Source organism: Periplaneta americana, chromosome 2 (genome assembly GCF_040183065.1).
Source record: "Periplaneta americana isolate PAMFEO1 chromosome 2, P.americana_PAMFEO1_priV1, whole genome shotgun sequence".
Taxonomy (NCBI): domain Eukaryota; kingdom Metazoa; phylum Arthropoda; class Insecta; order Blattodea; family Blattidae; genus Periplaneta; species Periplaneta americana.
The window spans coordinates 178,951,921-179,240,278 of record NC_091118.1 but is presented as its reverse complement, the minus strand read 5'-3'; the positions used below and the strand labels follow the sequence as shown (position 1 = coordinate 179,240,278).

The 288,358-nt window shown below is 35.2% G+C and overlaps 5 protein-coding genes and 3 non-coding genes across 10 annotated transcripts; 7 read left to right on the top strand and 1 right to left on the bottom strand.

Annotated features, from left to right (window-relative positions):
• The first annotated feature begins 66,632 nt into the window (after positions 1 to 66,632).
• LOC138694885 (juvenile hormone acid O-methyltransferase-like) lies at positions 66,633 to 92,865 on the top strand. The gene is made up of 5 exons (XM_069819049.1): positions 66,633 to 66,767; positions 70,531 to 70,904; positions 78,709 to 78,841; positions 83,044 to 83,191; positions 83,538 to 92,865. Exons 2-5 carry the CDS (start codon positions 70,537 to 70,539, stop codon positions 83,717 to 83,719), a joined length of 831 nt encoding a protein of 276 aa, XP_069675150.1. The 5' UTR covers positions 66,633 to 66,767; positions 70,531 to 70,536; the 3' UTR covers positions 83,720 to 92,865.
• On the bottom strand, positions 83,363 to 83,434 carry TRNAA-CGC (transfer RNA alanine (anticodon CGC)). The gene has a single exon. It is a non-coding gene; the product is annotated as a tRNA-Ala (tRNA).
• A 25,255-nt stretch (positions 92,866 to 118,120) lies between the features above and the next one.
• Positions 118,121 to 139,520, top strand: LOC138694884 (juvenile hormone acid O-methyltransferase-like). Its single transcript, XM_069819047.1, has 5 exons — positions 118,121 to 118,227; positions 122,745 to 123,115; positions 126,304 to 126,436; positions 131,436 to 131,583; positions 136,943 to 139,520. The coding sequence occupies exons 2-5, from the start codon at positions 122,748 to 122,750 to the stop codon at positions 137,119 to 137,121; spliced, it is 828 nt and encodes a 275-aa protein (XP_069675148.1). The 5' UTR covers positions 118,121 to 118,227; positions 122,745 to 122,747; the 3' UTR covers positions 137,122 to 139,520.
• A 21,488-nt stretch (positions 139,521 to 161,008) lies between these two features.
• Positions 161,009 to 207,444, top strand: LOC138694882 (juvenile hormone acid O-methyltransferase-like). Of its 2 annotated transcripts, none has more exons than XM_069819044.1 (5): positions 161,009 to 161,104; positions 186,730 to 187,100; positions 189,129 to 189,261; positions 194,817 to 194,964; positions 204,941 to 207,444. In XM_069819044.1, the coding sequence occupies exons 2-5, from the start codon at positions 186,733 to 186,735 to the stop codon at positions 205,117 to 205,119; spliced, it is 828 nt and encodes a 275-aa protein (XP_069675145.1). In that variant the 5' UTR covers positions 161,009 to 161,104; positions 186,730 to 186,732; the 3' UTR covers positions 205,120 to 207,444. The 2 variants fall into 2 exon arrangements, with proteins under 2 accessions (XP_069675145.1, XP_069675144.1); XM_069819043.1 differs by lacking the exon at positions 161,009 to 161,104 and adding an exon at positions 168,683 to 168,780 and having other exon boundaries at positions 204,941 to 207,443.
• LOC138694881 (juvenile hormone acid O-methyltransferase-like) lies at positions 199,627 to 248,105 on the top strand. The gene is made up of 5 exons (XM_069819042.1): positions 199,627 to 199,894; positions 231,963 to 232,333; positions 238,720 to 238,852; positions 243,410 to 243,557; positions 247,513 to 248,105. The coding sequence occupies exons 2-5, from the start codon at positions 231,966 to 231,968 to the stop codon at positions 247,689 to 247,691; spliced, it is 828 nt and encodes a 275-aa protein (XP_069675143.1). The 5' UTR covers positions 199,627 to 199,894; positions 231,963 to 231,965; the 3' UTR covers positions 247,692 to 248,105.
• A 6,100-nt stretch (positions 248,106 to 254,205) lies between these two features.
• On the top strand, positions 254,206 to 284,450 carry LOC138694880 (juvenile hormone acid O-methyltransferase-like). Of its 2 annotated transcripts, none has more exons than XM_069819041.1 (5): positions 254,206 to 254,306; positions 262,183 to 262,553; positions 275,233 to 275,365; positions 280,350 to 280,497; positions 283,850 to 284,450. In XM_069819041.1, exons 2-5 carry the CDS (start codon positions 262,186 to 262,188, stop codon positions 284,026 to 284,028), a joined length of 828 nt encoding a protein of 275 aa, XP_069675142.1. In that variant the 5' UTR covers positions 254,206 to 254,306; positions 262,183 to 262,185; the 3' UTR covers positions 284,029 to 284,450. The 2 variants fall into 2 exon arrangements, with proteins under 2 accessions (XP_069675142.1, XP_069675141.1); XM_069819040.1 differs by lacking the exon at positions 254,206 to 254,306 and adding an exon at positions 255,580 to 255,736.
• Positions 260,789 to 260,860, top strand: TRNAD-GUC (transfer RNA aspartic acid (anticodon GUC)). Its single transcript has one exon. It is a non-coding gene; the product is annotated as a tRNA-Asp (tRNA).
• Positions 261,075 to 261,146, top strand: TRNAD-GUC (transfer RNA aspartic acid (anticodon GUC)). Its single transcript has one exon. It is a non-coding gene; the product is annotated as a tRNA-Asp (tRNA).
• Positions 284,451 to 288,358: the final 3,908 nt, after the last annotated feature.

Here is a 288,358-nt window from a genome sequence, read left to right as displayed (position 1 = left end):
TTTATGAATTAACTAAAATTTACATTAGAATATAATATATAATTCAGTACAAACGTGCAAAAATTAATCTGCAAATAGGAGATGCTCCACTGAACATTTTGAGATAGGGATCTTGTGGTCTGAGAAGTCAAATTAAAGAGATATGAGCTTAAACATCACTATCACTATTCCTTACTGTTTTCCATATCATCTAATATATTTATTATTTACAATTACTTACATTTATTACATGCAATTATCATTTACATTTATTTACATTTTTCTTTAAATTTGAATTTTCATATCAGTTACAAATCTGAGTTAACAGCTTACCGTTTTATACCTCAAAACAGGTGCTCAAAAAGACGGCCACCAAATTTACTATTTGCATTTATTATTATTAACATTTATTATTTACGTACATAGTGCATTTAAAACAAGCACAGTATATTATTATCTCTCGTGACCAGAACATAAATCGAAATGGAAGTACCTATAAAAATTGTAAATTTATCTTTTGAAAAGGTAGAAAAATTAAAATACATTGGAGCAACAGTAACAAATATAAATGACACTCGAGAGGAAATTAAACACAGAATAAATGTGGGAAATGTCTGCTGTTATTCGGTTGAGAAGGTTTTATCTTCCAGTGTGGTATCGAAAAAGCTGAAAGTTAGAATTTATAAAATAGCTACATTACCGGCTATTCTCTATGGTTGTGAAACCTGAACTCTCACTTTGAGAGAGGAACAGAGGTTAAGGGTGTTCGAGAATAAGGTGCTTAGGAAAATATTTGGGGCTAAGAGGAATGAAGTTACAGGAGAATGGAGAAAGTTACACAACGCAGAACTGAAGGCATTGTATTTTTCACCTGACATAATTAGGAATATTAAATCCAGACGTTTCAGATGGGCAGAGCGTGTAGCACGTATGGAGGAATCCAGAAATGCATATAGAATGTTAGTTGGAAGACCTGAGGGAAAAAGACATTTGAGGAGGCCGAGGCGTTAATTGGAGAATAATATGTTTTAAAATAGATTTGAGGGAGGTGGGATATGATGGTCAAGACTGGGTTGATTTTTCTCAGGATAGGGACCGATGGCGGACTTATGTGAAGGCGGCAGTGAACCTTCGGGTTCCTTAAAAGCCATTTGTAAGTAAGTATTATTTATTATTTATATTATTATTATTATTATTATTATTATTATTATTATTATCATTTACATCATTATATTTACATTTACTATTTTCATTTAATATTTACATTTTATTATTTACATGTAGGCAATCCTTTATATTATGTTTGTTGACCTATCGTCCACAATATGGTTCTGTCTATCGTATTACGTTGTCGTATTACAAAACATGATATTATGGGTCAATGACAGACTCTCTCACACCATTCGAAGAATTAATCAACAGATAAAAAAGTCAGTCTTTAGAGAGTAAGTTTCCCTACAGCCGTTTACAGAAAGGAAATACAATTTCATGGAAAGAAATGCTTTTCTTTTGATGAATTGCGAATGTGTTTCGTAATTCGGTGCAATGAATTATGAAGAAAATTATTTTATGCACTGTGTATTTTTTCTTTTCTTCTCTCATACAGAAAATGATTATTTTACTCGCATATTGTTGAAGCATGTTTAGCATAATGTAAGTTGAAACACGTAATTATTGTCTGTAATAAAAATACATTGTATATATCATATCTGTAAACGTGAACACTTATTTTGTGTTCTACTCTGACTGAATGTTTACATGTTGAGGCAAGGAGTAATTGCGCGCTCCATCTCCCATTCCCCTCGATCTACACAGTACAGTCGTCCGTGTGTTGGTAACTTCATGCGTTTCGGTACCCTGGACCGAAGCCTGCTCATTTATGTGTAATTCATACCAAATAGCTCTACTCGTACCTACATTATCGTTCCGTCTTCAAGAGAACTGATCCGACCATCTCATCCGTGACCTGCCGACATTTCTTCTACCTACAAGTTTATACTTATATATTATTTGTGGTATACGATCTTTATCCATTCTTTGTATATGATCTTGCCATCTTTGTCTGTATTCAATGATTGTTTCATTTAGAGCCTGAATTTCCAATTATTTTCTAATATCTTCATTTCTCTTTTTGTCTTTGAGTTTATAACATGCCACCTGACTCAAAAATTTCATCTCAGCAGCCTCTATTTTCTTCTGTTGTGAGATAGTCAAGACCCAACTTTCACACCCGTAAAGTTTTAACAGTGTTGCTCTATTACAATTTTTAAAAGTTCTTTTTATTGTACCACATAGTGTTTGGAATTTGTTTAATTTATTTTGCGCATCTCTATTGCCGGTATATGACACAATGTAATCAAGATAATTAAAATCACTTTGTTGTTGGATGGGCTTATTATTTATGCAAATTTTTGCTCTTAACAGATCTCTTCCTTTAAGAGCCATTATTTTCGTTTTTTTTTTTTTCATATGAGATTTGAAGATTATATTCACTTGTAATACTATTTAATTCATGTATGGCTCTTCGTAAATTATCTTCCGAATCTGCAATTAAGATCTGGTCGTCAGAAAACAACAGTGTATCAATGTTTCTCCCTTTTATTTTAAAATGTGTTTTAAGCATAGTCTGCCATCGTACAACTGCGCCATTAATATATATATATATATATATATATATATATATATATATATAAAATAGGGTAGGCGATAGTGGACACCCCTGTCGTTCTCCTAAATTAATCTCTACTAAATTATCCTCTCCTATGGATTTCTCCAATTTAAACTTCGTATTTGTATACATACTTTGTATTACTCTTATAAGATGTTGAGGAAAACCGTTTTTAATCATTATTTCCCATAGCAAATTTCTTTTAACTTTCGTATTTATAAATAAAATGTTTAATTATTTCTACATAAATGAGTATGAAGTAAACTATGTAAGAAAATAATGTGCGGTATTGAGTGCATTCATTATTTATTTCATTCCATTCATGTAATAGTATTATTAAATATCATGCGAGTTTTCTGTTTCGTGTAGATAAATTCATACGCGCTCTTGTAATATTACCAATGAAAATATTGAGCTTATAGATAAGAGCAATAGCGTATACGATAAGGGCAAAACTCTTTGGAGCAACCTGTCTGATGGGTGGAATACAACAAAGGATACAAACCTAACTGCGAAGGTGTTAACGCAAGCTGTTAGAGACAGAAACGAGTAGAAATATGCAAATTACGTATATGCTACTCATGCTTTTAAGGGCTGAAATATAATTATGCAATCCTCTAGGCCTTGCTTGCCGTGCTGACGTAAGCATTACGACACTGCAGCGCCCTCCCATTATTTGCGACTCAAACACACAATGGCGGTGGCAGCGAGATAAGAATCGTCCTCAACCTGAGGAGTCACGGCGTCCAAGCCAGACACTATCAGCCACCATATTTCATGAATAAAAAAGCATTATCTTCTACGCAAAAATATTACACATTTAAAATACTGTTTCAACAAACCTCCTCCGCGTTTTAGTTAGAAAAAGCGGATTTTGTAATGGATAGAAAAGAAAATGCAGGAACGCACTAAAAAGTGTTTAGTTTTTAAGACGAGAAAACAAGGTTTGTACACAAATTAGTTTTACAAAGTGTCTTCTATGTTACTGCGAGATCGTAAAGGAATTATTTCGCATAAAAGCATCTTTATGCAAAGTGTTAAAATTTTTAACCTTCTCGAAGTTAAAGTGTGAGAACTGGCCACGTAAAAATGTGCTTAGGAATTGCCTACAACATTCTATACAGTTCATAAAAACGCTCATAAAGTAATTTATCCTGCATTATTATAATCAAGATATAAGAGGCGATATTGATAAGTTCTTAGCCTACCATAGAAAAAGTTACTGTATCTCAAAACAAATGTTCATTTATTCAATATGGTGAACTTTTAACTCTATAGACTTACAAGCAAACAATTCTGATGTGGGCAGATAAAAAAAAAGTTTTTTTTTTTTTTCCCCTTTCATCATGTTAATAACGTCAAAAGAAGTGCTTATACAGGGACATCATTTTATTTTTACTTCAATTTTTATTGTACCTGAGTTTTGGAATGTACTTCACTCCCATCCCTTCTACTAATGAAGTTCTGTCCTCCACACAGAACCAAGGCCGCGTATAGAAACAGTACTGAGTGAGTATAGTACGTTCCAGAAATATGTTCGCATTTTCCAGTGATGAAAGAACTTTCAATATTGAATCATATTTTCGCACAGGTACTGTCGTCCGTTTGCCTACGTCGCATCCCGATTTCCCCCACCTGCTTCTGCTGACCCTCTGTAAAGGCTAGTGGCTGGGCTGTCTTAGCTCTTTTCTGAAAACATTAATTTCTGTTAGAAATTGGACGTCTACGTAATATTATACAAATGTTTAAAATAACTTAAATAAAAGGGCTTCGTTAAGTAATTAACTGTCACGTGATTCCCCCCTTTCTACGCTCCTACGACATAGCCACTTGGACGGACAGTAGATAGCATGTCTGAGTAATTTTATCTGTGCGGATCGGGCAGAAGTGAAGATTGAATTTACAGTAAGTAAGGTACTCTTTTATATAGTAGGTACAGAATTATTTCAACATGAGTTACTAATACGAAGGACGAAACTGGTAATTGGAATTAGATGCAATAGTCTATAGTGCGATGATATGCACAAAAGAACTGAAGCCTGTATCGAAATGAACGGCCACCATTTTAATTTTTTTTTTAATATCCATATTATGATTATTTTTCAATTTAACTTCATTCTCTGTATTGTACGCTAATGTGCTGTATAATATACACTGCATAATGAATACGTACGCATGGATACCTCAGTTCGTGAGTAAAAACACTTATTATTAATACTATACTGTATTTTGATTAAAGAAAAACCTAATGAAAATCATCAAACTCAAAATTGCGATATTTCCTAGTTTACGTAAACGTATGAACTACTTTTCTTCCCTCCTATACATAGTAAAGTGATTTGTTTGTATTTTACGCCAGTATCATCGAACTCCAGTCGTGGAAGAGGGTAGTAAACGGTATTTCTGGTTCTTAACCGTTAATTCAAAGGTATAGTCAGGTTAATATTAAAAATGTTAGTAAAAATAAAATGATGTCCCTGTACATATTTTGGCCACTCGACCACAATTACGGGGGCCGTAAAAATAAGTTCGCTAGAGGGCTTTAACAGCAAGAAAACATAATTCCATTAGAAAAATATATTGGAACAGACACAGCAATTGTTAAGCTACGGTATTTCTCAACATATTCCCCACCGGAACTGAGGCAGAGAGGTTCAGACGGCTGTCGAACGCTGGGTCCAATCCCAGACGGCTGACTTTTAAGACACAAGGATACAAAAACTGATCCCATGGTATGACAAATATCTCAGTTCCAGTGGGGGTATGTTGACAAATAACGCAAAAATTGCTGTATCTGTTTCAATTAATCTTTCCATGCAATTGTGCTTTTTTCTGTAAACGGCCCCAGGGAAAATCACTTTCTGGACGGCCTCGTAATTACGGTCGAGTGGCCAAAATTTGTATATGCACTTCTTTTGACATTATTAACGTGGTGGAAGAAAAATATTTCACTTTTTTATCTGCCCCCATCAGAATGTTTACTTGTTAACAAAAAAAGATCATAAATCAATTTTAAGCATTTTAGAAAGATCATTTTTGTTCTGCAAACCATTGTTCCAAAATATTTACTATTGCTTTATTCGGTAAAGAGTTTTTTTTTTTTTTAACGTGAAACGTTTTTCTGCGAACTTCCCGAGAAAAACTGTAACAAATATAGCAAAATTTCCCCTTATGGAATTGAATCAATGCCACCCGCAATGAACTCATTAGTTAAAGAACACAATTTGTTAATTAATGGACCAGCTTATGCTTCTACTACAACAATAATCAAATGGAATGTGCAACCAATATTTTATTGTGTTAGCGGATTTATACTCATTTTTTTATATATTAAGAGGTTGTGGGCATCGTAACACTTGCTGGAACTACAACATTGGTCAAATGGAATACACAATCTATACTTAAAATATAAAAACAAATGACGGTGGATCCGTAAAAATATTAAGATATGTGCATCGCAGAATTTCCTGAAAGAAACAATCCAGCCCTTCCGAATGTCATCTCTTTATATGAACAATTCCAACACTAACAATGACATATTCATTAATAAATGATTAATGTACTTTATGCTTCTATATTTCAGTGGTTTATGTATCTATATTTTACAAGGAAACTCGTGTTCAAAGCAGTTTCTGTAGGTCTGTGATATCGGTATAAGACGAACTTGGAGAAGATTCAGGTGAAACATTCTCTAACGTGTCAAAACTTAACGAAGCATTACACTTAATTTTAATTTAATAAAAAGTATTGTTCGTACATAAATGAGGGTGTTTAATAAATGTGAGGAGTATAATAGTACATTATGCAACGAGCCTATAATGATAGTAATTAAGAAGCGAGTATGGATGTTTATGAAACGAGAGTAAGCGAGTTTCATACGACTTTTTATGCTCGACCATATTTCTAACTTGAAATTATTCAGATGTATACATTTTATTTGTATCTGACAAGATCGGAAGTGACCTTGTTCTAGGTCGTGAATTGTGAGATGTGCGCAGACGCGAAAGTATTGATTTTTTCCGAGGAACAATAATGTCATTGACCTTGATGTAATCCTGTTAAACTTGATATAACCTTGATTATTGAATTCGACATTGAAAAACGAGATGACAAATTGAATTTATTTGAATATTATTTACAATTAACGCTAATTATTATAGCAACAGAACATAACCTTTTGCGACAGTATTGGATTTCCAGCCTCCGTGACTTTTCGCTAATTCTCTTTTGATTGCATATCCGAGAATAATCGATACTTGCGGTTTTATAACGGTACAAAGCTGACTTGTCATTGGCTGAACACCTGTAAGCTGAGTTGTCATTGGCTGAACACCTGTATTTTAATGAGTAGGTGTACTTTAATGACATGCATTAAAGGACTGCTACCAGGTGTATAATTACTACATTTCGGCATGGTCGAGCATAAAATTTAATATAGTATCTCTGAAGACGAAACAGACAGTTATGCCTACTTCCTGTAGTGAAGAAGAATAAAAAAAAGCATAATTTGTTATGCAAGTTTTATAATTTTATATGTTGAACCAAAATGAAATATTTAGGCAGAAATTGTTAATTAAATATTGACGTACTTAACTGTGGTATTAATTTCCAAACGAATTCAATTCTTTGTAACGACATATTATTATTATTATTATTATTATTATTATTATTATTATTATTATTATTATTATTATTATTATTATTAAACATAAACTGAATACTGATATAATTTACGAAAACTCCTAGGAGACAAAGAATTTGACTCCTGGTGTACGTTGTTCAGAAAGGAAAGGGAGTCATTCTATGCAAGGAATACACGTAGTAAGTGGCTATCTAGACCGAATGGGGTTACCAACAGCGAATGTAAGGACGATATTAAGATGAATATAAATGTATGTCCAGTATGTATCTACCAGGTAGGTCTCAGACATTGTCGACATTGTCAGAGTGAGAAAGAAACACTTGCTCACATTCTGGGAGCCTGCCATCATGGAGAACTACCGAGGAATAGTCGTAATCACAAGATTCGATCCCTCCTAGCATCGGCCCTACGAGGAAAAACTACCAAATAGAAGAGTAGATTCATGATTTGTCCACAAATGGGTCTACAAGGCGTGATGACATCATAGCTATCCCGACAAGATCAACAACTGGATTCATAATTGACCCAACTGTAAGGATGGAAACATACCAAAACCAACCTGCTGAGGTACATCAGGAATAATGCAATGTATACAAAACCATTATACCATACAAGGAAAAATATCATCTAATGTCGATCGAAGTTATTGAATTAATTATTGGGGCTAGGGGGACCATCACAAAAAGATTCGCGCATTTTTGCAAGCGGTTTGGTCTAGAACAAATTCTTGTTACTGAAGTATCTCTGTCTGCAGTGAAAGGATCTATAAAAATCCTAATCTCTACACTTGAATAGACTGATCTCTTTCCTATGGCGATCTGCTCACTCTAAAGTTGATCCTGCAACTAGTGCTGAATAGATGACTGCGGTCACATAATAACATGACAGATACTAGGAAGAATTCATGTTTCTACAGGTATTAATGATGACTTGTTTAATCGTTTTCAGTTATTTAATTGTATTATTTTCTTCTTTTTTCCCTTCTCAATTTTTTCTCTTTTCCATTATATTTGTTTATCTTTTATAACATAATTTTATGGTAAACTTTGTCTTTTAGGCAGCCTCCATTTGGAGGAAACTGAATAAAGCTTATTCAAAACAAAAAAATAAATAAATTATATATTATATATCATTTATTTCTGATACATTATTCCTGACCTAATACAGTTACAAATAGGGAAATGTTAGGCTAAATTTGTGTTTAAAAACAAAGTAATCTTAGGAGTAAATACCAGACCTACTGTTTTTGCATAGACTTAACCCCTTCAGTCCTGAATTTATATTTAAAAAAAAATAAAAAAACTGGTCATATAATAATTCAGAAGATCCAAAATTCCTAAATCAAGTCTTCACAGAAAATCAAAATTTGGGGACAATTTTGACCCCTGGGGCCCCAAAATTTAAAATTTCATTTTTAATTCAGGTATAGAAATGTTTCAAAAATAATGTTCTCCATTTCTATCACAATGAATTTTTCAAAATATTTAAAAGTATCGAAGACATTCCAAAAAAGAAAAAAAGAAACAATGTACACTGTAATGTACATCAGGCCTGAAAGGGTTAAGGAGCGACGTAGTCTCGAACACACTGTTATATGTAATTAATCATTGATCACACAATTTTTTAGCTATCCAACTGAAATATTTGTGTACAAGTATTTACAATGACTGACTCTATTGTGATACTTAATTACAATATCTTACCATGTCTGGAAACCTAACCTGATATAAAAAAAATATAAGGAACATTTTCTCATGCTCTATTAAAGATATCTTTCTCAAATTTTGTACACACTTGCTCTATATTATATGTAACAAATTCCTGTAGACAGAAGTTTTAGACTTCAATTTGTTTTTCTCAAAATAAATTTTCAAAAATTATTAATATTAAAAAAATCATTGCTTTGCCAAAGTAAAGTTCTTTAAATATTCATCTGAAAACAAATTTTCTGCAGGGAAATTTGCATTATGTAATAACAAAGGAGTGTGCAAAATTTAATTATTTTGTCTCAAATAGTTTCTGACAAAATATTTCTTGCAAATCTGGCTTTCAGGTAGTAGCTCCCTGTAAAGCAGGTTTGAATAATTTCAAGGAAAAATTGTTCCGGGACCGGGTATCGATCCCGGGACCCTTCGCTTAGCGCGCGAACGCTCTACCGACTGAGCTACTCCAGGAACTATACACAACACCGTCACAATTCTTCTTTAATCCACACAACTCAAATGAGCTGACAAGACGCCAGAACTCAACTATGAGTGCACACAAATGCTGTGTGACTTAAATTGTGGCTTTTTTTTTCTGTAAAGGAAGAATTGTGACGGTGTCGTGTATAGTTCCTGGGGTAGCTCAGTCGGTAGGACGTTCGCGCGCGAAGGGTCCCGGGATCGATACCCGGCCCCGGAACAATTTTTCCTTGAAATTATTCAAAATATTTCTTTTTATTGAAAATTGGGTACTGCGGATAAAAAGTCGTAAAGTTTGAATATTCATGCCACATAACTAATTATTTTTTTACCTCTTGTGACCTACAAGACGAAGAAGAAGACGAAGGAGAAAAAGAAGAAGAAAAACAACAACAGGCACTGTTTATAGCACAGGAAAGAAATGATAAATAAATTATTCTAAAATCTGAAGAAGAAGAAGAATCATTTTTACAATTATTTTCTAGTCCAAGTCCATCTCCAATCTTTTTTTCTAGAACTACTTTGTGGCTCTTCTTGATTGAAACCCATTTAGACTAACATTTGAGCCGTAAAATTTTGTGGAGGCATTCCCAGCACTGTGTAATATTTTTAAACTAGTTTTTAGAAAATCTGATTTTCGGTCAGTTTGGACCTACATCTACCTTTAATATAAAATATATTCGGAATTGAAATGAGTGAAAGTGTATCGGAAAAGGTAACAAGACATCGTTTCACAACAGAATGTCTTGCGAACAAGTCAATTAAAATTTCTTGGAACAATTGAACATAAATTTGAGTTTCCATGGCGACGACTGCGGAGTGTAAAAGACGATGCTGAGTTCCGAATTCCGACACTCACGCGGCGGCAAGGATCGATACGGAGCGATACGGCGGAGAATCCTCTAGATGCTGAACAAATACAGAGGGACGCGACGGCAACTCGGTGTCATAACACTTGTTTAAGGGGACAGTTCCATTCAGCCCCAGTTCTTAATTCCTTTATCTATTTGCATACTTCTATTCATCTATCCTTAACTTTGTCTATATTGCATTTATTAATATATTAAGTCTATCATTTATCAATTAGTTTGTTTATGATGTACCTACAACTTCTCCCAAACATTTAAGGACACCCCTTCAAAAAGATGTTTCACTTTTATACTTATATTTATGTTAAAACCCCTGATTTTATACAGAGACCAAATTATTGTAAAAAATTAAGTTTTTACTACAAACGCAATCTCTTTAAAATTATGGATTATATAACAACTTTTCTGTTATGAAAACTTATTGAATAATTAATAATAATAATAATAATAATAATAATAATAATAATAATAATTTATACTGGCAGAGTTAAGGCCATAGGGTCTTCTCTTATACTCTACCAGGTCACAAAATCTACAAGCAGTTAACATTTAACAAAACGTTAAAGAACAGAATACTAACATATTACAAAAAAAAAATAATAATAATAGTAATAGTAATAATAATAATAATAATAGCATAATAAAATCGACACTAAACAACATGAAAATAATACCATAATAGAAAAAAAAAAAAAGAAAGTAAAATACATTGGAATATAGTGAAAGCAACTCATTTAGTACAAATGGTTAATATGGAAAAACGTAAGAAAGAATATATTAAAATGGAATGTAATAAAATAGTAATAAAAAAGAAAATAAATACGAAAATTAAATAAAATTCACGATAAAAAGGCTATGATAATAAATTAATCGGCTGATAAAGAGAACAAAAAGGGGAATGGAACGAAAAAGAAATGTATAGCCTATATTTTTACAAAACTACGGCAGAGAAAAGGGCTTATAACTGAAAGGAATCTAATTCAAAAAGTGCAATTTTAATTTATTTTTGAAACTAGACAATGTCCGACAGTCTCTGACATGTTGTGGTAGAGAGTTCCAGAGATGAGCTCCAGAGACCGTGAAAGATGAAGAGTAGAAGGATGTTCTGTGTTTAGGAATGGAGAGTGTGATATGGTGTTGTGAGCGAGTATCTATTTCGTGATATGAGGACAAATGTTGAAAACGAGAAGCTAGGTAACTAGGGTTAGAGGTTTGAAGAATATTGAAGAGTAAAGTGAGAGAGTGAATAGTTCTTCGCTCTTTGAGACGGACCCAGGACATCACTTTTTGTAGGAAAAAAATTAATTACTCCATCAATGAATTACTTAGATCAATGAATTTTGGGATAGAGTTAAACATATCTGAAATGTTTCTTGTGCAATTGTCACTTTTTATTTTAAAAATTTGTTACAGCTTGTTCGTGTATTGCAATCCAAATTTTTTCTTTAATTTATTTAGGAAAAATTGCCAATTTATAAAATTCTCTTGAGTTTTGAAATTCGCGGCAAATTTATTTTTTTTTTATTTTGCTAAAACTTGCAACATAAAATATAGTATACACAGATAAAATTTTAGCTCACCTCTGAAGGAATAAAACTCGTGCTCAGGAGCGAATTCCTGATTTGAAATTAAGGAATATATAATATAATTTGTTTTATGTCTATTACACAATAAGAATTATATAAATTTAAATTTACAATTTTTCATTATTTATGAAGTCCATATATAACTTTTTAAATTTAATACTAGAACTATTAGAATTGACAAGATCAGGATATTTAAATATAAATTTGTTATATAGGCCTATTCTTGAGCCCAAATTACGAGTACTACTATGATCAAATATTGTAGCAATTTTGCGTTTTGGTTCAAACAATCTTAAAGAATTCATACCTTTTGTTTCATAACTATGAGAATACAATTCAAAGTTATTTCGATTATTTTTATGTACGAATTTTATTAATACAATATAATAAATTTGTCTTATTTCAAGAACCTTAAAGCTTAAAAACAATTTTTGAGACGGAAAATCAATAGGTTTATGAAGACATATTTTAATTATTTATAGTGTTATAGTGTTACTGAAGTGTCAACTTGTTTATGAATATAACTGTGTGCTTTAATATTTACATAACAATACTAATTTAATACCAAAAAATTACTGTCTTTATTTACTATTTTTTATTAAACTCTGTTTCTTTAGATCAAAAAGGGGACATGTCAACAGTTTTCAAAACTATTTTCCATATGCTACATTTTCTAAAAGAAATTAACTCCTTGTGGGATAAGTAGGTCTGGCCAAGTGCAAAGTAACAACACCAAAAACAGGGGGTTAAAGTAAGTACAATGCAGTCTGTGGAGTTTTTTGTGTTTTTCTCAAAATGACCTGTGCATGACAAGTCCCGTTTTTTGAGCTCAGTGCCTCAATTGTAAGAGCCTTTACACTTCGAACTCGATAAAATGTTTTGAAAAAAAGTATGATAAAACAGCTTGTAAAATTTGTATGTAATTGAAGTTAAAAGGTGCAGCCATTTATATACTGCGTAACTTTTACGCTTTCGAGCGCCGCAGAGAATTTAAAACTTACTCAACATATAAATAAGAGATTGCTGATTCAATTTTTACAATAAAACAAAAATGCGATTTTTGACTGAAGAATACCAAAATTTCACCCATCACCCCTTAACTCTCTTTTCATAATTTCTCTCATTTTACTTATTCCGTTCATTTGCTTACAATTTATTTATTTATTTTTTCTTACCCTCTTTGTATTACTTTCCAATCTTAGTTTTTACACTAAATATGAGCGAAAACTATAGAAATCTCTATGCGTACATCATCTTGAAAAGAAAACTGCCTAAAAAGTCTTAATCGCAGATGTAGTGTTATAATATATTCTGACATGAAAAATTCATGGAATCGAAATCAATTTAAATCGATGCAAGGTCCCTGCTTTGAAGTGGCCAGGTGTGGTGCTCATTGGAACTAAATTGTGCATTCCTTCAGTACATCCCCCACTTCCTGTGTACTGATGAGGGAGTATGATTGTTGTTTCCTGGAATCCAGATGCCCCATCCCAGCTCCAGACAATGAGATGAAGTCCGGCAGCATCAGTGGAAGGAGAAACATTCCAAATACACGCAACAAATACTGCAGTCCTCCGACGAGGTTCGACTCTAGATAACCAGGCGGACTAGTAACTCAAAATAAGGTAAGCTCAATAGTAACAACCAATCGGACATTTCAGACAACAGAGATTCGATGACGAAAAATACTTCCGAGATTATTCCGATATTCGGCTGTCTATTACTTTTTTAATAAAATCAGAGTCATCAGTCACAAAGTGAATCTACGTTTAAGTCCAAAAATCAGTTTATATTTTTACTACACTCAATTGTCCTTACTCTCAATCGAACAGTCAGTCGGTGAGTGAGTCAATTAACCAGTCAGGGAGTCAATCAGTCAGTCAGTCAGTCAGTCAATACGTCAGGCAGGCAGACCGTAAGGTAGCTAGCAAATCAAAGAATCAGTCACCAATCGGTCAGGGAGTCAGTCAGTAAGATAGCTAGCAAATCAAAGAATCAGTCACCAATCGGTCAGGGAGTCAGTCAGTCAATACGTCAGTTAGTAAGGTAGCTAGCAAATCAAAGAATCAGTCACCAATCCGTCAGGGAGTCAGTCAGTCAATACGTGAGTCAGTCAGTAAGATAGCTAGCAAATCAAAGAATCAGTCACCAATCGGTCAGGGAGTCAGTCAGTCAATACGTCAGTTAGTAAGGTAGCTAGCAAATCAAAGAATCAGTCACCAATCGGTCAGGGAGTCAGTCAGTCAATACGTCAGTCAGTCAGTCAGTAAGGTAGAGAGCAAATCAAAGAATCAGTCACCAATCGGTCAGGGAGTCAGTCAGTCAATACGTCAGTCAGTCAGTAAGGTAGCTAGCAAATCAAAGAATCAGTCACCAATCGGTCAGGGAGTCAGTCAGTCAATACGTCAGTCAGTCAGTAAGGTAGTTAGCAAATCAAAGAAGCAGTCACCAATCGGTCAGAGTCAGTCAGTCAATACGTCAGTAAGGCAGTTAGCAAATCAAAGACAGTCAGGAAGTTAGTTAGCAAATCAAAGAATCAGTTAGCAATCGGTCAGTGAGTCAGTCAGTCAATACGTTAGACAGTCATTTCGTAAGGTAATTAACAAATCAATGAATCAGTTAGCAATCGGTCTGTGAGTCAGTCAGTCAATACGTCAGGCAGTCAGTTCGTAAGGTAGTTAGCAAATCAAAGAATCAGTTAGCAACCGGTCAGTGAGTCAGTCAGTTAATACGTCAGGCAGTCGGTTCGTAAGATAGTTAGCAAATCAAAGAATCAGTTACCAATCGATCAGTGAACCAGTGAGTCAATACGTCAGGCAGTCAGTTCGTAAGGTAGTTAGTAAATCAAAGAATCAGTTAGCAACCAGTCAGTGAGTCAGTCAGTTAATACGTCAGGCAGTCGGTTCGTAAGGTAGTTAGCAAATCAAAGAATCAGTTACCAATCGATCAGTGAACCAATGAGTCAATACGTCAGGCAGTCAGTTCGTAAGGTAGTTAGCAAATCAAAGAACCAGTGAACAGTCGGTCACGGGGTCAGTCAGTCAATACATCAGCCAGACAGTCAGTAACGTAGTTAGCAAATCAAAGAATCAGTTACCAATCGGTCAGGGAGTCAGTCAGTTAATATGTCACGCAGTCAGTTCGTAAGGTAGTTAGCAAATCAAAGAATCAGTTAGCAATCGGTCAGAGAGTCAATCACTCAATACATCAGTCAGTTAGTAAGGCAGTAAGCAAATAAAAGACTCTGTCACCAATCGGTTATGGCAGAACTGCAGAACTGTAGCTCCTCAGAGCGACTGCCTTCCTACCCCTTCTACCCCACCCACCTTTTCTACCAGTGTGGTCATAGCGTCCTAGTTGCGCTTGCCTTTGTCAACATTCATTTTCGAGGCGGCAGGTACACAATACGCTATCAAGAATTATAAATGAACAGATAATAAAATCCTTAGGAACATATCTTTGGAAAGTAAATCAAAAACGAATGAGGGAAATAAATAAGTTTTAAGATATGTAAAATAAATTTTAAAGTGTACGTGTGCATATAATGTAATGCATATTTATATAAAGTGACATCAAAAACTTTTTCCTTGCATTTTTAACTATGTCCTGATTGTACCTATGCAGTGTAAAATATTACCAAGGCAACTAAAACTTACCATTAAGCAAAGCCTGCATGGTATAGTCAAAAAACAATGTACAATAAAAATATAAGGAAAAAGTTTTTGATGTCACTGTATATAAATTGTATGTCGATAATTGAGTGATAGCTATATGACCGGAGGTCAATGCTGTCATTCAACATTGTAACGCACTGCAGTCAAATAAATAAATAATACTCAATACGCGTACTGCAGTTTGAAGAGAACTGGAACACAGCAAAATCTAAACATCTGAAAAAATACTACTTCCAAAGGAAATGGGAATATGATTATTTTGTTGTTGAAGAAGACGAAAGAATTGCTTATTTACTGTGTCTCATCCAATTTATTTCTACACGTCATTTCAAAAAGCCCATATTAAGAATTATGGAATAGACGAACTTTCGGGTAAGTTCATTATTACGAACTGCATATTTAATATTTATTTATATACTGTTAAATTAAGGACATCACTCGTTGTGTTTATTTTGTACTGAAATGAATAGTGACATAGATATTAACTTTCATTTCACCAAAGCAGTAGGCCTATTATGCACACTTCACTCATTAAAAAGATTGTACCACTATCCAGCTAAATTAAAGCAGACGCTTGTACAGACTCTTATTATGCCTCATTTCGATTATTGTGACGCTTTATTCAGTGATCTCAGGGTCGATTTATCCCAGAAACTGCAACGTGTTCATAATGCGTGTGTTCGTTTAATTTGTAATGTCCGCTACTACGATCATTTCGCCTTCTTTCGATAAATTATTGTGGCTCAGGCTAAATGAGAGGAGAAAGTTACATTCCCTTTCTCTCTTATACCGAATTTTGCACATCTCTACTCCCTCTTACTTATCAGTCCGATTCCACAGTCTTTCTCGGTATCATAACTTAAATACTCGGTCACAATATGATAACACGCTAGAAATACCACTCCACACATAATCTCTTTATTCTTTATTTTTCACTGTTGCTAGTTCTCGTCACTGGAATTCTCTACCGCCTGAAGTCAAGGGCTGCCGAACTTTAATTTCCTTTAAATGTAAATTAGAAAAAGATATCTTATGATGAGTTGCCAGACCTAACGCGTTACAAATATTTAATGGAATGTGTTCCACTGTATTTATTTTTGTTTTATTTATTTTTATTTTTAATTTTTTTTGTTTTGTTTCTTATTTTTATTGTGTAATAATGTAAATCGTGTTCATTTATCACTTAACGCCAATATGTATCCTACTGTGTTGTTTTTTTATTATTAATCTATTTTTTGTTTACATTTTATTCAATTGTCGGTTTCTGGTTTAGCTAATTATGTAAATCCTACTTAATTGTAATCTAATACTAATATGTATACTAATGTGTTTATTTTTATATTTACTGTGTACATTTTTTCTTATTGAATTATCGGCTTCTGTTTTTATGTGATTCGTATTTGATTCTAACAACATTAATATGTATTCCACTATGTTTATTTTTATTTTATGAGGTAAATTTTTATGTAACTACCTCTTTTGATCTCATTATGTACCTAAATTGTATCAGTATGTAATTACTTAATTCCGATCCAGTTTTATGTTCAACTATGTAAGCAAGTTTTAATCCTGGTTGAGTGTAAGAGAAGGCCTTACGGCCTTAACTCTGCCAGGTTAAATAAATCCATTATTATTATTATTATTATTATTATTATTATTATTATTACTTACTTACTTACTTACTTACTTACTTACTTACTACTTACTTACTGGCTTTTAAGGAACCCGGAGGTTCATTGCCGCCCTCACATAAGCCCGCCATTGGTCCCTATCCTGAGCAAAATTAATCCATTCTCTATCATCATATCCCACCTCCCTCAAATCCATTTTAATATTATCTTCCCATCTACGTCTCGGCCTCCCTAAAGGTCTTTTTCCCTCCGACCTCCCAACTAACACTCTATATGCATTTCTGGATTCGCCCATACGTTCTACATGCTCTGCCCATCTCAAACGTTTGGATTTAATGTTCCTAATTATGTCAGGTGAAGAATACAATGCGTGCAGTTCTGTGTTGTAAAACTTTCTCCATTCTCCTGTAACTTCATCCCTCTTAGCCCCAAATATTTTCCTAAGAACCTTATTCTCAAACACCCTTAATCTCTGTTCCTCTCTCAAAGTGAGAGTCCAAGTTTCACAACCATGCAGAACAACCGGTAATATAACTGTTTTATAAATTCTAACTTTCAGATTTTTCGACAGCAGACTGGATGATAAAAGTTTCTCAACCGAATAATAACACGCATTTTCCTTATTTATTCTGTGTTTAATTTCCTCCCGAGTGTCATTTATATTTGTTACTGTTGCTCCCAGATATTTGAACTTCTCCATCTCCTCAAAAGATAAATTTCCAATTTTTATATTTCCATTTCGTACAATATTCTCGTCACGAGACATAATCGTATACTTTGTCTTTTCGGGATTTACTTCCAAACCTATCTCTTTACTTGCTTCCAGTAAAATTCCCGTGTTTTCCCCAATCGTTTGTGGATTTTCTCCTGACATATTCACGTCATCCGCATAGACAAGCAGCTGATGTAACCCGTTCAATTCCAAACCCTCTCTGCTATCCTGGACTTTCCTAATGGCATACTCTAGAGCAAAGTTAAAAAGTAGAGGTGATAGTGCATCTCCTTGCTTTAGCCCACAGTGAATTGGAAAAGCATCTGACAGAAACTGACCTATTTATTATTATTATTATTATTATTATTATTATTATTATTATTATTATTATTATTATTATTACTACAAATTTATTCTTGAAACTTACTTCACACAGACCTCAACGGTGGCTGAGTGGTCAGACTGAAGATGTCACGCAGGCGGTCCGCGTTCGAGTCCCGGTCAGATCTGGAATTTTTCATTAAAACAATCCTGACACTTGCGGTGTACAAGGTCGCAGTTGGGTTTTTTCTCGGAGTTCTCCCTTTTCCTCATATTAAGCATATACATCATTCCGTCAACATTTTTACATTCCATCATCATTTCATATCATTCCCCGAACGCCGGCTGGCGACGCACGGAGGAGTGGGGATGCCTACTCGAAACCTGGGTACGCAGCGAACCTTAGTATAGACCAGAGCTGGGCATCGGGAGCGGAACTAGTCTTTAAACGGGGACGCTTAATATTCATCAGTCGTTGAATCAACGCTGCGCGGTGTTCGGCGGGGAAGAGAGGGGATGAAGAGAAATCATATGGCTCCCCGTGAGAGAGTAGAATCCGCTCTTGCTGCCCAGCTCTGGTATAGACAGCCGATGTTGGTTTGGAAATGCGCGTAACTTGAGGGTAAGCGCATTAAATCTTAAAAGGTCACAGTACTGGGTCATAGTGGCCCTCCTCCCTGAAATTTCATTCCATACTTCAGCACAGAAGTTTTAGTTGGAGAGTAGTATCGTTTTGATGTTGATCTTTGCGTGAATTAATTTTTTGCCAATTAGCCATAATTTCGGCAACTTCCTCGAAGAAACTTTCTCAGAATTTTTAACACGTGAATTCAATATATAATTCTTGTTCACGTTACAAAAATACATGTCTTTAAAAAAAGGATAGAATTAAAAAATTTAAAATACTAATCGCGAAACTGTCTCGTGACCAGATTATTGTACGAAATGGAAATATAAAAATTGGAGATTTATCCTTCGAAGAGGTGGAAAAATTAAAATATCTGGGAGCAACAGTAACAAATATAAATGACACTCGGGAGGAAATTAAACGCAGAATAAATATGGGAAATGCGTGTTATTATACCTGGTAAGATTTATCTTGTCTCAGTAGCAATAAAACCAAGTCCCTTCAAATGAAGGTGGAGATTATAGGAGGGTTGTAAATTTGCAGGATTCCTTTCAAACCCTTGTTACTGTACAGGCTGCCGGAACTTAGTTTCTTGAAAGATAAGCTCAGTGACGGAACTACACAGTACGAAGAGAGATATTTTGTTACTTTATTTTGCGCTACAGAATGTATCAACTAGTCCCTTCCGCCACTGGCATCGCTTCACTCCCCCCATCGCAATAACAACACAGACAAGGTAAGACATATCTCCTTTCTCTCTCTTTTCACAGTGAGACAAGGCTTTATTTGGTCGAGAGACTTTTGTCATCTAGTCTGCTGTCAAAAAATCTGAAAGTAAGAATTTATAAAACAGTTATATTACCGGTTGTTCTGTATGGTTGTGAAACTTGGACTCTTACTTTGAGAGAGGAACAGAGATTAAGGGTATATGAGAATAAGTTTCTTAGGAAACTATTTTGGGCTAAGAGGGATGAAGTTACAGGAGAATGGAGAAAGTTACACAATGCAGAACTTCACGCATTGTATTCTTCACCTGACATAATTAGGAACATTAAATCCAGACGTTTGAGATGGGCAGGGCATGTAGCACGTATGGGCGAATCCAGAAATGCACATAGATTGTTAGTTGGGAGGCCGGAGGGAAAAAGACCTTTGGGGAGGCCGAGACGTAGATGGAAGGATAATATTAAAATGGATTTGAGGGAGATGGGATATTATGATAGAGTGGATTAATCTTGCACAGGATAGGGACCGATGGCGGGCTTATGTGAGGGCGGCAATGAACCTTCGGGTTCCTTAAAAGCCATTTGTAAGTAAGTAGTGAAACTCATACAAATTAGATTCGTAAAATCCTCTGTCTTTGGTTAGGCTTGGCAAACAAAACTATGACGTATTGAACGTAAAATAATGTGACGGAAGGTTCTATTCAAAACTGAACACGAGGAAGAGCTTTGCAAGCCATTGTTTCTAGCAGCTGGTTACCCTTAAACGTTTCGAAACACATTTCCTGCTACTTGAGGTCTTCAAAATTATAAAAGAAAGATCCGGAGAGTAACATATCGTACAAAGCCACTCCATATAAAAATTTATCTGTGTAATAAAGCAGATATGAAACCGAGGACGCCTGTCATCTTCCCCTTACAATGATAACAATCCTATCTTGTAGCCATGGAGACACAGCGATGCTACAAAGAGACAAAAGACCCACAATCAAAAAGGGGAGACGGGTGGGAGGAAGAGTATTCGCTCTTCATATGTTTTATCTTTTGTTTCCGATCCCTTTTAGTCGTTGAGAATCAAAAGATTTCGAAACGAAGCCAACCAATCGGGAGGCCCGGTATGCGAAATGGATGAGATGAGACGGGATGAACCCAACTCTTCTGCGCGCTCTCTAGTAGCATTAAGGAGCAATAGGAGACACTCCTCCCCCCCCCCACCACCCCAACTGAGCTTGTTAAAAATGGTAAGGCACAGTTCCCTCGTGAATACTGGATCATGTGTCACGCACAATACACGTGCTAAAGTGCGATATGTACAGTAGCAAATTACTACATTAATGTGTAATTATGTAATAACACCCCATCACATCAGTAATTAAGTAAAAAAAGTACGTAAACTTAATATATTATCAAGGAATTATAGAATAAAACACAAAAACACATTATAGTTCATACCTACACATACACGTGCATACATACATACACACATACATACATACATACATACATACATACATACATACATACATACATACATACATACATACATACATACATACATACATACATACATACATACATACATACATACATACATACATACATACATACATACATACATACATACATACATACATAATGTACATACATGGGTCATTTGCAGAATTTGTATAACAAATGATGTCCATCAATTCTTACCCTTCCCATTATTGCATTCATAACGATAGAGTTATAAATTCCTAACAGTGAGTAGTTTCAATACTAATGTAGTAAACGTCACAAGAATTATTTTCTTCATTTAAAATATTTCACGAGAATAAAATAAAATTCTCATACTGACAGCTAAAATGCAGTGTCCATGCTAGTTAAGTTTTTAAAATGGAGCATGATTATCTCCAGATAAAGGTCTGTTTAATAATGTAATTGAGAAAAAAATTAAAGAAACACTTGGTATTATCAAAACTTCTTCATTTATGACTGAGTTTATATTTCCTTAAATATGATTACATAATTACTCTAGTCCAGTAAGTCAGTCAGGTCTGATACACTATTCATTTCCTATGGATAGACAGTTGAAAAAGAAATCCCACAGATGTCAGAACAAGCCAAGATGATGCACAAAGATTCATTTTGATTGTACTGCTTGTTCACTCATTTTGATTTGGTGAGTTTGTGTGTCAAACTCTTGCTTTGTGTTTTAGTCTAAGCGTGCATTTTTACTCTGTCAGATCTGTTTGTGTTGTGTTCACATATAAAGTCAAGATCAAGAGGACATAATATTGCACGTGTGCAGTAGTTAAGTTGCTATTTTGAAGATTTTTAAGCAAAACATTTTAGGTTCGCACATGCTTGTTTGCTTTGTCAAGTCTGTTACCTGTCACATCTGTTACTCCATGTCATGTCTGTTACATCATTCAAAACAGTGCTGTAAAGCAAGATGAGTGTACAGTGGCTGATTACTATGGCAGAGACATTGCACTATATTAATACATGCAGAATATGCACTAAATAGTACTTTCATTTTGACGTTCTCAATCGTCCATTTGTTTACAATTTTTGCAAATGACCCACATACATACGCACAAACACACACACACACACGTCTATTTTTTTTATTCCCCTCTTTTTGCATTTATGCTTTTTGTATTTGTATTTTTTTAATTTTATTTCGCTTTTTACTTTAGTTTCTCCTTCCTTAATGATTGAAATTTGTTCCTGAAGGGATTTCTCCTTTGCTTCAAGTTTCGTTATAAGCAGGCTTCGGCGTAGGAACACAGAGCAGTCACCCGACTGCAACAGAACAGGTGGGTTCGTAATAATAATAATAATAATAATAATAATAATAATAATTTATTTAATATGCATTACCGTTGTGTGTAGGCCTATTGCTGCTTGGCTGCGGTACGTATAATAGGCTTCGGCGTAGGGACACCTGATTGAAGGTTATAACTCACGTTAATACTTTAATGGTATACATTTATTGTCTACACTAGGAATGTACTGTATATACTGCATCTGTACAGAGTGAAATATATTTTGTGCCGTACTGTGACGGACTGTTTACACGTTGAGACACGAAATAACGGCGCGCTCCATCTCACACTCCACTCTACCAACACAACACTATCGTCCGTGAGTTCTGAACTTCATACGTTTGTGTGCCCAGGACCGAAGCCTGGTTATAAATAAGACAGAAGTGAAAATTTTGATTGGATGTAAACAATATCTCTTTTTAATTTAGGCAATTGTAGGCTCAAAAACACAAAATAGGTACTAGTGAGTAAAATAGACATTTTTAGGCACAATTAAACTCTGCCAAGTAGTATAACTTTTCATAAAAACGTGTAACTACAGTATTGGTTTTTATTTATTCCTCCAGGAAAAAATAGGCATGAAACCTAAAATCCGAGGTCTACTCATCAGTTCCACTACATCCCCACTCCCAGCTTCCCCTGTGATGTTCCCCTCCGACCAGGGCCGGTGAGCTCAGTCCCACGCTGTAATTGGATTACATTTCCGAGTAGAGAAATCATGCCTTACGCGTGATAGAACATCTAAGAGAAAATGCCAACAAGGAAGGATTCTCTCTACTAAGCCTCATTAGGCCTATAAGCTATTAATATTTTTTTTTTTTTGTATTGGCATTAACTTTAAGTGTCGTAAAGAATTAATTCTGCTTTAAATAAATAAATCGTTCTAGATTTACGAAACCATGCTTCAATTGTACACGGGACGTTAAAATTATGCCGTAGTTATGAACTACGACCGACTTGATATAATTGTTTCAAAATCTTAATGTTATGTACTCGTCCAATTCCGAACATAAAATACACTTTTAAATATCCTCCACTACGGTAGAAATCTTCAGAAACTAGACAATCCCAAGGTTGAAGCTTTTCTCTATCACTTTAAATGTGGTTTTATGCAATTCATACCACTTGAAATAGCACGGATGCTCTACGAATAAGATGATGACAACTCACCAATTGAATGGATATCCGGCGAAGGCGGCCGCATCATAGGAGTGATACAAGGCTAGGGCCATGTCACCGCCCCCGTCGCCAAATTCTCCTTCAGCCTGCAAATGTAAGAAAGAAATATAATATTTAGTATCGTGTATTTCTGCATGCATGTTACTACATAAATACAATGCAATGCAATGAAACACAATATGAAAGAGTGTTAGTTTGTCTCATAAGTAGAATCCTGCGTTTGGTTATCTAAAGCTTCCTAGCTGCAGTATAGGCATGTATGGAGTATAGCTTGACGTCATCTAACCCTACTTAGTTCAGGTTTGCTTCTCTACAAGACACAACTACTGGGTGTTCAGTTCAAAGTGTGTCATGGCTCGCTGTATGCCGTCATGTGACTAGCCGATGAGCCTAGAGAATTCAATCTTCCTACACTTCCGAAGAGGTGTATAACCTATGAGGCAGAGAAGTTTCCTAGCAAGTACGGCGTTCATTCTGAAGAGTACGTACCGATACGTACGGTAACGCCGGTAGTGGCAGGAATGTGAACTGTTTGGAAATACGTACTGTCGGGATATGGGGAGAGGGTTAAGACGATTACTTACGTATTTGTTGACATTAATTTCGACGGTCAACATGGACACGGAGTCCACACCTGTGGAGTAACGGTCAGCGCGTCTGGCCGCGAAACCAGGTGGCCCGGGTTCGAATCCCGGTCGGGACAAGTTACCTGGTTGAGGTTTTTTCCGGGGTTTTCACTCAACCCAATACGAGCAAATGCTGGATAACTTTCGGTGCTGGACCTCGGACTCATTTCACCGGCATTATCACCTTCATTTCATTCAGACGCTAAATAACCTAGATGTTGATACAGCGTCGTAAAATAACCCAATAAAATAAAATAAAAAATGGACACGGAGCATTTGATTTGTGTTGTGGAATGTTACCGTACGCAACCTATGACAACAAATACCCTGCGTACGACTTGCCGGCGCAAAACATAGTTCGAAAGAGGTTATGGTAGCACACAGACCGTACAGACCGCCATCTGTTGCTACGACGTTCAAGTTATACCGTACACGTTCTCAAGTTCAGATTGAAGAACGCCTTAAATAATAGGCAACTTCTCTAACATATAAACTGAAACTCGCTTCAAATCGGTGACCCAACAACAGTGACGTCATGACACAGTTTGAAATGAAAACCCAGTAGACGGTTGGAAATGAGTGCTACAATAGAATAATTTAGTAGCGTGCACGTCTGGGAAAGAAGAAAATGTATTTTATCAGAAAGAAGGAGAAAATTTTCATTTGAAACACATAAAATGTTTACAGTCATTGACTTAATGTGTAGAGACTCGTAAAGCATGCTCTCATACTGTTTTATATATATATTTTTTTTTCATTTTTCAATTTAAAACTTTAATTAGATCTAAAGTAACTAGATGCGTTTTATTTGTTGTAAAAATTAGGAGTAGACAAATTCCGGGCGCCAGGTAACCATGGCGACTAAAAATTGTATTGGCGCCTGAATTGTTTATTGAGTTCAAAATTTTTTGAGACTTCGATTTCCTTTACATCACTACTAATGCATAATGTTAAGAAAATCGGTTGTAGGAAGAAATTTGAATGTGCTTTTTAAATTAATATTGTTACATTTGTTACGCATCTCAAGCTATTGTCCTACATAGCTTCAGAGCGTCTCTGAGAGCGTGTTTGCATTGCATAGATACTTAATATTGTTCAATATATTTCAGTAAATGTATTTTCAATAAGTTTATTACGCACAATATAGGCTACTTATCTTTATTTCAATCGGTAATTATGTATGGAATTATAGGATGGGGTAGCTTATTTAAAACCAATTTCAATCCACTTTATTTATTACAGAAGAAAATAATTAAAATATGTCTTCATAAACATATTAATTTTCCATCTCAAAAATTGTATTTAGACTTTAATGTTCTTAAAATAAGACAAATTTGTTATATTTTATTAATAAAATTCATACATAAAAATCGAAATAATTTTGAATTGTATTCTCACAGTTATGAAACAAAAGGTATGAATTCTTTAAGAGTGTTTGAAACAAAATGCAACACTGCTACAGTATTTAATCATAGTAGAAATTTAGGCCCAATAATATATAACAAATTTATATTTAAATATCCTAATCTTGTCAATTCTAATAGTTCTAGTATTAAATTTAAAAAGTTATGTATGGATTTTATAAATAATGAAAGTTGTAAATTTAAATTTATATATTCTTATTGCGTAGCATACATAAGACAGATTGTATTATATAGTTCTTAATTTCAATTCAGGAATTCGCCCCTGAGCACGAGTTCTACTCTTTGAGGGATGAGCTAAAGTTTTTTCTGTTTATGTTATATTTTATGTTATAATTATTATCAAATTAAATAAATAAAATACATAAATCTTAGCTCAAATGGTTTCCTCATTGTACATCTGAACGAAATGTGGTGGCTTGTGCAGCGACCACTTTTAAAAGTAATTTCCATTCCTTCTCAAAATTTCTCTCGCTTTGACGCGCATCTAACGTGAAAAACAAAATGGGCGTATCCAGAAATGCTTATAGACTGTTAGTTGGGAGGCCGGAGGGAAAAAGACCTATGGGAAGGCCGAGGCGTAGATGGGGGGATAATATTAAAATGGATTTGAGTAAGGTGGGATATGATGATAGAGACTGGATTAATCTTGCACAAGATAGAGACCGATGGCGGGCTTATGTGAGGGCGGCAATGAATCTCCGGTTCCTTTAAAGCAATTTGTAAAGTAAGCAGCAGCAGCAGTAGTAGTGATAGTACTAGAGGTAGTAGTAGTAGTAGTAGTAGTAGTAACAGTGGTAGTAGCAGTATTAGTAATAGAATAATAGTAGACTAATAGTAGCTAATTGTAGTAGCAGCAGTAGTAGCGATAGTAGTAGTAGTAGTAGTAGTAGTAGTAGTAGTAGTAAGTTGTAGTAGCAGTATTAGTAATAGTAGAATAATAGTAATAGTAGTAGCAGCAGCAGTAGTAGTAATAGTAGACTAATAGTAGCTAATTGTAGTAGCAGCAGTAGTAGCGATAGTAGTAATAGTAGTAGTAGCAGTAGTAGTAGTAACAGTGGTAGTAGCAGTATTAGTAATAGTAGGATAATAGTAATAGTAGTAGCAGTAGCAGTAGTAGTAATAGTAGAATAATAGTAGCTAATTGTAGTAGCAGCAGTAGTAGAGATAGTAGCAATAGTAGTAGTGGTAGTAGTAACAGTGGTAGTAGCAGTATTAGTAATAGTAGAATAATAGTAATAGTAGTAGCAGCAGCAGTAGTAGTAGTAACAGTAGTAGTAATAGTAGACTAATAGTAGCTAATAGTAGTAGCAGCAGTAGTAGCGATAGTAGTAGTAGTAATAGTAGTAACAGTGGGAGTAGCAGTATTAGTAATAGTAGAATAATAATAATAGTAGTAGCAGCAGCAGTAGTAGTAGTAGTAATAGTAGACTAATAGTAGCTAATTGTAGTAGCAGCAGTAGTAGCGATAGTAGTAATAGTAGTAGTAGCAGTAGTAGTAGTAACAGTGGTAGTAGCAGTATTAGTAATAGTAGAATAATAGTAATAGTAGTAGCAGTAGCAGTAGTAGTAATAGTAGAATAATAGTAGCTAATTGTAGTAGCAGCGGTAGTAGAGATAGTAGCAATAGCAGTAGTGGTAGTAGTAACAGTGGTAGTAGCAGTATTAGTAATAGTAGAATAATAGTAATAGTAGTAGCAGCAGCAGTAGTAGTAATAGTAGACTAATAGTAGCTAATTGTAGTAGTAGCGATAGTAGTAGTAGTAGTAGTAGTAGTAGTAGTAGTAGTAGTAGTAGTAACAGTGGGAGTAGCAGTATTAGTAATAGTAGAATAATAATAATAATAGTAGTAGCAGCAGCAGCAGTAGTAGTAATAGTAGACTAATAGTAGCTAATTGTAGTAGCGGCAGTAGTAGCGATAGTAGTAGTAGTAGTAGTAGTAGTAGTAGTAGTAGTAAGTGGTAGTAGCAATATTAGTAATAGTAGACTAATAGTAATAGTGGTAGCAGCAGCATTAGTAGTAACAGTAGTAATAATAGTAGACTAATAGTAGCTAATTGTAGTAGCAGCAGTAGTAGCGATAGTAGTAGTAGTAGTAGTAGTAGTAGTAGTGCCAGCACTAGTAGCAGTAGCATTAATAGTAATAGTAATAGTAGTAGTAGTAGTAGTAGTAGTAGTAGTAGTAGTAGTAGTAGCGGTAATAGCAGTAATAACAGTAGTAATAGTAGGTATAGTAGTTGCAGTGCTTGTTGTAACACTAGCAGCAGCAGTAGTACAAAAAAGAATCCAACTTTTTCCACGCACCTTCTTGCTAGTTAAAACACGGTAGTGAGGAAGAGTAGGACAGCTTTGCGAGGAAGATGTATTGCTTCCCAATCTTGATGGGATCCAATCCCCGAAACTCGCGATGGGCGGGGCACGCAGTGAGGGGAGGTGGCGGGAACAAGGAAGGGGTTATTCGAGATGTAGCCAAGTCTTCCACTTCCATCCATCTCGGAGAGAGAGAGCTGAAGAAAGACTTTTTATACAGAATCCTATAAAAAAAAAAAAGATATGGATCGATCGAAAAGCAGTCGCATTGTGGAAACCAAGCAATATGGCGGTGAGTGCAAAACTGGAATCAGTGACACACATTTTAAATTTTACAATATTAAGTTTAAAGAGAGGCTTATTCGTATATCAGTTGACTGGCAAATTTTCACCCAAAAAGGACATGAGTTCGATTCCGTGTATATCTTGTCAGATTTACAGTGGAGAAAGATCGTTATAAGGTAATTGCTCACGTGTGAAAGGTGTTTAGGCGACATCTACTGTAGTTATGCACAACTAGTGTACCGTACGTATTCTTCTCCCCCTTCACGACGTCATTTCTGCCGAATAAGTAAGCGATACATGACCTTGAGTTCGCTTGGTTCTGGAGTTAAAGCCGTATTCAGAAACGTTACTTTAACTTCACTTTCACATACAGCCGATTTTAGTAGGTAGAAGACGCCGAATTTCTATTCAGAGTCACAACTTTACTTACATTTTAGTCGTAACTTAGCCAAAAGCTAGTAAGATTCAAGTTACGTGAAGACCAACCTTATATTTCACTTAGTCCTGTAATTTGCCTGAATAACAATAATTAATTATTAATAAGATAATTGTTTACTACGGTAAAGAAATGAAATGGATTTAGAAAATGGCAATGCCCAAGAAAATCGAGCCTTTTTGGAAGGGGTACATAACAACCGATGCAAAGTACAGGTACGTGAAAATCATAGGAGCCTGCAAAACACGTGGTTTCGTTATTTCCACGAAAGGCATCTTTGTGTACCTAATAAGACTGACAAAGATCGGATGGGATTAATTCCAGAGTGGAAAAAGCAAGCAAATCAACCCCCGTCACAAATCGCCGCACCCCACGAGATGATACAAATTAATTCCATTCGAGCTTCACCAATCTTATTAAGTACACAGAAGATGCCTTTCTTGGAAATAACGAAACCTCGTTTATTGCATGCTTCTTTTATTTTCACTTAACTGTACTTGGCATTGGAAAGGGTCGTAATGTACCCCTCCCAAAAAGGCTCGATTTTCTTGTGAACTTATGCTGTTAGTCGCCGTGCACTCTGACTATGAGATCACTCACTACTGATCTGTCACCTCGCGCCACAGTTTAGCTGTGTGTGCACATGATGTCATTCAAATTCGTTATCAGAGATCGGAAACAACCCTGTATACCTTTATCTGTGGTTCCTTCCATTTGAATGGATTTTTGCGAACGTAACAGGTTTGAAACGCAATGTAGAAAGCAATAATTGAATGATGTCCGCACTTTCTGTATGAAGCAGCTGTGGGCTGGAAGCACTGCGTCATTATATGATGACGTCGAAGACAAAATTCACTTGCTTTTTACTTAAATTTGACGTAGTCAAGGGAAGGATACGTACTGTCTCTGAATATGAATCCGGCACTTTACTTTATATGGCCTAACATCTAACTTTAGAAAGTCAAGACTAAGTGAAGTTTAAGTAATGTTCTTAAATACGGCTCATAGAATACACATAATCACAACTTAATTTACACTTCAGTTGTAACTTAGACAAAATACGTGAAGACCAAACTTATACTCACTTAATACTACAATAATCTGACTGAAATAGATTATATCTGCTTTTGAAGAAATTTGAGACGCATCATAAAAACTCAGTTATCTTTATACAATCATATATTTATTAAACTACATTAAACATTTTCATTACTGATATAATGAGTTTGACAAGACGAATGCTGAATAACATTATTTCATTTAAAGACTTCCGTTATTTTATAATTACTTTCTTTGTTTAAATGTTCAAATACTTCCTAATTTTCGTGCTATTTGAAATAAAAACAAAATGATAACCTTCTTAGGTAGGCAGTTTTGTGTATCATGCATTAAAAGGTGACGTAAATTGTAGTGCAACAACCTCGAGCGCTCGCGACCGACCGAGCAAACGTTTCAACCGATCGGTTATGAATAATCTCGACTGCATACGCTCGAACGAATCATTTTCCGGCTGCCTTCTTCACAACCGAGGACTGGTCGGGAAGTTCGGTCGGCCGTTTTCAAGAGAATGCAGAGGTCTAATGAATCTAAAAATAAGTATAGAGTGTTAGTTGCAAAACCTAAGGGAAAAAGACTTTTAGGGAAGCAGAGACATAGATGGGAGGAATTTTAGTAGGTTATTTTACGACGCTACATCAATATTTTAGGTTATTTAGCGCCTGAATGAGGTGAAGGTGATAATGTCGGTAAAATGAGTCCGGGGTCCAGCACCGAAAGTTACCCAGCATTTGCTCATATTGGGTTGAGGGAAAACTCCGGAAAAAAAACCTCAACCAGGTAACTTGCCCCGACCAGAAATCGAACCCGGGCCACCTGGTTTCGCGACCAGACGCGCTAACCGTTACTCCACAGGTGTAGACAGTACAGTATTAAAATGGATTTGAGGAAGGTGGGATATGATGCTAGGGACTGTACAGGGATCGATGGCGAACTTATACGAGGGCAGCATAGAACCTCAGCTTTCTCTAAAAGCCATTTCTAAGTAAATAATAATAATAATAATAATAATAATAATAATAATAATAATAATAATAATAACAAAATAATAGATCGCCGGTGTAGCTTAGGTGGTAGTGCGTTTTCCTGTTGATCCGGAGCTGCGCTCAGGCTTGAATTCGATTCCCGCTTGGGGCGATTACCTGGTTGGGTTTTTTTTTCCCGAGGATTTCGTCAACTGTAAGGCGAATACTCGACTTCACCTCGCTATCACAAAATCACCAAAGGTAAATAACCTAGTAGTTTATACAGTGTCTTAAATAACGAGCTCCCATCCTCGATGCTAAGTCAGAATAGGAGTTCGCTTGCATGTCTTGACCTCATGGGGAATAGAGAATGGGAACAAAAGACTGGATTGTTCCTCTTGAAGGCGAGAAAGATTAGAACTTCAGCTGTTGAAGTTTGTGACGCGAACTGAGGAAGGGATAATAGTATCCACCCAACTGTACACTTTTATGTCTTTTAGGTTAGGATATATTATATAATGTGTTTTATTGTGTCATTTCCATTTTAATATGAGTGTTCTTTTAGAGAGTAGTTGGATGTAATCATAGGTTGAGGGGGGGGACCTACAAAGGAGGACTTGTTTTGGGTACAAAGCACGTACGGTCAGAAGACCCGTGCATTGGATTTTAGAGAACACTATGATAATATAAAGTCTGTATGTATAATATTACTCAATAAATCCATCTATCTACAAATAACGAGCTAGAATGTACAGAGCGTTCGCCTACGGGTGGGGCCAGGAAAGCAGCCTGCCTGCGGTGTCGCTTGCGGGAATCGTCTATCCGTAAGCTTCCGCTTTCTATACTATACTCTGTAGGGTTTTAATTTTAAAAGTTTAGCAGCAGTAAAGACTGATGTTTTTGAAACACTAACTTCCTGTGAAACACGTCTTAGAGATTTATTAGGAGAGCGTGTAAATGATGAACTGATTTCATCAATTTTTTCTCCAGTCAATACTCTTCGTTTCCGCTTAGGAATTGTAGCATTTATCGACCCTGTTGTCCTTAATTTGTTAACAAGACGTCTAACAGTTTCTCTACCCTGAATTGGAGCACCCGGATATTTCACTTCAAATTGCCTACGCACCTCTCTACATGACTCTGTTTTCACATATGCATCATACATAAAAACTCTTTGTTCAAGCGTGAATTTTGCGTTTTGCATTGTTAAAAAATTTTACATACACGCTGAATATTTAAGCAACCGTGTCAAGAAACTGCACTGTACGTGTTAAATACTGCAACATCTGGCTCAAAACTGATAACTTGTCGACCTTGATTGTCGAGCATGTCTCAACAAATGCGTGCACAAAGCGGCATATCAGTACATGCCGCTTTCCTGGCCTCACCCGTAGGCGAACGCTCTGTAGTAGCAGTAGTAGTAGTAGTAGTAGTAGTAGTAGTAGTAGTAGTAGTAGTAGTAGTAGTGTTGTATTTAATATCTTAGCCCTTGCACTGCATTCCCCCCAGTGCTGGTCATCGGAGTGACTACTACCGCGGAGGAATCGGAGATTACGAATAAAGCTCTCCACCGGTGATCTCCGGTACTACCGTAGGTGAAACAGGGGACATACGGAGGGATGCGGTGGGTCGGAGCGAAGCGACAGTTAGCTCAAGGACGACCGGCGCGTACGGACTGACGGTAGTTTTGAGTGGAATAAAATGGCACCAAATCGGATATCCGTCGCATGGAAATTCTTTAATTTAGTTGAAGGTAATAATAAAGTCGTACTCTGTAAACTTTGTGGGCGAATTTACTCTAAGGGTGGTGGAACTTCGAATTTGTTAGACCATTTGAAGCGATCGCACAATCGCGAACTTGATGAAAACAATTACGCAAAACATTTGATACGATTTCTTTTTAAGTTGTTTTAGTGCTATTGTTCCCAAAGGCCCACAGTATAGGGAAAAGTCTTGAAATTTCTCTAAAACGTAACTTTCGAGGCAATAAAAAACGACTTGAGTTATATTTTGCTGTTTAGACAACTTGAGTTATATTTTGCTGTTTTGACAACTTGAGTTATATTTCACTGTTTGGATTAAAATATTGAGTTTCTGAATGAAATTAAAGAAACAAGTGGTAATAATATAATTACAATTATCCTTAAGTTGATATCCGCTTATATTTTTATTACAGAGAAAGAGTGGCGCGTTTTAGAAGAGGCAATTCAAATACTGACATCCTCTAACACAATAATCACAATGCTGTCCGGTAAAGAATCTGAATATATCATGTTGGACAGTAAACTTTAACCCATTGATAGACCACGTTTCTTTTGTTCCATTCTGAAGCTCCCTTAATATATTTTACGTTAAACTAATTAAACTAAACCGATTAGAATAATAATTGACAAACACTGTTTGTGATTAAACGAGTTTTTCTAGGAGAACTACAGTATAAATGTTTACATTAGCTACTGAATAGCTTTACTTCTGCGTTAATTTTGCAGTGAGATTGAATGTTATTAATTTGATCAATGACATAAAACTAATACGCCTTTCCACATATAGGCCTACTATGAATTTCAAAACTAGAAAAAAAATCTGTCAGCTAACGTAGAACTTCAAGCAAAACAAGAAAAAAAAAGCCGAAGAAAGAGAGAGAGATTAACATAAAAGAAAGAATAAACAAAAACAAATTACAACTTAGCTATTTTAAAAGATACGCGGACGTCAGCGGACTCGAATCACTACCTGATCCGATTAAAGGAATGCTCAGCGGAAAGTGTGTGTCTGCGCCGCAGCACATATACAGCCTGCGCGGCATCAATCGGAGGTAACCGGAGGTCTCCGATTGAAAGCGCGCAAACAACCGCTCCGGAGAAAACCTAATCATGAGCAGCACTAATTCCCCCCGTTCTGAATGTCCTCTTTATGCAAGATAGTACAGTAGAACCCCTATTATCCGTGGTAATGAAGGGGTTGGGCTGAACGGTTAATCGAAAAAATCGGATAATCCGTACCGGTACCATAAATTTATTTTTTTTATTTTTTATTTTATTGGGTTATTTTACGACGCTGTATCAACATGTAGATTATTTAGAGTCTGAATGAAATGAAGGTGATAATGCCGGTGAAATGAGTCCGGGGTCCAGCACCGAATGTTACCCAGCATTTGCTCGTATTGGGTTGAGGGAAAATCCCGGTAAAACCTGAACCAGGTAACTTGTCCCGATCGGGATTCGAACCCGGGCCACCTGGTTTCGCGGCCAGACGCGCTGACCGTTACTCCACAGGTGTGGACGGTACCATAATAGATTTTCGTAAATTTAGTGAATAATATTTATACTTTCGTAATTACCTTCGTGGTTTTGACGGTGTTGCGTTTAATATGCTAGATAGTGGATCAGAAGTTCACTAATTTAAGTCTGGTTATCAACGACGAGTTTTTAAGCGGCAAGGAAACTCCTTACAATGGCTGTCAGTGGAAATATGTCAGTATTAGAGGTCTCTTGTTGTAGATTTACGTACTTTCTATACTCCAATCTCGCATTAGATTAGATTAGATTAGATTAGATTAGATTAGATTAGATTAGATTAGATTAGATTAGATTAGATTAGATTAGATTAGATTAGATTAGATTTATTTATTTAACCTGGTAGAGATAAGGCCGTCAGGCCTTCTCTGCCCCTCTACCAGGGGATTACAACTATAACATGAACAATAAGATTACAATTAATATTAAATTTACAATTACAATTACAATAAAAATTAAAGCACGACAAGAATACCTGATTAATGAAAGCTAGACATTTTATCATAGAAGTTAAGAACAAAGAATATTTTTGTATTTACTAAATTACAAATTAAACCTACAATAACAAAATTCTATAGTGATGAAATTACCGGATATTGAGATATTTTGTGGAAGATTAAAAGAACTATTTACAAGAAACCATGTCTGAACGAGTCTCAATTACTGACCAAGTGCCTAGTAAGTTTGCGAGATGAGCCAATATTTATCTTTCCCCAAACCATTGAATTATTTACACTTTTTTTCGATTCTTAGCACAATGAGTGTTCATTTGATATCCGAAGAAAATATTTCATATAGAAGTTATACAGTACGACAATTCGAACAATAGACCATATTGTGTAAGGGAAGAGGCTTGTAATAACCCTCTCTAGAAAAAAATAACGTGCTAATACAACGTACAATACTTCACATATTTCTGCAGCAAAAAAAAAGCGACAGAAAGACAGACGGTTAATCCAGCAATCGGTTAATAGGGTGACGGATAATCGGGGTTCTACTGTAGTTCGTACTGTTTTCAGCCCCCCTGTAGTCGCTGCAACTTTGCGAGCACACCTATCATATTTAAGTACAGCGCAGTGACTACACTATCCTAAGAGAAAGCGTTCATCCCAGAAATCCAGCCTATGAGAGGCAAGTTCTCTGCCGAGTGTGTGATACATGTAGGCAGATTATGCGCCCGTCCGTGATGCTACGCCTAAGCCCGAGTATTAGGGGGTTATGGGGGAAGTTGCACTTGTTACTCCAAAGTGTTTCGTTGTTTACTCTTCGTAACAGCCGTTATACGTTACCGTAAGAAGCTAATACAACCATCATGATGGAAATCTGTTATTAATCCGCGCGGTAATTAAAGTCAAGACATCATTTTTATGACATCTTTATCTAACTTCGCTCCACTAGCTTAAACAGGGAAGCGAAAGTATCGAGTTATGGAGAAAAATCTTATCTCCACATTAAGGCGGATTAGTGCGCGTTCCATACCTGTGGAAAGTACATAAAGTTCGCGGATGACTGAAGGAGACGAAGGAATTTCTCGACGTGTCTAGTCGAAACTCGATGCAAATCAACGATGAGTCCCAGCTGACGGAGGATAGGATACTGCGGTGGACAGGGCAGCTATAGGCGGGTTTCGTTTATCGACATTGATTTCTCTTACCTACTTCTTAAGGTATACATCGACTATAGAAATGTCAGAGCTCTTCAGAATTTTGGAAAATAATGATTGGCCTCATCTGGAAGCTCATTTATTCTAGTTTTCAAAAATATAAATTACTCGAGCATTTAGAATATAAGCGCACTATACTTTCTATATATTACGCCATCTTCAGTGTCTATTTCTCCTATTTCATATTTTCCAACATTTATTATCTTTCCGACGGACAAAAAGTACACTTCCAATTGGGCAAAAGATTTCATTGCGAGACAAAATTAAAGCTTGAACATGTGGCTATGTTGTAAACTGAAATTATCATTTTAAATCGATTATAATTTTTTCCCCAAAAATATACAAAAATACATTTTTTTTCTAAAGTGCTTATATAATATGGCATACTTTTGAATAGTTCAAGATAAATAAATAATTTTAGTATGTAAAATTCTCCAAACGTAGGGGATTATTTTGGCGAAAGAAGTTTTACCGTAGGACAAGTTCAAATTTTATTAATTAAAAAAAACTCTTTCGGGCCCCAAATTCGATTTTCAAATGTAAATTATATAAATTCCTTAGTTTACTTCCTACAATCATGTCACCAAAGTTTGAAAGACATTAAGGAAAAAATGTGGATTTTTATCCTAAGAGTCAATGTATTCATCTCGGGTTAAAACTTAAAAAGTGGACTAAAAGTTAATCGTGAATTACAGAAACCCCACGTCACATTTTTTTTTTTTTTTTTCCTAAAATTCAGTTTCTTCATATGGTTATAAAGAGCGATCCATTTAAATCCTTACAATTTTAATGTTATAATTTCCCTCTGGAAGACAGTATAAACTTAAGATCTCAATGGCTCTGAGGGAATTTATATTGTTTCCCATACCATCCATTGTTGACTATTATGAAAATTGTTGGATATTAGTGATTAGTTCGCAGTCTCTAGGTTTTGAAGTCGTAACAGGAACGTGCAGTTTCCAATTCGGTATCTTGTTTTTATAGTGAAAACATGTTGGAAAACAAACTCCTTGATTCAAACACAACGGGGATTTTGAGGAGAATTCGGTGTGCGCAATGTTTTAACTAGGCCAACAATTTTATCGATGGCAAGAAAGCTGGAGACAACTGGCTCGCTCCTCAACAAGGGTGGAAAAAAACAGACCTGCAATGACTCAAGATTTGGTTGATGATGAGAAAAACCTTAAAATCTTAAATTGAATGCATTATTGAACTCACCAAAGAAATTATTGAAGGCTACTTCCAGCATGATGGCGCGAAGTGTCTCACTAAAATTTTAAAAAATCCATGAAACGTATAATCAGCTCCTTCGGAGATCGTCTAATCTAAAAAAAATCTGTGGCCCCCCAGATCACCTGACCTAAACTTACCGGTCTTCTTCATATGGGGCTACCTTAAGGACAGAGTAAAAAAAATAGACCGCGGTCACTTGCTGAAGTCCGTGAGGTCATTAGGAATGAAATCAGCAACATTAACGAGGATACACTTCAGAGAACGTCACGGAATACGGTGCGACGAGTACAGTTGTGTATGGATGCAGGTGGAAGACATTTTCAACATTTATGCTGGGGAATTTCCCACAGTTAATCTGCAATTCAGAACAGATTGCACACACATTTACCAGTTAAAAAAAATTGGGTGTGGCTCTGTCGTGGACACAGTCATGAACTTTACGTGAATACGTCTGTCTTAAAGGGAGATGTCGATCAAAATAGTAAAAAAATATTTTTTTTTGTCTCATTTAATAGTAGCCCTATATAGTTTCAAGAATTTGCTCCCAAAATTTGAGGGTCAAATTTTGACTTGATTATGAATATGGACAATTTTAAGGCATACAATGAGCTCATCCTCTGACTGAGGTTCTGGCTGATATTTACATCTATTATCAGGCAGTACATCTCACTTGACGGTATGTTCAGAGGAAGAACAATGTGGCATATCTTTTGAATGGTTCAAGATAAATAGATAATTGTAGTATGGGCGAAGCCAGAAATGCATATAGAGTGCTAGGTGGGAGGTCGGAGGGAAAAAGACCTTTAGGGAGGCCGAGACGTAGATGGGAAGGTAATATTAAAATGGATTTGAGGGAGGTGGGATATGATGATAGAGAATGGATTAATCTTGCTCAGGATAGGGACCAATGACGGGCTTATGTGAGGGCGGCAATGAACCTCCGGGTTCCTTAAAAGCCAGTAAGTAAGTAAGTAAGTAACATTCTCCCACAGTTAATCTGCAATTCAGAACAGATTGCACACACATTTACCAGTTAAAAAAAAAATGGGTGTGGCTCTGTCGTGGACACAGTCATGTACTTTACATGAATACGTCTGTCTTAAAGGGAGATGTCGATCAAAATAGTAAAGAAAAATATATTTTTTTTGTCTCATTTTAATAGTAGCCCTATATAGTTTCAAGAATTTGCTCCCAAAATTTGAGGGTCAAATTTTGCCTTGATTATGAATATGGACAATTTTAAGGCATATAAGCTTATCCTCTGATTGAGGTTCTGGCTGGTATTTACATCTATTATCAGGCAGTACATCTCACTTGACGGTATGTTCAGAGGAAGAACAATGTGGCATATCTTTTGAATGGTTCAAGATAAATAGATAATTTTAAGGCATACAATGAGCTTATCCTCTGATTGAAGTTCTGGCTGGTATTTACATCTATTATCAGGCAGTACATCTCACTTGACGGTATGTTCAGAGGAAGAACAATTGTTTGTTTGACTAGTGTAATATATAGCTAGTCGGCGATGTACTGTATGCAAAAGAGGGGGGAAAGGAGCTGTACACCCTAACCCATTATATCCTGGCCTAGCTGCCTCATAAGTGGTGCCTTGTTGGTATCACTTGTGAGGTTCAGACCTGTCTTCGGACAGTCGACTAAACAAACGACATAACGTGCTTAAGGTATCGAAAACAATGTTTAACTATCTCCGGTTTGAGTAGTCATAAACTGAACTGAAATCATAACAACAATCAATATTGTCACAACAGTTTAGATCGGTAACTCACACAAGACTATCTTCTTCTCGCCACAGCGCATGCGCTTTGATTCGGAAGGGAAAGTCCATTTACTGTGAGGTAGGTTAGACATAGATTAACATTTGGTAGAAGTGACCATAATTAATTCCGTTTCGTTTTGTTTCCACAGCAGTGTTGCCACTATTAAAGTTCAAACGTGAACATTTATTTTGTGTCCTACTGTGAGTGAATGTTTATATGTTTAGGCAAGGAGTAACTGCACTCTTACACTCCCATTCCCCTCGCTCTACACAACACAGTGGGGCCGTGCATTCATAACTTAATGCGTTTCGGTATCCTGGGCCGCTGTCTGGATATCACACAGATGTCTGCCGTATCAGAAGAGGTGGAAAGATTAAGCATCTGTGAAATATGTAAAAAAAAAAAAAACTTGACGAGTTTTCCTCTATTTCATTATAATAAAATTTGGTATCCGTTCCGTAGTTTATTTGTGGTGAATTTCTAAAATGTTTCACGGACTTGTGAAAGACGGTGTACTTTGGATGTAATAGCCTACATACATGAATATATTCAAACTTCATTTATTTTTCTAATAATGCTATGTTGCGGGTTGCATCGGCTCTGTCGCTAAGAAGCAATGAATTGCGGGTTGTATCGATGCGCTCCCGCTAAGTAGCAAGACGCTCGTACAGTGTCACAGAAATTGTAACGTAATTTTATTTTTTCCAAATATGTGCCCAGTTCAACATTTTAAGTTAAATCTATTCACCAAACACTCCACTTTTCTTGTTTGTTGCGCAAAAATACTTCCAGAAATAGTTTAAATTCAAATAAAAAAATATAACCACATATTTGAGGCACTCAGAAGCAAAGTAATATAAGTGACATTTTTTTAAAAAGTGAGATAAGTATATATTCTAAACCTTTAACGTCACTTCTGTTCAGAGAAAAAGTAATATAACTGCAGTTCCAGTCAGTGCTGCTCCATGTTGGCCTTACACTTGTATTACAATGCATACAGAGTTTTGACTGAGAGGCAAACTAATACACGTGCGTTGTTTACATATTGTTGCGTTTCTTCTGAGTAGACTAATTCATTTTCCATAATGGAGATAGGTAATAGATTACATATTCGAAACATCTTCGTTGAAGGCCTGCACACATTGAGCTGGACCAACTATACAGTGATCCAATAAGGATAACTTTTGCTGAGTGGAGCAACTTGCAATAGCCAGTGAAATTCATCCCACTCTTTCCTTGATGACCTGAAGCATTAGGATGGGCCTATACTAATGACTGTAGGACGTGGAAAAGTGCGTGGAAGAGGAAGTTGAAGGAATATTCGCGGTAGGAACACTACAGATGCACTTCATGACAGAAACATAGTTGTTTCAGCAGAGAGAGATGTGACTTCATTAGATGAGGCTAGTGATGTAATGAACAGCGGCTAAGGCTGAATTTAATTTAAAATTTTCTTAGCCCTTTTCTTTCGGAGTAGCAAAAACCACATCAACTGTTGCCCTAGAAATTGAATATAATATTCAACCAATCAGACACTATGTATTAAAAAAGGATCAAAAATACATTTAAAATTGCAAGCCTCATCCAGATCTCAGATGTTCTTCAAACTGTCAGATAATATCCTATGTAATTTCTACAAAATAAACAAAGAAGAAATACCAGTCTATATCACAGACACACTCCAGTTGTAAATGAAATTCCTCCATAAAAATGGATAATTCCAGAACATGCCTACAAATTACACTAAATCATTTCAAAAATGATCCTCCATACATTCTTAAGTTGGATGCCATGGAACTACTCTGCAGCACATATAAGGATTACCTTAAAATTTATACAGATGAATCTCTAAACCCTGATGATGGAACATCAGGAGCAGGGTATTATATTCCAAACTATCAAGAAAATTACTTCATACCATGTTCAGCCTCCTCCAGTCTTGACATTGAATTGCTAGCTATTGATGCTGCTCTTTAGTGTGTTAGTCAAATTTCTGAAAAATCTATTTGAATACTTACTGACTCCAAGAGGGCTATATTTAATATAATGAAATATGTACCACACCTATACGCACAAAGAATTATTCCAATTCAGATACAACTAAGTGAACTAAAAAACTCCAAAAGAAAAGAAAATTGCAGTGGATACCTAGTCATTGTGGTCTACCTGGAAACGACAAAGTCGATAACGTTGCGAAACAGGCAACATATTTGCAACCAAGACCTCTTCAAGTGATATCGCTATCCAATGCCTTTACTTCAGTAAAGTTTCATTTTATAAACTTATGGATCAACAATTGGTTCTCTTCTGACAAAGGAAAAATTTTACAGTCCGTTAAAAAGAAACCGAATGACCTGGAAATTTACAAAAACTTGCCCAGACATGTTCAAACATTTTTAACAAGAGCCAGAACAGATCACATTGTCACTCAATTGTACCTACACCGATTTTACCGTTCTGATAATTCTACTTGTATGTGATGTAATAATCATGATGAAGATCTGGAACACATTCTTCTATACTGTCCATCCATAAACCACAAAAGAAGTAAATTAAAATCATCAGTACCAGTTGCAGAAGACACATCTCTGCAGTATATATTGACTACGCCCCAACTCTGGCTACTAGCAACAGGCGTCTATAATGAGCACCGATCAAAATACCCCTCATTTACTATGAAAAAGAAGAACTGAAATACTACAGTGGACTATAGTTGACTTTATGTTGTCTGCAAACAACTGCATACATTAAGAAGATTGACTGACCGACTGACTGACCGACCGACCGACCTACCGACCGACCGACCGACCGACCGATTGATTGATTGATTGATTGATTGATTGATTGATTGATTGATTGATTGATTGATTGATTGATTGATTGATTGATTGATTGATTGATTGATTGATTGATTGATTGATTGATTGATTGATTGATTGATTGATTGATTGATTGATTGATTGATTGATTGATTGATTGATTGATTTCGGTTATACAGTCACATTTTTGTTATAATATGATAATAAGAAAGCTGAAGTGCTGTTAAGATAGAAATGTTTCAATGTTGTAAGCAATGTCTTTGTTCTTGTTTTAAATAATATAAAAATACTGAAAACCCTTGCACTTATATTACTTTTCCACAAAAATTTTTTCGTGGCAAAATAATACAAGTGACTTTAGGACCCTATTTTACCTAAACTGTTTTAGAATAGATAATTTCTATTTAGAAGTTAAAAAATATAGGTACCAACATTTACAACTGTATATTTACAGCAACATAGTCCTGTAACAGATTTTTTAATTTCCGTTTCAACTTCAAAGTAACTTATCTCAAAACTTACTAAATGTCACTTGTATCACTTTGCTTCTGAGTGCCTCATTTATAATACAAATGAATCGCTTGCAAACTTCTCGACTCACAATTACGTCAAATGAATAGAGGACGTACCTCATGTCTGTCTCCAAATTCTATTAGTAGACTAAAGGTAAAGGTAAAGGTAAAGGTAAAGGTATCCCCGTAATAGCCTATGCCACGAAGGCACTTGAGGGGCATGGAGATAGAGTCCCATGCTTTCTATGACCTCGGCATTAGAATGAGGTGTTGTGGCTCTGATCGCCTTTCACCCCCCGGGAAAGACCCGGTACTCAATTTTATAGGAGGCTGAGTGAACCTCGGTGCCGTTCTGAAAGTTTGGCAACGAGAAAAAATCCTGTCACCACCTGGGATCGAACACCGGACCTTCCAGTCCGTAGTCAGCTGCTCTACCAATCGAGCCGCCCATCAGGAGACTAATAATAATAATAATAATAATAATAATAATAATAATAATAATAATAATCAACATCATCATCACGACAAACAGTGATAACTTACTCTTTCTGGACACTTCAATCGAATAGTGTACATTTAACACTACCAAATACGGTAAGATAATAAGCCGACGATGAGAGAGCAATTGTGGAATAAAACTGACAGAACGGAAGTAGGCCTACTGAAAGACAACATGTCTCCCATACACTCTACTGATAATTTCTCTCAACTGAATTCCAGTTCCTCTTCCTGAGAAATCGTAAAATCCGGTAAGGATATTTCCTTGCGATTAGGCAGTTGAGGATGACAAGAGGACTAAGTAGGTCGAAGAGCAATCCCATGGTGTCAGGTAATCAACATGCATTACCTCAGTGTAACTCCTGGAAATATTTACTAACTGTGTGGAGTAATAACGCCAAGTTTGAACACTTCAAACATGGTCTTCCTGGTCACTACACCACAGCCTCGAAGTACTATCCATACTACTTTTCTCTCTTGCCAGTATTTTAATGTAAAACGACAGCCCAAGATAATGTTAAGATTTTATGAACACGGAAATACTAAGTCGAAGATCCTTAGGTTGGTACGTATCGTAACCCTGCAGAGAAACTCTCGAAATTCCAGTCACATACAGGCTACGTTTGATATACGGTAGCCAATGCTATAGAATACAGTGTATTATACTTGTACAGAGTTCAAATTTATATTACTTTTCTTATTTAATTCACATCTATTATTTAATCATTTACTTACTCCTATTTCAAGTAATTACTCAGTTTCATTTATCAATCACTCACTTTATATATTTGTTTTATTTATTTGTTTATTTATTTATACTTACTTATTTTATTTATTTATTTATTTATTCTTACTTATTTTATCTATTTAAATTATTTATTTATTTAAATTATTTATTTATTTAAATGATTTATTCATTTAAATTATTTATTTATTTACTTATTTATTTGTTTATTTATATTTATTTATTTATTTAATTTATTTATTTCGCTATTTATTTACTTATTTATCCATTTATTTATTCAGTTACGTACTCATTTACTTGTTTATTTATGTATTTATTTATTTGTGTATTTATTTATCTGTTTATAAGTTTATCTTTTTATTTGTTTATAAGTTTATCTATCTATCTATCTATCTATCTATTTATCTATCTATTTATCTATCTATCTATCTATCTATCTATCTATCTATCTATCTATCTATCTATCTATCTATCTATCTATCTATCTATCTATCTATCTATCTATCTTTATTTACTTATTTATTTATTTATTTATTTATTTATATTCTGTTCCTTCTTATTTATTTACTTTGCTACTCATTTCTTTCTACTACCTTTCTAATTCACAATTATTTTTATTCATTTTCTTACTTTTATTTATTTAAATTGCACTAGATCTCTTTTCTGTTGCGTGTCTTTATCTCTTTCGTTTGAAACCTTTTTAGGAATTTTTCATTTTAAATTTTACTGTGAGCTACTCTGTGTCGCAAGGCAAAGCCAAAATATTGGGTCAGACTAATAAATTGAAAAATATATTTACTTATTTGTTTTGATACTGCTTACTTATTTACTTTCTCATATCATCACTTTTCTTCATTTTTATAAACTCCGCATATATTTCAGCTTATTCACTTCTATTCATTCACTTAATATATAAATTTCTTATTCTTTGCTATCCTCGGTATTACTAATTCACTTGTCCTCCATGTATGTACTTGTTTACTCATTTTTGTCTATTTACTTATTTTTATGAACATGATGTGTGGGTCCAATAAGCTCTTTTACAATAACAATACCATACTTCCCTAACAAATACAACGTCCAGAGTATCACAGTGACATGTCTGCTGTTGGGGTCCCGAGGAACAGTCCCTAAATTTTTTGTGACGTGGAAAGGGAAATATAAATTATGCAAAGATATTCAAGACAAAATTGTCCAAAACATAATTAAGTACTCAGTTGCCATCTTAAAAAATCACATATATGGTAAACACTCCATATAATTCTTTAATTATATATTTGTGGTTTAAAATATGTATTTTATCTTAAATTTTTATCTATATATATTTTTTTTTCATGTGCCCATTCATGAACAACAATTATTGTAAATTGTATGTTATTCTGTGTCTATAGGCAAGCCTTGGAAGGTCAGATAGTGAAAATAAAAAAAAATAATAATAAAATATGTCCGTCAAATTGCTTATCAAAACCACAATGCTATAATTATCAAAATATTATAACATGTATAGTGTTAAAAGTTTTCTCCATAAACTGCCATCTTCAGAATACGTAACAATACGAGAATACGAATACTTCGTGTGGAAACATTATGACTAAGATACATGTTGATTACATATTAAAATATTTAAAACTAGATTGTATATGACATGGACATACAAAATGAATACTGAATGATAAAATAAAAATTACACGAGGCATATTACGTACAGACGGAACGCGTGGAAAACCACTAGACACATTATTTACAGAATGGCATGAAACGGACCGTATGGTGAATGAATGAATAATTAATGAATGAATGAATGAAGTTGGGGCTGTGAAAACTGAATATGTGAGCTCAAAGCCTGTTGGCCACTTCTCTCACTTCGGATTTCGCCGCTCCATTGAAGGAGTGCTAGAAAATTTCGAGGGCGAAAGCTGAAAATGGACGTAACTTATTAACTACAACATAATATGGGAGGGAAAGGAGAAGTACAGCGAGTCCGTATGGTAAACCACGAGGCACATTATATACAGAATGACATGAGACGGACCGCGTAGAAAACCAATAGACACATTATTTAGAAAATGACATGAGACGAACCGTGTGGAAAACCACATTATATACAGAATGGCATGAGACGAACCGTGTGGAAAACCACATTATTTACAGAATGACATGAGACGAACCGTTTGGAAAACCACATTATTTACAGAATGGCATGAGACGAATCGTGTGGAAAACCACATTATATACAGAATGACATGAGACGGACCGTGTGGAAAACCACATTATTTACAGAATGGCATGAGATGAACCGTGTGGAAAACCACATTATTTACAGAATGACATGAGACGAACCGTTTGGAAAACCACATTATTTACAGAATGGCATGAGACGAACCGTGTGGAAAACCACATTATTTACAGAATGGCAGGAGACGAATCGTGTGGAAAACCATATTATTTACAGAATGGCAGGAGACGAACCGTGTGGAAAACCACATTATTTACAGAATGGCAGGAGACGAATCGTGTGGAAAACCATATTATTTACAGAATGGCAGGAGACGAACCGTGTGGAAAACCACATTATTTACAGAATGGCAGGAGACGAACCGTGTGGAAAACCACATTATTTACAGAATGGCATGACACGAACCGTGTGGAAAACCACATTATTTACAGAATGGCAGGAGACGAATCGTGTGGAAAACCACATTATTTACAGAATGGAATGAGACGCACCGTATGGAAAACCACAAAGGCATATTATTTACAGAATGGAAAGAGACGTGTCGTATGGACAACCACAAGGCATATTATTTACAGAATGGAATGAGACGCGCCGTATGGAAAACCACGAGGCATATTATTTACAGAATGGACTGAGACGCACCGTATGGAAAACCACAAGGCATATTATTTACAGAATGGAATGAGACGCACCGTATGGAAAACCACAAGGCATATTATTTACAGAATGGAATGAGACGCACCGTATGGAAAACCAGAAGGCATATTTTTTACAGAATGGAATGAGACGCACCGTATGGAAAACCACAAGGCATATTATTTACAGAATGGAATGAGACGCACCGTATGGAAAACCACAAGGCATATTATTTACAGAATGGAATGAGACGCGCAGTATGGAAAACCACAAGGCATATTATTTACAGAATGGAATGAGACGCACCGTATGGAAAACCACAAGGCATATTATTTACAGAATGGAATGAGACGCACCGTATGGAAAACCACAAGGCATATTATGTACAGAATGGAATGAGACGCACCATATGGAAAACCACAAGGCATATTATTTACAGAATGGAATGAGACGCACCGTATGGAAAACCACGAGGCCTATTATTTACAGAATGGAATGAGACGCGCCGTATGGAAAACCACGAGGCATATTATTTATAGAATGGAATGAGACGCGCCGTATGGAAAACCACGAGGCCTATTATTTACAGAATGGAATGAGACGCGCCGTATGGAAAACCACGAGGCATATTATTTACAGAATGGAATGAGACGCGCCGTATGGAAAACCACAAGGCATATTATTTACAGAATGGAATGAGACGCGCCGTATAGAAAACCACAAGGCATATTATTTACAGAATGGAATGAGACGCACCATATGGAAAACCACAAGGCATATTATTTACAGAATGGAATGAGACGCACCGTATGGAAAACCACGAGGCATATTATTTACAGAATGGAATGAGACGCACCGTATGGAAAACCACAAGGCATATTATTTACAGAATGGAATGAGACGCACCGTATGGAAAACCACAAAGCATATTATTTACAGAATGGAATGAGACGCACCGTATGGAAAACCACAAGGCATATGATATGATACACATAGTCTAAAACTTACATTTTGATGACGTCACCATATTAGTAGAAGGTTTGACCACATTTCTCGAATGCTAAACGCATAAACGTTTCAGATTATAAAATATAAAAGCTAACTGTATTTTTTCCTCTTATGGGAAATTCGCCAAAGTGACTTACGACAATTGCTTGGGATTAGGCAGTAGGGGCTAGCACAAGATGACGACAAACTGTAATACTACAAGAAGCAGTAGCAGGTAATTTCCCTACAGTACCATGAAGCCAAGTCTGTGCCTTAATTACCGCTCAACTCCTCCTCTCCGTGTGTAATATCGCTCCTGTCCAATAACCCCGCTCTTCTATCCCGCCGGGAACGCATCGCTATGCAAAGTTCTACTGCATTGGGTCCCTGGTTTGACTACTGACTACGTACTGTATCTGCTAACAGTTTTCTACACGGTAACATGTGCAGACTTGAAAGAGAATCGTCTGCGCTCACAGCAAAGCACCGACCAGCAGGCATTCTGGCGCACTAATACGGAGCAATCTCGGTGGCAGAATTTAGCATCAGCCGTGGCGAAAATGTGACTCGCGAGCACATTGTGGCTCGCAATGATAACTATGCATTTCTCTTGCTTCCTACCGCCCACAACCTCCAGCCCCTCACTCACTGGAGTCAAACTCCTTTCCATTTGTATTTGTCTCTGACCTGCGAGTGGCGTATCGTCGCAATGTCTCTTTCTCGAAACCATGTACCTCTACAAAAACGAAAGTTTCGAGTAGGATGGGGGGACGCATTTTTTGCTGGCAATATGATGAAAATATTAAATGTATGATTTGTTCACAAGTATTACGAGGAAAACGGTTGTATAACATAAAACGGCATTATACTACATGTCACTGATGAAACATTAAAAGGTTGTATAATGATAATAATAATGATAATAATAATTATTATTAACATTATTATCTCTGTACGTCGATCCTTTTTCAGCAGATGTACGAATAATGCGGTTAGAGCTTCAATTTAAACTCACAGATTTACAATGTGATGTATAATTATTCACTACATTTTAAACCGTTTTCCCGAAGAAGGGCGTATAGGTCTATCCGCCTTTTTTCCGGCAAAGCCCTCAGTTGGTCCCATAGTATGAAAATATCTCAATTCCATTGGGGGGATATGTTGACAAATAGTGTAAGAATTTCTGTATCTGTTTCAATAAATGAATGGCTGTCTAGAATAACATTGCAAGTCCGTTTTTGACCAAACTGAGTTTTCGACTGAAAAATGTATCGGACATCTTGCACCATGTGCTGGCATCGTCTTGCTGATATTCACACTACTTCGAGAGCTGTAGTATTTTGATTTTGTTGCTGAGCTGAATAACGTTGTATCGCAAAGCTAGATGTAAGGACTTGACAAATGTTGAACTTTTCAAATCTTTGCCAAAAAATAAATAAGCTTATCCGAAGCTTCGTTCTTTCGCTTGCTCTGTTGAAGCCATGTTCGCTATTACTTACGTTTGTGAAAAATTATTTTCAACAATGAAAATAGTAAAAACCAAATTTAGATCACGACTGACAGACAAATACCTTCGTGATCAACTATGACTGACAGTGACATAATTCCTGATTTTGAAACTCTGTCGCAGATACATTCTGAAGGCAGGTAATTTTAGGTTGTGATTATTCATTCATTCATTCATTCATTCATTTATTTATTTATTTATTCATTCATTCATTTATTTAGTTATTTATTTATTTTATTTTGCTAATAATTGTAATATAAAATATAATATATACAGAAAAAATTTAGCTCGCCCCTGTAAGAGTAGACCTCGTGCTCGTCTGTTATAAACACATTCATTACGTACCTAGTTAGGTAATGACACTTCCATTACGTAATTACTTAGGTATTACTGCTGTTACCTAAGTAAATAATTTTAGATTAATGTACAATAGGAAGAGAAGAATACACTTCATAATAAAACAAACCAATACCTCTCAATCTGTAGTAAATATAAGCATAACTCATTGTCAAAACCCTCTGTTCCAATATTTACGTCCGCGACTATACATTCTTATAGTATCCTTTATCCACTTTGATTATGTGATGTGGACTTTACATCACTAATAAACATGTTATAAATACATTCATTACGCACCTAGTTAGGAAATGATACTTCCATTACGCAATTAGTTACTGTAGATATTACTGCTATTACCTGACTAGTTGCGTAATGTGAACCACATATTAAATGAAACAAAATGGAATTAATTTTATTTATTATAAACTTTAACAACATGTTGATAATTATTTAATAGTGTACGAATATAAGAATTTAAAACTTGTTCATACAATTAATAATAATTGTTATGCAAATCAAGATTTCAGGTATAACTCCCTGTATAGTTGATTTGAATAATTTCGAGGGAAAAATTGTTCCGGAGCCGGGTATCGAACCCGGGACCTTTGGTTTAACGCACCAACGCTCTACCACTGAGCTACCCGGGAACTCTAACCGACACCGATCCAATTTTTCCCTCTATATCCACAGACCTCAAAGTGGGCTGACAACCGTCAAGCAACCAACTTCGAGTGCACACTAACTCCGTGTGACTTAAATTGTGGTTTTCTGTTAACGAACAGTGACGTGTATTATGCAAATCAAGATTTCAGGTATAACTCCCTGTAATTATTCAAATAATTGTTATATTAATACCTGCAGTTGACGATGCTACAGACGACATTTTTCTTGGAATGCCAACCTTCACATTTTTTATATTCCAGTTCATATCTTACGGGGAATTTTTACGCTATTAAACATTCAAGTGCAGAATTTACTGCATTTTCAATATCTGAATCCTTATTTCAACACCGTCTGCGACGCAGGTTCTTTCTATCTTGTATACCTGTAAGATGCACTTGTAGGCCTATTTATTTTTAAGTTATATTGTAAACATTTTTCCAGCTAAACAGGGTTTAGGAACTGAAGTCACTGCCGTAGAAACGCAGCAAATTTTCGCGATAACAGTAAGAGGCCTATCAGAAAATACCGCTGTGCTTGCGATGTGAGGGAAGTGCCATATGGAGGAGATCTGCCTGTGCATGTTCAGAGAAACTTAACTTCCATGACTGTTGCGTCATTAAAGTAGGCCTACTTTCCGAGTCATAAGATTAATATTACACCTGGTCTTAACCTATTATTACGTAAAAATTGTTTTCTAAGTTGAAAGTGAAAGTTTGAATATATCGGAGATGAAAGTTCTGTTCTCCAGAATTAAATACAACTTTCATCCATACAGTCCACCTTTAAACAATATATCCAGTATAGAAATTAAAGATGTCCGAGTATAGTGAATCGTAAAAAGCTCAAAATTTTAATTACATATCCATTTTCTTTGCATTTTTTTCACTACATAGAGAGGTAATTTGTATGTTGAACTAAGTTTGATAAAATGTTACTCTCGAGCCAACATTTTATCTTAAAAGCAAACGTTCTGATGGGGGCAGATAAAAAAGTTAATTTTTTTTCTTCCACCATGTTAATGATGTCAAAAGACATGCTTATACAAATTTTGGCCACTCGACCGCAATTACGAGGGCCGTAAAAAAATAAATTCCCCAGGGGCCGTTAACAGAAAGGAAAAACACAATTTCATTGGACAAATTTATTAGAACGGACACAGCTTGTTGAGCTATTTTTTAACATATTTTCCATCGGAATTGAGACATTTCTCATCGACAGAGAGAGGTGGAGACGCAGTCAAACGCTGATTTCGGACTGAGGCGGCTGACTTCTACGACACAAGGATACAAAAATTGATCCCATGGTATGAACAATATCTCATTTCCAGTGGGGGTTATGTTGAAAAATAGCGCAACAATTGCTGTATCTGTTTGTATACATATTTCCATGAAATTGTGTTTTTTTCTATAAATGACCCCAAGGAAAATTACGTTCTGGACGGCCTCGTAATTGCGATCGAGTGGCTAAAATTTGTATAAGCACTTCTTTTGACATTATTAACATGGTGGAAGAAAAAAAATTTAACTTTTTTTATCTGCACTCATCAGAACGTTTGCTTGTTAGCGGGTCATGAAATTTCTTTACAAAATTGAAAATCAAGAGGAAGATCAAATATAAATAATTTCTTAATAATCTTACTATTTACATATTTTTTGCCGAAAGTAAAAGCGATGAATATGTAAAAAAAAGTATCCTGCGCTATTATGTCTGTCAAATTCATATTTTCGCATAATTTGGAATATTTTGCGTTCAAGGTCTATTAGAGAAACATTTAATTATTAACTACACTATATTTTAAAGTTAACACACTTTAAAAGTATAGTAATATGACAGAATACACTATAAATATGTATTTTGGCAGCCTAAAGAGATATTACATAGTCATTAATAGGTAGGCTACACGATATAAAATATGTGCACATGACTGCTGATCTGTTACAGATTCTCCTAATAGTTGCATTCCTTTCTCGACATCTCTCTGTTTGCGGAGGCGCTTAAGTTAGCGTTGAAAAGTGGACCTAATATCTATCCAAAAATCCTTGTGTAATATTCGTTTTTCAGATTTTTATAACTGCTAATGGCACTGACTACTTCACTATACAAAGCTAAGTAGCTCAATGCAAAAAAAATAAGTTGACTTCCTTAGTGAAACAAAGCAATAAATAATAATAATAATAATAATAATAATAATAATAATAATATAATAATATTAAATACAGCACTTAATATCTGGCTACTTCATTTTACAGATACAAGAAATGAAATAACCTCGTATCAAGAAATAGGTGCATATGCGGAGATTCTTTCTTATCCGAACCCCTTGCAAAAACTGCCAGGAGATTCATCGACTCCCAATAATTGAGTGAAACGTTTATAGGGGAGAGTCGGGTAGTATCGGACATCGGGTAATATCGGACAGTGCGTTTCTTTCATCTACCACCATATGGTAGTACCTGAATGACATGGTTACGTTTCTCTATGCGACATCACAGAAACGTAACCATGTCAATCAGGTACTATCATCGTGTGGTAGATGAAAGAAACTCACTGTCCGATATTACCCGATGTCCGATACTACCCGACTCTCCCATACTGTCCGTGATTGTTATTGTGAGCATGACTGGGTTTGTAAGGATGTTTGAGATTGGAATTTTTTTAAGTTGATTATTTAACGACGCTGTATCGACTACTAGGTTATTTAGCGTCGATGAGATTGGTGATAGCAAGATGGTATTTGGCGAGATGAGGCCGAGGATTCGCCATAGATTACCTGGCATTCACCTTACGGTTGGGGAAAACCTCGGAAAAAAACCCAACCAGGTAATCAGTCCAAGCGGTGATCGGACCCGCGACCGAGCGCAACTTCAGATCGGCAGGCAAGCGCCTTAACCGACTGAGCCACGCCAGTGGCTGAGATTGGAAATAAAATTTGGATATTTATTTCCATGTCTGTCTTCATACTCTTCGTAGGCTATTTAAATTAAACAAGGAGGGACCTTCTCTTTCAACTACTTCATAATCGCTTCCACATTTAACGAGGCATAGTACCGAGACAACAATGCAATTGATAATAGAAACGATCATATATAAATGTTAAATGTTATGTTTTATTTAATGACGCTCGCAACTGCAGAGGTTATATCAGCGTCGCCGGATGTGCTGGAATTTTGTCCCGCAGGAGTTCTTTTACATGCCAGTAAATCTACTGACATGAGCCTGTCGCATTTGAGCACACTTAAATGCCATCGACCTGGCCCGGGATCGAACCCGCAACCTTGGGCATAGAAGGATATATATACAGGGTGTAAACGATGTAAACTGGCAAAATTATAAAGACTGTACATCTCGGTCTACTAAACATGATGTGTAGTGAAATTTGGTTTTTCTTCTATTTTTGTTCTTAATTCTTAAAATATCATGTTTTAGGACTGATAATAGTCTAATATTTACTGTTCGAGCTAAAACCACCGCAATAGAGTACACTGACTCGTAAACAAGGTTATCACCATAGCAGCAAAGTACTACGCGACCAAGGCAGGAACCGTTTTGTTTGGTGGCGCTGCGATTCGCTTCACAACAAGGCCGTGTTGTAAAGTCCGCATCAGATGCAAAATGAAGCACATGCTGAACTGCGCTATTGTTTCATTATTATTAACACGCTTTATACGTTCCATGTTCGTATATATAGTTAACTTTATTGTTTAGTTTTATTTTATCACTAGCCGTACCCGTGCGCTCCGCTGCACCCGTTAGAAATAAATATAAAGTAATTACATAATTAAAATAATACATTTGATCCAGGGAATATTCGTGTTTGATAGAAGGATAAATCGTTTAATATGTTACTTAATTTAAATTATGTTTAAATAATTAAAATGGAATCATTTTGGTCCAGAGAGCACTCATTTGGTGCAATGACAATTCCTTTAACATGATTCTTAATTTTTATTACATGCATCCATAGTTCAATGAACATTGACATCATTTACATTTAATGTGTATACTTTATTTTACTTGCTATATGTTTCCATTGAATTATGGTAATAACATAAATTTTAACTCTTGTTTTCTACGTATTCAGTAAATGGCGCTTGGCCCACTTATTATATTATATTATATTATATTATATTATATTATATTATATTATATTATATTATATTATATTATATTATATTATATTATATTATATTATATTATATTATATTATATTATATTATATAAAAAGTGTGTTGATAACGGATGTACCCCGATAAGTAAGTTTTCAATTTGTTATGGGGGCTCTTGAATCTCAGGAGGAACAAATTTTATTTTACAACAGGGCAACATAATCTGCTTGGCTCATTACCCAAATTTTTTGCATTGCATTTAATGCATATGTATTTTATGTATTTTAACTCGATTCAATTGAGCATAGTTAAAATTTGGATTATAAAATAATGAAATGCTAAGCTAACATATTATTACTGCATACTAAATCAATACACTCTCGTTGTTCGTTAATTCTCTGAGTTAAACATTATTTTAAGAAATACAGGAAACGAATACACAGAATAGCCTATCAAGTTTTCTGTGCATAAGAAGCTATTTTAATCTTACCTGTCCTCAATTCACTCCGAAGTTACTGTAATAACATTATAGCATTATGTCCATACAGAGAAACTACACTTTCCAATGGTGAAATAATAATTAATTATACAAATCGGTTAATTTAGCTTCCGATATTGCTTCATACGAACACAGAAATATTTTCTGTAGGCTATGATTCATAGCTTTCGATTGTTGTTGTCCAAGGCCCCTTATAGACGAAGTCATTTGTTTATTTCATTACACGGCCTTGGATGGCAGTTATTTTAATTTTAAAATTCATTTATCTCATTAAATATCAGTCCTATCAAAATTTTTCAAAGAATAAAACTTATCGGAAATGATTTTTAAAGAAATGTTTGTTATGTAACTTTTTCATAAAAATCAATAATAAGCGAGATATTTCGATTTATTTCATTCAGGCCCCCTTATAACCCCCCTTTTAAATAATGTATTTTGAATGCCATATAGCCTAAAATCTAAGTTACAACGAACTTAATTTATATTCTAATTTTCATCGAAATCCGTTGAACCATTATCGCGTGAAAAGGTAACAAACAAACATACAGACAGACAGACAGACATACATACAAACAAAAATTTCAAAAAAGCGATTTTCGGTTTCAGGGTGGTTAATTATATATGTTAGGACCAATTATTTTTGGAAAATCGAAAATTACCAGAAAATTTTCGGCTACAGATTTATTATTAGTATAGATATTAATACACATAGGAATCTATTCAGAAAACACGCCACAATATCGGAATTCGTAAAGGAGGGAACATGAATCAAAAGTAACGTAAAGTAAATTAGGTACTGTATTTTATACAATATTTCATTTGATATATATTTCTTACGGTCGTATTTTAAAGTGGCCGGACTACGGTATAAAACCATCACTTCCACCAGCATGGGCTACTATAAGTCGTTGACCTGCACTGCTATTTGTATAAACTCCTGACACGTTTACGTCTTGCCAACATTTGTGGACAGTGTAATGAGTATGGAACCATATTTCGTCCAGGTAAATAACGGGCTACTATATCAGAGCGTTCTATTAGATATTTCCTTTTATCTTTATATTTTTTAAATGTAAACCCTATGGGTAGTATGAGTTTTCGTAAAGTTTCCTTGCACCCTTTAAAACCTATCTCTCTCTTACAAAATTTATGCAACTTTCCTAATGTTGGAAGCTCTTTGTAGAGACCATAATATTTATGAACTTCTCTTCTTATAATACATTTGTCCATGTCGTCTAATTCAACCTTATTTGCAGGAGGTCGTCTAACTTTGTTTGGTGTCAATATTTCTTCACCCTTGTCCTCACACTCTTTACCTTCCTTTCTAATTCTACTAATTGTTTCCTTATTTAACTTCACAATAGCTGCAGCACACTCTGTTGTCTTCGATAGAGGTCATCACTAAACTTTATGACATAAATAACGCTCCACGCTTGGCTACGAAACACACGTCTTCCTACACGCGGCATTGCGACCAGATTGAAACGCTAGGCATTGGATGTGACGACACTCCGGCAGTAAACATACGCAGCGAGCACGGAGTTCCTCATTCTGCCACGACGGGTCCCGCCTTGGTCGCGTAGTATGTGGCGAACCGAAGCAAATAATGACGATCTACTAGCATTTTCAAAAACATTAGACTCACAGATAACATTTTTTTCTATGGAAATCACAAAAGTTACAGAAAAAACGTAGGCCTATTAGACTTTTCTGTTCAGTAATTTATATTCTATCGCCAGTATTTTTTTGGCAGTTTATATAGTTCACACTCTGTACATACATTATTCATTCATTTATTCATAGGGTTCTGGCCAAGGGCAGGTCTTCCACTGCAAACGCAGCATTCTCCAATCGTTCCTATCTTTCGCCTCCTCTGTTGGCATATGATCCAAGTATTTTAATGCTTTCACCTCATCATTCCTTCCAGAGCATCCTTCAGTGGGCAGTATCTTCTTAGGCACTGACCCAGCCAAAAGAAGAAGTCACAGAAAATCTAGTCGGGGACCTCGGTGTCTTGGTCTCCAACGCGCCCAATCCACCGCCCTGCCAGTTTGTTTGTCAAGATAGTAACGAACGTTTACTATAATGCAATAATCTATGCTAATAATAAATCTGTAGCCAAAATTTTTCTGGTAATTTTCGATTTTACAAAAATAATTGGTCCTAACATATATAATTAACCGCCCTGAAACCGAAAATCGCTTTTTTGAAATTGTTTATATGTCTGTCTGTCTGTCTGTCTGTCTGTCTGTCTGTCTGTCTTGTCTGTCTGTCTGTCTGGATGTTTGTTACCTTTTCACGCGATAATGGCTGAAACGATTTATATGAAAATTGGAATATAAATTAAGTTCGTTGTAACTTAGAATTTAGGCTATATGGCATTCAAAATATTTTATTTAAAAGGGGGGTTATAAGAGGGCTTCAATTAAATAAATCGAAATATCTCCCTTATTATTAATTTTCATGAAAAATATTACATAACAAAAGTTTCTTTAAAAATAATTCCCGATAAGTTTAATTCCATGCAAAAGTTTGATAGGACTGATATTTAACGAGATAAATGAGTTTCAAAATTATAATAACAACGCCATCTAAGGCGATGTAATGAAATAAAAAACAAATGACTTCGTCTATAAGGGGCCTTGGACAACAACAATCGAAAGCTATGAAACATACGGTAGCCTACAGAGAATGTTTCTGTGTTTGTATGAAGTAATATCGGAAGCTAAATTAACCGATTTGTAGCTACAATTAATTATTAATTTACCATTGGAAAGTGTAGTTTCTCTAGATGGACGTCTGTAAATTTCGACCTGCTCACCCATAAATTGAGAAATCTGCATTTGTCAGAGACTGCTGTGAGTTGGTTCGAATCCTACTTACGGGAAAGACAACAATGTGTTGTATCCGAGAATCGAAGCTCTTCCTGGCTTAACATAACATCAGGTATACCACAGGGTTCGGTACTCGGACCATTGTTGTTCACAATATATGTCAGTGATATTACATCTCATGTAAGGCATTGTAACTATCACTTGTACGCTGACGACCTTCAATGCTACATCTCTTCCCGCTTAGATCGAATAAATGACGCTATAGATAAATTGAACGAAGACATTGACTCGATTGTGACATGGACAAAGAAATTCCATCTTAATATCAATCCTGGAAAGACACAAGCAATCATATTAGGACACAAACGGCAAACCGACGCTGTAAAGCACCTCGACATTTCCCCCGTTAAAGTAAGTACAGTGCATATCCCTTTCAGTTCTTCGGTAAAAAATCTTGGCATTCACATGGATAATAATCTCAACTGGGACATGCAAATCACAGAAACCTGCAGAAAAGTATATTCTATTATTCATGTGCTAAAAAGGATAAATGTTCATCTTCCCTCTTGCTTAAAAAAGTCCCTTGTGCAGACCCTTGTATTTCCCTATTTTGACTATGCTGACATTTTACTGACTGACCTTTCCAGCGACAACAAAATGAAACTTCAACGTGCTCATAATTTGTGTGTACGTTTTGTAAGCAATGTTCGTAAATATGATCATATTACCCCATCCCTGGAAGCAATAGGTTGGCTTAAACTAGATAAGAAAAGAAATTTACATTCACTTCTCTTTCTCTTCGAAATCTTGAACTCTTCTATTCCTTCGTACCTGTCGTCTCGCTTCACTTACCTTTCTTCCCACCACAATCTGAACACACGCTCTCGCCATGAAACAATACTAACAATACCATCCCATCGCACCTCTTCATACTCATCCTCTTTCACAATAGCCCTGCCAAGACTCTGGAACTCGCTACCTGCTAGCATCAGGGACTGTCGAAATAAAATTCAATTCAAACGCAAACTTACTAGGCACTTTGTCAGTAATTGAGACTCGTTCAGACATGGTTTCTTGTAAATAGTTCTTTTAATCTACCACAAAATATCTCAATATCCGGTAATTTCATCACTATAGAATTTTGTTATTGTAGGTTTAATTTGTAATTTAGTAAATACAAAAATATTCTTTGTTCTTAACTTCTATGATAAAATGTCTAGCTTTCATTAATCAGGTATTCTTGTCGTACTTTAATTTTTATTGTAATTGTAATTGTAAATTTAATATTAATTGTAATCTTATTGTTCATGTTATAGTTGTAATCCCCTGGTAGAGGGGCAGAGAAGGCCTGACGGCCTTATCTCTACCAGGTTAAATAAATAAATCTAATCTAAATCTAATCTAAATAATACTATAATGTTATTACAGTAACTTCTGAGTGAATCGAGGGCAGGTAAGATTAAAATAGCTTCTTATGCACAGAAAACTTGATAGGCATTCATTTCCTGTATTTCCTAAAATAATTTTTATGACCAAATGAGTGGTCTCTGGATCAAAATAATAGCATTTTAATTTTTTTAATACAATTTAAATTAAGTAACATAATAAATGATTTATCCTTCTATCAAATACGAATGTTCCCTGGACCAAATATCCTATTTTAATTATGTAATTACTTTATATTTATTTCTAACGGGTGCAGCGGAGCGCACGGGTACGGCTAGTTCAAAATAAAAGACTGGCAAACCCGAACAAAGGAAAAACCCATAATATTAACAGCTTCTATTCGCTTTTGCTGCTATCTACTTTTTTCCACCAATTAGACATACCGCAGTATTCGAAACAGGAATTCTTTGAGTGGTCATTTTGAATTTACCCTTTCGTCACGAAAGACTGGTGATAAGTGTATACAAATTTTCTCATCTTGCTCCGTACACATAACTTAACTGGAAAGTTGGTAAAAGTATGCGGCTGGTTTAACATAATACGACAGTGCTCTGACGATCTAAAAAAAAAAACAAAGGAGCGTCACTTTCCCTGAATTCTTCTTGTTTCTATAGAGGTCTGAAACAAGCTGTAAACGTGATTTGATTCAAATTATTATGCTGCTTCTTGTTATCTGTGGACTGGGGATAATTTAAAATTCCAGACAGACAAAAATCCTCAAGCACTTACAAAAAATATCTATAAATAAGAGGAACACTTCAGAGGTTAAATCTTTTACATGTTGTCCTAGGACCTACATTCCCACTTCCGTGTTTTTTTATACGAGCATATAGCATTATAATAGGCTCGTGTCCATAGTACAAGAATTTCACCGTCCAATGGCATCGGGCTCGGCCTCCCTAACAGTATAGCAACAACATACTTACGTCGTCTTTTTTTACTCCGATCCCCCCACCCTCCCCATCGCTTCAATGCTTCCCTATTCCTAACCGAGGCCAACTAAAAATACTGTGTCTTATGCAGTCCACAATCTACATATTATTGGTGAGGCGGGTCACGGTTAGAGGTCAAACAAATATCCATCTCTTTACAAAGGAAGTACAAGTATAACTCGTTTATACACAACCACTAAATACTTAAAAGAGTGCTGAGGGCTGCCCCAGAATTCAGGACCCAAAACATATACAATACGTGTAATTCAATAGCAAGATTTAATAATTGTAATAGCCTCTTTAGCAGCTCAATCTACAGAGCGAGCCTAAACCCCGGCGATGGAAAAGTTGTGGTGAATTATGTCAGGGTGTGACTACTTTCCTCGGGGGTTCTCCCGTTTTGACGCAGAACTACAGGGACATCATTTTATTTTTACTTCAATTTTTATTGTACCTGAGTTTTTTAATGTACTTCACTCCCACCCCTTCTACTAATGAAGTTCAACCGTCCCCCACACAGATCCAAGACCGCATGTACAGTCATAGTAGCCGTACGGTCATAGTAAACAGTACGTTCCAAAAATATGTCCGCGTTTTCCAGTGACGAAAGAGCTTTCAATATTGAATCATTTTCGCACAGGTACTGTCGTCCATTTGCCTATGTCGTATCCCGGTTTCCCCCACCTACCTTTATTCGCCAACTAGTGGCTGGGCTGTCTTAGCTCTTTTCTGAGAACATTAATTTCTGTTAGCAATTGGACGTCTACGTAATATTATACCCATAAAGGTAAAGGTAAAGGTATCCCCCGTAACATGCCATGAAGGCACTTGGGGGGCATGGAGGTAGAGCCCCATGCTTTCCATGACCTCGGCACTAGAATGAGGTGGTGTGGTCGACACCACGCTCTGACCGCCTTTTACCCCCGGGAAAGACCCGGTACTCAATTTTATAGAAGGCTGAGTGAACCTTGGGGCCGTTCTGAAAGTTTGGCAACGAGAAAAAATCCTGTCACCACCTGGGATCGAACCCTGGACCTATATTATACCCATACAATTGTTTAAAATAACTTAAATAAAAGGGCCTCGTTAAGTAATTAACTGTCACGTGATTTCCTCCCTTTCTACGACCCTACGACATAACCACTTGGACGGACAGTAGATAGCATGTCTGAGTAATTTTATCTTTGCGGGTCGGGCAGAAGTGAAGATTGAATTTATAGTACTTAAGGTACTCTTTTATAGAGTAGGTACAGAATTATTTCAACATGAGTTACTAGTTACGAAGGACGAAACTGGTAATTGGGATTAGGTACAATAGTCTATAGTGCGATAATATGCACATTAGAACTGAAGCCTGTATCGAAATGAACGGTCACCATTTTCAAAAATGTGTTTAAATATCCATATTATGATTATTTTTCCATTTAACTTCATTCTCTATATTGTACGCTAATGTGCTGTAGACAGTATAATATACACTGCATAATGAATACGTCCACATGGGCAGCTCAGTTCATAAGTGAAAACATTTATTGTTAATACTGTATTATATTTTGATTAAACAAAAACCTAATGAAAATTATCAAACTCAAAATCGCGATATTTCCTAGTTTACGTAAGTGGATGAACTACTTTTCTTCCCTCCTATACCTAGTAAAGTGATTTGTTTGTATATTACGCCAGTATCATCGAACTCCAGTTATGGAAGAGGGTAGGAAACGGCGTTGATCCAAAGGTATAGCCAGGTTAATATTAAAAATGTTAGTAAAAACGAAATGATGTCTCTGTACATGTTTCTTTTCGCTAGATATGGGAAGGGGTAAGTTGGCAATTGAATGTCATCCAAAAATATAACCCTCTTTCACTTCCATTTATTATCCTTGTATTCTCCTTGCTTTCACTTATTGCCGTTGTGTTTCCTGTATTCCTCTTGTACCATTATTCTCCTAGTCTTCTCTTGTTCTCTTATCTTCCTCTTGTACTCTCCTTGTTCTTCTTGAATTCCCCCTGTTCTCCTTCTCTTCACCTTGTTCTTCTTGTCTGCCCCTTGTCCTCCTGGTCTTCACCTCGTTCTCATCTTCTCTCTGTTCTCTTGTATTTCCCATGTTCTCCTTGAATTCCTCTTATAGTCTTTGTATTGTCCTTGTGCTGTTTGTTTCCCTTGTCTTTTCTTTGTCTTTCGTATATTCCTCCTGTTTTCCCTATATTCTCTATGTTTCCCTTGTACTACCCTAGTTCTCCTTCTATTCCCCTCCTTCTCCTTTTATTTTCCTTGTCCTTGCCTTCACCTTGTTCTCTTGAATTCGCCTTGTTCTCCTTAAATTCCTCTTATTTTCTTTGAATTTCTCTTGTTCTCCTTGTATTCCTCGTGTTCTCCTCGTTATCTCGTTGTTCTCCTTGTCCTATTGTTTTCTTGCATTCCCCTTGTTCTCTCTATATTTCCCCTTGTTCTCCTTGTATTACCCTTGTTCTCCTTGCATTCCAAATGTTGTACTTGTACTCACCTTGTTGTCCTTGTATTCCCCTTGTTCTCTCTATATTTCCCCTTGTTCTCCTTGTATTCCAAATGTTGTACTTGTACTCACCTCGTTGTCCTTGTATTCCCATTGTTCTCTTCGTACTCCCCCCCCCTCTCTCTCTCTCTCTCTCTCTCTCTCTTTCCCTTGTTCTGCTCGTATTGCCCTTGGTTTCCTTGTACTCCCTTGTTCTCCTTGCACTACCTTTGTTCTCCTTGTATTTCAATTTTTCTACTTGTACTCACCTTGTTCTCCTTGTATTCCCATTGTTCTCTTCGTATTCCCCTCTCTGTCTTTCCCTTATTCTGCTTGTATTGTCCTTGGTTTCCTTGTATTCCCTTGTTCTCCTTGAGCTACCCTTGTTCTCCTTGTATTCCAGTTTTTCTACATGTACTCACCTTGTTCTCCTTATATTTTCATTGTTCCCCTCGTATCCCCCTCGCTATTTTTGTCTTCCCCTTGTTCTCCTTCTATTCACCTTGTTCTGCTTGTATTGCCCTTCTTCTCTTTGAATTACTTTTATTCTCCTTGTACTCCCCTTGCTCTCTAAGTATCCCCCTCGTGTGATCGCACGCACACGTATGTCTATGTGGAGATATGCAGCATTGTAAAGTTATGCACCCGTCGACAAGGGATCGCACCCACAAGTAGCTCTACGTAACGATATTCCGCAATAGTAAAGCTATACACCTGTCGACAGGTGATCGTACTAATATGCAGTTCTACGTAAAGCGTCTGTCGATTTTTTTCCGCCTTATTTCATCAACACTATCCACAAATTTCTTTTCATTCCTATCTCCGCCTAGGGAACCAAATTGTGCTTGCGTGACGCCGAATGGATCGTCCGCCATAGTGGGTGCTCCTCGCGATTTGTTTAAAGATAAGTTGATGTCAACAGTGGTGAAAGTATGGACTCAGAGAGATCTGCATAAGAGATAAGGGGTACCGGAGTTCTCCACGTTCTTACTTTTCTTTCTGACGAGGTCATGACAACTCATATAGATATAAGATGGTACGGCAGACTACCATCAGAAATATGGTACACGGATTTGATAGCTGGAGAGGAAAGCGTGGCATGGTGGTTGGAGTCGCCAGCTTAGCTACGCAAGAAATTAGGGAATTAAAAAAAAACTTTGTCAAATGTAAGTAGCGTGATTTTGTAGCCAAATTAAGATCCGAGGTAGGTTTGACGTAAATAATTATTGATGTTAAATTAGTAATTACTAGACAATAATTATCAATTATTGTTTTTCTAATAATTTAGAATAGTAGAGTTGATGCCGAAGCTTGTACAATAACATATTTTATTAAAACTTCTTTTGTGTATATATTTTACGAGATCTGGAGAGGGTAACACCACTAGAAGAGAATGAAATATTTGATAAAGGAATTAATATTAGGACTCAAACGTTACTACATTCTGGTAATTAAGAAGATACGAATTTCTCACAGTATTTAACGGGAGGATTACTGGTTATAGACACATGACTGGTCAAACATTGCGAGATCACTAGCAAAGAGTGTGTATAACTTATCAATACTGTAGTAGCTGTAGAGTCATAGTAATTATTATTATTATTATTATTATTATTATTATTATTATTATTATTACTACTTACTACTTACTAGCTTTTAAGGAACCCGGAGGCTCATTGCCGCCCTCACATAAGGCAGCCGTTGGTCCCTATCCTGAGCAAGATTAATCCAGTCTCTATCATCATATCCCACTTCCCTCAAATCCATTTTAATATTATCTTCCCATCTACGACTCGGACTCCCTAAAGGTTTTTTCCCTCGACCTCCCAACTAACTCTCTATATGCATTTCTGGATTCGCCCATACGTGCTACATGCCCTGCCCATCTCAAACGTCTGGATTTAATGTTCCTAATTATGTCAGGTGAAGAATACAAGGCGTGCAGTCCTGTGTTATGTAACTTTCTCCAGTCTCCTGTAACTTCATCCCTCTTAGTCCCAAATATTCTCCTAAGCACCTTATTCTCAAACACCCTTAATCTCTGTTCCTCTCTCAAAGTGAGAGTCCAAGTTTCACAACCATAAAAAAACAACCGGTAATATAACTGTTTTATAAATTCTAATTTTCAAATTTTTTGACAGCAGACTGGATGATAAAAGCTTCTCAACCCAATAATAACAGGCATTTCCCATATTTATTGTGTGTTTAATTTCCTCCCGAGTATCATTTATATTTGTTACTGTTGCTCCAAGATATTTGAACTGCTCCAACTCTTCAAAAGATAAACCTCCAATTTTTATATTCCATTTCGTTCAATATTCTCGTCACGAGACATAATCATATACTTTGTCTTTTCGGGATTTACTTCCAAACTTATCTCTTTACTTGCTTCAAGTAAAATTCCCGTGTTTTCCCCAATCGTTTGTGCATTTTCTCCTAATATATTCACGTCATCCGCATAGACAAGCAGCTGATGTATCCCGTTCGATTCCAAACCCTCTCGGTTATCCTGGACTTTCCTAATGGCATACTCTAGAGCAAAGTTAAAATGTAAAGGTGATAGTGCATCTCCTTGCTTTAGCCCACAGTGAATTGGAAACGCATCAGACAGAAACTGACCTATACGAAGTCTGCTGTAGGTTTCACTGAGACACATTGTAAATTATTATTATTATTATTATTATTATTATTATTATTATTATTATTATTATTATTATTATGTACACTACAAGTACTATTAAGTTTAAGTTTTGGAAATATGGAGTCCGAAGAAATACGGTCACCCAAACAAGAATATACAGGCAGGGTATCTAACAAGAAAATACAGAAATCTCACCAAAACAAGAATATAAGGCAGGTTATCTAACAAGACGATATAAATGTCACCCAAACAGACAGGTCATCTTATAAGAAGATACAGAAATGTCACCCAAACAAGAATATACAGACAGGTCATCTAACAAGAAGATCTAGAAATATCACATCCAAAAAAGAATGTACAGACAGGTCATCTAGCAAGAAGATATAGGCTAGAAATATCACCCAAACAAGAATATACAGAGAGGTCTGCGAGGTTTTCATGAGGTACACCCATAACCGTATAAGGAGTTCGCAGTTTCCACTTCGACTCTGCAACAACGATGTTTCTGTGATATTATATTCGTTACTCCAACCCCGAAATGTTACTTTTGAGGATGCATAAAGGCTATTCCATATGAAATCGATCAGTAAAAAACCTCGCATTATTATACTCTAATTTTTCCCTATTTATACAAGGTGCTGAGGAGAGTGCATTTGCAAAAATATACTATCGAAAGTCAAACGGTTTTCGTGTTGTTGAGCGACAAATTTAGCGTATTTTAGAAAAACAAGCCTCTTTCAGCGCTCAGAACTCTGGAACCATTTACTGCAGAACATTGAACGAGAGCTCATTTTGAAGCTGACATTTGGTAGGTTATGATAAGAAGTAATCCTTATTTTTATTATACACAGAGAGACAGATAATCTGATTTTATTTACTTTTAGGCTTTTTGCCCATTTGTAAAAATGTAAAAAAATATTGAGAAAATACCTTGCATTATTAAGAGGGATTCGGCATTGTTTGCTTAGTGTCACGGCAATAAGTTTCGAGGGTATTAAATAAATTATTTTCACACGCCTAGACTTGAACGACGCAACACAGCACGGACTGGCCGAGAGATGAAGATAAGCGAGCGCTGGGCGTCATTTTAGTCCTGTGTTTATGAAAACTTGTGATAAAGCTAGCCCAGCTATGCGCTACTAGACGAAATATCACGTGTTTATGTCTCCTGGCCTTGCTTGCCTAGGCTAGCTCCCGCCTCAGTCAGCTGGTTAGCTCACGCGCGTACTATTTATTTTCTTTATTTGATTTTTCAATACTTTCTTATTAACACTGCACCAGTAAAAACATACGTGTTTATTTGTACTTTCAATGCGGAATCTCACCATATATTTTAAAAATATTTTTTCGTGGGCAAAGGTGTCTTAATTAAGAAAAATCTAAATTTCCCCATTTCCATAAAAAGTAAGAAAAACTGTTTACATGCCAATATAAACTTTAACTTTTCAGCATCAAAATAAACCATGATTTTGATCATTGGGTGAAAGGGTTTCGGAGCCACAACAGTTTAAAGTTGCTAATTTTATGAAAATACGGTAAATTTATATATTTTTAATTTAAACACTATGAAGTTCTGATGCCTCAAACTTTGTACAAAGCATTGTGTCATAGCTGTCTACGGACAGAAAAAGTTTCATTGTATTTAAAAATTGCAAGGTCAATTTTCTCTATATTTCGGTCGATTTGAGATGGAATAGCCCGTAATATTAAAGACGATCAAGGACGGAACATACAAACCTTGGATCTAATGGCGAGTGCGGTATCCGTTCTTCCACCCATTGGTGTGTGAATGTCCATGTTGATTCCCCAGCACTGAAGTCGTTCCTGATCCTAACACAGGTCTCAGTAGTCACGGCACCCTATAATCTACGTGTATTGTCTAAACATCCGAAAATGACATGAAGACGTTTGAAAGGTTATCGGGCAAAGAAAATAAAAAGAGAACGTTATTTGAAAGACAAAAAGTGGAGTAGGAAGAGGGGAGGGGGGTGGCTTGAACTAGTGTGAGTCTACTTGCGCCGTAAGTTGGGCATTACAGATAAAAAGAAAACGAAACAAAAGATATGGATCCAATGGACACATTTCGTGTTTCAAGAATATAAATACAGCCCTGAATGGAGTCGAGAGACTCTTGGGCTCACCTTCGGCCGAAGAGGACGGCAGTCACAATAGCTTTAAAACTATATAATCCACTTCCTACAGGTAAGAAGAAACAGTGCAGTGTACATTACACATACTTTCCGTTGTATTATATTCGGTGCTTATTGCACAGGTCCTCCGCTTGGGCCTAAAATAGTACTACATGCGGTTACAAATTCAGTGGGCACGGGTTCAATTCCCGATAAAAATTTTAGGAATTTTCTCTCTTACATAGAAGCTAGATCTATCCCTTGACTTGCATTTTGTTTTACCTTGTCTTAACTACGATATCCAGCTAGTTGTTATGAAATGTTCACATTAAGAACTGAATGGGTCAATACAGTATAAAACTAAAGTATGCAGCAATATAATTATTATACAGAAAATTCAAATTTTATACAGCAACATTATATTTTGGCTCCTTTCAGCTAGAACTCTTAAAAACGATAAGACAATAAGCAATAGCACAACAAACCTACCCTGGTTTCGCTCTCTCTCTACCTCTAATCTCTCAGAATTACAATACCTCTGGATTTCATGTCATAAAATACCACATCGTACGATGAGACCTTACTGTAATGTATTATGATGTACTATATACTATACCATACCGTAACACAATACCGTACGATAAAATGTACCTTAACATAAGCTACTATATAATATCACATTATATCAAATCACTTCATACTCTACAATTCAATGCCGTATCATAGCATATTAATATAAAACACAATACCCTATTACATCACGTCATACTATACAATACAATACAATACAATACCTTACCGTATCACATCATACGATACAATATCATAACATACCAAATCGTACGATACAATACAATATCATACCATATTGCATAAGATACAATTCCGTACCACATCACATCATACTACGCATTATCATATACTATATCACATCAAATTGTAAAAGACTATACTATATCACATAAGATACAATACCATACCATACCACATCACATATTTTCCTAAGTACTTTATTCTCGAACACCTTTAACCTTTTTGCCTTTCCCAATGTGAGAGTCTAAGTTTCACAGCCATACAGAACAACCGGTAATATAACTCTTTCATAAATTCTAACTTTCAGCTTTTTCGAGAGCAGACTAGATGATAAAAGCTTGTCAACCGAATAATAGCAGGCATTTCCCATATTTATTCTACGTTTAATTTCTTCTTGAGTGTCATTTAAACTCTCTCTGTTACAAAATATGATATAGAAAGATGTCATTAATTCTGTTCCAAACTATGGTATACGTTTGTTAAAGTTCTCAGTAATATAACGTAATTTTAATACAACTTGTGGATACTTATTTCATTGACAAATTAACATAAGAGAAACATAAAAATTAGGTACATTTCATTCTGTGTGATATCAAATTAATACAAGAAAAAAAAAACAAAAAACTCATTGTTTTGAGGGAGGCAAATTAACATAAAAAAACTGCAATAAATTATAACCCGTTTTTGTACGACTGTTGTGTCTCAGATTTTCTATTCAAAATTGACTGGGTTGGTGTTATGTTTTCTGCAACAGGAACACCAGGGCAGGTACCCATTTGATTTCTGTTCATAATGAACTATTTAAATATTATATTTTGATGCACTACAAAAGATTACAAACATTCACTACTGCACTATCTCATAGTCCTCCACTATGAACAGAATACCACACAGCGAAACATTTCGTGCGTGCATGCGCATTAATCAAACTTGTTTTTGTTTGTTCCTATACCATATTTTGGAACTGAGGGAGTATTAATTACTGTTGCTTCAATAAACTTGAATTTTTTCACCTTTTCAAACGATAAATTTTCAACTTTTATATTTTCATTTCGTGTTATGTTCTGCTCATGAGACATAATGATATAGACCAGCGGTGACCAAAACTAGAGCTGCAGTGAATACACGCGAGTGACAGTCTAAGAAGTAAAGAGACGGGGGAGAGGTACTTGGCATTAAAACTACAACCAGTGGCGGTTCGTGCACTAACATTGAGTTCATCAACCTCGCGAAAAAAAATCGCAAGCTTTGCTGTATCAGTAATGTCATTACTGTCATCAAGAACCAATTAAAAATATATACAAATGTTCTTGCTTTTTATAAATATTCCTCATGAACACAATCAGAAATTTCCTAAATTCTCTTTTGAATGTTTAGTCTAGAAAAGCACAGTTTTCAAAATTAAATAACAACTTTCATTGGACAAATTATTTCAGCCACCTTGATCATTACGCTTTTATAAAACTCTCCTCCGTTGAAAGGCTTAAGAGAACGAGCTATTTCGTTCGCCACTAGATAGCTGGCTTCCTTACATTTATTTATGTCATCTTTCTCTTCATGAAGATGATTGAAGGCTGATTTCAGTTCTTGGAGTTTAATAACTCGTTTCATTAATACACTAGCACGTAACATTCAATCAGTTTCTCTATACTATTATTATTATTATTATTATTATTATTATTATTATTATTATTATTATTATTATTATTATTAAATCAATAGCTAGTAAATAACTGATAATAGTCATCAGAAGATTAAAAAAATAAATTAAAATAGAGATATGGCGTGGTAATTATTTTATCATTGAAGGGAAGATGTAGGCCTATATATTAAGGCAAGTATATAAGAATTATGGTGACACTTGCTGATAAATAATAATAATAATAATAATAATAATAATAATAATAATAATAATAAAGGTAAAGGTAAAGGTATCCCCGTAACATGCCATGAAGGCATTTGGGGGGCATGGAGGTAGAGCCCCATGCTTTCCATGACCACTAGAATGAGGTGGTGTGGTCGGCACCACGCTCTGGCCGCCTTTTACCCCCGGGAAAGACCCGGTACTCAGTTTTATAGGAGGCTGAGTGAACCTCGGGGCCGTTCTGAAAGTTTGGCAACGAGAAAAAATCCTGTCACCACCTGGGATCGAACCCCGGACCTTCCAGTCCGTAGCCAGCTGCACTACCAACTGAGCTACCCATCCGCCAATAATAATAATAATAATAATAATAATAATAATAATAATAATAATAATACCTGTTATGCCTGTGTATTCAGCGTAATGCTCTGTAATGTCGCTTCTATTATACTACTACTAATTGAACCATTGAGCAAAGCAACATATTACGTTTTCTCCGACAGAACAGCGAATAAATTCCTCTTCCCATTCTGTACGAAACCTGTTCCTGCTAGAGACAGAGGGTTTGTAGAGCGACATGGACCGACACTGCTTACCTTCAGTACGTGAGCGAGACAGCAATGTACAAGAAACTCCCCTTACCAGTATGAATGTCTTTGATTACTTACTTACTGGCTTTTAAGGAACCCGGAGGTTCACTGCCGCCCTCACATAAGCTCGCCATTGATCCCTATCCTGAGCAAGATTAATCCAGTCTCTACCATCATATCCCACCTCCCTCAAATCCATTTTAATATTATCTTCCCATCTACGTCTCGGCCTCCCCAAAGGTCTTTATACCGCCGGCCTCCCAACTAACACTCTATATGCATTTCTGGATTCGCCCATACGTGCTACATGCCCTGTCCATCTCAAACGTTGAATGTCTTTGATTACACGATGTAATTACGACACCCGCTTTGGTCACCGCTGATATAGACTAATACAGTACTTCGTATTTTCGGAATTTACTTCCAAACTTATCTCCTTACTTGCTTCAAGTAAAATTCCCGTGTTTTCCCTAATAGTTTGTGGATTTTCTTCTAACATATTCACGTCATCCGCATAAACAAGCAAAAAGTTGTCATTTCAATTCAAAAGTTGTAACTGCCGTAATGTGTAGCAGGCGATGGACAAGGCGGAGCTGTATTCGGCGGCACACGACCTGCAGAAGAGGGACGCTGGCCTCCTGCTGTCCGAGTACCTGCGCAGCATGACATGGGGGCCGGGGGAGCGCGTGCTGGACCTGGGCTGCGGACCGGGGTTCGTGACCACGCAGCTCCTGCTGCCCCGCCTGCCTCTGGACTTGGACCTGCTGGTGGGCGCTGACGTGTCCGCCGCCATGGTCAAGCACGCCAGTGACAGATACTGCCACCCCAAACTGAAGTTCGTCCAGCTGGACCTCGGCACGGACATACCGGTCGACTCCGAACTCAGGACTCCCGGCTTCGACAAGATATTTTCCTTCTACTGTCTGCATTGGATACTAGACCAGAGGTCAGATAGCCTTCTCAAAGTCTCTATCGATGTTTTCAAACTATTAATACCAGTCAGCACTTCTGGAACTATACTCTGTCCACAATTAGAAAGGAGTTGACATTCAGGGGCGGCATGAGGTTTCTATAGTAACCGTTTAAACCAGCGTTTAAGCTAGAAAATAAATAATTGCCGCAAAAACTGCACAAACGTAATAGTAATATACGTTACAAGAGCGGTATGTTGACGTTTTCATGTTCGAGGAAAAGATTGAAAAAGCGAAACGTAGTTGAGCTTTTTTAATTTCCGAGAACATGAAAACAAACATACCGCTCGTGTATCGTACATTATTTTGTGCGAAGATCGTTTATTACATACCTGAAAGATGAATTTCTAATTAGTTGCAATGAAATCTCCATGTTGGTTTCTGTTTAATGGCGGCAACTTCGGAAAACTAAAATATCTTTCTTCAACATTGTTGCTATAAAATGTTTTCTGTGTTTACTATACTCCAGCAGGCCGTGATATACGTCTGTCTTTTTCTTCCCCCAGTCTATAAATGCGAACTTAAAACAAATGGTAAGGTTATGTAATGATTTATTTTTCATTTTAATATTTTAACAATATTATTTATATAACATATTGCAGTAATAACATCGGCATCTGGAATCTCGTTGATTTTTTCACGGCTTCCTTAATTTTACTTGTATCAGGAATGCAATAAGTTTCGTGGAGTAGTAGACTTTACTTAACTTTTGCAAATATTTAAAAACAATAATTAGCATTGCAATTTATGTGAGATTGCAGTGGTAAGTTTCCAATTTATAATTATTACTATGTTAAACGTCTCTAAAAATAATAATATGTTAAAAGTCTAAAGCAGTAAAATGAATGTCGCGCTTAAGCGGTAAGAAGAGGGAAATTGTTATGTGTGTTACGTTGGGAATACTGAATGTGGTATTTCACACTTACAGCGTATTGGTTCTGTGCGGAAAACAAGCAAATACGCACGATCTCGCACAAAATTATATTTGTGCGAGATCGTGCATATTTGCTTGGTTTCCGCACAAAACCAATCCGCGGAAAGTCTAAAATTCCAGATTCAGTAGTCCCAACCTAATACACATAACAATTTCCCTCTTCTTACCGCTTAAGTCACATATTGATTTTACTGCTTTAAGCTTTTACCATTATTTTTAGAGACGTTCAATATAGTAATAACTATAAATTGGAAACTTGCCACTGCAATTTCACCTAAATTGTACTGTTAATTATTGTTTTCAAATATTTGCAAAAATTAAGTAAACTCTACAACTCCACTAAAGTTACTGCATTCGTGATGCAAGTAACATTAAGGAAGCCGTGAAAAAAATCAATAAGATTCCAGACTCATCATAGACTGGAGGAAAAAAAAAGACAGACGTATATCACGGCCTGCTGGAGTATAGTAAACACAGAAAACATTTTAAAGCAACAATGTTACAGATAGATATTTTTGTTTTGCAAATTTGCCGTTATTGAACAGAAACCAAGATGGAGATTTCATTGCAACTAATTAGAAATTCCTCTTTCAGGTATGTAATAAACGATCTTCGCACAAAATAATGTACGATAAACGAGCGGTATGTTTTCTTTCAATTCTCGGAAATTAAAAAAGCTCAACTACGTTTCGCTTTTTCAAACTTTTCCTCGAACATGAAAACTTCAACACACCGTTCTTGTAACGCATATTACTATTGTGCACATTGCGAGAAGCTTGTGTAATATTATAAATAATTCTACAGAATAATAAAATTAATAGGTCTAAAGTATGCAGAAACAGAAGTTATGTAATTCGTTTCTTGGAGTTTTATTATTTTCAATCTATCTTACCACACTCTAAATATACTTATGTAATTAAATCATTAGACGTAGGTATGTTTAGAATCAATTACTGCTGAATTTACATCACATTAAAGTACGTTATTTTATAAGCACTCTAAACATTGAAATTCTTTATGAGTAGGCCCTTCAATATTTATTGTTAGCAGAGTGCTAACTCTTTTTACTGAAAGGCGGTTTCTAATTCCAGTTTTTACAAGATTCATGCAACTAAATCCTCGCTCACAATTTACACTATGCGATGGAATTATATAAATCAATTAGACGAAATTGTTCACTTAACTTACATGAATTGCACCACTCTTTGAAATCCATTCCTGAACATCTATTGCTCAATACATTTTTTAACATTGCCGATGCTATTAACATTTCATTTAAATTCAGTTAATTCATAAACATCTCTGATTTCATTTTCTCCATTACCATCTTCGTTTCTGAAGTCCAATGTGGTTGTCGCATTTTTTCACATTTATATTCAAAGTTTGTTGCATTTTTAGAAGTCGAGGAGCAAAATGCGACAAATGCGATTGTGACTTGAACCGTGGTTTTAATCAATGGAACTCATTACTGCGGACCGCTGGCCTCATGCGGCTCTCAAAGGCATTCATTGCTGTTCTTGAACTAATATTAACGTACTATTACTATTCTGCTATTCTTTTTCTGAGAATTGTTTTTTAATTTCTGTAATAATGTGCAACTGGAGAAAAAAAACGTTAGTTGCCTTGCATCATTACTGCCAGGGAAGGTTTTCAACTGCGACACATTTGTTTTCTTAAAAAAAAATGTAGCGTCATGTCTCATGTGATTATTGTGTCTTGATATGATAGTGGGTTATAAATGAGTTTATCTTAAGGGGAGAGGATGGTATTTTTGATGAAAAATGGCTAAATTAAAAAAAAATCTTTAAAATACTCTGTGATATGTGTGGATCACCATTTTTAAACTTTCTGCATTATGGATTTTTAAATCACTCGCCCACTTTTATTGTTGTTTCCGGTAAATTAAATTATTTTTTTTTTCTTTAAAATATCCTTTGATATGTGTGGAATGCATTGCATAACATTTTGTGGGTATTTGTGCCCTTATCGGATGTTGAGACGTCATTTTTAAACTTCCTGCGCTATGGATTTTTAAATCACACGCCCGCTTTTATCGATTTCCAGTAACTTCATTTTTTTTTTTGCTACATTGCCAGACAAAATGAATACAATTTCTGAACTATTAAAGATACATGCATGAAATTTAGAACACACATTCTTTAGACTATTAGGAAACTTTTCTCTGTAACAGAATGTTGTTAATTGATTTCATTTTAAAAATACGTCCGTTTGTTTGCAAGAAAGGAAATTAGAAAATTGTTACTAAATTTTAATTGTTTATTTTACAAACGTAGGGGCTAATATCAAAATTCTGTTACAGACAGTTTGTAGAACATACTTTTGCAAATACATTGCAAAAACTGTTTGAATCTATCTTTAAAAACGATTTAGATATATCGGTTTTAGTACAATCCTGCATTGGGTATATTTTTTTCAAATTTGAGCCCCCAAATAATTTTTTTTCAAAATATTTTTATTTGGTTCAGTTGCCACAACTATGAGCTCTCTACATACAAAAAATTAATAATTTACACCAAATAGGAAAAAAGTTTAAAAAAATACCATCCTCTCCCCTTAATACATATTACAATAGCGTGCTTTCAAATTGTGATAACTATCCAAAACTTCTCAGTCAAGAAAAGAAAAAATGAAAATGTTAAAAATGTCCGTAAATTTTTTTTCCCGACAGTTCCCTACCGTCTATCCTCAAAATACTTCTCACCAGCCTTCATCCTCACACAATTTGTAAGCGGACACGGGACATTCAAAAGTTACTTTGAACGCTTCAAAATTCCCTCTCCAGAAGGTGAATCACAACAGACAACTGTTCATTTCTTATAAGACTGATCTCTTCATAGCAGGAAGAGACATAAATTTGTTAGTCATTTAGGGCCGTATTCATAGACATTCTTAGCGCGGGCTTCCGGTGGATGATCAGCGAACTAACGTTTTTCATATTCATAAACCAGTGTTAGCGATATGATATGATATGAACCCCGTACAAGTAACCAGTCGATAGCCGGGGCTAGTTTAGTACGCTTGTAGTGTGGGCTAGCGAAATGTCTATGAATAGCACCCTTAGAATCTTGTGATATGAACTACAAACCAATTGCGAAGATATTCAAAAGACAGTGTTACATTTCGTCGTTCAACAGTTTCATAACGAAAATATTTCAAACTTAATAATAATTATTAAAGTATTTGTGTGTATAATAACCAAAACCCTAACATACCTAGTGTGGTGAAATAGGGTTATTCACACTGGAGAATTAATAAGTTAATAATAATAATAATAATAATAATAATAATAATAATAATAATAATAATAATAATAATAATATCTGAACAGAAAGTATACTCCGGGACACTTACTTCATATCCTAAGGGTGAAACCTAACTATTTTTCCCCCATTACTACATATGCTAGTGGATTGTGGTGATTTTCTAGTTTGCAGGTTGAATTTTCTTTTGCCAATTTCGTTTCGAATTTCGATACTGACAAATACTACAAATGGTAGTGATTTTGTACCTAGTATGTTGGCAGCTGAGACAAATATCGACGATATTTGTCGGTACTGGAGTTCCATGAAATTGAAATTGTACTAGATTTCTGAGCCTGTTACTGGTAACTAGTGAAATTTAAACATACTAATAATTAATTAATATCAGTATTAATATTAATACATAATAATTATTTTATGTGTTGCGTTGTGGTTATAATTCAAGACTATAGTCAGGTAAGTTTTCGGAGTTAGTACTAATAATTTCATGTGGTCAAACAAAATACATTTTTAGGTTAGGTCTCGTGAGTCAATTGTTTAGTCAAACCAATGCATTTCGTATTGCCAGACAAAATACTTGACATGTTGATCCCTTTCTCTTATAGTTTGCCTACGAAAACATATTACAAATTATTGAATTATTTAGAATAACCTTTCAACATAAAGTACGGTAAGTAAATAAGTCATGTAGCACGAAGGATCGTGTGATATCTGGTAACAGTTGGCAACACTGACAAGGACGACAATATTTGCTGTTTAGGAACTGTTCTTATATGACCCTCACTATTATGTACTCCACTGTACAGCAGGGCACAAAGTCCCGTTATCCCCTACAAATACCTCAAATATACACACTATTTACGTAATACCGGTCATAATGCAGACATACATCCATTTTACACTAACTGTGTATCCTAAGTGTCCAAAGGATCAATATGTCCTCCATAATTCTCCTTACAAAATAATGCGTTGCCAGGTTCAGTGTGACATTCGTCTCAGCATTGCTGGTGTAACCTGTTGGAAAGCGCTCCACACGACATCCTTCAATTCATTATATCGTGTCGTACGTTCCTACTTGATGAAACCCCACAGCGCATTGTCGCAGGTTGTGAGGTCAGGACTGCGAGGTGGCCAGTCGAGATGAGTTGGTAAGATGGGCGAACGGTCAATCCAGCGTTGTGGAAACCTGTGACAATGCGCTGTAGGATTTCATCAAGAGCATTGTTGCAAAGGAACGGTACAGTGACAGTATCAAACAGGAAGCACATTTTTTAATTAAAATTTCATCCTACGATAAAAGGAGTCCGAATGCGATGAAGTAATCCGTCTCTTGTTTCCACATTCGTGTGGCACAACACTAACGTTCGGTCAGGGTCATGATAGAACATTTATATGTACGCATACGGTACAAAATAAACGGACATAAAATATACACTGTTTCAAATTGGTCACATGTTCACAAATGAGCTTTCGTTTTACTCAAAATGGTTTAAAAAGTCGTATCCTAAAATGAAGATCTTCCTTCGTGAACCATCATGTACAGCAACATTATATCACCTATGTTAAGCTAACCCAATCCTGTTCGTAACACAAGCACTCAGAATGTAGGATTGTTTAAGTTTGAAATAATCAATAGTCTGAATTCATATGAGTGAGTGAGTGAGTGAGTGAGTGAGTGAGTGAGTGAGTGAGTGAGTGAGTGAGTGAGTGAGTGAGTGAGTGAGTGAGTGAGTGAGTGAGTGAGTGAGTGAGTGAGTATTGAATCAAAATTATAAATAATTAAATTGTTTCCACCAATCAATAACACTGATCAACAAAATTACACATTGAATTATTTCCTTTCTCAAAATAGCTTAACTGCCCAAATTTTGGGTCGAGAAAAACGAATATGGCATTATATTTTGTTTACTACCTCTAGTTTTGGTGATATACTAACCTCAAATAGAAATACTAAAAATACACTTTGAAATTCTTTCCTTCCTCTATATTTATAAATTAACTTAGGCCTAATTTTGGGTCGAGAAAAATTAATGTAAAATTAGATTTTGTTTAGTATGTCTAACCCTGGTTATATAGATACACTAACCTCAAATAAAAGGGCTCAATCACGTGAACGGCTTCTCTTTGTTAGTCGCTTGTACTCCTGGGGCATCTCCTGTCATTGTCCAACAGTAGTCCGCGAACATATGTGGAAGCGTTCCATTTCCCTGATACTTTCGTTCCATTTTCAAAATGTCCTGATGGAATCGCTCTCCATGCTCATCACTAGAGCCCGGATGTTTGGCAAAATACCGTTTTTACTGGGTGGAAGTAAACCATTATTTGCATAGATATAAATGTGATTTGGAGTAAATCAAAGTGATAGAACCAATTTTTATTTTGCCTATTTTGCCTTTTTAAGGTGTAATATAATATTACTTTGTTCAGTTACAAAATTACTTTCCAATGGATGTACTATGTACAGTTTACCTTGCCTTATTTCGCCCTATAACCCAATATGAATTATTAGGATGGTATAGTACTTATGAAACTAAACTTAACCCACTAGATTTGTTATAGAGAAGAATAATTAAAATATGTCTAAAAAACCTAATGATTAGGTTAGGTAGGTTAGTAGGTTATTTTACGGCGCTTTATCAACAGCTTAGGTTATTTAGCATCTGAATGAGGTGAAGGTGATAATGCCGGTGAAATGAGTCCGGGGTCCAGCACCGAAAGTTACCCAGCATTTGCTCATATTGGGTTGAGGGAAAACCCAGGAAAAAACCTCAACCAGGTAACTTTCCCTGACTGGGAATCGAACCCGGCCCACCTGGTTTCGCGGCCAGACGTGCTAGCAGTTACTCCTTATCTTACCGAAAAATTGTTTTTAGAATTTAAAGCCTTGAAAATACGTGAAATGTATATCAATGCATTATTAAATTTTATACACAAATATCACACATATTTCAAATCATATTGTCACAAACACAAAACCAAAGGCATGGATACAATACGTATCTTTGAACCCAAGTGTTTAACGAGCATTGCTTTCAACCATAGTACTAATATCGGCCCTAGAATTTATAACAAATTAGTAACGAAATACCCACATCTATTTACCTGGAACAGTTTCAAATTTAAGAATGTATGTAAGCAATTTTTTATGAGTAATTTTTAATTTTTAGATGTTATTTTATTGTAATTCATGCATGTAAATTCATTATGTATCGAATCCTCCCCTGCGCATGAGAACACTCTCTTTCAGGGGTGTGCTGGAATCATATTAATTTAGAACTTCTTTGCATTGTATTTTTCTGGCAATAAACGCTATTATTATTATTATTATTATTATTATTATTATTATTATTATTATTATTATTAGTCTATTATTATTATTATTATTATTATTATTATTATTATTTCCAGAAATCCAAGTTAAAAGAATAATGCGATCTATAATATTTTTGAAATCTAAAACCAAGAGTTTGATTACAATGTAAGATGCATAAAACTGAGCACGCATTTTCATAAAATAAAAATATGTAACACTTTATTGTTCATGTTAACTTTATTCACTTTCAGAAGAGCTGTGAGGAACATATTTAACTTGCTTCGCCCTGGTGGAGAAGCTCTCATAGTATTCGTGGCCAAATGCCCCATTTTCAACGTGTACAACTCCCAGTACCAGAAACCCGAGTGGAGAATATACATGGAGGTAAAGTTTGTCTCATTAACTGTAATGCCTCTTTACTAGTTACCTATGGATTTAGGCCTTCTATTAGCTAGCCTTATGAACAGTAATTTCAGTGAAGATTTTTAACACAACTCACAAAATATTTAAAGCAATGTTTAGTGCCCTGAAATGCAGAGAGGGAGATATAATATGTGTTCTCCTTGAAAGCTCTCCCTACCCAGATCTCCTGCTCTCGAAGGATTACTTTCTTACATAGGAATAATTTTGCGCAGATATATTAAGCGGAAAATTTAGAATTTTTCATCACAAATAATGTGAATTTATATTATAAAATGAATATTTGTTCCGCCGTAACTGTGTGGTGTAAGGCATCATGACTTGGATTAACATTACGGAATGAGCAGCGATTCGAGTTTTCACGAGGAAGAAAATTTTTACATGAAATTTCGGCCAGTGTATGGGACCGGTGCCCACATAGCATCGTGATGAATAGGGCTAGGATTTTGATGATCTATAAATCATGGAAAAATGTCCTAAAACAATGCATTTATGACCTAAAAATCTTTAAAAAATGCCCTAACAATTGATCTTACATAACTGGCTTAGTAGGAAAAGAGATTTTGTACTACTTAATATTTAGACTAGTAATTAAATTAAATTTTACATAATTTTTTCTAAGTAGTATACTTTAATTAATTATTTTACCTGATGTAGTTTCCATGTATGATCGTTCACCTCTGCGTCGGCATGTGGACGTGAGGTCAGCAGTCAGATGGTCGGTCTTGGCCGTTCATGAGCTGTAGCGCCATGGATTTAATTTACTTTTAGTTTCCATGTAGTCTACCACAAGGCCACTCTTATCCGGAATTGGCAGGTATAGAGGAGTCTATATTGAATGGGTGGTTGTACTGATCCATTACATGGGGTGTACTACGTTAAAATGCCAATATTTGTGTAGAAAAACGTTTAAAATATTAAAAAAATAATGGGTATTAATGGACAAAATGTGTAAAGAAAATATCAAAGGAAATAAATATTATTATACATTAATAATGGAGATTTATGGCCAAAATTAAATGAAAATGCTTAAAAAATGACCGAATAAAACAAAATATGCTCTTATGAGTTGAAATAGGCAAAAAATGCAAAAAATAATGCCCTAACAAATATGTCTTAAACACTCAGTTTATCACATAACATATAAATACTAAAGCAGCTATGTTTCTGGCTTACTGGAAAAAAGATGCAATTTCATCAAAATCCTAGCCCTAGTGATGAATATATTTCGGGATCTACAGTGAGTACCGAAATCTGGTTTCACAAACCGTCTATAACAGCGACGGGGGTGGGGAGGAATCATCGCGCTAACCACACGTTACTCCTGTACTGAGCGTGCGGAGTGTGGACATGAGGCCAGCAGTCACCTGTAGATCTTGACCCTCCATGGGTTGTCGCGCAATCTATTTGTATTTAAAAATGTGATATTCAGTGAAAGGTAAACTGTCTCCACTTTATACTACCTTGATAATAAGTTAGTTGGCAAAAATTAAACTTTACATTTTTCACTTTTAAAAAGTTACTACTAATTAGCAATTTCGATAGTTTTTCAAATGGTTTTGTCTTTGCAAATTCGTATATAGGTCTCAAATGTACTAAGCGTGTTATTGAACGGTCCGCAGAGATAAAGTAGCACACAGTGCTCGCCAGGAAATGGGTTTCGCTCTTGTGAATTCCATGTAGGCACATTACTGTTGCAGATCGAACGCCCCTGCCGAGGAAAAAGAGTGTACATTTTCCCTGTATCGAGTTTTTTATTTATTTACCGAAAATTATTCATCCAGTCTTTTTAACTAATTTCCTTTCTTCACGGTATTGTCAATTTATTTACATAAAGATTTAACTATCATCTACGTATTTACTGCACTCATTAGATATCTAACTACATGATATTAATTCATACTTACTTACAAATGGCTTTTAAGGAACCCGCAGGTTCATTGCCGTCCTCACATAAGCCCGCCATCGGTCCCTATCCTGAGCAAGATTAATTCTACCATCATATCCCACCTCTACCTAATCCATTTTAATATTATGCTCCCATCTACGTCTCGACCTCCCCAAATGTATTTTTTCCCCTGGCATCCCAAATAGCACACTATATGCATTTCTGGATTTGCCCATACGTGCTACATGCTCCGTCCATCTCAAAAGTCTGGCTTTAATGTTCCTAATTATGTCAGGTGAAGAATACAATGCGTGCAGTTCTGTGTTGTGTGACTTTCTCCATTCTCCTGTAACTTCATCCCTCTTAGCCCCAAATATTTTCCTAAGTACCTTATTCTCGAACATCCTTAACCTCTGTTCTCTCTCAAAGTGAGAGTCCAAGTTTCACAACCATACAGAACAACCGGTAATATAACTGTTTTATAAATTATAACTTCCAGCTTTTTTGAGAGTAGACTGGATGTCAAAAGCTTCTCAACCGAATAATAATAAGCATTTCCCATATTTATTCTGCGTTTAATTTCCTCTAAAGTATCATTTATGTTTGTTACTGTTGCTCGATGATATTTAAATTTTTCCACCTCTTCAAAGGATAAATTTCCAGTTTTTATATTTCCATTTCGTACTACGTTGTGGTCACGAGACATAATCATATACATTGTGTTTTCAGGATTTACTTCCAAACCTATCTCTTTACTTCCTTCAAGTAAAATTCCCGTCTTTTCCCTAATAGTTTCTCGATTTTCTCCTAACTTATTCACATCATCCGCATAAACAAGCAGCTGATGTAACCCGTCAATTTCAAACTCTGTTATCCTGGATTTTCCTAATAGCATACTCGAGAACAAAGTTAAAAAGTAAAGGTGATAGTACATCTCTTTGCTTTAGCCCGCAGTCAATTGGAAAAGCATCAGACAGAAACTGGCCTATATGGACTCTGCTGTACACTTCACTGAGACACATTTTAATTAATCGAACTAGTTTCTTGGGAATATCAAATTCAATAAAAATATCATATAAAACTTCTCTCTTAACCGAATCATATGCCTTTAACATAAATATTAAATTTATTATTAATTTAATCATTTTTCTGTGTCTATTCCTGAGTACTATTTATTTATTTATTTAGTTTACTTATATTTACTTACTCACTCACTTACTAACTTACTTATTCACCTATATTCATTTATTTATTGATCTTTATTCCTTATCTATCTGTCTATCTGTATGTCTACTTACTTACCATCCAAATATCTACCCACCCACCCACTTGCGCCCATTTATTTATTTATTTATTTATTTACTTATTTACTTATTCATTTATTTATTTATTTATTTATTTATTCATTCATTCATGTTTTATGTACATGATTTTAAGTTCTACTTATTTATTACTAATTTTTGTTAATTATATATATATATATATATATATATATATATATATATATATATATTCATTCATTCATTGAACTGCTTATGTGCAATATTATTTTGTAACTATTATTATTATATGCCGAGTAAACGCCAAAACAAACAATGCTGAAATTATCGTTCATCTGCTGCCCACGTTTCCCTAGCAACCAAATATTTATTTATTTTATATGATAGTTTGACATATTGTATTCAGTGTTGGGGTTAGAGCTGCAATTATGGTTCTCACAACAGAGGAGAAGGTGTTTATCGTCGAGCATCATTTCCGGTCATATGGAGTGGGGCGTCAGAATGGGCCGAGCTTGCGCCACGTTAAACAGCAGTACCAGGAGCGATTTAACAATGAGGCACCAAATAACACAGAAACGTTAGCTATCGTCGAGAATTTTCGTCGTACGGAATCAGTCTTATGTCGCCTTGCATGCCATAATGACTTCTCTTGATTTTCAGAGTATGTTTGTATTTCAGGACTCCATATGACCGAAAATTATGCTCGAATATAAACACCCTCTCCTCTGTTATGAGAACCATAATTGCAGAAAACAACACAACACTGAATTCATAGTTTGTCAAACTATTATATACAATAAATAAATATTTCGTTGCTAGGAAAACGTGAACATAATTAATTTCAACCTTTCTTTTCTTCTCTGTTTAATTCGATAATATAGATATTAGTAATGATTTGAAATTAATAATACCAAATAAGAGAAAAAATGTAAGAAATAGAAGAAGAGAATAAACTGTTTAATCTGTTTACAGACTCTAAAATATTTTTGATATATCAGGATGTCCATCGTTTCATATCGCCCTACCATCAGTCAGAAGATCCTGGAGAAGAATTCAACGAACTGCTTCGAGAGGTGGGATTGGATGTCATTAAATGTGAATGCAGAAAAAATGAGTACACCTACAACAGTACTGATTGCCTCAAAGGTGACTATCAGCTTTTAATGTTATCTATACAAGAATGTTATGTCAGTAATATGTTTCATGCTCAGTGTAAACGGTTCAATAAGATGAAAAGTGAAGTATACTTTAACATGAATAAAGATACAGGATCTATTGTTATTGTTTTAAACTATGTGATGACAAAAATTAAAATTATGGAGGAGCTGGGATTTGAACCCAGGACTTTCTGCATGCGAAGCAGACACTCTACCACTGAGTTACACCCCCTGACTCTTATGACTACTATTAAGAATGCTTATATAGAATATTGCCACCTAGCGGTAAAAGTTCAAATTAAAATATGGCTTCTCTTTCTTGTTCATTATACCAGAGTCGATCAAAGCTGTCAATCCATTCCTTGACCGCATTCCACAAAATCTACATGAAGAATATCTCAATGATTGTCTACTAGAAGCATCAAAATTAAAATTTGTCGAAGAAAATAATAATGCAGGAGAAACACTCACCGCTGTTCGATACGAACTCATTATCGCATACGCGCGAAAACCTTGAATGCTCGTGCCATCTACAAAGTGGATTGAAGAAACTGCGGCCGATCTCGATGTCTCGGTCGTAATGGAGGAGCCTGCAGATTTGTATTTGTTTGTTGGTTTAACCTGAAATCAACAAATTTTATGAAAACTACAATTATTATAGTGCAAAATACACGACAACGAGTTTTATAGTACAAATATGAATTCTTAGCAAAACACTGTCGTTATGTTATTAATAAGGATGTGAAGATGATGTATTCTTTGCACCTGGGTGCGAATTAGCGGAAGGGTTGGGGGGGGATTTCCCCCCCTGTTAGAAAGTTATCCCCCTTTCATAAATTCATAGTAATATCCTTACCAGGGATAACTTCTATCCCCATCACAAAATATATATTTTTTTAATATGATTCCTACTTTACAAATTATAAAGTAAGCAAAGAAAATATTATTGATGTATTATCATTCCGGCAAGCTGACAATAATCAATAACTTAGAAATTATGCATCTTATCTTAAGCCTGCTCATGGATTTAATTATTATTATGATCAAGATGCAAGACAAGCAACTCAGTGTGACCAATCGTTGATGTGTATCAAATGAGAATAACAATAATTTTATGTAATTATGGTATTCTCTATATAGGATTTTATCCCCCCTCATCAGAAATCTTAATTCGCACCCTTCTTTGTACGATTCTGAAAACAAGTTTCTCGACATTTCGTCGGAAATCAGAATTGAACATGTAGTGAATACAAAGTTAATTCACAAAAATGTAAAAATGTGTACCCAGACCTGTATTTACGTATGAGCCACATAAGCCCGGGCCCAGAAAATTCGTAGGAGCTACAAAATTTTGAAGAAATAATGGAGCTGAAATTGTATTTTCAATATTTTTCTTACTTCGCAGATGCCTGCTTTGAATAGTACCCCATAGCATAAGTTAAATTGTTGCTACATGCCACTTTATTTTACAGTTTGACTGAGAAATGCCTAAAAATTTGCGTAAGTTAGTTGGCGGATGATGCAAAATGTTTTCGGGTCCAGGGGCATAGCACTAGCTAAATACAGGGCTAGATATAGCTGCCTATAACCCCTGATAACTTTCAGATGCATATATATTATATTATGTATATTTGACTAGACTCTAGAATACAGGTAAGCGAAGTGTTGTAGCATTAGTGACCCTTCCATGTCAGATCACGGTGTAAGGAATATATGGTCAGACTGGAGGAAAAACAACAGCCGATCAGTAAAGGAAAAAAGAAAAGAGTGGTGCGTGATTTGGTTGTTAATTTGTTTTAGTAACATTACATTCCTTTCCTTGCACCCTAATAAAATTCGGTAACAGCAAAAAAAAGAAAAAAAATTATCTCTTTGCACCAAAAACGCACGGTAAATTGACACTGCAATAATCTCTTCTACGAAAGTGTTCTTTATTTCAATATTATTTCATCGTAACAATGTTTTGTACTGAAATGCAATAGTATGAATGAAAGAATTAGTCTTTTTGTACAGTTGGGTATGATTTGTCGCAACACTACGGCACAGTTTCAAGCTATTACCACAGTCTAATACATACAATCACGAAGCTCAGTATGTAGGGAATATGCATCCAATGACAATTGAACTTTAGTTGCTAGCCACTAGGATCACTACTATCGCACAATCTATTGTTCCTAGTACTTTCAGTTGCTAATCGCTTGGAGCATTGTATCGCAAGAAATGCAAAAAATCACCTCAAGCTTCATGGCTGTATGTACTAGACTGTGCTATTACTTGTATTCTTGAGGCCTTCGATAATATTCCGAACTGGTAGTTTGAGAGTAGTAAAGGGATCCAAAGCAATCAACTTTTGGGCTCCTTGACTCAGGAACAAGTGGGCACCTGAGTCGCCCCTTTCTTACACCATTAAGAGTACCGGTACCTAACGTATTTTATATTACAAAAAAAATAAATAAATAGAAATAAAGATTTATACAATTACATATTATAAAATGTTGGAAATTTAAGGACCCAATTAAAAAAAATCCTATTTTCTTTCTATTTCTAAAAGAAAAGTTATATTTCATTGATACTTGCCCTTTTTTAAATTTCATATTAAAAGTAAAGAACATAGCAAAACATATTGTAAGAAATATGGTAATAATAATTTTATTACTCGATACCTAAGTAAATTTAGCAACTGGGATTTTGTTTCTGTCACATATAACCTTAAAATACAGTATACTGACGGTGAGAAGCAGAATTAGGAGGGTCATCATGAAATTTGTACACGAGGTGCTACATTTGAATATTTAATATTAACATGCCAGTGGTCGACATCTTAAGGTCACTTCTAACTTTACTATTCTTTAGTAATCTTCAATTTTAAAACAGAACAAAAGAGTGTTTATCCATCAGATGTCATGAGTTAAGCTTGAGAAACAATTACGTAACTAAAATTTCCATATCATGTAAGACATAATTAAGTGAGAAAGTAAATTGTGTCAACATTTACATTTGAACAGTAAGTTAACAGTAGCATTTCTAATGGCTCAAAAATTTGAATTTGTCTGACACTATTCATATTATTACACTTGTTAAATTAACAACTAAAATATCATCACTGTGTTAAATATAGAAACTATCATGTACTTTACCTAAGTGACTAGTGAAGATTGCATAGTCCCAGAAAACTAGTCACTTAGGTTAAGTACCACAGAGTGTCAATATTTAATATAGTTAAAGCTATCAATTTAACAAGTTAAATAATATCATTAGTGATATTGAACTATGTTCTTGGAATAACATAAATAACTCGCGAAAGAAAAATTAACGACAAAAGTCCCAAAATTCATGGAAAATAACATACAGAAATAAAAATAGTCTACAAGCCCAAAATTTAAGCAGCTTGAATTACTGTTAATTCTAAAATAATTGAAAAAAATAGCTATTTTGATTATGGTACCGGTATTTTTAATATATTTTTTACCACTTCAATGTAAAAATTGCCCAAAAGATTTTTTTTTATTTGTCTAATATAATGAAGTTGTACTGTACGTCTACCATTGGCCTATGTTATTTTATATTAAATGGAATATATGAAGCAGTGAGTTCCAAAACTTTATAAGTGTAAAAATTAAAAAAAAAAAAAAAAATGAGATATCTATTTCAGTCAATTCGGTGCATTATATTACACCAAGTGTTTGTGTCAAATCTAATTGTTTAGGAGTTTTCTTTAGATTGAAAATGTAGAGTTTGTTCCAAAACTCTGTAAGACATTCAATCATTTTGTCTCAAAACTTAATACAATTAAAGAATGGTAATTTTGTAATCAAAGCTTCATACATTCTAATTTATCTAGATGACCCAAAAAAACTTCATACAGTCATACTCTGTACTAATGCCAGCACTGAAACTGTAGAATCAGCATGGCATTATAAAGCAAACAATAACTTATTTGGTATTTTTCCTGTAATTTTAAGGTAAAGTTATATTTTTTTCTTGAGGTTTGAATTGACAACACTGCTTCCTAGTAGCAAAACTCAAAGATGTACTGAAAATAAAAAATAACACTTCTGTAATGAGTGGCGTGAAAATGTAGCTCTCAAGTTCTACAAAGACATTATTGAAGGAAGTGTTGTGGAAAGTGATCTTGATAAATATGGAGATCAAGCTTTTCTTCATTTAAGGGTGTGATATAATAACAGAAGTTTTAAGTACATACATTTGAATTAACACTTAATTTAAATTATTGATAAAATGGCAAACTTACTAGTGTTAATTATATAAGCACGTGTGGCTTAATTTAAAATGTTAAAGAAGGTTAGCTGTTCGTTACTTTTAATTGTAATAATCATAATTTTATATGAAAGAGTAAAAAAAATATTGTTTCAGGTTTGGATTAAATAATAAAACTACAATTTTTTTCAGTCATTACTTATGACTAACTCAATTTTCTGTTATTTTTAAGTTGCAACAAAACTCCATGCTTGCAAACAATTTCGTATCAAAACTTGATACATTCAGTTGTTTGCATCAAAACTTGATGCATACCGGTACGTATTTCAGTTTGTTATTGTGTTAAAGTATATGTGAAAAACATGAACTTCTTTTTCTCAACTTGCTCTTATTAACTAATTTTGTTCATTTTGGTAGCGAACAATTCAAGAATTGCAGTTTGGTAAAAAAAATTTAAGATTTTCTTGCTTCCCAGAAAAATTATGTCAGTTGCACTTATGAAGTTTTGGAACTCACCGCCTCATATAGACTTTTTATGTGTTAATATGTTTCGTGTCTTCAAGTGAATATTTAAGTGATACTATGCTTCTTTTAAACTTTCAACACATCTCTTTAAATGACCATTTCTCGCAAAAACGTTCTCTGTAGCAAGAATTACAAAATTTCAAAAATGCTTGAAGTAGGCAATTAAACTTTCGCATTTTCAATTTATATCATAGTATCTTATCGTACCGGTACATGCAGACCTCAGTATTAAGAGTGTATCTTTACATACACAGAAAGTAACAGTGAATAATAAAAAAGTATTTTTATACAAATGTTTATCGGTAATTTGCTAGGAGACGTCATTGCACATAGGCCAGTTTTACACTAATCCTAAACATCTTACTAAATATTGAACAAGTTCTGAATTATAACCTAAAATAAGTCACTTTCCCCGACACTTATTCATAATAAGGTGAAACGAGCAACGCATCTTGTATTTTTGGTCCAGGGAAAATACTTCATTTTACCGTGGTCTATATGCAACGACGTCTCCTAGCAAATTACCTGTTTATCAATTAACAAGTTCTTTAATTATCGCTCAATAGATATGATTCTAATTTATGCTTACTACTGAATAGTTTGAGAAAATGTATAATTTGAACCATCTCTTGAGCTCTTTTGCGTTATGTACTATAGTCACTAAGCTGAATGAATGTGATTCAACAGAAGACACATTTTATCAGAAAGTTATGTTATATTATTTTTATTTGTAACTTATCTTTAAACAGAAGTCAGATTCTTTTATATAAATTTAAAAGTACCTAGATTTTTCTTCCTATTTCAATGAACTTTCACATATACACCTTTAATTGTATGCACCAGTTTTTCTAAGGTTTCCTCTTCCTGGTGCACAGACCACAGATAACGTTTCATGATTGTATGAACACTGTTCGATATTTATAAAAACAAATTAAACTGATGAAAGTACAAATGTGTTAACAGGTGAAGTTTGTAGAAGAATTATAAGTTATTTAGTTCAAATACTACAAATACATATATGATTGATCCTAAAAGAAAAGACAAAATAACTAACATTCTCTTACTTCCTAAATCAGTCCTCCTAAAGCGGCCCATACACATGAGACATACCGATACCTCGAGGCATGTGGCAATACACAGGTCTCATGATATATGGTTTCATGTATCATCAATCCATACACACTTGAGATTGTACCAGTGAGGAAAAAAATACCCAAACTGGAGAAATAGTACCTGGTGAATGGAAATATATACTGGGCACTTAAAGTCTTACAAAGACTGCCAAGATACTCAGACATCTCCGGAAAGGAAGTACATTTGTTTTTAAAACTAGGACAGAAAATTCAGACTCTTCAATTATAATCAAAATTACAAAGTACTCGTATCATCTTTATCATTCTCCACATCCAGGGTTTCTGATTCATTTCCGGCAATGTTTTCAGCACCTTTTCTTGGAGTTTCTCTGTCTGTTAAGAAAGTCAGCAAGTTGAAGTACCAAAGGGTGAGTACATAAACGCTGTCTGGTGATGACCTTGTAGTTTGGAAGTCCTTGACTTTTTCAATTCCCTTCGAAAACTGCACCTGAAGTTGTGAATTCGTTTTGCCACAAAATCTTTCGGAAGGATTTATTTCTTTACACTTTTCAATATGTTTCTCCACTGCTCCATTTTTTGCATTTCTATCCATGTATGATTTTAATTTCACATTCCACAAACATGAAAAAATTTCTGTACATGTTAAATTCCTCCCAGAAGACTCAATCATTAGAGTTCATATCTATAACAATCATATTCATATTCATATTCATTTATTGCGTCCAACTGATCATATACATGATATGGAACATGATAAAAGTAACACATAATTACTAGGCTACAACATAATTAAAATACAACATAGTACATTAACTAAAATACAACATACAAAATTTCAACAAAAATTATAAATAATTTCCACATTAACAAATAACAACCACAAGATCAGATGTAACACTTTACAAGACAAATCACATTTCACTTAACAGCCTGGAGTCAATTTCGACCAATCCGTCCTTCATGAGAAGACATCCCTTCTCGAAGTCAGGACCTTGAATAAAGGAAGTAAAATGTTTGAAGTAAGGCGTTCTTTTTCTATTCAGTTATGGCAATTTTCAATACATTTGTTCATACTGTAAAAGCAGTTTTTGATTAAAATTTTGTAAAGAGCTTTCTTAAATTTCTGGTGTGCAGTTATTTCTTTAAGATAATTTGGTAGGCTATTATACATAAGAAGACCAGCATGAAAGAAACTATTTTTATATAGGGTTGTGTTAAAACTTTTAATAAAAATATTATCTTTATTTCTTGTATTCTGCTGATGTATGTCTGAATTTGTAGGAAAACTATATAAATTATATTTTGATATTCCACTTTTACTACGTTATACTACTTTTGACCAATAAAACGGTACGAAAGGACGTGTTTCAACCAATCATGGCTGTTTATCGCTAAAATTTTATCACTTACCTAGCATTTGTTTGTTTTTATCACTTCCTTAGCGTTTGTTTCTTTGTTTCAAAATGAAAATTCTTTACGGTACTACAAAACATGCTTTGTGATCATCATTTGTTTCCTGCATAGATAATCAACTGAAAATGGTGGCTCCATTCAAGCATTTTGGTGAAGCTAACATTAGTGAAATAGAATTTCAGTAAGTCAATTCTGCAGTGCTCGGGAAAGTGACATAAGTCAGTTTCCACAAACCTTTTTTGATAATTTATTGACAACTTACACTGGTTTATGTCGATTTGATTTTTTTCTGTATGAATTATTGTAATGGGAGAAATACTTATGTATTTTTTTCCAAGCAAGCAGATGTTCCGTAAGTTGTCAATAAATTATCAAAAAAGGTTTGTGGAAACTGACTTGTGTCACTTTTCCCAAGCACTGCAGAATTAATACCTATTTTATTGTATTAGAGTACTTTATTTTGTCTAATCTTTATATACTTTCTTCTAATCGTGTAATAGTCAATTAAATCCCACCCGAGTTTTGATTTTCTCTAGTTAAATCAAAGCCTCTTCTAGTGAGATTACTGTTGATAAAATTTAAGGTTTCATAAATATACTGTCTTCGCGCTACGAGTTGGCGCGGGGAGTAGATAGGCAGGACGGGGGAACTTTACGCTACACTCTGACTTGAAAACTTCAGTCCACTTACTTGGATACACGGGAACGGAGTCAGACATAAAAGATTCCGCATCTTCGGTGTTGTCGCTATAACTATCATTATCACATTTTTCAAAATTTCTGGAGTATGATCTGTCCATGATAATCGTCTGTTTATGTTCCAGCCGTGTATATTAATTCGAATCTCTCAACAAAGCCATTAGCCCCACCGCCCCCATCCTGATGAACAACAATGAGTGTTCTGGACACATTTACGGCAGTCAAAACTCCCGTAACATTTTTATTGTGCCAGCACTTGGGAAACGTTAAATTGGTAGGCCTATCTATCCGCATTTCGTCCAGATACAAAATCGGCTTTTTCACTTTCCTAAGCTTTCTTATTTGCTGCAGATATCTTCACGTATTCTAATTTACAATGTTTTCCTCCATTTTTTTTGCTGCACACTTCTTCCACCTGAAATCCTTTTTCTTCAGTATTCGTCTTAATGTTGTCTTTCATTTCAAATCAATTTTCTCTTGTAAAAGGGTGGACGTTTGTTGCAGCTTGGTACTATTTTTTTACTTGTTATTTAACGACACTGTAATAACTACTAGCTTCTTCAGTGTCGATTGAATTGATGATGGCGAGATGGTATTTGGCGAAATGAAACCAAGGATACGTCATAGATTACCTGACATTCGCCTTCCGCTTGGGAAAACCTCGGAAAAAACCCAACCAGGTAGTCAGCGCAAACGGAAATCGAACTCACTCCCGAGCGCAACTGCAGATCAGCAGGCAAACGCGCTACCTCCTGAGCTACGCCGGTGCCCCTCTTTCTTTTTCAAATAAAAATTCTCAATTATATCTTTTTTGTCAATCTCCCGTCGAAGTCATCTATATTTGCGTTTCGGTAGTCTGGACGTTTACATTTTTTTTCTCCCTCAGGTGTTGACAACGCACTTTCTTCTGTGCAGTCTTTCATTTCATTCCTTATACGCTGTATTGTTCTTGTGGATAGATTAGAGTACTTTTCTACCTTTGCTGTAGGTTTCGTAAGAGGAATACAAAGGCACTGTTGTTCTTTTTCTTCATCACAGAATTATTTTGCACTTCTAATAATATTCCTTTCTTCGCTATAGATTGTCAATCCTTGTTTCCTCTTTGTCGACATATTTACAATAAACAAAAAACTGCTATAAACTTAAATAACAGTATACAATAACATAAATTCTATTAACTATATTATTATCAACACTATTAACACGAAAAGCAAAGGATAACTAAAAGCAATACAAGATTTGTGGTATACTGAAAACAATTATCTTGTTGAAACTAATAAAACACTACAGTAAAAACCCCACTATTATTTTCACAAAGTCTCAAAGACTCATAGACACGTGCAGTAGATGTTTGTGAAACAGGAATATTGCTGTGAACAGCGCGGTGTGCATGCACGACGGTTTCCCCTCCGCCCCGTCTAAGTACTTCAGCCGCCTTCTCCTGGCGTGACAACAGTAAATACAGGGTAGTGGCAAGATATTGTAAACACTATAATTTAGTTGTAATGTTTAAGAAATAATAAATTATAGACTTTATATACAGTTTATTATTATTATTATTATTATTATTATTATTATTATTATTATTATTATTATTATTTCATTAATAAATTTATATACCTTTAAAAACTGAAATTATTTTATAAAATACATTTATGTAACTGTAATCTAATGTAAACTAACAACAGAACATTTAAGGTTTAATAAATTACATAATTTGTAAGTAGTAAATTATTATCATTTAATAAATCAATTTACTTATCTTATAATGCTCTGTTCTCCACTCCAATACAGATTATAATGTGATGTGGGTCTCAAAGCAACAGCATACACGTTGAAACATGTCAGTCCTCGTCTCGAGACATGTATCAGTCTCCCATCCAGGGTGGTATCAAGTGAGACCATAACAATGATACGGGATATGGGTGATTCTATGATCGGGGGACATTTTCAGCTTAGTAAAAAATTATTTTTGAAGTTGCAAAAACGAATACAAAAACAAATTTTCTCAGTACTAACGGAGTAATATTTTGATGATATATAGCCAGCAGAGCTGAATTTGATGTTTCATGCTAATGACATTGCGGCCATGCTAATGATTCAATTCTTAATTCTAATGCTGAGGTCTGGTAGGAAAGCTAAAACCTAATAAAAATAACCATGCAAAAAAAAAAAAAAAATCACTTATTTTTTTATATTCATGTGTTTCGTAATTAGGCTCCGCATACATAGAAATTGTTACTATGAATGTACTAGTAAATGTCATTTAATTTTAATTTAGTTTGTTTAATTTTGGCTAATACCGGTAACCAGTGGCGGCTCGTGATAAAATATTATGTGTGTTCACAACTTTGTGGTTCCAAAATCGAAGAGAATTTGAAATCATACGTTTAGTCTAATATCATGATTCCAATGTTTCACTATCGAAAAAAAAAACCGTATATAAATTCAAAACAACATATAATAATAATAATAATAATAATAATAATAATAATAATAATAATAATAATAATAATAATAATAATAATAATAATAATGAAACTCAGTCTTTTTATTTCCAATTTTTCTTGGTAAGCCAGTTTACCCAGTTCTTTACTGTTCAAAATTACTTGAACAGAGTTCATTGTTTACATTTGTTAAAAATGAATACATACTATGGTCTCGTTATTTATAAACGCGTGTGTTCAGTAATATATTTTGATTCACGACACACTGATACACTATAGCCTATACCAGTACTGTAATCCCACTCGCATAGATTACTATAAATACATGCCAGTAAATATTATTCTTAAATATTATACACTGCCATACAGATACTTAAATTCATACCACTGCCACAGTCAGCCAGCACGTGTTTTAAAGCCAAACTATGCTATTATGCCGACATTGAAGTATAGTAATTCAAAACTACACTCTCGTAGCAGCAATGTACACGTAAGTAAACGTTCCTACAGTCAGATGCTGACATCTACAGGCTATTAAATTTCCTCCTCGAGATGTAGCATGTGAACGATACGCATCAATGGACCTGACATCTGTAGGATAGATACTCATCATGTTCACTAAATGCTTTGTGCTCTTGACGAGTCATAAGCAGCCAGCTAAAGACATGCGCATGCGTGAAATTCCTGTAACCAACTCGAAAAGAGCACGGCTTGTACGTGAACGGATGTTGCCAAGTTTACATACGAAGTTTATGCAAGATGCGGGAAGTTTAAAATACTCGATTCTGATATTATACATCCCCACTACGTCAATACGGTATCAAATAATAAAACTAGTCGTGCATTAATGGAAACAAGGTGTTCACGTGCTCTTGTGCTCTTATTGACGCACCGCCACTGCCGGTAACTTGTCAAAATATAAATCACATATGCTTCAGTAAAAACTAAACAGAAGGATCATTAACATGGCAAAACATCATTAAAATGAACAAAATACATCCATGCTAATGACAATGGTGATGCCCATGCCATTGACAAAGTAGTTATCTTTGATTTGTCTCTTCTAGAAATTAGGTTGTACTCCCCCCCAAGTTTCTGCTCTTGACATTGAACATTTCAATGAATAAATGTACTATGTTATCATAATTTTACTATTATTGCACTGAATTAAACATAGTCCATGCTAATGACAATCAGTCAATTTGCATACTAACCTCAGTTTCTGAAGAAAAATTTTTGTAGAAATATCAGTCTCACAGTTTTCATCCAACACAGTGCTACTCACTGTAGCTTGGATTAGTGCTACCACACACAGGACTACTACGGTATTAAACCAAAGAAAACACAATTCCCTTCCTTCCTATGATCAAATTAAATTCATCCTTGCTAATGACATAGAACTTGGTGGGCGAAGTTTAGTAGCCTCTCATTGCTCTTTTATTGATGGAAAAATTACTTTTTGTAACAAATATTAATTCATTTTGAATCTTGCATACACCACTTTTAACACTTGAGTATAATTAATTGATGAACTAGTGGACTTACTCGTGTTAAATATGTAATATTTGTCTGGCTTACAGCTGTTTCAGTGCTTCACGCACCATCATCAGAGCCTACTAAATCGACAACAAACACACCTTCAAAATATACAGAAAACCAACCACCACCACCACACACATACACAACACATCTAACCACCACATACAACACAAACATGCTGCATTCAGGACAATGGTACACAGATTACTCAACATACCCATGAACCAACAACACTACAATGAAGAAGTGAACACAATCAAATACACAGCACAAGAAAACGGATACAATCCAAACATAATAGAGAATATCATAAGGAAGACAAAACAAAAACTTAACGAACACAAAAATACACAAAACACAACACAAACACAAGAACACAAGAAATACATCACACTAACATATGAAAACAAAAGCACACATAAGATCGCATATTCATTCAGAAAACAGAAATACAACATAACATACAGAACAGAAAACACACTACAAAGACATCTCAACACACAAAAAACACAAACAAATAAATACGACCACACAGGTGTATACAAACTCAAATGTAATAGTTGCGACAAGTTCTACATAGGACAGACAGGCAGATCATTCCAAACACGCTACAAAGAACACATTAAAGCTATAACCAGAGGACCAGTGGCGGCTGATTGACTGAGGCAAGTGAGGCTGGGCCTCAGTCACTTGGCTTAACTGAAATCAAATTTTGTTTTTATGTAATGTATTAATTATTTGAATGAAGCACATATCGCTGTAGAAGCATGTGAAAACTTTGTGATGTAGATAGATCTGTTTTGCGGTAAAATTTGTTCCCAAGGCCAGGATCGCTAGTGCCGGGTCTGCTTCAGGATTTTCGCGGGCTTTTGACGTTGCGCTTTAAACGTTGTAACTGAGGCACAATTCGTCTGGCCTGGTCAGGTTTCACTCCTCTCAACCATGAGCCGGCCACAAGGGTAGAGTGGAGTGGGAATAGGGTGACTTGTCTTCCCAAATAGGCCACAAATAACAAACATTCCAGTTCTTTGGCAGGCAGAGATCCACACTATTCTCTCATCTTATGTCTTAGTTTATGACTTAAGCGAGGGTGTTGTACTATTGTACTTCGTGTAGTGAATCTGGGTCAATGTTGTTATGCATTTCGGGAAAATATAAACAGAAACAAATGCCAGCAATAATGTTGGTGTACTTAAATCATTGTTAGAGTGTCCTTTTTCGAGAAGAAATAATATTGAAAGAAAGGAAGTTTTAAATAAAGAGAGAGCCGACCGAGATACCTATGACATCGCTGACAATTTTTCTGACAGATAATCTTAAAACGCGAGTTTCTATTGCATCCTGGTATGGGCAACATAAATGGTTAAGTGGTAATGTGGTGCAAAATAAACTTCTCTGTTGAAAAGAAAGAAAGGGAAATTTCAACACATAATATGGGTTGCTTCATCACACTGAAACAATAACTGAAACTCGCAGCATAACAGCTTATTTGGTGAGTGAAATTATTATTTTTTATTACTAGTAATAATAATAGACTAATAATAATAATAATAATAATAATAATAATAATAATACAGTAATAATGATATTAATAATATAACAACAATAATAATTAATATCATAAATAAACATTTTCTATCGGAGGCACTTAAACTAGTTGCATCTGGCCTCACCGAGGATTTGGATCACCGGCCGCTACTGACATCTACATACGCCGATCACATAACCAATACTAACCATACATACAATAACATAAATACGGACATGGAAATCCTACACACACAACCCAAGAACCAAAAACTCAACACACTAGAACAATACGAAATATACAAACACACTAAAACACACCCCGATCAAATCCTCAACCCACAGATCAATTTCAGTACACACACACACTATTCGACTCCACACTTCAACACCTTCCAACAATAAAACACACCCTCCTAACAGGCAGAGAAGTTCGAGATGATACCGCGATCTAGTAGGCTCTGATGATGGTGCGTGAAACACTGAAACAGCTGTAAGCCGGACAAATATTACATATTTAACACGAGTAAGTCCACTAGTTCATCAATTAAAAGTATTAATTATTATACCTAAACATACGTTTACTTCAGAAAAATAACATATCTGGGAAAATATTTCATTTTACCTTCAACAGGCAATATGAGGGACATCCATGCTAATGACAAATTGCATATATAATATTTTTTTCCTTCCTATTTTGCAGTAATTTTCCAAGACAACTTAGATGAAACTAAAGAGGTGTATGCTTTCTTTATGGAAAAATTGTTTGAAATTTCTCTGCACAGTAAACAGTTTTACGGAACTGAAACATGAAACTATCCTCTAATTGTAGTATCACCCATACATGGAGAAACCTGTCCACATACGATTGAGATTTACCTCTGAGAACTGTGTATCATCGCATGCCTCGAGGTATATCTCATCGTGCGTGGGCCACTTACCTATGGTTGTCAGATACCTCATATTAGAACGCAGAATCCCATCGTACTTAAACCCATAAATTGTTGCCCCATATGATCCAAAATCCTGTACCGTACCTATTTGATGTTGTATCACAGGTTTCCTACTTGTTTTATGTTTATAGTTACAAGAGATTGCACATGTTAACTAATGCAAAGAAACCAAACATGAATATTCATCAGTAGGACTACTTCTGTTTAATAATTTTGTAGAACACAATGTTTGCACTTACATTTTCCAAATATGAATTCCTGGTATCAGTATTATGACTTTTAAATTTCTTCTTCTTCTTCTTCTTCTTCTTCTTCTTTTTCATCTATCCCTTGTGTCTTGCAGCATTGGGTCCTCCAACCATTTCCTGTATCTCTCCCAGTTCAATGCCAGTCTTCTTATTTCCCGGATTTCCTTCCCTCTTCTCCTCACCACATCATTAACATATTGTTCCCATTCTATTATTGGTCTGACTTCTAAATTTAAAAAATAAAAATAAATTATATGAATAGTTAACAATATAATTGCTGCTTGTACAGACTCAAAAACAAACTTTGGGCCACCTGAATTTTCCAATTTCAAGTAAGTACTGAGCACACGCAGTATGTTACAAATTTTGTTTCTGGGTCTGTAAAAGAAAATGGTATGTTTGCCTTATATACTGTGCTTTAACATTCAATATAATTATGATCTGAGATTGTGTGCATGGATTTCTCCTAATCTTAGAAGTTCTTCGTATTTCTTCTTGAGCTAAATATTGAACTGTCCCTTCTGAAATCCTGGAAACCCTACTTTCAGCCCAAATACCTTACAGATTTCTATATTTTCACTAATTTTTCTTCAATATTTTATGAAAATATCCTATATTTCAAGTAGGCTAAGTGTCAATGATAAATTCAGTGACATAAGTGGAACATTTTTAAAGCAAGATCAGCATCATCATCATCATCATCATCATCATCCATTCTCTTGTCCCAGATTATGACAGTTGAGTGTGAGATATCAGCATCCAGTTTTCCCGATCATTCCACTTTTTTCCTTCGATACTGCCATCCATGGCTTTCCTCTTCTCTCCATATTCTGTTCACCTGATCTTTCCATCTTATCCTAGTCTTCCGAGATGTCTCCTGACTTTTATCTCGCAATTTTTCAATTTCGAAAATGTTTCTTATTTCTTCATCAGTTATTCTACAATATCTCTTCCTGTTTTCTTACTATGTTGCAAAGAAATCTTATCTCTGTTGCTTGAATTCTGTCTCAATATTTTTTTTTGCCACCGTCCATGTTTCAGAGTTCATGTTTAAACTGGTTTAAATTATGACTTTATAACTTTTTTTTTTCTTTTGCAGTTTACACATATTAGTATATCTTTATTTCATAACAAACCTTTTACTAGATGGTAATCTTTAGAACTAGTAGGCTACAATATTCTTCTACTAATGTAATGCTCCATTCTCCAGTCTTTATTCACTTCATTTCCTAATAATAATTAAAATTTTCCAGTTATACTAAATATGTCACATTTAATTTAATTCTAGTTACAGTATGTCGCTTTTTTTATACCTTTCTCCATTACTACCGGTACTGTTTTATTTTCATCTATCTTTAATCCATGCACAGTCGTCACCAGAGAGAGACAAAATATGAAATTTCATATTCTAAACCATTTCTGCCAGTGGTGATGAAACAAGGATTTTCGGGATTCATGATGTGCAGAATGCAATTAACGCAAAAAATTGTTCATATTTCATAAAATTATGGTAAAATGTTTATATTTCACAAAAAAAAAAAAATTGTTTTTTCATGTTTTGCATTACTTTTTTTTCCCCTCCACTAATATGCCTATAGGTTAACCAGATTTTTTATGGTCAGCAGGGGATATCGGCAATTTCAAGAAAAACCACAAACTTCCCTAATCACTCTCCACTGAAATGATGCAGAAAATACATGTAACAGTACATACAATCATAGAACTTTGATAGAAATTTGTAGGGTATCTTAACCATTTAAATAAATGAATAAACACACGTAACTCTTTTATTATAGCCTCTAAGAATTCAGTTTCAATACTGGCACATGCATGGAAGTCTTTCACATAATATTGTAGCCTACACATTGAACTCTAACACAGACATTTTACAAGTACTTGTCTGAAGAATGTATCTTTTTAAGGATCTGTTCATTCCCATGCAGCTTCACACTAAGTTCTTCACATGAGAAATTAAAGTTTATTTTCTCTTGTGACAAAGTTTTAACTGTTTCAACTTTCATTCTTGACTTTTCATCAGTCCAGATTGAGTTCATTGTGGATAAAAGTCTTTCAACTGATGAATTATTGCCTGAAAGACATATGATTAATGACACTATTTTGAGAAGATTTTCGAATGGAATGGAATGGAATTTTTTTTATGTTGAAAAACATCATACCACTTTTCACCTGTTGGTTTGTCACAAAATTCCTCATTTTTTTTAACTACGCACTCAAAAACTTACGTAAATATGTTATCTCTTCAAAAAGTTGTCATTTTCAAGTGTGAGATTGCTACACTTTTCTTGAAGAAACTCTACAGCTGTTTCAATATCATCCATCTCTGGTATCTATTTGGGAGCAGACATTTCCAGAGGCTCAGATCATCACTATGTTCACACAAAGCATTCAAATAAGAAATTGCAGGGCTGAAAAAAGCATCAGAAATTATGTAGAAGTTATTTTTTTGTTATGAGTTCTTCCCCTTCAAATTAGTTTAGCATAAGCTTTACTGCGGCAGACATAAACTTCTTCTCTTTACGACTCTGTAGTTTCATTCTAAGATCATTCATAATCTGTGCTGACTCAATTACTTTCCTTTCATCAACTTCCAACATCTTTATGCTTCATGAAATAGAATGAAATTCCCATGGACAAAATGTAACTTAATCACAACACTGTGCATGGATCTTCAAACATTTTCTTCAGAAATTTGAAAAGTCATATTGAGGTTAAGATTTCAGACAAGTTGAAATATATACTGTACCGGTATAATAATACATTTTTTATAATTTCAGTTAACAACTTATCAATTAATACAGAAACAATTTTCTGTTATTTCACATCACAAGCTTATATATACCCTTGTGATGTGAAATAACAGAAAATTGTTTCCGTAAACTGGGGTTACTTTGAACACAGAGGAAACTTTGACCATTTTTTCAGAAAATCATATAGATTTCTACATGCTGCACTTGTTATAGATGGAGGTAAATTTGATATGAGAATGATTTTATGATAATTTACCTCCATCTATAACAAATGCAGCATGTAGAAATCTAAATATGATTTTCTGAAAAAAATGGTCAAAGTTTCCTCTGTGTTCAAAGTAACCCCAGTTTACGGTTCTGTATTACTTAATAAGTTGCTGACTGAAATTATAAAACAATTTATTATTATATTTTCTTCAGAGTCGATGGACAGTTCTGCTCAGATAAGAAAAATTCTTTTAGAGCAGTACATACCGTATTTAATATCCTATTGATTACAGGCATAAGAGTCAGCCACCTGATAGAAACATGTCCTACAATCTTAGAATAGTCCTGACCCACAAAGTTGCAATATTCCTTTAGTCTCTGAAAATAACTGAATACATCAAAATGGCAGTGTCATTTTGTCCCGATTTCTTCTTTTTTTGGCAACATGTAAAAGTAAATGAAATAAATGTAATAAATCCTTCAATAACTGTCTATTTTAACCTAATGAGTAATACAAGAAACTACATTAGGTCATTACACAATAAAAATATGACTAGCGCTTTCGCCAATTAAATGGGATCTTCAGGTCTAGTTAGCATATGGAAATGCTTAAAGCATAAAGACGTAGGTAAAAAGTAACATAGTACAATATGATAAAATACATGATATGAGATATTATTTTTATCACATTGTTTTTTGTTTGTGCAGTTATTCATATAATGTTGTAATTATCTCACATCATGTATTTTATCATATTTTACTATGTTACTTTTTACCTACGTCTTTATGCTTTAAGCATTTCCATATGCTAACTAGACCTGAAGATCCCATTTAATTGGCGAAAGCGCTAGTCATATTTTTATTGTGTAATGACCTAATGTAATTTCTTGTATTACTCATTAGGTTAAAATAGACAGTTATTGAAGGATTTATTACATTTATATGCTAACTTGTCGGACCAATATGCCTTTTAAATTAAAAAAAAAAAAAAAAAAAAAAACATGTAAAAACCTAAATCTGAGAATTTTATTTAATTTAATGTTAAACAACACTGTTAAATAGTTGTAACTGTCAATCAGTGAAAAGGTTTCAGATACCTATATCTAGGGTGACCAAGTTTGGGATGTGAAATCTGGATTCATTGATAGAATGTTTTATATTTTGTAATATAAAACTATCAATTTACCTGTAATACAAACAATATTTAGCTCACAATATTGAGTAGGCTACAGTAATATTTAAAAATAAATTTTTTTCAGTTTTAACGTATTTACATATATTTGTCAACAAGATGCTGCAGAACTTTTAATTTGTTATCCTTCTATGCAAATTAAAAAGAAAAAAATATTTACAATCATATTGTCATATAGTAACATCAAAGATTACAGGATCACCGGAACTGAATTGTATTGCTTGGCACCTCCTAAATTACTGTATCAATATTAATGTCAGTCTATATCTAAATATATTTCGCGGGTATTATTGTTAGATTACATTAAAAATTGACGATCATGACTAATAAAGAAAAACACGAGAAGATTAGGAGACTGATACAGGAGTCACGAGGATCCAAAAAATATTAGCTCAAATACGGGAGAATTGGTCATCCTAGCTGTTATCTGCTGTTTGTGATGCTACAGTTCAATATATAACTTCTTGGTATGATAGATTATCCAACTTTTCCACATCTTCGCTAATGTTTCTAAAAGAACAGCTAAATTGCAAAGTAGTTGAAAACCTTGTAAAAATACAAGTTTAAAGATAAAGATATTGTTGTAGATGACAGTTCATTACTTAATAACATACGGTAATTCATATCAAGACATTTGTTCAATATAAAATTCAAACTGACAGGGAACATTGGGATGAAAAATAATGTTCCTTTTAATTCTTGTCATACTGACTAGCAGTCCAATGAATCCTGAATCATAGCACGGTATTTCTTCTCACTCTAAACACACAATGCCAATATAAAGAGAGTGTATGTCTTCACAGCAGATGGATAAAATGAGCAGGTTCAGTACCAGGAGTATTAATTATATTAACGTGTTTTGCTCACTTGTTTCAACTTCAAAAAGTTTAGTTTCAGTGGCTTTTATAGATATTTACTTGATAAACCTGACTTATTGGACGCAATAGGAGCTACAAATAAATATGACTGGAATAATAAACCTAAGTTAATCTCTCTCATGACATACCGGTACTGGCATAGATTACCTGTCTGTTTTCCAACGAATTTTTTCTCATTGCATAATATATATTACCATTACATTAATGCTCCAGAGGAATTAAAATATAAGGTATATTCCACAATATTAAGGACGTAAATGACAACAGTGACATTGGGTACACACTTGTTATTGATTTAAAGAATCGTAAAGAACTACATGATACATTTAATGATTATGCAACAGAACTAGAACACGCATCACTTCCATATGATGACTTACCAGATTATATGAAAAAAATTAACAAAGGACTGAGACAAACTATGAAATGCATTCAGCACCAACGGTTCTTCAAGCATAGCAACACCATAACTTACTTACTTACTTACTTACTTACTTACTTACTTACTTACTGGCTTTTAAGGAACCCGGAGGTTCATTGCCGCCCTCACATAAGCCCACCATTGGTCCCTATCCTGAGCAAGATTAATCCAGTCTCTACCATCATATCCCACCTCCCTCAAATCCATTTTAATATTATCTTCCCACCTACGTCTCGCCCTCCCCAAAGGTCTTTTTCCCTCCGGCCTCCCAACTAACACTCTATATGCATAACTTAGGTGCACAATTTTTTTATTATAAAACTCAATATATTGTAGATTATAGATTTCTTAAAGAGCACATTAAACTTGGTGTAACATTTACAAAAATACAAAAAGGTGTAAAATACGTACAGAAACATTGGCAAAAGCCGTATATTGAAAAGAGTACCAAACTAAAATTAAATAGGAAGCAAAAATTCCTCAGAAAAGAACTCATGTTGATGTATGGTAAGCAAATAGAAAATGTTAGAAACTGTACACATGCTAAAGTCACTAAAACATATAACAAATGTTCTAAACTTATTAATTCTAGTCTGTATCAGTACTGGTACTACGGTTAGCAGACATCCAGATTTCACTGGACATGGTACTGATTTTTAGGTGTGTGTCCTGCATTCAGCCAGAGATTGTAGAAATTCAGAAATTATCCTGCTTTTCTCTCTCGTTAATTCTTAGTGGACCAAAGAGAGAAATATTCTATAATTCTAGATTCTATTAGAGGACTTATGTTTGTAAAATTTAACTGTCTGGGTTTCCACAAGTAGGCTATTTATTTGGTAACAACGTTTCTTGCTGAAATAAATTGAGTGATCAGAGAAATACTAACAATCAGGAAATTAAACAGGGTAGCCTATAAGCCTATTTCTAATCTGTACGGTTAATAGTTAACTTAATTAATGGTTATTAACAGTTTTGTGTCAATTTAATTGTATACTAACACTAATAATTTACCTTATTATATAAAATATTGAAAATAAATGTCACCCTATTATATCCAGCTATTACGTGGAAAACCCTGCTTTTTCAGATGAAATGGCTGCTTTTCATTTATTTCACTTGGTACCGTAACATTAATCAATCAGTACAGGACCATTATTAATAAAAACATTGTTCTTCTTCATGGCAAAACAAATAAATTTATCTAAACAAACCAAGATTTGGAGACTTTTGTATACTTGAATTATCCAAATTTACTAATGATAAATTTTGTTGTTATTAATTAAAAAAGAAAAGTGATAAAATTAAATTGTTGCAGACAAATACTGACTCATTCATCATCTCTGTGGAAACTCAGAACTTTTATGTCGATATAAGGCAGGATATTAGTGACTATTCAGATGACTTCCTAATAGATATTCCTAAAGTTAACAAAACAGTTCCTGGCTTATTCAGAGACGAGTTTTCTGGTATACCCATAAATAAAAATATATGCCTTTAGGACTGATGCTAAGGAAAATAAATTAAGGAAAGTAACGAAGGGAGTATTCAATTAGAATTAGAGTCTGGCTGGGGGAAGAGAAGGCCTACTGGCCTTAGCTCTGTCAGATTAAATAAATTATTATTATAAACCAGTACCTAAAAATGTATCTCTTAATATCAGTGAGGGAAGTGAGACGGTATGTGACGGTATGGAATACCACCACTGGTTTCTATGGCCAGAAAACATACTGTTAGTGAAAAAAAATGTGATGGTAAAAATTTGTTTATACATTTCTTCACAGCAAAGAGTACTATCTGTTTCCTTCGTAAATCTAAACCACAGCTTTCTGGAACTGTACTCACTGTGTACTCAGACACGCTTATTTGACAAGCTCAACTCCTGGAATGCTTACAACAGTAGTATTTCAAGTATAGAAGGCTGTGGTCTGTACCTTGTGATGGTCATTGTTGCCAATTTAGTGAGTGTGTCATTTTTTGTTGCACTTTTTATTAATAATTAAGTAAGACACTTTGAAGCTTTAACATTATTTTAAATGATAAGTCTCAAAGGACATTTTAAAATGATCTAGTAGGCTAAATAACCGAAGTAACTTGAAATGATTTTATTAAGAAGTTTAATGTGTTGCATAAGCTTCAAAGATTCGTGTTGCTGACTGTACGAAACAATTTCTCGTATACATCATTTATGTCTATGTTGTAAGGGAAGGGGTATGACATTTTTTAAATCGAGGTATGCCAGAGGAAAATCTTGGGGTAGCATACTGGTTTTTCCCACTTCCCTCATTGCTTAATATTATAAACCAGTACCTACAAATTTATCTCTTAATATTATGAACAGTACCAACTGTGAAAATAGTCATCCTAAAATCCTTCAAGTACAAGCATTCTCTTGGACCAGGAAACGTGTATTCTTTGACACTAAAAACAATTTCATTCTTTTAATTTAAAAATAATAGTTTTTTTGTATTGCATTCTATTCACCAATATAACAGTGAATGTTTTAATTCTTGCAGGAGTTCCATCATTCCTAAGAACCTAGGATATTTAATTAACAAATATAATAAGCAGACATATAAATGATACTCAGCAGGAAATTAAACACAGAATAAATATGGGAAATGCCTGTTATTATTCGCTTGAGAAACTTTTATCACCCAGTCTGCTGTCAAAAAATCTGAAAGTTACAATTTATAAAACAGTTATATTACCGGTTGTTCTTTATGGTTGTGAAACTTAGACTCTCACTTTGAGAGAGGAACGTAGGTTAAGGGTGTTTGAGAATAAGGTGCTTAGGAAAATATTTGGGGCTAAGAGGGATGAAGTTACAGGAAAATGGAGAAAGTTACACAACACAGAACTGCACACATTATATTCCTCACCTGACATAATTAGGAACATTAAATCCAGACGTTTGAGATGGGCAGGGCATGTAGCACGTATGGGAGAATCCAGAAATGCATATAGAGTGTTAGTTGGGAGGCCGGAGGGAAAAAGACCTTTAGGGAGGCCGAGATGTAGATGGGAAGATAATATTAAAATGGATTTGAGGGAGGTGGGACATGATGACAGAGAATGGATTAATCTTGCTCAGGATAGGGACCAATGGTGGGGTTATGTGAGGGTGGCAATGAACCTCCGGGTTCCTTAAAAGCCAGTAAGTAAGTAAGTAAGTAAGTAAGTAATAAGCAGACATCGGATTTTTAGGCACTAAAAATTATTTTGCAGTTTTAGGTGCCTAAAATAAGCTCAAAATTTAATAAATTAGGCTCTATTTTAGTAAAACTAGGCATTTTAGGCGCATATGATCAAGGCTTCAAACCTATTTACTTCACTGAAATTATACACTAAAATACACAAAACATGGCACAAAAAATTACCTAGAGGCCTATTTAAGAAATGGAGGCAGACAACTGTATATTATATAAACACAGCTACACAAATTCAATATATTGAAAAAAATAAACAAATAATTATTATACGTGTTCGATCCCTGGAGAGGTCGTGATGGAATTTGCGATGGACAAAGCAGATGTTGCAGAGTTTTTCTCGGGGACTCCCGTCTCCCTCTATAATTCCACCAACATTCTCCATCTCCTTCTCATTACATCTATCATCTGCAATAGTAAAAACACACTGGGGTAAAGTCTTGGGAGTAGCAGGCCTACTGGTTTCCAGAAGGGCTTGTTGCTCCGGACCATCAGGCTATTCGTATGTGGACGGAACCTGGCTCTATCGGAGGCTGAGGCAAGATGGCTCACCTGTCAGTATCACATTCAAGAATGCCACCCAGGTCACATGTCGGATTTGTACAATCATGGTACATATAGGGCAGACACAAAGGGCCAAACCATGCCTGAATGTACGTACCCATCCCAAGTCCAGCCCTCGTAAAGTCAAGCCTATTTTCAAACACGAATTTCGAAGTGAATAAATCAAAAGACGTTTTATCTTGACTTAAAAACATACAGTACAATTAGCCCTGAACTAATATAAAATCAATTCTCCCTTTTTAATTAAATTCAAATTTATTCATTCGACATTTTCGTAAAAATGATATGATAAAGACTAGTATCTTCTCCCTTTTTAATTAAATTCAAATTTATTCATTCGACATTTTCGTAAAAATGATATGATAAAGACTAGTATCTTCTCCCTTTTTAATTAAATTCAAATTTATTCATTCGACATTTTCGTAAAAATGATATGATAAAGACTAATATCTTCTCCCTTTTTAATTAAATTCAAATTTATTCATTCGACATTTTCGTAAAAATGACATGATAAAGACTAGTATCTTCTTCCTTTTTAGTTATATTCAAATTTATTCATTCGACATTTTCGTAAAAATGATATGATAAAGACTAGTATCTTCTCCCTTTTTAATTATATTCAAATTTATTCATTCAACATTTTCGTAAAAATGACATGATAAAGACTAAAATTACTCGAAATGAGTAAGAGCTCTTGCTTGCGTACAGTCCAGTAGAGCAAAAGAAATTGTGAAGTTTGTTATCAGTACTGAGAAAAGTAATATCATCTGCATAAATTAACGTAAGAATATGAATTATGTTGTTGTTTTCTAATGCCAAGCATTTGACAATAAAGTCATTAAATGACTTGCACTCCAATATTTTTCAAAGATATTGTCATGGTCAGCCACTGACGCACAGATTTTGAGATGTTCCGAATCCATTTCTTGATTTGAGCTGCACAGTGGACAGTTAGGAGACTGATATATTCCAATTCTATGCAGGTGTTTGGCCAAACAGTCATGGCCTGTTGCCAATCTTAATGCAGCTACAGATGATTTGCGTGGTAAATCGGGAATCAACTGTGGATTATGATGCAGAGAGTTCCATTTTTTCCCTTTGAGATTGTGTTATCAAATTTATATGAATTATGTAAATATGCATCAAGACGTAAACTGTACCGGTATCTTTATAGTATATGAAAAGAAAACAGTAACAATGCTTTCCCAAGCACAACATATTACTATCCTCATGATAATATGAACTGGTTGAGCGAAAAGCACAATTATTTATTATAGTTACTTATTACGAGAAAATGATAAACAAATAAATAAAAAATGAGTGAGTGAATGAGTGAGTGAGTGAACAAACAAATAAATGACTAAATAAATAAATAGAATTTTGAAAGGCAAGAACTTATGCCCCTCGAAGAAGTGTTCCTTGGTAAGTTCCTCATTATACCATGCGTTTCTTTCTGATTACAGAACATAAGGATTTAATATTGCCATAATAAACCAAACTATAAAACAATGAAGAAATAATTTAATCAGTAGGTCATGTTTAGAAATTAGAAGGCTTTGACAATTTGTAAAATATTAGATCATCAGGCATTGACTCAGTAGTCATAAATGATGTTTTCATAATTAAGTGATTAACTAACAGACTTACTCGTGTTAATTATGTAAGTCTGTGCGGATTACAGCTGTTTCGGTGCTTCATTACACCATCCTCAGAGCCTACTAGATCTCGGCGTCATCTCGAACTTCTCTGCCAGTTGTGTGGGTGCGTTTGATTGTTGAAAAGTGGAGTCAAATAGTGTGTGTGTACTGAAATTGATCTGTGTGTTGAGAATTTGATCGGGGTGTGTTTTAGTGTGTTTGTATATTTCGTATTGTTCTAGTGTGTTGAGTTTTTGGTTCTTGGGTTGTACGTGTAGGATTTCCATGTCCGCATTTATGTTATTTTATGTACGGTTAGCATTGGTTATGTTATCGGCGTATGTAGATGCGATCAATTCTCAACACACAGATCAATTTCAGTACACACACACTATTTGACTCCACTTTTCAACACTTTTCAACAATCAAACGAACCCACACAACAGGCAGAGAAGTTCGAGATGACGCCGAGATCTAGTAGGCTCTGAGGATGGTGTGATGAAGCACCGAAACAGCTGTAAGCCGCACAGACTTACATAATTAACACGAGTAAGTCCGCTAGTTAATCAATTACTTATATTCAAGTGTTGAAAGTAGTGTACGCAAGATTCAAAATGGATCTTTTCTTGTTTTAGAAGTTGTCAAAGCATACTAATTTCTCCAATTATTAAGTTATTTCTTCATTGTTTTTGTACATAGGTTTCTTGTGGTAATATTAAATTTCTGTTCTATGCTATATTTCGGCATTTTTTCAAATTTTAAATTTTCATAAATGGGAGTGTGTCAGATTGCGTAGGAAAAAAATTGCATACAATATGCATGACTGATTGGAAAAATGTTAGTTTGGATAGAATAATCTGGCACAATATCGCTCGTTCTGCAGCGCAAAGCCTTCACGGTTTGTAAAGCTAACAATAATAATAACTGTACTTGAATGTATTTCGATTTAGGTTTAGTTAGTAATGCTCTGAAAGAATATACAGTAGAATAAGCCGTCCTGTCTAATTTGTCTACGCTGTATGCTCATTGTGTTACGCCTCACGTCCCTGTCTCCCAAGAAGCTACTATTACCTTCATCTCCTGTTCCAATAAACCCCAAATCCATTCCTGCAATAACTAATATTGGTGAGGCGGAGCCAGCCACTTCCTTCTAGCAAGTGATGTAGTGCCACCGGAATAAATAATTTCGTCAGAGGGGGCGAATAAGAAATATCGATCACCTGCCTGCCATATAATACGCTTTTGTTTTTACATTTTTTCTTTCTTGCTTTTTTATGCTTCCCTTCCTTTCTTCTTTTCTTATTTCCACCTCTTGTTTTTCTTTTTCTTCTTTTTCGATAAATTAAACAATAGCCTAAAATATAAGCGGGGGACGAGACGGGTTCCTGGATTAACGAATCATTTTAGTAGGTTATTTTACGACGCTTTATCAACATCTTAGGTTATTTAGCGTCTGAATGAGATGAAGGTGATAATGCCGGTGAAATGAGTCCGGGGACCAACACCGAAAGTTACCCAGCATTTGCTCATATTGGGTTGAGGGAAAACCCCGGAAAAAAACCTCAACCAGGTAACTTGCCCCGACCGGGAATCGAACCCGGGCCACCTGGTTTCGCGGCTAGACGCCCAAACCGTTACTCCACAGGTGTGGACTTAACGAATCATATTTCAGCCGAGGACGAGATGGGTTGTTTATATAGACTACAGACCGGGGACGAGAGGCGCTTCGCCGAGAAGAATAGTATGCTTCCGTCAACGTTTCATCTCGTTCTAAGACAGACCTGCAGAACTGTAGCTCCCAAGAACGACTGCTTTACTTCCCTTTCTTACCCCACCCACCTTTTCTATCCGTGCGGTCATGACGTTCTAGATAAGGTCGGCTGCATCAATATTCGTTCTCGCGGCGGCACGCATACAATACGCTATCAAGAATTACAAATGAACAGATAATAAAATCGTTGGGAACATATCTTTAGAAAGTAAGAGAAAAATGAATGAGGGAAATAAATAAATTAAAAGACATGTAAAACAAATTTTAAAATGTATGTGTGCATATAATTTGAACGGGTTACATCAGCTTCTTGTCTATGCGGATGACGTGAATATATTAGGAGAAAATCCACAAACGATTAGGGAAAACGTGGAAATTCTACTTGAAGCAAGTAAAGCGATAGGGTTGGAAGTAAATCCCGAAAAGACTAAGTATATGATTATGTCTCGTGATCAGAATATTGTACGAAATGGAACTATAAAAATTGGAGATTTATCCTTCGAAGAGGTGGAAAAATTCAAATATCTTGGAGCAACAGTAACAAATGTAAATGACACTCGGGAGGAAATTAAACGCAGAATAAATATGGAAAATGCGTGTTATTATTCCGTTGAGAAGCTTTTGTCATCTAGTCTTCTGTCAAAAAATCTGAAAGTTAGAATTTATAAAACAGCTATATTACCGGTTGTTCTGTGTAGTTGTGAAACTTGGACTCCCGCTGTGAGAGAGGAACAGAGATTAAGGGTATTTGAGAATAAGGTTCTTAGGAAAATATTTGGGGCTAAGAGGGATGAAGTTACAGGAGAATGGAGAAAGTTACACAATGCAGAGCTGCACGCATTGTATACTTCACCTAACATAATTAGGAACATAAAATCCAGACGTTTGAGATGGGCAGGACATGTAGCACGTATGAGCGAATCCAGAAATGCGTATAGAGTATTAGTTGGGAGGCCGGAGGGAAAAAGACCTTTGGGGAGGCCGAGGCGTAGGTGGGAAGATAATATTAAAATGGATTTGAGGGAGGTGGGATATGATGGTAGAGACTGGATTAATCTTGCTCAGGATAGGGACCAATGGCGGGCTTATGTGAGGGCAGCAATGAACCTCCGGGTTCCTTAAAAGCCAGTAAGTAAGTAAGTAAGTAAGTAAGTAAGTAAGTAAGTAAGTAAGTAAGTAAGTAAGTAAGTAAGTAAGTAAGAAAGTATGTGTGCATATAATGTAAGAAGGTCTACCTAATTATATATCGTCCTATTACTAGTAAAGCCGATTAAATTCACTTTTTGTGTAAAATAAGTTAAGTACAGTCCCCGACTTGTCTTTCCGTGCTCTGTAATCTACTAAAATGAAATACGAGTAAGTCCGAAATGTTGCGTGCAGGCAACAAACCAACTACTTTATTTGAGAAATTTATTATTATTTTTCGTGCATTAATAAAGTTTTAATTCCTGTTCTTACAAAACTTATATTACTGGTCTTAACTGGTTTTACTAGTAGCAGGACGATAAATAAATCGTACGTTGATAAGTGAGCGATAGCTATATGATCGGATGTCAATGCTGTCATTCAACATTGTAACGCTCTCCAGCCAAATAAATAAATAAATAAATAATAAATACGTAAATAAATAAATTAATTAATTAATTCATTCATTAATTCATTAATAAAATAAAGTAAGCGTACTGCATTTTAAAGAGAACTGGAACATGGCAAAATCTAAAGCCGTGAACAAATACTACTTCCAAAGGAAATGGGAATATGATTATTTTATTGTTGAAGACGAAATAATTGCTTGTTTACTGTGTCCCATTCAATTTAATTCTACTCGCCATTTCAATATTAAACCACATTTCAACAAAGCCCATATTAAGAATTATGGAATGCACAAACTTTCGGGTAAATTCATTATTACGAACTGAATTTTGATTATTTATTTATATACTATTAAATTAAGGACGTCACTCGTTGTGTTCATTTTGAATTGAAATTAATAGTGACTTTCAAGGTTAATTACTTAAATGCTATAAATTTATGTTTCCGTAGGTGATAATAGGGGGAAAGTTTTCGAAAATCTAAAGCGGGTTAGGTGCAAAGAAATCTCAAAGAAACTACCGATAGGAAATCTAGCATAATTGTAAATCTTGAAACGAGATAACGCATTATAAAAACATTGAATTTATTACAGTCCTTTTTGAAAATTACATGCCGCCACTGATGACCTTTGACGGCCAGAGAACTCTACGCGGAAGTCGATCATCCCCAATAGAAGTGGAATGAGGCTGACGTCATATTTCTCCTACTTACAAGTTCTGCAGGCCTGTTCTAAGATTATGTCATAATTATTCAGTCTATGTCTCAGGAAACTTAGAGTACCTGCAAAATATCTTCGGGCCTCCGGAGAAAACTATATTCTTTCATTCTTTTCATTATTATTTTCTTTCTGGATCATAATAATATAGATTATCAAATTTTTTTATCCGTAGTTACAATACGATCCAGAGAGTTAGCAAAATTCTTTTCACAGCGGTGGCAAAGCGACTTGGAAATTATCAGACTCGTTTCTGATTATCGAAGTCTCTGATATACGTTTGAGCCCAATTCGTCGATCCTCCAAAATCATGTCAAGCACGACATCGATATTTTCCGTAGTGGTAACAAACAGGTCTTGCAACACAGTGTTTTCTTTGGTCTTCGCTCTTCCTCTTTTAAATTCTGAAACCCAAATTTTATGATAGTCTACCGAAGGACAATGCTTCCTCAATGCATCCGCGTAAATTTTCTTGCCGTGAAGCCCTTTGAAAAATGGTACTTTACCACCGACCGACACTCAATTTTATAAAAATTGTATCATGCAACATACAGGGTGTTTCAGAAATACGGGGCATAATTTCAGGTATGTATTTCCCATATGTAGACAATCAAAATAATTCATTACAACATGTGTCCGAAAATGCTTTATTTCCGAGTTATGGCCTTCACAACATTGAAATTCACCGGAAAGTTTTTCTTTCCGCAGGTCGTTGCCGTCAAAGGAGACATTAAGAGAGCACTCTGACAGTTCATTCCGAGGCGAAGGTTACATTCAGTGTTGTGTAGGCGTTAGACTGTGCGACATGTATTCAAATCAAGAGCTGGCAGAGATACACTTCATGTACGGTAAGGCGGACGGCAATGCTGCGCTGGCTCGTCGTTTGTGCCAGGAGAGGTACCCACAGCGACAATGTCCAGATCGGAAGACATTTGTACGTCTCCATTACCGTCTGTGCGAGTATGGAAAATTTAACTCTCCTGGTTTGGGAAGGGGACGACCAAGATCTACAACTCCAGAAGTACCGGTACAGGAGGAGATTACTTCTATCAGCACACGAAGGGTAGGGTTGCAAGTCAATGTTCCTCATACGACTGTCTGGAGACTGTTGAAAGAGTATCAATTGTATCCTTATCATTTGCAACGTGTACAGGCCCTGTCACCAGCAGATTACCCTGCACGAGTTAGGTTCTGTCAGTGGTTCTTGCAGCAGTGTGGTGTAAATCCGAACTTTCCTGCCTTAGTATTATTTACAGATGAAGCACAGTTCACACGAGATGACATAACACATTTCCACAATCAGAATGTATGGGCATATGAAAACACACGTGTAACTGTTCCATCTCATCACCAGGTGCGGTTCTCTCTCAACATGTGGGGCGGTATCATTGGTGCTCGATTAGTTGGACCCCATGTACTTGTAAACAGACTTACGGGGCAGGCGTACACAAACTTCCCGGAAAACACCATACTTCATGTTTTAGAAGACACTCCACTGATCAATCGTCAACACATTCACTTCTTGCATGATGGCGCTCCTGCACACTTCAGTCGTACGGCTCGCCGGTACTTGGATCGAAGGTTTCCTGATCTATGGATAGGTAGAGGTGGCCCAATTGCTTGGCCTCCACGCTCACCTGATCTGAACCCTCTCGATTTCTACTTGTGGGGCCATTTAAAATCATTGGTTTATTCGTCTCCGGTGCCTGATTTGGAATCCCTTCGGAATCGAATTGGGGCATGTTCTGAGGACATACGCAATGCTCCTGGAGTTTGGGATCGTGTTCGCAGGTCCATGAGACATCGATGTGAGGTCTGTATTCAAGCAGGAGGTGGACATTTTGAACATCTTCTGTAATGACAACGATCTGCGGAAAGAAAAACGTTCCGGTGAATTTCAATGTTGTGAAGGCCATAACTCGGAAATGAAGCATTTCCGGACACATGTTGTAATGAACTATTTTGATTGTCTAAATGTGGGAAATACATACCTGAAATTATGCCCCGTATTTTTTAAACACTCTGTATATAGCCTATATAAGTATATTTTTAAATAAGGCGAGTGAGATCGGTAAACAAAGAAGACGTCGGGTCTCGACAAGGAGGGGAAGTGAAGATGATGGGAGCGATCCTTCTTCAACTAGAGGAGTTATTATAAGTAATCAAGGACAGAAGAATTATAGTTTAAGAAACTGGTGTTTAACGGAAGAAGAGCATAAACGGAAAGACAAAAACAATGGCGAAGGAGACTAGAGCACAAACGGTAACAGTGAGAGGAAGAATAATTAGTGGGTGAGAAATGGTGATTAAAGTGAGGAAATGAATAGTGAAATAATGAGGACGAATATTAAGTGTGAAGTGGAAATAGGGTAGGAGATATTTACGGAAAGTGACTAAGGAAAATCAAAATGCTTTCTAATCAAAGGTAAGGAACAAATGTAGTGCAGAGAAATTATAGTGGAAGTGTTCAGAAGATAAGCAATGTATGGACAAAGGTGAAGTTTAATAGAGCATGAATGATAGACGGACTTTATTGGAAGTGATGTGGGTGATTGGAAAGGGAATAGAGATGGTGCTGTTATGGGAGGGATGAGTTAGGAAATAAAATAGGCTAGTCTGAAGGTATACGATTAGGGAAAACACAGAAATTTTTACTTGAAGCAAGTAAAGCCATAGATTTGAAAGCAAATCCAGAAAAGACAAAGTATATGATTATGCCTCGTGACGAGATTATTGCAGGAAATGGACATATAAAACTGGAGATTTATCCTTCGAAAAAGTGGAAAAATACAAATATATTGGAGCAACAGTAACAAATATAAATGACACTCGGGAGGAAAATAAACGCAGAATAAATATGGGAATCCATTTTCAATCTTGCGTACACTACTTTTAACACTTGAATATAAGTAATTGATTAACTAGCGGACTTACTCGTGTTAATTATAAGTCTGTGCGGCTTACAGTTGTTTCGGTGCTTGATCACACCATCCTCAGAGCCTGCTAGATCTAGACGTCATCTCGAACTTCTCTGCCTGTTGTGTGGGTGCGTTTGATACACACAACAGGCAGAGAAATTCGAGATGACGCCGAGATCTAGTAGGCTCTGAGGATGGTGTGATGAAGTACCGAAACAGACTTACATAATTAACACGAGTAAGTCCGCTAGTTAATCAATTACAAATATGGGAAATGCGTGTTATTATTCGGTTGAGAAGCTTTTGTCCTCCATTCTGCTGTCAAAAAATTTTTAAGTTAGAATTTATAAAACAGTTATATTACCGGTTGTTCTGTATGGTTGTGAAACTTGGACTCTCACTTTGAGAGAGGAACAGAGATTAAGGGTGTTTGAGAATAAGGTTCTTAGGAAAATATTTGGGGTTAAGAGGGATGAAGTTACAGGAGAATGGAGAAAGTTACACAACGCAGAACTGCAGGCATTATATTCTTCACCTAACATAAGTAGGAACATTAAATCCAGAAGTTTGAAAGGGCAGGGCATATAGCACATATGGACGAATCCAGAAATGCATTTAGAGTGTTAGTTGGGAGGCCGGAGGGAAAAAGATCTTTGGGGAGGCCGAGACGTAGATGGAAGGATAATATTAAAATGGATTTTAAGGGAGGTGGTATATGATGATAGAGACTGGATTAATCTTGCACAGGATAGGGACCGATGGAGGGCTTATGTGAGGGCGGCAATGAACCTCCGAGTTCCTTAAAAGCCATTTGTAGGCTAAGTAAGTGTGAAGGTATAAATAGGACAGAGAAGAGTGGATGAATTATTTTGGTAGGTCATGGACATAAAAAAACATAGAAAAAGCACATGTCTGTGATGAGTAAATAGTATATGTTGTAATTGGAAGGCTACAGGTAGCACGTAGCGCGAACCATAGCCAGTAAGCATAATATAGAAATAAATATACACATATTTTTTTTTTAATTCACAATGTAGTATCGGCTGAACATTTTATTACCAAACATAGAGTAACTACAGGGACATCATTTTATTTTTACTTCAATTTTTATTGTACCTGAGTTTTTGAATGTACTTCACTCCACACAGAACCAAGACCGCAGATAGTAAGCAGTACTGAGTTACTGGGTATAGTACGTTCCAGAAATATGTTCGCGTTTTCCAGTGACGAAAGAGCTTTCAATATTGAATCATATTTTCGCACAGGTACTGTCCGTTTGCCTATGTCGCATCCCGATTTCCCCCACCTGCTTCTGCTCGCCCCTCTGTAAAAGCTGGGCTTTCTTAGCTCTTTTCTGAAAACATTAATTTCTCTTAGGAATTGGACGTTTACGTATATTATACAGCTGTTTAATTTAACTTAAATAAAAGGGCCTCGTTAAGTAATTAACTGTCACGTGATTTCCTCCCTTTCTACAATCCTGCGGCATAACCACTTGGACGGACAGTAGATAGCATGTCTGAGTAATTTTATATTTTCGGGTCGGGCAGAAGTGAAGATTGAATTCACAGTACGTAGAGTAGGTACAGAATTATTTCAACATGAGTTACTAGTACGAAGGACGAAACTGGCAATTGGAATTAGATGCAATAGTCTATAGTGCGATAATATGCACAAAAGAACTGAAGCCTGTATCGAAATGAACGGCCACCATTTTCAAAATTGTGTTTAAATATTCATATTATGATTATTTTTCAATTTAACTTCTTTCTCTATATTGTACGCTAATGTGCTGTAGACAGTATAATATACACTGCATAATGAATACGTTCGCATGGATAACTCACTTCGTGAGTAAAAACACTTATTCTTAATACAGTACTGTACTTTTATTAAAGAAAAACCGAGTGAAAATTATCAAACTCAAAATCGCGATATTTACTAGTTTACGTAAATGGATGAACTACTTTTCTTCCATCCTATACCTAGTAGAGTGATTTGTGTTTTACGCCAGTATCATCGAACTCCAGTCTTGGAGGGGGGAGCAAGCGGTGTTTCCGGTTCTCTAAAGGTATAGACAGGTTAATATTAAAAATGTTAGTAAAAATAAAATGATGTCCCTGTATTATTTATCAAACATGCTCCTTCCATGGTAACCGCTCTCGGTATTTTATGACGAAGATCCAATACTAACTGCAACAGTACTCCTTGCTTCCAAACAGGTTTCAAACCCATACGTCGATAGAAAAAACAAAGTGTAGTAGGCTATCATATTTTCGTGGCGAATATGTTATTCGTGGCATATGATTAGGAATATCTAACTTCTTATCATTCACCATGAGAAATTTTTTCAACATTAAGTCCTTTGTTATTCAATTCAAGTATATTACAAGTAAACTTTTGTGACCACGTAGCATTTCCCTGTCATATGTAAAGGAAAGTAGTGTCTTTCTCTGAACTTTTCGGGTGGCAGTTGACTTTCGGAACTGATCGGTAAGTTATAAAATAGTCTGTTTTTTACATTGTTATGCAAACTGTAGAAAAATGTATTGTTCAGCTATCGATATCGATATTTGTTTAAGGAAATAAAAGTTGCCAATATCCATTACACCACGCATGTCAGAAATCAGACTCTAAAGTTATGTGCGCGGATCGCCGGTCTGTGCAGGTTGCATCAATCAAGCGTTGCTCTTACCCGTTCTTAGCTGGAGGGGTGTACAATATCTATTCTGCGCTTCTAGGGTTGGATTAAATAGACATTTGGACATTATAAACATAGTTAGCAGAACGAAAAAAAAAAAACAGTTATTATCAGTGTCTATATTTGACAATTGTAATACAAGAAACTTTAGGCTTTCTCAGTTATAATATAACATAATATTGTTTTATTTGAGGTTCAGTCTAATTGACATATCACAAGTTTAAAATCAACGACATTTACATGAAAATGTCCTCAAATAAAACAGTATTATGTTATATTATATTATATTATATTGACTATCTGATATCTTTTTCATCATGCTTTCTAAGATTACTCAGTTATACTTCACAAAGTGGTGGTTTGTAAAGCATAATTTATTAATATGATTTTATACAGTATTTGAAGAAAAAAAAATGCTGTAATTTCGAAACAACAAGAAACGAACAAGTATTTCATTTTACGTAGTAGGTACTAATTATTTTAAAGTAATAAACCCTACTCCTTCATTGTTTGCCAAGCATTATTATTTACTGTGACCATTGGTACACAAATGTTGAAGAAAATATACTCCCAATTAATTACATGCAGTAGGACATTGTGAAGTTTTTATACTGAAATCATTTCTTTGCTGTATGTCAATATAAATTAATATTAATGAATATAAATTAAGCTTAGAATTTAAATTCACATATAGTTTATTTGAAAACATTGAGAGCAAGTATCGAAAATTTGGGAGCGTTACTCAAAGAAATTAAAAGTGTAGTTCACAAGCTGTGAAGCGACGATATTCTATTTATGTCAGATTTAAAGATTTATTAATATAAATATATTGAATTAATATTGTGACGTTAGATGGAAAATTTGCCATTATATATTTTTCCAGAAAATTTTTCCGCCTTGCAAATAGTTGTTTTCTTCTCTCCTTACAACCTCAAGAGCCTCACATGTATTCCTCACTATATTCTCATCACTTACCAGTTTATGAAATGACAGTCGTAAGTCGTCTAGCCTTTGATGGCTGTGTTAGTACAGACTTCAAAACAACGCCATTGTCAAGTACGTTTTGCCGTGAGAGTACTGATTAAGAAATAAGCGCTGGCAATATCATATTTTGAGAACTTTACTAATCTGATCTAAATTGTCACCTCACAACATTATTATCTCGACATAGGCTGATGAAAACCTTTCATTTTAAAATTATTATTATTGTTGGCTGAGGAAACCATTATAACAATTATGTTATTATGATTCGTAATTTCTCTTCTCCGTTATCTGTGAACTCCTCACTTTATTTATCATAACTCATTCACAAACGCAGCCAAATCGGCACTCGTACTGAAACTGTGTTACTGAAACAAAATCTGCTGCAGGTATCGTATAGCCCTGTCGCGTTCCCCTCCAAGGCGATTCACTCCCTCCAGGTAGGGGAATAGAGAGTGCACATCGCACGGAGACAGTTGCACAATGTGCAGGGTTTTGACATGCCTGCATTACAGGGAAGAAGTGCTTTTGAACATGGCGTGCAACTACATTCAAACGGTCTGTAAAGTAGCAGTCGTTATTAGACAGATATAACGCAACATTTGCAATACAAAACATAGTTAGTTCCCATTTAGAGAAATAAAGTTGACTCTAATATCTTGAAAATGATTTCATGTATAGTAGTGGCAAAAAAAAAAAAAAAAAAAAAAAAAAACCGGACCGACCCTTGTAGCTGATTTCAGAGTCACAGATTCAAATTCTGCTAATCACAAAACACATCCATCTTGTATAATTAATTGTAACAATGAAATTTACTGCATTTGTTCGATTCTTACCGTATTTTGTTTCCTTCAGTGCCTCAAACTTACAGACGAAAACACTTTGAGAGTTTTATTTTCATCTGGCATCAATTTTACATTTCTACCTCTATTCGGCAAAGATAACTGCGTATTTTTACATTAAATAGCAGTACATACCTCTGGCTTCACTATCCATATTGAAATTACCACAGTTTGACACAATACACAGCACAGGATTCTTTTGTATCAGCTACAAGGGTCGGTCCGGTTTTTTTGCCACTACTGTACAAAAAAAAGTACGCCTATATTACGTGTATCAGATGTCTCCTTTGATGTAATTTAACTTGTAATTGTCGGTTTGTGTATATCTTAAATATTTCACACGCTATCGGAGGTGAAAGTGGGCCACCTTGTATACATACATACATGCACACACGCACACATACACATACGGGGCCTACATAAATACTTTTCATACTATTATAATGCATACTTAACTTTACCGGAGAACTGTTTTGATATGTACGTTCAAATGTCGATGTACTGTAGTTAGTGCAAAGATAATTAAGAATATTATGAGATTTGACTTGAGTTTATTGCTATTATGTTTTCATTTAAAATAAAACTCAATTAATTAAGCAAAAACTATTATATTTTGTCTATTATTCCGAAGAATAACTCGTATCTACTGAAAATGAACAGATTTTGTTCACTAGTTTAGGAGAGGTCACGGTATACAGTTATTATTATTATTATTATTATTGTATCTCCAATGGGGGGGTAGCCCTATTTTACATATGTATGCCAGGGCTATAGTTTTACACAAAAAATAACCATAAAACAAATGGAAAAGAAAAATGAATTAGCTTACACAATGTAAACAAAACATAAACAATCCGTAATTTAGACATAGCGATTGCAAAGCAAACATCAGGCATCAATTTGAGACATACAAAAAGCAGTTACAACACACATACCTAACACTTCTTAAAAGTCGTTCTCTATGCAGTTTTCCGTACCGTACTCGTACATCATAAATTAATACACAATAGTCACACAAACACAAACTATAATTAAGACATTGCGACGACATCAAGCATCCCATAGCTATGACTCACATACATAACAAATCAAGCATCCGCTACAACACATACACTTCAACATAGTAGCCATACGTTTAAAAGTTACAAATTTGACTCCAAAAAGAATAAATAGGACACTGTTACTAAATACTGTTATTTTCTACAAGGTCTTAAACACATCTGTAATAAATCTGTGAAATTCCTTTAAACAACATTGCTTCAGAAGAACTTTTGTTATTGGTTTGTATCGCACAAGCTAAGATGGGTTTCTAGCCGGTATCTCTTGCGTTTTTGTAGCGGGCACTCAAATAACAGGTGGTCGACTGTTTGTGTGGGGTGTACATAGGAACATGAAGAGCCGTTTGGGTTGTCAATTTTGAAACGTTCAAAATATGAATTAAATTTTCCGAGTCCAGTCATAGATTGCGTGGATATGTGTGATAGATTGCGTGGATATGTGTGATGGTTCATAATTATTTACGGTATACAGGTAGAAGATACGGTACCTCTAACACTAGGCCTACTTTTCCGATATCTGAATCAGTGAAAATGATTTTTCCTGTGAGTAACTTCAAAAGATACAGGAAACAGATTTTCCAATAGACTTTTGCATCTTCCATATGCAAGATCTATTGATATTGAATATATTGAACGAAATGTTTTCATGGAGATCATACGAAGTCCCAGCGTCTAATATTCGAAAACAACAAAAACTATTCCCCTTCACATTCACAGTTTCTTGTTCGATTAACATATTAGATGAGCGTTAAGTTTGACATATTTATCAAGGCTATTACACTTTTACTAGGTCATACTAGTTTTGACCAATAAAACGGTACGAAAGGATGTGTTTCAACCAATCATAAATCAAAACTTAACAAAATAAAATTTTAACAAACTTAAAATGATAGTTATTATAAAACCAACACTAATCAAAAACAATAAAATTATAAAAATATACTAATAGAGCTTATCCCCATATCATTTATATTAATAAAATAAAAACTAAAAAGATAGAAATATAAATAATAATCTATGAATGAAATTAATTTCCTGAAAAACAATTTTATCACTTCCCTAGCCATTTGTTTATTTTTATAATTTCCCTAGCATTTGTTTCTTTGTTTGCCAACACTTCAAACTACAAATTCTTTACGGTACTATAAAACTTGATTTGCGATTGTCATTTGTTTCCCACATAGATAGTCAACTGAAAATGGCGGCTCCGTTCAAACGTTTTGGTGAAGCTAAAATTAGTGAAATAGAATTTTTAGTCAGTCAATTAATATCTATTTGTTGTATTAGAGTACTTCATTTCTTTTAATCTTTATATACTTTCTTCTAATCGTGTAATAGTCAATTAAATCTCACTCGAGTTTTGATTTTCTCTAGATAAATCAAAACCTCCAGTGAGATTACTGTTGATAAATGTCCCGCTTTTTGCAGAAAATGTTAAACGCAGAGGAGTACTGCAGGGCAAACAATTCTTCCATAAGAGACGCCGAGCAAATCTTATCTGAATACCTGGGCTCGATGACGTGGAAATCTGGAGAGCGGGTGCTGGATCTGGGATGTGGTCCAGGGACGAATACTGTAGAGATTCTGCTACCTCGTCTACCAGATGATTTCGAGATTCTGGTGGGGGCAGACGTATCGCAACCCATGCTGCAGATTGCCTCCAGCAAGTACAAGCACCCCAAACTCAAGTTCTTACATCTGGACCTCGGCGACGACATACCGGCCGACTCTCAATTCAGGACTCCAGGCTTTAATAAGATATTCTCTTTCTATATGATGAATTGGATTCCTGACCAGAGGTTAGAGAACACGATCTATCTTTTTGTTATAATGAAACGTTTGTAACTTTCCTTATATTATATATTTCATTAATTTTATGTAAAGTAAAATTTAAACCATACTCTCCAAAGTCATCCTTAAGATTCGATATAAGCAGGGTTTTTCAAAAGTAAGGGATGCATTTAATTGCTCATATTTTCTACGCAATCTTAAAAATGCTGACACTGGGATATTTTCCATCACCCATTGCCATAACTTCGTCGTAGATGGCTTTTCAATGTTGTATACAGTAGTTCGGAGTATGTGTCACAGTATGCGAGAGATAGTTCTGCAGTTAATAAGTTGTAGATTTTCTCAAGAACATTATTTCCTTCAGATAGACACACAAACAATAATCTGGGTTAATATCTGGCGATCTTGCAGGCCAAGTTACATGAAAGTTCCTACTATAGATTTTCTCAAGAACATTATTTCCTTCAGATAGACCCACAAACAATAATCTGGGTTTATATCTGGCGATCTTGCAGGCCAAGTTACATGAAAGTTCCTATTATAGATTTTCTCAAGAACATTATTTCCTTCAGATAGACACACAAACAATAATCTGGGTTAATATCTGGCGATCTTGCAGGCCAAGTTACATGAAAGTTCCTACTATAGATTTTCTCAAGAACATTATTTCCTTCAGATAGACCCACAAACAATAATCTGGGTTTATATCTGGCGATCTTGCAGGCCAAGTTACATGAAAGTTCCTACTATAGATTTTCTCAAGAACATTATTTCCTTCAGATAGACCCACAAACAATAATCTGGGTTTATATCTGGCGATCTTGCAGGCCAAGTTACATGAAAGTTCCTATTATAGATTTTCTCAAGAACATTATTTCCTTCAGATAGACACACAAACAATAATCTGGGTTAATATCTGGCGATCTTGCAGGCCAAGTTACATGAAAGTTCCTACTATAGATTTTCTCAAGAACATTATTTCCTTCAGATAGACCCACAAACAATAATCTGGATTAATATCTGGCGATCTTGCAGGCCAAGTTACATGAAAGTTCCTATTATAGGCATTCAACAAACAAAACTCAGTGCGCAGAAACCAGCGGGCGTGACTGTCTCGCGCAGATGACGTATGCTCCCTTTCCCAGCATGCTCCCCGTCTCCAATCACACCACCGACACTATGCGCATGCGCACGCATTATCTTCTTGTGCTGAACTGAACACGTGTTATTGCTACAGAGTCAGGGCGTCACATGGCGTTTTATATTAAATATTAATTTAATTTAAATATTTAAAATGTAAATATGAGGACAGTTCCAGTGAAGATAGATACCGATTGTGACTTAGAAAGAGACGATGTTGACATCTTGTAATGTTATATTCACTCAATTGGTTATTGTTACAGCTGCTCTTTGAGTGCACATATCCGCAACCGTAGTCGTTATAGCTATACCAGTAGCCGCTTATTAAATAACCCGCCTACTGCAGGGGGTGAGAGGGGTATAGCATGCGCGGCGCGAGGAGTATGAGCTGAGTTTTGCTTGTAGGATACCTACAATAACACGACCGCTAGAGCGATGAGAAACAAACTCGTTGTAATGATGATCTAAAAGATCCCATTTCTTGTGTAAACTAGCGCCAGAATTTTTAAGATTATATAGAAATGATTAAATTTAAGCAATTAAGATAGGTTTGGAAGTAAATCCCGAAAACACAACATGTATGATTATGTCTTATGACCAGAACATTGTAAGAAATGGAAATATAAATTTGGAAATTTATCCTTTGAAAAGGTGGAAGAATTGAAATACACTGGAGCAACAGTAACAAATATAAATAACACTCGAGAGGAAGTTAATCGCAGAATAAATATGGAAAATGCCTATTATTATTCGGTTGAGAAGTCTTTGTCGTCCAGTCTGCTCTCAAAAAACTGAAAATCAGAATTTATTAAACAGTTATATTACAGGTTGTTCTGTATGGTTGTGAAACTTAGACTCTCACTTTGAAAGAGGAACAGAGGTTAAGGGTATTAGAGAATAAAGTGCTTAGGAAAATATTTGGGGCAAAGTGAGATGAAGTTACAGTAGAATGGAGAAAGTTACACAACGCAGAACTGATTGCATTTTTTTCTTCACATAACATAATTAGGATATTTAATCCAGAAGTTTGAGATGAGCAAGGCATGTAGCACGTATGAGTGAATCCAGAAATGCATATAGAATGTTAGTCGGGAGACCTGAGGGGAAAAAAACCTTTCGGGAGACCGAGACGTAGTTAGGAGGATAACATTAAAATGGATTGGAGGGAGGTGGTATATGATGGTAGGGACTGGATTAATCTTGCTCAGGATAGGGACCGACGGCGGGTTCATGTGAGGGCGGCAATGAACCTCCTTGTTCCCTAAAAGCCATATTTACAATTGTAAATAGCCTAGGTTCTAATAGTTACCATTCTAATTCTTTAACAATATCCTCGCCATGTCCAATTTTGTCTTTAACAATCCGGTTACAGAGCGCTGGACTCTTTCTAATGACGGGACAGGATGTTCTTAGACAATTTCTAATGACGGGGCAGGATGTTCTTAGACAATTTCTAATGACGGGGCAGGATGTTCTTAGACAATTTCTAATGACGGGACAGGATATTCTTAGACAATTTCTAATGACGGGGCAGGATGTTCTTAGACAATTTCTATGTTTTATTAACCTTATGTTTCTTTTTCAATTTGCTATCAAAAGATTACTACAGTATTTTGCAATCATTGTTGATCTATAAATGTCGACAGCAGGAATTACCTTCCTCAGATGACTACACTTTGTATCTTCTCTTTTATTGCGAACCTGAATGTTTCCATTCTTTGCTAGAAATCTTGATTTCAGGAGTGTGTTGATATTCTTAAGTTCCATCGGTTGTCATAACTATACGCACAACTCGAGACCCTTGAACTCTTAGTTTTAGAAATGGAGATATTCGGAAGAAAGTTCAAGTCATCTTGCTTCGTTGTTTTCAAACTCCTGAGCACCCATCGTGGACACAGTTTTCGGGTGTCAGTGAATAATTTTCCCTGTGCCACCAAAGCTGATATGTACTTCTTCGGACAATTCACACATAACAGATTCGTCTGCATTCTTTATATTGTATGAAACTAACATTGACCAGTCACGCAGTAAATTTTGGTTTCCGCTCTATTTTCAGGCGAGCTGTATCTAACATATACAACATGCTGCGACCTGGAGGAGAGGCTGTGGTTAGCGTATGTACAAAATCTGACATAGTATCTGCACTTATTGCTCAAAGCCAGAAAACGGAATGGGAGCCTTACGTAAAGGTGAGAATCATTGCTACTTTTCGTTTTCCGAGTACTATAATCTAACATAACAATCATGGGAAGGTCCGTCGCTGTGGAATAACTGTTAGCATGCCTAACCCTGAAACTAGCGAGTCCAGGTTCAAATTCTGATTGGGACAAGTTAATTGGTTAAGGTCCTTTCCGGGGTTTTTCCTCAATCAATTAAGAGCAAATGCTGGGTAACTTTCGGCACTGGACTCCGAACTCATCTCACTCAGACGCTAGATAACCATAAGAGTTGATAAAGCGTCGTAAAATAACCAAAAAAATGCTAACACCAAGGTATTTAATTACAACAGAGAAGCCGAGAGCAACACCAACAAAAAACAGACCTCTAGCCTCAAGACATCTCTCTAGAACGAACATCTCGGATTACGAAAAATTAAAAAATTTCCCTGGCCAAATGAAAATCTAGTAACACGGCAGGTGCAGAGTACAGTATTATTATACTGCATATCTTTACGTAGAACTGCGTGAGGGTACGATAACCTACCTACAGGTGCATAGCAAGGAGAATACAAGGAAAGCAAGAGGCCACAAGGAAAACAAGGGGAATAAAAGAAAGAACAAAGGAAATACAAAGAGATCAAGGGGAAGACAAGGAAGAACAAGTGAAATACAAAGAGAACAAGGGGAATGTAAGATAAATAAGGGGAACACAATGAGTACAAGTGGAATACATGGAGAGCAAGAAGAATTCAAGGAGAACAATGGGAATACAAGGAGTTAAGGGGAATGCAAGGAGTTAAGGGGAATACAAAAGAACAGGGGAACATAAGGAGAACAATGGAAACACAAAAAATATAAGGGGAACACAAGGAGAACAAGCGTTAGTCAGTGGGGTTTAAAAAGGGCGCGTCAGCTACTATGGCTATTTGCGCCCTTATCTAAAATCCTTCACAAAACAGAAACACAATACAATAACCAGAATGCTTAAAAGAACTAAAAAGCGTTGTCACGGTTAAAACGAGGTTCACAAATGTAGTTTCAACAAGGTGATGCATAAAAAACATAAAAGTGAACAGTTCTCATACCTTACTTAGTATTTAAAAAGAAACAATAAAATAATAAAACAAATGCCACCCGAAATAAATTATCTGGCGCTATTATCAAATGCTCGGATGTAAAAGGTTCGAATGTCAAGTTTGTTAATAGTAGGGTACATTATGAAATGAGCCTATAATGGTAGTAATTAAGACGCGAGTATATTTGTTTATGAAACGAGCGCAAGCGAGTTTCATAATTTTCATACGAGCGTCTTAATTACCATTATAGGCAAGTTTCATACGGCTTTTTATGCTCGACCATATTTCTAACTTGAAATTGTTCAGAAGTATTCATGTTATGGTTATCTAAGTGAAGAGCGGAACTGACCTTCTAAATTGTGAGATGTGCGCAGACGCGAAAGTATTGATTTTTTTCGAGGAACGAATGTCATTGACCTTGATATAATCTAGAGAATAACATGAACATTAATATTGATATACCCTGGAAATTGATTTAGAATTGAAAAACGAGATGACAAATTGAATTTATTTGAATATTATTTACAATTAACGCTAATTATTATAGTAACAGAACATAACATTCTGCGACAGTATTGGATTTCCAGCCTCCGTGACGTTTCGCTAGTTGTCCTTCGATTGCATATCCGAGAATAATCGATACTTGCGGTTTTATAATGCTACAATGGTGATTTTTCATTGGCTGAACAACTGAACTATAATGAATAGGTGTACTTTAATGAGGTGCATTAAAGGGCTACTACCAGGTGTATAATTACTACATTTCGGCATGGTCGAGCATAAAAACATATACTAAACAACAACTTCCAGATGTAAAGGTTCCGGAGGATAAGGAGAGCAAGGGTAAGGCAATCAGAACAGGAGGAAGACAAAGAGAAAAGGAGTTCTCAGCCTCACTTCACTTCACCCCCGTTTGGTCTGATTACCTGGTTGGGTTTTTTTCCGAGGTTTTCCCCAACCATAAGGCAAATGCCAGGTAATCTGTTGGCGAATCCTCGGTCCCATCTCATCTCATTACATCTCGCCAAAAAAAATTGAAAAAAAAAAATCTAAATTGAAATTGTAAAAAACTGCAAAAATTGTAATTATAATCTTGTAAAATGTTGACTTGTTCCACATCTTAAAGCTTCATTGTTAATGCAAGATCTATGGAATAAAATTAATGAAATGAAAAAAAAATGAAAAAGATGGAGACAAGGAGAACAAGATGGAAAGAAGGAAAACGAGGGGAACAAAAGGCGAACAAGAGGAAAACAAGGAGAACAATGGGAACAAAACTTTCCTTCACAGCAGGGGTCGTCAGCACAGAGCACGCTCGGGCTAGCGTCTTTTACCCGCGGATAAGAGACTGCACTATGGTGCACCGTAGCTGCTGGCGGGTATGTTCTATCCCTCTCTGTCTGCTGCACGACGGTGCATTTGATGTTGCTCCGGATACCCTGTACCCATTTCAGCGAGTGCTGACGACCACTGCTTTACAGCATTGTGAATTGTTATAGTTAATTGATTATAATAGTTTTGAGTGGTTTCCTTTCTATAAATGACCTTTAGTTTATTGTCTAATCTTTGTTTATACTCTAGGTTGCCTGATAATGTGATATTTAGATTAAAGAAATTAGTTCTTACAGAAAAACTTTTCAATTATAGACAAAGATTGCTCCAACATGTTACGAATGCCACTAACTAGGTTACCTAATGCTGTACTACGTTACTATCCACAAGGAATACGTCGAACTGACCGTCCACAAAAACGACTCTTAGACCCTGTCTAGCTGAGCCCGAAACAGGCCAATTTACGGCCTAAATTCGTGTTAGGTAAATGATGATGATGAAATTGGTTCTTATAAGGATTGCAAATATAGTTGAAAGAGAAATAAATGTAATGAAATGTATGTATCTTTTATTAAAGATAATTTTTATAATTTTTACTTTATTTCTTTATTGAATACTAGCCGTACCCGTGCGCTCCGCTGCACCCGTTAGAAATAAATATAAAGTAATTACATAATTAAAATAGGACATTTGATCCAGGGAACATTCGTGTTTGATAGAAGGATAAATCGTTCAATATGTTACTTAATTTAAATCGTATTCAAATAATTAAAATGCGATCATTTTGATATAGAAAGCACTCATTTGGTGCAATGACATTTCCTTTAATTATGTTTCTTAATTTTTAGGCTACATGCAACCATAATTTAATGAAGATTGACATCATTTAGATTTATTGTGTATACTTTATTTTACTTGCTATATGTTTCCATTGAATTATGGTAATAACTTAATTTTAACCCTTGTTTTCTACGTATTCAGTAAATGGCGCTTGGCCCACTATGGTTCTGAACCCTTCAAATAACTTAAATAACTTAAATTATATTATATTATATTATATTATATTATATTATATTATATAAAAAGTGTGTTGATAACGGATGTACTCCGATAAGTAAGTTTTTAATTTGTTATGGGGGCTCTTGAATCTCAGGAGGAACAACTTTTACAATAACGCAACATAATCTGCTTGGCTCATTACCCAATTTTTTTTGCATTGCATTTAATGCGTATGTATTTTATGTATTTTAACACGTTTCAATTGAGCATAGTTAAAATTTGGATTATAAAATAATGGAATGCTAAGCTTACATACTATTATTGCGTACTAAATCAATGTACTCTCGTTGTTCGTTAATTCTCTGAGATTAGAATGAATGTGTAGGCCTACATAAACATTATTTTAAGAAATACAGGAAACGAATATACAGAATAGCCTATCAAGTTTTCTATGCATAAGAAGCTATTTTAATCTTGCCTGTCCTCAATTCACTTAGACGTTACTGTAATAACATTATAGCATTATGTCCATCTAGAGAGACTACTCTTACCAATGGTGAAATAATAATTAATTATACAAATCGGTTAATTTTATTTAGCTTCCGATATTACTTCATACAAACACAGAAACATTCTCTGTAGGCTATCTTTCATAGTTTTCGATTATTGTTGTCCAAGGCCCCTTATAGACGAAGTCATTTGTTTTTTATTTCATTACACGACCTTGGATGGCAGTTATTTTAATTTTAAAACTCATTTATCTCATTAAATATCAGTCCTATCAAAATTTGTCAAAGAATAAAACTTATCGGAAATGATTTGCAAAGAAACTTTTGCTATGTAACATTTTTCATAAAAATCAATAATAAGCGATATATTTCGTTTTATTTAATTCAGGCCCCCTTATAACCCCCCTTTTAAATGATGTATTTTGAATGCCATATAGCCTAAAATCTAAGTTACAACGAACTTAATTTATATTTCAATTTTTATCGAAATCCGTTCAGCCATTATCGCGTGAAAAGGTAACAAACATCCAGACAGACAGACAGACATACAAACAAAAATTTCAGAAAAGCGATTTTCGGTTTCAGGGTGGTTAATTACATATGTTAGGACCAATTATTTTTGGAAAATCGAAAATTACCAGAAAAATTTCGGCTACAGATTTATTATTAGTATAGATATGCCATATTATCTGTAGGTCCACAAGTATTTATAATACATCATCTGAATTGGTTTGTTGGAGAGCCGTCAGTATGGGTCTATGATAAGACAAAAATACAAACGTAATTCCTGCAAGAAAGTAAGTCTATTCACCTAACAAATGACATAGCAATGCAATAATTTGATCCGTTGCTAAGCAAGTCATAATAGTATAACATAACTCATTGCTGTTTTCCCTTCGTCAGATTTTGAAACTTGCGTAACATCCTGTTCATATCCTCCTCGAAACCACGTAAAAACAAATCAGTACCAACACTGAGCTTTAGACACAGTGTATTCAGTAGGTTCGGATAATAGTTTCATTCAAGATTTGTTATCTTTATTCAGGAAACCGTCTACAAAAAAATCATGGAAAGATACTGACAATATACGTATTACGTTTATTACTGTTACAGGGAGTTGAGCAGAACGTTGGACGATATCAGAATTCACAAGACCCGGTTGAAGAGTTGAGAAGCCTCTACAAAGGTGCGGGGTTCGAGGTTGTCGACATAAAATGGAGGGAACTTTCGTATGATTTTAAGCTCACTAGTAAAATAAAAGGTGAATATTACATTAATACTGTTTAAATCCATCAGATCGTAATATAGGTTAATTATCACGATACAATTCATACATGTGTTAGCAGGTAACTATATATTGTATATTTATGGTGACCGCTGAATTCGAGATTAGGGGAACATGTCCGTCAAGTCCAATGGATTTTAATGGGTGAAATAATAATTAGCATGTCTTCCTCCGGGAGCGAAATGAAGCTGTAAGACCCTTTCCGTAGATCTATGGTACGTAAATAGCATTAATTCATTCATAATGTTTTTTTCAAGGGGTGGTCTTTCACTACAAAACCAACTTTCTTCAAACTTTCCTATTTTCTGCCCTTCTCTTAGTCTCCGCATACCTATATATAATATCGTCTATCATCTGACATCTTCTTCTTCTTCTTCTTCTTCTTCTGTCCACACCTGTGGAGTAACGGTCAGCACGTCTGGCCGCGAAACCAGGTGGCCCGGTTTCGAATCTCGGTCGGGGCAAGTTATCTGGTCAACCCAATACGAGCAAATGCTGGGTAACTTTCGGTGCTGGACCCCGGACTCATTTCACCGGTATTATCACCTTCATTTCATTCAGACGCTAAATAACCTGAGATGTTTGTACAGCGTCGTAAAATAACCCAATAAAATATATATATATATATATTCTTCTACCCCGAACTCTTCTCCCATTCACCATTCCTTCCAGTGCATCCTTCAGTAGGTAGTTTCTTCTCAGTCAGTGGTCCAATCAATTCCTTTTTCTCTTCCTGATCAGTTTCAGCATCATTCTTTCTTCACCCACTCTTTCCAACACAGTTTCATTTCTTATTCTGTCTGTCCATTTGATACGCTCCATTTTTCTCCATATCCACATTTCAAATGCTTCTAGTCGTTTCTCTTCACTTCGTCGTAATGTCCATGTTTGTGCCTCCATACAATGCCACACTTCACACAAAGCACTTCATTCGTCTCTTACTTAGTTATTTTTCTAGAGTCAGCGGAAGAAGTTGACTCTGATGGCGTCAGCAAAGTGCGAAGAAAACCCAATGAGGAAAATAATGTGGCCAACAACTGCCCACTATAAAACATGGGGCTGGTTATTATATTGTGGGGGTGCATGTCGACAAGAGGGGGTGGGAATATGCAGTTCATTGATGTTATAATGGACAAGGAAGTGTACGTGGATATTCTTAAGAAGAATGTGAAACAAAGTGCGGCAAAATTGGGTATGACGCCTACATACGTGTTCCAACATGACAACGACCCCAAACGTACGGCCGATATACGAGTAAATAAGACTTGGTTAATTTTAAACGTGCCTAAACTATTGAGAACTCATCTTCAGTCTGCTGATTTAATCTGATTAGACATTTATGAGCTTATCTGAAGCCAAAGGTCTACAGCAAACATTTTTCTTCGAAAAAAGAATTAAAAAGAGAGATTACTATGGAAAGGTAAAAAAAAAAAATCAGCCTTCAGAAGTGTGAACGCCTTATGAAGTCCATGTAGCGAAAATGTGGAGCTTTATTAAAGCCAAGGGGTCCTCTACAAAATAGTAAATATCAGTGATACAGTATATTTATTTTAATTATTAATTCATTTCTTCATTCTATCTTTATGAATAAGAACGTGACACGAAGAAGTACAATATTTTTTTTTTGTGTATTTATATTTTACATGTTAAATAATTGTTTATATTATTTACTTTTATGTCTTATGTAAATACGTTTATCTGGAAAATGTGTGTTAAAGAGAAGATTCAATTACAGTAATTTTGGTATTAAAATTTTACTGCTTTATTTATAAAATCCAAGTGTATGAACATCAAAGTGACATATTGTACAGCCATAGTTTTGTAAGTTTTATCATAGTAGCCTATCTCTCCTTGTTTTATTTTTCAACGTGCTTTTGATAGTGCCACATATATGTTGAAATTTATGTATCTTTTGTTATCATTATAGTAGGCCTAACTGACGTAACAACCTAGACAGTTCAATTTTGAACCTGTTCTATATGCATGTTGTTGATTATAAATTCCTATCTTACTTGGTTTTTACCAATGAAGGCCATAAATTTTGTTTTCCTACGTTAATTGTTCATATTATATTTTGCTTTCGATAGAAGTAAGTTTACTATAGTAATTCTTGAACTCTATATTCCATACACTCTTAGAATGGGGCCCAATGTAAACAAAACAAATTATATCTGCCAAAAATTGGACCTGTACACACCGGATAAGAAAATAAGTAATGATATACAGGGTGTAACAGTATCTCACCGACAAACTTTGAGGAATGATAGATCACACAGAGAGGGTAATTTTTTGTTAAAGAACATATTATGCTCGATGACGCGTCCTTCATGAGTTATGCGTCCTTTTTAGAAGCACATTCCGCATCACGTATGTTGCATAAGTGTGCGCTTAAGTCCTTATCATCTCTGTTATACTGCTGTAGTTTGTTATTGGTCTGCCTGGTGCATCTTCAGTCCGTCTTACCAACCAACAATCTAACACAACACTGCCATGCTTAACAGAGTTGTATGATGAACTGCTAAAGTGTCAAAAATGTAACGAGTAGATACGAGAATTCCATGCAAATGCATGTTTTTTATAGGAACATAGGACATAGCTCAAACTTAGTACTTATCCGTTTCATTACATTCCGGTTCCAAATATGTGTACTTTTCCGTGCATATTTGCATGTTTGCATGTTGGGATAAAAACATGCACAATGAATGTTTAAGTCATTTTTAACTTAATCATGTATATAGCGTAATCATATCAAAAGTCCGGTAACACTTTCAATATTTTAATACACAAAAACTACTAATGATAGCACTTTCAAACACACGTCAGTTTAAAGTCAAACTCTCAAAGTTCTGTTTACACCTTACAGAGATTCAATGTGTGAACCACGAGTGACTCGGCAGATGTCCAAGCGATAATCAAACTCTTCCCATACCCTTTTCAACATATCCTCTGTGACTGTGGCGCCAGCTTCTCGAATTCTGGTTTTTAGTTCCTCTAAATCACGTGGCAAAGGCGGTACAAACACACGGTCCTTTAGTTACCCCCATAGAAAAAAGTTACATGCAGCCATGTAACAAATTTGAAAATGCTGTTAGTTGTTAACTATGCAAAAAAAAGTGAAGTGAAATAAGACATTTGGAACACAAATCAAAGTGCATGTTTTAGTGTATTTTTCGCTTGACCGTGCATGTTTCATAGTATTGTATTGTATTGTATTGTATATTGACATTTCTGGCTTTGAGCCAGAGGCCGTTTTAGGGTCTTATACGCGCAGGACGCCCTTTCCAGCCATTGGACATAAATAACACTAAACATATATTTACACATATGAAACTATTTCTGGCATAAGTGCCAGTAGGTGTGTGAGTGCAGTGACTGATTCCTTTTATTTTGGTGTAGACCTAATTTGTTAATTTGCATATGTGTAGGGGACTGGTTAGTAGGAATATAATATACATAGGGTACATATAAGGAAAGGTGAACGGGAGAAGAGAAGAGTTCGGGGTAAAAGATATCAGCTGATAGACAACGTTAAGGTATTATATGAGGAGATTAAGAGGAAAGCAAGAAATTGGGAAGAATGAAAAATGCTGGGTTTGCAATTAAAGACCTGCTCTTGGGTAGAACACTGTGCATACATACATACATACATACATACATACATACATACATACATACATACATACATACATACATACATACATACATACATACATACATACATAACATATTTTTTGTTGAGATTTTTAAGTTTCCCCTTCCGGTGGCAGAAGCGTCTGAATGGTTATGGAGACTTTCATGGGGTAGAGTTATTTTATTGATCTGCCTCTCAGTTGCTGTCGTGTGTCCTCTCAGACAGTATTCAAATTTCCAACACGTGTTTGCGGTTTTGTTTGCGTGTTTTAGTTCGGTGGTTGGGGCTGGTGGTAGTTGTAGAGAAGTTTCTCCAGTGTTGTTCTGTTGTTTGTGTTCGGTGGATTTGCGAAGATGTGTTGTGTATATACGCGATTTACTGCCGAATGTGTGTATTTCCTGCTTATGTTGTTTAGATATGTGAGAAGTGGCTTCGTTTATGAATGAATGCATATTTTGGGATTTTATAGTGCATGAAATTCTCGTCTCTAGTAATGAGGTACTGTAACAGTGTATGCAATTTTAACAGCTATTGTAAATTGTCAGAACATGCATGCAAATTAAATTTCATTTCTGTAAAACAAATACTGGACATCTTACTTTTGGGTGCATACTTCCTGAAGGACGTGTCATCGAGCAAACGTTCGTTAACACAAAATGATCCTCTCTAAGCGCTGTGTGATCTATAATTCCTCAAAGTTTGTCAGTGAGGTCCTGTTACACCCTGTATTGCTTAACATGTTGCAGGTGCACTACGTCTCTATAAGTAGGATGTCTTGCGGTCACTGTCACGTGGTTAATGTTTACAATACAACCCAAACTAAGAGCGGACAGACTATAGTAGTTACATGAAATGAAGTCTAGTAAACTAGTCTAGTCTATTGGTAACCAAAATTTACTAGTTTGTACTGGATAGTACATTTTTACGAAACATGCCCCAGAACTTATATAATCCTGATTTTTTCTTTATTCTTAAAATGAACTCTGTGGCCGGGAGGAAAAATGTCGTAAGTAAAAATGTTATACTTTTCAAGAGAGCAGTAGAAAGATTGAAATTGGTGTCAATTATAGAATTTTTTTAATTAAGAGGTTTTTCCTGGATATTATTTGTTTATATTTCTTCTAAAATAGGTAATGTTGCTCATTTAACAATTTTCTTGATTATTTCCAAAAATAGCCGCACTTAAGCCCTTTTAAGACTAGAACCCAAACTGAGTAGAAGGTACTATTTAAACATAAGACCTTTTTCATGTCAAAATAAATGAGAAATGTAAATTATTAGGAATGCAAAATGGGTCTTCAACAATTATAGGACTGTTTACCCTGGTGTTTAAAGTCTAAAATGAAAGGGCATCAGTATGTGATAAAATGGCTAAAATACAAGTTAGACCTTTTTAATAGGGAAGCATGGAAAGTAAACATGTGATGGTTTGTAAGGAATAAAGTATTATATATTCTTAAGTCCTTTATTTTATGTGTGCTCGATTCAAAAAGTATTTAGGACATTTGGTAACGCCCTATAAATCCAGTCAGGAGTCTTATTTGACTTTAATCGTTTTACCAGATTGTAGAGAATTGTTTCCGCTTTCAGAATACATAAAAATCTCATTTTCACAAAAAGTTGACTTAAGACCTTTTTCTTCCCGGCCACAGAACTAATGTAGGCCTACCACAATCATTGACCGATGTTTATTTCTTTTATCAGATTTTGTCGCTGGAATCAACCCCTTTCAACCCAGCATGCCAAAAGAACTACAAGACATTTACATGATAGATCTTCTTATGGAAATGACAAAAGTTAAATTCAAAAGAGAATACAACCAAGACAACAACATTGCTGAAATGAATTATGAACAAACCGTTGCATATTTAAGAAAAGTGTGAATTCTAAACACACAATGCAATTATTTCTGTGTTTGTAAAAGTCAATTTTCTTTCCGACACACACTCGGTGCTGGTATATGCACATCGCTATTATTGAAATATGTAAACACTTGAGTTGGTAATAATGAACCTTTTATAATTTCTAAATTTCAAACCGCAAAATGTTTTTAATATTTCGGAGTCATAAACATACTTAATTACTTACAAATGGCATTTAGAGAACCTCAAGTCCATTTTAATGTTATCCTCCTATCTACGTCTCGGCCTCCCCAAAGGTAATTTTCCCTCAGGTCTCCCGACTAACACTCTAAACGCATTTCTGGATTCACTCATACGTGCTACATGTCCTGCCCATCTCAAACTTCTGGATTTAATGTTCCTCATTATGTTAAGCGAAAAATACTATGCGTGCAGTTCCGCGGCCTTCTGTAACTTTCTCCAGTCTCCTGCAACTTCATCCCTCTTAGCCGCAAATATTTTCTTAAGCACATTATTCTCGAACACTCTTAATCTCTGTTCCTGTCTCAAAGTGAGAGTACAGTTTCATAACCATACAGAATAATCGGTAATAGCCTATAACTGTTTTATAACTTCTAACTTTCAGTTTTTTTGAAAGCAGAATAGGTGACAAAAACTTCTCAACCGAATAATAACAGATATTTCTCATACTTATTCTGCGTTTAATTTCCTCCCGAGTGTCATTTATATTTGCTACTGTTGCTCCAAGATATTTGAATTTTTTCACCTCTTCAAAATTTTCAATTTTTATATTTCCATTTCGTGCAATGTTCTGGCCACGAGGCATAATCATATACTTTGTCTTTTCGGGATTTACTTCCGAACCTATCTCCTTACTTGCTTCAAGTAATATTCTCGTGTTTTCCCTATTAGTTTATGGATTTTCTCCTCACATATCCACGTCATCCGCATAAACGGAGTCATGAGCATATTTATCAAATTCTGAATTCGAATGCATAATATTTTGGGAAGTCTATACCGAGTTCATTCACAATCATATAGGAACAATATTAGTTGTATTGTTCAGTACAGCAACATTTACAAAGACATCAAGCTCCGCTACCAAACTCGTTCAGTCCATTTAAAATATAAAGATATCACAGATTCTATAGGGACAAATAGTTCGTGCTTCCGTTTTATACGTAGATAAATGTTTAATTTTCATATTTAGCAGAAGTGTCATTCCAGTTCTTGCTTGGGGGCAAGACTTTTGGAGAAAACATGATAGGCTGTACCGCGTGGCAATGAACTAGGTATTTTCCATACCGTAAACGGGGTTTAATTTGACCGCTGGACAGTGGGGTATTTGCAGTGAAAATCTGGCCAAAATTCCATTTTGAAAAATTTACCATTTCTAAACAACAGCTCATGCATATTACAGCTAAAAGGTCTGCGGACTGAAATGCAATGATGTTTAGGACTCAGATTTTTAGGTGCAAAAAATCGGGAAAATATTCATTTTTTATGTGCTAAAAATCGGGAAAATATGTTAAAAAAGAATATATTTAATTATGTTTCAATTATTTTATGTAAATGTAAATAATATGGTCGGCCTGTGTAGCGTAGTCGGTATAGCGCTGGCCTTCTATGCTCTAGTTTGCGGGTTCGATCCCGGCCCAGGTCGATAGCATTTGAGTGTGCTTAAAATGAGACAGACTGATGTCAGTAGATTAACTGGTATGTAAAGGAACTCCTGCAGGACAAAATTCCGGCACACCGGCGACGCTGATATAACCTCAGCAGTTGCGAGCGTTGTTAAATAAACCACAATTCTTTTTAAAATTTTAAAAAATATGGAGTATTCACCAGTACAAATTATGCTGTCTCGCCAAATGATGAAGAATTACAGTACACAACGAGATTTATTCATAAGTTATCCATCACAAATGACTGACGATTATCGCGGAACACTGCCTTGTACTGGAAAAAAGAGCGCCCTGGCCATTGAGGAACAACATGCACTCCCTAGAGACATGTTTATGATTGAAAACGAAAACAGAGGCAGCTGATGTTTATGAAATTATAATTGCTTCCTAAATAAGCGTTATGACAACTTACAAGGCACTCCTAAATGTTTATGTGTGTTAGTTGCAGCACAATTTTTTAGTGGTGACAGCTCTTATCGCTTGTGGTGAGAGAGCAAACTGCAGTTCCACGGGTGCAGGCAATTCCGAGAAACAGTTGCTAGCTTTTTACGTCTAAGCAACTGCACTACATTCGGGTGATGATTAATCTGAAATGGGGCTTTTGTCGAAAATTATTTGATGAAAACTTCATTTTTATGTGTTTTTATGTGAATATTTGAAAATATGTATTTACATAGAAAATTCAAAATAGGACTATGTGTTTTTATGTGAAATAAAATTAAAAATATATGCTCAGGTGACTTTGTTTGAAACTTAAAATACAATTGAAGGGTTCAGAGTCATAGTGGGTCAAGCGCCATTTATTAAAAACTGAAAAATCAAGAGTTAAAGTTACGTGAATACCATAGTTTAATGAAGATTAACATATCATTTAGTTTTAATGTGCATATTGTATATTACTTGCTATATGTTTCATTGAATTATGGTATTCACTTAATTTTAACCCTTGTTTTCTCTGTTTTTAACATATCGCGCTTGGCCCACTATGGCTCTGAACCCTTCAATTTCTATTACAGTGCAAATAAAATATTTATTTACCTAAGAATCCTAGACCTATTCATTATCCATAGTGTCAATGCAGCTGGTTGAATCTGAAATTGACGGAGGCCCATTCATACACAGCTCATTGCTTTTTTCTGTCACTTCCCTACATGTAGTACATGTAATGTATCAGGCAAATATTATATATATACATATGTATTTATTAACACTACAATTGGGTATACACCCGGTGGCAGTGGTATATAGTATACAATATAACCATTACAATAATACAATAATTACAGCAATAAAAAAAATAAAATAAACGTAAATTTACTTCTAACTATAAATAAATAAATGCAATAAACCTAGGACTATAAATAAAACCTATGCTATAATAACGCATATAATAAGCAAAAGTAAACCTAACCTATTTCACCCAACTATTACCAATTTAAGTAATTACATATCACCTTAATTAATTACATATCAACATAATTACTTACTTACTGGCTTTTAAGGAACCCGGAGGTTCATTGCCGCCCTCACATAAGCCCGCCTTTGGTCCCTATCCTGAGCAAGACTAATCCATTCTCTATCATCATATCCCACCTCCTTCAAATCCATTTTAATATTATCTTCCCATCTACGTCTCGGCCTCCCTAAAGGCCTTTTCCCTCCGGTCTCCCAACTAACACTTTATATGCATTTCTGGATTCTCCCATACGTGCTACATGCCCTGCCCATCTCAAACGTCTGGATTTTATGTTTCTAATTATGTCAGGTGAAGAATACAATGCGTGCAGTTCTGTGTTGTGTAACTTTCTCCATTCTCCTGTAACTTCATCCCTCTTAGCCCCAAATATTTTCCTAAGCACCTTATTCTCAAACACCCTTAACCTATGTTCTTCTCTCAAAGTGAGAGTCCAAGTTTCACAACCATAAAGAACAACCGGTAATATAACTGTTTTATAAATTCTAACTTTCAGATTTTTTGACAGCAGACTGGATGATAAAAGCTTCTCAAACGAATAATAACAAGCATTTCCCATATTTATTCTGTGTTTAATTTCCTCCCGAGTATCAATTATATTTGTTACTGTTGCTCCAAGATATTTGAACTTCTCCACCTCTTCAAAAGATAAATTTCCCATTTTTTTATATTTACATTTCGTACAATATTCTCGTCACGAGACATAATCATATACTTTGTCTTTTTGGGATTTACTTCCAAACCTATCTCTTTACTTACTTCCAGTAAAATTGCCGTGTTTTCCCTAATCGTTTGTGGATTTTCTCCTAACATATTCACGTCATCAATTTAATTGCATATCACCTTAATTTATTTACATATCAACTTAATTAATTACATATCAACTTAATTAATTACATATCAACTTAATTAATTACATGACACAACTTAGTTAATTACACTGCACCTACAAATTACATTGTCAGTCTAATCTTTTCTTGCCGAGAATACCATACGTTATCGGACCTTGCCGAATCGTGCATGATCAAAATGCTATACTACGTATGAATACTCTAAGAAACGACGTACCAAACAATGCTTGTCGTGCATGAAAAGCTACGTGCCGGAAACCATCCATGCATGATAATACGAACTGAAGAACAGTATGCTTCCGTTCTAAGTAGTCTGTCGTAATTATTCAGTCTATGTGCCAGAAAACTTCTTAGAGGACCTGCGAAATCTTTGAGCCTCCGGAGAAAACTGTATTCTTTCATTGTTTTCATTGTTATTTTCTTTCTGGATCACAATGAAATAGGACAGTGGTCGTCAGAACTCGCTGAAATGGGTAACGGATAAGGAGTGTATCGCAATATGCACCGTCGTGCAGGAGGAAGAGGTAGAAAGCATACCCGCCAGCAGCCACGGATGCACGCTTATGCCTCTCTTATCTGCGGGTAAAAGACGCTAGCCCGAGGGTATACTGTGCTGATGACTGCTGATATAGGTTATCAAAAATGTTTTATCCATAGTTACAATACGATCCAGAGAGTTAGCAAAATTCTCTTCAAAATGGTGGCAAAGCGACTTGGAAATTATCAGACTCGAATAATTTCGAGGGAAAAATTGTTCCGGGGTCGGGCATCGAACCCGGGACCTTTGGTTTAACGTACCAACGCTCTACCAACTGAGCTACCCGGGAACTCTACCCGGAACAATTTTTCCCTCGAAATTATTTAAATCAACTTTACAGGGAGTTATACCTGAAATCTTGATTTGCATAATACACGTCACTGTTCGTTAACAGAAAACCACAATTTAAGTCACACGGAGTTAGTGAGCACTCGAAGTTGGTTGCTTGACGTTTGTCAGCCCACTTTGAGGTCTGTGGATATAGAGGGAAAAATTGGATCGGTGTCGGGTAGAGTTCCCGGGTAGCTCAGTTGGTAGAGGGTTGGTACGTTAAACCAAAGGTCTCGGGTTCGATGCCCGGCCCCGGAACAATTTTTCCCTCGAAATTATTCAAATCAACTTTACAGGAAGTTATACCTGAAATCTTGATTTGCATTGTCAGACTCGTTTCAGATCATCGAAGTCCCTGATATACATTTGAGCCCAATTCGTCGATCCTCCAAAATCATGTCATGCACGATATCGATATTTTCTGGAGTGGTCACAGAAAAACAGATCTTCCAACACAGTGTTCATATTTGATACCGTTCTTGCTCTTTTAAATTCTGAAACCCATATTTTATGGTGGTCTATGAAGAACAATGCTCTTCAATGTACCCGCATAAATTTTATTGCCGGGAAGTCCTCTGAAAATGGTACTTTATCACCAGGGAAAGGGATTTGGAGTATTATAAAGAATGGTGAAACGTAGTATAGATATTCGTAACTCAGTGACTGTCAAGCGAGCTGCGTCACAGAGCATGGACGAGTACAGTTCACTTCATACAAACTTACACGCAACGTGCTGTAAACGTATTTCAGAATAAACATATGGAATAGTTTAATGACATATAGTGGCCTACATACATAATCTGCATTTCACTTTGAGCTACATGTGTTTTTTTTTTTTTGGCAACGCACAAGACACCAATAAACAACATTACAAATATACATAATTAAATATCAATCTCTGCGTCCTCGCGTGTCAGTGGAAATATTGATGGTTTATAGTTGTCTTCTGTACGGAACTCGCCTCTGAATATGTGTGTTTTTCTGTCAGGAGCGTGTTAAATGAAAACCTTTATTTATAATATCATGAAATATGATAATATGTACACAACGTACACTACAGTATTTAGAATATATATAATATACTACAATATTTACAACATAGCCTAATAGAGTATCATTAAATGTTGAACAAAATGTAGCACCAAACAAAATGGTATTTTCAATTAATGCTATGTTTTGTTGATGAAACAATTATTCCTGTTGTGCCTTGTTATAATAAATTGTAAATATCATTCTAAAATTTTCAAAACACAACTTTGCTCTGTTGCAAGGAAGGAAATTTTTTAACATGGAAAAACTCCGCTCTACATCCGCAGAGACAATTGGAGAGTACTTGAAACAAAATACGTCAATTAAATTCACATGTTGAATGACGTCATTGGGACACGTGTTTGTTAGTGCAGCTGAAATCCGACTAAGAATACTGTACTATCATTTTTAATCAAAACTCTGTTCATTTTTTCACCAACACGTTTTCCTACTTCACCTTCTACTGCACTCAGTTTATTTACAATAGTACTCATAATATTTATTTGCTCAACTAGTTCTACCCCTGACTGTACTAATCGAATAATGGCATCCGGTAAATATAAAAATTTTGACTTCTTTTTCGATTGTTCTATCATTTAGCAGTTCCTGGCTTATTTGAATCGCAGCCGTGTCATCGGGATCGAAAGATTGAACCACTTTCTTCACAGATTGGAGGTGATGTGGGTAATAATTATTGCAAGCTTCTAACCATGACCCCCATCTCTTAAGACCTGGACATGGGGGAAGCGATAATTGAGGGAATTATTTCTTGAATTTTGATACTCGATCTGGAGCTTTTACAAATATAGTCTTTCAATCTTGTATTGTTAGTTGGTTTCACTTTCTGCATTGTACCTGCACTTCATACTCCGAACTGCAAACCTGCATGTTGAAGTTCTTATGCGACAACTGTCCCGTTCACCTGTTGTTGACGTGCAGAGATCTTCGAGTATATCATGGAGGGGAGGACTTTGTATAAAGGGTTGTAAACAAATGACTGTGTAGATGCCAATATTAGCTTTTACTGCTCCAAATTCCGTTCCCTATTTATCACCGACCTACACTCAATTTCATGAAAATTTTATCATGCAACGTATATTTTTTAATTTACAATATAGAATCGGTTTAACTTTTTATTACCAAACACAGAGTAACTATTATTTATCAAACATGCTCCTTTCCATGGTAACCGCTCTCGGGTTGTATAACGAAGATCCAATACTAACTATAACAGTAGGCCTACTCGTTGGTATATTATTGCTTCCAAACAGGTTTTAAACCCGTACGTCGATAGAAAGTACAAAGCATCGCATTATTATCGTGTGAGTTGAAGTTTTTCGTAACATAAGATCAGAATTATGTCAGTTCTTATCATTCACCACGAGGAATTTCAACACAGGTCTACACGTGTCATTTACTGTTATTCAGTTCAGGTAGGCCTGTATTAGATGTAAACATTATGACTCCGTAGCATTTTTCTGCCTGTCAACTGTTTGTAAAGAGAAGTAGCGTCTTTCTCCGATTAGTTTCTGAGTGGCAATTGATTTTCGGAACTGTTCGGTAAGTTATAAATAGTTATGTTTTTTATTATTTTACACTGTTATGTAAACTGCAGAAAAATGTACTATTCAGCTACAAAATATCGATTTCGATATCGATATTTTTCTTAAGGAAATAAAAGCTTCCAGTAACTATTACAGCGAAGAATAGTAATATGCGTTACAAGAGCGGTATGTTGACGTTTTCATGGTCGAGGAAAAGATTGAAAAAGCGAAACGTAGTTGAGCTTTTTTAACTTCCGAGAACATGAAAACAAACATACCGCTCGTGTATCGTACATTATTTTGTGCGAAGATTCTTTATTACATACCTGAAAGACGAATTTCTAATTAGCTGCAATGAAATCTCCATGTTGGTTTCTGTTTAATGACGGCAACTTCGGAAAACCGAAATATCTTTCTTCAACATTGTTGCTATAAAATGTTTTCTGTGTTTACTATACTCCAGCAGGCCGTGATATACGTCTGTCTTTTTTTTCCCCCCAGTCTATAAATGCGAACTTAAAACAAACGGTAAGGTTATGTAATGATTTATTTTTCATTTTAATATTTTAACAATATTATTTATATAACATATTGCAGTAATAACATCGGCATCTGGAATCTTGTTGATTTTTTCACGGCTTCCTTAATGTTACTTGTATCAGGAATGCAATAAGTTTCGTGGAGTAGTAGAGTTTACTTAATTTTTGCAAATATTTAAAAACAATAATTAACAGTGCAATTTAGATGAAATTGCAGTGGTAAGTTTCCAATTAATGATTATTACTATGTTAAACGTCTCTAAAAATAATATGTTAAAAGCCTAAAGCAATAAAATGAATGTCGCGCTTAAGCGGTAAGAAGAGGGAAATTGTTATGTGTGTTACGTTGGGAATACTGAATGTGGTATTTCACACTTACCGCGTATTGGTTCTGTGCGGAAAACAAGCAAATACGCACGATCTCGCACAAAGGTTTTTTGAATATGTCGTGCATCTGTGTGACGATGTAGGCTAATAATTCTTCTGAATTATGGGATGGATTTTCTTCATATTCAATATTAGAACTCACAAAGGAACGTTCAACACTGGAAGGTTCGATAGGATCTTCAAATTTTGTACACCGAAAGGTCCCGTTTATAATAAATTTTCTGCAAAAAAAAAATCGAAATCGACCTATAAGACAGTTAAATAGTACTTGGAATATTAGTAGTAGTTTGGAAGCCCTGATGCTGTCGCTCGGAGAAAGACAAGGTCTGTGTTAGCTCGTGCATTACAGGCGTTATGTTTGGTTCAGGTTTGTAGAATATGGCCAAGTTCGATATTTGCCGAGGTTCCCTCTGCAGAAGGATGCCTGTCTTGTTTGCTCGGCCTTTTTATGAAAATATTTGCTGTCCTCCACTCCTACTCCTTCATGTTTTAACCGCTGAAGGATTTCAGCACAGACCTTGCGATTAGTTTTTCATATGAAATAAGACGAATTTTGTAATTTCTTCGTTGTCTCATGTTCGAACATTGCAGGACACTAGTCTGTGTCGTAAGGCAATGGCGTGTAAGTACGCAATCTGACATCGAACATAACAGTGTACTGTATTGATCTAAATGAGGGGTTGGAAAGCAATGGTGGATCATTAATGTTAAGGTGAGGGGTTTGGACTTTTTCCATTGCTGGTTGTCACAATCAAAAAATTAAGACACAACGTTTCGAAGAGTGGTCCTCCCTTCGTCTTCAGGTGGAAGGAAGTAGAGAAAGGAAAAAACCTACTGTTGGAATCGTTACGTACAGCTATTCTGTAGTCATACAGTCATACACCCTTCGAAACGTTGTGTCTTAATTTTTTGGTTCTCCCTTCGTCTTCAGGTGGAAGGAAGTAGAGAAAGGAAAAAAACCTACTGTTGGGATCGTTACGTACAGCTATTCTGCAGTCATACAGTCATACAGTAGGTTTTTCCCTTTCTCTACTTCCTTCCGCCCTTCGAAACGTTGTGTCTTAATTTTTTGATTGTGACAACCAGCCATGGAAAAAGTCCAAACCCCTCACCTTAACATTAGTGTACTGTAGCTATAGAGCTATAGGTTTAGTTTGAGAGAAATTGAATACCGTACTAGTCTAATTGTTCGTCTGATGGAATCTTTCACCATGTAGACTACACGAGCAATTGAGGGGTTGGCTGGAAGAAGGGCGTAATTCGAGTTACGGCGTTTATCTGTAAAATGGCTATATGCGTTCTTTGGCGGCGTTTCTACCAACCACCAAAATATTATGCCTCTAGTCCCAATAGATTGCAATAGAGAAGTATTATTGAATTGCTTCCGTCTTTCATCTCACTACTGACAAGGGAAGGGTTTCGGCTCGAACAGGAATTTCGTATCAAAAAATTTATATACAGGCCCATCTTTACATCTCTGTAAAGCTCCCAAAAGCTTTCGTTTGTGTAATGTTTGGTTTGTCTGTTAGAGCACTGTACAAGTTGAGGGATGGGGAGAGCACTGCACAAGTTAAGGGGATAGAACACTTTACCCGTAAGCGTAGCCTAGCCTTGAAGCTAGTGCGAGTGGTAAAATGTCTAAAGCCCATTTAAGAACATTTTTCTCCAACATTGTCTGAAAATATTGCAGCTAATCAAAAGTATACACTGTTATGTCAGTCATTCAATGCGCACAAGGACGCAACCTTAATAAATGAATCATTCCAACGCTAGGACGTGGAATGTATGATCATTCCAACTAAAAAACTAATTATATCCAGCCTCTGAATATCTATTTCCTTAGACAATACAAAATATATGCTCGGAGGATAACAGATTACATAAGGACTCTTGCTGAGAATTGAGAACTTAACTTGGGAAATCGAGTGTTTATAATCAAAATGCACTCTGTTATTCATAACCAGTTGTCTGCTCCAGTATATCGTCCTATACTTTAGTATTCCTGGCAGTCAGCTGGTTACGTGAATCCTGAACAAGTCTCGGACTTCAAAAATGTAATTCAGGTGGCATTTGATTTTTCAGCACTGGAGTGTGGTTCAGAAGATTGTTCAGGTGTTGCTTCTGCGTGTTGTGCTTATTGCTGTGCTCCATCGAAAAATCTCGACGGCGAAATCGAAAAATCGAAGGAGAATTGGGAGGAAAATTTAAAAGGTACGCAAAATGCGTCCTTGCAAGGGGTTGGGGGCTGTACAAAACTAAATATGTGAGCTCCAAGCCTGGAGCTCACATATTTAGTTTTGTACAGCCCCCTTGCTGTGCTCCATGCTGTTTCATGCATTTTATAGAGAGTCCTCATGTACATTTTTAAAGAAGTGTATTGACCAATACCAACCAAACGGAGAGTTTCACAAATGAATGCTTTTACGGTCTTCATCACCTTTGTGAGGTAAGCGTCTGTACAAATTTTTAACCTAAAATTCCTGCTCGAGCCGAAACCCTTCCCTTGTGAGGTTCGAGGACCGGAGAAGGTAACTGCAAGGGTGTTCGCGTTGTCTGACGAATGTTCTGATCTATCCTATCCTTTTCCTAATGGAAGCGAATATAACATTTCTGATGTAGAAAGTATCAGTGAAAATGAATTACAAACGGAAAAGTAGAAAACGGAAACGGTTTAACAAACTATAAAAGAATAATGTAGCAAGCGATGACGAAATTACGGCAGTAGGTCAGGAAAAATGGTGAAAGAAATACAGTTATTAGTCTACTCTTTATTTTTGTCAATGTAGAATGAATATAAGGTACTAATAATACAGAGGTATGCAGTGCTATAAAATGTTAGATCCAGGCTAGCAGTCAGTCATTTAGGAACGACCATATTTCTGACAAGTTAGCAGCAAAACGTTTAAGCCAGTTGCTGCCAGAAGAAATATGAGATGTCTACAGAGGAACAAGCCATTTTCCATTGAGGATTTTGGGAAACTGGAATCAAAAACCAACAGAATACATTTGTTATGGGATATTTGGAGAGGAGAACCATTAAGCAATGTCAAACAACTGTAAAACCACAGCACCGAGAATGTTCTTGGGTATACAGTATCTTGACTGAGAAGAATTTTTATGCAAGTCTTTTATTCTCTCATTGTTTAAAATATCTAAGAAACGACTGATAACTGTACACAATATAGTGAAACTAGGTGATACTGTAATGACAGACATGAGAGGCAAACACTCCAATAGCCCTCACAAGATTCTATATGTTATTTATAAGGAGCGGATTCCTATGTAATTAAATATTATTTTTGCGTGTGATAAAACACAATTAACAAAGTTAAAAATTCCGAACGTGAAGTTTCAAGTTTAAAAATCGAATTTTATTTCACATAAAAACACATATTTTCACAAAAAAAATATGTAAATACACATTTTCAGGAAATCTATTATAAACACATAAATCTTGGAGTATTTTTACTTAAATAATTTTTTTACAAGAACTTTTAAATATTTTAAAACTAAATCAATTATGCCACTCAGAAGTACGTTATCTTTTTAAGAATTCTTGGTAGCTTCGTTTTTCTAAGCGCTGTGTGTTGTATCCGTGTTACATTTTTGTAACAGTATCGCCTCAAGTTCTGAGAACTGCTAGGCAGCATATCAGTGTTATTATTAGAGAATAAATTAACATGGACAAGGAGGAGAGATCTTGCAACACATAATTAGGAATGTTTATTGTTGCTGAACATGATTTCATCCCACGCTTTGTTTGTGAAACACAACAGATAAGAGCTCGGTTATGAATATTATTTAATTTAAACAAATCTCTCGCCTCTCGCTCATGTCCATCAAGTAAGGCAATACGTCTTGTTGTGATTCCCTGTTATCGGGCTTCGTCAATCGATATCTTTCAAGATATACTGAAAGATGGTTGTTTAAAAAACGATTTGGCTTTCCTATTAGCAAATCTTAGTTTTTTGTGTGACACCATAAAAAAAACTCGAAACATCCAAAAACCTGTTGTCTGAAACAAGGAGGTGCGTGCCGTGAAAATTAAATTAGACTCGTACCAGGTTCAGAAGTACAAGTACTAAGGGACAAATTCCAGAATGTGTTTTGGAAAAAGAGTGGATATAAAAAAAATGTGTAAAGTTGCTTACTATTGGAGGGTGTGCCTGTACTTCGGTGAAATTGACGGTGTTAAATATGCACGTCTGACGTCCTATGATGTGGAAAGATCGTGTTCACAGTATAAGTCGTTGTTCAGAGATAATCGGCATGCATTTGTGATGGAGATTTTGAAGATGACCTTTGTTGTTCACTGCAATTCTTGGCCAACTACTAGCACTCAAATGTGGTTGGTGAGTACCTAGTAACATTTTTTTTCCAAGCTAAGTAAGGTATTTTTGTCATGTTTAAAAGAAACATTTTTTTTTTACTTTTTAGCAAACATTTTCATATTTTTTAGCACATAAAAATAAATATATTTAAATTTTTAGCACATAAAAATCCGCTCTCTAGTTATTTATGTTAGGTTATTAGATCACTTAAAGTGGTAGGGTTTGTAAGCCGATATTCTAGGTACTTTCAGTTAAAATGATAACGTAAAATAAGTGGGATTAATTAGTTTAATATTCTGAAAAAAAATTTAGTAAACGAATATATTATATATATATATATATATATATATGTATTATATATATACAGGGTGTTTAAAAAATACGGGGCATAATTTGAGGTATGTATTTCCCACATGTAGACAATCAAAATAGTTCATTACAACATGTGTCCGGAAATGCTTTATTTCCGAGTTATGGCCTTCACAACATTGAAATTCACCGGAACGTTTTTCTTTCCACAGGTCGTTGCCGTCAAAGGAGACATTAAGAGGGCACTCTAACAGTTCATTCCGAGGCGAAGGTTACATTCAGTGTTGTGTAGGCGTTAGACTGTGCGACATGTATTCAAATCAAGAGCCGGCAGAGATACACTTCATGTACGGTAAGGCGGACGGCAATGCTGCGCTGGCTTGTCGTTTGTACCAGGAGAGGTACCCACAGCGACAATGTCCAGATCGGAAGACATTTGTACGTCTCCATTACCGTCTGTGCGAGTATGGAAAATTTAACTCTCCTGGTTTGGGAAGGGGACGACCAAGATCTACAACTCCAGAAGTACAGGAGGAGATTCTGGAGGCTGTGAACATGACTCCTTCTATCAGCACACGAAGGAAAGGTAGCGTTGCAAGTCAATGTTCCTCATACGACTGTCTGGAGACTGTTGAAAGAGTATCAATTGTATCCTTATCATTTGCAACGTGTACAGGCCCTGTCACCAGCAGATTACCCTGTACGAGTTAGGTTCTGTCAGTGGTTCTTGCAGCAGTGTGGTGTAAATCCGAACTTTCCCGCCCTAGTATTATTTACAGATGAAGCACAGTTCACACGAGATGGCATAACAAATTTCCACAATCAGCATGTATGGGCGTATGAAAACCCACGTGTAACTGTTCCATCTCATCACCAGGTGCGGTTCTCCTTCAACATGTGGGCCGGTATCATTGGTGATCGATTAGTTGGACCCCATGTACTTGTAAACAGACTTACGGGGCAGGCGTACACAAACTTCCTGGAAAACATACCTCATGTTTTAGAAGACACTCCACTGAACAATCGTCAACACATTCACTTCTTGCATGATGGCGCTCCTGCACACTTCAGTCGTACGGCTCGCCGGTACTTGGATCGAAGGTTTCCTGATCGATGGATAAGTAGAGGTGGCCCAATTGCTTGGCCTCCACGCTCACCTGATCTGAACCCTCTCGATTTCTACTTGTGGGGCCATTTAAAATCATTGGTTTATTCGTCTCCGGTGCCTGATTTGGAATCCCTTCGGAATCGAATTGTGGCATGTTCTGAGGACATGCGCAATATTCCTGGAGTTTGGGATCGTGTTCGCAGGTCAATGAGACATCGATGTGAGGTCTGTATTCAAGCAGGAGGTGGACATTTTGAACATCTTTTGTAATGACAACGACCTGCGGAAAGAAAAACGTTCCTGTGAATTTCAATGTTGTGAAGGCCATAACTCGGAAATGAAGCATTTCCGGACACATGTTGTAATGAACTATTTTGATTGTCTACACGTGGGAAATACATACCTGAAATTATGCTCCGTATTTTTGAAACACCCTGTATATATATATATATATATATATATATATATATATATATATATATATATATATATAGTCCTGCGCCATGGCGTCGCGGTCTAAGGCATCCCGCCTAGGACTCGCGTTACGGAATGCGCGCTGGTTCGAGTCCTCATCGAGACCGGTGTATGAGACCGGTGCCCACCCAGCATCGTGATGCACTTGGAGAGCTACGATAGGTAGCGAAATCAGGTTGCGAATACCAGCTATAACGGCTGGGGGGGATCATCGTGCTAACCACACGATACCTCCATTCTGGTTGGATGATCGTCCAACTCTGCTTCGGCATGTGGGCGTGAGGCCAGCAGCCGGCTGGTCGGTCTAGGCCCTTCACGGGCTGTAGCGCCAAGGATTATTATTATTATTATTATTATTATTATTATTATTATTATTATTATTACATATTTTTGTAGCACATACATTGTCATTTCAGGGAACGGATTTATATGGACTAAAAATATATGAAATATGTAAATATATATGTAGTTATTTTTACCAAAATATGGAATTAAATATGGATTTTTACCAAAATATGGAATTAAATATGGACTTAAAATTATAAAAAAATGACTATGTACGTTAAATATTGGTACATTTTAATCAAACTAAACAAAAAATATAATGGACGTACCTTATCTTCCAATGTAGTTTCAACAAAACACAATTTTTATTGTCTGTTACCATAACAATAGGTTACAAACATTTCTTTCAAGTGCTGAAAAGTGAATCTTCTTCTATTGTCTCTGAGGATAGATTTATACTGACTAAAAGAGCGTTCGACGTCACAAGAAGTAACTGGTACATAATTCAATTTCACAATGTCTGCTGGGGATAAGTCCAAGTTAATCTTCACTGTTGATTCACCACTCATCACAGCAACAACCTTTTGTAGTTCTTCATATCCAGGGTTTTTTGAAAGTACAGTGTCCACCTTAGCTCTTACTGCATCTGCAACTTTACCTCTACCACGATTCAGTTCTTCCACAGTACTATTTATAATTTCAAAACTTTCAGATAGTGAAAGGTGCCTATTTTGGAGACTTTTGAGCGTTTTTATGATGCATGAAAATGTATGCTGAATGTGAGCTAAGTCATTCTTCACACTTATGTCACAGGTAACTGTTTTCGCAGTATCAATTGAGACTGCATCTTCAGAGTCCAATGCAAGGAGAACATTGTTAATAGAGTCTATATGTTCGGCATAATATTCAACTGCTTCTAGCCATGTACCCCATCTAGTTAAAATTGGCTTTGGTGGCAATGGAATTTCAGGGTACATTTCTTTCAACACGTTAACTCTACTGGGAGCTTTGAGAAATACTTTTTTCACTGATGAAATCAACAAATCTACTTTAGGGAAATTGTCTCTGACCACTTCTGCCACACGATGAAATGCATGCGCCACACAAGTAAAATGAGTCAATTTAGGATATACAACAGATAATGCTTGTCCAGCTTTGACCATATAAGGGGCAGCATCGCTAATAAAGAATAACACATTATCGTACATAATACCCTTTGGCCACAGGATACCCATAGCTTCGTTGAACAGTTTAACTATAGTTTTGTTATTGCACTTTTCTAGAACATCACAATGTAAAAGAATTCGTTCAGAATATTGTTCACTTAACAAACCGATAACTACATTACCAACAAGTCTACCTTCTTTGTCGGGAGTCTCATCAATGGAAACCCAAATTGAACTATCTTTAATTTCATCTCTTATCTTCTGTATTGTCTCATCGTAGATGGATGGAGCATACGTCTTCCTAAGTGTTGACTCATCCGGGATTGTATGTTGAGTATATTTTTCAAGGAATTCCCTGAAGACCTTATTCTTTAGTTTGTAGAGAGGAATATCAGCAGAGATGAGAGAACGGCACAGGTCGATGTTAAACTCAGATCTTACATTCGATGTTGTTGGTTGTGTTAAAAACAATTGTCTCTGCTTGGAATTTAGTTGTTTGTTGGCCTGATGTTTACTAGTTGTAATGTGTTGTTGCACCAGGAACTTTTGTGTAGATGATACTGCACACTGACACAAATTACAAAATAATATTTTATTGTCAGTTGATAAACCATCTTCTTTAAATTCTGAAATGTAACTTGTTAGTTTTGATTTTAAATTGACTGAATGACGTACTTTTGGCATATTTACCGTCTTTATAGTATGATTTACAAAACTGAACCTATGTGTACTCTGACTGGCATTTAACTGTTGAGCTGCACAACTGAAGTCTGTTAAAAATTTTAAATTAAATTAATACAGTTTTGTAACTTACTTTCCCATTGTTGATAGGACTGCTAATTTTCAAATAACTCTGATGTTAAAGGGATTACTGAACATGTGTTTAAATCTCTATTGTTGAAATGTATTTTTAAAAGTTAATGGAATTTTGTTTTGTTTTATTGTAAACCTAATATAATATGGACTGTTTTATATGAAATATGGAAAATATATGGAAATTAACGAAAATATGTACTAAACTCTAAAATATGGAAAAATATGGAAAATAAAAGTAGGATTTTTCAACCCTACACATTGTGAAACATAAAGATAATGCAAAATATAAATTATATTAGCTTTATAAGTAAATATGTATTTACATATAAATCCTTTCCCTGGTCATTATCTTCATTAATGTAGTATAGACCTATATGTAGCCTTTCCTATAGAAATATAGAAAAGTTAACAGTATTCTTCTATGGAAGAAGGGCGTAATTAAAAAAAATGAATGCTTCGTTCTCGTACAATATTTAAACATTAACCATTGCAAGCACAAGAGATCGTTACCCTACAATATACATGAATAGTGTCATATTCCAGCAAGAGATGCGGGTACAGATAGTTTTTATTGATTATCTCAAAACTATGTTTTCTGAGTTACGACCTTCTTCCAGCTAACCCCTCAATTACTAACTTGAATTAAATTGTGTTAATCGATCAAAGAAAATCTGAAGTTATTATTGGAAATTCTGCTTACTTATTAGTTGTTTCTTTTTGTGTTTCAAAGAGAGAGGGTTACATCGATGCATAATTCCTAAAATAAAGGCAAGTTATCAATTTTCCTAGTTAATGAATATAAAATTTACGTTGTACAGTAGCCTACTTAAAATAATTTTGAGATTTGAAGGTAACTTCACTTAGCTAAGTGTATTGAAAATTACATTAGATTCTTTAAAGAAAGTGTTTATTTCATTTACTGCATATAATTATTAAATTTATTTTACGTTGAACACAAGACACATGATAAGAAAAACATAACACACAGTAATTTATTGTTGAGTCATGGCATAATTTATTGCTACAAATTCATCATTTAACATAATTGTCCTGAACTTCGTACCATCCTAGCGTATGTTCTGCTTCGTGTCCGTTCTTCTACATATCCATATTTCAAATGCTTCTAGTCGTTTCTCTTCACTTCGTTGTAATGTCCATGTTTCTGCTCCATACAATGCCACATTATACACAAAGCACTTCATTAGTCCTGAATAAATGTTTTGTTAAATTCCTTTGCAGAACGAAAAGTTACATTTGTTCAGATCAAATTTCTGCATTTTTAACCCTCCGACATGCCGTGATTTTCCGGTTGTATATATATATATATATACCGTCAAACCGTCTAGAGTCGACCGCTTTTTTTCATATTTTTAACGCTACTTCACAGACAATGCGATCCATTATTTCACTTAAAATGTTATGTTATATCGCATAACTCTGGGGTTGTTTTCTGTTATTTTCATTTTATGATCTTCCACGGTCACTGAGGAAAACAAATTTTAAACGCCGGTCGACTCAACCCTGTACATGGTGTTAAGTCGACCACCATATTAAAAATACATGTAAATGAACGTTTGCTCTCATTCCGGTCGATTTCGACTTCCTTTTGGATGCTTTTATTATTATTTACTTTTCTATTTTTTATTTATTTGGGTTAGAAAAATGCGAACTTTAATACAGTTATTTTAATATGCATACATTAAATAGGTTAAGGCTCATAAATTTAATAGGAAATATTTAATTAATTAGCAGACATAAAATTACGTCAAACTACACACAACATTATCACATTATTAATGTACTAATTAATAAAATAGCCCTGAAAAATACAGAAAGTACAGTTTCCATCTCCTAATTAATATCATAAACCTGAAAATCAACACCAAATTTTACGAATTCCTTTTCGTCCATAGGAACAGAAGCACTTAGTTTTCTTTCTACCTAAACATAGTCAATAAGACTCACATCCTCCACCTCAGGATATTTGAACTGGAATCCATCACAATTTCTAACAAAACGAAGTTCAAGTCCTTCTCCTGGAACCAGTTCCTCAATGCAACCGACATAAAATTTAATTGTATTTTTAGTTGGTAACTTCACTAAAAGCCGATCCCCTGGTTTAGGGTCATCGAAAATTGTCATTATCATCTTCCTCTTCAACCCACTCATCTGACGAATCTTCAGTGGAATGTCGTCCGTCTCCATCACTATCACTGGACTCTTGGTATCCTCTCTGTTTTCTTTTCGTGGTGGTTTTCTTGGCTTCTCTTTTTCTGGTCTCCTCAGTTGAGATAGGATGAGAGATTTCTTCATTTGACTGAGATGTTCCGCCTTCAGTAGGCCTACTGATACAATACTTTTTCCTGGTTCAATTTCAATTTTCCTTTTCCATTTCTTGGCAGGCAATTATTTTTCATATCTCATGCCCTGGAGCACTTTGATGACCGCTTCTCCCACCAGTGGCGGTGTGGACTGAGATTCTGGAGACTGTCAAACCAGATTGTGGTGGTTTATTAAGGACTCTTTGTGGCTGGAATGGATAAATTCCACAGGCCTGCATGGTCGACTCTGTACTGGAATACAACTTCAACTTCTGACATCTCTCAATAATATAGAAAAATATTTTTTGTTGTAATATGTTGTTAAGCTTAAAATTCTGATTACAGAAATACAGTTATTTTGTATTGCATTACATTTAAACAAGGCTAAACTGTTAAAAGTTAGAGTACTTTTTTGTTACTATTTTTGCTATTGGCAACAATGAATTTTACATAATCAAGGACGAAAGATACGTTTGGCACTACCTTGCAAGATTGAAAGGGGAAGTGTTATCAGTCAGCTGGTAGCAAGCAGTGGCGGCTAGTAGGCAATTCTATTGGAATAAACACGTGAAATTAGAAAGTGTACACACTGGTCGAATCTAGACCAGAGATGACAAGATACTATAACGGGAGGTATAAAACTAGGTAATACAGTTTTAAACACAATTTTATTCGCTGATGATCAGGCTATCATAGAAGAAACAGAAGATGGACTACAAATGTCATCCTTCAAATTACAGAACATAATGACAGAATATAATTTGAATATATCTACTACGAAGACAAAATCAATGGCCTTTATAGGGAAAAATCCAGTTAGATGCAAAATTATTATAAATAATAAAATAATCGAACAAGTATCCAACTTCTAATATTTAGGGTCTAATGTGAATATAACCAAAACGAATATAAAAATATGAAAGTTCAGAAATTTGGGAGAATATGCGGAACCATCAGGAGACACTTACGACAGAAAACTACAAAAGAAACGCAACTGAAACTTTATAAAGTAGTAGCCACACCAGTCCTAATGTGTGGATGCGAAAATTGGACCTTAAATAGGAAAGATAAGAGGAAAATAGAGACTTCGGAAATGAAATTCCTAAGATCAGTTGCAGGGACTACTCTCCTAGACCACAGAAAGAACACTGATATCAGAACAGAGCTGAACATATTTAACATGAACAACAGAAGAGAAATTGGCATGACCACATAATTAGAATGGATGAAACGCGACTTCCCAAAATAATGCTAAATTATAAGCCCAAAGGACGTAGAGATGTTGGGCGCCCAAGAACAAGATGGACTGACGATATTCCCTGAGGACGGAACAGGTCTGAAGGCCTAAACCTGAAAGTTGATGATGATGATGATGATGATGATGATGATGATGATGATGATGATATGGAGAGGATAAGTTCCTGTTTCTTCTGGGCGCGCCTGTTCCTCCATTCGAGTTTTCGCTTTGTAATAATAATAATAATAATAATAATAATAATAATAATAATAATAATAATAATAATAATAATAATAATGAAAAAGTGTATAAGAACGCTCTTAAAAATATTCAGTTAGCATTATAGAAAAGGCCGTTTATTAATGAAAAATTGTGTGACGCACAGTGTATTCCGCGCGCCTGGTCGTGTTACCAGAAAAGACGCGCTCGCGGTAGGGTTAAAGAACAAAACTAAAATTCCTTCAATCAGAATACGCTGCCATCTTAAGTTGACCGTGCATATTCGGAATTAAATCAATGGTTTTCCCAGTACATGCTATGAAATGTTTCATAAAAATTAATTTTTGTCTCGAAAGGAAGAAAAAACGAGCGAAATTGTACAGGGACATCATTTTATTTTTACTTCAATTTTTATTGTACCTGAGTTCTGGAATGTACTTCACTCCCACCCCTTCTACTAGTAAACTTCCAACCGTTCACGACACAGAGCCGAGGGCACGTAAGCAGTACTGAGTTACTGAGTATAGTACGTTTCAGAAATATGTTCACGATTTCCAGTGACGAAAGAGCTTTCAATATTGAATCATATTTTCGTACGGGTACTGTCGTCCGTTTCCCTATGTCGCATCCCGGTTTCCCCCACCTGCTTCTGTTCGCCCCTCTGTTAAGTCTAGTAGCTGGGCTATCTTAGCTCTTTTCTGAAAACATTAATTTCTGTTAGGAATTGGACGTCTACGTAATATTATACAAGCGTTTAAAATAACTTAAAAAAAGGGCCTCCTTAAGTAATTAACTGTCACGTGAGTTCTTCCCTTTCTACGACCCTACGATATAACCACTTGGACGGACAGTAGATAGTATGTCTGAGTAATTTTAGCTTTTCGGATCGAGCAGAAGTGAAGATTGAATTTACAGTACGTAAGGTACTCTTTTATAGAGTAGGTACAGATTTTTTTCTTTATTTTAGTAGGTTATTTTACAACGCTTTATCAACAGCTCAGGTTATTTAGCGTCTGAATGAGATGAAGATGATAGTGCCGGTGAAATGAGTCCGGGGTCCAACACCGAAAGTTACCCAGCATTTGCTCATATTGGGTTGAGGGAAAACCCCGGAAAAAACCTCAATCAGGTAACTTGCTCCGACCGAGAATCGAACCCGGGCCACCTGGTTTCACGGCCAGACTTGCTAACCGTTACTCCACAGGTGTCGACGGTACAGAATTATTTCAACATGAGTTACTAGTACGAAGAACGAAACTGGTAATTGGGATTAGGTACAATAGTCTATAGCGATAATATGCACATTATAACTGAAGCCTGTATTGATATGAACGGCCACCATTTTAAAAATGTGTTTAAATATCCATATTATGATTATTTTTCAATTTAACTTCATTCTCTATAGTGTACGCTAATGTGCAGTAGACAGTATAATATACACTGCATAATGAATACGTCCGCATGGGCAGCTCAGTTCGTGAGTAAAAACACTCATTGTTACTACAGTACTGTATTTTGATTAAACAAAAACCTAGTGAAAATGATCAAACTCAAAAGCGCAATATTTCCTAGTTTACGTAAATGGATGAACTACTTTTCTTCCTTCCTATACCTAGCAAAGTGATTAGTTTGTATATTACGCCAGTATCATCGAACTCCAGTCGTGGAAAGGGTAGCAAACGGTGTTGATCCAAAGGTATAGCCAGGTTAATATTAAAAATGTTAGTAAAAATAAAATGATGCCCCTGTATTAATCGTTTTTGTTTGAAATATCTCAAATAACCTCCTGAAATTAATGACATTATTTGCGGTTCACGCTTTATTTGATATAACGTCTGTATCTTGACTAATATCCTTTGACTGAGGTTCTTTTTTTATTTTATTATTTTACGACGCTGTATCAACATCAAGGTTATTTAGCGTCTGAATGAAATGAAGGTAATAATGCCGGTGAAATGAGTCCGGGGTCCAGCATCGAAAGTTACCCAGCATTTGCTCATATTGGGTTGAGGGAAAACCCCGGAAAAAGCCTCAACCAGGTAACTTGCCCCAACCGGGAATCGAACCCGGACCACCTGGTTTCGCGGCCAGACGCGCTAACCGTTACTCCACAGGTGTGGACTCTGGTTGATATGTAGCCTACATCTATTATCAGGCAGTGCATCTCACTTGACGATTATGTGTCAGAGGAAGAACATTGTATACATCTGAAGTCTGACTAGTGTAATATGTATAGATCTCGCAAGCAGGGAATACCGACGGAAGGAATGCGAATGAAACAATGCGATAAGGAAGAGCGGGTGACAGGAAAGGTCACAAGATAGCTTGAATAATATTCAAGAGTACAGTCGGAAGAGGAATGACATCGATAGAATCAGTCCTGCGTTGTGATAGTTACATTACGACTTTAGTTTGTTCCATTGCATGTGAATACGTGTCTTGTATCGCACGGTATTATTATTTCATTCGTAAAATATGTTGCGCGTTTAATTAGCTTCGAATTTTTCTCTTGCTATGTTCGTTATTTCCACAGCGATGTCCTCATTTGTTGATCTTCTTGGAAGAGACAGCACTTCCATCGCCCCGTACCTCTCGCTCCCTCGGCATGCCTACATACACACGTCAAAACAGACAGCAACGCCACCATTGCTTTTCGGTAATCGTTCCTTGCGCGAGCTGCTTGTCGGCGATGTATGCAATGGAAAAGACCTGGCCACCCTACCCCGTTATCTCCCGGCCTAGTTGCCTCATAAGTGGTGCTTTCTTGATATCACTTTTGAGGTTCAGACCTGTCTTCGGATAGTTGACTAAAAACAACTGTAATTATACATGACTTACAAAGTTTCTTTAGTTAAAAATTACTAGTATTAATATAAAGACAAATTATAATAAAAGTTACTTTTAACATTATGTTCATATTTAAATGTCTTACAACAAATGTTCAGGACTTAAAACTATATCTGATTAAATTACAGTATACTGGAAAAAAATTACATAACGAAAGCTGTTTATGAAACAAAGCAAGGTGTGAAACACTTGCCACAGAGTTGGCCTAAACTTCCGTACGCTGACGACATATACTATAACGGAAGCGATAAACAGCACAAATTGACCCTGAGCCAAAAAAACTAGATGACAACACAAATATTCTTTCATAAGCACAACCTACAACTTGTTTACTATATAATATTACTAAAAATAGTGTACTTAGCAATGTAAGTTGTTACGACAACATGCGATGATGTCTAGTTCAGTGGTTCCCAATTACTTCAGAGTTTTGGACCCTCTTTTTATTTTTAAGGCAAGCTACGGACCCCACACCTTTAAATTTTGGTATCTGCGAAGAAGTAGTAGTTGAGTGGTAAGTAGCAATATTAACAACAATTAAATTAAACATACAGTATATATCTGAATCTAGATGTCATGGGAAAGATCACACCTCTTTTTGTTTCGAACAATTCTTTCCACGTCTGCTTCAATATTTGCTACTTTCAGTCTTATAAGCTTCAACATCGAGGGGATTTCTATGTTTGTTTTTCAGGAAACAAAGTATTGAAAAAGGTGCTTCAATGCCTTTTCATCTATTTTCTTATACTCAAAAAAAAAAATACCTTCACCCAAAACTGAGCAAGTGTACATTCTTTGAAAAATATTTTAAATGAGCCGTTACTAGTAACATCAACAAGTTCAACTTGTTCTCCTCAGACAAAGTTTTTGATTGTACCACACCACACCCGAAAGGATTTCTTAACCATGAGTTTTCAGAATCTTATGGAGGGAAGTAATGTCTGAAGCTAGTCGCTTGACATGTTGAACTTCTTGTGGAAATTCTTCATCCGTTGACTCCAGAAACGATTTCAATGTTGGGAAGATGCTGAGACTACCACCTTCAGCTCGGCTTGCCCACAGCTGCCTCAATCCTGTGTCCAACGTCAAAAATATTCATACCACTACCTAGAACACTCATATCTGTTAAGTAGGCTGTCATAGACAACCAAGAGAAGTTATTCAACTGATCACATGGAAATTTAGTATCACTCAGAAATATTCGTACTCAAAAAGTCGCTGCAAAATGTTTGCTCTGGATAATTAACGTACTTCTGTATGCGGATATCGATTTCAAATTCCTTTACAAAATTTTAAGAAGATTCTGGAATTAAATGTCGAGATTTGATAAAATGTATAATCTTAACTACCTCATCAAGGCTTCTCGATGAATACAGCAGTAGTTCCATTTCACATGGAGTACCACATTCTTCACTCGATGATTCAGTCCAATTTTTTTTTTATTAACAGGAACATGTATGGTACATAAGTGTCAGCCTTAAAAGGCTTTTACTTTAAGAGAGATGGTTAACAAGCAGGAACATTTATATTTTTAATTGAGGTGACCGATCTTGACGGTAGTTGTTATTTTATTGTCTTGTTTCCAGGGCTCTTATCAGAGGATTGAGGTGGTACAGCAAGTCCCTATGAAAGTTTCCTGTAAATTTCTGTATAATGTTGTAGAATGATTCTATTTCAATCATGTCTTGTAGTTGTTTATTGGTGGTTCTATAGTCTGCACCAGTGATAGGGATACTTTTCTCTGTATAGCATGAAGACGTCTGATAATTTGGAATTTTGCATTGATCCAGATTTCGCAGCCATAGGTCATTTGAGATCTTATAACAGAAGTGTAAAGGATTTTTCTCAAGGGAAGTCTGATGTAAGGTGACTTCAACAATGGATATAGATGAATGAATCTGGCTAATGCTTTGTTACGAGCTGCTTCAACATGGTGATGAAATCGAAGTTGTTTATCAAGTGTAATGCCGAGGTATTTTACAGATTGTTTATAGGAGATATCTTCGGAGAAGAGATTGAGGTGATCTGGTATTTTTGGCTTTCTTCTGGTAAAAATGATGGCTTGAGTTTTACTTATATTGACTTTTTTATGCCTGACATAGCACGCGCACCATCTCTAGTCAGGTCCACACATTTCTCCCATGAAGGGTAGAATCCCCCTCAAAAAAGTCATCCAAAGCCTTAAAAACGCACTCTGCTGTACACGGTAGAAGTTCACTTGAAAGCAAGAAATCTTCCATAATTTTGTATTCCCAAATGTAGCATATGAAAACTAGCACGATAGCTTTGTTTGTGATGTCAGTACTTTCATCGATCTGCAATGAAAAAAAGCTGGAAGTCTGTATCCTTGAAATGAGAGTCTGTTTTATGTCGGCAGACATACCACATATTCTCCGTTTCACTGTGCTGTTTGATAGAGGCACTTTGTTGATTTCACTAGAGGCCGACCCACCAAGTACACGTTTGCAGACAGCCATACTTGCAGGTAAAATCACTTCCTCGTCTACAATACGAGCCTTTTCTGCTTTGGAAATTATTTTTGCAACGTCTAAGAAGCCAACGTCGCATTCTCTTGAGCACTTACACCAAAACGTTTTTCTACAGTTTATCTTTCTCAAACTCCGTTGTTTTTATCTTGAAAAAATCTAGTGACTTATTTGTGTGTTGAGAATGTTTGATTTCCAAATGTCGCCTTAGATTAGCTGGTTTCATAGATTCATTAGCAAGAGTATCATAGCATAAAACACTCATGGGTTTGGCTCCTCGTTTAACTTCAATGAAACTGTTATACCCCAGAGCTAAAGAGCGCCCTGTAGCATGATTTCCTGTGGAGTATTAAATTTGAAACAGGAACAGTGTCAGCGGAATACATGGTTAAGACGCGCAATGCAATCCCAGCTTGAGAAGTAAATAGATGCTTTGCCAGCCAGCGTTATAGAGTTTGTCGCGCGTGTGGTAAATCACTGGCTACGATAAACGTATTCTTACGCCACAAATCATTGCTGGACTAATAGCATTGGTCCAGTAGAACAAAGCATGCATTTTAATTGGTTAAATTATATCACGCATTGTTCGAACTCTTTTCTTACGCGTAGTCTCATTAAAGCGACTTATCACTATATTGCATTGAATCGGATTAAACATAATAGATTTTTTATTAAGACGACATCTATAAGCACGTAAAATCAAAAGGGGTTTTAAGCCCATCTCACCTGGCGTGGTCGGTACCCCGGGCGGGAAACCGATAACGAAACATAAAAAGTGTTGGTGAGGAGATTCTGCAGTTAGTTGAGATTTACGGAGAGCGTTAATCGGGTCTTCTTGGTAAGAAGCAGACGGTAGCGTCATGGCGTCAGCTGCAGCCCACGAAATATCTTGTAAGTAACTTATATGTACAGGGACATCATTTTATTTTTACTAACATTTTTAATATTAACCTGGCTATACCTTTGGATTAATGGTTCATAGCCGGAAACACCGTTTGCTAATCCCTTCCACGATTGAAGTTCGATGATACTAGCGTAAAATATAAACAAATCACTTTACTAAGTATAGGAGGGAAGAAAAGTAGTTCATCCATTTACGTAAACTAGGAGATATCGTAATTCTGAGTTTGATCATTTTCATTAGGTTTTTGTTTAATCAAAATACAGTGCTGTATTAACAATAAGTGTTTTTACTCACGAACTGAGTTATCCATGCAAACGTATTCATTATGCAGTGTATATTATACAGTCTACAGCACATTAGCGTACAGTATAGAGAATGAAGTTAAATTGAAAAATAATCATAATATGGATATTTAAACACATTTTTGAAAATGGTGGCCGTTCATTTACTGTAGATACAGGCTTCAGTTCTTTTGTGCATATTATCGCACTATAGACTATTGCATCTAATTCCAATTACCAGTTTCGTCATTCGTACTAGTAACTCATGTTGTAATAATTCTATACCTATTATATAAAAGAGTACCTTATGTTCTGTAAACTCAGTCTTCACTTCTGTCCGACCCGCACAGATAACATTACTCAGACATGCTATCTACTTTCCGTCCAAAGTGGTTATGTAGCAGGATCGTAGAAGGGGGGGGGGAGAAATCACGTGACAGTTAATTACTTTTATTTAAGTTATTTTAAACAGTTGCGGGTGAGGGAAATCGGGATGCGACGTAGACAAACGGACGACAGTACCTGTGCGAAAATATGGTTCAATATTGAAAACTTTTTCGCCACTGGAAAATGCGAACATATTTCTGGAACGTACTATAGGCCTACTCACTAACTCAATACTGTTTGTGCGACTTTGACTGTATACGCTTGGTTCTGTGAGGAGAACAGTTGGAAGTTTACTAGTGGAGGGGGTGGGAGTGAAGTACATTAAAAAACTCAGGTACAATAAAAATTGGAGTAAAAATAAAATGATGTCCCTGTACCTTCTGTAAATACATAATAAATCAAGTAGAGTTTTCATTTGTAATCAATTCAGACTAAGTTCAGTGACCATGTAGTTATCCTATAGTATCCTGAGAGCTCCAGCTCTTCCAGTAAAATCGTTTCCATTATTGAGTAAAATGGTGGTGTCAGAAATCCTGATTAGTATGAGCAGAAGTCCAACGCAGTAGCCATCCGGTTAGCAATTAATGCGACCTAAGTGACGGTCGCACAACAAAACCATACTTCAGATAAGCATTGCTATACTTACGTATTTTAAAATTTTTTCTGTACTTTAAATGTAATAATTGTAATAGAAGTCGATGTACTGACGCTAGAACAAGCACTGCACTCTGAGTCAACAATAACAGACGCCAACTCAGAATCTTCTGTTTCCTGCTGTCTTTATAAAGAACCAGTCTTTAAACAAGCTTTCATTTTAACGTGAAATTAAAAACAACTACCTGTATAATGAATGCAAACAGGCTGCAAAAGTAACGAGTAACAAACTAACAATATTATATTAATTATATTAAGACAACCGTCAGAAGCGTTTAAACTTCGATAGTGCTTATTAAAAATGGATATTAACTCTGCAGAATTGGCGTGAACGTTGACATACTTAAATATTCACGAACAGAGGTCAGGAGAATTCAGAACAGGAAAAATAATTTCTAAAATTAGTTACATATTAGATCGAAAGGTGGCTTGCTTGGCTATAATGCACCAGAGTCCGTGGATATCCAGAGTACCGCAATCGTTTGAGCCAGCAAATGCCGACAAATCCGCCATTGTTAGTCCAGCTCGCGCTATGCAGTATACAGTTGCATAGGGAAAGAATGTAATTTAAATGCGAAAAAATGCAGTGCTGCTGTGTTCAGAACTGTTCACAGAGAACTGAAAAAAGCGCACATTTGTTTTCTCTGTGACAAGGTGAAAGAAATAAGGAAAAAGGAAAGAAGTGACTATAAATATAAAAAGGAACGATCCGCTACCTAAGCGAGCATACATTGTGAGATTAATGAATCACTGTATTTTTATATTCATTTTTTCCAAATTTGGGCCCCAAAATATTTTTATAAAACTAATCTAGAATTTAAGTTATTTCAGCAATGATATTTCTACATAAAACAAATGAAAATCACGTACCAATTAGGATCAGTGTCAAATGTTTACCATCTTCTCCCTTTCAAATCAAGCATTTCTGAATTTAATCCTATTTGCTATTTGCAAGAATGACATAATACATTTGTGAAAGTTCTGAATTCATTCTTGAGACAAGATTGTATTGTTTCGCTCGATTGGAAAATACAAAGACCGTAGAAACTAGAAACCCTATTAAGGTTAGACTGATGTGAAATTTCAATTTTCTAAACTATTCTAGGTAGATCAATAAAATTTTGTACTTTTAATTTGTAATTTTAAATTGTGTAAATTTAGGTTTTAAAAAATTGCAGCCTTTGAAGTAGGTCTAACACCTGTTGGATTCTATGAAGAAATATTTCGAGAAGTCGAGAAGCTACACTGGCTCAATCGCAAATCTAATATAATGCATAATGTATCAAATATAGCGTAATTTCCAAAATGGTCGCAGAATTCAGAGTGAAGGTCGTGGACGGAGAATTTAAATTAACAGTCAGAGCCCGCAGCCTTTTAAAAATGTGACCCTAAACAGCTGATAGACCGGTCGTATGTCATGAAAATTGGCAGAAGGCATCTTTAAATCATAAATGAATTTTTAAAGATAAACACTTAGGGTGCTATTCATAGACATTTCGCAGCACGCGCTACGACCGTGCTAAGCTAGCCCCGGCTATCCACTGGTTACTAGTACAGAATTCAAATCATATCCTATCGCTAACACTGGTTTATGAATACGAAAAACGCTGATCATCCACCGGAAGCCCGCGCTAAAAATGTCTATGAATACGGCCCGAAGAAAGGATTTTTGTTTACCAAAAATGACAAAATCTCACATCAGTGTATCCTTGGGGACATTATACTGAAATTATTAACTTCCATATTTTTAAAGCTAAACTCACAAAATGTTTATCACTAGTATATCTGGTTGATAATAACACATGTACAAAATTTCGTCTCTCTCTTTGATAAGCTGTTTGCATTTTATTAATAATTTAATTATATAGTGTATTGCTTAATGCAAAAAGTCCCTTGCGTCACAATTTACATTATTTTTCATTGATATTCACTTATAAGTTTCTTTATATACATTGGAACAAACATTACTATTGGAATTTTCTGTACAGCGAATGGGTAAATTACTAGGAATTTTTATGACTATTATTTTTTTTTTCATAATAAAAAATTCTAATGAATTTAAATACTATTATAGTCACAATCATGCCATGGTATGAAAGAAAAAATTCACAACCTCGAGCGGGAATCGAACCTGCGACTTTCTGTTCTCCGGTCAGGCGTTCTATCACTGAGCTTTCGAGTTCGTCTCACGCCAAAGGCGCCTGATAGAGCGCCTGACCGGAGAACAGGAAGTCGCAGGTTCGATTCCCGCACGAGGTTGTGAAATTTTTCTTTCATACCATGGCATGATTGTGACTATAATAGTATTTAAATTCATTAATATGTCACATCAACGGACGTGTATACATCACCAAACATTGTAAGATGGAGATTATATTTGTAAAAAATTCTAGTAATTTACTTGTTAATTTTACAGTAAAACCTTATAGTAAGCCTTGATTCCATGTATGTAAGGATCCATATAAGTGAAAATCACTTAAGAATAATGTCAATTGTAGTGCAAGCGACTTTTTATATAAAGCGGTTCAATATTTTAATATAATAAGTAATAAAATGCAAACCACGTATCATAGGCGGATGCAATTTTGTACACTTGTCACTAATAAGCAGATATACCAGTGATCAAAATTTGGTGAATCTAGCTTCGTAAGTATGGTAGTTATTGATTTCACTGTTGTGAACTCTTAAAACTAATGAACTTCGAGAAATTTCAGTACAGTGTCCCCTTATATGCGGAAGCCGGAGAGTTTGCACGAGGAATGCAGTTGGAAATGTTTAGATTTATTGTTATTTTATTTTCAACATTGTTGTTTTCATTGTTGCTTGTAATTTATTAAGTTCATGCTGTTGTAATACCTATAACTGTGACGTTTATGAAGGAGTATATTGAACACTTAAATGTATATTTATGCTGTAATAATTATTAAATAAAGTTTTTATACATTAGTATGTTGACTGACAATAATGTTCTAAAATATAACAAGATCCTTTAGAAGTTTTTGCCCTTAAAAATTAAAAATGTCTGAGTTTTATTTTAAATATTTCTATCCCTAGCGTGTTGAAAAGGAATAACAATGGCGGCCGACTCGGTGATTGCGCTACTCTGGTATATCCACGGACTCTGTAATGCACTGATAATGCATACTTCTAGCTGCAGTTCGTTTCAATTTTTACCGACAGATGGGTAACATCAGGGCATTCTTTCGCCTGTACTATCGAAGAGCTTATAAAATCCTGGTCGGTTATAAATTATGAGATGTAAATAATGCCACAGACCTCCTGAATTTGTTCCACGGACCTAGACCACCATTTGGGAAACCCTGTCTAGTCAATTATCACGACGTGCTAATCAGATGCTTAAACATAAAAAACCTTCGGACGAGATCCGCAGCACAACTATAAAAAAGGGAACTGGTAGGGACTGTCGATTAACAGTGGTACCGTGCAACTACTAACACTGTTTCACTTCCAATACACTGTAAGTATACTCCACAAATCACACAAGACACAATATTCAGTGTAATTTTCATTGGAACAACTATACAAAAAATAACATATCTACGTATTAGCACAGTGTAGTGCAGCGTTTCTCAAACTATGGTCCGCGGACTACTTGTGGTCCTCGAGTTCTGACCTTGTGATCCTTCAAAAAAAAAATCAAAAGAATTGCGCATCAAACTATAACTGAAAATCTCAGAATTTGGAAATGACATATGGCAATCGCCTTTCGCTTTTTCTCCCAGTACTAATATTTTGATTGAGAAGCTCTTATCATCCAGTCTGCTGTCCAAAAGTCTGAAAGTTAGAATTTATAAAACAGTTATATTACCGGTTGTTCTGTATGGTTGTGAAACTTGGACTGTCACTCTGAGAGAGGAACATAGGTTAAGGGTGTTTGAGAATAAGGTGCTTAGGAAAATATTTGGGGCTAAGCGGGATGAAGTTACAGGAGAATGGAGAAAGTTACATAATACAGAACTGCACGCATTGTATTCTTCACCTGACATAATTAGGAACATTAAATCCAGACGTTTGAGATGGGCAGGGCATGTAGCACGTATGGGCGAATCCAGAAATGCATATAGAGTGTTAGTTGGGAGACCGGAGGGAAAAAGACCTTTAGGGAGGCCGAGACGTAGATGGGAGGATAATATTAAAATGGATTTGAGGAAGGTGGGTATGATGATAGAGACTGGATTAATCTTGCACAGGATAGGGACCGATGGTGGGCTTATGTGAGGGCGGCAATGAACCTTCGGGTTCCTTAAAAGCCATTTGTAAGTAAGTAAGTAAGTAAGTAAGTACTAATATTTTATGAAATTTCTTACCCTATTCGTCTACCCACTTCCCACTCTACTTTCAGCAACAAAAGAGGGATTTAAAGCACCATGAACATGGCGTTTCCCTGCATATCTGGCGCTGAGCCTCTAACCCAGCCAGGGACCACCCGAATTCATAACAGATGTCCGACGTACCGAAACTTTTCATGTATTTATGACTTAACAGTTTTGTTAACACCCTGTCTGCACATTGAAGTGGGCACATAAAGTACGTCGTACACCAGTAATAGAACGTGCCAAATTGCATCTTTACTTGTTGAAAATCGGGCACGTTTCTGCATTAATTTTTTTACTTGCTTTTCCAGATGACGATATAATAAATCTGAGACTCCGCCTGTTTGAAAATCCGACAGGTTTACTTTTTACACTTGTGTGTTTCGTCTCTAAGTGACGTTTCAATTTCGCGGGTTTCATACAATCGTTTTAGGCCTATATTACACTATCAAATTTCTGTGTCACAGAATATGATAACATTTTTGATCAAATATATGTGATCAAATGTCTGATTTAGGGTATATTACACTATATCAAAGCTTTTATCACATCTTTCATCACAGTTTTAACAATCAATCCACGACAGTTCTATGCATGTTGCAACTGTAAGTGCAGTACCGTAAACTGGGGTTACTTTGAACACAGAGGAAACTTTGACCATTTTTTTTTTTCAGAAAATCATATTTAGGTTTCTACATGCTGCATTTGTTACAGATGGAGGTAAATTATCATAAAATCATTCTCATATCAAATTTACCTCCATCTATAACAAGTGCAGCATGTAGAAACCTAAATATGATTTTCTGAAAAAATGGTCAAAGTTTCCTCTGTGTTCAAAGTAACCCCACTTTACGGTAATGGTTATTGCATTAATACTGGAGAAGAAATAAAAGAAAAAACATATTTGGGTTAGAGATTGGGCAGGGAGAAGAGATACAAAAGAAATCCATCAAACTCTATTGAGAGAACTTCAGTGTGAAGATGTAAAATCCTATACTCCGTATTTAAGAATGGATGACGTAACATTTCATGTGACTCATAATGTGATGTTAAAAGTCATGTGGTTTCACAGACCATATATGATATGATGATATGATACATATGATATGATATAATCTATGATTTATTGTCATTAAGCACAGCATCCCAAGTGGCTGATGGCCCTTCACATTTGTCACACAGACCATATGTACTTAATGTCCGCCATTTTCTTTCTTCTTTAGTCAAAGATTTTATCAAAGGTATGATGATGACCATAACTTTTATCACAGAACTATGTCACAACTAGATGTGATCAAAGATGCTATATTACACTGTAAAAGATTTTATCATGTATATTTTATCAAACTTCTGTGATACAGAAATTTGATAGTGTAATATAGGCCTTAAAGCACTTTGTAATAGACAACGCACCGAGGTTTTGGTTCACTCTCATTGCCACACCAAGTAAATCTAAGTTCCAAATAACTCTTTTCATATTTCTGTGGCTTGGTTCTAAAAGGGTCAATGTCAATTTTTTGCACTTTTGAGTTATATACACTTTCGAGCTTATCTCGGTCTGTTCTTCCATATAGTAAAAGGGCCAATGTCTGCTGCAGTTAATGTGGAAGGTACAGAGCATTCACAAGCCAATGTCATAGGTTCACTGTACAATATAAGCAAATTTCAAACCCTTTATCTCAAAACTAACATTTTTGACATTGGCCCTTTTAGAACAAAGCCACAGATTTATGAAAGTATTTTTTCTTTGAATAGCTACCATTATGTCTAGATATTTCTTTAATAGCACTATAATTAATATATTTCTTCACACACAGCTTCTGAACTACTAGCACTGCCTAAATGAAGCGTATCATCAGGTTCCTTTCTTTTCAAAGATCTGGATCGAAGCCAGTTTTCCATTATTTATAATGGGCACTATTTAACAGAGACATGGACAACTAATAGCGTGTACCACATACGAAGGATTTCAAACAACTAACTGCTAACAGGCAAGCGATGAATTAAACATGCACAGAATTTGTTATAAGTTACTTGTGATTGGTTACAAAAAATATAATTAGAAAAGTATTATAATTCATTAATTCTATTTTAAAATCTAAGTATATTGGTATTAAAATATGCTACAAAAGTGATAAATTTGCTTTCGAAGGAAACTAGAGTAAGGTGGTCCGCGGAACTGGTCTGACTTAAAAAAGTGGTCTCCACTTCAAAAAAGTTTGAGAAACGCTGGTCTAGTACATACAGTCACGAAGCTTGAGTTGTGATGGTATTATTTCGCATTGTCTTTAATGAGGCGGTATTAGCGAACCTAGTGGTGAGCAACTATCTATGATGCATATTTACTACGTATTGAGCTTCGTGACTGTATATAGTAGACTGTGGTATTACGTTGATGCGTAAGTTCATAGCATTTTTGTTGGTCATCACAACATTGCGTTGTTAGGAGGTTGTTTAAGTATAGTTTGTCCTTTGTCATTTGTTATTTGAAATGTTATGCTCACATATACGTCTTAAATGTTTAGTATTTGAATAAAGTTTATGCTATTTGTGAGCAACAGAAGATAGAGTGTCAAGTTGAAAAAACCGAACACTTCCGAGATATTCTATTTGAGTTTAATAGAGAAGCAAAGGCAGCGGAGGCGGCTCGAAACATTTGTGCCGTGTATGGGGAGAATGCCATTGGAGAAAGCATTACAAGAAAATGGTTCTGGCGTTTCAATAGCCCATACAAAAGTTAGTGTCCACAGAATATGATGTGGGGGTAAAGAAAGCGTCGTGTACCACGAATTGCTTCCCAGGATTGTAACCATAACTGCTGACATTTATTACTAACAACTCAGACGCCTTGCGGCTGCAATTGAAGAAAAACGACAGGGAAGGCTGCATTAAATGCTGGTGCGACATGATAATGCACGCCCGCACTCAGCTTACATGAACCAAAACAGCTATCCAGGAGTTTGATAGAGAAATGATTCCACACGCTCCATATTCTCTCGATCTTGCACCCTCAGGTTTCACCTTTTCCGTTCTCTATCCAACGATCTTCAAGGAACTCCTTTGATAATGAAGATGCTTTACAAACTTGGCTTGGCAACTTCTTTAACTCCAAGCCAGCAGATTTCTTCAGATGCGGAATCGAAAAACTACCCTAGTGTTGACAGAGAGTCATAGAAAAAGTAGAATAGCGGCTCGCAAAGTGGGGGTCGCGAAGTGATTCACAAAATAATACAAACAAGTTATATTAACATACATTTACAGTATTTTGTACTTAGAAACCTAAACATAAACAACGTAGAACATAAGAATAAAAAAATGTTTCAGAAGTTATAAATTAAAAATAATTAATATAATAAATTGTCTGTTTTCAGAAAACAGCTCCCAATTTATGGACTCCATATACACAAAATGATATCATTTTCAAATTCAAGGAAATTTCTCGCTTTTGTTTTGATGATGATCGTAGACAAGAAATTTACTTTATATAAATACACCTCCATTACATACATCGCCGATTAGCTACATGTGAAGGCTTGTCCACAATAAACCGGGAACGGAAACTACAACGAGAACGAGAACGGAAATATTGTTAAAATAAATGTATTTAAATGTAAGCATTCACAATTAACCATTGTGAAACTAGAGGATTAACTATTGTGATAGTTCACAATAAACCGGAAACGGAAACGACAACGAGAACGGAAGTATTGTTAAAATAAATGTATTTAAATGTAAGCATTCACAATTAACTATCGTGAAACCAGAGGATAAACTATAGTGAATTCTCACATTTAAATATATTTATTTTAACATTATTTCCGCTCTCGTCTCCGTTTCCGGTTTTTTATGAACTATCCTTTACACTTTTATAGATTAATATATCTCTTGCTCTATTACTTTTTACGAACCAAAATAATTCCGCCACACCTTAACTTGAAGATTTTGAAACCAATGAATCCTGTAACTTGAAGATTTCGAATTCAAAAAAATGAATGTATCTTTGGAAACGAATGGAACAATATAAACAGAATGAAGTAGGAGGTTTCATATTACGTATCATTTTATAGAGGTACCGTCAAGGGAAGCGACACGGGAAGGGGAGAAAAATTGTGGTGGCGAATAGTGATGAAATTAAATTGGTGACAAAATATGGTGGTGACAAAATGTTGCAGTGGAAGAATGTAGGCCCTAATATGTGACGAAATCACTGGGTGACGAAAAATCGGTGACGAAAATTCCGGATCCCCAACAGGATACCTTTCTACAAACGATTTCTTCCTGTTATAATGACTCTTCATACTAGAACAGGCTTGCAGAGCTGGGCGCAAATTGTGGAGTTGCGTCACTCATCCCTTCCTTCCAACCCCGCGTAATTGACTTGGTAGCGGAGGGAACTTGTATTCAGTGTCTGTGTTGTGTAATTGCGTACGGGTCATTGTGACGTCATTCAACGCCTGTGGACTGTGGACGGAGAACAAACGCTTTCCCCATGCTTTCCACCCCTCTCGCGCCAGTTCTGTATCCCTGTACTAAATATAAGATATGTTGCAACAGTTTGTTAACAAATCATTCACAATTGTATGTCAGGTGATTAAGTAATGTATAACTATACAAATAAATCAATTATGATAACAAAGCTCTATTTTCACAATCAACTATTCTTTCCTTCTTTCGCGTCCATATTTCATACTACACATTAACGGCCAAATTTAATAAATCAGCTATTCAAAGGACACGTTATCAGTATCACCATAAAGAACTCACAAACATTCTCGTGTGCAAATATAATAAAATTATTAATAATTATTATTAATGCGTTTAGTTAGCAACTGACGGTAGAGGATAGTGGACGTGCTCATTATTTGTAAAGTTTACTGTAGGCCTATGTGAATATTATTGCACAACTCGAGAGTAAGTAGAGCAGGAATGTCAAGGTCAGAGCACGTGAAAGACTACGTGCTCCGAAGCGCTCACGGGTTCCAATTAGGTCGCAATTAGGTCGTTACAACAATTTCTAAACAGCAATATCTTAAAGACAATATATTTTGCCTATTTTCATTCCATTATGTCCTACGGAATGATATTTTGGGGAAATTCTGCAAATAGTAAAAATATATTCTTATTACAAAAAAGAGCCATTAGAATAATAGTTGGAGCAAAGGCTAGAGAATCATGTAGATTATTTAAAAAAAAATTAGAGATTCTAACCTTAACAAATCAATACATATACTCTACAATAAATTTCCTCTTATGTAATAAAGACAATTTTCCAACTAACTCAGCCATACATAGTACAAATACCCGCAGAAGGAATGATTTTCATACGCCATCATCAAATTTATCATGCTTTCAAAGGGGAGTACGTTACATGGCGATAAAAATGTTCAATAGTCTTCCTGAAGACATTAAGAATCATAGCCAAAACCCTGCATTATTTAAGGTAAAACTAAAAAATTACTTAATATCTCACACTTTCTATTCTGTAGATGATTCTTGACATTTCACAGTACTGTGTAAATATTATAATACTATTAAATGATAAACATATTACATTGTATAAAATATTACTGTTATTAAGGTATTAATTCTATCTATCTATCTATCTATCTATCTATCTATCTATCTATCTATCTATCTATCTATCTATCTATCTATCTATCTATCTATCTATCTATCTATCTATCTATCTATCTACCTATCTACCTATCTACCTATCTACCTACCTACCTACCTACCTACCTGTCTGTCTATCTATCTATCTATCTATCTATCTATCTATCTATCTATCTATCTATCTATCTATCTATCTATCTATCTATCTATCTATCTATCTATCTATCTATCTATCTACCTATCTACCTATCTACCTACCTACCTACCTACCTACCTACCTACCTGTCTGTCTATCTATCTATCTATCTATCTATCTATCTATCTATCTATCTATCTATCTATCTATCTATCTATCTATCTATCTTAGTCTCCAGGCAGTAGCAGTGAAAAAGGAGTGAACAAAATGAATTCTATTGTCCTACCACTGCAAGATGAATTAAACTGCTCTTCAGTAATAGATAATGTGTTACGCTCATACAAGAAAACAAGAAATAAAAGCATGTTTTGCAGCATGTACGTCTCTAATAAATGCAATTAATTATAAAATAGTAGGATATGACAAATAATAAACATAGCTTTTCTTTAACTTAAGCAGTTTTACATAATGATGCTTATAATTAGCCGAATTATTGTTATTAATTGTTACATAATCATTTACTACTTATATGAGCACCATCACACTTCTTGAAAAAAATTTAAATTCCTGACTTATCGCGTAATTCAGAAGTGTTTTTTTTCTGATTTTTGCCGACACCAGCCTTCTTATGTCCGGGGAAATGTTGTTTCCTGCAGCAAAATAATTTCTAAAGAAAGACCTGAATTGGCTAACATTCCAAGTCCATTGAAGTAAATTTTTCAGGACCGCAAAGAAACTTTATAGGCTTGCATTATGAGTATTGAAATAAATATTTGTATGATCCAAAAACACAGGCTTAGTGTCGGACTTCGGATATTCTATTTTACAGACTGATAGTCTATGTAAAACACAACTTGTTAGGTAAAAAGTCGTATTCGGTAAATTTTGGACTTGGAATGTTTGTCAATTCAGGTATTCAGTTGTGACTATGTTGGTACATTTTCTGGGTTTGATGAGTAAGGATCACAAAACAAATTCGACTTTGGCTGGAGCAGATCAATATCTTTAAATCGTCTATGGAACTCTTCCCAGAGATTTTTAAAACATTGCAGTATTTTATACTGTTGAGCAGAAGTTCAATGACTGAAGGCGTTGAAATTATAAAAATTGTGCTGTGAGATCTGTGACATCCACAATCTTCATCTGGAAACTTTTAAGAATAACTGTCGACACAAATTAATTGATTCTTTCCTTGCGATTTTAAAATCAAAACGTTCAGATGCTCTAATATATCGTTGAGAAAGTTACGTTTCTCGATCCATGTAGAGTCAACTAGTTCTGGACTGTCTCTATTTTTCTATTATGAATTCTGATAAATATTCAAGCAATTCAAAATACCTGGACAGAACAATATCGTGATGGTAAGAAACATAGTCAAACTGAGAATTTATGTATGAAAATTTGGACAATTTATAGACACAACTCGTAACTGATATGTAACGAGTCTACGCCATTAGCAGTACACACTTTTGTTTGCACTTCATTCTGTAAACATAAATACAATGCTGTGAGGAAGAAGCTCTACAATACATCTTCACATACATTTACTACTATTTAATGTTAATAAAAACAAACTAATTCGAATATTATATCATTCTGTAGATGAACTAATAATTTCAGGCGTTCGACACTGCTTGTCTTTGTAACTAAATAATTTCCACAAACCAACAAAGAGCAACACCTCATCTTTTACTTACGTAAGAAGTTAAGAGTCCAGTCAGCCTGAAACTTACTGAACGACTTCTTCATCAATGTGTAATGTACAACTCTTGTGTTCACCAGGGACTTGTACCTGCGTGCCTTACGTGCTCTGAGCAGCGCATACGGGCTATGAACACGTTTGCGCTCTCGTTGACATCACTGAAGTAGAGCAATTTATTTTTTAATGTATGTGGAGAATTTAAATTTTTACTTTGGCCCATTCTTTAACCGATCAAGATTAGGAGCGAGATCCATCAATTCGTGATCTATGTGCTGCAATCTGGTGGTTATACGACATAAAACGACGAACATTTGCAACATCAACGCAATAGTCGTAACAGATATTAAAATGTAGGCTTTCACAGGGGCGAATCTAGTTACTTGGCGCCTCTAGGCAGAGAAAAATATTTCCGCCCCTTATTTCGCCCTATATGCGTCATTTGGATCAAATGAAATAATTGATTCCGCGTTATTATTAATGCTGCTAATATCGGAAACGCCTGACTCAGATAAACCACACAGTCCACTATTTTCGGTACCTGCTGTTCGCCACATTGTTACACTCTGATGTATGTGGACTCGAACTGGAATAAGCTGGTTGTTTGTTTTTTTTTTTTTAATAGCACATCTACTTTTGCAATTTTTCTCACAATTTCGTCTTTTTTTATTGCCTTGTCTTTCGAGAGTTTCCAGTATTCTTGTTTAGTCAACTGTCCGAAGACAGGTCTGGGCCCCACAAGTGACACCATCAAGACATCACTCATGGCAACTAGGCCAGGAGATAATGGGGTAGGATGACCAGTTCTTTTCCCCCTCCATTACAGACATCACTGGCTAGAAAACATATTACACTAATGAGATTTCAGATGCAATTCTTCCTCTGACACATATCGGCAAGTGAGATGTAATATCTGATAATAGATATAGGCGTACATATCAGCCAGAATCTCAATCAGAGGTGTTTCCGGTACTGAGAACCACTTAGCTTTTTCCGACTGCCACTCATTATAATGAATATTAAAATATAAACCACCTAGGTACAAAACAACTGCACTCTTTACTTACTTACTGGCTTTTAAGGAACCCGGAGGTTCATTGCCGCCCTCACATAAGCCCGCCATTGGTCCCTATCCTGAGCAAGATTAATCCAGTCTCTACCATCATATCCCACCTCCCTCAAATCCATTTTAATATTATCTTCCCATCTACGTCTCGGCCTCCCCAAAGGTCTTTTCCCCTCTGGCCTCCCAACTAACACTCTATATCCATTTCTGGATTCGCCCATACGTGCTACATGCCCTGCCCATCTCAAACGTCTGGATTTAATGTTCCTAATTATATCAGGTGAAGGATACAATGAGTGCAGCTCTGCGTTGTGTAACTTTCTCCATTCTCCTGTAACTTCATCCCTCTTAGCTCCAAATATTTTCCTAAGAACCTTATTCTCAAAAACCCTCAATCTTTGTTCCTCTCTCAAAGTGAGAATCTAAGTTTCACAACCATATAGAACAACAGATAATATAACTGTTTTATAAATTCTAACTTTCAGATTTTTTGACAGAAGACTAGATGACAAAAGCTTCTCAACTGAATAATAACAGGCATTTCCCATATTTATTCTGCGTTTAATTTCCTCCCGAGTGTCATTTATATTTGTTACTGTTACTCCAAGATATTTGAATTTTTCCACCTCTTCGAAGGATAAATCTCCAACTTTTATAGTTCCATTTCGTACAATATTCTGATAACGAGACAAAATCATATACTTAGTCTTTTCGGGATTTACTTCCAACCTTATCTTTACCGTTTCAAATTAAACTGAACTGCCAAACGTCCGGCTAAGACAATGACTGGCGGTATTTTCTTTTTTGAATGTAAGTCTGAATGGGCATTATCGAGTGTTGATACTGGCTACTCTTATGACAGAGTTAGCGGCGTCTCTCATCACAAAGCTTATGATTGCGAGCAACGAGATTTACCTTCCTAACGTATCATAATATAATACCAGTAAGTTCTTTAATGTTATCACGTGAGACTCTCACGGTGAGAGGGCATAACATTGAAAAAAGTGCTATGATCGCACTGTGACACTATTATTGAAAAATTTCCCTTTTTCCGTTGACAGACCATTGATTAAATTTGAACTGATTGTTACCAATGTTATTCATATCCTTTTCATGGTGCGTTTAAGTTTATGTACTCTTTTAAATTAAAGAGTTATGAATAAAATTAAAAAAAAATTAACAGTAATAGCTAAAAAAAAACGCCTCCTCAAATCTGCCTAAATACACCCCTGGGCCTACACCACTTTAAAGCAAGAACGAAATAAAAATAAAACAGAACTTTATGTTGATAAGCAAAAAGTAAATGATGAGACAGAACACGATGTATTTTAGAGACGCATGGTTACAACATTGCAACATTGCAAACTGATTGCATCGTTCAGGGGCTTGAAATTAATGGTTTTAAAATTAAATTTACACGAAAACTGTTCACGCTATTGAAATACGTTAGAGGGATAATAATTATCTACTAGTGGCTTGTGCAGCAAATGCTGCTGCAAACTAAGTTCGTTAGACGTTCAAATAAAATTTTTTCAGATTTATTTTCAATGAAGAATACTTGTCTTTTTTATAGTTATTTGCTTCCATAATAATGAAACATACTCCCTCTGAATGGATTTTTTTAGACCAAATACTTTTTCTTAAACCTATCCAAATTCAGTTTTTGAGTTTCAACGCGATAATGCAAGTAACAATGTCAGGACGATAGCAGTAGCTATTTCAGGTCATTGTGGATTGTAGGCAAAATTTTAAAAAATGTCAGGTTTGCTAAGCTTTCGAACAATAGCATTTTCGTATAGCTGCTGCATGTAGAACTTGAAACGTACAGTGTAAAATCATTTTATCCTACTAAGAGATCTTGCTGAAATGATCTGGAGACTACAAAATTTTCTAGGCCTCTTATTTTATCAGTAAGTAATACCTTTTTATCTTTCCTTAGGAACTGTAATTTTTGCGCTCTCTCGAGCCGATACTCAAGACAATGACACATATCAATATCTACACTACACCGCCATTAAGTATATGGAAAAAAACCAACCCCACTGGGTTAATAAGTATAAAAAATATTTGATTTTTAATAACAATATTATTATCTTACTTAAGTTTTGTAGTTATATATAGCAGCCACTCAGTAAATTATAGAAATGAAGATCTAAATTAAGATATTCTCTACATTTACTTACATAACCTCAAAACGTTTCACTTTCATGTCATCAATATAGCATCAATAGTATGTACAATTAATGAAAAAAAAACGCATCATGATATTAACTATAATAATATTTAATTTCTAATGGTAATAATGTCATCAAACCACCTCAAGTTTCGTAGATTTGAATATCCAATACACAGCTGTACTCAGAAAATTATACACTGCAGAATCAGTTTTTAATAACAAATTGAATTGAGCTCTGAATACTGTATGTCGGCAATCCTGCAGGTCATGGCCTTCGTGTAATAGCCTATGGTTTATTGTAGTGTGTGTTTTGTTCTGAAATTCAATCAAGTCGGCCGTGATTCGATAAAATTAGTTCTCAAAACTGACAACAGATGGATTTTGGAAAATAGGAAAATTATGTAGGAAAATTGACATTTCACTGAAAACTACTACTTTTCCGAAAAACTTTGGATGCCAGGCATGAAAATGAGGGGCCACTCATTAAAATCCGTTCAGCCGTTTTCCCGTAATTTCCATTACCAGTTCAAATTATATATATATAGATTAGATTTTCTATCGATATGGACAAAAACCACGCTCCTACTCACAATAGTTACCTAATAAGAGGGTGGTAAACATTTTTTCTGAGAAAACTATGAACTTTCTACCAATATGGTAGGCCTAATACACATTTTTGTTACATACAACATGAACTATTCTCTCTGATAATCTGCAGAGTTATTTCACTTTCACTCTACTGTATATTCATGTAATTATTATTGATTTATTCTGCCAAAATAGGAATAAATTCTAACTGCAGTTGCAACAGTTATGCCAAATTGTGCTGTATAAAACAAGACAGAAATACAGACTCATTTAGTCTCAGAATAAAGCAAAATATTAGATCTACATAAAATTGCAGGTGAAACGAGCGTTGAGAGACTTCCTCCGATTTTTGAATAGACACCGACGTACTTGAACTGCCAACATAGAAAACAAAAAATCACTACCTGTTCAAGAGCACCACACTCAATCGCTTTCATCTTCATCTTGACGAGGATAAAAAAAAGCCTAAACTAACCTAACCTAACCTGTCACTAAAATCCTAAACTAACCTAATCTAACTTGTCGCAGATTCGTCTATACAAGGCATAATAAAAGCCTAAACTATCCTAACCTATCTTGTCACAGTTTCATATATGCAAAGCATAATAAAATGGTTAAGCTAACCTAACCTAACCGGTTACTAAAATCCTAAACTAACCTAACCTAACCTGTTACAGATTTGCCTATACAAAGCATAACAAAATCCTAAACTACTGTAACCTAACCTGTCACAGGTAAGTACGTAAGACACGCAGTAATAAAAGTCTAAACTAACCTAACCTGTCATAACACTCCATTTTCTTACCTCTACACACTTCCTTGAGGTATGAAAATGGCCAAATTTCTATCCCGCTGGAACTTGCAAACTAGCGTGAAACGTTTGTAATAACGCGTAAGTCATGTTGGTACGAGTCCACACCTGTGGAGTAACGGTTAGCACGTCTAGCCGCGAAACGAGGTGGCCCGGGTTCGATTCCCGGTCGGGGCAAGTTACCTGGTTGAGGTTTTTTCCGGGGTTTTCCCTCAACCCAATATGGGCAAATGCTGGGTAACTTTCGGTGTTGGACCCCGGACTCATTTCACCGGCATTATCACCTTCATCTCATTCAGACGCTAAATAACCTAAGCTGTTGATAAAGCGTCGTAAAATAACCTACTAAAAAAATGTTGGTACGACGTGTAAGACTACTGAAGATTCATCTCCGCTGTAGGAAAAGAAGTCGCACAACGCTCGTTATAGGCCATGTAAATTTTAATTAAATGTCGTGTACAAAAGTTCATAAAAATAGTTTTGCAGAGCCTGTGTAGTAATGATAAGCCAAAATCCAGAAAGTTATTTTTAAGAGATAAGAAATTAAATACGTTACATATTTTAATAAAATTAACGAGCATTGTAATACCGGTGACCCCTTGTTCTCAAATTTATTCACTAACTTATGTACTGCCCGCCTCCTCCTCGGTCGAGTATTCGGAAATTTCACAATAAAAACTCCGCACAGATCCGGCGAGCCGATTCGTACTTGCAATCTATCTTGCACATAAACAGTCTTTCTTGTAGAATCAAATAATAAGCCGTTCTACATTTGCACGGAACTGCAGTCACAACAATCTTACAATTGCACAACACGCATGGGCGCGTCCAACGTGAAGGGGAATTGGGTAGCAGAATGGGCGGCAGACGGTAGACTAGCGTCGGACGGTCAACATGCCGTAGGTCGGTAAACCAAACCAATAACAACTCTATATAAACGGAAGATATTTCACTTGACGAAATTAGAGGATGAATTTATTGTTTAATGGACGCAAAAACTTTTATCAACTGCCCTCAAACCCAAGAAGTAATATCTGAAGAAACATGAACAACATGTTCAAACACATTCAAGGTTCTTTTTAGATATGTGAATTATATTAGTTCTTTATTTTTCAAGTAGGGTAAAGGTGCCTAGTTCCGTGATAACCCTAATCCCGTGATACAATTTTAATTGCCTGCCATGGAGTTGTGGTCTTTGAAAAGTGAAAAGTGGTTGACCAGTAAGTTTTTCTTTCTCTTGTGACCGCTCCTGAAGAAACATTTTATATTTGAGGTAGGAATTAATATAGCATTATAAAAATGATAATTACTATAGATTAAAGTCAGCTGAATCAATGTGTATGATTATTTAAACATTGTGAGACAATAACAATGCTACAGGAGCTTTCCCATTTTCGGATTTATTTTCATATTTCTCCTTCCTGGCTCACTCGACCAGTGATGACAACGCTAAATTGTGAAAATTAATGTCTATGAAAGAAAATAGTTCGTGGAAATAATAATATAAGTTATAAAAACATCAATTATAATTATAATAGAATAATAAGGCATAATATATTTAACTTAATTACTGCTGTTAGGAATATAAATAATGAGAAAAAATTCTGTTTTAATTCAATTTATTCAAATTTAATTTTGTATTGAATTTAACTTTAAGTTTATTTTGTTTTATAATATACTAGCCGTACCCGTGCGCTCCGCTGCACCCGTTAGAAATAAATATAAAGTAATTACATAATTAAAATAGGACATTTGATCCAGGGAACATTCGTGTTTGATATAGATTAGATTAGATTAGATTTATTTATTTAACCTGGTAGAGATAAGGCCGTCAGGCCTTCTCTGCCCCTCTACCAGGGGATTACAACTATAACATGAACAATAAGATTACAATTAATATTAAATTTATAATTACAATTACAATAAAAATTAAAGTACGACAAGAATACCTGATTAATGAAAGCTAGACATTTTATCATAGAAGTTAAGAACAAAGAATATTTTTGTATTTACTAAATTACAAATTAAACCTACAATAACAAAATTCTATAGTGATGAAATTACCGGATATTGAGATATTTTGTGGTAGATTAAAAGAACTATTTACAAGAAACCATGTCTGAACGAGTCTCAATTACTGACCAAGTGCCTAGTAAGTTTGCGTTTGAATTGAATTTTATTTCGACAGTCCCTGATGCTAGCAGGTAACGAATTCCAGAGTCTTGGCAGGGCTATTGTGAAAGAGGATGAGTATGAGGAGGTGCGATGGGATGGTATTGTTAGTATTGTTTCATGGCGAGAGCGTGTGTTCAGATTGTGGTGGGAAGAAAGGTAAGTGAAGCGAGACGACAGGTACGAAGGAATAGAAGAGTTCAAGATTTCGAAGAGAAAGAGAAGTGAATGTAAATTTCTTTTCTTATCTAGTTTAAGCCAACCTATTGCTTCCAGGGATGGGGTAATATGATCAAATTTACGAACATTGCTTACAAAACGTACACACAAATTATGAGCACGTTGAAGTTTCATTTTGTTGTCGCTGGAAAGGTCAGTCAGTAAAATGTCAGCATAGTCAAAATGGGGAAATACAAGGGTCTGCACAAGGGACTTTTTTAAGCAAGAGGGAAGATGAACATTTATCCTTTTTAGCACATGAATAATAGAATATACTTTTCTGCAGGTTTCTGTGATTTGCATGTCCCAGTTGAGATTATTATCCATGTGAATGCCAAGATTTTTTACCGAAGAACTGAAAGGGATATGCACTGTACTTACTTTAACGGGGGAAATGTCGAGGTGCTTTACAGCGTCGGTTTGCCGTTTGTGTCCTAATATGATTGCTTGTGTCTTTCCAGGATTGATATTAAGATGGAATTTCTTTGTCCATGTCACAATCGAGTCAATGTCTTTGTTCAATTTATCTATAGCGTCATTTATTCGATCTAAGCGGGAAGAGATGTAGCATTGAAGGTCGTCAGCATACAAGTGATAGTTACAATGCCTTACATGAGATGTAATATCACTGACATATATCGTGAACAACAATGGTCCGAGTACCGAACCCTGTGGTATACCTGATGTTATGTTAAACCAGGAAGAGCTTCGATTCCCGGATACAACACATTGTTGTCTTTCCCGTAAGTAGGATTCGAACCAACTCACAGCAGTCTCTGACAAATGCAGATTTCTCAATTTATGCGTGAGCAGGTCGAAATTTACAGAGTTGAAAGCTTTGCTAAGGTCAAGAAGTGTTAGTATTGTTACTTTATTAGAGTCGATTGCTTCACGAATGTCTTCTGTCACTTTAAGTAGAGCAGTGCTTGTGTTGTGTCCAGCTCTGAAACCTGACTGATACTTGTCGAATAGTTTGTGTTCGTTCATGTAGTTAGTAATTTGTCTGTGTACGATTCTTTCCAGTGCTTTTGATATGGCTGGCAGGATACTGATTGGTCTATAGTCGTTCGGGTCGGTGGGAACTTTGACTTTTGGAAGAGGAAGAACGAAAGCTTGCTTCCATATTTTAGGGAAAGTTGAAGTGATTAAGGAACTATTGAATATGTGTGCAATTGTAGGTATTACTATGTCTTGTATTTTCTGTATGAGTAATATGCTAATGTTGTCTGGCCCTTGAGCTTTCGTCTTGATATAAGGATAAATCATTTATTATGTTATTTAATTTAAATTGTATTTGCATAATTAAAATGCGATCATTTTGATCCAGAGACCACTCCTTTGGTCATAAAAATATTTTAGGAAATACAGGAAACGAATGTACGGAATAGCCTATCAATTTTTCTGTGCATAAGAAGCTATTTTAATTTTAGGTGCCTGTCCTCGATTCACCAGAAGTTACTGTAATAACATTATAGTATTATGTCCATCTAGAGAAACTACACTTTCCAATGGTGAATTAATAATTAATAATACAAATCGGTTAATTTATCTTCCGATATTACTTCATACAAACACAGAAACATTATCTGTAGGCTATCTTTCATAGCTTTCGATTGTTGCTGCCCAAGGTCCGTTATAGACGAAGTCATTTGTTTTTTAATACATTACACGGCCTTAGATGGCAGTTATTTTAATTTTAAAACTCATTTATCTCATTAAATATCAGTCCTATCAAAATTTTTCAAGGAATAAAACTTATCGCAAATTAGTTTTAAAGAAACTTTTGTTATGTAACATTTTTCATAAAAATCAATAATAAGCGAGATATCTCGATTTATTTAATTCAGGCCCCCTTATAACCCCCCCTTTTAAATAATGTATTTTGAATGCCATATAGCCTAAAATCTAAGTTACAACGAACTTAATTTATATTCGAATTTTCATCGAAATCCGTTCAGCCATTATCACGTGAAAAGGTAACAAACATACAGATAGACAGACATACAAACAAAAATTTCAAAAAAGCGATTTTCGGTTTCAGGGTGATTAATTATATATGTTAGGACCAATTATTTTTGGAAAATCGAAAATTACCAGAAAAATTTCGGCTACAGATTTATTATTAGTATAGATTAATATGTAATGTGTATTCCTGTAGTTACACAAGTATTTTATATGAAATTTGTCACTTAGGCCCTTTTTCTATGTTGTAATTTCTTGCTTAATTCCTATTAAAACAATATAGGCCTACCATGACTTTAAAATGTGTTTCCAAATATACGTTTGTTTTTCTAAGCAGTTTATGAGGATTGTTTTAGTATCACGAGATTAGGATATCACTCACGGAATTAGGAAACCACTATCACGGAATTTGGATCCCTGTCACGGATTTAGGGGCCAATGTATAACAATGAAGAATCACATATTATATATCAAACTTGTGAAACTGTTGACACTGAATGTTGTAAAAACTGTAGCTAAAGGTCCAAATAACGTCATTTAGGTGTTATTTGAAAATTTTTAGTACAATTTTGGCATAAATCTAGACTTTATTAAATATGTCACGGAATTAGGCAACCTTACCCTATTTGATAACTCTTCCATTCTTTGCAGGAAATGTTATGCGCAGAGGAGTTCCTCAGGGAAAAACATTTTACCAAAAAAGATGCCGAACAAATCGTATCTGAGTACATGCACTTGATGACATGGGAACCTGGTGCGCGAGTCCTGGATCTGGGATGTGGTCCAGGACATAATGCAGCAGAAGTTTTACTACCTCGCTTACCGGATGATTTCGAGATTCTGGTGGGGGCAGACATATCGCATCCCATGGTGCAGCTTGCCTCCAGCACGTACAAGCACCCCAAACTCAAGTTCTTACATTTGGACGCTGGCATGGATATACCAGCTGACTCCGAATTCAGGACTCCAGGTTTCGACAAGATATTCGGCTTCTATCTACTGCATTGGGTTCCTGACCAGAGGTTAGAAAACACGGCCGACTTTCTCTCGCAATAAAAGCATTTGTAACATTTCAGGTAATGTTTCTTTAAATTTCTGTAACTAAAATAAAGGAATATGTGGCGAGACTCTCTTAGGATGTTATATTTACATAAAAAATTCGGTTGACAAGCACTAATAATTTTGTTCATGCTGCTATATCCAAGATATCATCATCATCATCATTATATCCTATCACGAATATATACCTAGTGATCTTTTTCAGTCTCTAAGTGGATTTCGTCTGTAAAGTCAGGAAGTCGTTTCAGAGATCTGTCAAGTATTTTTTACGGAACCTGAATCTATCAAGGGTTGAGGCAGGATGGCCCACCTGTCACCGTCGGCTAATCAGGAAGGGCTTGGGGCTCCGGACCCACGGAGCTTATTAGGTTACTCGTTCGCGAAGCGGGTCTTGGTTCTATCAGGGGCTGAGGCAGAATGGCCCACCTGTCAACGTTGGATTCACGAATGCCACCCAGGCCACCTGTCGGACTTGTACAATCATCACACAATGGGCCAAACCATGGAAGTAATCATCTCTTTTTCGGGCGAATTTTCGTGAATGCGAGGATCAGAATTGTTTTTGGATTCCTATATGGCAGAATTCAACAAGGACTGCAATGCCCTGGCTGTAGAAATGGGTTAAATTCTAGCAATGCTGTAGTTGGAAGCAAATTTTAGGGGGTACTGTTAAAATCTCCTTGGTCAGACTAGACTCTACAAGGACTCTTACTGTACTTCTTTTCCAAGGTTACATCTTCGTCATGCAGTCGCCTCTGTAGACCTCCTTTCAGATCGCAGCTACAATAATTGCATATATATATATATATATATATATATATATATAAGGCAAGAAATTAGCCGCTGACATTGGTGGCCCAACATTTTTTAGGAACTAAAGCCTAGGAACTCTTTTACTGGAAGAGTATTCCTTTTCTTAGTGCAGATATCGTTCATTACAGTAATGCTCATTGATATTCTTTAAATGGTTGTAACTGGAATAGAATCTACAATATGTAACTGGACTCAAGATTCATGAACGCACGAAAAGCAACAATATTTCCCTCCTTTAGCAAACTGATAGCATTATGTGTGAGCGAGTTTTAAAATTAGCGAATCAGTGCAGCAGAATTCTTGAGGCGCCACATCATAAAATTAGTGTTATGCGAAGGCATCTACGCAAGTTTGGAAATTAGCGAATCAGTATAGCAGATTTCTTGATGCGCTATGCCATGAAGTTAATGTTAATTACATAAATACGACGGCGGTATGCAAGCTTGAAATTTACAAATCACAACTACTCCTGAAGTGTCAGACCATGGTTTTTGATAAAACAACGAATGGACAAGCGTTTAAGCAAAGGATATGAGATGCCAGTAGAAAACTTTTTTGCGATATATTAAAGTCAAAATGTTTTTCAAATAGCTAACATCCTGCCATTTAAAAGTGTATTAAAGATAATTTAAACATAATTAATATATTTTCGAGCCTTTTTCTCCGGTACGGTAACAGCAAGTTTTCACTTTAGACGGTACAGCACTGCATTCTAGTGAGTACCCAGACTTGCCTTGCAAGACGAAGTTTTCAGATTCATCTAATAAAACCAATAATTTTTTCCTGGTAAATAATCTTCAATTTGTGCATAGTTTCATACATTGCAGGTACAACACTACAGCAACAAAATTATCTGATTTCCTTCTAAAATTATTTTAAAAAAATTGTATATAGATTTACAAAACACTACTTCAATTCAGAATGTGCAAGATGGCAAACTACGAAGTAATACATTTCTTTAAAGATTTGATGACACTCAACGCAGTTGATGGTCCAAAATCTCATCTTCAAATTTGACTATCGATTTGACAGACGTAAAAGACAACAATATTGGTCAAGTGAGAATAACCTGTCTGTCGAAAACTGAATATTTGACCATCATCAATCTTTCTTAACCAGGTTGGTAATAGAGGTCCTTAGTCTTTATTCAGTATTTGATGCTTTCTGTCTGTTTTCAGAAAAGCTGTCTCCAATATACACAGTATTCTACGCCCTGGAGGGGAGGCCGTGCTCAGTGTCTTGACAAAGTCTCCGTTCGGTACGGCTCTTATTGCTCAAAGCAAGAAACCAGAATGGCAGCCTTACGTGAAGGTGAGAATCATTCGTCACTTTTGTTTTTCTATTGCTATATCGTAATAAAATGTAACAAAATCTTGGCAAGATCACTGTACCTAATTACGAAAGAGAGAATAGATCATCAACAAGACAGCAAATACGCTACCTTCAAAAATACGTCTTTATGATTAGCACTTCTATTTAGAATTTGAATTATTTACTAGGGCGAAGTTAAGGCCATCAGGCCTTTTCTTCCACTTCACTATAAATCAACCTGAGGTACAAGATAAAATTATTACATTCACTGAGATTAATTATATGATATATGTCACAGATCTTAGTAATAATATAAAATAGTTTACTTACTTACAAATGGCTTTTAGATAACCCAGAGGTTCATTGCCGTCCTCACATAAGCCCGCCATCAGTCTCTTCCTGAGCAAGATCAATCCAGTCCCTACCATCATATCCCACGTCCCTCAAATACATTTCTATTAGTGTTGTGGGATCTAATCGATTAATCGATCAATTTCTGTTGTAAGAATAATCGATAAAAATATTTGATCAAATAATCGAGTCGATTAAAATTAATCGGTTGTAGTTGATATTAATTATTATTTTGTTAATACAAACTCATACTAAAAATTCCGACAATATTTCTCTCTTGGAAATTGCTTATTTAAAACTACAATAATACTTCATTTTCTAACTGTAAACCAGGTAGTGTAGGAAAATCTTTGCACAAACACTTCAGAGATATGAGGACAGTCTACCTCTATTGAAAGTTGAAACACAATGCGAAAACCTTATTAAGTTTTATGGTTTTCCGAGAAAACTTCCAACTTGTTGTTAGCTCATTTCCCTAGCATATGAAATACACACTTTTCTGGGATTCGTCCCCCTCATCCCTTATAAAATAGCCATGTCTACACTGTGTGCAAGTAACTACCTTCTTCTCTTTCTAAAATCCGGTAATTCGATTACAATAGGGGCCAGTCTTCTGTTTCGACCGCTGTAGTGTACTTTTGCAGTTCAGTTTCTGTACTGAGTTTGTATATGAAGGTTGTGTGTTTAGTTTGATAAAGCAAAAAATCAGTTTTCTGTGGTTTGTGAAAAGTGTAAACTCCATTATGTCATATGAGAATTTGAGAGGTAAACTCCGTGAAACGTTTGGATTTAAATTGAACGATCGTGGAGAATTGCTTGATAAAAAAAAAATTGTTCGTCTTTAGTGATGAAGGAAACATTGTTACTAAACGTAGAGTGGCACTCAAGTCGGAGCATGTGAATGCACTCACATGTTTAAAATCACTGATGAAGCAGTATTAACTAGGTGAGTCTTCACACTTTTTGTTATTTATGTTTGTCTCAAAAATTCCCGGAGAAATTGACACAATAAATTATAAATATCATAATAAATATGTTAGTAAGTAATTAAAATAGTTGTTTTGTAATATAACAATACAATATATACAGATATACAACATTTAATACTTATGCTTATCACCGAACACAAGTTAAATTTAACAATAATTGTGTATTAGAGTATATTAAAACATTTTTCAACTCGATCAAAACTCGATTAAACTATCGATTAATTGATTATATTCAAACAAAAAATCGATTAAATATTTCGATCGATCAACAGCACTAATTTTTATATTATCCCCCCATCTACGTCTCGTCCTTCCCAAAGATTTTTTTCCCCTCAGATCTGTAGTATGTGTGTGTGTATGTGTGTGTGTGTATTTTGTCTCTTTTTCATAATTTTCGTTAAATAAACGAAAAGTAGATACAATATTCAGTCAACACGTTACAAAATGCTTCTGATTGAGGTTCTGTCTGATATGTACATCTATTATTATCAGGTAGTAGGGGAAAAGTGGGTATAGTAAGACAGGGAGAACAGTGAGACATATTTTATTAGATGGTAAATTTTGATGTTGAGATGTTGGTAACAGTGGAGTTGTATGTTGCATGAGTAAAGTAACAGTATTTTCATACTCGATTTGATTCTAATTATAAAGGTGAATGATGAAAAAATAATTCGTAATTTTTCACTCTAGAAGTAACATTTTGGCTTGTGTTTAATGAAGGTTATATTGGATATACAAATGACATATAAATATGAATGTTTTGTTACCTAATACTATAGTACTTGAGATTATGTTTGGCAAAGTTTCGTCTTTCTTGTTTTAATTTTAAAGTGATGGCGTCATTTTTAAATGAACTATGCGTAAAGGGAACAGTGAGACATGCCATTGAAGGGTATACTGCGACGTCTCACTGTTCCCATGTACCAATGATTTGCAAAAACAAACTGTAATTACATTGCATTTACCAATAACTAGCATTAAAAATGAATATACTAGTAACCAATTTAGGAACTGTAGCTTAAAATAATGGATACATTACGTTTTAATGGTTTCATAAATAAAAAAATTATTCACAAAATTTAAAAAAAATGTTAAAAAATAATAAAGAATTACATTAAATTATTATAATTATAAGCTTTGTTGTCACCAAAAATTCATTTCATTTTTTCGCAAAAGTTTGAAATGTCATGGAAAATTCACTTTTCCAAATTTTCCAGATGTATCAATTGTTTCGAAGTCATACAGTACATCAAAATGATTCTAAATAAGCCTACAGAGCATGGTAAGATAAAGAGACAGAAGCTTTCCTTTCTTTTGAAATAAATGTAAATAATTTCAATGTCCGTTAATAGAACTGTGGTGTCTCACTGTACCCTCCTGAATGGGAACAGTGAGACATTTGCATTTTTTTTTTGACAAACACGTATTGTATATTATGCCCTTTATCTATTAACATTTCTGTTTATGTATTATTGTACTCCATGTTTTAATGTATATTTCTATTGCACTTGATTTTAAAAATACTTGAATTATCACTTGCATACATATGTCTTAATATTTTGTGTCTCACTGTACCCACTACTCCCCTACATCTCACTTGATGTTATGTGTCAGATGAAGAACAATTACTGTTTGTATACAGCTGCAGACTGATTAGTGTAACATGTAGCTAATCGGCGATGTATTCAATGGAGGGGGAAAGGAACTGGCCACCCTATCCCATTATTTCCTGGCCTAGTTGCCTATAAGTGTAGTGCCTTCTTTGTATCACTTGAGAGCTTCAAACCTGTCCTTGGACAGTTGACTAAACAACAACGTGTCATAAAATTAGCTTTAGTAACTAATTGTCTAAATAAATATTAGACCTATGACACAAATTATACCGTCATAATAGAAGTCATGACATTTTAGTTGTCATGGTAATATTTTACGCCACTGGTAAAATAATGTGGTACATTATTCACGATTATCACTAACGACAAAAATTGTTTATAATGCTAGAGTACAATACATAAAATTGCCTGACATGCAGACTTGAATGTATTCAGTAGCTTATCAAATCATGAAGAAATGTCCTCAAAACAATGCATTTATGAACTAAAAATCTTTCAAAAATGTCCTAAAAATTGATCTTACACAATTGGCTTAGTAGGAATATTAAAATTTAGACTACTAATTAAATTAAATTCTAGTACCAACATTCAAGTTTATTTAATTTTACATTTTTTTAAGTTGGTTATTCAACGACGCTGTATCAACTACGAGGTTATTTAGCATCGATGACATTGGTGATAGCGAGATGGTATTTGGCGAGATGAGGCCGAGGATTCGCCATGGATTACCTGGCATTCACCTTACGGTTGGGGCAAACCTTGGAAAAAACCAACCAGGTAATCAGCCCAAGCGGGAATCGAACCCGCTTCCGAACGCAACTTCAGACCGGCATGCAAGCGCCTTAATCGACTGAGCCACGCAGGTGGCTTTTCAATTTTACATATTTTTTTCAAAGTATGTACACTTTAATTAATTATTTTACCTGATGTAGTTCAATGTAGTCTACCACAAAGCCACTCTTATCCGGAACTAGCAGGTATGGAGGAGTCTATATTGACGGGGTGGTTGGACTGATCCATTACGTGGGGATGTACTACGTTAAAATTAAAATACTTGTTTAGAAATATGATTAATAGTAATATGCGTTACAAGAGCGGTATGTTGACGTTTTCATATTCGAGGAAAAGATTGAAAAAGCGAAACGTAGTTGAGCTTTTTTAATTTCCGAGAACATGAAAACAAACATACCGCTCGCGTATCGTACATTATTTTGTGCGAAGATCGTTTATTACATACCTGAAAGAGGAATTTCTAATTAGTTGCAATGAAATCTCCATCTTGGTTTCTGTTCAATGACGGCAACTTTGGAAAACAAATATATCTATCTTCAACATTGTATATTTATTTATTTATCAAAGCTTCCTCAAATTAGAGGCTGCCATTAGACAAAGCATACAAAACAATACAAGAACAAATACAAGATGAGAGCTAAAAAAGTAAGAAAAAAGGTAAACAAATACACAAACAAACAATGGCAGTTTACAGAAGAAAAAAAAAATTCAAGTAAAGAATCAATGAAAGCTAAGAATGAAAAAGAAAAATGATAATGGTGCGTAAATTTTTTCCATACACTGAATTAGAGTCCATACACGTGGTTCCGTAAAAGTTTGACTGACTCTCTAATTATGAGGAGGGCCAGTTCATTCAGAAAAGATTTGTGCAGTCCTAGGGTCTTACAGAATTCTCGTAACACTGATATCGTGAAGTTGGTATTTATCTTTATAATACGGGATGGTTGGAACGTAGATTGTTTTCTGTGCTTACTATACTACAGCAGGCCGTGATATGTCTGTGTTTTTTTTTCCCCCTGTCTATGATGAGTCTGGAATCTTGTTGATTTTTTCACGGCTTCCTTAATGTTATTTCCATTACAAATGCAGTAACTTTTGTGGTGTTGTAGAGTTTACTTAATTTTTGCAAATATTTAAAAACAATAATTAACAGTGCAATTTAGGTGAAATTGCAGTGGTAAGTTTCCAATTTATAATTATTACTATATTGAACGTCTTTAAAAATAATAAGTTAAAAGCCTAAAGCAGTAAAATGAATACGACGCTTAAGCCGTAAGAATAGGGAAATTGTTATGTGTGTTACGTTGAGAATACTGAATGTGGTATTTCACACTTGCCGCGTATTGCTTTTGTGCGGAAAGCAAGCAAATACGCACGATCTCGCACAAAATAATATACAAAATAATGGGTATTAATTGAAAAAATATGTAGAGAAATTATCAAAAGAAAAAATAATGTTTTACATTAATAATGGGGATTTATGGCCAAAATTAAATGAAAATACACCAAAAATGACCGAATAAAACAAAAAATGCTCTTATGAAGTTGTAAGAGGTAAAAAATGCAAAAAAAAAAAGATGCCCTAACAAATATGTTTAAAGCACTCAGTTTATCACATAACATATAAATACTAAAGCAGGTATGTTTCTGGCTTACTAGAAAAAAGATGCAATTTCATCAAAACCCTAGCCCTACTTATCGATATTGGATGTAATTTGAGACTAGAAAATCCTCGTAACAATTCAGAAAATCCTGACCTGCAAGAAATTCATAGAAATCTATTGTCAATTTCCGTTTATTATTGTTCCAGGATGTGGAAAAGACTGTAGCACCTTATCAGCATTCAAAAGAACCTGTTAAAGAATTGACAAGCCTCTACAAAGGTGCGGGATTCGAGGTTGTCGACATTAAATGGAGAGAACTTTCATTCGATTTCCAGCTCACTAGATGCATGAAAGGTGAATCTTAAAATTATACTGTTTAAATCCATCGAATCCCAGGAAAAAATGTTCCTGTAAAATATTCTGCTTTTAAGTAGCGGCTAATGATCAATATTCAAAAGCATAATATCGTCCTCGGGGCTATAGCGGGAGGGAAATAAAACTGGGAGGTCCATGTCATAGATTTATGATTCGTTAAAGTAGGCCTACAGAGGGATTCACGCAAGATGTATTGATCATTTTTCATCGACGTTGAATTTCGACGCTGAATAATCTCTAAAGTTAAAAACTTTGTTAAATAAAATAACACTATCTCAAAATTTGAATTCCTGAAATGAAATTCATAAACAAGAGCAAAAAAAATCAAAATAAATCTTTTCTTCCTTATTTTGCGATGTGAAAGGAATATTTTCAAAATCACTCTATTATACAATAACATTATTTGTTCGTGAATCAGTTTTCCTATTATCTATTGACGAATGTGAACGTGTCTCCAGCAGGCAAGGTTACGTAATGGTCATCGAGATTTTATTATCGGAGCTGCAAAAATCATGGAAAATTCCAGGACGACATTGGAACCCAGAGCACCATCTGGAGAAGGAAGTGGAATACCTATTCTTTCTCTCCAAAAATCGAAAGATTTTCTGGAAATTACCCTATTACAATTGCTCTAATATATCCTCTGAAGACCAAATCATTTTTTCTTCTGAGAAATTAGAGCCCGAATTTGATTTCCTGTAAAAATATTTTCCATATTTCGAAGTAAAGTACAACACTTCTTACTGATAATTCTAGATTTGTGGTCTGTATTTGTCCTATAAGGAACAGTTACTTTTTTCTAATTAATCTCCTAACCTTGTTTTTCAGTATTTTATTGCTTGACTGCAAAGTTTTAACACTGTATTCTAAAATATTTGCCTTTCTGTTCAGTAAAACAATTTGTTTTCCACGTTCACCATACTTCAGAAAATGTACTTCAGACCTACAGACGTTTCTTGAGATCCCTGTGCAATATTTACACATTCAGAGCTGCCGGTACTAGGTTCTAATCTTGGCTTCTTTGGACTCGTTGTTGTTGTTGTTTTCTAATCCCAGGCATTTGACAATAAAGTCATTTGACTTCTTGCACTCCAATATTTTTCAAAGATATTATCATGGTCAGCCACTGAAGCACAGATTTTGAGGTGTTCCGAATCCATTTCTTGGTTTGAGTTGCACAATGGGCAGTTAGGGGACTGATATAGCTATTCCAATTCTATGCAGGTGTTTAGCCAAACAATCACGGCCTGTTGCCTGTCTAAATGCAGCTACAGACGATTTTCGTGGTAAATCGGGAATTAACTGTGGATTATGATGCAGAGAGTTCCATTTTTTCCCTTGAGATTGTGTTATCAATTTTGTTTGTTGAAGTCTAAGTATGTGGATTTAATAAGTCTTTTCACAGAGAAATATGTAGATTTAGTAACAGGTCTGTAAGTAGCAGTGCTGCCCTTCTTTGCTAAATGCATCCGAATTCTCGTTTCCCAGGATTCCACAATGGGATGGTATCCATTGGAATACAATTCTTTTATTGAGTGATATTAATTGAGAGAGCATTTTAGTTATTTCTGCTGTTTGAGATGAAGGTGTGTGTTTAGAGACTATTGATAGAATAGCTGCTTTGGAGTCTGATAATATAACTGCATTCTTAAATTTACTGATGTGAAATAGAAGATTCCTGAGACTTTCACTTATTGCAACGATTTATCCATCAAAACTTGTTGTTCCATATCCAAGAGATCTATAAAGTGAGAAAAGACAGCACGTAACACCTGCACCGGCACCTTATTCTCTGGAGATCAAGGATCCGTCGGTGTATAAATGAAGCCAGTTTTGTGGAGGGTACCTAATATTAATTGTCTCTAAAGACAATTGTTTCAATATTTCAGTGTTTACTTCTGATTTCAGTATTTCTTCTGTTAAATTTAGATTATATTCCATATTTAATAGAGTTAAAGGATTTGGTTTAATTTGTAAGTTTTCTTTTAAATTCGGGATATTGATTTTCTGTTTTAATTCTTGAGCCATGGATATGAAAATTTTTTGAGTTTTCAATCTACAGAGAGGACTGTATGAATGCCAATTGTTTCCTGGTAATCTGATAAGTTTTTCATATTGAATCAATGCTTTTTCTTCTATTGTCATTTTGATGGTGTTAATATTAGTGAGGAATCTCATAGAATCTATTGGAGTTGTTTTGATTCCACTAGTAATGAGCCTGAGAGCTTGATTTTGAACATATTCTATTTCGTTTATGAAAGGTGAAGTAATTAAAATTTCTCCGCAGTATGTCAGCACTGTCTGTATAAACATTTTGTATGTTGTGTTCAAAGTATTCCTAGAGCATCCCCATTTCTTTCCTGGTAGTCTTTTTAGAAGGGAGAATCTTTTACGAGCTTTTTCAGAAATGTATTTCAAATGGTCTGAAGATTATTAAGAGCAGCTTTTCGAATATTTCTCTTCTGATATCTATCGTCTCGTTTTGAGTCACTTGCAGCCTTGGAACTTGGAATATTTAAAGATGGGACCGCATTTTTTCTTCAATATCTTCCTTTCTTTTAACCCCAAAAGCCTATTCTTCATATTATCTTCATAATCAGTCTCACTTTCGAAATGATTACTACAGATACGTGCACACTTAATATTCACTTGGTCCTGCCTATGACACTTGCTTTCCCACTCTTTAGCTAAAAACACATCTTTCGCAAAATAGTGGTAAATTACTTTGTGAATGTGACGAGAGTCACTCGAACAGTTCGCTACAGCACAATTCACCATTTTTAAACTTAAAATACTAACATTAATAATGTAATATTGTACCTTTATAATTATTCAACATTCACAGTACAATTCACCATTTTTAAACTTAAAATACTAACATTAATAATGTAATATTGTACCTTTATAATTATTCAACATTCACAGTACAATTCTCCACTTTTAAACTTAAAATACTATCATTAATTATGTAATATTGTACCTTTATAATTATTCAACATTCACAATACAATTCACCATTTTTAAACTTAAAATACTATCATTAATAATATAATATTGTACCTTTATAATTATTCAACATTTACAGTACAATTCACCATTTTTAACTTAAAATACTATCATTAATAATGTAATATTGTACCTTTATAATTATTCAACATTTACAGTACAATTCATCATTTTTAAACTTAAAATACTATCATTAATAATATAATATTGTACCCTTATAATTATTCAACATTTACAGTGCAATTCACCATTTTTAAACTTAAAATACTATCAATTCACCATTTTTAAACTTAAAATACTATAATTAATAATGTAATATTGTACCTTTATAATTATTCAACATTTACAGTACAATTCACCATTTTTAAACTTAAAATACTATCAATTCACCATTTTTAAACTTCAAATACTGTCATTAATAATGTAATATTGTACTTTTATAATTATTCAACATTTAGAGTGCAATTCACCATTTTTAACCTTAAAATACTATCATTAATAATGTAATATTGTACCTTTATAATTATTCAACATTTACAGTACAATTCACCATTTGAAAACTTAAAATACTATCATTAATAATATAATATTGTGCCTTTATAATTATTCAACATATACAGTACAATTCACCATTTTTAAATTTAAAATATTATCATTAATAATGTAATATTGTACCTTTATAATTATTTAACATTTACAGTACAATTCACCATTTTTAAACTTAAAATATTATCATTAATAATATAATATTGTGCCTTTATAATTATTCAACATTTACAGTACAATTCACCATTTTTAAACTTAAAATACTAACATTAATAATGTAATATTGTACCTTTATAATTATTCAACATTTACAGTACAATTCACCATTTTTAAACTTAAAATACTATCAATTCACCATTTTTAAACTTAAAATATTATCATTAATAATATAATATTGTGCCTTTATAATTATTCAACATTTACAGTACAATTCACCATTTTTAAACTTAAAATACTAACATTAATAATGTAATATTGTACCTTTATAATTATTCAACATTTACAGTACAATTCACCATTTTTAAACTTAAAATACTAACATTAATAATGTAATATTGTACCTTTATAATTATTCAACATTTACAGTACAATTCACCACTTTTTAAACTTAAAATACTATCATTAATAATATAATATTGTGCCTTTATAATTATTCAACATTTACAGTACAATTCACCACTTTTTAAACTTAAAATACTATCATTAATAATATAATATTGTGCCTTTATAATTATTCAACATTTACAGTACAATTCACCACTTTTTAAACTTAAAATACTATCATTAATAATATAATATTGTGCCTTTATAATTATTCAACATTTACAGTACAATTCACCACTTTTTAAACTTAAAATACTATCATTAATAATATAATATTGTGCCTTTATAATTATTCAACATTTACAGTACAATTCACCACTTTTTAAACTTAAAATACTATCATTAATAATATAATATTGTGCCTTTATAATTATTCAACATTTACAGTACAATTCACCATTTTTAAACTTAAAATACTATCATTAATAATGTAACTTTGTACCTTTATAATTATTCAACATTATTATTTAAAAAACTGTAATATATACTAAATACACAACCAAATAGGCCTACATTACGAAACGGTACACGTGAACTTGAATTACATTTCTCAACACTCGTAAACACTCACCGAGACCAGTTGTACCACATTGACGTCAGAAAGTGGTGGGGTGGCTAGAGGGAGAGACTCTAGGCGGCAAACTGAACCGCAAAGCATTGAGCCAGCCTTTCTACATATAGCCCTGGTTCAGCAGAATTCAGTCAGTTCTACACTGAGTGAATAAGTTTGCAGTGCTTCTGTCTTTGTAAGGTGGTAAGTAGGCTAATATTTATTCGTATTTACAGTGTTAAGAACACAGTAGTATATAGGCCTACAGCCTTTCTCACGAGAACATCGGAATTTATAGTACGAAACACAGAGTGTGTTAAAAAGTATGGAATATTTCTCAAACTTCTTAAATTTTAATTGAAAAAAAAAAAACATTTTATACAAATTCTGTTGGAGATAAACCATACAATATAATACCAGTGTTTGAAAAAAGTTATTCAGCCATACAGATGTGACAGTAAACTTTATTTTTTTTAATAGTATCCTATATTAAAATTTACATATTCCGAATCTCCATTAAATTTTACGTATGGATATTTAGAAATGTTACGCATTGAACCGTTTCATATCTTTTAACTTTTTATTAAACTCATTTCATAGACTTCAAACTTGAGACAAATAAGTATGTAAAACGATAATGAGAAGGCTATAAAGCTAATTCATTAGCAATTGCTTATTACTCATTACTTATTATTGAGGTATTATAAGAAAAAATACTGTAAACTAAAATGAATAAAAGAGATTATGGTACAGGCTTTGAAATCTGTTGTAAAGACATATAGAGTACCTAAGACAAGTGGCGTGCGGTGCTATTCCTCGATGGCGAACAGATCAGAAACAACACTAATAATAATAATAATAATAATAATAATAATAATAATAATAATAATAATAATAATAATCTGTATTATTATTTAGCAACATTACCAATTCTTTTTTTTACTTCATTTACAACTTAATCAGAAAAAGAATATGTTAATATGAAACAAATAAATGATATTATATTGATATTATTATTAGGTCTAAATACATAATACCGTTAACTAAAGTAAATAAACATAAATTAAACCTACAGTACAATTTACCACTTGACGAGCACCCAGTTAACCATTTCATAGAATAAATTATAGTAACTACTTTGAAAATGTCGTTATAAGATTTTGTTTTAGTTTTAAGTTCTGTAAGGAGAGGAGTATTGTATTGTATTGTATTGTATTGTATTGTATTGTATTGTATTGTATTGTATTGTATTGTATTGTATTGTATTGTATTTATTAACATTCCATGGTATTCATACATTGCTTTACAGCTAGAATATGGAACAAGTCAAAAAATTTAATATTATTATAAAGTCTTAGGGCCATATTCATAGACATTCTTAGCATGGACTTCCGCTGGATGATCAATGAACTAACGTTTTTCGTATTCATAAACCAGTGTTAGCGATATGATATGATATGAATCCTGTACAAGCAATCAGTCGATAGCCGGGGCTAGTTTAGCACGCTCGTAGCGCGGGCTAGCGAAATGTCTATGCATAGCACCCTTAATTTATAGTCCCAGTCTAAATGAAATATATACAGAAGAGATTTACAATATAGTCTACTAGTACAACACATAGTTTTAGTATCAATTTCATGAAGTGTTATTGAATGTCATGAATTCACCTACAGAATAGAAGGCGTGAGAAATTAGGTACTTCTTAATTTGGCCCTAAATAATCTTATGTTTTGAGTTTCATTTTTTATATCGATAGGGAGGCTATTAAAATTTTTTTACTGCCATACAACGCACTCCTTTTTGATAGTACGATAGACTTGCCGATGGAGTATAAAAGTCATTTTTTGACGTGTATTTATGCTATGAACTGTTGAATTAGTTACAAAGTTTTCACGATTACATACGAGGAATATTATTAATGAAAAAATATACTGACAAGCCATTGGCGTTATTTGTAGTTTTTTTAAAGTAGTCCTACACGATTCCCTAGATTTGGCACCTACTACTTTTTTTTTGTAATAGAAATATACTGTTACTACCTGTGGAATTTCCCCAGAATATTATTCCAAAACTCATTACCGAGTGGAAGTATGCAAAGTATATTGTTTTTAAGGTATTGATATTTACTATCGTTTGCATAGATCTAATAGCAAAACAAGCTGAATTTTGTTTGGGAGTAATTTCTTTAATATGATTTTTCCAATTTAACACATTATCGATTTTTAAGCCAAGAAATTTGGTGGTTGTTGTTTCTAATAGGGATCTATTGTTAATTAATGCGCTAGAAATTTTCGAGTTTGAATTTGGACAGGATTTAAATTGAATTATGTTAGTCAGTCAGTCAGTCAGTCAGTTAGTTAGTTAGAAGGTTTGCCATTCAAAATAACCGCGCTTTTCTCAGCAAAATTGATCGAACTAAACGCTCTCGACTTCGCCTGATCGATAATACAACACTCGCAGTCTTGGGCGCTTGGAACAGGCAGGAGTCACCTGTTCCATTGCCATTATTTCTTCAGATTTAACTCAGACCGTGAATGCGTAAATCGTACGGATTTTTTTAAGAACTATTATACCATTTCACACACAATATTATGTCACACGAAAAACTCGAACTTTCCGAGTTATCACTATATAAATAAACTAGCTTGATGAAACAGTATATTCCACACTCCTCAATACTCCGCGAGGGAAGAGGTAACTTCTACAGCTTCCAGCGATACTCGGGTAAGTTCGTGTCCGCTCGAGCCTGCTTTGCATGAGACTCCCACTCACATCATCAGCCACAGCAGACGAGAAGGGCTCGAGTCGTTTTCACTTCACTGCAATAATCCTGCTAACGATAGCTGTTTTCGCTTTTCGAAAACTGCAAGTAGGCCTATCCTTTAGAATGAAGTAGGCCTATATCTCACAATCTCAGTTAAGGGGGCAGGGAGGAAAGGAACAGCCTGTTCCCTCTGATCCATGGAGGAACCGCCACTGCCTAAGACATATCATACAACTTCTCCAGAAAACGACAAAACTCTTAGAGAAAAATGTCAGCTGGAAGTTGATAAAGAATCAAGTCAGAATGAAAAAATGATCTTACACACAAAAAAAGGAAAGAACGATCCAGAACCGAACCCTAGCAAGAGAGGATGCGAAAAAAGGAAGCTTGTGAAGGAAGAATTCAGTGACGATGTATTAGGACATGAGAGCAATGAAATGACTGGAAATTTGGATTCTGAAACACAAAATATTATTATTCTAAACTTTATTCCAAAAAGGGGTACGGGATTCGTTGTCAGAGTTGCAAAATTTGGTACCACGAACGTTGTGTGAAACAGGAGGAAGAAAGCGGTTCGTTTGCGGTCAGTGTATGTAGAAATACACTAAAAAAGGGACAATTTTTACGCTAATGTTTCCTGTTCAATATTGTGTATGCTTAGGCCTTTTTATCCATTATCCATTATTGAAGTAACATTTATATTGAAAATAATATTTTGTAATATTATTTCGTATTATTCATATTTCCTCACAATATATACTTGTACAATTTAGCGGGTAAATTGTATATCTCAATTTTGACTTCATTTACAGTTATTTTTATTTTATAAACTTTCTAATGCTTCTTTAAATATTTTTATGCTCGACCATGCCGAAATGTAGTAATTATACAGCTGCTAGCTGCCCTTTAATGGAATTCATTAAAGTACACCTATTCATTAAAGTTCAGGTGTTCCACCAATCAGAAAAACACCATTGTAACAATATGAAAGCGCAAGTATCGATTATTCTCGGATATGCAATCGAAAGACAACTAGCGAAACGTCACGGAGGCTGGAAATCCAATACTGTCGCAGAAAGTTATGCTCTGTTACTATAATAATTAGCGTTAATTGTAAATAATATTCAAATAAATTCAATTTGTCATCTCGTTTTTCAATGTCTAAATCAATTTCAAGGTTATGTCAAGATTAATGTTTATTTTACTCTCTAGATTATATCAAGATCAATGGCATTTGTTTCTCGGAAAAAAAAAATCAATACTTTCGCGTCTGCGCACAACTAACAATTTACGAGATATTGCACAAGGTCAGTTCCGCTCCCCAGTCAGATAAGAATACAATGAAAGAGTAATGGAACGGAGAAAAATTCTCTCCGGCGCCGGGATTTGAACCCGGGTTTTCAGCTCTACGTGCTGACGCTTTATCCACTAAGCCACACCGGATTTCACCCCGACGTCGGAAGAATCGTCTCAGTTTTAAGTTCCAACTCTTGGGTTCCCTCTAGTGACCGCCCTCTGCACTACGCCATAGATATCTATGAACCTAAGACCGAAGTCCACACATGTGCTGAGGTGCACTCGTAATGAGTGACTAGTTGGCCGGGATGCGACTTCGGTACATAAAAAAAAATTATATACATGATATGCGTAAATCACTTCGTGATTTAAGACGGCGCTTATTCCGTCGGATCCCGGCCAACTAGTCACTCATTACGAGTGCACCTCAGCACATGTGTGGACTTCGGTCTTAGGTTCATAGATATCTATGACGTAGTGCAGAGGGCGGTCACTAGAGGGAACCCAAGAGTTGGAACTTAAAACTGAGACGATTCGTCCGACGCCGGGGTGGAATCCGGTGTGGCTTAGTGGATAAAGCGTCAGCACGTAGAGCTGAAAACCCGGGTTCAAATCCCGACGCCGGAGAGAATTTTTCTCTGTTCCATTACTTTTTCATCGTATGATGACGCAGAATATATGCATGGAAATATCATATGTACTTCGGTACATTAAAAAAAATAATATACAGATAAGAATAACATGAATACTTATGAATAATTTCAAGTTAGAAATATGGTCGAGCATAAAAAGTCGTATGAAACTTGCCTATAATTGTAATTAAGACGTTCGTAGGAAAATTATGAAACTCTCTTGCGCTCGTTTCATAAACATACTCGCGTCTTAATTACTACCATTATAGGCTCATTGCATAATGTACTAAAGTACAACAGTGCATATTAATATTAGGGATAATGTGGGTAAATTCGAAGGAAAAAAGTAAAATTACTGAAATTATCCAAATTATCCTGTTTTACTCTATTATTTTTAAACTTTATAGTTACTCGTAGGATACTTTAAAACAGCGTGCTCAAAATCATCAGAACGTACTGCCGGATTCTGTATAATACTGATATTACATAATCGTTCTTCATGTGAACAAATGACAAATGAGTTACAATAAATTGATAGATGTTTATTTATTTCAACAGATTTCATGATTGGAGTCAACCCCTACCTTCCAAACATACCAAAAGAATTGCACGATATATACATGACAGACTTTCTGATGGAATTAACGAAAGCCAAATTCAAAAGAGAAGATAACGAAGACGACAGAATCACTGAAATGAGATACGAACAAACCGTTGCACTGCTCAGAAAAGTGTGAAATGAAATTGAACAAACAATGCAGTTATTTCCGCTCTTGTCGGAGTCAGGTTTACCCTACCTCATACCCACTGGTGCTGGTATTTTCACAAGTTTCCCGTTTCTAAGAAAAACGTAAACACTGCGTTATCCTATTTAGTTTGATGGCTTGCACAAAGGTAATAGGCCTACTATTAAGAGTTCGAGTGGAATAATTACAGTTATTTATGGCACAAGTGTTAAAAGTGGCATATCATTTCGTGAATAGGGAGAGATGTTTTGCGAAACGAAGCAGCTGGTACAGTGTAGCAAACCTACAAACAAAATAAAATCACTTTTAACATATGTGTCGCACACTATTTTTTAGGCAGCCGTTCAATATGAGATAATCTAATAATACTTACTTACAAATGGCGTTTAAGGAACACAGTGGTCCATTGCCGTCCTTACATAAGCCCGTCATCGGTGCCTATCCTGAGCAAGATTAATCCAGTCTCTATCATCATATCCCACCTCCCTCAAATCTAGTTTAATATTTTCCTCACATCTACGTCTTGATCTATCCAAAGGTCTCTTCCCCTTGCATTTCTGGATTCACGCATACGTACTAAATGCCTTGCTCATGATAATTTTATAATTTAATTATATATTTATATGTATTCTGCTACCTCGCGGCAAATTTATGAACTGCCTTTTACAGTATTAATTCATATTATATAGTATTAATTCACATATAGCTATGGCATTGAATGCAATCTGACGGGTAAATTAAAAAAGCTTTATGGTTAACGTTTCAAACTCGCGTTTGAAAATGAATAATTCTGAAGTGAACAGGAAAAAAAAACTGCAGTTAGAGAACATTGGAATTACTACCAAAAAAGTCAAGAAAGAAATGTAGGCTTAATAATCACACAACAGGTTTATGAAATAGTGCAATAAACAGAATTTTCAACATTAATCTCACTAGAGGTTTTGATTTATCTAGAGAAAATCAAAGCTCGAGTGGGATTTAATTGACTATTACATGATTAGAAGAAAGTATAATATAAAGATTAGAAGAAATAAAGTACTCCAATACAATAAAATATTAACTGACTTTCTGAAATTCTATTTCACTAATGTTAGCTTCACCAAAACGCTGGAACGAAGCCGCCATTTTCAGTTGACTGTCTATGCTGTAAACAAATGACGATAGCAAAGCGTGTTTTATGGTACCATAAAGAATTTGCAGTTTAAAATGTTGGCAAACAAAGAAACAAGTGATAGGGATGTGATAAAAACAGAAGAAAGTATATAAAGATTAGAAGAAATAAAGTACTCTAGTAAAATAAAATAGATATTAATTGACTACTAAAATTCTATTTCACTAATGTTACCTTCACCAAAATGTTTGAACGATGCTGCCATTTTCAGTCGACTAGCTATGCGGGAAACAAATTACGATCGCAAAGTATGTTTATAGTACCATAAATAATTCGCAGTTTGAAATGTTGGCAGACAAAGAAACAAATGCTAGGGTAGTGATAAAAACAACAAATGCTAGGGAAGCGATAAAATTAAACAAATGCTAGGGAAACGATAAAATTGTGCGATAAGCGGCCATGATTGGCTGAAAGACGTCCTTTCGTACAGTTTTATTGGTCAAAAGTAGTATGACGTAGTAAAAGTGTAATAGTCAACGTAAATACAGCAAAATATTTTTTCCTACACATTCAGACGATATTTCAAACCCTAATTTACTTCCTTTAAATTCTGGCAAGTGTGTTACCATTAGTGCTTCCACACAAGGAATTTCTATATGCAACTGCAACAACTACAGAATTAATGTAAAAATTTATTTTTAAAATGCGCTAAATAGACGTAGAGGATTTTTGTAATATCTATAATTATGTGGAATGTACAGTCTTCAACAACAAAAATGACCTTTAGATTGATTCCGAGAGAGCTTGGGATTACTCGTGAAAGAATTGCTTATGAACGACACCGCTCTATTTTTCCTTTGTTTTATTTGTTTGTTTGTTGCTTTTTTTGTCTGTTTATAGGTCAACTATTATGAATAATCTATAACGAAGATATATTCAAGGAGTAAATTAGGTGCAAAGTAAACATCTTTCTCTAGTCGTGTGAACCACTCGCTGCTCGAAGTGGAATTACACAAATTCACTCTAAAGGAGAGCGGTCATTTTTTGTGTCTAAGGCTGTACACACTAACGGCTCTCAAACAAAGCAATTCAAATGAAATACAATAACTTTATTGTGAATATTTGTACAAATATACGTTATATATTTAACAAAGAAATAAAGGAAGAACAATCATTAATAATAAAATATATAATTTATTTGACCTTAAATCACATTCACAATCCTTACGTATAAAGAAATTCCTCAAAAGTCTAAATATCACAATAACACCCCAACCAAGAACATAAATGTTTCACGGAATTAGTACTGATCTCCTATAAATCCTCTATCATTTATTTAATTTTCTTTCCTTTTTGTTGATAACTCGAGGGAAATATACAAAGAGTTAAAAGAATCATGAACGTAAAATATAACCATTAGCCAAAGGGCAAACTTTGTTAGTATTTGCTTTGAAACAGTGAACTTTAATATTTCAAGTAAAGTATATGATTATACCAGATATGGGTAATATCCACACAAGTCAAATATTTAGGAATTATTATAGATCAGCTTTTACGTTGGGATAAACAAATTGATTTTATGTGTAAAAGTACAAGAAAGACAATTTATAAATCCATAATACTTCGAAAATTTTATCACAAAGGAGGCACTGAGAATAATATTTTTAGCTTTAGTACAATAATTAATACAATATGGTATAATAAATTGGGGTGAAGTAGCATCATCTGAACTTAATCAATTAATTTTATTACACAGAAGATTAATAAAAATTTGTCTAACCAAAAATATGGATTTATACAGATTTTAAAGTATTAACTATTGAAGAAATTTATAAATATAGTTTACTAACTTACTATCACAGAAATCAAATAAAACATAAATCTAATCGACATGAATATCGTACTCGAAGACAAAAGACTACTTTCCCATTAATTGAGACTGAATATCATACAAGTGCAGCTCTTAAACATGATGCTAGTTTCGGCCCAAGACTTTATAATAAAATTACAAACCATTTTCCAAATTTGAAATATTTTTAAATTGAACCTTTTAAAGAAGAAATTTATAAAATTATTCATGGCATATAATACTAACAAATGTGTGTATTTTTTACCTTTTTATTTCTGTCGACTATATTCATGTTTTTATTGAATATCACTGGCTTCTGTCTGATTGTTAATTTATATTAATTATGTTTTTTCTCTCTCTCTTTTTTTCTCTTGTGTGTTATTTATCGGTTTGAATTAAGTTACCGTATTTAGTAAATTGTCTTTGTAAATTTTATGTTGTATTATTGGCTAAAACCACACCGTACACGAGCCTGGCTCTTACGGTAGTGGCTAGAAACATTTTTGTTTTATAATTTTCATTTGTAGTCACTTTGTACTCACTTTTGTTTGCGTCCACTATAAGTTCATGGCGTTGTAGTCGGTATGATGGTGTCCACTAACACTTTTACTGGACATTCATAATGTTCCTCTTTGGATTTACTCAGTAAAATTGAAAGCTTTCGATTCAATCATATATATATATACATATATATTTCGTACATACATATAAATACATATATATTTCGTACCAGGACAAATAAATAAAGAAAACTCATCATTATCCAAACTCATCATATATTCCCGTGCGGGAACTGTATACACCATCCCTTTATTTTTCCCTCCACAAATATTCTACCTATCTGCGTGTAAGTACAGTAAGCAGAGGTTGAACTCGGTACCATAACCTTCTAATCAGGAGTGTGTAAAATGGTGGAATATGATGAATAAATTGTAGGTTTTGTTTAATTTCAAAGAAGCAGGAGAAGAAAACTATTTTGTTATTATGAATAAAGGTAAAGCTCAATGTCTCTATTGTTCAGTTGAGATTTATAGAACACATAATATCAGGTGGAACTTCGATCTTGAACATAAGAAGGATTTTGGCAAACATAAACTTATAGGTAAGCATTTAAAATAGGATTGCTAGAAAGGTTTGTATTAATAAAATAGTTTTTACATGCGATTTAGCAATGCGTTGTTTTAATTTAATTTGTTGTACAGATTGTAATATTGATAAAGTTTTCAAGAATCTACAGGAATAATTTATTAATGGAAAAGCCAATCCACATTCACTACTAGTTGAAAATGCAGTCCGATCAATTTATGGCATTTCAAACACTTAGGCGAATCATAGAAAACAATACCCATTTTAAAATATCAGGTAAAATCGGAAAGGAATTGCATGAATTATTATATAATGACAAGTCTCCTAACTTGGGTAATTTCGCAGCTATGAGGTTGGCAATCTTTGAATCCACGTATGTCTGCGAGCAATTTTTTTTCTAATTGAACTGATGAAAAATATTCCGTATACATATCTAACATCCTATCATCTCGTAACTCTTTTTCATTTATGTAGATCTAGTAATAGTATTCATCCTAATTAGACAATAGTATAGGCAACCTAGAGCTAATAAGTGATTAATTATAATTTATTTATTTATTTATTTATTTATTTATTTATTTATTTATTTATTTATTTATTTATTTATTAATGGGTGCTAAGCCACAGTGACCATATGAATGCCTATATTACGTATTTAACTTGATCTGAAATATTTAATGTAGTTGTATGCGGCATTAGTTTTGTACATCCCTAAGCGAAAGATAAGCCAAGTTCATGTAGTTATATACCCGCTGATATAAACATAGCAGCTAGTACGTCCGAAATATTGTGGAAGGAGCGCACTCGATTATTTAAGGAGCATATATCAAAGTTAGACAACTCGATTTTTTGCGATTTCGAGATATCGATTGTTTCTCATAGAATTTTGTGTGCTGAATGCGATTCTGGAACTGGTTAGGTTAAAAAACGGACAGAACACAGCGAAAATAGCACTTAGCCCCTAATTGTGCGCTTTACAGTCAAAGTTTTGTTTCTCCACTGTGGCTTGGTTTCAAATTAGAACAATTCCTTCAGTAGCCAATGGGAAGCCCACATTCGTACCACCTTTTCCCATCACGCGAATCTAACATGGCTGATTGTTTATATAATCGATTTGTGGATGAATAAGTATTGTTTTACGTAAATTTGCTTTGAAACCGAATTAGAAGAGACTTAGATACAAAAGTAGACAATTTCACTTTAAATATGGCTTCATTTGGTTTCAAAAACAGACAACTCCATGACTTAGTTTCAGAGATGATGAACAACTTCACTTTTTAAACTTAAATTTCGGCGTGAACATTAATTTTAATCACATTTTGAAACTGAAAAAATATTTCTATGACCCACGAGAATGTTTTAAAAAATGTACGTATAACGGTGACATTGGTTTCCATGGATCTAGTTTTTCGCCTCTCCTGTAAAAAAAAAAAAGCAAAAATGAAGTTGTCCAACTTTGATAGCAAGCTCCTCATTTATACCTTTCCTCCCTCATAACCACATTTTATATTAAGCGAACTGCCATTATACAAGGAGCGCACTCAGTTGAGTGACTTGGTGGCCGGGATTCCACAGTAATATGCACAGCAATCTGTACAGTAATATGCACTGAATTTTTCTCCTCGAATATTAATTGTTCCCATAACAGATGTATTCTGTAGGAACAAAAAAATAATAATAACCTTTACATATATTCAGAACACTAGCCAATTAAAGAAATGATACTTCTGAACAGTTCATTCCCTATCTGTAATATTATTTTATCCTTAAAACTCAAGGATAATGGTATTTTACAAACAACTTCAAATTAGTGCAACTTGGAAAACATTGAGATTAGGACAAATGTTTATGTGACTTTTTTGCTCAGAATGTCTTCGGAAATAAGCTCCGTAAGGGACGGTAAATCTTCGTGAATCACTCTGTATAACGATAGAAGGCTCAAATATTATCATATAGCCTAAATCAGGTATGCTCATTCTCTGACTCCCGATTACGTTCTGTAATCACAACCTTCCAATGTAGAGCGTGCTGTTCCTCGTTCGAAGCTCGACGGATGACTCCGGAAGGCAGTTCAAGTACTTAGAAAACGCACGAACAGTGCGGGACAATGACACAGTCAAAACCTTCTGTAAGCAAACGATCATTCCGTACAGTGTGGGAGGAAGACTATTTTTGTTGTGAAAACGTAAAGTGTTTACTATGTTGTAAGGTACTGTCAGGAATACTACTGAGCAACATAAAACATTATACGCTCTGCCATCCAGAACATGCCGAAGTGACAGGGAAGCTGTTTTCTGTAATATGTAGGCCTAGTCATATATCAACATTATTATTATTATTATTATTATTATTATTATTATTATTATTATTATTACTACAACTATTGTTATTGTGGTGACTTTATTCCAATAGAAATACATGTTATGATAAAATAATTTTTCAGGGGTGCAACGTGCACTAAAGTTTCAAGAATTGAAAGCACTTCATGACAAGCCAAACATTGAAGAGAGTCGAACAGTTCAGAGTCTATGTTTAGGAGCAAGTTATGTAGTATGTTGGGAATTAGCTAAGGCACTAAAAACCTTTCACGGATGGTGAACTTGTAAAGAGATGTATGGTGCCTGAACAAAATATAGTTAATTACATCTCACTACTGGAACAGCTCAAATGTGAATTCACAGAACATAGATTTAATGATTTTTAGACGTACGGAAAGTGATATTGATATTTTTGTTAATCCTTTCATACTAAATTTAGTACACTCTGTGAGGGTGCAGTTTCAGGACGAGTTAATTGATTTACAAAGTTACGTAGAATTCAGAACTAAATGCCGAGAATATGACTTGCCAAGCATAAAAGTATTCAAAAATGAACAAAACGCAATATCCCAAGATGAGCTTATTCGCTGTCACTCGAAATATGTGTGCAAACAACTATTTTCGAGAATGAAGGTTGCTAAATCCAAAAATCCAAACGTAGATCCCGATTAACAGATGAGAATCTTTTGTGCATTGCAGTAAATTCGTTGGAAATAGATTTCCGATTACTTGCAGAAAAGAATACACATGTTGAATGTGGAGTATGAAAATAACATTATTTATGATGTAATAGTATCATAACTGCATGAAAAATATTATAAATAATGTAATAACTGAATATTTCCTTTTTCAAATTCAGTTTATTATCCGTATTTGTAAGACAGTGAGAGCGATGCCACGGGCGGTGCTGCAATGTAGTTGCGGAGCCCAGTCCGTACACAGTGTGTGTTATGCAGTGCAGCATCATCCGTGTAATCGGCGCTTCTACAATTTTGAGCATATCTGGCCTAAATCTTAGAAATGGCCAAATGGACAGAGCGAATTTTTCACCTTTACTATAATAACATGGCAAAGTTCTCAGAGGAAAGCAGATAATGAAAGGCACAGATCGCCCATGGACTAAAAAATTATAAACATTTTCTAGTATCGATTTCCTCGATAATATACATGAAAGTCAAGTACACATTGTAATATAGGCAAACATTCAATGTTGTCTGTACCAAGTAGGAGAAAGCGTTTATCATTAAGTCAAACAAAAAAACAACCTTCGAATATAATTCACAACACTGATAAGAGAGAGAATCTGCAGAGAGATGACATTAACAGTGGTACCGATCAAGTACGCACACCCATCGTCGCACTCCGAATAGACTGTAAGTGAAAGTACGCTCCACAAATCAGACTCACAAACAGTGGCAAAGCTTTTAAGAGCCTTTTGAGCCTACCCAAAAAATTTGAGTTATTATTCCTAGTAACAGTAGGTCTTTAAGTTTGTAATAACTAAAGCCCGGATTTCTAAGCCAAATGCATATTCTTTTCCACACTTCTGAAGGTAAGCAGAAAGGTTATACTTCGTAAGACACACCTAGATAAGCGGTTTTAACTATGTTTGTTAGTGCTTATAAATGCTTATTTCGCAGGAAAACGTTTTTGTTTACTTATTTTACGATTTTTAATTAAAACAGCGTATTTTATCCAAAACTGTTCCAACTCACTGCGGGCTAAAGCAGGGAGATGCACTATCACCTTTACTTTTTAACTTCGCTTTAAATATGCCATTAGGAAAGTTCAGGATAACAGGCAGGGTTTGGAATTGAACGGGTTACATCAGCTTCTTGTCTATGCGGATGACGTGAATATGTTTGGAGAAAATACACAAACGATTAGGGAAAACACGGGAATTTTACTTGAAGCAAGTAAAGCGATCGGTTTGGAAGTAAATCCCGAAAAGACAAAGTATATGATTATGTCTCGTGACCAGAATATTGTACGAAATGGAAATATAAAAATTGGAGATTTATCCTTCGAAGAGGTGGAAAAATTCAAATATCTTGGAGCAACTGTAACAAATATAAATGAACTCGGGAGGAAATTAAACGCAGAATAAATATGGGAAATGCCTGTTATTATTCGGTTGAGAAGCTCTTATCATCCAGTCTGCTGTCCAAAAATCTGAAAGTTAGAATTTATAAAACAGTTATATTACCGGTTCTTCTGTATGGTTGTGAAACTTGGACTCTCACTCTGAGAGAGGAACATAGGTTAAGGGTGTTTGAGAATAAGGTGCTTAGGAAAATATTTGGGGCTAAGCGGGATGAAGTTAGAGGAGAATGGAGAAAGTTACACAACGCAGAACTGCACGCATTGTATTCTTCACCTGACATAATTAGGAACATTAAATCCAGACGTTTGAGATGGGCAGGGCATGTAGCACGTATGGGCGAATCCAGAAATGCATATAGAGTGTTAGTTGGGAGACCGGAGGGAAAAAGACCTTTAGGGAGGCCGAGACGTAGAAAAAATGTTATGTTTTATTTAACGACGCTCGCAACTGCAGAGGTTATATCAGCGTCGCCGGATGTGCCGCAATTTTGTCCCGCAGGAGTTCTTTTACATGCCAGTAAATCTACTGACATGAGCCTGTCACATTTAAGCACACTTAAATGCCATCGACCTGGCCCGGGATCGAACCCGCAACCTTGGGCATAGAAGGCCAGCGCTATACTAACTTGCCAACCACGTCGACCCGAGACGTAGATGGAAGGATAATATTAAAATGGATTTGAGGGAGGTGGGATATGATGATAGAGACTGGATTAATCTTGCACAGGATAGGGACCGATGGCGGGCTTATCTGAGGGCGGCAATGAACCTTCGGGTTCCTTAAAAACCATTTGTAAGTAAGTAAGTAACTGTAATTTTAAAAGTGCATATTTCACTCCTAGGCGTCATTTATCACCGATTCCCTTTCTTTTATTGGCTAATAAAAAATTAACTTCAGTCGAATGTATACGAAGGGTATGATCATGGGTGGACAACTCGTGCTCTCCAAGTGTGAACACAACCTCAGTGCAGGTAGAACGGACTCTGTACTGTAGTGTCTGTATACAAGTTTGCTCGCGTCTGCAGTAAGCGGCGGCTAGTTTTAAGTGAAAAACAATATAATCCCCAGATCATTTCCTTTAGTGATGAGTCGGAAGAGAAAGATTTTTTATTAAGAAAGGAGGTAAAGCTTCTATTATGTTCTATTAACTTCCTTACGCATGACATTTAATGTTACAAATAAACACAGTGAATGTTTTAGTAAAGAAATACTGTCTAGATCTGCTTTAGAATAACTAAAGGTAAAATGGGATATCAACAAGGTGAGACTGATATCAAATATCGTTAGCACGTTGTGCGTGCGAGTTGCAGAATTGCAAGACGTATAATCGACTAGCTAAGAGCATTTATGGATAAATTTGAAATGTGGCAGTATCATGTAGAATATAGACAACTTCACTTTCTTTGACTATAAACTATCTTGAAGAGTGATAAGAAAATCTTCTTATCAAATATAAGACACTACTTCAAGACCTACTGCAGAATTCACTGCCAAGTTTGGAGAAACAGTGGCAATTGACAAGGAATCGAAATTTTTCTGAAATCTTTTTGGCGTACGCCGATAGAAAATCCTGAAAATTTATAGCTTGAATTAATAAATCTACATAACAACACGCCACTCATATTCCAGCAAAATCAGGAATCGAACTGTTCGTAATGTTGCCTAAGTCAGAATTTTCAAATATACTCTTTGCTTCCATATATACTGTATGAGCTTGAGGCAGAGTTCAATACAAGAAAGGAGTGTAAAAGCTCTCAAAGTAAAGAAAGAGCTCAGAAATAAGCTTATTTCATCTGCTGTGACATGTAAAAAATACTTCCTTAAATTTGTGTTTGTTTGCGATGTAGACTATTACATTTCTGAGAACAGAGGAATACTCTTTAATGTACTTGTAAATTCTCGCGTTCTATGTTTCAAATAAGATATATAATAATAAATATTAACAAATAGTATAATAATAAATAAGTGTCGCAGTTATGTTTGTTGTCACTTGGAAAGGTGTATTCAGGTTGTGTTTGCAGTACTAAACTAATTTACAAAGCCAGGAAATAATAAAATTTTGTTATTTGTGTTTAGGTACAGTCTGTCTAAAATTACTAGGCCTATAATTATTGTACCAGCGTCATTCTGAAATTCAAATCATGGAGTATATATCACGACCACCTGCACGAGCCTCCAGCACCGAAACTATAAACAACTTGTAACTGCTGCGGCTGGCTGCGTCTGTCTTTCTCTCTTTCAAGGTTTTTTAGCACTTTGTGAGCACGAGTTGCCCATCCACGGGTATGATCCAGGATGTTGTGAAATAATACTGCATACTTCTAATTAGGAGAGAACCTTGGGATTCCCCGCCAAGCTTCTGCGACTAGCCAGATTAATCGGATATCGCACTTATCGCGTTATCGGAATAATGTCATGTGCATGGATAGTGAATCCCCGAGTTCCAAGCTGCAGTGTGCAAGTTGTGTAACACGCGTTGGTTCAATAAGGTGTGTGTGATTGCTCACTGTTGTAGTTAAGGAATGCCACCCACAAAAACCTCTCAATCAGCATTCTTACGCAAATTATTTACAAATGAGTTTGGAAGTAATATTTTAAGTGAGGACGGCAGTGTCTTATTTTGTTTGGTGTGTGAAAAGAGTGTTTCTGCGAAGAAAAAATCTGACATTGTGCAGCTTATTAATACAACACGGCATAACGAGAGGTTTAACTCATTTCTATACAGAATGGAAGTGAAATAATCCTGCAGAGCGAAAGGAACGATAGAGTACACTTAACCCTTTGTTTTTCTGAACCGACGCACGAAGGTGCGAGGCCCGCCTCGCACAAATCGGGACTACACGGGAGATAGTGAGTGCTTTCTGTAACTGCGAGGTGTGAGGTCAGCGTACCTCGCAGTTATAGAAACCTCGCAACTCCCATGCGTCGGCTCAGAAAAACCAAGGCTTCAGAGGAATAGAAACCTATATTACGTTTTGTTATTAAATACACGGTTAATTATAAAACTGAGTTGGAAGTTTCAGCATCCCAGCAACATCGCCGAGAATTAATAATCGTATCTATTATGTAATTAGCTAATTAGATATTTTATAGTAAGCATGTTTAATATTACAGTTTCGGAGTAAATCGCTTTATGAATCTAATTCAATACGAACATATTGTACATAGAGTTCTGGATTTTACGTACAGTATCATCAATTTAACATTTAACGTAAGAACGTTGTAACATATGTATCTCGAAGTTGTAGTTCATAGTAGATTAGTGTTATAGGACACAGCTGTTACAAAGTATATTTATGATTATATCTCATGACCAGAACATAGTACGAAATGAAAATATAAAAATTGGAAATTTATCCTTTGAAGAGGTGGAAAAATTCAAATACCTTGGAGCAACAGTAACAAATATGACACTGGGGAAGAAATTAAACGCATAATAAATATGGGAAATGCCTATTAATATTCGGTTGAAAAGCTTTTGTCATCCAGTCTGCTCTAAAAAAAACTGAAAGTTAATTCTTCCTCTGACATAATTTGAAACATTAAATCCAGACTTTTATTTCAGTAAGTTATTTTACGACGCTTTATCAACAGCTTAGGTTATTTATCGTCTGAATGAGATGAAGGTGATAATGCCGGTGAAATGAGTCCGGGGACCAGCTCCGAAAGTTACCCAGCATTTGCTCATCTTGGGTTGAGGGAAAACCTCGGAAAAAACCTCAACCAGCGCAAAAAGTAACAGGCGATTTCAGTTATTTCCTATAATTCAGTATAACGTCCCGCCCCGACCGGTAATCGAACCCGGGCCACCTGGTTTCGCGGCCAGACGCGCTGACCATTACTCCACAGGTGTGGACTCCAGACTTTTAGATGGGCAGGGCATGTAGCATGTGCGGGCGAATCCAGAAATGCATTTAGAGTGTTAGTTGGGAGGCCGGAGAGAAAAAGACCTTTGGGAGACCGAAACGTAGATGAAAGGATAATATTAAAGTGAATTTGAGGGAGATGGGATAAAATGATAGAGACTTGCTCAGGATAGGGACCGATAGCGGGCTCATGTGAGGGCGGTAAAGAACCTCCGGATTCTCTAAAAGCCATAAGCAAGTAAGTAAGGAGACAGCTGCTACAACTGCCACGCGAGCCACAACCCTCTCGTACTGGCCACTGACCTTGAGCGTATTCCGAATCTCACCGGTGAGCAATCCGATGGCATCACGGTGTTCCGAATTCCACCGATGACGTCATTGATGCTCCACAGGTGTCGCACCGGTGCCATCAGCTTGCAGAGGTGGTGGCAGTCTCCATCAGCCGCCATCAGTGAATCTGATTGGTTCTTGTATAGGGCGGGAATTAGCAGACGAATGACGTCGTGCACTGTTGTGTCATGGCGGTGTGTTCTGCTTTAGTTCTGCTGTATTGTTTGTAATGAGCACAACGTAAAAACAATATGTTAATGGCTTATGAGCGAACATGTCAACGGACCCGTTATTACTACCGGTTCAAGAAATAAATTGTTTATGCTATCTTTTCTTTGAACGAGATGGCAGTACGAAAATTTCAGAAAAATTTTGCTAGCGTAGCACAGACAACTTGTACAGTCTCCATGATAGCCATCGATCCTTCCAGCAGTTTTGTTCCTTATTTCGCTGCAACGATGACGTCATTGATGCCACCGGACCGGTGAGATTCGGAATACGCTGCTTGCCAAGATTGCCGTACTGTTCTCCAACCAGAAGATTAACCGTGAAAGGAATGTGCTTACTATTGCGTCATCTATTGGAGCGAAGTAGATAGATAATATTACCGTTATAACGTCAGTTTAAAAAACATGCGCTCTTCTGCATATGTTATTTCCTGTATGGAGGGATTACAAGACCAGGAGATTAACCGTGATCTAATTTTGTAACTAGGGTAGTATAAGTATATGTGTATCAGTGTTATCGTTTGTGCTTTGAGAGTTAGCCAATGGAAATGCGTGTACCCACGTATGTGACCTTATGACAGCAACATTCATTCACAGCATTACCCCGCTGCGTCTCATTCCCCTGAGACTTTCTCCTGGTTGGAGTACAGGTGAACCTCTCCATCTCTGCTCTGACTACAACGTTGCAATGTTCATTCACTAGCTTGAAATAAGTGGTTTTTAAATTAAATTTACACGAAAACCGTCCAACGCTATGGAAATACACCAGAAGAATAAATGATTCCTTACTAGATTTTCTATCGATATGGAGAAAAATAGCGATTCTTTTAGCAATAGTTACCGAATAAGAGGGTATTAAACATTTGGGAAAAATATTTCTGAGAAAATTTAACTTTCCACCAGTATGGTATTACACGTTTGTTACATACAACATAAGCTATTCTCTCTGAAAAGCTGCATGGTTATTTCACTTCCACCCTTTATATCCTAATTCCTTTATAGGGACGTCATACTGAATTATAGGAAATAACTGAAATCGCCTGTTACTTTTTGCGCTTGGCAAAACTTTTCCTTCTGAATTTAACACTCATTTCGCTATCGGTGAAAAGCAGATATCATAAAATATTTTTCTATAGGGTTCATCGTCCTTTCTAATTATTGGCTTGTTGAATGATCCATAAGAAACATCATATTTCTCTTTCAATTCGCTCTGATAAAGTGATAGAATATCTTTCAAAATATGCATTTACTTCTAGTGGATTCAGAAAACCGCCACCTTGCACTTAACTATTTCAGTCAATTCGTAAAGAATACAGTTACGAATTTCACTAGCACCGTATCGATTCTCTCGTTTCATTCGCACATCTCGGTACGGCACGGTAGCTTAGTCCAGTTGCTGTAGCAAACACCGATTAAAAGTTAAATATAAATAGAGAGCGGATTTTTATGTGCTAAAAAATTTAAATATATTTATTTTTTATGTGCTAAAAAGTACGAAAATATTTGCTAAAAACAAAAAAAAATTGCTAAAAACAAAAAAATATTTGTTTTAAATATGACAAAAATACCTTACTTAGCTTGGAAAAAAAAATGTTAGCAGGTACTCACCAACCACACTTGAGTGCTAATAGTTGGCCGAGAATTGCAGTGAACAACAAAGGTCATCTCCAAATTCTCCATCACAAATGCATGCCGATTATCTCTGAACAACGACTTATATTGTGAAAACGATCTTTCCGCATCACAGGACGTCAGACGTGCATATTTAAAGAGAGGAATGTCGCAAACACATACACCGTCAATTTCACCTACAGGCACATCCTCCAATACTTGAGCAACTTTACACATTTTTTTATATCCACTGTTTTTCCCAAACACATTCTGGAATTTGTCCCTTAGTAATTGTGCTTCTGAACCTGGTAGCGAGTCTAGTTTAATTTCCACGGCACGCACCTCCCTGTTTCAGACAACAGGTTTTTGGATGTTTCGAATTTTTTTATGGTGTCACACAAAAAGCTTAGATTTGCCAATAAGAAAGCCATATCGTTTTTTAAATAACCATCTTTCAGTATATCTTGAAGGATATCGATTGACCAAGCCCGATAACAGGGAATCACAACAAGACACAGGTCTACTTATTTCATGGACATGAGCGAGAGGCGAGAGATTTGTTTAAATTAAAATTCATACCCGAGCTCTTATCTGTTGTGTTTCACAAACAAAGCGTGGAATGAAATCATCTTCAGCAACAATAAACATTCCTAATTATGTTTTGCAAGATCTCTCCTCCTTGTCCACGTTAATTTATTCTCATATAATAACACTGATATGCTGCCTAGCAGTTCTCAGAACTTGAGGCGATACTATTACAAAAATGGATCACGGATACACCACACAGCGCTTAGAAATTCGAAGCAACCAAGAATTCTTAAAAAGATAACGTACTTCTGAGTGACATAATTGATTTAGTTTTAAAATGTTTAAAAGTTCTTGTAAAAAAATTATTTAAGTAAAAAAACTCAAGATTTATGTGTTTATAATAGATTTCCTGAAAATATGTATTTACATAATTTTTTTGTGAAAATATGTGTTTTTATGTGAAATAAAATTCGGGTTTTAAACTTGAAACATCATGTTCGGAATTTCTTTGTTAATTGTGTTTTATCACACGCAAAAATAATATTTAATTACATAGAAATCCGCTCCTTAAATATAAAACAGCCTTCGGATAAGGTTCGCAACACCGAAAGGGAATCCGCAGAGAGTCTACATAAACAGTGGTACAGTGTAACTACAACCATCTCATAAATTGTAAGTACGCAATACAAATCACACTGTCAGTGTAATATCTATCTATACAGTATATTTGTATAAGTAGATTAGTTGTTACATCTGTTAGGTCGTACGGATAAGCTGCCTATATATCTAAAGTCTGCCACGTTATGACATCCATGATTTTCATTCCTGATAACTGGCCTGTGACATTGGAGCATGTTTACAGTGAAAGGAAGCCAATTCACTGCAGGATATGCACAGAGTACGCAAGTGTATGTGTGTACGGAGACGACACAACCGCCGCGCAGAGTTGCCAGATGTGTCACCATTCTGGCGCCTTTTATGTTCCTTGTGGCGACGAATATTTCCACTTAGCGACCTGGTTAGAATTATAAAAATAATTTAGGCTAGTTTAAACTTTTTTTTCACAAGACTGTGATCCATTGTACGTAATATTCTTCCGAATGTAAATATTCGTCAGTTATTGTAGTTTCGTTCATTTTCAAAGAAGGCAGAGTAACGTTCAAGGTTGCGTAGAAAACTTCCCCAGGCTGTGACACGGGGATGTACAGGGACATCTTTTTATTTTTACTTCAATTTTTATTGTACCCGAGTTTTTGAATGTACTTCACTCCCACCCCTTCAATCGTCTTCCACACAGATCCAAGACCGCATATACAGTCATAGTAGCCATAGTACGTTCCAAAAATATGTTCGCATTTTCCAGTGACGAAAGAGCTTTCAATATTATCATTTTCGCACAGGTACTGTCGTCCATTTGCCTACGTCGTATCCCGGTTTCCCCAACCAGCTTTTATTCGCCAGCTAGTGGCTGGGCTGTCTTAGCTCTTTTCTGAGAGCATTAATTTCTGTTAGGAATTGGACGTCTACGTAATATTATACAACTGTTTAAAATAACTTAAATAAAAGGGCCTCGTTAAGTAATTAAGTGTCACGTGATTTCCCTCCTTTCTACGACCCTACGACATAACCACTTGGACGGACAGTAGATAGTATGTCTGAGTAATGTTATCTTTTCGGGCAGAAGTGAAGATTGAATTTACAGTACGTAAGGTACTCTTTTATAGAGTAGGTACAGAATCATTTCAACATGCGTTATTCGTACGAAGGACGAAACTGGTAATTGGGATTAGGTATAATAAACTATAGTGCGATAATATGCACATTAGAACTGAAGCCTGTATCGAAATGAACGGCCACCATTTTTAAAAATGAGTTTAAATATCCATATTATGATTATTTTTCAATTTAAATTCATTCTCTATATTGTACGCTAATGTGTTGTAGACAGTATAATATACACTGCATAATGAATACGTCCATATGGACAGCTCAGTTCGTGAGTAAAAACACTCATTGTTAATACTGTACTGTATTTTGATTAAACAAAAGCCTAATGAAAATGATTAAACTCTAAAGCGCAGTATTTCCTAGTTTACATAATGGATGAATTACTTTTCTTCCCTCCTATACTTAGTAAAGTGATTTGTTTGTATATTACGTCAGTATCATCGAACTCCAGTTGTGGAAGGGGATAGCAAACGGCGTTGATCCAGAGGTATAGGCAAGTTAATATTAAAAATGTTAGTAAAAATAAAATGATGTCCCTGTACAACGTGTATCATCTGTGATTTGCAATGATGTAACATAATTAAGTGGAATTAATGCATATAGATATATTACATTAATGGATTAAATAAGTGAATTTTATTATGAATTAAACTTTCAGTTTAAAATAAGGTACATGAAATTATTCATTTCTATACTTTATTTCTAAACTTCGACAATTAATAGAAACGATGTTGAGCAGTAAGCCGTCAATTAATAATAGCGGGAATTCGGCGATTTAGGCCTACCGGGCCTCTTCGCATTTAGCAGATTCTTTCACTTGGTAAAAGGAGTAGGAGATAATAATTGTAGTTTAATTAAAATTATATATTCAAGTCTCAGAATTCGGTACCGGTATTTAGTCTTAATTCAAAATCACTACCATTTTTTAAAATGCACCATTAGACTACAGACTCACCTAATGTAGAAAATTAATATTTTCAGGCTGGCTTCAAGACGATACATTTTTAAGAAAAATTCGAATAAAGCTATTTGTAAAGTATGTAATATCTGTATACAACAGAATACAGGTCGGACAGACAGCAAAATGCAGTATCAAAGATAGGCATCATAACTGAATAATGCTTTTAATGATCCTGTATCTTTGTATTAAACAATATTAACAATAAAATTATTATTTATTTATTTATTTACTTATATTTATTTTATTGTACCGAAGTACATATGATATTTCCATGCAGATATTCTGCGTCATCATACTATGAAAGAGTAATGGAACGGAGAAAAATTCTCTCCGGCGCCGGGATTTGAACCCGGGTTTTCAGCTCTACGCGCTGATGCTTTATCCACTAAGCCACACCGGATACCCACCCCGGCGTCGGACAGAATCGTCTCAGTTTTAAGTTCCAACTCTTGGGTTCCCTCTAGTGGCCGCCCTCTGCACTACGTCATAGATGTCTATGAACGTAGGACTGAAGTCCACACATGTGCTGAGGTGCACTCGTTATGAGTGACTAGTTGGCCGCGATCCGACGGAATAAGCGCCGTCTTAAATCGTCTATTTTGCCGTAATGTTCTACATAATAATTAACAGTATCCAACCACGTTCCCCAACGGGTCAAGACTGGCTGCGGGGGTATGGATATTCCAGGGGCAATTATTTGTAACAGCATTGTAGTATGTTTGATTGAATTCTTGTCTGCAATGAACAAATGTTAAGCTTTAACTATTCGAACCACAGTAATGCAAAAACAAGTGCTTACTTAGGTATACATTAGCTGTATCTGCTCTATCTATTTGGACCGGTCACATCTCTTAACATGAACTGCTTATACTACGAGACCGGGCGATCGCTCACCTCCTCTATACTACCGTACATCGCGCAACCTGATTGCATGCTGCGTGTGGCAATTCAACGAAGTCTATTAATAACAGTTTCACATCTTCGCTGCATGGACCTTACAAGGCGTTCACACTTTTGAGGGCTGATCTTTTTACCATTCCGTAGCAATCTTTATTCTTTTTTCTAAGAAAGATGTTTGATGTAGATCCTTGGCTTCAGATAAGCCCATAAATGTTCAATCAGCTTTAAATCTGCAGATTAAAGAGGAGTTCTTACTAGTTTAGGACGTTCTAAATCAATCAAATCTTATTTATTTCGGCCATATGTTTGGGGTCGTTGTCATGTTGGAACATGTATGTAGGCGTCATACCCAGTTTTGTCGGCACTTTGTTTCACATTCTTCTTAAGAATGTCCACGTACACTTCCTTGTCCATTAGACCATCAATAACATGCACCGCCATAACATAACCACCCCCATGCTTTATAGTGGGCAGTGTGTTGGCCACATAATTGTAATCGTTGGGTTTTCTCCACATTCTGCTGACGCCATCAGAGTCAAATAGGTTAACTTTAGTTTGATCAGACCAGACAACATTATTCCAAAATTCCTGGTCCTTATGTAAGTGTTGCTTTGCGAACTTCACTATTGTAGTCCGGTTCTTCCTACTAACAAATGTCCTCTTTCTTGTAATTCTACTTTGATAACTATATCTACGAAGTACCCGACAGACAGTCTCAGTACATACCTTCTTACCGGTAGTTATTTCCAGTGATGACCTCAGTTTTGGACCACTTACCGTAGGGTTCTATTTTACTTGTCTCACAACGGCTCGTTCCTCTTTGTCACTTAACTACATTCGTTTCGGCTTTCTTGGTATATTCTCCACCGAACCTTTACATTTAAATATATTAACAATATACTGCACCGTTGCGTGACTTTGTTTACAAATTGCCCTATTTTACTCAGAGAATATCACTTTAGGGCAAGATTGTCTTGTTGAAGTCGAAACTGGGCTCTTTATGTTTACTCATCTTCAAGAGCACTACCTGATGGAGTAAACCAGGCCTGCACAAGGTTTGCGGTCTCCGAGCCGGCTCACAGCTCATGAGCGGAATGCAGATATTAGCTGCGCTATGTATAAGGGTGGACTGGAAGAACGGGTGATCTCGTACAAAATATACACAAAAGGAAGTACTATTACGAGTATTTATGAAATGAATTCCCGTTCAGTGTTTGCAAAACTATCTTGGACTATTATTAATTAATAAAGAATATTAACAGAAATAATAGAAATTCTATAGCTACTTAAATGTACAATATTATTTTGTTATATTTTTATTTATCAGTACATCAAAACTAGGTTTTATGCTGTTGGCAGCTGAAAGGAACAGTACCTTACTGATCGTAATGAAACATCAGTTACAGATGTTCGATGTCTGCCTTTATTAAAGTTGTTTAAAGAAAACTGTTGCTCACAAATATAAATGTTGAGCCAAACATAGCAATCATTTTCACAGCCTGTGTAGTCGTGGATATTATTGCTAATGTTTAGTCTTGTAAAATTCAACAAGGCTAGTAGTATTATTCAATCGATCTTTAGCCCATAGGTGACATTGAAGATCAATAAGTTCGAGCTGTAAATCGTTAAATGTTAAATGTTACGTTCCGTCTTTTAGATTCCTCCATGCTGTACTGTAGCGGTAGGTAAGCAACGTGAAACAGTTACTGAGAATAGGCCTACACACTGCACTCCACTAGATAGCTGAGTGGTCGTTTCCCTCTCCTCTATTCGTACCTATAGCAAGTCTAAGCCATTCTGACGTGTCTTTCTCTCCGTAAACACGGCTCTCCCGCTCCGAAGGAGTGCGCGTGCTCGTTGAGCGCTGTTTGTGCAGGTATGGAGTAAACCAGCGGTTCCCAAAGTGTGCTCCGCGGAGCCCTTAGGGCTCCGCGAATGATTCTCAGGGGCTTCGTCTGCGGAAGTTATGAAGATGACAAAAATTGGTAATTCCATCTAGTCTCTAGCGGGGAAAACGGAAACTACTTCCATCAAGCGAAAAATACTTTCTGAGAAAGTAATTTGCGTTCTTCTTGCTATATGGAAGCATTAATATTGGATCTACTCGTCACTGGAACTATCTCGATCTTTCTTGCTTGCCAAGTACTCGATGATTCTCGAAATTTATTTTATTTGTTATATACTGGGCAGGCAGCGTTTGCTATTCGTGGTACGTGGAATCTACAATCTATTGACTGTTACATTACCTCAAAAAAATGTATACTGTAATAATAATAATAATAATAATAATAATAATAATGATTTATTTAACCTGGCAGAGTTAAGGCCATACGGCCTTCTCTAACACTCAACCAGGAGTAAAAACTGCGTTATAGAAACACTACAAATTTACAAAGTACACACAAAACTGAATAAGATAATAATAATAAAATGTAAACAACAAGTAAGAAGAAATCAGACATAATATATAACATACAGAAAGAAAGAAAAAAGCATAATAAAATGTGAACAGCAGGTCAAAAATAAATGAGGCCTACAAAGTATAAAAAAATAAGAAAATTATTGATGATAATAATAATAATAATAATAATAATAATAATAAATAAGAATAGTAATGATAATAATGATGATAATAATATTAATAATAATAATAATAATAATAAATATAATAATAATAAATAAAATAATAATAACAGGCCTAATAGTAATAATAATACTAATAGTAGTAATACAATAGTGCAGTACAAAGCATACAATGAATACAATATTTTTAAGTATACACAGTAAGGAAAATTATGTTTATATATAGCTCAACTTATCACATTAGAGATATACCATTATCGGAAAATATGAAAACAAAAATATAAAATAAGTTAAATATCACTAGAACATAAAAAAAATGTGAATACGTGGAAACATGCAATACAACACTTGTCATAATAGTAAGTTAGTTTGGCAACTCGTCATAAGATAATTTTCTAACTTGGATTTGAAAGATTTCAATGTTCGGCAGCCCTTGACTTCAGGCGGCAGAGAGTTCCAGTGACGAGAGGTAGCAACAGTGAAAGATGAGGAATACAGAGATGATGTGTGAAGTGGAATTTCTAGCGTGTTATCGCGTTGTGATCGAGTATTAATATTATGATAGCGAGAGAGAATATGAAAACGAGCGAATAAATAATGTTAATTTAATAGCAGATGTGTCAGCTAAACTTTCGTTGAACCGGAACTGTGGCTTAAGACGGGCTCCCTAAGACCTAAGAGTCATTAGGCATCAACCAGTGCTCAGTCAAAGGGAGATAACAACAGCTATAACCTTACTATCAAAGAAGATAGTGCGAATTCCTGGGAATTGAGTTCGGAATATGTTGAACATGATTCTGTCTCAGAGTCTACGATGCCTAGTGTAGAGGTATTGAAACTAACAAACGAAAATATTGTGATTTATATTTAATGATAAAACACACATGTTAGGTCAATAATACAGTGATCATTGATTTTATGAAATACATTAAAGGTGATATATTACAGTTGTATGAACACTACTTATACAACTGTAACATATCACCTTTAATGTATTTCATTGTGATTTATATTTGGTCACGGGATTCAGTGAGTTTGCTGATGAACGTCCACAGTGTGTGATATGTAACAAAGTTTTATCCCAATAGTTCTATGTTCCCTGCCAAGCTTAGACAGCATTTCTCAATTCAAAAATTGACAAATAAAACTGCAGACTAGTTCGAAAGAAAAAGTGACGAACTCCATGCAGTTCAGACAAAATTTTACCTCGTGTAAAAACAAACAACGAGAAAGCACTGAAAACGTCGTACTTGGTTAGTCATGACCAGACTCTTGGTGGTAAACCTCACCCTGGCTGAAACTCTTATGAAACCACTATTAGTGAAGGTAGTGAAGTGCATGGTGGACAAGAAAACTAATTGAAAGAGTAGAAATTAATAAAAACGTTTCCTATGAAAGTTGTTTGTTTTGAAGAGCTCTATCAAATGGTACCCTATTTGACTCCGAGTCTCATTTGAAATTTTAAAGTGATACTCCACTGACCCTACTTCCTGTTAGAGCTGATTGATGAAATCAAGCTCAAGTGAAAGTTCACATGTGGTTTAGTGTAAATATTTTTGTCTCGAAAATTTTCATGCACTAGTTTCCGAAATAAATTACTGTTACGGGTGGTCTGAATCACCCTGTATATACTTCCGTTTATGTATCGTGTGAAATACTGTATGCTTCATAGAACGTAGACAGATAAACTGAAAAGTAAACATTTCTTGGTGCTCCAGGAGAAACTTTTGCTTCAAAAAGGGCTCCGTGGCTGAAAAAGTTTGGGAACCGCTGGAGTAAACAAACGAAGAGAACTATTTCTGGTCATGATCCACGACTGTTTGTGTCATGTAAGAAATGCAAACATGCATACTACGTACGTGAATGAATAAAAAAAAGTGGCATGTATTTTGAGTTAAATATAGGCTACTCATTTTGTTATAAATAAAATATTTTAGTTTCAAAATGCTTTTTGCTTTGGATAGGCTATTTTCACATGCTATGTCTCTACAATCAAACTACAAATATAGAATTTAATATTTGCAATACCTTGCTTAAAAATTCAGTTTTTATAATAGATTTAGCCTTAAATAAAAAATGATAGAGCGTGTTACGTTTCATGTTAGTTTTCAAAGTAGGTCCAACGTCACTACTATACATTCGTTTGCTTAAGAAATAGTTACTCTCTAATTAATTAAATTATTTTTTTTTTAATTTTCGTGTAAGGTCAATCGCTGTCGGCAAAGATGTTATTCCTCTCATATATTTAACCACACACACACTGAGGATTTTTTTTTTAATTATGGTTTATTTAACGACGCTCACAACTGCAGAGGTTACATCAGCATCGCCGGTGTGCTGGAATTTTGTTCCGCAGGAGTTCTTTTACATGCCAGTAAATCTACTGACATGAGCCTGTCGCATTTAAACACTTAAATACCATCGACCTCGGCCAGGATCGAACCCGCAACCTCGAGCATAGAAGGCCAGCGCTATACCAACTGCACTACCCAGGGCGACCACACGACCACACTGGGGATGTAAACGAGATATCTATACATATCTAATTTTCATTTATTTTTATTTTGTATTTTTTATTTATATCTATATCTGTGTCTTTTATTTAGGTCGTACCTATTTGTCTGTTTTTTTTTTTTTTTTTCGTTTTTCATTTTTAATTTGTATTTACACTTGTATCTTGCATTTGTATCTGTTTTATCTTTTTTTTCATGTTATCTGCAATTCTATGTTTCAAACAAATATCTGTACTGTCTATTGTAATTGGGGCTTTGTCCTGTTATAGACATAAATATATAAATAAATAAATAAATAAATAAAAACTACCACTTGCCTACGTGGACAACAAGCTCAAGGTCAAGTCACGCCAACTTGTTATAACAACAGACTATCTTGGTATTACTCTATGTATTCATCCGCTTTCATAGCAAATAATAAAATATAAAAGTACATTTCTCTTCACAAACATTGTGCATATGAGTTAAGTTAGGCCTATGTACAAGTTTTATCGTATCTACCAACTAAAATTCAAATTTATTTTTAAAATAAATAGAAAATGATAGTCCTCAGATACGGAACTATATTTTCCTGCGTCGTGTGAGTGTTTAGGCTTGGAGTCAATCATGGATATGACAGCCACGTGCTTGTATTTACATCAGGATTAGTGTGACAGCGAAAAGATTATGGTATCTGATTTCTCGCTTTATGACCTTTGCAACAATTCTTAGGTGCATTGTATTCAGTATTGCCACCCTGTTTGCAAGAAATTATTGTACATACAGGCACTTCAAAAATTTTTTTTTTCTTCAAAATTATCGTACAGTACTAATTTTACTCTTTCTAGAGATTCAAAATCCAATAGTTAATTTTCCAATACTTTAAAATAGTATTTCATCTCATATGTGATATGATATGATATGATATGATAAGATATGATATGATATGATATATATTTGTCATTAAGCACTTTCTTCCGGTGAGATGGCACTTCACATATTTGTTTACAGTGCCATCCACCTTATTACATAGCAAATTTATGCAAGTCATAACTTACTTCCGTCTCTTCCACTTATGTTCTCTTTAAATGTATCTTGTCACCTCTCCTTCACCGGCCTATCCATCTGTATTTCCCCACTTCTCCATTGCTGACCCCCCACACATATATCCTCCCCTCACTTCACTTCACTTTCTATTGATATCTTGACCTCCCCCTACTATTTTCTTGTATTTTCCCCCACTACTTCCCCACTACACCAACTTCTTAAATCATAATGTTTCTTTTTACTATTCGCCTTTATTCCTTCATCACTGCTACCTGAATCCGTTCCATTTTTCTTCACTTGCCTTGTCGTTGTTTTCCCCTGACTCTGCAACTCACGTACTCGCCTTGAAATCGCCTCAAAATGCTGATTGCAGGAATTTTGACGCGTTTGTAGATTTCTGCTACGTGTTGATATTTCCTCCTCAGATGACGTCATAGGATTTACTCGATCGCTTGAAGTTGCTTCTTTCCGCATTCCATGTCTGTCTGATGACCTCGTGTCGTGCTTGCCTTGCTATTTTTATGACTGTTGTCCGAGCTGATATCCTTTCCAATGCTCCTCGATACTAATCCCCTAATTTTCTCCTTCAGGACTCTTCTATTCCTCTCCATTTCTTCCGAACCTACTACCGGCTCCTTGATGCTTCCGAGACATTCTTCAACACTAAAGATCAAATTTTTCATCTCATATATAGTAAAATGTTTACTCAAATATTCCTTAAATTTATATAATAATAATAATAATAATAATAATAATAATAATAATAATAATAATAATGTATCCAGAATGAACCGCAAGTAATGCTAGGCCTATTAACTTCTGGGGGTTATTCTTTGAGATATTCCAAATAAAAAAGTTTAATACAATGTTGCTCATTTTTGCTTCCTTTTTGAGGTAAAATTCATTTCATATGAAACATTTTATAGCCTATTTTGGGAAAGCCATTAATTTAATTCCCAATATACTCAGCCAATTTAAGAGAGCAGTGTATTGTGATAACAAGTGATTGAAAGAATTTGTCCTTTAAATGTGCAGAAATTTGTTTCAAACAAATGTAACATTTTAAAATTACTTTGCCGAACGAACAGTTACATTTGTTCGGACCAAAATTTAATGTGCATTTATGGCCTTGTTAGCTGCTATGAAGCCATTTTTAAAGGTCTGATTCACAGGGTTTTTAAATGACACTAAACATTGTTCGCATTTCCGTACCTTTAATTTTTCGCTCTATTTTCATAGTTTTATATCTTCGGAACTATTAATGCTATATGCATAGTATTTGGAATACCCATTCTTTAGGGTATTTGGAAACTTTTCTCTCAGTTTTTTTTGCATTAAAAATATCCCTTCATGTTTCTATAAACATACCTGTAAAATATAATCATTTATCTTAAAATATTGAAAGTCAAAGTCAAAATTATGCTTCAGATACGTTAAAAAATATGCTTTTAGGAGCAAAATATCGAAGAGATTTTGAATTTATCTCCAAAAATGACATATGTATACATTTTAGTAAATTACTGAGCTCTGGTACTTTTTTCCAAAATATGGACCCTAAAATTATTTTTCAAAAACTAAACTCGTATTTAAATTGTTGCAGCAATGATATTTCTACATACAAAAAATGAAAAATTTGTCAGTTTTTTGCATTTGAAAAACATCCCTCCATGTTTCTATAAACATACCTGTAAAATATAAACATTTATGTTAAAATTTTGAAAGGCAAAGTCAAAATTATGCTTCGAATAGGTTAAAGAACGTGGTTTTAGGAGTAAAATATCGAAGAGATTTTGAATTTATCTCCAAAAATGACTGAGATGTATACATTTTAGTGAATTACTGCACCCTGGTGCATCGATTAGAAAAAAATATCAAATTATACAGTCCTCTCCCTTTAAAGGAGATAGGCCTACTTATTTCGTTCGCATAGTTACAGTGCGGCGTGTATAGGCCTACTTAAAATGGAAATAGGGCTACTGTACGTTGTCCACAACAACGTACCTATGCGAAGTCTCAGTTAATTTTCGTTCAGAATGCAATGGATATTTACTCTGTATTTTCCATATCTTTGAAAAATATTCCGCTTCTTGCAGGAAATGGATAGAGTAGAGGAATATAACAAGGAACATGGCCCTGCTCAAAGTGCTGCCCAACAAACGATGTCTGAATACATGGGATCGATGACGTGGAAACCTAGAGAGAGGATATTTGATCTTGGATGTGGTCCTGGGAAGGTAACCGTTGAGATGCTGCTGCCTCGCTTACCGGATGATTTCGAGATTCTAGTTGCAGCAGACGTGTCGGCCGCCATGTTGCAACTTGCCCGCAGCAAGTACACCCACCCTAAAGTCAAGTTCTTAGAGCTGGATCTCGGAAAGCCTATACCACCTGATTCAGATCTCAGAACTCCCGGCTTCGATAAGGTATTCTCCTTCTTCTGTCTACAGTGGATTGCTGATCAGAGGTAAGATAACACTGTGGGTTTTATGCAAATCTGACTTTCAGGTAGTAGCTCCCTTTAAAGCAGGTTTGAATAATTTCAAGGAAAAATTGTTCCGGAGCCGGGTATCGATCCCGGGACCCTTTGCTTAGCGCACGAATGCTCTCCCAACTGAGCTACCCCACGAACTAAACACGACGCCGTCACAATTTTTCCCTTTATATCCACACAACTCAAATGGCCTGACAAGGCGCCAGAACCCAACTTTGAGTGCACACAAATTCTGTGTGACTTAAATTGTGGCTTCCTGTTAACGTACCTCCAGTAACGAAATATATTATGCAAATCTGGCTTTCAGGCAATAGCTCCCTGTAAAGCAGGTTTTAATAATTTCAAGGAAAAATTGTTTCGGGGCCGGATATCGATCCCGGGACCCTTCGCTTAGCGCACGAATGCTCTCCCGACTGAGCTACCCCACGAACTAAACAAGACGCCGTCACAATTTTTCCCTTTATATCCACACAACTCAAATGGGCTGACAAGGCGCCAGAACCCAACTTTGAGTGCACACAAATTCTGTGTGACTTAAATTGTGGCTTCCTGTTAACGTACCTCCAGTAACGAAATGTATTATGCAAATCTGGCTTTCAGGCAGTAGCTCCCTGTAAAGAAGGTTTTAATAATTTCAAGGAAAAATTGTTTCGGGGCCGGATATCGATCCCGGGACCCTTCGCTTAGCGCACGAATGCTCTCCCGACTGAGCTACCCCACGAACTAAACAAGACGCCGTCACAATTTTTCCTTTATGTCCACACAATTCAAATGGGCTGACAAGACGCCAGAAACCCAACTTTGAGTGCACACAATACTGTGTGACTTAAATTGTGGCTTCCTGTTAACGTACCTCCAGTAACGAAATATATTATGCAAATCTGGTTTCAGGCAGTAGCTCCCTGTAAAGAAGGTTTTAATAATTTCAAGGAAAAATTGTTTCGGGGCCGGATATCGATCCCGGGACCCTTCGCTTAGCGCGCGAATGCTCTCCCGACTGAGCTACCCCAGGAACTATACATGACACCGTCACAATTTTTCCTTTATGTCCACACAATTCAAATGGGCCGACAAGATGCCAAAACCCAACTTTGAGTGCACACAATTGCTGTGTGACTTAAATTGTGGCTTCCTGTTAACGTACCTCCAGTAACGAAATATATTATGCAAATCTGTCTTTCAGATAGTGTGGGTTTTGTTATTCATTCAGTGTTCTGCCTAAGAGCAGGTCCTTCACTGCAAATCCAACTTTCACCAATCTTTACTATTTTCTTCCTTCCTCTTTGTCTCCACATGTGATCCATATATCTCAATGTCATCTATCATCTGATATCTTCTTCTCCTCGAACTCTTCTCCCGTTCACCATTCCTTCCAGTGCATCCTTCAGTAGGCAGTTTCTTCTCAGCCAGTGACCCAGCCAATTCCTTTTCCTCTTCCTGATCAGTTTTAACATTATTCTTTCTTCACTAGCTCTTTTCAACACAGCTTCATTTCTTTTTCTGTCCGTCCATTTCATACTCTCCAATCTTCTCCATTTCCACATTCCAAATGCTCCTATTCGCTTCTCTTCAGTTCATCGTAATGTCCATGTTTCTGCTCCATACAAAGCGCTTCACTAGTCTCTTCCATACTTATTTCTAAGTCCACTGAAGATGCTCTTTTTCCCATTAAAAGCTTCTTTTCTCATTGCTATCGTTCTTTTGACTTCCTGGTAGCAGCTCATGTTACTGCTTATATTACACCCCAAGTATTTGAAGCTATCCAGTTGTTCAACTGCCTCATTTCAAATTCACACGGTTAGCTTCTTTATTTTTCTTCCTATAATCATGGTCTTCGTTTTGTTTGCATTTGAAGAGTCCACTGCAAGAATGATGGATGTCACTTTCTTGTCGAAAATGAACCAAGACTGTCAATGCATAGCTTAAGACATATAGAATGTACATGCAGAGTTATATGGCATTAACACTGATAGTCATTGTCCAGTAATGATCGGAAAGTCACAGTTAAGCTTTGAGCGCTAAGAATTTCAAACTTTCAATTGCTTCTCCTGCAAAATGTGTTCCAAATGACATCCATCATTCTTGCAGTGGACTCTTCATTTATCTTCATCCTCTACTACTCACAGCTGCCATTTATCTCCAGTACACAGACATCAACACAGACATGAAAATACTACACATCCAACCAAAAAGCCAGAAACTAAACACATTAGAACAATATGAAATATACAGACACACAGAAACACTCCTCGATTAAATTCTCAACACACAACTCAATTTCAAAACACAAACACACATTGATTCCACTTTACACTATACGAACACACCCTCACAGGAAACAAAACCAAAGGCGATGAAAGAGTAATGGAACGGAGAAAAATTCTCTCCGGCGCCAGGATTTGAACACGGGTTTTCAGCTCTACGCGCTGATGCTTTATCCACTAAGCCACACCGGATACCACCCCGGCGTCGGACAGAATTGTCTCTGATTAAGTTCCAACTCTTGGGTTCCCTCTAGTGGCCGCCCTCTGCACTAAGTCATAGATGTCTATGAACATAGGACCGAAGTCCACACATGTGCTGAGGTGCACTCGTTATGAGTGACTAGTTGGCCGGGATCCGACGGAATAAGCGCCGTCTTAAATCACGAAGTGATTTACGCATATCATATATATTATTTTAATGTACCGAACCGTTCCATTACTCTTTCATCGTATGATGACGCAGAATATCTGCATGGAAATATCATATGTACTTCGGTACATTAAAATAATATATATATATATATATATATATATATATATATATATATATATATATATATATATAAATAAAACCAGAGGAGCCAAGACCAGCAACGACCAGTTCTGAAGATGACCCATAATAGGTCGAAACATGTAAATAAGGTATGTTAGAATTTAACACAAGAAAGTCTTATACGTATTCCGAAGTGATTACTATCGTCTTGAGAATCGAAGGAAAACATGTTTGCATATTATGTTAAATTAGTTTGCATGTAGTATGCACATAAATCCGGGCTATAGTCGTAAGATACACTCCACATATTTCAAATTATTCGATTAGTGAGTACTAGGGCCTGTATACTGCACAAAAAATACGTAATAATGTAGGATACACACGTAAGGCTTATCATGAAAACCGGCTTCAAGTGACGTCCGTATCAGACTAGAAAGGTGTTTTCATATCGGAGAAAAAAGCCACTTGCATAAGATACCGTGAGTCAGTGCAAGCAAGTGACAAATTTAGGGAAATTATCGTTCGTGAGTAAAACGATAGCATATGATTTATATATCTTAATGTCGTCTATCATTTGATATCTTCTTCTCCTCGAACTCTTCTCCCATTCACCATGCTTTCTAATGCACCTTTCAGAAAGCAGTTTCTTCTCAGACAGTGACCCAGCCAACTCCATTTCCTCTTCCTGATCAGATTCAGCATTATTCTTTCTTCGCCCACTCTTTCCAACACAGCTTCATTTCTTATTCTGTCTGTCCATTTCATACGCTCCATTCTTCTCCATATCCGCATTTCAAATGCTTCTATTCGTTTCTCTTCATTTCGTCGTAATGTCCATGTTTCTTCCCCATACAATGCCACACTCCACTCAAGGTACTTCACTAGCCTCTTTCTTAGTTCTTTTTCCAGAGGTCCGCAGAAAATGCTACTTTTTCCATTAAAAGCTTCCTTTGCCATAACAGATATAGATTAAATAAAACAACAATTAACCTCCTCTTATTGATATGATTTTGCAGAAGAATAGGAGAGTCCGTCTTTCTACTTCAGAACATCAGTAATAGGCCTATGTGTTAGTTATTTTATATTTTAATAAATAAAATAATAATAATAATAATAATAATAATAATAATAATAATAATAATAATCCATCATCCACGAGAATTATTACAAACTAGCCGTACCCGTGCGCTCCGCTGCACCTGTTAGAAATAAATATAAAGTAATTACATAATTAAAATAGGACATTTTATCCAGGGAACATTCGTGTTTGATAGAAGGATAATCGTTTAATATGTTAATTAATTTAAATTGCATCCAAATAATTAAAATGCGATCATTTTGGTCCAGAGACACTCATTGGTGCAATGACAATTCCCTTAACATGTTTCTTAATTTTTATTACATGCAACCATAGCTTAATGAAGATTGACATCATTTAGATTTAATGTGTATATTTTATTTTACTTGTTATAGGTTTCCATTGAATTATGGTAATAACTTAATTTTAACCCTTGTTTTCTACGTATTCAGTAAATGGCGCTTGGCCCACTATGGTTCTGATCCCTTCAAATAACTTAAATTATATTATATAATATTACATATTATATTATATATTATATTATATTATATTATATTATATTATATTATATTATATTATATTATATTATATTATATTATATTATATTACATCAGAAGTTACTGTAATAACATTATAGCATTATGTCCATCTAGAGAAACTACACTTTCCAATGGTGAAATAATAATTAATTATTCAAATCGGTTAATTTAGCTTCCGATATTACTTCATACAAACACAGAAACATTCTCTGTAGGCTATCTTTCATAGCTTTCGATTGTTGCTGTCCAAGGCCCCTTATAGACGAAGTCATTTGTTTTTTAATTCATTACACGGCCTTAGATGACAGTTATTTTAATTTTAAAACTCATTTATCTCATTAAATATGAGTCCTATCAAAATTTTTCAAGGGATAAAACGTATCGCAAATTAGTTTTAAAGAAACCTTTCTTATTTAACATTTTTCACAAAATCAATAATAAGCGAGATATTTCGATTTATTTAATTCAGGCCCCCTTATAACCCCCCTTTTAAATAATATATTTTGAATGTCATATAGCCTAAAATCTAAGTTACAACGAACTTAATTTATATTCCAATTTTCAAATAAATCGGTTCAGCCATTATCGCGTGAAAAGGTAACAAATATACAGACAGACAGACATACAAACAAAATTTTCAAAAAAGCGATTTTCGGTTTCAGGGTGGTTAATTATACAGGGACATCATTTTATTTTTACTTCAATTTTTATTGTACCTGAGTTTTTGAATGTACTTCACTCCCACCCCTTCTACTAGTAAACTTCCAACCGTTCACGACACAGAGCCGAGGGCGCGTAAGCAGTACTGAGTTACTGAGTATAGTACGTTCCAGAAATATGTTCGCGTTTTCCAGTGACGAAAGAGCTTTCAATATTGAATCATATTTTCGTACGGGTACTGTCGTCCGTTTCCCTATGTCGCATCCCGGTTTCCCCCACCTGCTTCTGTTCGCCCCTCTGTTAAGTCTAGTAGTTGGGCTATCTTAGCTCTTTTCCGAAAACATTAATTTCTGTTAGGAATTGGACGTCTACGTAATATTATACAAGTGTTTAAAATAACTTAAATAAAAGGGCCTCCTTAAGTAATTAACTGTCACGTGATCCCCCCCTTTCTACAAACCTGCAACAAAACCACTTGAACGGACAATAGATAGCATTTCTGAGTGATTTTATCTTTTCGGATCGGGCAGAAGTGAAGATTGAATTTACAGTACGTAAGATACTCTTTTATAGAGTAGGTACAGAATTATTTCAACATGAGTTACTCGTACGAAGGACGAAACTGGTAATTGGAATTAGGTACAATAGTCTATAGTGCGATAATATGCAAAAAAGAACTGAAGCCTGTATCGAAATAAACGGCCACCATTTTCTAAAATGTGTTTAAATATCCATATTATGATTATTTTTCAATTTAACTTCATTCTCTATATTGTACGCTAATTTGCTGTAACAGTACAATATACAGTACACTGTATAATTAATACTTCCAAATGGATAGCTGAATTCGTGTGTAAAAACACTAAGTGTTAATACAGTACTGTATTTTGATTAAACAAAAACCTAATGAAAATTATCAAACTCAATATCGCGATATTTCCTAGTTTACATATATGGATGAACTACTTTTCTTCCCTCCTATACCCAGTAAAGTGATTTGTATTTTACGCCAGTATCATCGAACTCCGTCGTGGAAGGGGTAGCAAACGGTGTTTCCTGTTTCAATCGTTAATAGAAAAGTATAGCCAGGTTAATATTAAAAATGTTAGTAAAAATAAAATGATGTCCCTGTATATGTTAGGACGAATTATTTTTGGAAAATCGAAAATTACCTGAAAAATTTCGGCTATAGATTTATTATTAGTATAGATAACAAGATTTAATGAAATTAAAGTCAACATTTTGATGAACCTGTCTTGATCATGGGTGATGAAATGTGTCGTTGCGCTTTCGTTCCCTAATTTATATCTTCTGTCTGATTCCAGGCAAGCCGTAACCAACATATACAACTTACTACGACCTGGAGGAGAGGCTCTGGTTACCATTTTTGCAAGAGCTGACTTATTAGCCGCATATAATAGTCAAATTCAGAAAAAAGAATGGCAGCCATATTTAAAGGTGAGAATTATTCCCCACTACAATGAAGACTTACATAATTAAACAAGGACGAGTATACTGGATTACTGTAGCGAAACAATTAAACATCAGCAACAAAATACACTGAAAATTCTACCTTCTGGGAAAAGTCCGCGTAATAGGGAATCCCTTATTACGGAAAAATTAAAAATCTACCGATCAAAAGACGAGGAAATTCTCAAGCCCCATGCAAGAACACGACAGAGAGTTTCATTACTTCTGGGAGACAGTCTGTACTACAAACGACAAACTCATACTTTTAATTAATTATTAATTCATTCATAGTTTTCTGTGCAAGAGCAGGTCCTTCACTGCAAATCAAACATACTCCAATCTGCCCTCTTTCCCGTCTTCCTCTTAGTCTTCTCATAGCCTACGATCCATAAGTTATATCTTACTGTTGTCTATCATCTGATGTCTTCTTTTGCCGCGAAATTTTTTCACGTTCACCGTTCCTTCTAGTCCATCTTTCATCAGTTTCTTCTCAGGCAGTAATCCATCCAATTTATTTTTCTCTTGTTTGGATTGAATATTGATTTTTTCTTCACCTGCTTCACTCACTGCTTCTAGCATAGTTTCATTTCTTGTTCTGTCTGTCTATTTCACACTCTCCATTCTTCTCCATATCGCTTTTCTTCACTTCGTCTTAATGTCCATGTTTCAGCGCCATAACATGCCAAACTCCACACAAACCACTTCACTGGTGTCTTCCTTAGTTCTTTTTCCAGAGATGCACAGAAAAAGCTCCTTTTCCTATTAAAAGCTTTCTTTGCCATTGCTAACCTCCTTTTAACTCCTTGTTAGCAGCTCATGTCACTACTCTATAGTAAAATCAAAATATTTGAAGCTGTCCACTTGTTCTACTGCTTCATTTTGAATTAGTCTTCTCATAGCCTACGATCCATAAGTTATATCTTAATGTCATCTATCATCTGATGTCTTATTTTGCCGCGAAATTTTTTCACGTTCACCATCTTTCAATAGGAAGTTTCTTCTCAGGCAGTAATCCATCCAATTTATTTTTCTCTTGTTCGGATTGAATATTGATTTTTTCTTCACCTACTTCACCCACTGCTTCTAGCATATTTCATTTCTTGTTTTGTCTGTCCATTTCACACTCTCCATTCTTCTCCATGTCGCTTTTCTTCACTTCCTCCTAATGTCCATGTTTCAGCGCCATAACATGCCAAACTCCACATAAACCACTTCACTAGTCTCTTCCCTCGTTCTTTTCTCAGAGATGCACAGAAAAAACTCCTTTTCCTTCTGCCACATAAAATGCCACATTCCACACAAACCACTGCACTAGTTTCTTCCTTAGTTCTTTTCCCAGAGATGCACAGAAAAAGCTCCTTTTCCTATTAAAATCTTCCTTTGCCATTGCCAACCTTCTTTTGACTCCCTGTTAGTAGGGAGTCCACTCCAAATATCTGAAGCTGTCCATTTGTTCTACTGCTTCATTTCGAATTCGTATGTTTACTTTCTTTATTTTTCCCCCGATAACCATGGTCTTCGTCTTGCTTCTTCATCCCATACTGCTCACAGTTTTCATTTAGCTCGAGTAGCATATCCTTTAAGCATGGGTTCCTTGGTTTTTCTAAACCGACGCATGTGACGTGCGAGGCCCGCCTCGCACAAATCCGGCTACACAAGAGATAGTGAGTGGTTTCTGTAACTGCGAGATGCGAGGTCTGCGCACCTCGCAACTATAGAAACCACTCACTATCTCTCGCGTAGTCCGGATCTGTGCCAGGCGGGCCTCGCTTCTTGCACCTCGAATGCGTTGGTTCAGAAAAACCAAGGCTTTAGTATCATCTCGTCTTCTGCTAACAACACTGAATTTAATTCCCGTCTGGTTCTAATCATCGAGGAAACACTACATTTCTAATATTTTATTATATACTAGCCATACCCGTGCGCTCCGCTGCACCCGTTAGAAATAAATATAAAGTAATTACATAATTAAAATAGGACATTTGATCCAGGGAACATTCGGTTTGATATAAGGATAAATCGTTTATTATGTTACTTAATTTAAATTGTATTTGCATAATTAAAATGCGATCATTTTGATCCAGAGACCACTCATTTGGTCATAAAAATTATTTTAGGAAATACAGGAAACGAATGTACAGAATATCCTATCAAGTTTTCTGTGCATAAGAAGCTATTTTAATCTTACCTGTCCTCGATTCACTCAGAAGTTACTGTAATAGCATTATAGCATTATATCCATATAGAGAAACTACACTTTCCAATGGTGAATTAATAATTAATTATACAAATCGGTTAATTTAGCTTCCGATATTACTTCATACAAACACAGAAACATTCTCTGTAGGCTATCTTTCATAGCTTTCGATTGTTGCTGTCCAAGGCCCCTTATAGACGAAGTCATTTGTTTTTTAATTCATTACACGGCCTTAGATGGCAGTTATTTTAATTTTAAAACTCATTTATCTCATTAAATATGAGTCCTATCAAAATTTTTCAAGGAACAAAACTTATCGCAAATTATGTTTAAAGAAACGTTTGTTATGTAATATTTTTCACAAAAATCAATAATAAGCGAGATATTTCGATTTACTTAATTCAGGCCCCCTTATAACCCCCCTTTTAACTAATGTATTTTGAATGCCATATAGCCTAAAATCTAAGTTACAACGAACTTAATTTATATTCCAATTTTCATCGAAATCCGTTCAGCCATTATCGCGTGAAAAGGTAACAAACATACAGACAGACAGACAGACAGACAGACAGACAGACAGACAGACATACAAACAAAAATTTCAAAAAAGCGATTTTCGGTTTCAGGGTGGTTAATTATATATGTTAGGACCAATTATTTTTGGAAAATCGAAAATTACCAGAAAAATTTCGGCTACAGATTTATTATTAGTATATATATATATATATATATATATATATATAATTGCACCTTACGTAACCAAGCTAACGCACTGAAGTTTCCATATTATTTCATTGTTTAATCAACTGCATTCAAATATAACCAATGATTTATTTTACCATTTTGTTTTCATTTAAACTCATGTAACTGAGTAGGTATACCAAGTAGGTACATCCTAGATTCTCTTTTATTGGTTAAGTAAAGTAAAGTTAAGTAAAGTAACAAGAAATATATATAAATTACTAGATCTGTTAAACATTCTGCAACTTTTCATAACATAGCTAAATAACTAAATGTGTAACTCATGTATATAAGGAAGTTTTACAATATATTATAGTATAACCAGTGAAGTGACTTATTTGATTTGATTAAGCTAATATTCTTCGAGCCTGATCCAACCTGTGATCCTGTTCTTGAATACGCAGTACCTAGTTAAGATAATAGCTCGACCATTACCATCCTGAAATATCCTGACGCAAACAATATCAAACTGGTGTCAGAAAAAACCTTGACAAAAGTAATGATCGGTAGGGCAGAACCACAACCTAATAATTTGGTGTCAGAATTAAATCATAACATAACCGTGACCGATAGCATCGGCCACAACAAACTTGTGCCCAACAACAAACAAGCACAACAACAATTTGGATGATGGGGAAGGGCACATGTATCAATTTGAGATAAAGAACCATGGTCCGGAAATGACTGAGTCGAAAGTTATAAGCAAAAATAGTTGTGTGGAAATGGAATTGTAATTTGGCAACACGTGCCCTCCTTCCCTTAACCTTTGGAACAGTCGTAGAAAAATGGTATGGGCCGGATGTCTCCTACGTGGGTACTTGTCCCGATACAATCTGTGACCTTGTCTACTGTTCCCATTGGCTCATCCGTATTCGAAAATCAGGTCTGCTTATTCCGCTCTCGTGTTCTCCTCCATTTCACTAGGACTGATCGACTGGATACTGCAACTTGCACACATACACTGTTGTGTCCACACCTGTGGAGTAACAGTCAGTGCGTCTGGCTGCGAAACCAGATGGCCCGGGTTCGAATCCCGGTCGGGGCAAGTTACCTGGTTGGGTTTTTTTCCGGGGTTTTCACTCAACCCAATACGAGCAAATGCTGGGTAACTTTCGGTGCTGGACCCCGGACTCATTTCACCGGCATTATCACCTCCATATCATTCAGACGCTAAATAACATAGATGTTGATACAGCGTCGTAAAATAACCCAATAAAATAAAAAAAAATACACTGTCGTCTACAGATGTACATATCAGGACCGACCATGTCCGTTACACATTACGCTATCTGCATTGCTTTAGTGTAGTTTCCTGTCCCCACCCCTCAGACAGCGCACTGAATGGAATACTGTAAGTAGACAACGTAAAGAACGTGAGAGTATGTGTAAGATGTACAGATAAATACACTTAAATAAGGTGTACAGAGGAATACAATTATTTCATTTCCACACAACTATTTCTGCTTGTAACTTTCGACTCGGTCATTTCCGGACTATGGTTCATATCTCAAATTGATACATGTGCCCTTCGCCATCATCCCTGAAAGTTTGTAACACCACCTCGGAAACACCCTGTATATATAAACAATATTTACTGTTTGTTGCAGAAAGTTCAACTAGCAGTAGTGACTTATCAAAATTCACAAGATCCTGCTGAAGACTTCAAAAAAATTCTGAAAGATGTGGGGTTCAAGGTTGTCGACTGTAAATGCAGGAAAACTTCTTACAATCTCGAAAACGTCAGTCGCTTCAAAGGTGAATATTACAATCACGAAGAAAGCTCTATATTCTCACGATCTATTCCAAATTTTGTAGTAAGAGCAGTAGTATTTTACTTAACGGCGTTTTCAACTGCACAAGAAATTTAGCGTTAAAATTAAACACCAGTACAAATGACCAACAAATTTTACCTCGAGCTCCTAATTAATTAAATCTACGACATGGAGTCCCCATTTTTACTCACCTTTCGCAGGACGCTACTCTAAGAATTTTATTGCCGTTTATAGTACATCATGCAACGAGCCTATAATGATAGTAATTAAAATGCGAGTATGTTTGTTTATGAAACTCGCTTGCGCTCGTTTCATAATTTTCATACGAGCGTCTTAATTACCATTATAGGCAAGTTCCATACGACTTTTTATGCTCGACCATATTTCAAACTTGAAATTATTCAGAAGTATTCATTTTATTCGCATCTGACTTAAGAGCGGAAGTGACCTTGTGCATAGCTCGTAAATTGTGAGATGTGCGCAGACGCGAAAGTATTGATTTTTCCGAGGAACAATAATGTCATTGACGTTGATATAATCTAGAGAATAACATGAACTAATTTTGATATAACCTGGAAATTGATTTAGAATTGAAAAACGAGATGACAAATTGAATTTATTTGAATATTATTTACTATTAACGCTAATTATTATAGTAACAGAACATAACCTTCTGCGACAGTATTGGATTTCCAACCTCCGTGACGTTTCCCTCGTTGTCTTTCGATTGCATATCCGAGAATAATCGAATACCTGAACTTTAATGAATAGGTATACTTTAATGACATGCATTAAAGGACTGCTACCAGGTGTATAATTACTACATTTCGGCATGGTCGTGCATAAAAATATATACCATCGATCGTATTTCAACCTGCAAACCTCGAATGCAGAGGCCAGCATGATTGCAACGAGATTACCAAATATTATTTCCGAAGCTCATCCCTTCCTAGCGCCAAGGTTGCCAGATTCTCTCATCACGAATCAAGGACAGATGATGATACTGTATACCTAACGTGACTACACATTTGAATTAATCCATTTTGCAATACAACTGATTTTATTCGTTTTATGTATTTCATCTAATTATAAAGGGTCAAAACGTTTAATTTTATTACACTTTTGCTGGATTATGAAAATTTCCGTTGAATTACTGTTAAGGTCTGAAAAATAATGTCATATTATGGCCTCATCTACGTAGAAAAAATGCATAATACAGCGTTTAAATACTATTAGTAATAAATCAACTTCCAAAGACAGTAAAGAATAAAGATAGGCCTATAATATCTAAAACATACTATAGGATCCTCGTTTTTATTTCAATACAACCCGATAGGAGGCGCCAGGTGGTGTTGATGACGACATTGAATAGTAATATGCGTTACAAGAGCGGTATGTTGACGTTTTCATGTTCGAGGAAAAGTTTAAAAAAGCTCAACTACGTTTCGCTTTTTCAATCTTTCCCTCGAACATGAAAACAAACACACCGCTCGTGTATCGTACATTATTTTGTGCGAAGAGCGTTTATTACATACCTGAAAGAGGAATTTCTAATTAGTTGCAATGAAATCTCCATCTTGGCAACATTGGAAAACAAATATATCTATCTTCAACATTGTTCCTATAAAATGTTTTCTGTGTTTGCTATACTGCAGCAGGCCGTGATATACGTCTGTCTTTTTTCCCCCCCACTCTATGATGAGTCTGGAATCTTGCTGATTTTTTCACGGCTTCCTTAATGTTACTTGCATTACAAATGCAGTAACTTTTGTGATGTTGTAGAGTTTACTTAATTTTTGCAAATATTTAAAAACAATAATTAAAAGTGCAATTTAGGTGAAATTGCAGTGGTAAGTTTCCAATTTATAATTATTATTATATTGAACGTCTTTAAATATAATATGTAAAAAGTCTAAAGCAGTAAAATGAATATGACGCTTAAGCGGTAAGAAGAGGGAAATTGTTGTGTGTTACGTTGGGAATACTGAATGTGGTATTTCACACTTACCGCGTATTGGTTGTGTGCGGAAAGCAAGCAAATACGCACGATCTCGCACAAAATAGATTTACAGAGCCTTGAAAAATGAATAAGGAATTTTGAAAATAATTTTACAGATTTTCTTCCAATACTTTTTACATTCCGTGACAAATATAACTCAATCCAGGTCACACGACACACCATTAAAATCCAGCACAATCCTCGAAAATCCAGGACGTCTGGCAACCATGCCTGTCGCTAATAGCGGAAGAACGAAAGTTTCCTAACCATGATCCACAAATGGAAAAAAGAACACACAATAATTTTATACCAGACGAAAGTTGTTTATTATTTAAGAACTTCTTTATCTATTTTAATTATGCTTTAACACATCATCGCAAATAAATGAGACAGGAAGATCAAAAACCCACTAACTCCAATTTTTTACAAAATTGAGTTATGAGCTGGGTGGTGCTTTTTAGTTTATCCCGCATGCGTGGAAGGCAAGAATACACGAATTTCGACATTCATCTGCATTCTGGGGGCTATTTTAAAACTCGTGGAAGTCAGAACTCCACTTACTCCATGGAATAAGAGAGTTTTTGCATTCCAAGCTTAATTTCCGGTAGGTGGCAACACTATCGCTCAACCAGCTGAGTAAAGTGATACGGTATTCAGAATCTCACAAACATCTATTAAATCCATGTAAGTAAGACTATGAAAGGCACAATATGGAGTCGATTTAACTTCAGAAACGCAATAGAGATGCATCATTCCCCAGTCAACTAAAGTATAATTCAGCATTGCCATTGAAAGAAGAAAGCAAAAGGACTTGCAAAATTTAATTCAGTTTATTTCTGAGGAAAGTAGGATGTATTACCAAACTCTGTTTGCGGACAGTAATAATCTAGATGCACAGGAAGAACATGAGAATGAGAGAAAAAACAGAATCTCTAACATGAATCGAACTGTGTTTAATATTGTTTGTGATTTTAATTGTGTATTTTCATGTGATTTATGGTAATTTGCGATTCTCTGTCTCATATATTTAAATTTAAAAAAATATATAGCAATGTTTATCTTAATAGTAAACTTCCATTTTCTCGTATATTCCAATGTTTCATAAGGGAATTATGATATACTTATCTTTTTTCTTCACATGGCTCATATTTGTTCACTTTTCTTAATTCATACACAGTAGAAGTCAGAAAACCACTAACTCCAGAAATGTTTATTTCAAATTGTAGCGTAAGGTAAAGTAATAATTTAGGTTTTGAAGAATTTAATTGACAAATAATGTAATTTTACACAATATTAATAGGTAAATGTATAATATTTAAAGTTAGTAAGATAGATGATAAGTTTTTTCTCTCTCCTGTAAAATTTGGTTTATTGGAATTAGGGAGTTTTTGATTTTCCTACCTCGAATGCAATAGACATTGAGTATTTGACATTGGATAATCCGATTCATTCGGTAGTTCGAATAAATGTTTATTGTCCTTGAAATTTCTATTAAAATCAATGATAAAAACCCACATGTAATTCACATTTTCGATGGTTATGTTAGTTTCAACGAAAATAGTGCCCTATCTGACATTCTACCGAAAGTTCAAAAGATTTTCTTAGGAATATCAGTTATTGATTATTCTAAGAATTCAAATTCTAACATGTCCATAACAGAAAATTCAGTCTATAACAGAAAAAAAATACCAAGCTTACTTCCTTGGCGGTAAAGGCAGTGGTCATGTAGCACTGACATTCCTACTGCCATTAATGCCGATTGTACAAATGGAAGCCCTAACCTCCCGCTATTCCGTAATGTCCTGTAATGAAGATTACTTAACTTTCACCATGCGCACTTGACAAATTTGTTCAGGATATACACAATGCTTAAATTACTTTCGTATTATTTTGTGAAGTGATATGTTACTATAATTGGAAAATATTTTTCTTTCACCAGATTTCGCCATTTCAGTCAATCCATTTTTAAATGTCATACCAAAAGAACTGCATGACATTTACATCACCGACCTTCTGATGGAAATGACAAAAATCAAGTTCAAAAGAGAAGAGGACAAAGACGACAGCATTACTGAAATTAAATACGATCAGATCATTGCGTATATAAGAAAAGTGTGAATTTCTACAAAATAATGCAGCTATGTCTGTGCTTGGTGGGAGTGTCATATACCTGCATCATATAGACCAGTGATGTCAAGGAAGTAATAGCACAAATGTGCTACTGTAGCATGCCACCCTCAGTGCCTCTGCTAGAATGTAATTGTGATGCGTGCACTAGTGTTTTGTTGGAGTTGAAATAGCACTGTCCTGGACTACAGACTTGGGTATCTCAGCAATTAAATATTTCGATCCTGAATGAGAAGAATTGTTTCTGTGTCAGAATTTTGGAACTCATGTAAAATGTTTGTTATTCCAACAATAAATTGTTACAGGTATTGAAATTTAATGTAAATCTATATGTAATTTGAACTGGTAATGGAAATTATGGGAAAACGGCTGAACGGATTTTAATAAATGACACCTCATTTTGAAGCTTGGAATCCAAAGTTTTTCAGAAAAATATTAGTTTTCAGTGAAATGTCAATTTTCCTACATCATTTTCCTATTTTCCAAAATCCATCTTTCGTCAGTTTTGAGAACTAATTAATTGCATTTCAGAATAAAACAAAACACACACTACAATAAACAATAGACTATTACATGAAGCCCATGACCTACAGGATTGCTGACATAGTTAGAGTTCAGATGGCTCAGATTCTTTCACATCATAATGCCAATATGTCGATCTTAATTTGTGTAATTTTTTGATATCGTATAAAAAATAATTTAAGGTCTGATTCTCTGGTCTGTAGTTTTCCGAGTACTGCTGTGTATTGGATATTAAGAACTACAAAACTTAAGAATGTTTGATGACATTATTACCATTAAAAATGAAATATTATTGTAGTTAATGTAACACATAATGGTACAGTATACTGATGATATAAAAGTGAAACCTTTTGGGGCTTTAAGTAAGTAGACGCAGAGAAACAATATTTTATATTAGATCTTCATTTCTATAATTTACTGAGTAACGGCTATATATATATATATATATATATATATATATATATATATATATATATATATATATGTGTGTGTGTGTGTGTGTGTGTGTGTGTGTTACTGAAAACTATAAAACTTACGTAAGGTAACAATACTGTTATTTTTTAACTAGGTTATTTTATGACGCTGTATCAACATCTCAGGTTATTTAGCGTCTGAATGATATGAAGGTGACAATGACGGTGAAATGAGTCCGGGGTCCAGCACCGAAAGTTACCCAGCATTTGCTTATATTGGGTTGAGGGAAAACCCCGGAAAAACCTCAACCAGGTAACTTGCCCCGACCGGGAATCGAACCCGGGCCACCTGGTTATTAAAAATGAATACTTTTATAGTTATTAATCAAATAGTGTGGGTCTTTTTCATATATTTAATGGCAGTGTGATATAGATATTTATATGAGGAGCTTAATATCAAAGGCGGACATCTGACCTTCAGATGAAATTTAGATAATGTGGATTCTTATACATTTTTTCATGCTTTTTTCAGTTATGGTGAAACTATATACAAACTCTAACACTACATTTATAAAAATAAATTGTTTTAAAATACTACAAAGAACAATGTGAAACAAAAAAGTGCCTCTATATCAAAACTATGGAGACGACAGATGTCCGTCTTTGACATTAAACTACTCATATGTCTGATTCTCTAATTTTCCTTGGTAGTAATTGAGTCATGCTTCCTATTTTAGCTGCGTCTTTAAACTACATCAAAATTAATTTCATATTTATTTGGTTTAATCGATTAGATTTGTGATCGCTGCCAAGCATATTTTGTTGTCGGGAAAATAACATACCATTTAATTTCTGCTACCGTGATGAGTAAGTTTATTTCCCGCAACCAGCAACGAATAAACACTGAAACTGCTAACGATTTACGATGGACAATTTTATTTAGAGCGCATATAAGATTCTACAACTCTGACATATCATTCGCCTCATTTTCCGCATCTCAGCAATAGATTCCTCACAACAGCCTATATTACAGAAAATATACGGGATAACATTCATTGTTTCACAAATTAATCCGGCAGTATTTGGTAGATCAATATTGTCTGGAGGGAGCGCAAAACTAACAGTTCCTAAGAAAAGACCAAAAGTTATTACTTACTGATAAAATAAGTGGCCTACAAGATTTTATATTCTCTTGATCACCTCAGCAAGATCTCTTAGTGAGAAAAAGTGATTCTGCTCTCTACATTTCAGGGTAGTTCACGAAACATGCGGCAGCTATACCAAGATGCTAAGTCTTTTGTTCAAAGCATGACAAACCTTACATTTTCTTAACTTTCACCTACAATCCGCAATGACCTGAAATACTGTAGCTACTGCATTACTCCCACATGAAAAACTCGCTGATCGTCCTGACATTGTTACTTGCGATTTCGCATTGAAACTCAAGAACTGAAGACGGATAGGTTCAAGGAAAAGTATTTGGCATAAAAAAAACATTCAGAGAGAGTATGTTTCACTATTATGGAAGCAAATAACTTTCAAAATGTCTGGTATTCTTCATTGAAAATAAATCTGAACAATTTTTATTGAACTTTTTATAGACTTAGTTTGCAGTATTTGCTGCACAAGACACTAGTAAATATTACAACCAATGAGCATAGCTCTGATTACGAAAATATCGTGGACAACAAAATTACTACTCTATTGGGACTTTAGTTAGGGTCGAATGTTCCAAGGTAAGTAATGATAAAAGTATGTAGATGCCAAACATGCCGCAGTCCTACAATGCCATTAATTTTTCTATGTTCAGACTATCGACACCCAGACACACATGAGATCTTGACTACAACTGAACCTACCTTATATACAGACAGAAAAATCAATAAATAGTTCATATATACTATGTTAACAACAATATCTTCAAATTATGAACTTAATATAAAGAAGCTATTGAAACACAAGTGCAGGAAGATCTTTTACAATTAAAGAACACATTAGTATTTAAAACCACTTCTAAATGGGCAAAAAAAAAAAAAAAAACATTTAAGCTCACAATATTTTGTGCTTGTAATCATATTTTTGACGTTGAACTACTTTCTTCCCCGAGTGTGGGTGAGGAGGTACGTACAGAGTTTCGAATGTTCCAATAATATATTGCCACAGTCTAGTATATAGTCACGAAGCTCAATACGTAGTAAATATGCATCCACACACAGTTGCTAACCACTAGGATCGCCACTATCGCCTCATTACAGACAATGCGAAATAGTACCTGCACAGTCTATTGTTCCTAGTATCCTCATAAACTCAAGCTTCGTGACTGTATATATATATATATATATATATATATATATATATATATATATATATAGACTATGATATTGCGCTGCAAACGTAGTAAGTGCATTATGACAGAATCTGTTATGCACTTAACACATGTATTGCATACTATATTTGGCTGATCTTGATAAAAAGTAAATCATTATTAATCATTTTAATTTAAATAAATAGTTTGTTTTTGGACGCTAACATTTTCATGTGTGGTCGCCGTTTGTTATTTGTCGATAGGTGTCATTCATTTGTTATTATTCGTATTGTCGATAAGTGTTATTCATTTGTTATTATTCTGCAGCGATTGTGAAAATGTTGTAATTAAAATAAATTATAGAAAGTTTAGTTTTGTCTTCAAAGAAGTAGGTAGGTGATACATTAATAATGTAGGTTAATGCTTGAATATGTATTTTACTTCATGGATGTTTTCGCATTCAGCCACGACCCCACTAGTGGCGCTGAGAGTAACAACCGGAAATCTTCAGAAATGGTTTTCACGCTTACATCTTATCTACATTGGTTACATCTTCAGATATGAATTAGACTTATAGTTCAGAACTACAAGTGCCAGCAATAGACGTCTTGACTACCTGAGGACACCTGGTTACAATTTCACTTTATAAAATCTGGATTGCAGCATACAGTACTTACCAATTCCACAGGCTTAAATAGCAATCTTGCAATTGAAGGGTTCAGAACCATAGTGGGCCAAGCGCCATTTACTAAACCGTAGAAAACAAGGGTTAAAATTACGTTATTACCATAATTCAATGAAAACATATAGCAAGTAATATAAAGTATACACATTAAAACTAAATATTTCAATGGTGTGTGGATAAGCTTCTGGGCTTCTACCGCGTTGTCTTGGTGTTATTGGCTGACGTTTCGACCGCTGTGTTGTGGCCATCTTCAGAGCAGTTGTTGGATAAGGAAATAGTCTGCCAGTACTTATATATATATATATATATATATATATATATATAGTAGTCTCGATGGGGGGGGGGGGAGTACTTGCTGTGATAGGTCGTAGGTTCTCCTTCTGGCATCTGATTGGTCCTACGTGGTCCAATCCGGTTGAGGTCTGTATGAAGGGGAGTATTCATATTAAATATGTATTCATCTATACTAATAATAAATCTGTAGCCGAAATTTTTCTGGTAATTTTCGATTTTCCAAAAATAATTGGTCCTAACATATACAATTAACCACCCTGAAACCGAAAATCGCTTTTTTTTAATTTTTGTTTGTATGTCTGTCTGTCTGTCTGTCTTTTTTTTTAGGCTTTTACCAAACAAAAACCGTAACAAACCAAACCTAACCTATCATTGATCTAGAAAACTCGCTTTCTATCTATATTTGCATTAACTAGTTTTTACTAGTTGAAACTGGATTTGACGGATTTGGGGTTTTAACGGTAACATATATGTGGAATTATCACTATATTAACACATCCATTATTTCACAAAACACACATTGAACGAATTAAATGTAATTATGAAAGCCGCCAATAATGCTAATATCAATTTCATTTCAGAAACTTTAAAGATTAAAAACCGCTAGTATTCCTGCTAAGCGGGATAATATAATTTTACCCGCGAGATGGTTAACCGCTAGATTTATCGGTAAAACCGCTGAATTGGCAACCTGTTGCAGAGACTGAATGGCACTCAAAGAATCGGAGGTTATCGAATTAAGAACAACAAGGTTCTGTAAATAGCATAATGTTCTGCAGTAAAAACATTGGTATACAAGCTCAGTTTATATTTATAAACCTGTCTAAGGAACAACCCACACTATCATTCACTCGGGATCCGTCAGTAAAAATTATACAATAATGAGGAAACTGAGATAAACCTTCGTTAAAGCGTTATCTATAAATAAAATTAGGTGTAAAATTCTTAAGAGGATAGCAATCTAAATTGAAACATTCAGGTAACACACACTTGCAAAACATATTTCCTCTATATCGTTTCATATGAAAGAATTTCTACCATTTAGTCTAAAAAGAATTTTATTCAAACGCTTGTAATGTCCCATTGCTGGTTGAGTGGAAGAGAAGGCCTTACGGCCTTGACTCTGCCAGCTAAAATAAATTATTATTATTATTATTATTATTATTATTATTATTATTATTATTATTATTAATGGATTTAAAATAAAATAAAATTTCGATTACTCTGCCTCCTTGCTAAGTTCACTCTCAGCTGAGAGATTGCAACGTGTTCATAATGTGTGCATACGATTCATCTGCAATACTCGTAAATTTGACCATTATAACGCCAGTTATTTTCATGGGTGCGTCTGAAGGAACGAAGAACAACAATACATTCACTATCTCTTCTATTTAGAATTATGCATATTTCTACTCCGAATTATCTGCTATCACGCTTTCAATTTCTTACAACTCTTCGGAACCGGCATCTTTCTATCCCTCATCACAGAACTTTATATTCAACCTGCTACACTGTAGAAACTCAAGAATAATTGTAGTTTACAAACAACTTCAAATTAGTGTCACTTTGAAAATATTGAGATTAGGATAAATGTTTATATATGACATTTTTTTGCTCGTAATGTCTTCGGAAATAAGCCCCGTAAGTGACGGTAAATCTTCGTGAATCACCCTGTATACTGATAGAAGTCTCGAACACCATATCGTCGTGTGAATGCAAGAACTAGATGACTCGAAATTTGCGTTTTTAGTTACCTTTTTTGTAGCATAGCAAAAATCGCACAAAATGTAATGCAAGAACTTGGTAACTGATCGAACGATACCAGCGACATCTATTTTCCAATATAACAAATAGGTAAATGAAAACGAGACATATTCCTTAGTGCAATAAATAAGTAAATAGGTGATGTCACAAAATATGACAAATCAAGTTACCTAGTTCTTGCATTCACACGACGATATAGTCTAAATCTTAGAAATGGACAAATGGATTGAGCGAGTTTTGGGATCAGACTCTACAATTTCACCTTTACATTAATTACCGTGGCCAAGTTCTCAGAGAAAAGCAGACGATGAAAGGCACAGATCGCCCATGAACTAAAAAATTATAGATTACAACATATTATAGCTATTCTAATACAATTATAAACATTTTCTAGTACCGGTTTCCTCTACAATATACGTGAAAGTCAAGTACACATTGTAATATAGGCAAACATTCGATGTTGTCTATACCAATTTGGAGAAAGCGTTTATCATTAAGTCAAACAAAGAAACAACCTTCGAATATAATTCACGACACTGATAAGAGAGATAATCTGCAGAGAGATGACATTAACAGTGGTACCGTCCAAGTACGCACACCCATCGTCGCACTCCGAATAGACTGTAAGTAGACTTACAAGCAGTGGCGAAGCTCTTAAGAGCCTTTTGAGGCTTAGCCTACCCAAAAAAATTTGAGTTATTATTCCTAGTAATAGTAAGTCTTTAAGTTTGCAATAACTAAAGCCCGGATTTCTAAGCAAAATGCATATTCTTTTCCACACTTTTAAAGGCAAGCAGAAAGGTTAAACTTCGTAAGACACCTAGATAAGCAGTTTTAACTATGTTTGTTAGTGCTTATAAATGCTTATTTCGCTTTTATAGAATAGGTACAGAATTATTTCAACGCGGGTTACTGGTAGGAAGAAAGAAACTGAAAATTGGAATTAGGTACAATATTATAATCTATAGTGCGATAATATCCACGAAAGAATTGAAGCCTGTATCAAATGAACGGCCATCATTTTCAGAAATGTGTTTAAATATCCATATCATGATTATTTTTCAATTTAGATTCACTCTCTATATTGTACGCTAATGTGCTGTAAACAGTTTAATATACACTGCATAATGAAAACGTCCGCATGGATAGCTCAGTTCGTGAGCAAAACACTTATTTTTATACTGTACTGTATTTTCATTAAACAAAAACTTAATGAAAATTATGAAACTCAAAATCGCGATATTTCCTAGTTTACGTAAATGGATGAACTACTTTTCTTCCCTCCTATACCTAGTAAAGTGATTTGTTTGTATTTTACGCCAGTATCATCAAACTCCAGTCGTGGAAGGGGGTAGCAAACAGTGTTTCCGGTTCTCAAGCGTTAATCCAAAGGTATAGCCAGGTTAATATTAAAAATGTTGGTAAAAATAAAATGATGTCCCTGTACAACATGAGCTATTCTCTCTGAAAAGCTGCATGATTATTTCACTTCCATCCTGTATATTCTAATTTCTTTATAGTGACGTTACATTCAATTATAGAAATTAACTGAAATCGTCTGTTATTTTTTGCGCTTGGCACAACTTTTCCTTATGAATTTAACACTCATTTCGCTATCGGCGAAAAGAAGATATCATAAAATATTTTTCTATAGGGTTCATCGTCCTTTCTAATTATTGGTCTGTTGAATGATCCATGAGAAACATTATATTTCTCTTTCATTTCGCTCTGATAAGGTGTTAGAATATCTCTCAAAATATGTACAGCATTTACTTCTAGTGGATTCAGAAAACCGCCACCTTGCACTTGACTATTTCAGTCAATTCGTAAAGAATACAGTTACGAATTTCACTCGCACCGTATCGATTCTCTCGTTTCATCCGCACGGCACGGTAGCCTATCTAGTAAAGAGCATAGTCCAGTTGCTGTAGCAGACAGTGATCAAAAGTTAAATATAGAACAGCCTTCGGATAAGGTTCGCAACACCGAAAGGGAATCCGCAAAGAGTCTACATAAACAGTGGTACAGTGTAACTACAACCATCTAATAAATTGTAAGTACGCAATACAAATCACACTGTCAGTGTAATATCTATCTATACTGTATATTTGTATAAGTAGATTAGTTGTTACATCTGTTAGGTCGTAAGGATAAGCTGCCTATATATCTAAAGTCTGCCACGTTATGACATCCATGATTTTCATTCCTGATAACTGGCCCGTGACATTGGAGCATGTTTACAGTGAAAGGAAGCCAATTCACTGCAGGATATGCACAGAGTACGCAAGTGTATGTGTGTACGGAGACGACACAACCGCCGCGCAGAGTTGCCAGATGTGGCTACTTGTCGCCATTCCGGCGCCTTTTATGTTCCTTGCGGCGACGAAAATTTTCACTTGGCGACCTGGTTAGAACTATAAAAATTGTTTCATTGAATTTTTTTTCACAAGACTGTGATCCATTGCACGTAATATCCGTCAGTTATTGTAGTTCCGTTCATTTTCAAAGAAGGCAGAGTAACGTCCGAGCACAGTCTAGTATATACAGTCGCGAAGCTTGAGTTGTGAGGGTGCTAGGAACAATAGACTGTACTACTTGTTTACTTACTGGCTTTTAAGGAACCCGGATGTTCATTGCCGCCCTCACATAAGCCCGCCATTGGTCCCTATCCTGAGCAAGATTAATCCAGTCTCTACCATCATATCCCACCTCCTCAAATCCATTTTAATATTATCTTCCCATCTACGCCTCGGCCTCCCCAAAGGTCTTTTTCCTTCTGGCCTCCCAACTAACACTCTATATGTATTTATGGATTCCCCATACGTGCTACATGCTCAAACGTCTGGATTTTATGTTCCTAATTATGTCAGGTGAGGAACAATAGACTGTGCCGGTACTATTTCGCATTGTCTGTAATGAGGCGATATCAACGATCCTAGTGGTTAGCAACTATCTATGGATGCATATTTACTACGTATTGAGCTTCGTGACTGTATATACTAATCTCTTTCCAGCTAAAGATTGAAGTAAATGTAAATAAATGCACGTGGCATAATGGTTCCTGATTGGCTATTGGACGCACAACGCCTCCAAACTCATGCTTGTCATCTTCTTCCTCATATTAAAATAGTTCCTTCTAAAATAATAAAATGTATAATATACATGGAATACGAGTGAATTAAACGTGCTTATAAGAACACTTTCTTACCATTTAAACAACATGTTTATATTAGTAGTTTCAGACATTGCGTGTTAAATCATTGTAACGTGTATTATGGTAACGCGCATGCGTAATAGCCATTAAATCCCTCCCAAGGTGACTTGCAGCTTCACAGAGCACATCAGCACAGCTGGTATAACACAGTGCGAGATTCAGTGTTGCCAACCTCAAATAAATTTCTGTAGAATTAAAGAAATTCTCCACTCTTCAAAGAATAACATTTAATCACGAATCTACAGAAAATGAAAATCCACTATTCCCAGTAGAGAAATAATAAATATTAACCCTCTGTGAGCATTTTACGGGTTAGCTCAGTAAATGTGTTGCAATGTCTGCAATATATCAGACGGTGGCTGCCCTGCGTGCTCACTTGCTGAAAATAATGCGCCCTGGTGGCTGCTTTGGTAGCTAGCTTGCGATTGCGGAGTAATACATTTCGGTTTTGTTTACGTCTACTTCAATCTTTAGTTGGAAATAGAGTAGTCTGTGGTTCAAGGTTGCGTAGAAAACTTCCCCAGGCTGTGACACGGGGATCTACAACGTGTATGATCTGTGATTTGCAATGATGTTTTTAATAGCATAATTAAGTGGAATTAATGTATATAGATATATTACAGTAATGCAGCGTTTCTCAAACTATGGTCCGCGGACCACCTGTGGTCCTCGAGGTCTGCCCTTGTGGTCCTTCAAAAAAGACACAAGAAAACATAAAATTCAAACGAATTGCGTATCACACTATAGCTGAAAAATCTCAGAGTTTGGAAATGACACATGGCAACCGCCTATCACTCTTTTTCCCAGTACCGACATTTTATTAAATTTATTTACCCTACCCGTCTATAGACTTCCCACTCTACTCTCAGCTACAAAAGAGGGATTTAAAGCACTATGAACGTGGTGTTTCTCGCTATCTTTTCCCTGCACATCTGGCGCTGTGCCTGTAACCCAGCCAGGGACTACCCGAATTCATAACAGCACCAAAGTACCGAACCTTTTCATGTATTTATAACTTTATTAATACTTTGCCGACACCTAGTCTGCACATTGAAATGGTCACGTACTGTACGTCATACACCAATAATACAACGTGCAAAACTGTACCTTTACTTGTTGAAAATCGGGCATGTTTCCGCATTAATTTTTTTTTTATTTCTGTTTTTACAGATGACTATAAGAAAATTTTCTTCTATTAACATTAACTTAATTAGTTAATATTAATATAAAATTAATTGAATTAAATTAATTTTAATTAATTATTTCTACATTAAAATGTTAGTACTGGTATTAAAATATGCTACATAAATGATAAATTTGCTTTCGAAGGGAACAAGAGTAAGGTGGTCCGCGGAACTGTTCTCACTTAAAAAAGTGGTCCCCACTTCAGAAAAGTTTGAGAAACACTGATTAATGGATTAAATAAGTTAATTTTATTATTAATTAAACTTTCAGTTTAAAAATAGGTACATGAAATTGAATAATTTCGAGGGAAAAATTGTTCCGGGGCCGGGTATCGAACCCGGGACCTTTGGTTAAACGTACCAACGCTCTCCCACTGAGCTACCCGGGAACTCTACCCGACACCGATCCAATTTTTCCCTCTATATCCACAGACCTCAAAGTGGGCTGACAACCGTCAAGCAACCAACATTTGAGTGCACACTAACTCTGTGTGACTTTAAATTGTGGTTTTCTGTTTCGTTCCCGGGTAGCTCAGTGGGAGAGCGTTGGTACGTTTAACCAAAGGTCCCGGGTTCGATACCCGGCCCCGGAACAATTTTTCCCTCGAAATTATTCAAATTAACTTTACAGGGAGTTATTCCTGAAAGCTTAATTTGCATAATACACGTCACTGTACGTAACAGAAAACCACAATTTAAAGTCACACAGAGTTAGTGTGCACTCAAATGTTGGTTGCTTGACGGTTGTCAGCCCACTTTGAGGTCTGTGGATATAGAGGGAAAAATTGGATCGGTGTCGGGTAGAGTTCCCGGGTAGCTCAGTGGGAGAGCGTTGGTACGTTTAACCAAAGGTTCCGGGTTCGATACCCGGCCCCGGAACAATTTTTCCCTCGAAATTATTCAAATTAACTTTACAGGGAGTTATTCCTGAAAGCTTAATTTGCAGGTACATGAAATTATTCATTTCTATACTTTATTTCTAAACTTCGACAATTAATAGAAACGATGTTGAGCAGCAAGCCGTTAATTAATAATACCGGGAATTCAGCGATTTAGGCCTACCTGGCCTCTTCGCATTTAGCAGATTCTTTCACTTGGTAAAAGGAGTAGGAGATAATAATTGTAGTTTAATTAAAATTATATATTCAAGTCTCAAAATTCGGTACCGGTATTTAGTCTTAATTCAAAATCACTACCGTTTTAAAAAATGCACCATTAGACTACAGACTCGCCTTACTTACTTACTTACTTACTTACTTACAAATGGCTTTTAAGGAACCCGAAGGTTCATTGCCGCCTTCACATAAGCCCGCCAGCGGTCCCTATCCTGTGCAAGATTAATCCAGTCTCTATCATCATACCCCACCTCCCTCAAATCCATTTTAATATTATCCTCCCATCTACGTCTCGGCCTCCCTACAGGTCTTTTTCCATCCGGTCTCCCAACAGACTCGCCTAATGAAGAAAATTAATATTTTCAGGCTGGCTTCAAGACTCTACATATTTTAAGAAAACTTCGAATGAAGCTGTTTGTAAAGTATGCAATATCTGTATACAACAGAATACAGGTTGAACAGACAGCAAATGTATTATGATATCAAATGATTGAAAGAATTTTAGTTTTGTCCTTCAAATGTGCAGAAATTTGTTTCAAACAAATGTAACATTTTAAAATTACTTTGCCGAACGAACAGTTACATTTGTTCGGACCAAAATTTAATGTTCATTTATGGCCTTGTTAGCTGCTATGACGTCATTTTTAAAGGTATAGTTCAAAGGGTTTTTAAATGACACTAAACATTGTTTGCAATTTCCGTACCTTTAATTTTTGCTCTAATTTTATAGTTTTATATCTTCGCAACTATTAATGCTACATGCATAGTATTTGGAATACCCATTCTTTAGGCTATTTAGAAACTTTTCTCTCAATTTGTTGCATTTGAAAAATATTCCTTCATGTTTCTATAAACATACCTGTAAAATATAATCATTTATCTTAAAATATTGAAACACGTAGTCAAAATTATGCTTCAGATATGCTAAAAAATTTGCTTTTAGGAGCAAAATATCGAAGAGATTTTGAATTTATATCCAAAAATGACTGAGATGTATACATTTTAGTAAATTACTGAACTCTGGTACTTTTTTTTCCAAAATATTGGCTCCAAAATTATTTTTCAAAAACTAAACTCGTATTTAAATTGTAAACTGTAAAATTTATGTAGACTACTGGACTGTACCCGAGCACGAGCATTATGCTCATTTCGGGTATCTATTCACATGTATTCAATTCAAATGTAAATTGTAAATAAATTTGAATTTGAATTTGAATTTGAATTTGAATTTGAATTTGAATGTATGTATGTATGTATGTATGTATGTATGTATGTATGTATGTATGTATTTATTCACACTGCAAATGCGTATATACCCTGTGGCAGTGGTAACTAATTACACTCAATAATGACAATTAATAATAAACGCAACTAATAAAAAACTAATAAAAAAAATTATTCAAATCAACTTTACAGGGAGTTATACCTGAAATCTTGATTTGCATAATACACGTCACTGTTCGTTAACAGGAAACCACAATTTAAGTCACACGGAGTTAGTGTGCACTCGAAAGTTGGTTGCTTGACGGTTGTCAGCCCACTTTGAGGTCTGTGGATATAGAGGGAAAAATTGGATCGGTGTCGGTTAGAGTTCCCGAGTAGCTCAGTGGTAGAGCGTTGGTACGTCAAACCAAAGGTCCCGGATTCGATACCCGGCTCCGGAACAATTTTTCCCTCAAAATTATTCAAATCAACTTTACAGGCAGTTATACCTGAAATCTTGATTTGCATAATACACGTCACTGTTCGTTAACAGGAAACCACAATTTAAGTCACACGGAGTTAGTGTGCACTCGAAAGTTGGTTGCTTGACGGTTGTCAGCCCACTTTGAGGTCTGTGGATATAGAGGGAAAAATTGGATCGGTGTCGGTTAGAGTTCCCGAGTAGCTCAGTGGTAGAGCGTTGGTACGTCAAACCAAAGGTCCCGGGTTCGATACCCGGCTCCGGAACAATTTTTCCCTCAAAATTATTCAAATCAACTTTACAGGGAGTTATACCTGAAATCTTGATTTGCATAATAAAAAACAATAATTAATAATAATAATAATAATAATAAAATAATAACAAAGAGCATCCTAAATTAAATGAAGCATGGTCACTTAAAATAACATTTAAAGTAAATCTAATTTGTATCTTAATTTCGAACTAAGACCCACGAGTGTGACAGGTTCATACCTCCACAAGTACCTTTCGGCACTACACTTATTTCGCTGTCAACTCACTCACTGCACTAATTCTACCTGATTTCACTAACACTTCTAACTATTTCACTGTTCAAATACTTTGCACAGCCACTTCACTGACACCAACACACTTTACTTACACAATAGACTTCACTGACACTACACACTTCACTGACACAACACACTTCCTCACTGATAGAACACTTCAAATAACAAGATATCAATTACACCCTTTAAGTAGTGTGTATAATATACTACCGTCTATTAGTAAAGTCCTTAAGCCTATTTTTAAATACATTTTTGGTTATTGTTGCAGCAATGATATTTCTACATATAAAAAATGAAAAATTTGTCAGTTTGTTGCATTTGAAAAATATCCCTCCATGTTTCTATAAACATATCTGTAAAACATAAACATTTATCTTAAAATTTTGAAAGTCAAAGTCAAAATTATACTTCGGATATGTTACAGAATGTGCTTTTAGGAGCAAAATATCGGAGAGATTTTGAATTTATCTCCAAAAATGACTGAGATGTATACATTTTAGTGAATTGCTGCACCCTGGTGCATCGATTAAAAGAAATGTCAAATTATACAGTCCTCTCCCTTTAACGGAGATAGGCCTACTTATTTCGTTCGCATAGTTACAGTGCGGCGTGTATACTTAAAATGGAAATAGGCCTACTGTACGTTGTCCACAACTACACATCTATGCGAAGTCTCAGCTAATTTTCGTTTAGAATGCAATAGATATTTACTCTGTATTTTCCATATCTTTGAAAAATATTCCGCTTCTTGCAGGAAATGGATAGAGCAGAGGAATATGACAAGGAACATGGCCCTGCTCAAAGTGCCGCCCAACAAGCGATGTCTGAATACATGGGATCGATGACGTGGAAACCTAGAGAAAGGATATCTGATCTTGGATGTGGTCCTGGGACAGTAACCGTGGAGATGCTACTGCCTCGCTTACCGGATGATTTCGAGATTCTAGTTGCAGCAGACGTGTCGACTGCCATGTTGGAACTTGCCCGCAGCAAGTACACCCACCCTAAAGTCAAGTTCTTAGAGCTGGATCTCGCAAAGCCTATACCACCTGATTCCGATCTCAGAACTCCCGGCTTTGATAAGGTATTCTCCTTCTTCTGTCTACAGTGGATTCCTGATCAGAGGTAAGTGCACACTGTGTGTTTGTCATTCATTCAATGTTCTGCCCAAGGGCAGGTCTTTTACTCCAAATCCAACTTTCACCAATCTTTACTATTTTCTTCCTTCCTCTTTGTCTCTCTCTACGTATGATCCATATATTTCAATGTCATCTATCATCTGATATCTTCTTCTGCCTCGAACTCTTCTTCCGTTCACCATTCCTTCCATTCCTTCAGTAGGCAGTTTCTTCTCAGCCAGTGACCCCAGCCAATTCCTTTTCCTCTTCCTGATCAGTTTTAGCATTATTCTTTCTTCACTAGCTCTTTTCAACACAGCTTCATTTCTTTTTCTGTCCGTCCATTTCATACTCTCCAATCTTCTCCATTTCCACATTCCAAATGCTCCTATTCGTTTCTCTTCAGTTCATCGTAATGTCCATGTTTCTGCTCCATACAAAACACTTCACTAGTCTCTTCCTTACTTATTTTTCCAGAAGTCCACAGAAGATGCTCCTTTTTCCATTAAAAGCTTCTTTTCCCATTTCTATCGTCCTTTTGACTTCCTGGTAGCAGCTCATGTTACTGCTTATATTACACTCCAAGTATTTGACGCTATCCAGTTGTTCAACTGCCTCATTTCAAATTCGCACGTTTAGCTTCTTTAGTTTTCTTCCTATAATCATGGTCTTCGTCTTGTTTGCATTTGTATTCATCCTCTACTGCTCACAGCTGCCATTTAGCTCCAGTAGCATATCCCTTACTATCGTTTTATCTGCTAACAACGCCATATCATCAGCAAAATAATCTTATGCACTTTATTTTTCTCCTCCTACTATAACACCTCCGATATTCTGAAAACAGTTCTTCACTAAATCTTCCAAGTAGATGATGAATAGTGTAGGACATCCTTTATGACATCCTTTATGACATCCTTTATGACATCCTTGTCGTATTCCTCTGTAATATGCATTATAAATTTCGAAAATAACAGCTCATATTTTACTCCTAAAAGCACATTCTTTAACATATCTGAAGCATAATTTTGACTTTGCCTTTCAATATTTTAAGATAAATGATTATATTTTACAGGTACGTTTATAGAAACATGAAGGGATATTTTTCAAATGCAACAAACTGACAAATTTTTTATTTTTTGTATGTAGAAATATCACTGCTGCAACAATTTAAATACGAGTTTAGTTTTTGAAAAATAATGTTGGGGGCCCATATTTTGAAAAAAAAAAAAAAAGTACCAGGGTGCAGTAATTCACTAAAATGTATACATCTCAGTCATTTTTGGAGATAAATTCAAAATATATTCGATATTTTGCTCCTAAAAGCAAATTCTTTAATATATCTGAAGCATACTTTTGACTTTGCCTTTCAATATTTTAAGACAAATGATTATATTTTACAGGTATGTTTATAGAAATATGAAGCAGGGGCGGCCCGTCCTTATGTGCTACAGTGCTACAGCACAGTGATAATTTTTACTCAAATAATGTATTTGCAATACCACCATAGTATCTGATCTGCCATTTGACAATTTTCCGTGGTTATGTTCATGACGCGTTCTAGAGTGTTTAGTCTTCGCTCTTAGCTCTTTGGTGCCTCAGGGGGTACAATGTGCTACTCAAAACTCTAAATGAGAATGTAGACAATTAATGCGCATGTGCGAAGCTGAAATCACTGCCCTGATTGGCTATTTTTACGCGGGGAAGTGCTGTAGTCAGCTTCAGCACAACACAGCTTGGAGATTGCAAAAGTAAAGCGTAACGAGAGAATGCTTGTTTGTGGAAGAACTCGGAACTATTTACAATGTAGGCCTATTTGGTAATTCAAGTGTCCGACTGCTGCTGCCGTCTACCTGGTTTTTGAGGTTCCTCCTGAATCAGTCGGCAAGCGACGGAGAATGGAATCCCAGAGAACTGAAGCCAAGGAAGTATGTGACCGTATAATTCAGAAAACTACTCACCGTTTGCAGTCTTTAAGCTATCTAGATGCAACAAAATTGTTAAACAGCATATTTTCTAGAAATTTTTGGATAGCCTAATTTTCCTGAACGCTAACTTGAAGTTGCTGTCAACAGCTATACTGTGCTGAACAAAAGAGTGTTAGGCCCAATTGTATAAAACTCCCTGACTAAAGATCAACTTTGATCGAAGATCGAAAAGTGAACCGAGTTCAGACACTTCTTCTATTGTATAAAACTTTTGTGCGATCAAATTACCTTGGTTCAAATGCAATCTAAGTTCACGTGAAAAGGATTTGGCAACATCGCACAAACAGGTGAAATACGTGATGCGCGGACAGGTTTGTTCAGTGTAGCCAATCTAGCGACTCTATCTCTTTTGCAACAACAATTTCTTTTAACTTTTATATTGCTTAAATAGGGATTTAGTGACCTTTTTAGCACCCCATAGTGACAAAATTTAATCTTTCTTTGTTGATAATGAGAAATCTAGCGACTTTACAACTACTTTTTGGCGACTTTCCAATTTACACTCTGTTGGAGACACTGGTTTTTTTTTTTTTGCAATGTAAATAATGGCGGACAATAAGAAGAAGGTTAACTGTTCTCCAAGTTGTTATCATGTTATGGTGTTTGATACTGCTAAACATAATAAAGCTTTATAAAACGACAATTTTCGTTTAGTAATACAGTTAATTGAACATTTATGAATGTACAGTTTCCCTGGAAAAGGATGAGACGATTGAATATTCCTAAAGTCTCAGATGTAAGACACTGCGCATGATCGGAGACCAGAGCACCGATACACAAGATAACGAATATTGAGTTACTTAAATTCAGGCTATTTGGTTTGTTACTAGCATCGTTCCGAAATTCAATTAAAAAACTGCAAAAAATATGATAATATTACGTAAAGAAAAGATAAATATATACATAAATCGTGTAGTTAAATCGACAATGGACCTTCATGACTAGATCGACACTCCGCACAGAAAGGAAAGCTTTCATGTCGTTTCCATAGCTCAGACGGTAAGACTTCTGCGTGTTGTGTAGAAGAGTGCGAGTTCGATTCTTAGTCTACACGACGATTTTTTTTGTCTAAATAACGTTGAAATAGCTAAGTCACGTTGAAATATAGTTTTACAAAGTCCTGAGATTAAGTGTTAATGATCGCAAACAATACAAAATTACAAGTTATAATATTATAAACGTTAATCTAATGAATGCATTTATACACACACATATATACAATGTAAATGCATATATATTAAAAACTAACAATTAAAATGAAATTAAAAAAATATGTAATAATAGACAAACTTCTACAAAGGTTTAGAGTCCTTAGGCTATGTCATTTGTTGAGTAATTATTACAATAATTTATTAATAGCTTTCCCATATGTGTAAGAAATGCACTCGCACAAAACAATTTTTGTTAAAAGTATGGCTTTGGATTATTTCATTCTCACCCCTGCAGTTAATTTTAACTATTTTATCTACGTGTTTGCATTCAATTTTATTCATGTTATGATTGAATGTATAAGCACTGTTGCAGTTATTGACTAATTACATATATTAATAACAATTATTAAATACATCTGTTAAGTAACCAATTGCAGTATCTTTTGCAAAATCTTGAATGTTTAAGTTGTCAATAATATTTCTGTACTATATACTATAATACGTTAAAAGAATTTGCAATAGATTTGGGATCCTCTACTTTATAATCATTGGTTTTAATGAAAAAATATTTTCTTTCTTAGGATATCTACAAGTTTAAATTTAATAATATTACGAATAGGTTTAATTGCATTATCTGAATTTTGTACTTTTCTACTCAATTATATTCTATTTCCATCTTTCATAATTTTTGATAAATTACACTGTACTTCTTGCAGTATTTAAGAACATGAAGATCATTACATTGCAACTCATTACATATAGATTCTTCTTTTTAATAAATGAGATTTTGAAGTCCCTGCGTTATCTACATGTTTTAACTTTTGAATTTTTTCACAACATTGAGTGGAGAACATCCACTGAAGTGATTATGAAATTAAGTGAAAAATTCAATATATTTACTCTTAATATCAGTAGTACCAGTATTATATATGTTTTTCCAAGATTCATTTTGTAGACATAAATGTAAATAATCACTAGATACAGCAATTACGATCCTTTCTTAGTTTTTAAATTAATATTTTGAAATTGTTCAGTGACATTGGAAACACATAGGATTTGTTTATCATGGTCAGACAAGCCATTGATTATAGGTTCTGTCGAATAGGAATTCAGTCTAATTCTGTGTACAAAACGTTTATCAATGGCTGTGTTACTTCAGCTTGTATGCTATGGGAAAATGACCCTACGAATAAGGTTTCCAGTTTCAAGGAGTGAATTTAATTTACTTTTACGGAAAAGTTCCGAGAGATAATCTATGTTTATGTCACTACAGATCACAAATTCCATATGAGATTTCTAAAGTCTTTTCTTTACAAATTCAATGTTGGCTATAAATATTAATAAATAATGTAAGAAATATGAATGATTGTAGTTATAAGTCTGATTTACATTATAAAAAGCAAGAAGTTACATTCCTCGGCAAGATTCGAACTTTCGATGTTTGGTTTTGTCGTCCAACGCACAACCACGGACCTATTCAATGCTTATGTTAATAACATACAATTTAGCTGTAGCAATGTGGTGTCATAACTTGGGGTTTGTTTATTTAATGTAATTAGATTTAATTTGATTAGTTTCGCAACAATTGGACTTCCTGTTATATCCTGTTATTTAGATATTTAATTTAGGGTTGATTTATTAACTCTTACTATGCAAGATGCCTCTTATTTCAATAATTCTATATCATGTTAAATAGTCATTGTCTACACTAAAGTATTATCGTCATCTCTCATTTCTCATCGTAATGGCGAACCGACGTGACATGAGACAGCGAGTTATAGCTCTAGTTGAGGCTGGATATGGGGCTAGATCTGCTGGCCGTTTGGTCGGTGTTCCTGGAAGTACAGCCGCGAGATGGATTCATCGTTACCAAAATTTTGGGGAGGTCGAAAATCGCCCTATTCCTGGGCGTCCGCGGATTTCTTCATTGGAAGAGGATGCTCTTTTATTCGAGACAGTTCGACAGGACCCCTTTCTGACTGCTAACGAAATAAGAGCAGCATCTAACTTTCCCGGCTCTTCACAGACTGTGATCAGCTGGTTGAGGAACCGCGGTATTAGGAGCCGGAGGGCTGCGCAAATGGAAATATTGGGGGAAGCACGAGCTGTCGACCGTCTTGCCTTCGCTACCAATCGGGTGGATTTCGATTGGAGAAATGTAATTTTCTCCGACGAAACAACCATCTCGAGTGATTACGAAGGTCCTGTCCGTGTCTATCGTGAGGATGGTCTCCGACATGATCAGCGCTATGTGCACCGACGTGAAAGATCGGGGCGCTTTAGCATATCGTGTTGGGGGTGGATGTCTTACGATGGACCTGGCGTTATAGAACGCATCGATGGCCGGTTTAATGCGGAAACTTACGAGCACATTCTGGAAAATATATTCCTTCCCTCCGCCCGAGAACGTTTTCCCGAAGGAACATTGCTGTTCCAGCAGGATAACCATCCCGTGCACTATGCTGCAAGCATTCAAAGATGGTTTCAAAGGAGACCCGAGATCGAAATCAAAAATTGGCCTCCGAAGTCACATGATTTGAATGTCATCGAAAATTTATGGGCGGAATTGAAAAAGAGAAGGATAGCCACCTATGCCCACCGACGCCCTCGAAATCGAGACGAATTGTGGGATCAAGTTGTTGACACCTGGGAAGATCTTGCCGGGGATCAGAACTTATTCTACAATCTCGTGACATCCATGCCGGATCGACTTAGAGCTGTAATAGAAGCTGATGGCATGTGGACAAGATTTTAAGTTAACAGGTCTCTTTTTGTTTCTTATGATTTTTGTTTGAGGAAGAATACTTTTAACTTCCAAGTAAGATTTATTTTTTTTGACGAGGTTCAGCCCACTTGTAAGACCCAGAAATTGGGCATAAATTATTCCATATTTTTCGACAAATTAGACAGTCGAGGAACTCTGAACAAATTAATTACACCTCAATAAAAAAAAAGTTTTACCTGGGATCGAACACGAGACGTTTCGGTTATACAATGGAACCGGCACGCTACTATATGAGCTACCGAGACAAGACAGTGATAGCAGCAGTCCAGAATGTAGATCCCTTAGCAGGCATTTGCCATTCGGTACAGTGAAGCAATGATATTTTGGGACTCGAGCTATGTTGTGAAATCCTGGCCTTAAATGGCAGTCTTCTTCGTGATCCTTATTCTGGTCCTTGTCCTTGTTGTGGTCCTTGTAACAATTCTTGTACTATCTGTCATGTTATGTATCCCTACGTCGATATCGAGTGAACCGCGCTGTAGAACTTTAACTTCCGACGACCAAGAATCGTCTCATTCTTTTTCAGGGTAACTGTACCTATCATATCCATTAATAATTAATGTTTGTTATAAACATAATATAATTATAGGTTATGTTATTTGATACTGCTGAACACGATAGGGCCTTATAAAATATAAGAATGTTTGTGTATTAAGGCAAGAAATTGAAAGAAATATATATAACTGTACCTAACATATCTATTAATATTAATAATAATGGATATTTTATTTGCACAATCTTTCACTCGTATATTTCAAACAGAAAAGAAATAACTGAACTTGGATCATCTAACTTAATCGGAGAAATTTCTTGAGTCAAAGTTGACTTTAGTTTGAGACAAATTAATCTCAGATTAGACTTTATACAACACAAAATTCCAAGTTCAGCTGAAACAAGGATCAATTTAACCTCTGATCTAAGATCAAATGGTTTATACAATCGGGCCTAAGACCTTCAATTCAACTGAGAACTGAGAAATAAGTTAGCAAGGAATGAAGTCTTTGTTGTTTATTCTGTTTCACAGGCACGGCGTGCACATCATTTCAGCATAAAAAATATAATAAAATGTATAAGGCGAGAGAATATAGGCCTATAGAGCACTAGTCCGTCCAATTATGACATACATCCATATAGGGATTTATTTATTTATTTATTTATTTATTTATTTATTTATTTATTTATTTATTTATTTATTTATTTATTTATTTATTTATTTATTTATTTATTTATTTATTTATTTGTATGTTTGTTTGCTTATTTATTTATTTAACCTGGTAGAGATAAGGCCATCAGGCCTTCTCTTCCCCTCTACCAGGGGATTACAACTACAATATTAAGAATACAATTACAATTATAATTACAAATTACAAATAATAACATACAATAAAATTAAAGTACTAGAAGATTAACTGATTAATAAAAGCTAGACAGTTTATTGCGAAAGTTACGAAGAGAGAGACATTTTTTTATTAATTAAGTAAAAATTAAACCTACTCTACGCAGTATCCATATAGAGTGAGGTAAATTCACGCTCTGGACAGGATTAAAAAAAAAACGCTGAAAAATATTCTGGGATGACAGGAATAGTTAACAATTATGAAAGTCTTGTGAATCGTAGACGTTGGGAAAGATTTTGAGAACTCATTAAGACATCTGACCAGCCTCATGAGCTAGATGTCAGAGCTTCTGACTACAGTTCATGAGGTCCCCGGATGGAACACAGGAATTTTTCCTTGAAGAAGAATGTTCCTGTGTTCGTCCATGGTCTGGAAATTAGGTCAGGCTTAGGTTTAAGACCTCTCCTGGCACTTCATGATCATGATCATGATCATGATCATCATCATCATCATCATCATCATCATCATCGGGGCAGCGTAATTTCTCCTTCCAGTCGCCTCAACCTCAATAAGCCTTTGCCAGAAAGCATAGGATAAAAAAATTAAGGCTTATCTTGAAAACCGACTTCAAGTGACGTCCATATCAGACTAGAAAGATAATTTCATACCGGAAAAAAAGGCCACTTGCATAAGATACCTGTGTGTCAGGGCAAGCAAATGACAAATGTAGGGAAATTATTTTTCGGGAGCAGAACGATAGCGAGTTCGAATAAATTACCTGCTAAAGTGATGGAAACTCTTCCTTCAAAATTTTAAATTTTTAGGGAAAAAATGAAAAGCTGTGTGTTGTACTGTTTCTATAATAATATGTTTAAATAGCACAATGTGTTAAGATTTATATATTCCGAATCTCCATTAAATTTGAGTATAAACTTCTTATTTTGGGGCTACTTGAAGTTCGGGTGTATAGGGATAAACCAAGAAATCTGGAGACCTGAAAAGAAGAATTAGATACGGGATGGAACAGATCAGTTATGTACGTAACTGTGAGAAAGACAAAGGACTGTTTTCGTTATAGACTGGCACATTGTTTGGCTGTGAAAGGTTCTCATTTTGAGCGTCCGTTGTAAAGTTTGGTCAATGGTAGTGTTTTGTTTACTTGTATGACCTACTACTGAACATAATATTACATACTTATTTGTCTCAAGTTTCAAGTTTAATATGTAGTTAAATGACATAAAACGAGAGTGAATGGGTAACATTCATACGCATTCACATTCTGTATGCCTCGATACCTTTTTTCGAACACTGGCATCATATTGCACGGTTTATTTTAGCCTATCTCCAACAGCTTTTTTTTATCAAAATTTTTTTTGTAAAATTAAAGTTTAAGAAGATATGAGTAATACTCCATACTTAATGAAAGTACAGAGGTGTGAAAATTATTAGAATAATCTTAATTTTAAAGGTTTTTTAATAGTTCCTTCACAAATATTCATTGAATTGATGAATATTGGTATATAATATTACTATACTGATATAAGATATATTTACTACTATCAATGCCGGAAAGCATTGTTGTACATTGGTATTTTTCTTATTTTATAAGTTATGGGAATTCAGAAATTGTTATATTATGTTGGCGGAATTGGAAACATAAAAAATTGATTAAGAAATGCTTTAAACAAATTGTTCTTTGCGTTTACATTGTTGTGAAGCTTCAAATGAACGTATACATCTGTTTTGTGCATACAATTTTTTATGTTTCCAATTCCGCCAACATAATATAATAATTTCTGAATTCTCATAACAATTGTAAAATAAGAAAAATACCAATGTACAACAATGCTTTCCGGCACTGTTAGTAGTAAATATATCCTATATCAGTATTGTAATATATACCAATATTCATCAATTCAATTAATATTTGTGAAGGAACTATTAAAAAACCTTTAAAATTAAGATTATTCTAATAATTTTCACACCTCTGAAAATTACTTAGTCATACATTAAAAAGTGTTAAAATTTTAAAAAAGTATATACCTTCGATAGACAGCCCCACCATAAGAGCAACACACCTCCATCCCCACCATCGACAAATGCACATCGCAGAATCAAGATCGCCAGTAGTTCAGGAGACACTGAAGAAGACGTGACATAACGTCGAATCGGGCCGTCTGTCGAAGTTATATACTTTTTAAAAATTTAACACTTTTTAACGTACGACTAAGTAATTTCATGTTTTTAACAAAGTGTTAACGTGAACTTTAATCAATTAATGAAAATTCTGCACACACACACACACACACACACACAGGGTATATCGAAAAAGTGGACAAACTTTAGATATGAATTCCTCATAGACTAGCGTGCAAATTAATCCGAACACGACATATTTTTACATTTTCTGTCATTGTTGGCTTCACAGCTGTTCATACCACTTTAATTGACATTTGTAGTACGTGTAATTCCATTGTTGAAGGTCTGTCATTATTTTTTTTATAATATGTGACACTTTGCCTGTTGTTTTGTACTTATGAGCATTTCAGTTGTGCTGAAGACTTAATACTGCAATCCTGTGTACATTCTGTCGTCTTCACAAATGGATACAACTCCACGAAAACGGTCTAAAATTATAACATTAGCAGAGCATTCTTCTATGGCACAGAGGCAAATTGCTGCAGAATGTCACATCGGTTTGGCTACTGTTAATTCGATCATAAAACAATACAGGGAGACTGGATCCATCACACCCCAGAAAAAAGGAAACTGTGGCCGGAAAAGGAAGACTTCACCTGCAGATGATCGTTTAATTGTCAGGAAAAGTAAATTAAATCCTAGACTAACTGCTGTCGACTTAACCTGCGAGTTAATGGCTACCACTGGGGCGAATATTCACGTCACAACAGTGCGGCGTAGGCTTTTGGAAGCTGGACGAAGGGCTCGTAAGCCTATTAAGAAGCAACTGCTAATCCCTGTTATGTGCAAAAAACGCTTAATGTGGGCAAAATTACATCAACACTGGACAGTGAATGACTGGAAGAATGTACTTTTTTCCGATGAGTCTCATTTCGAGGTCCACGGCCACCGTGTTTCTTACGTACGGAAATGATCCGAAAAAGTAACAGCAGCTCATCTCCAACAAGCACCCAAATACCCCCCTAAAGTAATGTTTTGGGGTTGTTTTACACATGAAGGGCCTGGAGCATTAATACCTATCAAGGGAATGATGAATTCTGACAAATATATTCACTTATTGGAAACCAGAATCGTACCCCAGCTGCAAAAATCATTTCCGGATGGCAGAGGCGTGTTCCAACAAGACCTGGCACCATGCCATACGTCTCGAAAAACTACAGAATTCTTCAACAAGAAGAATATTCAGGTACTCCCCTGGCCAGGCAACTCACCCGACATCAACCCCATTGAGAACTTGTGGTCAATTTGCAAAAGAAGAATGCAAAAAATGGATTGTTCTGCAAAGGAGAAGATGACTTCTGCCCTCATTGGTGTATGGTTTCGCGATGAAGAAATGAAGAATATTTGTGGGAAATTAGTGGAATCCATGCCAAATCGTCTCAGAGCTGTTATTAGGAACAAGGGAGGCCACATGGATAACTGAGGTATGTTTAGATCCTTTTTTTTATCCCGTTTGAGTGTTTTTGCATAAGTAATTACGTTGTTCGGATTAATTTGCACGCTACTGTATGTATAGAAGCAAAAATGGTTATATCAACATTAGTTCGGAATTGTTTTGTTTCTGACTAGGGATTGCAAATGATCATAGTGCACTCCAGCACCTTTGTGCGCTGAAATTCTTATAATGCATTCTGTTTACATTTCCTTCTACCAGTCACGTCATCTCGCCATGAGTACGTCGTCCGCCGTGTAAATAGTCGTGCTCGCAGGCAGCTATATTCTTCCCCTCTTTCGCCGCAAGACGGGTGACAGGGTAAATAAGTATACCGGTAGAACAAAACATACGACTGCTTGTTTTACAGTAGCTACTGAAAACAACATGATGGCATGTATAATTTATTTTGTTGTGGTGATGGGAAGAGTAATTAACTCTTTTCTATATATTTATACGTTTATTTGTGGGAAGATGATCCATTTTTGTTCATTATACGATTAATTGACGTTAGGGATATCAGTGTAATTTTGAAGACTATTAATTGGCGCTCAAATCGCACTATTAGTTCTAGAATCATCAGTAGCTGTTATTCAATCTTAGCATGAAGATTGGTTATCCAAGCTTTCAAACCGCAATCACGATGGAGACTCACAATTTATGTGTAAAAAACACATCTGTAAGAAAGTTAATGTATAGCGACATTACGATGTAATTCCCATGAATACAAGAACGGCGCAGATGATAGGATGAAAATGATTGATTATGAAAAAAAACACATTTGAACCCATAAGTAGAACAAAGGTTTAGGCTACTAAATCTAACTAGAAGTTATATCGCTATGTTGTTAAGAATTTTAAACGCTTTACTGTGATTGCTTATTTCTTTAAATTCCATCTCGCTCGTAAGTTTTCAGCAGAATTAATGTCAATATTCATTCATCCATTCAGTGTTCTGCCCAAGGACAGGTCTTTCATTGCAAATCCAGCATTCTCCAGTCTTTCCTATTTCCTGTCTTCCTCTTAGTCTCCGCATATGATTTTGCAGAAGAATAGGAGAGTCCGTCTTTTTACTTCAAAACACTAGTAATAGGTTTATGTGTTGGTTATTTTATATTTTAATAAATCTAATAAAATTATGAAAATAATAATAATCCATCGTCCCCAAGAATTATTACAAATAACAAGATTTAATGAAATGAAATTCAACATTTTGACTTCACATTGATGACCCTGTCTTGATCTCGTGTTGTGTGTTTTTTTTCCAATGCCTACCCACTTCACTTGCGTGATTCGGGTTCCGCATACTGCGGATAGATGGCAGAACTGTGACCCATTATCAAATTGCACACCACTTCGGCGGGCCACGTTGTGCATGATGTGTACCTGTATGAAGAGTTATTTCGTGTACTAGGGTGAGTGTATGTTAAGTGTTCGTGTAAATGTAGCGTAGGGAATGAGTGAGGATGATGATGGTGAGGAAGGGAGAAAGGGAAACCCGGTGCCGGCACGTAGCCTACTCCTATCGAATAGCACCAAAGGGGCCGACAGGCTTAATATCCCCATCCGATGGACGAATCACTGTCAACAGTGACATATCCCTTCCCTTCATATGCACTGCGGAGAGATTTGGGATTTAACCCAGTCATATTGGTGCACAATTTAGTGATTATAAGTTGTGCACCGCCATCCCTCCTAGTCCCGAGGTAGCTACCACAGAGCTAACTCGGAGGACTTGGGTGGTGAAATGTATTGTTGCGCTTTCGTTCCCTAATTTATGTCTTCTGTCTGTTTCCAGGCAAGCCGTAACCAACATATACAACTTACTACGACCTGGAGGAGAGGCTCTAGTTACCATTTTTGCAAGATCTGACTTAATAGCCGCATATAATGTTCAAAGTCAGAAAAAAGAATGGCAGCCGTATTTGAAGGTGAGAATTATTCGTTTTCATATTTTCCAAGCAGCAGAAAATACCCCACTAGAATGAAGACTTACAAAATTAAACAAGGACGAGTATACTGAATTACTGTAGCGAAACAATTAAATATCAGCAATAAAATACACTGAAAATTCTATCTTCTGGGAAAAGTCCCCAGTAACAGGAAATCCCTTATTACGGAAAATTAAAAAATTTACCGATCAAAAGGTGAGGAAATTCTCAAGCCCCATGCAAGAACATGACAGAGCGTTTCATTACTTCTGGGTGCAGTTGGGAGACAGTATGTACCAACGAGTTAGAAAGAGAAAGATATAGAGTGGTCATTGCGCCGCCATGTTTGAAGAAAATTGAACGACCGTCGGTAATGAACTTATGCGCCCAAAACAAAGTGGGCGTGGTGATAACTGACATTAGAATCGTCAGCTGTCTTAATTTCGTTTGCATAAATCAGTTAAACTGAAGTGGAAAACCCTAGTATTTCGTCAAATACGTGCTAGGAACTTAATCTAAACTAATGTACGCTAAATTTAAAACACTTGAGCTATTCCTAGAAGGAATGCTTAAAAGAATAACCTAACCAAAATTGTCATGTAGTATGACAAGAAGTCCTAGCAAATATACTGAAGAAAATGTTTATATTCCTAGGTTCTTTTAAATGCGACCTGCAAGATTGCCTATAAAATGAACGAGTATGATTCGGATTATTTTATTAAATTGTTTTCCCAGTCTCTACACGTTGCAAAACTATTTACTATACCATAAGATATAGAATGAAAGTAGGCCCTATCTGTAGTAAACAACCTTTACCTCTAAGCTTGTAACGTGGGTGAAACATGACAAAACACGCTTTCAGTTTTTTTGTTACAGTAAAGTATAATTATTATCGAAATGTGAACGTGAGGCCAACAGCCGGCTGGTCTGTCTGAGCCTTTCAAGGGCTGTGGCACCACAGATAATTATTAGTGTATAATTGAGCACCCACGTACAATAATGGGGTAAGTAGTTACGAAATATATTCATACTTACCCCATTATTGCACGTGGGTGCTCAATTATGTTCTTTCATGTCCTTCCACTCAAAATACTAACAACAATACGACCTACCCCAGAGTTTTGCGTTATTTTGGATGCGAGTGTCGAAATACAATTTTAATATTTGATTGCTATTACTAGGTTTGAAACAGAATTGTAGCGGTTTTATCCGTATTTAGTTTAACTTCATTACTAGTGATTACTATTTGATTAATCGTTTGTCTTCGAAATAGGCCTACAGCTCATCGTCTTCTTGTATAAGCAGTAAGGACAGAAGGAGCAGAAATAAAGGATGCCGGTGTCGAAATACAGTTTTAATATTGTATTGCTATTTGTTTTTCACTGGGTCTGAAACGGAATTGTATTGGTTTTATCAGTATTTAGTTTAAGTACATTATCAGTGAACCATTTATTTTGTTTATGCCGGGCGTTGTTACACATTTATGCATGAAAAAAAAATGCTGCTAATTAACAAAACTATGGACTTAACTTCATAAAATTTACATGAAATATGATATATCAGTTGTCTTTTTCCTTTTGACATTGCAGTTATATGCAGCACACACAACAGGCATGTTTTTTCTTCGTTTTTTTTGTACTTCTTACCTCCGTTATACAACATTGTAAGCAGACGAATTTTTACAAAGTTGGGCGCTTAGCTCAGATCTGCCGTGTTTCGCGGTGGCACCGCAAAGAGCGCTGTACAGGACAACATGGCCACTCTATAGTCTTCTCTTTCTAACTCGTTGGTATGTACCACAAACGACAAACTCATATTTTTAATTCATTCGTTCGTTCGTTCGTTCATTCGTTCGTTCGTTCATTCATTCATTCATTCATTCATAGTTTTCTGTCCCAGAGCAGGTTCTTTACTACAAATCAAACATATAATAATAGTAATAATAATAATAATAATAATAATAATAATAATAATAATAATAATAATAATAATAATAATAATTTATTTTAGCTGGCAGAGTTAAGGCCGTAAGGCCTTCTCTTCCACTCAACCAGCAAAAAGTATACATACATATGTATCAATTTACAAAGAATTCAACAATTTGATTTAGATAAGAGCTACATGTATATAAGAGTTATTTACGAATTAAACAACAAAATACTATGAACTATTAATTAAACACTGAAATACAAACTACGTAGCAGAATTAAGCTAAAATAAATAGAATGTTAATATATTTCAAATAATGTTAAATAATAGAAAGAGATTATTATGAGACAATTTTGAAAATACAGCACTATCAGGATGCATGTCTAAAGGAAGGAGTAACAATGTAGACAGTGATAGTGTAAGTCAGTATGATTGGAGTGAAATGCTAAGAAGGTTATCTTTTAAGCTGTTTTTAAAAGTGTTTATTGTCTTGCAGCCCCTAATACTTTGTGACAGGGAATTCCATTGTCGCGAGGTGGATACTGTGAAAGATGATGAATAACGTACTCTAATCTTCCCTCTTTCCCTCCTTCCTCCTAACATTCGTGTTTGATAGAAGGATAAATAGTTTAATATGTTACTTAATTTGAATTGTATTTAGATAATTAAAATGCTATCATTTTGATACAGAGAGCAATCATTTCGTACAGTGACAATTCCTTTCAAATGTTTCTTAATTCTTATTAATGCAACCATAAACCTTTCATCACTCGCATGCCCAATTGTTACATAATCACTCACACGTTGGATTTCGACCAACCTATTATTAATTAATCAAGAAATCAGTTTTTTATCTAAATATGCAAATTCTTTGTATTGATGAGGAAAATCATTTGAAATACAGCCATAATTTCGGCTATTGATGTTACTTTGCAGTCTCGAGTTCGAGAGTATTGACCTGTTTACAATCTCATCTATCATCTCAATGGTTATAAATTGATCAAAATATTCAATTTCAGTGAAGACATCTTGTGAATTGCATTTGGGTTCAGGTAATACCTTCAAAATGTTTTTCGATTTTATTTTTGGGGATTTGAATTATCTTAATTTTCGTCATTTTGTAATTTCATCTCCCCCTACGTAAAACTCATGTTCAGTACAGTCCTGTGCATTAACTTCTAAATCACTGACACATTGTTCACAATCTGGAATTTGAACACTCCTCTGTGCACGTTCATCTTCCTCCAGTTCTGATTCAGATTCATGTTCACTGTGTTCACAGCCTGGAATTTCAACACTTCCCGTGTACATTCATCTTCCTCCAGTTCTGATTCAGATTCATGTTTACTGTGTTCACAAAATGGAATTTCAACACTCCCCTACATACCTTCATCTACTCCAGTTCTGATTCAGATTCATGCTCACTGTGTTCACATTCTTCGTCACTATATTCGCTATCACTTTCATTGTTCTTAGTAGGTCTATTCATTTTGTGCTCTTCTTCTTCTTCTTCTTCTTCTTCTTCTTCTTCCATTTTTTGCAGAATTCCAGGCATATTTTCAACTTTGACATAGCTAGAATATGTAAACGAGACTATTGTAATACATACACACATACATACATTAATTCATTCATTCATTCACACATACATACATACGTACACACATACATACGTACATACATACATACATACACATATACATTACATACATACACACAGACATACACACACATACATACATACATACATACATACATACATACATACATACACACATACATACACATACACACATGCATGCATACATACATACATACATACAAACACACATACATTCATGCATGCATACATACATACATACATACGCACGCACGCACGCATACATACATACATACATACATACATACATACATACATACATACATACATACATACATACATACATACATACATACATACATACATACATACATACATACATACATACATACAATTTCTCTTTTTTGGCAATGAAATTGCTAAGAGAAATGAAAATAGCAAGACCACAAATATATTTACTTACACGGCCGCTAGCGCGTTGGACATAGTCAAACGATGAACACTCCAGTACCTTTCGAACTGTACTGACTGTTTTAAGATATTAATAGATATGAAACGTTTCGTAAACGTATCGAGAAATGCCAATAATGGAATAGAATTGGCGTGTTATTCAAGAGGAGACCTATGAGAGGAATTATAATCAAATATAAAAATGTGTTGGATAAAGTCCAACAGTGCGAGTGACGAAAGGTTTGAAGATTGACATATCATTTAGTTTTAATGTGTATACTTTATATTACTTGCTTTATTTTTCAGAAGTTACTGTAATAACATTGTAGAATTATGTCCATCTAGGGAAACTACACTTTCCAATGGTAAAATAATAATTAAACAATTAATTAGCTTCCGAAATTACTTCATACAAACACAGAAACATTCTCTTAGGCTTTGTTTAATAACTTTCGATTGTTGTTGTCCAAGCCCCTTATAGATGAAGTCATTTGTTTTTGTTTCAGTACAGCACCTTAGATGGCGTTGTTATTGTAATTTTAAAACTCATTTATCTCATTAAATATCAGTCCTATCAAAATTTTTCAGGGAATAAAACTTATCGGAAATTATGTTCAAAGAAACTTTTGTTATGTAATATTTTTCAGGAAAATCAATAATAAGCGAGATATTTCGATTTATTTAATTCAGGCCCCCTTATAATCCCCTTTTAAATAAAGTATTTTGATTGTCATATAGCCTAAAATCTAAGTTACAACGAACTTAATTTATATCCCAATTTTCATATAAATCAGTTCAGCCATTATCGCGTGAATAGGTAACAAACATCCAGACAGACAGACAGAAATACAATCAAAATTTTCAAAAAAGCGATTTTCGGTCTCAGGATGGTTAATTATACATGTTTACACCAATTATTTTTGGAAAATCGAAAATTACCAGAAAAATTTTGGCTACAGATTTATTATTAGTATAGATATAAACAATATTTACTGTTTGTTACAGAAAGTTCAACGAAGAGTAACGACTTACCAAAATTCACAAGATCCTGCTGAAGACTTAAGAAAAATTCTGAAAGATGTGGGGTTCGAGGTTGTGGACTGTAAATGCAGGAAAACTTCTTACAATTTCGAAGTTGTCAGTCGCATCAAAGGTGAATGTTGCAATCATGAAGAAAGCTCTGTATTCCCCACGGTCTATTCCAAATCCTGTAGTAAGGGAAGTAGTATTTTATTTAACGGTGTTCTCAACTGCACAAGAAATTTAGCGTTGAAATTAAACACGAGTAGAAATGGCCAACAAATTTTACCTCGAGCTCTTGATTAATTAAATCTACGACACGGAGTTCCCATTTTTACTCCCCTTTCACAGGACGCTACTCTAAGAATTTTATTGCCGTTTAAAATACGTGCCGTCGACCGTATTTTAACCTGCGAACCTCGAATGTAGAGGCCAGCATGATTACAACGAGATTACCAAATATTATTTCCAAAGCTCATCCCTTCCTAGCGCCAAGGTTGCCAGATTCTCTCATCAGGAATCAAAGACAGATGATGATACTGTATACCTAACGTGACTACACATTTGAATTAATCCATTTTGTAATACAACTGATTTTATTCGTTTTATGTATTACATCTAATTATAGAGGGTCAAAACGTTTAATTTTATTACACTTTTGCTGGATTATGAAATTTCCTTTGAATTATTGATCAAGTCTGAAAAATAATGTCATATTATGGCCTCATCTACGTAGAAAAAATGCATAATACAGCGTTTAAATGCTATTAGTAATAAATCAACTTCCAAAGACAGTAAAGAATAAAGATAGGCCTATAATATCTAAAACATACTATAGGATCCTCGTTTTTATTTCAATACAACCCGATAGGAGGCGCCAGGTGGCGTTGATGACGACATTGAATAGTAATATGTGTTACAAGAGCGGTATGGTGACGTTTTCATGTTCGAGGAAAAGATTGAAAAAGCGAAACGTATTTGAGCTTTTTTAATTTCCGAGAACATGAAAACAAACATACCGCTCGTGTATCGTACATTATTTTGTGCGAAGATCGTTTATTACATACCTGAAAGAGGAATTTCTAATTAGTTGCAATGAAATCTCCATCTTGGTTTCTGTTCAATGACGGCAACTTTGGAAAACAAATATATCTATCTTCAACATTGTTCCTATAAAATGTTTTCTGTGTTTGCTATACTGCAGCAGGCCGCGATATACGTCTGTCTTTTTTTTCCCCCAGTCTATGATGAGTCTGGAATCTTGTTGATTTTTTCACGGCTTCCTTAATGTTACTTGCATTACAAATGCAATAACTTTTGTGGTGTTGTAGAGTTTACTTAATGTTTGCAAATATTTAAAAACAATAATTAACAGTGCAATTTAGGTGAAATTTCAGTGGTAAGTTTCCAATTTATAATTATTACTATATTGAACGTCTTTAAAAATAATATGTAAAAAGCCTAAAGCAGTAAAATGAATATGACGCTTAAGCGGTAAGAAGAGGGAAATTGTTATGTGTGTTACGTTGGGAATACTTAATGTGGTATTTCACACTTACCGCGTATTGGTTGTGTGAGGAAAGCAAGCAAATACGTACGATCTCGCACAAAATAGATTTACAGAGCCTTGAAAAATGAATAAGGAATTTTAAAAATAATTTTACAGATTTTTTTCCAATACTTTTTACATTCCGGGACAAATATAACTCAATCCAGGTCACACGACACACCATTAAAATCCAGCACAATCCTTGAAAATCCAGGACTGTTGGCAACTATGCCTGTCACTAATAGCGAAAGAACGAAAGTTTCCTAACCATGATCCACAAAAGGAAAAAAGAACACACAATAATTTAATACCAGACGAAAGTTTTTTATTATTTAGTAACTTCTTTATCTATTTTAATTATGCTTTAAAACATCATCGCAAACAAATGAGACAGGGAGATCAAAAACCCACTAACTCCAATTTTTTACAAAATTGAGTTATGAGCTGGGTGGTGCTTTTTAGTTTATCCCGCATGCGTGGAAGGCAAGAATACACGAATTTCGACATTCATCTGCATTCTGGGGGCTATTTTAAAACTCGTGGAAGTCAGAACTCCACTTACTCCATGGAATAAGAGAGTTTTTGCATTCCAAGCTTAATTTCCGGTAGGTGGCAACACTATCGCTCAACCAGCTGAGTAAAGTGATACGGTATTCAGAATCTCACAAACATCTATTAAATCCATGTAAGTAAGACTATGAAAGGCACAATATGGAGTCGATTTAACTTCAGAAACGCAATAGAGATGCATCATTCCCCAGTCAACTAAAGTATAATTCAGCATTGCCATTGAAAGAAGAAAGCAAAAGGACTTGCAAAATTTAATTCAGTTTATTTCTGAGGAAAGTAGGATGTATTACCAAACTCTGTTTGCGGACAGTAATAATCTAGATGCACAGGAAGAACATGAGAATGAGAGAAAAAGCAGAATCTGTAACATGAATCAGACTGTGTTGACATTTTAATATTGTTTGTGATTTTATTTGTGTATTTTCATGTGGTTTATGGTAATTTGCGATTTTTTGTCTCATATATTGAAATTAAAAAAAAATGTAGCAATGTTAATCTTAATAATAAACTTCCATTTTCTCGTATATTCCAATGTTTCATAAGGGAATTATGATATACTTATCTTTTTTCTTCACATGGCTCATATTTATTCACTTTTCTTCATTCATACACTGTGTAAGTCAGAAACCCACCAACTCCTGCAGTGTTTATTTCAAATTGTAGCGTAAGGTAAAGTAAAAATTTAGGTTTTGAAGAATTTAATTGGTAAAGAATGTAATTTTACACAATATTAATAGGTAAATGTATAATGTTTAAAGTTAGTAAGACGGATAAGTTTTTTCTCTCTCCTGTAAAATTTGGTTTCTTGGAATTTGGGAGTTTTTGATTTCCCTGTCTCAAATGAATGCAGTAGACATTGAATATTTGACATTGGATAATTCGACTTATTCGGTAGTTGGAATATATGTTTATTCTCCTTGAAATTTCCATTAAAATCAATGTTAAAAATTCACATTTAATTCAAATTTTCGACGGTTACAGTGGTTTCAACGAAAATAGTGCCCTATCTGACATTCTACCGAAAGTTCAAAAGATTTTCTTGGGAATATTAGTTATTAATTATTCTAAGAATTCAAATTCTAACATGTGGTTTATTTAGTCTATAACAGAAAAAGTACCAAGGTTATTTCCTTGCGGGTAAAGGCAGTGGTCATGTAGGACTGACATTCCTACTGCCATTAATGCCGATTGTACAAATGGGAGCCCTAACCTCTCGCTATTCCGTAATGTCCTGTAATGAAGATTACTTAACTTTCACCATGCACTTGACAAATTTGTTCAGGATATACACAATGCTTAAATTACTTTCGTATTATTTTGTGAAGTGATATGTTACTATAATTGGAAAATATTTTTCTTTCACCAGGTTTCGCCATTTCAGTAAATCCATATTTAAATGTCATACCAAAAGAACTGCACGACACTTTCATCACCGACCTTCTGATGGAAATGACCAAAATCAAGTTCAAAAGAGAAGAAAACAAAGACGACAGCATTACTGAAATGAAGTACGATCAGATCATTGCGTATATAAGAAAAGTGTGAATTTCTACAAAATAATGCAGCTATGTCTGTGCTTGGTGGGAGTGTCATATACCTGCATCATATTGACCAGTGATGTCAAGGAAGTAGTAGCACAAATGTGCTACTGTAGCATGCCATCCTCAGTGCCTCTGCTAGAATGTAATTGCAATGCGTGCACTAGTGTTTTGGTGGAGTTGAAATAGCACTGTCCTGGACTACAGACTTGGGTATCTCAGCAATTAAATATTTCGATCCTGAATGGGAAGAATTGTTTCTGTGTCAGAATTTTGGCACCCATGTAAAATGCTTGTTATTCCAACAATAAATTGTTACAGGTATTGAAATTTAATGTAAATCTATATGTAATTTGAACTGGTAATGGAAATTATGGGAAAACGGCTAAACGGATTTTAATAAATGACCCCTCATTTTGAAGCTTGAAATCCAAAGTGTTTCAGAAAAATATTAGTTTTCAGTGAAATGTCAATTTTCCTACATCATTTTCCTATTTTCCAAATCCATCCTTCGTCAGTTTTGACAACTAATTAATTGCATTTCAGAATAAAACAAAACACACACTACAATAAACAATAGACTATTACATGAAGGCCATGACCTACAGGATTGCTGACATAGTTAGAGTTCAGATGGCTCAGATTCTTTCACATCTTAATGCCAATATGTCGATCTTAACTTGTGTAATTTTTTGATATCGTATAAAAAATAATTTAAGGTCTGATTCTCTGGTCTGTAGTTTTCCGAGTACAGCTGTGTATTGGATATTAGGAACTACAAAACTTATGAATGTTTGATGACATTATTACCATTAAAAATGAAATATTATTATAGTTAACGTAACTCATAATGGTATACTGATGATATAAAAGTGCAACCTTTTGGGGCTCTAAGTAAGCAGAGAAAGAATATTTTATATTAGATCTTCATTTCTATAATTTACTGAGTAACGGTTATATATATATATATATATATATATATATATATATATATATATATATATAGTATATAGACTATGATATTGCTCTGCAAACGTAGTAAGTGCATTATGACAGAATCTGTTATGCACTTAACACATGTATTGCATACTATATTTGGCTGATCTTAATAAAAAGTAAATCATTATTAATCATTTTAATTTAAATAAATAGTTTGTTTTTGGACGCTAACATTTTCATGTGTGGTCGCCGTTTGTTATTTGTCGATAGGTGTCATTCATTTGTTATTATTCGTATTTGTCGATAAGTGTTATTCATTTGTTAATTTTTCTGCAGCGATTGTGAAAATATTGTAATTAAAATAAATTATAGAAAGTTTAGTTTTGTCTTCAAAGAAGTAGGTAGGTCATACATTAATAATGTTGGTTAATGCTTGAATATGTATTTTATTTCATGGATGTTTTCGCATTCAGCCACGACCCCACTAGTGGCGCTGAGAGTAACAACCGGAAATCTTCAGAAATGGTTTTCACGCTTACATCTTATCTACATTGGTTACATCTTCAGATATGAATTAGACTTATAGTTCAGAACTACAAGTGCCAGCAATAGACGTCTTGACTACCTGAGGACACCTGGTTACAATTTCACTTTATAAAATCTGGATTGCAGCATACAGTACTTACCAATTCCACAGACTTAAATAGCAATTTGCAATTGAAGGATTCAGAACCATAGTGGGCCAAGCGCCATTTACTAAGCCGTAGAAAACAAGGGTTAAAATTAAGTTATTACCATAATTCAATGAAAACATATAGCAAGTAATATAAAGTATACACATTAAAACTAAATATGTCAATGGTGTGTGGATAAGCTTCAGGGCTTCTACCGCGTTGTCTTGGTGTTATTGGCTGACGTTTCGACCGCTGTGTTGTGGCCATCTTCAGAGCAGTTGTTGGATAAGGAAATAGTCTGCCATTACTTATATATATAGTAGTCTCGATAGGGGGGAGTACTTGCTGTGATAGGTCGTAGGTTCTCCTTCTGGCATCTGATTGGTCCTACGTGGTCCAATCCGGTTGAGGTCTGTATGAAGGGGAGTATTCATATTAAATATGTATTCATCTATACTAATAATAAATCTGTAGCCGAAATTTTCCTGGTAATTTTCGATTTTCCAAAAATAATTGGTCCTAACATATACAATTAACCACCCTGAAACCGAAAATCGCTTTTTTGAAATTTTTGTCTGTCTGTCTGTCTGTATGTTTGTTTGTTACCTTTTCACGCGATAATGGCTGAACGGATTTCGATGAAAATTGGAATATAAATTAAGTTCGTTATAACTTAGATTTTAAGCTATATGGCATTCAAAATACATTATTTAAAAGGGGGGTTATAAGGGGGCCTGAATTAAATAAATCGAAATATCTCGCTTATTACTAATTTTTGTGAAAAATGTTACATAAAAAAAGGTTCTTTAAAAATAATTTCCGATAAGTTTCATTCCCTGAACAATTTTGATAGGACTGATATTTAATGAGATAAATGAGTTTTAAAATTAAAATAACTGTCATCTAAGGCCGTGTAATGAATTAAAAAACAAATGACTTCGTCTATAAGGGGCCTTGGACAGCAACAATCGAAAGCTATGAAGATAGCCTACAGATAATGTTTCTACGTTTGTATGAAGTAATATCAGAAGCTAAATTAACCGATTTGTATAATTAATTATTAATTCACCATTGGAAAGTGTAGTTTCTCTAGATGGACATAATGCTATAATGTTATCACAGTAACGTCTGAGTGAATCGAGGACAGGTAAGATTAAAATAGCTTCTTATGCACAGAAAACTTGATAGGCACTCGTTTCCTGTATTTCCTAAAATAATTTTTATGACCAAATGAGTGGTCTCTGGATCAAAATGATCGCATTTTAATTACGCAAATACAACTTAAATTAATATAATAAACGATTTATCCTTATATCAAACACGAATGTTCCCTGGATCAAATGTCCTATTTTAATTATGTAATTACTTTATAATTATTTGTAACGGGTGCAGCGGAGCGCACGGGTACGGCTAGTATTAAATATGTCAATCTTCATTAAACTATGGTATTCACTTAAATTTAACCATTGCTTTCTCTGTTTTTAATAAATGGCGCTTGGCCCACTCTGGCTCTGAATCCTTCAATTGATTTCTTCCCATCACCTAATTTGTATATTACTTTCAGTAGATACTGGACGGAAAATTGTCCTTCGGGAAAATATAAATAAAAGATATCACGAAAAAGTCAAGTGAGAATTCGGATTCAGAAAATTTGATTTCAAGAGAAAGATTTTTGGGGAAAATGGATATTAGGGAATACAGGTTCGGGAAAATGTACGGGAACCCTCACCAATTATTATAGGTCAATCAGTCTTCTTAGTGTTGTAGGCAAAATTTATGAGAGTATAATCCTTGAGAGGCAATTAAATAAAACCCAAAATAGGCTATAATGCCCATGTATTCCTTCTTGGTCGGTCAACAACACCACAACATTTACGAGTAACTCTCTGGATATTACTGCAGGGTTTAATATGTACGATAAGGACATTGACACGAGTCTTAAAATATAAACTATTCGTACAAAATACGGACGTATGGTATTCCTATTACAAGAAATCCTCTTTTCTTTGGTTATCGTCTGATATGTTTTATTTTGAGCAGAGCTGCGACAAAATCTACTTTAGCATCAATTACATGCACTTCGACCATACACTTAAAAAAATGCAATCGCTATCTTACGTCACGTAAACAATGACATTCCGTTCAGATACAGAATAGCGTATTTCTCGTATGTTGAGACATCGTAGTAATTGAATGAACCGTAAATCTAATTCAAACAATTGTAAGTACGATTGAAATGATATTCTACTAGTTTCTTCTGTTTTTAATAAATGATGCGCCATCAGTTACTAATATCGATGCTCTACCATTCATTATGGAAGAGATATCTCTACTGGTACTGTACCTATTGTTCTATAACCAGGAGATAAACCGTGAAAGGAATGTGCTTACTATTGCGTCATCTATTGGAGCGAAGTAGATAGATAATATTACAATAATAATAATAATAATAATAATAATAATAATAATAATAATAATAATAATAATAATGATTTATTTTAGCTGGCAGAGTTAAGGCCGTAAGGCCTTCTCTTCCACTCAACCAGCAAAAAGTGTATATACATATGCATGAACTTACAAAGAATTCAACAATTTGATTTAGATGAGAGTTACATGTATACAAGAGTTATTTACGAATTAAACAACAAAATACTATGAACTATTAATTAAACACTGAAATAAACTGTGTAGCAGAATTAAACTAAAATACATAGAATGTTAATA

What these genes read in the sequence shown, in the direction of transcription:
- LOC138694882 (XM_069819044.1), top strand. Translation starts at nt 186,733, where the DNA reads ATGTTATGCGCAGAGGAGTTCCTCAGGGAAAAACATTTTACCAAAAAA. An exon ending in AATGGCAGCCTTACGTGAAG is followed by an intron (nt 189,262 to 194,816) that starts GTGAGAATCATT and finishes TTATTGTTCCAG; the next exon opens with GATGTGGAAAAGACTGTAGC. An exon ending in GCTCACTAGATGCATGAAAG is followed by an intron (nt 194,965 to 204,940) that starts GTGAATCTTAAA and finishes TTATTTCAACAG; the next exon opens with ATTTCATGATTGGAGTCAAC.
- LOC138694880 (XM_069819041.1), top strand. Translation starts at nt 262,186, where the DNA reads ATGGATAGAGCAGAGGAATATGACAAGGAACATGGCCCTGCTCAAAGT. An exon ending in CAGTGGATTCCTGATCAGAG is followed by an intron (nt 262,554 to 275,232) that starts GTAAGTGCACAC and finishes GTCTGTTTCCAG; the next exon opens with GCAAGCCGTAACCAACATAT. An exon ending in AGTTGTCAGTCGCATCAAAG is followed by an intron (nt 280,498 to 283,849) that starts GTGAATGTTGCA and finishes TTCTTTCACCAG; the next exon opens with GTTTCGCCATTTCAGTAAAT.
- LOC138694885 (XM_069819049.1), top strand. Translation starts at nt 70,537, where the DNA reads ATGGACAAGGCGGAGCTGTATTCGGCGGCACACGACCTGCAGAAGAGG. An exon ending in CATTGGATACTAGACCAGAG is followed by an intron (nt 70,905 to 78,708) that starts GTCAGATAGCCT and finishes ATTCACTTTCAG; the next exon opens with AAGAGCTGTGAGGAACATAT. An exon ending in CAGTACTGATTGCCTCAAAG is followed by an intron (nt 83,192 to 83,537) that starts GTGACTATCAGC and finishes TCATTATACCAG; the next exon opens with AGTCGATCAAAGCTGTCAAT.
- LOC138694881 (XM_069819042.1), top strand. Translation starts at nt 231,966, where the DNA reads ATGGATAGAGTAGAGGAATATAACAAGGAACATGGCCCTGCTCAAAGT. An exon ending in CAGTGGATTGCTGATCAGAG is followed by an intron (nt 232,334 to 238,719) that starts GTAAGATAACAC and finishes GTCTGATTCCAG; the next exon opens with GCAAGCCGTAACCAACATAT. An exon ending in AAACGTCAGTCGCTTCAAAG is followed by an intron (nt 243,558 to 247,512) that starts GTGAATATTACA and finishes TTCTTTCACCAG; the next exon opens with ATTTCGCCATTTCAGTCAAT.
- LOC138694884 (XM_069819047.1), top strand. Translation starts at nt 122,748, where the DNA reads ATGTTAAACGCAGAGGAGTACTGCAGGGCAAACAATTCTTCCATAAGA. An exon ending in AATGGGAGCCTTACGTAAAG is followed by an intron (nt 126,437 to 131,435) that starts GTGAGAATCATT and finishes TTACTGTTACAG; the next exon opens with GGAGTTGAGCAGAACGTTGG. An exon ending in GCTCACTAGTAAAATAAAAG is followed by an intron (nt 131,584 to 136,942) that starts GTGAATATTACA and finishes TTCTTTTATCAG; the next exon opens with ATTTTGTCGCTGGAATCAAC.